This window comes from Mercenaria mercenaria, chromosome 5, assembly GCF_021730395.1.
Source record: "Mercenaria mercenaria strain notata chromosome 5, MADL_Memer_1, whole genome shotgun sequence".
Taxonomy (NCBI): domain Eukaryota; kingdom Metazoa; phylum Mollusca; class Bivalvia; order Venerida; family Veneridae; genus Mercenaria; species Mercenaria mercenaria.
Window position 1 is genome coordinate 47,319,523 of NC_069365.1, and position 288,358 is coordinate 47,607,880.

General features: G+C 35.8%; 9 protein-coding genes and 1 long non-coding RNA gene across 19 annotated transcripts; 4 read left to right on the forward strand and 6 right to left on the reverse strand.

Moving 5' to 3' along the window:
• The first annotated feature begins 2,999 nt into the window (after positions 1–2,999).
• Positions 3,000–34,848, forward strand: LOC123557145 (glycine receptor subunit alpha-2-like). Of its 2 annotated transcripts, none has more exons than XM_053543423.1 (10): positions 3,000–3,277; positions 25,184–25,319; positions 25,517–25,587; positions 25,989–26,056; positions 28,185–28,411; positions 29,595–29,677; positions 30,340–30,477; positions 31,233–31,606; positions 31,825–31,887; positions 32,190–34,848. In XM_053543423.1, the coding sequence occupies exons 2-10, from the start codon at positions 25,234–25,236 to the stop codon at positions 32,331–32,333; spliced, it is 1,254 nt and encodes a 417-aa protein (XP_053399398.1). In that variant the 5' UTR covers positions 3,000–3,277; positions 25,184–25,233; the 3' UTR covers positions 32,334–34,848. The 2 variants fall into 2 exon arrangements, with proteins under 2 accessions (XP_053399398.1, XP_045204370.2); XM_045348435.2 differs by lacking the exon at positions 3,000–3,277 and adding an exon at positions 8,827–9,075.
• A 1,639-nt stretch (positions 34,849–36,487) lies between these two features.
• LOC123556409 (uncharacterized) lies at positions 36,488–39,668 on the forward strand. Its single transcript, XM_045347075.2, has 2 exons — positions 36,488–37,267; positions 39,308–39,668. Exons 1-2 carry the CDS (start codon positions 37,187–37,189, stop codon positions 39,641–39,643), a joined length of 417 nt encoding a protein of 138 aa, XP_045203010.1. The 5' UTR covers positions 36,488–37,186; the 3' UTR covers positions 39,644–39,668.
• Positions 39,669–45,408: 5,740 nt separating this feature from the next.
• On the forward strand, positions 45,409–53,977 carry LOC123557144 (uncharacterized). The gene is made up of 4 exons (XR_008370984.1): positions 45,409–46,612; positions 51,042–51,243; positions 53,374–53,462; positions 53,878–53,977. It is a non-coding gene; the product is annotated as an uncharacterized LOC123557144 (long non-coding RNA).
• Positions 53,978–64,687: 10,710 nt separating this feature from the next.
• Positions 64,688–67,493, reverse strand: LOC128557016 (uncharacterized). The gene is made up of 5 exons (XM_053543426.1): positions 67,360–67,493; positions 66,921–67,067; positions 66,078–66,234; positions 65,342–65,518; positions 64,688–64,921 (listed from the first exon to the last, which is right to left on the reverse strand). The coding sequence occupies exons 2-5, from the start codon at positions 67,013–67,015 to the stop codon at positions 64,877–64,879; spliced, it is 474 nt and encodes a 157-aa protein (XP_053399401.1). The 5' UTR covers positions 67,016–67,067; positions 67,360–67,493; the 3' UTR covers positions 64,688–64,876.
• A 470-nt stretch (positions 67,494–67,963) lies between these two features.
• Positions 67,964–77,104, reverse strand: LOC128557314 (uncharacterized). Its single transcript, XM_053544581.1, has 9 exons — positions 76,929–77,104; positions 73,579–73,742; positions 73,027–73,098; positions 72,420–72,525; positions 71,403–71,703; positions 70,792–70,870; positions 69,706–69,822; positions 68,745–68,953; positions 67,964–68,099 (listed from the first exon to the last, which is right to left on the reverse strand). Exons 1-9 carry the CDS (start codon positions 77,014–77,016, stop codon positions 67,964–67,966), a joined length of 1,272 nt encoding a protein of 423 aa, XP_053400556.1. The 5' UTR covers positions 77,017–77,104.
• A 7,401-nt stretch (positions 77,105–84,505) lies between these two features.
• On the reverse strand, positions 84,506–96,488 carry LOC123558381 (uncharacterized). Its single transcript, XM_053544865.1, has 14 exons — positions 96,324–96,488; positions 93,314–93,480; positions 92,794–92,868; positions 92,289–92,394; positions 91,279–91,579; positions 90,675–90,753; positions 89,547–89,663; positions 88,594–88,802; positions 87,876–87,952; positions 87,227–87,347; positions 86,785–86,934; positions 85,955–86,111; positions 85,218–85,394; positions 84,506–84,741 (listed from the first exon to the last, which is right to left on the reverse strand). The coding sequence occupies exons 1-14, from the start codon at positions 96,418–96,420 to the stop codon at positions 84,697–84,699; spliced, it is 1,878 nt and encodes a 625-aa protein (XP_053400840.1). The 5' UTR covers positions 96,421–96,488; the 3' UTR covers positions 84,506–84,696.
• Positions 96,489–98,934: 2,446 nt separating this feature from the next.
• LOC123557141 (copper-transporting ATPase 1-like) lies at positions 98,935–195,464 on the reverse strand. The gene is given in 23 exon segments (XM_045348426.2): positions 98,935–101,305; positions 101,307–101,436; positions 103,064–103,166; positions 104,135–104,252; positions 111,282–111,485; positions 112,123–112,265; positions 113,829–113,990; positions 114,306–114,516; positions 116,014–116,196; positions 117,319–117,510; positions 124,626–124,760; positions 126,293–126,417; positions 130,164–130,272; positions 132,383–132,523; positions 133,204–133,437; positions 133,827–134,073; positions 136,284–136,363; positions 138,965–139,126; positions 140,593–140,756; positions 141,569–141,781; positions 153,212–154,304; positions 181,534–181,656; positions 195,434–195,464. Coding segments are annotated over 23 exon segments (4,443 nt in total). The 5' UTR covers positions 195,461–195,464; the 3' UTR covers positions 98,935–101,161.
• Positions 173,322–215,542, forward strand: LOC123557142 (GDP-Man:Man(3)GlcNAc(2)-PP-Dol alpha-1,2-mannosyltransferase-like). 4 transcript variants are annotated; one of them, XM_053543427.1, is made up of 5 exons: positions 173,322–173,528; positions 189,162–189,214; positions 208,095–208,342; positions 209,812–210,743; positions 215,218–215,542. In XM_053543427.1, exons 3-5 carry the CDS (start codon positions 208,110–208,112, stop codon positions 215,493–215,495), a joined length of 1,443 nt encoding a protein of 480 aa, XP_053399402.1. In that variant the 5' UTR covers positions 173,322–173,528; positions 189,162–189,214; positions 208,095–208,109; the 3' UTR covers positions 215,496–215,542. The 4 variants fall into 4 exon arrangements, with proteins under 4 accessions (XP_053399402.1, XP_045204364.2, XP_045204363.2 ...); XM_045348427.2 differs by lacking the exons at positions 173,322–173,528; positions 189,162–189,214 and adding exons at positions 203,328–203,422; positions 203,478–203,543 and having other exon boundaries at positions 208,097–208,342; XM_045348429.2 differs by lacking the exon at positions 189,162–189,214 and having other exon boundaries at positions 208,097–208,342.
• Positions 215,543–219,265: 3,723 nt separating this feature from the next.
• On the reverse strand, positions 219,266–231,158 carry LOC123557140 (uncharacterized). 2 transcript variants are annotated; one of them, XM_045348425.2, is made up of 3 exons: positions 223,526–223,747; positions 222,662–222,787; positions 219,266–222,163 (listed from the first exon to the last, which is right to left on the reverse strand). In XM_045348425.2, exons 1-3 carry the CDS (start codon positions 223,534–223,536, stop codon positions 221,539–221,541), a joined length of 762 nt encoding a protein of 253 aa, XP_045204360.1. In that variant the 5' UTR covers positions 223,537–223,747; the 3' UTR covers positions 219,266–221,538. The 2 variants fall into 2 exon arrangements, with proteins under 2 accessions (XP_045204360.1, XP_045204359.1); XM_045348424.2 differs by lacking the exon at positions 223,526–223,747 and adding an exon at positions 230,755–231,158 and having other exon boundaries at positions 219,269–222,163.
• Positions 231,159–239,867: 8,709 nt separating this feature from the next.
• Positions 239,868–285,346, reverse strand: LOC123558380 (CREB-binding protein-like). 5 transcript variants are annotated; one of them, XM_053543431.1, is made up of 27 exons: positions 284,865–285,346; positions 282,970–283,697; positions 280,008–280,055; positions 273,664–273,931; positions 273,331–273,477; positions 272,592–272,789; positions 269,744–269,948; positions 267,979–268,114; positions 267,394–267,532; positions 266,925–267,073; positions 264,129–264,515; positions 262,315–262,563; positions 261,737–261,926; positions 261,091–261,209; positions 257,569–257,739; positions 256,818–256,975; positions 256,149–256,253; positions 255,694–255,750; positions 254,086–254,163; positions 253,287–253,354; positions 251,882–252,029; positions 250,963–251,109; positions 250,428–250,707; positions 249,749–249,955; positions 247,367–247,522; positions 246,279–246,560; positions 239,868–243,853 (listed from the first exon to the last, which is right to left on the reverse strand). In XM_053543431.1, exons 1-27 carry the CDS (start codon positions 284,944–284,946, stop codon positions 241,964–241,966), a joined length of 6,792 nt encoding a protein of 2,263 aa, XP_053399406.1. In that variant the 5' UTR covers positions 284,947–285,346; the 3' UTR covers positions 239,868–241,963. The 5 variants fall into 5 exon arrangements, with proteins under 5 accessions (XP_053399406.1, XP_053399405.1, XP_053399404.1 ...); XM_053543430.1 differs by having other exon boundaries at positions 273,361–273,477; positions 279,870–280,055; XM_053543429.1 differs by having other exon boundaries at positions 267,979–268,096; positions 279,870–280,055.
• Positions 285,347–288,358: the final 3,012 nt, after the last annotated feature.

A 288,358-nucleotide genomic window follows, 5' to 3' on the forward strand; every position in this document is an offset into this window, starting at 1 on the left:
TGATATATGTAAACATTAAATCAACAAACCGTGACGTAAAGAGAAATGATATATGTAAACATTGAAACAACGTAAAATGATAGGTGCAAATGACATATGTAAACATTAAAACAATATAAAATAATAGATGCAAACCGTGACGTAAAGAGAACGATGAATATAAATCGTGCAGCTATGGTAAATGTAGAGTTAACATAATTGTAAATTCCTAGACGACGTCAAAACGCGAATAATTGTGTTACACTTGATGCATTTAGAAAAATAATATCTTATACGAGGATTGCATGAATGCATCTAAGCACATAAAAATGTATCCTTGATAGATTTCAATGAAAATTTTATTTGGACCCCTCGAAGTATTCACCTCCAACAGATATGCAAAGTTTCAGCCTTCTCAGAAAAGTGAACTCATGCCTCGTCACCAGTGATGACGTTTGCGAAAGACCGTGCATTGTAATTTGGAAACTGTTTAAGCAACAATTTTGCGCATTGCACACGTGCCTTTTTCTGCTCATCTGTCAACAGATGGGGAATCCATCTAGCATAGATCTTTCTCATTTTCAAATTACGTTTCAGAATTGTATGAGCTGCTCCTAATGAGATGCCAACCATACAAGCTATTTGCCTAGCGGTGTATCTTGCATCAGTAGCAACTATTTCTTTCACTATAGCAACCATCTTGGCAGACGTTGCTGTTTTCGGCCGACAGCCATGTGGTGCATCTTCTGTTGAAACTAACCCACATTTGAATTTCTTAAGCCAACGAATAGCTGTCGAAAAAGACATTTCATTATGCCCATAAACAGAACTTATTTCATCAAAAATGTCTTTACACCCTATGCCAGGAATACAACGATTCTTAATACAGGACCCTCTTTCAACGGCGTACGCTGAGTTCTTCCAACCATTTTTGTATTAGTATACAAGAGTAGGCAATGTTTAGCGAGCGATAGACACAGCTAAAGTGAAAGGATTTTAATGGGTGTGGTATCAATGTAAAGCTAACATGTTTATCTACCCATTAATCTTAATTTCCTCGTGATTTTCGCATTATTGAGCCGGAGATAACGTTCTAGATGCATTCATATTTGAAAAATCCTCGTATTCTCGCGTTTCAAATATCAGATCGAAGTTCATACATCAGTTAGTGTTTGAATTTTTTGTCAAATGGCATTGCAGTACTTTTCAAATTATCATAAAAATATTTTGGTAAATCAACATTTACTTCCAGTCGTTTATTAATCTGGTAAGTCACCTACTGTAGGCGGAGCTTAAATTTGTAAAACAAAACTTCAAACACTGAACAGGTTATTGTTTATCGGTAAGCATTTGTCAAATTATATTGGTCGCGTGGCTGCGCCGCGCCAGACCAATTCAATTTGAAAAATGCCTATTAATAAACACTAATCTATAAAATGAAACGCCTAGGGTCATAAAATACTGTTAAATAGCCGCGTTTTACTTTTCTGCTTCAGTAGTTTTACTGGTAAATTCGTGATTTTAAATATCTATGACATACTTTCATTTATTGATATTATTGCATTTATAATTCAGCAGACACTGACGTATGATAATATCGATTTGCGATGCTTTGAGAAGTTCTAATCTATATATCTTAATGTGCAAAAACAGTCATCATTTATTCCATTCGAAATACCCGAAGGTATATTTTTCCGTAGCTGTTGCGTTGCAAGCGTAAAAGCTAATCGCAAAATCCCTTCATATCAATATTTTATGTGAACGTAATAAGCTTATTTGAAATTTAAAACATTTTTCTTCTGTAACAAAACGCACAATATAAGTGTGGTTCATTTGAGATTTGGCACATTTAACTATAATTCTAATATGACTAGCAATGATTTAATCATCACAACGATAATTATGTTATTACGCCCGACATATAACCGCCTATCGTGTATAAATAGAGATAAAGCACTGTTTTGCTATACATTTTTTCTTAATTGTACACAGGAATATCTGTGCTTCATGATATGAATAATATAAATGTTTTAACGTCATTGTATATTTTAACATACATTGTCAATGCGAATGCCATTTAACATTATCGTCGAACCAAGATGCGGCATAATTGTCAATTACATTGTGAAGTAAGTGACAATTTATCAAATAATCATAAGGCTTAGACTGTACTGTATCTTTTTTTGAACCACTCCTTGCCTGGCACAACTTTCTTCCAAGTATCTCTATTAAAGTCTGACACATTATTGACTCTTGATTGCCTCGGTCAATATTGCCCTCTACCGATGAATGTCACATCATATCCAATGACTCAAGACTCAATTATTGTATAATGGCATTCAGTTCCATTTCATATTTCCATACTAAAATTCACTTTAACTTGCTGTATTTGAATAATTTTAATCATATCATTTTCACAGTCTGTTAAACAGGTAGTTATAACCTCAGCTTTTTGCAAACTAATGCTTTGAGAAGAACATTAGCACTAGAAGACATTTATTATTCATTACGTAACTCCCGGTCGTAGAACCTTTTCCCGTGAATATATTTGTTACAAGCGTACCTGCTTGCGATCTAATTGAATAGCATTAATACTTTATAAGGAGACTTTACTATTTTGCATTACGATGAGCTGCATATTGAAACACTATCTGTGTGAATTATGAATTTAGCCGCGCCATGAGAAAACCAACGTAGTGCGTTTGCGACCGGCATGGATCCTGACCAGTCTGTGCATCCGCGCAGTCTGGTCAGGATCCATGCTGTTCGCTTTCAAACCATTTTGCAATTAGAGAAACCGTTAGCAAATGCGCTATGTTGGCTTTCTCATAGCTCGGTTCTGTTAATAAAACCTATAAGATGTCTTGCTTTTAACAATAACTGAAGTTTTATACCTTACATCATATTGATGTGTACAGTTAGGAAAGCTTCTCTCCTGCGACTGTAGAATAGTAATTGTACTTGCTTTATTGTTACTGTGAATGTATGCAAAGCATCAATGATTTTGTGTATTTATTGTTTGTTTATCTAAACGAAAAGAGAACAGTAATAGTAACAGTGATAATTTTCTAGACTGGATTTTAAAAATTACAATAACGATAGCATGAATACACAGCATATGTTTAAAAGAAATATAATAACTTGCACTCTATTTCGTTCATGTGGAAGTAATTTCAAATCTGTACATAACAAACAAAATAGGTATTGTGACATGTATAAGTGCAGTATGACTGTATAAGTCAGTGTGGTTTTCATTGATTATGTGTGTCTAGTAGTGTTACGATAAACAGGAAGCTATGTAAGTAGATTTTGTTCGTTTGATTGTTTGTTATGCTCGGTGTTAAGTGCCACTGATATGATTCAGATCATGTGGCGAGTTTTTAGTGTGTGTATGGATGGCGGGGATTGGTGGGCAGGGGGAGGGGTAGAGGGGAAGTGTGTGCGTGCGTGTATGCGTGTGTGCGTGCGTAAAGCGTCTTTTTCAACACTTTTTCAGTAATGTTAACGATGGTATGTACTTGAAGTAGTGAGCGCAATGCCAGTCTTTATAGTACTGCTTCACTGAACAGCAGGTACGTGACATGAGTACCCTACCCATTTAAATAATACGGATACTAGGCTATCTTCTTAATGCTGAGCGTCAAGCAAGAAATCTGCTTGTACAATTTTTCACGTATTTTTTTACAAGGGAAATAGCCCACGACCCCCTTCACTCAAAGCTGGCGCTCTTAAGGCTACAGAAGCGAATATTGAGCATTTTTGGTAAGAGGGGACCCGAATTATGAACCCAATCGATCCACGGATCTTAACTAGAAGGAACAGTTTTGACTTGTAAATCATCAATAGAGAGAGAAAAACACAATCTTGCATACAATGATACTTGTGGCTGCTATTAGTGCCTGATTTATACATTATCCCATCTCTTGTCTCTTTAAAATGATAACGTTCCGAGATAATATCGGACAACAAACAGAGACATTTGGCTTCGTTCTTATTTTGAAAACATTAGGAAAGAGGCATGATCAATATAAGGGTATGATCAATCGTAATGATAAAACCTCGATATGATCCCCTGTTTGTATTCAATGTATTTTATGTAATTTAACAAAGTACACTTTATCATTGGAAAAGCAAATGAATTTTGAATTGAATATATCTCTTAATATGTAAAGCAAGTGCTGGAATCGAGCATGTGTGAACAAAAATGGCGCCGGGTAGTTCCAAATGCACAACGAATGATAGAATTCCAACTTAAAATATCATTGTAACGTGACGATATAGTCATTATGTAAAATAAGCATATGAGCCGTGCCATGGGAAAACCAACATAGTGGCTTTGCGACCAGCATGGATCCAGACCAGCCTGCGCATCCGCGCAGTCTGGTCAGGATCCATGCTGTTCGCTAACAGTTTCTCCAATCCCAATAGGCTTTAAAAGCGAACAGCATGGATCCTGACCAGACTGCGCGGATGCGCAGGCTGGTCTGGATCCGTGCTGGTCGCAAAGCCACTATGTTGGTTTTCTCATGGCACGGCTCATATAATTAAAGGGTTCTACACATAGTAGTTTGATCTGCAATGTTGTATTCGTTTACATTTTTTTCTGATGTTGCACACAATATCATTCATTGCTTCTGGCTTTTTGACACAAAATATCGTCAAATGATTTGCAAGCTGGTGTTTTAAGCAGTGTACTGAATTGAATGAAATTTATGCATATGGTTATCACTATCTATAAATTTGTAACACACTGAGATGTTTGTTGCATTTTTACAGTATTCAATATTTCACGAGGAACCTGTTCGATCTGGCGAAGTCTGAAACAATCTCTATGTAATTAAGTCTTACTTTTATTTACACTGTCCGGTGTCTTTGGAACATGGTGGGGGTAAGAGTGAGGTTGGATTAAACCATAAACCGGTTTAAGCTCCTCAGGGGTGTTTTGCCACTGACCGTTCCAATGCGGCGCACCACTGGGTTACTTTATTTGTTCGTTTTGGTCTCATGGTTTTTTGCTTTGTATGTGAGTGTGTGTGGTGGTAGTGTGCACATCTGTGTGCTTAGAGTTTCGTTTTTGTACTAAACTGACAGTCAAAAATATTATACATTTAGAAGACGCTTATTCTATCTTAAAGTCTGTGAAAATATTTTTCAAAACATTGTGCATAACAAATAACATTTTTATTTTACTTTTCCCGTGTCTCTACAACATCCTTAACATGAGAAACATCTCAAATTCTGTGTATTATGTAATAACACGGGCCACTTCAGCTTCTTTTAATTCTCTGAAATCAAAAAGAGTGTAATAATAGGCAGAAAATTAGGAAAACAGACTTCTTTGTTTGTTCTCTTGGCTTGTTAGTCACGTGAACACAATTCAGGTATTACTGCGACTTTCAGGATTTCTAACGAGAGCGGAATGCCCAATTTGATCATTTTGTTTTGTGTTTGGCTGATGATTTGACAATTGCAGCAATACGTATATGTCAACGAACGCAGACGTAAGGCTGCTAATACTTGGAATAGAAGGGTATTTCTGTTGCCCACGCAACTGCAAGAGAATGGTATTTTGCTTTCTTGCTTTTGCTTGCTTGATATCTCGCTCCATTTCCTCCATCCGCGCTTTCCCTCTTACCTCGAGGGAAATAACAGAAGGATGTATTCCTTGATTCCTTGTCTTGTTTTATACCTCCGCTAAATTACGAAACACAAAATGCAGCGCAATAGAGCAAAGAATGCCACTACGCAACCACCTATAACGAGTTTCTAAACCTGTCGTCTTGTTGTTCTGTCGTGTCCTTATGTGACCGACAGAACAGCAACAAAAAATGCAACAAGTTAATGTTGCAACAGCAAGAAATTTTCTGATGTGTCGTCGTGTAAGTCTTTTGCCCTAGCAACCTTTGCAGTTGTTCTTTCTTTTTTTATGTCTTGTTCTGCTCAACCCCTACATTATATGTTATCTGCTTGTGCATATTATATGTCATTCTTTTGTTCTGCAGTGCTGCATTTCGCGTTTTGTCACGTTTGCAAGGCCGATATAAAGCAAAACCGAAACAACAAAATACCATAAATATGTATCCCTGTCTTGTTGATGTGTGCAATAGCATGACAGTACGAAACTAGCAAACATAAGACACCAAACATCTTGCCCTGCACCAAAAATTTGGGGTAAATCATTTTCTAACAATTCGTTTTGTTTATGTCATAATTTCAAGAGTTTCGTAAACTAAATACAATTATTTTCCATTGTTCTATTCAACAAGGTTTCTATAAAGAAAGAGTGAAAATCCACAAGTCGCCCATGCGATAAAAATGAAAATATTACATGCATAGTTTAGCAGTCTGTTCGTTGACGGCAGTCGAAATGCAATGTTTAAACGGGAAATGAACATAAACAATCTTCAGTAATTTTAACAAAGTATGAAAACGCGGCTAAATCAAAGATATTTCAAATATCTCTATTGCCATGTTGATATACGATTGGGTGGAATGTTAAGAGAATAATATTCTGTTCATGTCTTAAGTAAATATAGTCAATTGATTCCGTGAAATAGAATTGGCAAAAACAGTCATCATTTATTCAATATGAAATCCCCATGGTGTGTTGCAAGCATAATTGCTAATGGTAAAAATTCTTTATATTGCTATTTCAGAAAGATTAAATTCCTTCATGATCTACGCTTAGGTGAATCTAAAGCATTTTTATGTGATTAACTCTTCTTGCGTAACCAATGCATAAGATAGATATGTTTCATATGATAAACAGTCACCGCATCGACTTGTTATATTGACATTCTGCTTTATTCCTTTTTACAGAAATGTGTCTTGAGTCTCTACACGAATACACATATGTGCAAAAATTGCCATGACATTTACATTTGCATACTAAAACGTAGGTATATATATTTCAAATTTTATCATTGAAAATGCTTCCGTTTAAAACAAAATGTCTTATTCTTTGTCGTGAGTAAATCATTTGTACACTAATTCCATGTTCCCAACTACAAAAACAACAAACTAGAAATGTAGGACACGGGTCTGGTAATTTGACAGCATTCCAATGTACTAAAAAATGAACATATTTTTCTTGTAACTGTTAGTTGGTAATATATTGTGCGATGTTGTAGTGACCTGTAAAAGTGTGGTATACGCGGTTATATTTATCGTTTTGCATTACTGAGCCTGAAAACATACAAATAACTATCAAAATTTAAGGCAAAGATACAATCAGATGTTTAATAAAATCTAAACAGAAAATAAGTGTTTTCTATATTTCCCAAAAGAAACAGAAAAAAAAACATGTTATGGCTTGCATTCATCTAATGTAGAATAATTAAATGGCATATAAGTCACTCATGTCTCTCTCAGCTTCCTTGAACAACAACAAAAGCAAAAAGCAAAACTGTAAAGCGTGTAAAAAATAATATTTATCTGAGTTAGAATCAAAATAGAATAAAAAACTAACTCGTAAAAGGATAAAAGACAATTTCCATTTGATATCGAATGTATTGGAAAATATCAGCATACAATATATAGCCAAATGATAAATACATATCTGCCTTTCATGTTCTAATATAGCTACAAGAATAGCGGTAATAATTATCAAAGAACTGTTCATGTCTTAAACCATAATATATGGATATACATTTAATACTTGTGAACCTTATTTTCTATATTACCTTAAAGGAGATACAGCGTCTGACCTGATGAATCTCTCTAAAAGTGAATAAATACTCTTGTTTATATCAATGTCAAGTCAAATGCAAAACATATATCTACATTTGATGTTCGCCTACTGCTACAAACCAGCAGTAATGATTATCAAGAAACTGGACAACTTGTAATAAACAAATAATCAAAATACTTGTTACGCTGTGAAATGAAGCATTTTCAGTTAACTATCACTTAAATAGTGCACTGAAAACGCGGTAAAATAACTAAAAAATATGGTTAGTAGACGATGGAAAACGTGAATAATTTCATTTATACATGTACTTTAAAACGCAATTTATTACAATACGTCAGACCTGACATGTTATAGTAAAACGTGCGTACATTCTAAAGTATTGTCGATTCACAACTGCTGGAATATATAGCTTCATGTTAAGTATAGCATTCCAACATTATTTGAATAAGTATGTTTAGAATCATGAACAATCGTCAATTTTAAAATAGATATTGCAGTTAAGTGTGATCTCTTTTTACTATGTTCACAACTGATATGAACTATGCATTTTCACATCTTGCATACATGTAATAAATCATTCGAAATGGTATTTATAACAGTGACTCTAAATTGTACTTTAGTAACGTTTTGATGTCATTAACCCCTTTATCTTGACATTTAATAATAGCTTGATCACAGTCATAATGGTACATAATCACTTTCGTATTGGCATGACTTAAGTGTGATCTCTTGTTCCATATCTATCACATTGATATGACAGATGTTTTTCTCCAGAGTAGTTTCAATCATAATTACCATGTGACATGCAAATACCATTCTTCTATGCATAATTTGTATTAAACAACAGTCATGTTTATACAGAAGCCTGACAACAATGCTCTGAGTTCCAGTAAGAATCGTAAAGTTTCGGTAATCTTGCGAATTTTTCTTGCGTACTAAAAATTAGAATTTTGTATTAAGGACGCTGAAATTTGCATTGAATAATTGAGAATGCCGTTCTGATAGACAAGAGCCATCCTGTACATATAGAATTACGTGGCAGATGGCAGTCAGATTGAAAGAAATCACTTTGTAGTTATTATGGAAATACCATTTGGTCTTTGATAAATAACTTATTTCTGTATAGAATTCTTCATGTAGGATTGGAAAAAAATAACAGAGTATAATTTGCTGTTAACGTGATTATAGAAGTAAAAACGAAAATGAAAGTGCTGGACGTTTTAAGTGTACTTGTAATATAATTGTTGTTTCGCCAATGTCATTTTTATATCCGATCCGTTGTAGATAGTTAGTCAAAGTGTGTTTTCCATGACAAAATAATTCGTTAAACTTATTTCGTATAGCATGAACTTTGTTTGAAGTTGGATAAACCTAATAGTGTGCGTGTAACCAGATATCCGCAGTTGGTGAGTATTAACAAAAAAATGTAATTATAGACTATTAAAAAAATTGAATATATTGACCAAGCTGTATTTTATTGTGAGATTTTGAAACAGTCTAATCAGATTATTTTTATGTATAATTGATTGTATATTTTTTTATGCTTACCCTACGGTCTTGCAGATATAAAATACCTGTCTATAGTATTTGAATAAATTCAAAATTCAGCAATTATATTATTGCTTAACATGTTACAATCCTAAAGTTTTATTATATATACTCGTATTTTGATATTTTAAATTCTTGTCAAATCCGTAAATGAAAACACTTTAAAGCATAACCTTTTTCTTTCTGTACTTTTTTATTTTAGTCATTACGTAAAGTTTTGTGTCGTTTAATTGTTTTCTCCTGGATTGACGTGATGTCTAAATTCAAACAATTATTGATATGATTCTTGAATGTATCCCTTTGTCATGTCGATATTCTATGTCAAAGCATAAAACAGTTCGCATCAATCTTTTATACCTAACATCTTTCTGTTATTAAATTAGATCAATTGAAGTATGAGCAATTATGTTTTATTTATTTCTGAATTTCGGGCCTCTATCACCGACTGGTTATGGACATTGGCTTTGAATGGCTTTCTTCTTCGAAATCTCGCTCATAGTATAGAATTAATGCCTGGGAAGCATCCACACGACTTAAGGAAGGTCGATGGTTCTACCAATCTGCCCATCTAGGTTCTTCCTCCACCATCAAACACTGAAAAGTCACCATATGACTCTATAAACTTTTGTATCATATTGATATGTACGGTAAGACAAACTTGATTTGTAACAATAATATATTATAATATTTGCTCAACTGGAATTGTATGTTTTATTGATGAATTTGCATATTTACCTATAAGAATGAGCAACCATTGTTTACTCTACTGAATTTAAACCTCAGGAGTTATGCATTCGTAGCATATACATGTATTTAGAAAACTGTAAGAAATAACTGTAATATAATCACAGGGAATCTTTTCCTATCCAATGGAAATAATTAATAAATGCATGCAGCAAATAGCATGAGCATTATACACTTTTTTCGACCAAAATACAATGTGTGTCTAGAATAAATTTGATTGGAGATACTTATGTGAGACTCTAAGAGAATATTTGCGTCTAATTATGTTATAATAGTTAATTATTATTACTATTATCATTATTTAGAGTAAAAATGTTTTTTTTTCTTCTGATTTTCTAAAATAACAAGGAGATGTGATAAAGAAAGTGAAAGTATTGAAGAATTACGCACGTTAAATGCGATTACTTGTAAAAACACACTTGAAACACAACAGCTATTTCCTATCTAGTAAGTGGGTCGTCAAGTGTCTGTAACCCGAATCAATGCAGTTTTACTAGTATCTCATGAAATGCACATCTCAAAGATTCACAGCAGGATGAATAGTGCTTTTGATATTTGGAGATACTTTCCCGCATTTTAATCTTCTAAAATGTATTTAAATCATAACCTCAGCTATCTATGCCTGATCGTCTCGTCAGACATTTTCTGTTTAGAATCAATAACGGTATTACAAAATTATGTAACAATCATATGACATGCAATGAAAAACAATGTTCTAGCTCAAAACAATACGGTCTAAACCTTTTAAGGGAAAAGACGATGCCGATTAAATATCCTGTCTTACAAGTTTTTAGATTACTTTGAATTTATTACAGACACTTATTACGGATTATGGTGGTTTTCTAATAACGCTAGCCCTGCAGAAAAAGCTTTCTGGTAATAGTAATACTTAGCACGAATATTGAAGAGACTACAGACTCTAGCGAATCGTACCAACTTATAATATAATCAAGCCCACTTAAATATATCATCTTTGTTTGAAATGAGATAATCGCATGTTTGCCCCATTAAAACTTAATTTGATTCGCTTATTTTTCACTTGTTTATATTTGCGAGTACTAAGGATAACGAGGATTTTTCTAGATTTTGAAAGCTTAATAGCGTCAACAGCTTGATACCTTATGCTTTTATCATTACTTCAGGATTGAATGAGTTTCAAAATTATGTATTTATTAGGTTAACCCCATTCGTGTAAGTTCATTGTTGCAAGCGGGAACGCTTATGACATCATGGCTGTATGGGGCTATTGCGATCAAGTGACGTGTGAAGCAATATAAAATGTAATCAAGTCATGTTTAGCACTGTTTTTACTTTATATCTCTATGTTACAATGGTAAAAGTACTTTGGAACTGTGTGCTTTATTGATGGATTTGTGTATTTATTGTACATCAATAATAAAAGACAGTAGTACTTTTTATTCTACGATACTCTGAACTTGCAACTAATATTAAAATGCCTCATTCGGCTGAAGTATATTGATATAGCATTGTACTCGATTTTGAATGTGCTTGTATGATTTTTAAAAGTGTGTATGAATAAGATCAAAAATACAACAATTTTGACAAAGTTTCTAGTATATTTAGAACATGTTCTTTAGCTGCTGTGATATGAGACATTTGTAGACATGTTAAGTGAGGATTTATGTGTATAAGTGTTATCATAGGCAAGAAACAGCGTATTGTATCTCTTGTTGGGTTTTAAGTTACATGAATTGACTTTGGATCATATGGTGACTTTCAAGATTTTAGAAGTTGGTGGAAAACACCTGGAGTGCACATTGGTAGAAACACCAACTGGAACTAAAACATGATTCTCCCAAAGATTATTCCTAAGAAATAAAAAAAATGCACTGCATTTTCCACTTGAGTACATCTTTCATTTTTCATTCATGCTTTACATATATCCCCTTAGATATATAAAAATGATAGTAAATGTAATGACGGATACAAAATTCTATGTTTGGGTGATAGTTTGACATTTGTAACAGGATAATATATAGGACAACGAACTGAGAAAAAAGGCTGTTGTCTGAGTAAAGCATGATTAGGAATATGGCATCGTGATAAGATATAATTGATATCACTACGTCATATTAATATGATTTTTGTCATAAAAGTAGTTACTGGTATTATGTAGATCTAATAGTAAATACACTGTAGGTGAAAACGCATGTTTTACTTGCAATAATTCTGTCAACATGGATTATAGAACGGAAAATACTACACTGCATTCAGGTAGGACTGCTATCATCATAGCTAAGGAATCAAGGTAACTGGAAGTTTAGATACTGGGTTAGATGTATTTTAACATTATCTTTTTCTCCACCAGCAGATAAAGTTACATGCATGTGTTAGAAATTGTGTCCAAAGATTTTACCCATTGCAAAAACTCTTATGCGTAGTTACACAGAATCTTTTCAGTTATGCGCAGTTACACAGAATCTTTTTAGTTATGCGCAGTTACACAGAATCTTTTCAGTTAAGAATCGAATCTTATATAACTGGTACTTCGACGATTTACACATTTCTGTACCGACCTGAAATTGATTTCTTTCCTATCCTTTACTTGCATTTTCAATTGGCCAGTGGAACTAAAGGGTGTATATTTTATGCCTGTTTGATTTGGCTGATAGGCTTTTATGAATTATATGACATAAAACGAACATTCTCTGCAATATCACGTAAGTACTATAATATCAAATAATCTATGCAATATTTGAAATTTTCTTAGAAGCGTACACATTTAAATCAGTTTTTTCCGCTATGTTGTTTGATACCAGAGACACCAAGTGATAAATTAATTCCTTAAATTCATTATAAAAACCTCTTTTTCTTTCAGGATTAAATTAGCTAAGAATCTAATACTGTTCTTTTGTCGTCAGCCTTTTCATAATGTTATAGTTATATAAAGTTCAAGGCACACAGATTATCGCCGGTGTCTGGCACGTCATTTGCAGGAACTGCAGTCTCACTTTCTAGCTTTCCAAATACCACGCGTTCCATTGAGGAAAGTCCTGTCTCCAGAAGGTCGATACCATCAAAAAAAAGAAAAGGTTAACAGTAGAGTCAGTCGAAATGCAATAAAAACAATAGAAAATTAGCATTTTAGCACATTCTACTATTATTATGGCGTATTGTTCGATTGTACCTAATCTGGAAGAATGTTTAGTCATTTCATGTTTTGGATGATCGTGCAGAAGATATTCAAGCTCCAATGCTAGAAGCTTCCTCTGATAACATGAAAGATGTAATACACCTAAATGGGCCTCTATTTTTAATGCAGAAGATTGTAGTTGGAGGAACTGGGTTTCGTAGTTTAGTCGTCGTGGTACTGGATCGCATCGTCCTCTCCCTGTCGTATAGTTTACATCGCCAAACTTTAAAATGATTCTGTTTCAGTTCATTTTTCCTTTTCATCTAAACATGCTAAGTACATCGAATTACACATAAATTGCTTACATATGTGAAGTATTCAAAATATAACTCATTTTTTTAACATTCATTCGTTTGCTACTGCTAGGCTATAAATGGATTAAAACATGTATTTTATGTGAAGTTTTAATCAGAATATCTGAATGTCGAAACCATCATCACTTATTCAATTGATAATTATATATGCATAATATTATCTAAAACATATTTTGCAACCGTTGTTTGATTGTTGGTTTCAGTAAAGGGCAAGCTTATTGAAAAACTGGTGTATGTCTTGTCATATTTAATAAAGTCATTTGACCTTTTAGAATATGCATTGATTACAAAACAGCATCCGTTTTAGAAAACGAGCACTTCGACTTTTTGCCTTGCTGGAATTGTCATTTTTTTTCTGAAAATATTCGTGATAGTTGTATACATTGAAAACTAGCACCACTATATACATTTTAATTATATTTATTGTTATAAATACTACTTCCATTAATGACATGTCTCTAGATAGAAGAGACATTATTATCAGGATGATATGTATATTTATATACACTTCTTGTACATTCTAATACATGTACCAGATGCAAAAGTCAATACATAAACTATAAAGTATAACTAGGCTGAAAAAATAAATCCCATATTTTCAAACCAAATGAATCATGTCATTATTTTCTGGCAACAGTATTTACATTTCACAAAAACAATTCAGGTTAACTGGGAAAAAAGTTCACTTTAAATTTAAAATGATATGAAACTAGCATAATAATATCACATATATAACAATTACATGTGTCTTTTGTAACTTTATTTAAAAAGAATTAGAAGATATTGATTTCATTTATGGGTCCTCAAGTTAAAATGGCACTTCTTATGTATTTGATTTTTTTTTCAAATCTTGCTGGTTTCGCGAGAAGACATATTTATGACAAATAATATGAAATATATCTTGGTTACTTTTGTATCAGTATATACACACTCAGGAGCAGAAGATGGCACCGAGGTGCAGGAAGACTGCCTCTTTTCCAACTTTTGGCCAATGAATCTTTGTTTTAGCAGACAAAATTGTAAAAATATAGGTAAAATTCTGTTTCAAGTGAACATTCAAATAAAACTTATTTTCTTATAAAACATTATATTAAAGTACAACAGAGGAAGAAAGAACGGGTATTGCTGTGTTTTATTTTGGTCGACCAAGTATTCCTGGGAAAACATTTGCCCCTACCCCACCAAACTTTGAATCCCTCCTACGCAAATTCCTATGTTCGTAAAAGGTTTCGTTGTGTCTTAGAAATGACGAGAAATCAAAGCAAATAGTGTTGCATAAATCTAACGACAGGACAAAAGGGTAAAACTGAAGTGCTACAATTTTGAAATACTCGTCCCCATCAAAACACTAGAAACAAGAACAACGAGACCACTTCAAGAGATACAGTCCAACTCTCATTATGATTTCATTGTAAATTCCAACTGAATTTATTATACCTGAATACATCTGGTTTCTGTAATTTAATTCTCAATATTTCATCATAATTTTGATATTTTATATACGAAGGCGAGATCAAAATAATACAGGTATTTATCTTCCGCTATCTGGCACAACTTCTTGTGTGAAGCAATTTTTATGGTTTCATCTAATAGTAATTAACAATGAATGACTGCTACATTCAGTGTATAAAAAAAGAATGCTGCATAAATATCCAGTAAGTATTATACGGTATTTCTGTTAATTGCAAAGTCAGTCTTTGCATCTCGATGTTTATTAAAAAGAAACTATTACTAGGTTAGTAACGTTCATGAAAACCTTTCATACTTAAGTTTCGGCAAATGATTTATCTTTCATATATATTATGCTTCTGACAAGTCAAAAAAAAAAGAAATAAATGTTAGCACTATTTAAGAGACGTGTAGTACATGTATGTATAAGTAAGAAATGAAATTATGAGTACTATTGGGTAAATTATGGGAAAATTAGTAAATACAATAAGTATTTTCACCAAGTCAAAGGATTACGTTATCTGTCTCTTGTATGAACTGAAGAATTAATACGGAAGTGTTATTTTGACAATAGAAATTCCATTCATTTTTAGCTCACCTGAGCAATGCTCAGGTGAGTTTTTCTGATAGCTCGATGTCCGGCGTCCGTCGTCCGTCGTCTGTCAACATTTAGCTTGTGTATGCAATAGAGGCTGTATTTTTCATTAATCTTCATGAATATTGGTCAGAATGATAACCTTGATGAAATCTAGGCCGAGTTCGAAAATGGGTCATCTCGGGTCAAAAACTAGGTCGCTAGGTCAAATCAAAGAAAAAAAAACTAGGTCACTAGGTCAAATCAAAGAAAAACCTTGTGTATGCGATAGAGGCGGTATTTTTCAATTGATCTTCATGAATTTTGGTCAGAATGATTACCTTGATAAAATCTAGGCCGAGTTCGAAATGGGTCATCTGGGGTCAAAAACTAGGTCACTAGGTCTAATCAAGGAAAAACCTTTTGTATGCGATAGAGGCTGTATTTGTCAATTGATCTTCATGAAATTTAGCCAGAATGATAACCTTGATAAAATCTAGGCCGAGTTCGAAAATGGGGCATCTGGGGTCAAAAACTAGGTAACTAGGTCAAATCGAAGAAAAACATTGTGTATGCAATAGAGGATGTAGTTTTCAATTGATCTTCATGAAATTTGGTCAGAGTGATTGCCCTGATGAAATCTAGGTTGAGTTTGAATATGGGTTATCTGAGGTCAAAAACTAGGCCACTAGGTCAAATTAAAGAAAGAAATTGTGTATGCGATAGAGACTGTATTTTTCAATTGATTTTTATGAAATTTGGTCAGGATGATTGCCTTAATCAAATCTAGGTCGAATTTGGATATGGGTCATCTGAGGTCAAAAACTAGGTCACTTGGTCAGATCAAAGAAAAAACTTGTGTATGTGATAGAGGCTGTATTTTTCAATTGATCTTCATGAATTTTGGTCAGAATGATTGCCTTGATAAAATCTAGGTCGAGTTTGAACACGGGTCATCTAGGGTCAAAAACTAGGTCATATCTAAGAAAATGCTTGTTTTATCGCAAGAGACCAATTTTTTGGTCCAATCTTAATGAAAATTGGTCAGAATATTTGTTTCCATGAAATCACTAGGTCAAACATGTTTTACACTGTTATTGTGTGTTTCTTAGGTGAGCGACCTAGGGCCATCTTGGCCCTCTTGTTTTTTTTGTTATGATGTAGAACTTTCACGGGTTTGAATCTTATAAATTAAACTACAGCGCGAGAATGTATTTACAATATTGAATACTGATGATGATCATATATCAAATTTCTGAGTATGTACGATGTTTGGACTAGAACTAGTAACGCACACCACAAGGTGATTATTGATTGCAAGAGGTTTTTTTCAAGAGCAACTCAGACTGTAGCTCTTCATTTTTTAGATATATTTCTAGATATATAGATTAACATTTCCCAAGATATTTTATCTTTCTCCGATTATTGAATGACCCTATGAGATGATTAAACATATATTTCCTTTGGTAAACCATGAAAACGGATAAAATACTGAAGTTTTTACATATTCCTCATTAACTTAACGACTGTTATTTTCGGCAGGAAATTCGGTGAGTATGTTTTTCTTGTTTGTGTTGAGTTTTGAGTGGACTCAGTGTGGCCATATAGTGGTTTCAATCTTTTTCATTCGCATTGATAGAACTACCGACCTTGACTAAAAGTAACATTTTTCTCAGATAAATCAGAAAAATCACGAAATACGTAACGTACTTTTGATTGCTATATTTTTAAAATTTGCAGCTTTCAGTTCTGATTATCCCCTGAAATGTATGTTTTGCTTATGGTCGTTACTGTAATGGCTTATAAAGCAAAAACGTTACATTTGGTGTCTGGGTAATTATTTGACATTTGCAGATAGATAATATAGGACGTTGAACTGTGAAATTAGACTGCAGTCTGATTATAAAAATATTCTCATAATATGATATGATATAAAGCACTAGATCTATGGTTAATGTACTGATAGGACTTTCGTCATTGGAGTAGTAACAAGATGTTTTCAAAACTAATCCTTGTCTTTTATCGATGCTTGTTTTCCATGCATTTTACTACCAACAAAACACACTAACCGTGTAAATGACGCCTCATTGAATCCAGGAAGGACTCTAATTGCTTGACAATTTTGTATCTATTTATCAATTATCAAATACTAATTTTGATATTGGACCAGATCATGTTTCACGATATTCTAAAATGTTATACTCACTTAAATTGTCTGTTTGCGTCAACCTAAACGTTGACATAGACTGTTTTCACTTCTCTGGCCGCAGACAAAAGATATTGTATTTATATGAAAATCGTTTTTTTTTATTGAGATAAACCCTTTGTTAACTCTTTCATGAAACCTGATTTATAAATGGTACTGTGTATGGAGATATGACATGATCTAAAATGTGGCTCCTTTGGCAGCAAATGACAACTGCCACTTCAGTTAGGCTTCTTAAAATGGCGTATAGTTTAACTCCATGTTTCTTTAGAAAAGATATTGTATTTATATGAAAATCGTTTTTTTATTGAGATAAACCCTTTGTTAACTCTTTCATGAAACCTGATTTATAAATGGTACTGTATATGGAGATATGACATGATCTAAAATGTGGCTCCTTTGGCAGCAAATGACAACTGCCACTTAAGTTAGGCTTCTTAAAATGGCGTATAGTTTAACTCCATGTTTCTTTACAGTCTATACCGACTCATCCAGAGGATATTATAGTTACTCAATGTGTAATTACAGATTATCAGATGTCAGAAGTTCACCCTTTATTCCTTTACGTTGAGATATAAAGAGCCCCACCGTGTGTGAGGGGTACTTTATTTCAAGTCTGTAAGTAAATCCAGTTGGTGGAGGGTGGGTTCGACTTCGTTTGCTCTCTAGCGTATATCCTACAACCTGAAACATGAAAATTCGAATTTGCCCTTGTTTATTTCTACACAGATCTTAACGTGTAAAGTTAATCGCAATCTCATATTCAAGCTTCGAGTCAATGCAATTAAGTTTTTATCTGTTGGATAGGCAGTGTACTCTTTATGCTTTGCGAAGTTTTAATCAGTATATTAGAATGAGGAAAAACTCCATCATTTATTCAATAAAGAATTCCCGTCGGTATTATGTTATCTAAATGTTACATTTAAAAGCAGTATTTCAACTGGAATTACTATCATTAGTTTAACATCATATATGTAGTGCGCCACGCATGAAAATATTGCTTCTAATGTATTCTCTGTGAAAGATGTTTAGATCTGATATTGAAAAATAACATTGATGACGGATAAATATCAGGGTCAAGAATAAACAAATATTTTTGTACCACCATACTAAGATGCTAAATAATATCTAGGTTGTCATATACAGTTCGAACCTGACATCACGAACTCGAAAAAAAAATCAAGTCACGTACACAAAATATGGCACGATGGTGAAAAGGCGATGGTACGATGGTGAAAACGCGATGGCACGATGGTACGATGATGAAAACGCGATGGCACGATGGTGAAAACGCGATGGCACGAGTGTGAAAACGCGATGGTACGATGATGAAAACGCGATATTACATCGACATTTCACCATCGTACCATCGCATCATCGCGATTTCATCATCGTGCCATCGCGTTTTCACCATCGTACCATCGTTGTTTCATCATCGTGCCATCGCGCCATCGCGTTTTCGTCATCGTACCATCGTGCATCGCGGTTTAGTATTAAATAAAAAGTCACGATTATCCAAACGGAACACCGTAGTGAAGATATTCTCGCTGTTTCATCACAATTTTGGTAGGGCGACAAGAGGCAAATATCTTACGTGTATATCCGCTATCTGGTACAAGCTTCATAATGCCTCATACTTTTGTCATTTGCAACGAATAACTATTGCTACATTCGGTGTAACATAAATAACATAAATGCTGTATCAATATTAGATAATACTTAGTCAAGATAGGGATGTCAAGGTAAATGGATATTGGATTAATTAATTTTCAAGAAAATACTAGGTTAGTAATATTCACAAGATGCATGAATTTGAGCTATGTGATCCGATATTTTGATGTATGAACTCACAAAATCTCTAAATAGAGTTTACTTTAATTCATTAAATGCCGATATACTTTCACGAATTTGCATCTAAAGTTCATTTTTTTTTTGTAGGTCGGGAATATAAAACTTTGTATGTGAATTTTGACAGTATGCGATAGCTATAGTATTCTTATCTGCGTGGAATATTGTAACTCACTTATGTTATTGCGAGTTTTGAGGTAACATTATGTTGTCTCTTGAAGTATATGTTTGTTTACAAAGGCAGTATTTCTCCTTCAGTTTAGTTTTGGTATTTGCTGCAAGACAATTCATTAGACATATTTGCTGCACCAGTATACATATATTTAACTTTTTTAGAAATTTTTCATTTCAAGAAACATATTGAGAATGTCAAGATCTGAACCATCAGATGACGATAAATTGGACTTTTGATTCTGTTATTTTGCCTCCAGCATTTCCATGTTATACATTCAAGGCAGTATAGGTGAAAATATTCGGAATCTGCAGTCTCTACACTTTCAAATACCACCATTCCACTGAGGAAAGTCCTGTCTCAGAAGGCCGATACCATCAAAGAACAAATAATCAATTTGATTAACTCGATTTACTGTTTATAGAGAACGTTGAAATACTTCTGTGTATTTTATTACCAAAATATCTCTATATTCTCACTGCATACTAAGACATGTGGCTTCGAAACAAAACACTATTCCAAAGCGACAGTACTTAATCTTACCAAAAAGAACAATACATGTAATAGGCTCTGAATTAATACATTAAAAGCAAATATAACAATATAATATACAAATCCAAAATGGAACCAATAATGCGACTGTGTCTTACTTTATTTTATTCAGAATGAATATAGGATGTTTTTGTTTGTTTTTCGTAACGTTTTAAATATTTTTCGGTATTATTAATAGAAGCTTATAACATTTTGTCAAATAGGATGTTTGTTGCAAGCGCACGTGCAGATTATCTGTGTATATGAGCCGTGCCATGGGAAAACCAACATAGTGGCTTTGCGACCAGCATGGATCCAGACCAGCCTGCGCATTCGCGCAGTCTGGTCAGGATCCATGCTGTTCGCTAACAGTTTCTTCCATTCCAATAGGCTTTAAAAGCGAACAGCATGGATCCTGACCAGACTGCGCGGATGCACAGGCTGGTCTGGATCCATGCTGGTCGCAAACCCACTATGTTGGTTTTCTCATGGCACGGCTCATATATCTTTTTCGATGTGTACGGTTGGTTTAGACAAAACAGTAAATGTACTGGTTTTATTATTTATTGTTATTGTATGTTTTATTGGTGAATTTCTATATTTATTGCCTATCTATCTATAAAAAAAAATCAAGCAGCGCTGAAATACTTTTTTCTACGCTGAATTCACAATCTATGTTTTTGGCATAAAAACATAAATTTAGAAGAGAATATTTTCATGCACTCTACCTAGAACCTGTAGAAATAATAAAAAAATGTGCATAACATAGGTTCATTTGGAAAACAAAAACGTGTGTCTGTCTGTATTAGGATTGATCTGAGATACATGTACATGTATCACTTGTTCTCATGTAGAAATATTATACGAGCTACCAAGGCTTTAAGTAATTGTATGTGTCTGGTAGTGTCATAGTGGACAGGATACTTGGAAAGATGGATTTGTTTGTCATGTAGGTTTTCGAGTCGCAAAAATACAGTTCAGTTTGTTATGCGATTTTTCAAACTCTTTAGTAGTAAGAGAAGCAGACCAATGATACAATAAAACTTCAAATAAAAATAGAGCAAAAATGATAGTAACAATACCACAATATGGTTTTTCATGTTTTAGGTAAAATTCACAAAACGAAAAGGTAACAGTTATGTACAATGCGAGTAGAAGATAAGAACTTTGAAAAAGGTAGTTTCGTTTTTTGTATTTTTGTGTGTTTTTATGCCTGACACTATATATGATAACTAGATGTGTATCCATAGGACCAAGGTTCCCTCACCCCTGCGACTGTGCATGGTTTCATTACACTTAGGTGAAGTATTTTAAGCTATAAATGCAGCACAAACTTTTAAGCACTTCACTAAGTGAAGGACCGTAACTCTGGCCTAGCTGAGTGAAATCCCGAAGAGAACACCACGTGTACAAGTTTACATGTTATATAGCAATCCTCTAATGTTTTATGACTCTAGGTCAAGTACATTTTGAGACACATTGGACATAACTCTGGTCCTGCAAAGTGAAACAAATAAAACTCATATTCAAATGCTGAATAATATTCCTAAGCGGTTTTAAAACAAACAAACTTTTAAGCACTTAATGTGTATTTTTCACTAAGTCAAGAATCATAACTCTGGTCTAATTGAGTGAACTCCCAAACAGAATACCAGATGTGCAACTTAACATGCTGTATTACGATCCCCAAATGTTTTATGACTCTAAGTCAAATAATATTGAGACACAAGGGCCACAAACGTGTTTGCCTTTTATAAAAACCAAGGACCATAACTCTGTTCTGACTGACAAGAAATTCGAAACAAAATCTAGGTGCACACCTTCACATGCCTACTAATATTCCGGGACCTGTAATGTTTCATAATCCTTGGTCAAGTACTTTCTGCGATACATGCGACAAAAACTTGGGCCTTTTTGTGCGTATTTTCGACGAAGTCAGTGGTCATAATTCTGGTCTGGCTGTGTGAGATCAAAGACAGACGGACGGACAAAAGCAACTCTGAGTAGTGCCCCTCCAGTCCACCCCTAAAAACAAACAAACAAACAAAAACATATTGGTGGCACAAAAATTTAGTGAATACTTTCAGTCCTACAGTTACGCAATAGATGTGATAAATATCTTAGATCCGTGTGCGAAATATTTTCACGCTTCTTGAAATTGAAAACTTTCTACAAGAAATAGTTCTAATTTTGTACCGACAACAAATTTGTTTTAGACAAATAGCAGATACAGACTTTTATATACAGAAACCAAGATAAGAATTCATCCATGTGCATTAACTTGGATAGTTATTGTTACTAATAACTTAAGTCATGTTCTAATCATTATTGTAAGCATTTACTATGATAATCCGAACTGCAAATATAAAGACTGAATGTGTTTTATGTTGCAAGACTAGTATTCAATGCTTTATAAAAAACAAACAGAACTTCCTTTATAGCCGTTTAATTCGTATGAGCCACTTTATTTATCTTACGAGTTTTCTACATTCGCCCTGTTTATTTTCGAAATGGAAATTTTTATGACGACAATTATATTCTTTAACTGTATCAGAGGTTACTTGTGATCCATTATATCACATCATCAAACGTTCAATGTAGCTAATAAAGCATGAAAATCCATGCAGTTATTGCTGAATACATATAACAACAAACAATGCAGTATGTCTTCTTGTATGAATATACTAGAGTTAGAAATCTTCTAAAAATGTAATATAATCACCAAGTCAACATTGCACAAACATATCAGTGATGTTATTTGTGAATATTTATATTCTCGCTGTTTCAGCACAAGTTGGCACTAATTAGTCTTCGACATTCTATGTGAGGACGGACAAAAAACATATAACTAACTAAAACGTGGATATTTATATTTCTTGTATATCTGTTATCTGGCACAATGTCTGGTGAAGCAACTTTTTATTACCGCATCTTTGTAATGTTGCTACTACATTCAATGTTTAAAGCATAAGATGATATTTACAGGTAAGCTTGATATGTCACTGCAATAAGGTGCCACAGTTGGTTTATTTTCATTTAACATTTGGTTTCTCATATTGAAATCACACATGATAACAAATAATATAATAATGCTAATTTCAAAGAAAACAATATACACATATTAGTGATTTTAATAATAAATTGAAAGCGAAAGTACTGGATACGCACTCAGTAGTAAATAGTTGCAAAACCTGAAACTGTTTCTCGACCAAACTGATCTAAATCTCATGAAACGTATAAAGAAGTGTTGATTTTATTGTATAAATTTCGCTGAATACCCAACTTCTTTCATGTATAAAACTGTCTATGTTGATGCTTGATGCACTTTCGTCACTCTTTCATTGCTACCCAGTTCTTATCTTAGGTGGGCCGGTGGTCTAGTGGTAACACTCTAGTGGTAACACGCTTGACTGTCAATCCAGAGGTCCGGGGTTCGAATCCCGCTCCAGGCACTGGAAATTTCTGAGATGCTCTTGAGTGTCTCCCACCTAACTAGAGGTCTGTACTGGTTCTTCCCTGGAAAGACGGTTTCGCGTGTATCGGTGCTATACACCGGGCACGTTAAAGAACCAGACTGTATATTCGCAAAGAGCTAGGCTAAGTTAGCCGTCTGTATTTAAAACGTTCTCTCTGTCTGTTCTAGGGGCTTTATCTCACTCTGTCCCTCGGTCAGATCGCTCTGTGTCTGTACTAGTAGAGGATGAATTTCGCGCCCTGTGTGGCTGCGTTTGCTGTATGTAAAGCGCCTTTGAACGTGTTTATCATGAAAAGGACGCTGGTATAATATCAATAATAATTATCCGTGTATTTCTTGGTAATTTACCTATTATCGTTGTGTTTCTTAAAGTCAAATGATTTTGTTATTTCAAATATATCTTTGTCTAAAATGTCAAGACAAGTTGATGATGTGGCATCTCTCAACTGATCCCATTAAAGAGTAACGGCATGTTTTCTGATCTTACAAAATATTTGGACTGATATTAAGACACTGCATGCTTGAACTCCGTGAAACGTTGATTAGATATGTAGACTTTTGTCAGATTTGATTATTTGATATGTCTTTACTATTACATATTGGACATGATAAAAGCCATTATGACTATTTTAACTATGAAAAGCGTTGCTGTTACAAAATTTTCAAATTATTTCTTCATTTTAACTTAAAATTTCATTTTTGCGTAGTGTACCTGTTAAACGATGATTACACATAAAATAGTCAAGACGATTTCTGTCGGATATCAAGCTTTTATATTCTGCAAACTGGCATATAAATTAATTTAACAAGCTGCATATTACATCTAGCGTTGCTCTTTGAGATATGCATGTATTATTCTAAAACCAGTACTCATTAACTTTTAATTTTTTTTTATTCAGACCCTGTGCCAAATGAGTAAAGAAAGCTTACTCTACCAGCTATTTCTAAATACCGTACAAAAATATACGTATTCTTCTAAATGTATGTGGCTACTTTTCTGCTAAAACTGTGCACATTTTCTTGATATCACTATGTACCAAACTGGCTAAGAAGAGAACTATTTACTTACCTGAACGTAAAGAAAATATTATTTTCAGAAAAAAAGTTTATCTATATTTGAAAATTTAAGTAACAACCTTATGAAGTAACTCGTCATTGCAAAAAATATCATTAATAAAAAATGTTCTAGGCTAGATTAAAACATTGAGAAATAAAATTGAATATGCAAACGCTTAACTGAAGCGGCATAGGACCAGTGTGTTTTTTTTTATTAAAACACAGATGTTATGTCATGGTTGTACGGGTTTTACGTTTATTGTATAACAAACAGGAAGTAAAAAAATCATACGGTGCAAACACTGTGACACGATAAAACATTAAGGAAGTTAATGTTATCAAATTTTCTTAAATAAAAGCACAACTATTCTACATCGACGCCGCTGCAGAAAGTGATAAAACACTTTCGATTACTCCCTTGAAACGTGTGTTTATAATTTCAGATGTTGGGTAAGCTAAGCGGGATCGAGTAAGACTCACGTACGTGATTATCATGGAGAGGGATTTATCAATTATGTATTTAACAGTACTTGCATGTCTATATTTCATTATAGGCATCAATGGACAGAATTTAACAAGGTATGGTTTAAAGTTTACTTAAATGGCATAGAAAGAAAGTCATAGTGTTTAATCTTTAAAGAACTCTTAACATAACTTTCTGTTTGCATTTGTTTTATAGTCGCTGTAAATGGTAAAGATCGCTGATAATATACTATTTCAAGTGTCTTAACGTTTTTGTTTATTCTCATACTGAGTTTTAATTTTAATGATTTCAGGCGTCAGATTACTTCCTATTTGCTCGATCCATCTAGATATGACCCAAATGTTGTACCTGACTTTGACGAAGGTAAGAAAATAGTACAAAACAAAGTTAATATTTGTGTAAAGATGATTATCTTTACTAATAAATACGGCTACTGTTTTCAGTATGTTGACAAAGTCTGTCCTATAGAATGTTTGTAATAATGCTGTTTCTTATATTGACTGTTTCCAGTCACTACTGAAAGAATTGCTTTTAACATTATTTATACCTTGCTAGATAGAAAATACCACGAGAAGAGTTTATACAGTGTATTATACTTGTAAAGTGATACACCTTTAATGTTTTATTCATGAATTGTTTGTATTATTTAATTAAATATTTTTCAGTAAGCTAAACTTTGAACAAGATGAAAATTTTCATTTTTTTGTAGCATGCTGAGACGTGCTGTATAAATTAGCAAAATATCAGTTTTTATTCTATTTCAGAATACCCTACAAATGTCACTATCCAAATCACAATACACGATATGCATTCCATCAGTGAAACTACAATGGTAAGTGAATATGTAGTACTGGACCCCAGCTTACGGTTATGAAAGCCAGACTTGTTACTCCAGCATCTGATGTATTCGTTTTGCACTTCCGGCTTCATAATTCACCAATGTCAAGTTTGCTTCAAAAATTAGTTTTATAATCTCGGTGCCACTTTTGAAACATGTTCAGTCTCTGCATTTGTTGTTCGGCGCTGCTCATTGACGTCCTTTGTGCGTCTACGAGATCAGGTCAATTCCTTTTGCTTGTCAATGTGTTGTTCTAGTGAACTACTATTAAAATCATATGAACGTTTGAGTTGGGCAGTACAGTCGATGAAAAGTGGATAAATCAGCGCAAACCAGGAACTATTATTAGATAGATAACGCAACTGACCAGAAGGTGGGTCACATACATAAAATATTGAATAAACATTACTGGTGCTCAGTAACATATATGTGATTTCTTAACTATCTCACTATCATATTAAGTTTGTCGTGAAACGATTTATGAAAATCTTCAAAGGTTTGTATTATTTTAGTCATATTAATACAATTTGGAAAACAGTTAGTTTAAGGGGGATTGTCTTCCTTATGGTTACTAAAAGATATTATGTCTTTGAAGAGAATCAACGGTCATACACTTAATCAGTTTTTATCAAGGCTTACAGCTAGGTATGACCCATATGTCGAAAAGTTTTCATGCATTTTGCACAGCATTCCTTGCGCGAAGGAACCTTGTCACAGTGTGTCGAATTAATCTGATGTCTTTTTATCTGCAGAGCAAGAGGTTAACACCCGCTCATTCATACAAAAAGCTGAAACAATCTTTGAGATCGTAGTAAAACCTTTGAGTGTAGCGATTTACTCCTAGCCGAAAGCCTTGTTCAAAAAATACAGATTTTTTTAAGTGTAAAAGCTATACATTTCTATCTTGTAAGTAAACATAAATATATTAGAAGCTTTAACTTAGAATATTTAAAGGGAATCACGAGAATTAGAAAATATATCAAAAGTTTTTAGTCAGATACTAGTCAAGTAATGAACGCGTTCGAAAATTTAAAGTCCCACTATGACCTAGTGACCTACTTTTTCCTTCCAGTTGAACTTCGAGAAAATAATTCTGATGATACTGGTCTACAAGATGACAAGTGGACAATTTAGGCCCTCCCTGAATTAATCTGTTTTCACAACTTCTTCTGCAAGCGTATTCAGTCATAGTTTTATAAACAAAGAATAATAGGGAATCGATCCTACCGATTTTCGTCGCGAAAATATATAATAAACATCCTTTGTCTACGAAATGAAAAAGTATAAGAACTATTGTATTAAATTTGTAGAAGACATTTATTGGCATTCATGTATTTAGCCGAAAGGCATTACAAAATTGTTATCATATCCCTTTGCTTGTCTTGGTCGCGCAATCATTAAGTTAAATAATACTGAAATACTTGTATCACCAAGATAAACTGGACATAAGGTAATGAGGAAGCTATACACTGCTTTTAGATTTACCTGTTCTATTCATAATTTATAAAAATATCGTATCATCTGTCAAATGTAAATGTAAAATTAGAAATTATATTGATATCAGCATTAATAGTCAACACTTCTGTATTAAAGAAGGACATTACATAATTTCATAAAAATAATAAAACATGCATTCATTACAGAGATCTTACACTATGTAATGGGTCATTTAGCTCCTTAATTCAGTCTGAAACATTAAGGAAAGAAACACTTTAAATATTCTCGATTTTCATTTTAGTATTGTAAACGTTTCTTTATAATTATATTTATCAGACATGCCTTAAAGAAGTCAGTGTCACAAACAGATTGAATATAACTTTTATTTTCCTGTTCACTGTAATAATACTGTGCATATACCTTCTCTCTAGGAATACTCCGTATTTACCTTTCGTTTTATCTGTTAATTCTAGTATTTTGGTATTTGCGTTTTGTCTTTCACGTTCACTCTAGGAATACTCGGTATTTATCTTTCAATTTTTCCCCCGTTTACCCTAGGCATATCCTGTACTCACCTTTCATTTTCCCCCGTTTATCCCAGACATATCCTTTACTTACCTTTCATTTTCCCCATTCACCCTAAACATAATCCTGTATTACCTTTCGTTCCTGACGTTCACTCTAGGAATACTCAGTTGACATATATCTGCGCCTGTGGTGGCGGGATGAACGGCTTGATTACAGTGACAAGAGTAACTCAACCAAGCTCGAACTGGACTCTAAGAATATAGGAAATGTGTGGCAGCCTGATATTTTCTTTGAGAATGAAAAGCGAGCATCTGTTCATACCGTAACAACAACGAATAAACTCATGCATATCTTCAGAAATGGTACTGTGATATACAGCATCAGGTATGTCATTTTATATATCATTTTAAGTAGGTATATAAAAACAATAACAGAGTAACAAATTCTTCTCACAAAAGGCAGGTATTTGACGAGTTTATTAGTAGATTTAGTAGTGTATAACAGACAAATTTTCGCCTGCTCTACAGGAAGCATCCAGTATAAAAATTGTAAGCACACCTATTACGAGTTACGTGCTGCAAACAGAAAAAAACAACTGTAAATTCTAACAATATCAATCATATTTCAGTACAAGATCAGCCTAACGTTTTACATATTGTTTTACGATTCTATGGTTATCATATCTAATGCAATTCCATGTACACATTGAGGATTGTTAAACTGCTATTTCTGTAGTAATGGGATTTGTTTTATCTTTCCCTTCATCGATTCTAGCCTCACGCTGGGTGTTGAATTCTTTATGGGAGGAAGCCATCCAGCTGGCCTACGGTAGTCGATGGTTCCACCGAGGTACCCGCTCGTGATGAAATAACGCACGGAGGGGCACATGTGGTCTACCTCCACTATCAAAGCTGGAATGAATGTCGCCGTATTGCCTATAATTGTGTTGGTGCAACGTTAAACCCAACAAAAAATTAAATAAGAAATATCAATGTCAATAAATAATAGATGTTAAACGCAACGTTTTATAGTAATCAGTAAAATACAAGACTTTTTGTTGAGACTAACGTCACACAGACACAGTTATAGGTGATATGCCGACCGTCATGATTTGGATGTTTGAGGGAGACCCTTGGTGCTCTCCCGGGTATTATTTGATCGCGGAAGGACGCAAGGGTAGAACCTTTGACATTCCGTATGCCAGCTGGATGGCTTCTCACATAAACGAATTTACATCCAAAGGGAGTTTTCGGCCTCATATAGATGTTTGTGACTTTACTCATTCGGCCATGAAGGTCATGAACTTATTTATAACTAGTTGCATTCCAGGCGATGCCATTGAGTATAAATCACGTGTTTAGAGGAATGTAGGTGATTTCCAGTACTTTCACGAGAGGTAACATGAGATATTTATGTATGGCACTGATGCAAACACGGAAGAAATAGTTAAGCATATTTACTGTACATTTACATGCGATATTAACTTTGACAGTAATTGCACGAAAAAACAATGAAATAAGTGGCTTTAATTGAGAAATACATAGTTTTCTCTATTTGTACCTTTCAGATTATCTTTGGCACTCAGCTGTACAATGATGCTACAGTATTACCCTTTCGACAGTCAGCGATGTCCTATTTTTGTGCAAAGCTGTAAGAAAACTGTATATTAAATATATAGTACGCCCAAATTTCATGTTTAAAAATGAACTATGTATATATAATAATGAAAAGAAATGGACTTCATGATCCCAAAGGACATGAAAATAAAATTTAGTACAGAATTTATCCGTTCGATTTGTGTTTGTATGTTTTTTTTCTAGAAAAATGTCGAATAGAAGATTATGTCCAATGGTCATATTGGGCTGCACCTTAACAAGGGCTTTTGTTATTGACAACTGAACCTTAAACGTATTTACGGCCTTTTAAAATGAAAATACATGTCAACAAATATACCAATAGATAATATAGCTTGATGAATTGTGTATTGTCTCATGTTTTTGTACAAACTGAGAGTTATATGAAATAAACTTTGAAACTTTTTAAGAATTAAATGATCTCGCTCTGCCAAATTTAAAGATATAAGACGAGTAGAAAGGACAAATTCAAGCGTTAAAATAAGATTAAAGTGAAGATAAAGAGTTTTAATGCATACATTAGTTATTCCTAGATCAGTCCTTACATTCTGCGAGGTTCAGCGGTTAACCTAGATACCCGCCCGAACCTGATTGATTGTGCAAAGTATCATCCGGAGAACTAAAATGTTCTAAAACCATAAAAATAACATCATACAACCTGTATATCCTTTACTGCAGTTGGTTACACGGAAGACAACATCAATTTGGACTGGTATTACAACAACCCGGTCTCGGCGGAAAATCTTGAAATGCCACAGTTTGAGTTGAATGAAGATGAGATCATAACCTCAGATTACAGCTCGCCGTATTCTCAAAGTAAGTCACTCATCATAATTCATCTTAACCGACTGATGTCCTACAACTATATGAGGCATTTGAAATAAGACTTATACTTTCCCACTGTACATTACTTCGCCGTGATCACGTCGGCATTCAACGTAAGAATATTGTCAGATCGAAGAAATTATTTATTGTATTCATAGAAATGTGTTAAAAATGTTAAATTCTTTACACTCGTGTACCTTAACAATCGCTGTCTCCCAAATAAACTATCTATGGTTTGAAATAAGAGGAAGTAATGTATTTCAAAGAAAGTAAGTACGTCTAGTATGTCACTTCTGTCAACGATGCATCCGACGAAAAAAACCCTGTCTTCAACGACATTGGAATAATTCTGAGTAAAAAAACTGTTTGAAAAGTTCATTTAGAAGCATAGAACGCAACCAAGTCATATGATAGCAGACTCGGTTCGAGTGAGTCTGTTCATTAGAGGAAATGAAATGTGCAACGTCCCTCATTTCCCCTAGATTCCTAGTGGAAACCTGAATGTACTTTATGAATGTAACTTCAATGAGTCTACGTATGGAGAGACAATTGACAGCCGCCACACGGCACTTAAAGACTGCTGTTGTGATAGTGAATATCATCTAAGAAGTCCTTATAGTTCTTTTCGTAAGTCTTTTTAGCAGGGCTTGCTGTCCAGAGAGGTTGCATAGTATCATTTCTAGTTCTTTTTCTTAAAATAACTATTAGCTATAGGAAGGATTGATGATTTGTTTTATTCATTTTAGCTGGAACATTTTCAACCCTGAAAGCAGAGCTACAGCTGACTAGGAAAGTAGGCTTCTACTTCTTGCAGGTTTTCATACCAGGTGTCCTCTTGGTCGTTCTTTCCTGGGTCTCATTCTGGGTTGATCCTAACGCTGTACCAGCACGTGTTTCACTCGGTGTTACGTGTGTTCTCACCATGACGACACAGAGTTCCGGTATTCGTCAGTCACTTCCGCCCGTATCTTATGTTAAAGCAATAGACGTATGGATGTTTGTATGTTTGTTATTTGTGTTTGCGGCCCTTCTTGAATTCGCCTATGTGAACGTTCTGCTACGTAAGAAATCCCAAGAGAAGAAACGTGAAACATACGAGATGACTGACGTTAATGACCGGGTAAGAGAAAAAAAAACTGGAGATGACATAGAATAGTTAATTGATTGGTACAAAAGAATCCGCTTTACGAAAAATATGAATTGATTAGGAACATTTTATTTTATGTAATATATATACTTTATATAAATATGAGTAACCACAAGAATCCAGTAAGAAATCATGCAAAAAATAATGATATTATGTGATGAAATTTTACACTGACATTAAACTTATTTCAGGAGGATAAAAACGGGAAAGACGACGAGCGATCGAGAAAAACTAAAATTGTCGAGTGTTTAACAGTAAGTTTTTTTCTCAAAATGATATACCATTTACTGTATGGAATATTAGGTTTGTGAGATCCTAGCTACCGACCAGCTTTTCTTTAGAAAAGCTAGAGGGCAATTTAACATTTTCAAGAAACATAGAGGCTATGTTGAGTTAACTGATTAGCGTTTATGGAACTGTTTGTTTAAGAATTTTGATCAGATATACCAAAGCAAATATTTCTTATTTTGTTAATATGCTTGCAATATTGTATAACGAATGTCCTTGGGACAAATTGTTTCTGAAACAACACTTTGAATTATTATGTTTATTTCAGACGCCTGCTCCGGATGCGAAGACGAAAGCAAAGAGGGTCGACATTGTTTCCAGATTTGTTTTTCCAATTTCATTCATTTTGTTTCTCTTCATATTCTTCATGGTTTGTGGATTGGCAAAGCCCCCGCTACCAGACAGCAGTTAGTGTCGTCGTCATTCGTGGATTATCACCAAATCAGTCTTCTACATGTAGATGTTGCCATTATATTCGGATTAGCATCACATCAAGTTTGAGTATATTTCCGTTATGTGTGTATAACTGTACGTCAAACTCATTCATAGTGTTTCCATTTTGTTTGGACTATATGATCATCTTAATTTTATCAATGTTATTATGCTTGAATTACTTCTATATTTATTTACTGATAATGATTAATATATGTTTATTACTATACATCTAACCCATGAATATGGATAACGTTGCCATTATGCCTTGATATCATGAATGTTATCATGTGTCAATTACAAATATCTCAGTTTGTTGATAGTGTTGCCATTACAATCAAATCAATTGCATGAATGTTATTCTGTATTAAAAACATCTATTAAGAATAGTGCCATGACGAATATATAGAATAGTTTTATTATGCAATAAACCCGACAAGATTCATGAGCATAACATCAAAAATAATTTATTATCTAAAACAAGGTATGGCAAGATGATAAACAGTAGCATATATAACTACGCATCAAACTCATGAATAGAGACAATGCTGCCATTATGTATGGATTGTCATAATGTTAATCCTATGAGTGTTATTGTTTTGTGAATACCTAATATCTCAGTTTATTGATGATGCTGCCAGTATTTGTGCAATTACATGGATTTAATTATGTATTGATTAATATCATTGATGCTATTGCCATTGTTTTGTGACTTGCAACTATGTATATCTTGTTTTTTAGTGGATTGTAGAAATGTCAGTGTGAAATAAATCTAATAGTATTTTTACAATGAAAAATATCAAACGTATTTTTCTCTGGAATGTAACTACACTTGAAGGCGGAAGATTAAGAAGTGCAAATAATCAATAATTCTTGTCAAAAACCTATACTTCAGTAACGGCAAAATCATGCATGATTTTTCATGAGCATATAGTATAGTTACATTTATTTCAAATATAATAGAAATATGTAAATCTCACTGATGCATGTAACCTTTTTATGTTAACAATGTCGCGTCATAATGTAGCGTTGAAACGAGTACAATTTAAGAAAATAATTTAAAAGAAATGTAAAAGATATAACAATGATTTTGCTTTACATTTATGTTTAAAACATCTTTCACTTGTGAAGATTTTACATTTTCTATGCCTTTCTTGACAATATTACATCTGGTATTCACTCGGTGCAAAATAGTTCAATCTTAATACACTTAAACACACAAATAGTCTCCAGTTCATAGATAATAACAATGTTGATTTTTTTTGTGTGGATCATGTCTAACGTTTATTGATTATGTTGCCATTTTTTGTCTATTAACATACACTAAACTTATGAATAAACATAGTGTTGCCATTGTGTTTAGACAGACATAATAGCAAACTCTGGAGAACAAACATTATATTCAATATATATAGATTAGATCTATCATCACACAATTCTATGAATATTGATGATGTTGGCATTATGCGTGCACTGCCATGTTACATCAGTCTTATCAGCCATTATGTGTGTACTACCGTTACATTAGTCTTAGTCGTATAAACAATGTTGCCGTTATGTGTGTACTACCGTTACATTAGTCCTATCCCTATAAACAATGTTGCCATTATGTGTGTACTACCGTTACATTAGTCCTATCCGTATAAACAATGTTGCCATTATGTGTGTACTACCGTTACATTAGTCCTATTCGTATAAACAATGTTGCCATTATATGTGTACTACCGTTATATTAGTCCTATCCGTATAAACAATGTTGCCATTATTTATGTGCTTCCGTTACATCAGTCTTATCAGTATAGATAATTTTGCCATTATATGTAGTGTGCTACCGTTAATTCAATCTCTTCAGTATAGATGATGTTGCTGTTATGTGTGCACATCAGTCTAATCAGTATAGTTGGTGTAGCCATAATGTATAGTCGTCTAACATTAAATGTCGGAAGTGATTTATGCAGTCAATCTTTGTGCAATTTTGTTTCGTTAATACCGTAGAATAATTTACTTTCACCAGTCCATACATCATTTCCAATGTTATGTTCACATTATCAGTCTATTCATCAGTCCAAAGACCATGGGACTTATATTATCATTCTCAATACAGACAAAAGATCATTTTACCATTTTAAGTCCAAACATCAGTTCCGATACCGGAGATAATGCTACCATTATCAGTCCAGATATCAGTTTAAAGACTGTAGGTAATTATTATTCTATTATCAATCCATACCATAGGTTATGTTACCATTATAAGTACATATATCAGTCTAAAGAATATATATAGGTTATGTTTCTATTATCAATCCTAACCATAGGTTATGCTACCATTATCAGTCCTACATCAGTTCCAAGACCATACCATTATCAGTGCATACGTCAGTTCCAATAGTATGGGTTTATTAACATTATCGGTGTCTAATACTCATAATTTTGTGTAATAAATACAAAGTTTGTATTTACAAATGCTTATTCAAATATATACAACAAAAGGTAAATCGTTCTTGACTTTTATTTTCATAATTTCTAAATCCGATCATATCTGAACTCTATTCCAGCTCAGATAAAACATGGTAAACATGTCATACAATGTTCGTCAGTCAATGCGAAATGATGATATGTTGACGTGTTACTGATATACCAAAGTATTTTCTTTTTTAGAACTTTTCTCCTACAAAATACAATTGAATCTTATTAACCTAACTAAGAGGCCTGTACTGGTTTTTCCCAGGAATGACGGCTTCGCGTTAAAGAACCGGACTGTCTATATATTCGCAAAGAGTTTGGCTAAGTTAGCCGGACAAGCTTGTATCTAAAAACGATTTCTCTCTATCTGTTCTGGGGACTTTATCTCATTCTGTCCCTCTGGTCAGATCGCTTTGCGTCTGTACTAGTAGAGGATAAATTTCGCGCCCAATACTTTTCCAAAATCCCTTTTCAAAATTCACACTTTTTGAAAAACGCCCAAAACTAAATCTTGTGCATTTTAGAAAATGGGTCCTTAACGAACTGTAAGTAATAATCAAATGGTTATACATATATCTGTTAGTCCAAATAATTAGACGTGAAAAAGTTGTCATTTGACGTTCAACGTTCAATATTCTGACATTTTACATTTTTACCATCTAAGTGTTTTCGACGTCTAAACGCTTAGTATGAAAGAAGTGTAGCATAAATTCAATTTCTAAAACATTATAAAAGCCGGTAAACTTTGTGCCTAGATGGAACAAAAATACCTTTGCTTCAATTCTGAAAGGTTAAAATGATTTACAATCCATTATTATCCACGAAATGACGCTTCATTTTTTTTGACATCAAATGTTTATATTTGACGTGCCACCATCTTGTTTCAAAATTGAAAGTACCAATTAAATTTGATCGGCGGTAGACGAAAAAATATTTCCCGCCAATATTTTCATAGTAAATTTGATTTATTTTCTTTCATCATAAATGTATATTTTCTATGGAAGCGTCCTGGTGCCAGCAGAGAGATTTAAATTTGTCTTACGTACGACTTACTATCTCCTACGTAGGACTTAGTATCTCCTACGTAGGACATAGTATCTCCTACGTAGGACTTACTATCTCCTACGTAGGACATAGTATCTCCTACGTAGGACTTAGTATCTCCTACGTAGGACTTACTATCTCCTACGTAGGACATAGTATCTCCTACGTAGGACTTAGTATCTCCTACGTAGGACATAGTATCTCCTACGTAGGACTTAGCATCTCCTACGTAGGACATAATATCTCCTACGTAGGACTTACTATCTCCTACGTAGGACATAGTATCTCCTACGTAGGACTTAGTATCTCCTACGTAGTACTTAATATCTCCTACGTAGGACATATTAAGTACTACGTAGGAGTTAGTATCTCCTACGTAGGAGATAGTATCTCCTACGTAGGACTTAGTATCTCCTACGTAGGACATAGTATCTCCTACGTAGGAGTTAGTATCTCCTAAGTAGGACTTAGTAACTCGTACGTATGTCACTGACTAAAAAACTCTCCAGCATGCGTAGTGGAACAATATACTCGTGTGTACTATTATTTAGTAAGGAAACGTGTGTAATTTAAAACTACACGGCATGGATGACTTTATAAAAACACATTTTGCATCTGGTATGAAATACCGTGAAATATTACTTTGTCTTGAAAAAATAAATGGGTTTAAAGTTTCTTTACGAAGCCTTAAACGGATATTGTCACGTATGAAGTTATTTAGACGCATAAATAAAAGTGATGAGCTTAGTGTTGATCTCTATGTCATGGAAAATGTAATGACATCCAGCAAACAACTTGGATACAAGATGATGCATCAGAAACTTCTTCAAGAGGGATATGTTGTTACACAAGAAACAGTTCGCCTGATGATGCATATTTGTGACAAAGAAGGTATTGAACAGAGAAGGAGAACTCGTCTTCAACGTCGGATGTACCTGAATCTTGGACCTAATTATTTATGGCATATCGACGGGTATGATAAATTGAAACCGTACGGGCTGTGTATCAACGGAGCTATCGATGGATTTTCTCGTTTCATAATATGGCTTGAGGTGCACAAAACAAACAGCGATCCTAAGATAATTGCTGGTTATTTTATGAATGCTGTGAAACATTTGCAAGGCTGTCCAACGCGTGCCAGGTCAGATTATGGCACCGAGAATGTTTACATTCGACAGATGGTCATTTTTCTTAGGGGTCAGAGAGACGAACAGTTAACAAACAGCTGTTTTTTTACAAGGATCAAGTAACCATAATCAAAGAATTGGGCGTTGGTGTGGTATACTTCGAAATGAAAATGTTCAGTACTGGATAGATTTTTTCACAATGCTGAAAAGTACTGGTGATTTCAACGGAAGCTTCCTTGATAAGGCTGTTCTGCAGTTTTGTTTCATGGACTTAATTCAGGTACGTCTATATTTTTTTTTTTATAAAACATATGACAGATTTCTGACCTTTCTACACGGATTTTCGATTATATCGTTCATCGTATAATGATGTTACTTTATATAGAAACAGATTTTGCTCTACATGTATGTAGGTTAATTATTTGCTGGTCGTGTTAAAATATATAATTTAGTGACCAGGCACAGGCACCAGTATCGGACCTGGGACAAAAAATATGGCCTTATTTTCATCCTAAATGAGTTCAAAATGAAAAATATGTAGTGAAATATGAGCCCCCTTCAAAAGATACATATGTCTACTGAAGGCCAGAATCTCGAGAATCGAGCCTGCGAGCAATGTGTTCACTTCCCGGGCCGTTGTGAAATAAATTCTCCAGACAAACCACCTATCACTGTTTCCCGTATACATTTAGCAACAAAATGAGACCGACCCCAAGTCTCTAGCCCTTCCCGTTCATGAAATATCTATCAGGAAACGAAAGCCTTCCTTCTGAAAGTCCCTGCTAGATAAAGATGCGGCACAAAGAATCGGTACGTAAACATAGACTAAAGTATAGCTGTCTGCCGATTACGGCTCAAATTCAATAAAAAAAGTACTAAAAAGTATAACTAAATGCATAAACTAGGGCCACTCAAAACACGCGATATTTGCGTTTTAAATTTTTTCCACGGTCTTTCAATTGAATGCTACGCCATTGAACAGAATTCATTAAGTATTTTTAAACTCAATTTCTGACTGGCCAATAGCGACACACCTCCGACAGAACCGCAACGTTTCGTACAAAATTACTCGGATATTATCATATCTGTTTTTTCCATTTGCTGAGAATACAATCGAAAGACCGACGGAAAAATAAAAAAGTAAATATCGCGTGTAGCAGATGCTACTGACGGTGGTGAGTGGCCATAATTTACATATTTAGTAATGCTTGTTATTCATGGCAAATGAATTTGACCCGTGCTAGGCTGACAAACATCTTTTAGTCCGTAATTTCGTACCGTTTCGTTGTGCCACACTTCTATCTACCTGGAACTTGCAGCATTCTGATAGATATTTCATGAACGGGGAGGGCTAGAAACTTGGGGTTGGTCTCAATTTGTAGCTAATTGTACATGCGAAATTGTGATAGGTAGTTTGTTCAATTGTCTAGAGACTTTATTTCACAACGGCTCGGGAAGTGAACCCATCGCTCGCAGGCTCGATTCTCGAGATTCTGGCCTTCAGTAGATATATGTAACTTTTGAAGGGGCCAGTATTTCACTACATAGTTTTCATTTTGGACTAATTCAGGATGTAAACAAGGCCATATGTTTTGTCCCAGGACCGATACTCGTGCCTGTGGTAAGTTACAATGGTACCAGAAACGTCAATATTTTTCAATACACGGACGCCTGAATTTCATATCGGGTGCGTAACGTAATTTACTGTTTGTCGTTGCATTAATTATTTTATTTATTTATTTCAGTATCGTAAGTCTTAATCAGACTATTAAACAAATTTATAATATTAACATTTCGTTTATACATGCAGATATGCATGTGATAAAAAGGTTATTATCTTTGCATACATACATTATACGTGTAGATACCGGTATATATGAAATAAAAAGTTCTCAATGCACGAGTTCTGCAACGAAAATATTGGTCGACTTTTGGAGCGCAAAAGAACGAATTCATATTTTCCAATGTAAATCCAATACAGTACTCTTTTTATTACTTACGCATACCTCACTTTTAAGTATTATATAAATGGTACACATCTTTTTATGAAGCGTGAGTGAAGTTGAAATTATCGTCGCTGAAGAACTTTTAAACGTGACGATATACCTGAAACTGACGTCACACACCCGGTATGAAATTTGAACATAAAAAAATAACATTTCAGATTCCACTGAAATTTAATAGAGTTTTAAAAGGAGTGTTAACAAATACATTTAAAAGTGTGTGCGATGTCTTAAAAAGTGTAAATACAGGCCTATATATAGCGTGCATCGTAATTACTTTCTTTCGCCATTATACTTTTATCTATACATTTTTTCAGGAAGAACTTAACTCTATAGTTAAACTGTGGAATAACCATCGTATAAGACCATCAAGCAATCCAAACCAGCCATACGGAAGACCATTTTTGATGTATCATTGTCCTGGTATGTTCGGCTGTCAGGATTACCTTTGTCGTACATCTGAAGCACAGGTGAACTTGTGTCTTGAGGAAAGTATTCAAAAGGGAAATGTTACATGTGACGAAACGGTGTTTGAACTGTGTACCATCATCATGTCGGACCATAATATGATGCCTGCCAAAACAGCAGACGATGCTGCACTGCTTTACCAATTTCTCCGACGGGAAATATTAAATGAACTTCACCAGGACTAAGCCTAAACGCAAGACCAACCAATATAAGGCGAAGTATGTCGACGCACAGGCTACTCCGTTATTTACAAGTTATTTTAAACAAGTTGACCATGTTCATTTGTAAAACATGAAAATGACGTATAACTGTTAACTGATTGTTGTAAACATATTAAATGGTGTCTTTAAATCAATTCATTGTTAATCTCAGTATTAGCAAAGCAGGAACAATTTCAATGTTTAACAATTTAAAGAACCAGTAAACGCATCTATTGTAACCCTTTGTTCATGTGCGAGAATTGATCCAAAAGTTCATGGATATTAGTTATATATTTAATATTAACGGACGCCAATATAAACATTTTAACTAGACTATAATCCAGGCGTCGATGTAGCCGTCGCGGGTTATATTTAAGAAATGATTTATAGCAAAACCGTGTTTCAACACTATTCATATACGCCGAGCGTAATAATTTTACGAGGGCGTATACCGAGAAAATATTTCATACGACGTATAATCTGCGGAGTGTATAGTGTTCAAACACACCTTTGCTATGAACTATTTTAATTCTAATATATCTATTGTAAAATTTCATTCAAATATGATAGAACTGTTTCTTCGCATATAACTGTTTCTCCTTTTGAAAGGTTTATTAAAATCATCTCTGAACATGCCCGGATCCAGGGACGGGCAGATGGTGCCCCCGTCCCAAGTTGGCTGAGAAGTGACCTATACTCATCAAAGATGCACCATGTACTGTATGTACTTGCACGCAAAACTTTAACCAGGATTTTCTAAGTCCAAAGGGGGCATAATCTGGCTAAAATGCAGGTCAGAGTTATGGGACTTGATGCTGTCAACTTGTTTTATAACCCCAAAGACACATGTGAAGTTTCAATTCAATATCTGCATTATGATGGGATAGAAGTTTAATTGAGAGAAAGCTATATTTAAACCTGTCTCTTGTCTGTGACTGAAAGCTCTTCTCCAAGAGAGATGTCTTCTTTTGAAATATCTTTTAAGGTAAGGAAATTAATTATACAGATAGCTCTTTAATTAAGATACAATTATCAACAAAAGTAGACTCTCGCTCTCGCTCTCACTCTCTCTCTCCCTCTCTCTCTCTCTCTCTCTCTCTCTCCCCCCCCCCCCCCCCTCTCTCTCTCTCTCTCTCTCTCTCTCTCTCTCTCTGTCTCTCCCCCTCTCTCTCTCTCTCTCTCTCTCTCTCTCTCTCTCTCTCTCTCTCTCTCTCTCTAAGAGAAATCAAATAAAATTTATGATATATCTTGTTTCACGAAAATGCTTGCTGCTTGCCTTTAAACCAAAAGAGCTCTTGGCTTACTGTTGTAAGCAATTACATTGAGCGTTTTAAGGTTGGTCAAAAAGTTGGTTTTTCTTAAACATTTCTTTATTTCTTGTCTCTCTTGCGAAAAATGCTGACACACTATAAATTCAAAATTGCTAACGACGTTCACGACGACATCCAAATACAACCGTCGCTTTACGAACATTGATGTTTCTAATATTAGCACGACATAACGTTTCAATAACTTTTAGCCCAACCCATTTGTATATATGACATATATGATGTATGTGATTGTTGTTTATGTTTCTGTATATATGTACAATAAAATATGATTAAACTAAATGATTGAGTAGTAATTGGAAGTCTGTAATTATATTTAAAGGCGAGTGTCTTAGAAATTATATTTTACTGAGCTATTCATCCTTTATTCTTATGAAAAACAAATGCTTAATTTTCCTTGAAAAAAAAGAAAGTCAGAGTTACTTTGTACATTTAAAATGTATGGCGCGAAATATAACGTAGACGAAGTCATGGTGGAACTGACGTCTATATGTGCACAAAATAACAACTATTTCAATTTCATCAAAACTCTTTTGAGCAATTAAATAATGAGTAAAACATTTGACATCGGTCTTAAAAGCAGGTTTCGAAAAGTGGACCTCTGTCAATTTTAGTACACTAATAAATCGGGCCACAAAAGTGGTCACCAGGCAGTGCAGTCTTAGGGTTAATGTTTGCAGGCTAAATCTTTCAAATTAGGTGCCTTAATAATTTTGCCTATAGAGGTAGCTTTAAAACACTGCTAGATCTTTTAAGCTAATGTTATCTTTTTAGCTAATGTTAAAACTGATTCCTAAAACCTTCGACCTACAACATGCGTGGTTCCAGAGGGGGTGGGGGACCGGGGGTCCGGACCCCCTCTGGAAAATCCATGAAAAAGGAAAGAAGAGAAGAAGGAAAGAAAATGTTTGTTTTTTCGAAAAAGGCAATATTAGGACCGCATTCAAAAGTATATGCGGCTGCTGCTTCATACGATCCCGACATAATTCATATTTATATCAATTATCTAAAAGAAACTAAGAATTCTACCTTGAAGAAAACTTGATTTTATCAGTTTCCCCGAATTTAACAAGTTAGCACATAAAACTGTGAAAATAAGGGGTATATTATATATAAACTTGCAGTGGAAAAGTGTTCTTAAATGCTCCTAAAATGCCCAGAATGCTGAAAGCGCTAAATTTCAAAATTTTCCGGGTGGGGGAGGGGGTTGGACCCCCTCTGAGAAAATAAGCTGGATTCGCGCATGTACAACTCCAAATTTCCCTGACTTTTCCCTGACTTTTGCCCAAAGTCCAAATTTCTCTGACTAATTACAAAATTCACCGACTTTCCCTGACCGTGGGAACCCTGACAGAGTGTTCAGATGCGTATGAATTGAACGCACGACTGGTTAAATACCGATCTAGAACAGACAAAAATAGTTCCGTCTCGGCCGAAAGTGACCTTGACCTTTCAGCTAGGGATGTGGATCTTGCACATGTCTCATTATTCATATAAAATTCAAATATTCGTCTCTCTCTCTCTCTCTCTCTCTCTCTCTCTCTCTCTCTCTCTCTCTCTCTCTCTCTCTGAGTCTTAATTACTGTATATTTTCTCTTAATTACAGTACTATATTTAGCCCACTTTATATATTTTTTCCTACTGAATTTTGTGATCTATTCCCGAGAATACACTCAATAATAGTGTTCCGAAAAACTAATGTCATATCAACTTGTGGTCCGACGGTTTTGCTTCTTCTATATATTGTATATGTTGTGAAAAAGAGGAAGAATAGAATAGTATTTAAATAAAGTGAGCATTTTTTTGACAGTAGAATCTTTTAATTAACGAATATCACGGCGAATTTGTAGGTCCCAGTCATTAAATCTGGTTATCCTTTGTTTTGTTAAGTTTATGTCTAGAGAGAAGAAATTAATGACGAGTAACTTGGTAAACATGATTTATTCCCCTTTATCGCTCTTCACGGTAGAGGCTATTTTTTTATTAGAGCTAATTTCATGAGAAATAACGTTTACAATTTTGTTTGATCAGAGTGACTAGATAAAAGAATAATTGAATAGTTGAAACTTACTAAATCTTATAGAACATTGATAATCGTATCATGCAATCAGGTCTATATAAATTCGTTCTTTGTTATTGGTTAGAAACAGTGGTTAAGAGATTACTTCACGGAATTCAATGAAAAGTTATTCATTTAAGCCCCTTCTCGAGAAAACACATAAAATACAAGAATATAAATAGTTAGAAAATAAATGAAATATTGCAATAAATGCCTTTTATCAGCACGCAATTAAAAAGTCAACCAGCAATGTTCAATTAGCACATGTACCGGAAACGCAGGTAGGACCACAGAACGTTGCAGCGCCGCAAAATGGGAACCCTTACGTATGAGTTACTAAGTCCTACGTAGGAGATACTATGTCCTACGTAGGAGATACTAAGTCCTGCGTAGGAGATACTATGTCCTACGTAGGAGATACTAACTCCTACGTAGTACTTAATATCTCCTACGTAGGAGATACTATGTCCTACGTAGGAGATACTAACTCCTACGTAGGAGATACTAAGTCCTACGTAGGAGATACTGTGTCCTACGTAGGAGATACTAACTCCTACGTAGGAGATACTAAGTCCTACGTAGGAGATACTATGTCCTACGTAGGAGATATTAAGTACTACGTAGGAGATACTAAGTCCTACGTAGGAGATACTAACTCCTACGTAGTACTTAATATCTCCTACGTAGGAGATACTATGTCCTACGTAGGAGATAGTAAGTCCTACGTAGGAGATACTATGTCCTACGTAGGAGATACTAAGTCCTACGTAGGAGATACTAACTCCTACGTAGGAGATAGTAAGTCGTACGTAAAACAAATTTAAATCTCTCTGCTGGCACCAGGACGCTTCCATAATTTTCTGTTTGTATCCTTATAAATTTTAAATGTCTCTTCTAAAAATAGAAAGATTGTTGATATTTATAATTTCTCTGTATGGGATAGAGAAAGGTAACTTTCGTTCAAAAAATGATTCTAATATGCAAATCATGTTTACATCTGGAACACCCTCGGTTATTACCGTGCCACTATTCAAAATGTTCAACGGACTGGATTCTGGATTAAGTAATCGGATAATTAATAACAAAAAAGGTAAAATATAACTTTTAATAGCTGCCTTAAAGCACATTTATGATTATTCTTCACACTCAATATGAAAGTTTCAGTCATTTTGACAGAAAGTCGTTAAAAAACCTTCAGATCAAAATTCAGATCAGAAGCGATTGTTGTGCTATACGTTACTTCAGTTCAATGTTAAGACCTGACATAACATGGGAAATAAAAAATGTAAAACATCAATTAAAATGAACTCATACAGTGTTATGAGTTATGTCAGATCTTGTATTTAGGACTAATATATCTGTCAGCATGTCAGTATGCTATATTTGTTTAATGATGATGACTTCAAATAACAACACAGGAAAACTGTGTCCTGGTTAGATTTTTTTTTTTTACAAATGATCACGTATATTCCAGATTAATCCAGATATAGAAGATGAAGTCAGCAAATTTAGAATTAATGTAAATGTATGTAAAGCAATCAGTAGAGGAATAAGGTTCAGTCACTGAAGTTTTAAAAATTGATGTATCATGCGACATTCATTAAATGCGCGTACGTTCCAAAGATCACGTTTCTGCAGAACTAGTGGGGACCTAAAAGTTATTTTGAACTACTTTTAACTCGTTGTATCATATCAAACTTGTCATTTTGTTCGGCGTTTATTTGTTGTAGTATATAATTAGAATCGTTTCTGACAGCGACAATGCAGTCTTGTTTTACATCTATGCAATGTAATATATGAGCCGCGCCATGAGAAAACCAACATAGTGGCATCCGCACAGTCTGGTCAGGATCCATGCTGTTCGCTTTTAAAGCCTATGGCAATTAGAGAAACCGTTAGCGAACAGCATGGATCCTGACCAGACTGCGCGGATGCGCAGGCTGGTCTGGATCCATGCTGGTCGCAAAGCCACTATGTTGGTTTTTCCCCGGCGCGGCTCATGTCATTACTCGAAATTCCGTTTTGATTTTATACGGTTTTGTCAGTGAAGTTCACTGAAAATGTTAATTAATTCAATAAGTATTATTTTGCTAAAACATCTTAATAATTATTCAGTCAACAGGATATCGCGGTAGGTCCTATTGTATTTGAGCTGTCTTCATTATGTAGCGTCGCTTTAATTAACAAAAACTAACGTCGTTGTTATGTAATACGTATTCTGGATATTTTTTCGTAGTTTTATTGAAAACAACTTATCCACCATTTGCTATTTTGCAAATACCTTTAAGATTATTGAAAATACTTTTTAAATCTAGTATATGTTTAGAAACAATTTTTTTTTTTTATTTAACGTCGCACCGACACATTATTTAAATTTCAGAAATATGAATCAATTCAAAATGTAATTTCATTTATTTTAATACCCCATCCTATTTGTAAAAAGCTTAAAAAATAATAGTTGTTGCTTTAGAAACGAATGAATACCATTTAAGAGATAACAAGAAGGAACATATTTAATTTTTAATAGAAAATGGCGAAATTTCACTCGAATATTAAACAATGTTTCATGTATATTTTTTTTTCTATCAATGCAACTTTTTATACGCCTCAATGCTTTTTGTGGCATTTCAAAATGGGTTAAAGTATTAAAATGAATAAATCCATTGTCATTATGGTTTGAATTTTTGGCAGTTTGAAATCTCATCAACTACATATTATTCTGGACGTACAGTAATTTTATAACAGTACTGTATGGAAGATGTTGGCATACTTACAAATGGTGGCTTCATTGTCCATTGCTTTAACCTTTAGCCTGCTGGCGGCAAGTGATTTTGCCTTTGCGACCAGTGTAGACCAAGATCAGCCTGCACATCCGTGCAGTCTGATCATGGTCTGCACTGTTCGCTATTCAGTCAGTAAATTTTCAGTGAACACCCCTTAAAACAATAAATGGTTTTGCCCAAATTGGAAGATGGACACATCCACTTCAGAAATTTAGCAGGCTAAGGGTTAAACAAAGAGATAATAAGACATATACATTTGTACTTAAAAAAAACAACAGAAAACTGAAAATGACATGTTTAATAATCTACAGAACGTAAATAGCCGATTTTATACTAACGGTACTATAACAATACCACAAATTTATGTTTTCAATTACCACCCATTTATTTTCTTCCCTTCATCGCGTGTTTAACAAACACATCTTTTGAAATCGCACGAGGAAAAGGGCAAAAACCTCATTAAAATATATGTACGGCCTACTATAATTACGTGACATGTACCGTGTGCTGACTGCCAAACAACAATAGCCGGCAGCCAGCGTTTAGATGTTGTAACGTAAAGGTGTAAACATAGCCTTTGAGTCATTGCTGTAAAGAATTACACGTCAAATCTATTGTGGCAAAATATTTGCTCTGGCAACATGGTGTAATGAAGTTTTGGATGGAAAAAAAATAACAAAAAAAATATATATTTGAAAATTACACGTATATAAGTGCGCTAGAGAAATGGGAAGGCTTATGGAAACAACACTGTGTGTATTGACGTTCGTTATTATTTCTAATGGTAAGTAATGGTAAAATTCACTTTTCTTTCTATTTCTGAACAATATTTTTCAAGAGGGCGTTATCCTAATAATTATTAAAACACGAAAGAGAACATTATATTTGCTTTTTTTCTTAAAATATAACATGGATAAATATTAAATGAAAAAATCCGTTGGGAAAGATGCATCAGATTTTAAAATTGAAAACAATCTGATTGTACAGTTTATTTGCGTAATATATTTCAGTTTATTTTTTATTTTATAATATGATGCATTTCCCAACATAGAATGAATCTGGTAAGTAAAACTCCAAAAAGGGGAGCGGTGGTCTAGTGGTTAATGTGTCGGCCGCTCAACCCGGGGGTTGTGGATTCTAGCCCCACTGCATGACTATGACTTCTCATATGACACCAGTACTGGTTTTTCCAGGAAGCGGACTCGCGAGTGGTTAAAATATAAGCTTTAAGCTTTCATCACAATCGAGCTAAAATAAATTAGTATAAAGTAAATCTCTAAAAACAGAGTTATAGTGCGACATTTGATTTACCGACTGTTTACTGATACACCGAAGACCACTTCTGAAATATGATTTATACGATACATACCTCTATTTTCATGCGGCGAGCTATTTGAGTGGCTTTGTTCTTTGAGTGCGGCTATTCTTGAGGGGGAGATTCATCCCAGTTTTCTGCTCGCCATAGCACAAATTACATCGTCAGTCGTACGCCCGTGATCCGTAAAGTTTCTGCAAATAACATCTCAGTTGGTATAAAATTAATTAGTTAAGGTTGGCCTGGATGTTCCTTTAGTGGTCCTGTCTCAAAAGTGACCTTCAGTCAAGTTTGATTCTTAAAGAAACATGGCCTCGAGAGCGTGTGGTCAATTTTTCTGCATGTAGTGGAAACTTCGCAAGAGCCGTCGGAGGACAGCAATGCTCGACTATTAAACAGCCTTGTTAATTAAATGAATATAAGTCGAAAGGTGCATAATTATGTAAAAATGCAAAATATAGTTATGGATCTATACAGTGCATGTCAGATCATCATAATGAACAAGAGTGTGAAGTTTCAATCCATTCTTTTTAATGGTTACTCAGCTAATATACAAAAACTTAACCAAAAATTGCTAACGGTCGGAAAAGGGACATACTTTTGTAAAAATTAAAAACAAAGTTATGTAACCTGTGCAATGTACGTCAGTTTTTCACAGGGAATAAGTGTGTGAAGTTTCAATCAATTCCCACGTGGCTACTGAGATACCAGCTTATATACAAAAACTTAACCAAATCGGGACGTTGACGCCGACGCCGACGAATGGGCGAAACCTATAGCTCTACCTATTCTTCGAATAGTCGAGCTAAAAATCTTCTCGTCAAAAAACTTTTGGCCTGATTTTAAGATAATTTCACCCAAAACGAACATTGGTTGACTCTATTAAGATTGTTTAAATCATATCTGTCGTTTATCAAGAAACCACAAGAGGGCGTGGTCAGTTTCCCATATGCACATGATGTAAAATTTAAAAATCTTGTGGGAAACTGGTAGCCCGATTTTAAGATAACTTCACATAAGTTATTCTTGGGTGACTTTCTACCAAGATTTATTTGTCAAAGCCATAGCTGCCAGAGCTTAAAATAGAAAAATGTTCAAAGAGCATCTCCTAAACAGATGGGTTAATTAAAAACAGTTTCAGTGTCTTTTTGTTGACCTTCTACCATGATTGTTCAAACTATTCCTATTCCTCCAGAGACATGGCTAGGGGTGGTAACTTCGCTCAAAAGCTCTATGGAGATTATGTTTATTGTTTCACAAAGCGATGGTAAATAAAATTTACCTTTACCTATGATTTTAACTTAAAAATTCTTTTTCGGAAACTCTTGGCCCGATTTCAAAATAATTTCACGCAAACGTTCTTTGGGTAGTCCGAATTAATCTGTTTGTCAAAAGAAATGACTACCAGAGGGCGTTGTCGCTTTCCTGATATTTTATTGTCATGACCTGCTTGTCAATTTTTAAAGTAATTTCACACAATATTTCTTGGTTGATACTTCACCGATGTTGTTGACATTATTCCGATTCTTAAAGAAAGCATAATTGACAAAGTTAGAAATATAAATATCTTCAAATGTCTCTTAAACCAATGGTTCGTTTTAAAAACAATTTCATACAAATGTTACTTGGAAAAGTTTTTAAAATCTACTCCTAAGAAACTGTTTCAAAATGTTTCAGAGGAATGTTACCCAGATTACCCTCATCCATGGTTGTTAACGTTTAAAAGTTTGACGACACCATTTTGTTCACGTCTTTTGCGAATGACTGTGACTAAAAACAGATCTGGTGCGCCTGTGATATATTACAGACTCCGGTATATACCGGATTCAAGCCATTTGAACGAAAAGTATCTTAAATGTATATATTTGGTAACCATGGTAATCCTAACCTTAACATTTAACCAGTATATTTTACATATTATACACTAAATGCGTGCGGACATGCAAAAATTTGCGTATTATTGCCGTGCGTGCCGATGATAATGATTTTTGTGACATGCGTAGAATGACTGCATCAGGTCTGTAATGAGAAACATCGTTTGTGAATTGCGTCAGATTAAGCGTGCAGTCTCACGTAAAGGGCCGTCTTTGATATCATAGCGCCAATGTTGTTTATAGGAAAATAATCGCTTTTTTCTTTTCATGCAAAATGTGTAGTGAATGTTAATATTAATAGTTCGTCAACAATTTAAAGTAACCCATCTTCTTTGTACTTTCGCAAAGAAAGAGAACGCCACACCTACCCATACATATCTGTGGACCCGAGGCATAAATGTACTAAAATTACAGCCATGCGCCTCTAATATGTAATTCATGTTTATACTTACAAAATATCAAAACTTATGTTTTGTGTGATAAAAGTTTTATTAGAGCTTAAAGGAATTAGCAGCCATCATGAAATGCATTGAAAATAACAATAGTGACATGTCCTCATTTTTAAGAAAATGATCACGTGTCACTAATGTCCATTTTCGGTATTACTATGCAAATACCTGTGCGTGAGTATTTAAGAGTATGTGGACCCTTCGCGTACTTAAAACACAATCATGCATTTCATGCAAAATAAACATTACTCGAGCCGATTCCTATCTTATATTTTACAACTCCGTTTACATTTTCATTAACATCGTTTTAATTGACACATTATTGCATATCTTGAGATCATAAATGTCTGAAACGATAAAATGAACAAACGACGATTGCCGGAATGGCAAACGGTGTAACACAACTCGTGGGCACCGTCAAGCTTTTTTTTTCAGATGTTACATATAAATTAACGTAGCCAGTTGTCTTTACGTCTAGAATATCTCATCTTTAAGGTCAGTAGACTCTGTGGGTTTCTGAATACAGTTTTATCGAAAGAATCGCAGTTGGACTGCAAATATCTATATTAAGGTGTCTGCAAGTACCTCAGACAAGGAACAGAAGTTCTCTATCCGACGGAACAGAACCGCGCCTGTTCGGGTGTTACTTTAAACATATATAATACGAAACATTGATCAAATGCTATTCTCGTACAGGATCGTACCAAGTGGAGCTTTTTAATTTCTGTTTACTTTTGAGTAATAGATAGTCTAGAAGAAGATTGACTTTTAGTTATTTATCTCATCATTTAATCTTTTATACATATAATATATTTATTTCAAATTTCATTTTACTATGTATCGAATGCTATATAAATTGAATTTGATATTGTTTCATTTATTGATTAATAAGGAGAGCGGTGTCCTAGTCACCCAGGGGCCGTGGGTTCGAGCCTCACTGGGATCACGACAACACCTTCTTATATAACATAAGTACTAGTGGTTTTTTTTCATAAAGTGTACTCGGAAGTAATTCAAATAAGCTTGAAGCTTTTTTTCAGAATCGAGCGAAAGTAAGTAAATTACATGTAGCATTAACAAACATTCATAAATGTCACTCGGTACATTCAGTAGTGTTTGGCCTATCCAAAGGTTACTCGCATGTCATTACTCATTACACGTGAAGAAAATTCGAATGAATGATGAAACTAAATAAAACTTTTGAAATAACTTACATAATATGAGCCGTGCCATGGGAAAACCAACATAATGGCTTTGCGACCAGCACGGATCCAGACCAGCCTGCGCATCCGCGCAGTCTGGTCAGGATCCATGCTGTTCGCTAACAGTTTCTCTAATTACAGCAGGCTTTGAAAACGAACAGCATGGATCCTGACCAGACTGCGCGGATGCGCAGGCTGGTCTGGATCCATGCTGGTCGCAAACCCACTATGTTGGCTTTCTCATGGGACACCCTAACACATACAGTAGTAAGAAAAAGAACAGTATATAAAACACAAAATTGCAGATGTGAAAAATATTTTAAAAACGAACCATATACCCGATAAAGTCTTGTTTTTTTCTTTCGCCTTTCAGTAAAAGAGACATCTGCTGGTGAATGTTGTCGGTCCTATGTAGATAACGGTGGTATATATCATTATCAGCAATGGTGCCCCGTGTTCTGTTGTGGATACGCTACTCTGGGAATGCTTGAATGCTGTTCGAACCCAAGACTTCGGGCATTTGAAGGAAACAGAGATGGGTTTTGTGCAGCGTGGTTCTCTTACCCCCACAATATGTAAGATAACGAATTGTGATGTGTTACTTTGTCACTTAACGTAAACTTTATGTACAAAACTTTTTAGAGATAGACCCTAACATTTTCATTGATAGAAATACATTAAATAAAGTCTAGAAATTGATTTCAAAGTCCTTGAAATTAACAAAAATGATTTCACAAATGTGCAATGTATGACAGTTTTGCTAATATCAATAACATAAATTTTAATATTTAATTCAAGGTTGTGATCCGCAAAGAATGTCAACTCTTGCCTTGGGCTAGTACTTTAAAGCAGAGATATTTATTAGTATTACACAATTAAATAGAGTAGAAAACGAAAACGGTTTAAAACACAATAATATACATTTTTGCACATTGTCAACAAAATCGTTTAGGATTTATTAATATGTGTTTGATTTAACCCTGAACCACTGGTTCCTATGATTTTGTCAACTTACTTATGGTAAAAAATAACTTTTAACAAGCCGATAATAAAATGAGATACCAGTAAGTATTTTATAGTGCAGATAATACAGTTTTGCTTGTATCAAAATGTCACAATAGAAGCACTTTTGTAATACAGAACACCTGGTAGGATTAATAAAGGTGCAATTATATTGATCTATTTTTCCTATGCCTAAACTATTCGATAATTTTGGGGCTTAGAATCACCTTTTAGTGCTATTTAACCCTTAGCCTGCTAAATTTCTATAATGGACTGGTCCATCATTCAATTTGGGCAATACCATTTATTATTCGAAGGGGTGTTTACTGAAAATTTACTGACTGAATAGCGAACAGTGCAGACCATGATCAGACTGCACGGATGTGCAGGCTGATCTTGGTCTGCACTGGTCGCAAAGGCAGAATTACTGCCGCCAGCAGGCAAAGGGTTAAAATTCAGTGTCTGCAATAGTATTCGTATTGTTATTCGGTCGATAGTGTAAACTTACTGAAGTGATCTACAGGACCGGCGGAAATTACATAGTTTGACAAGTCATCCAATAAGTGTTTTGTTACATGACATCAGAAGTTAATTTTATTTTCTTTTTTTATTATTTCTTTTACTTTAGCCAATCAAAATTTTGTATTGAACTATAGTCCGGACAGTAGTACAGACCATGGACTAGCAATTTATACAAAAGTTACGCGAATAAATTGAATTTGTACCGGTGCACTCAAATGAAATTAGAATTTGCACTGAATTCTTGTGCAGATGGTTTATTTCTAGTTTCTTTTAGATTCTCTTACGCATTCATTTGTCATTCTATGAAAATTTAATGACACAGTTTTATTTCTTACATTTAGGACGTCACCATTTCTATTACAAAAAGAGAAAATAAATAGAATTACAAATTATGCACTAATGACATTTCAGTAGATTGGCGGTTGAACGGAAATATATTGTTTTGGTTTTAATTATTAGGTGAATATTTATTACAATTTCACAAAATTTTGTCACCTTTTAATTATACAAATCTGACAATTTGTTCCGTAATAAGAAACTTTGATTTGATGGCATTTATGAGAACATATCAAGTAAGTGCAAATAATGAAGGTCAAGATTTCCTTCTGTCATTTGACAAAATTTCATATTCTTTACTCTGAACTTTAAATTTGCCATTTTTCTACTTTTATACTTTTTGCGTAATATGGACATTTTGCTACATGTTTTTCATACTGAACATGGTTCCATTGCACCTATGCGCCAAACGACTTATCTCTTACTCATCTACATTGTAAATTTTGCTAGTTAGCGTAGACATACCTCTCTTGTTATGTCGTGAAGAGTTCTTCCAGCATTTTCCAGGTCAGGTAGTTGGTTGGCGGCGCATAGGTGCGACGGTACCAAGCATAAGTTGAATATTGATTAACTGTATAATACTTGTATGTTATCAAAATGTTAAACCGTCCTTCCAAATCCTGAAATATCTTATAAATGTATAAGTATATGTACGTTTAGTGTCAAAATCCGTTATAAATGTACATGTCATTTGTATTTTCATGCCATGTTAATTTGCTTATAAATGTGTTTATCACGAGAAACTTTGAGTTCAAGTGAATAAAAATTCTGTTCTGTTTATACAAGTACAAAATAGTGGTACGATGTGTTCAACTGTTAATGTTTTATTGTTGTTGTTGTTTCAGATGGGCACCAATCATTATCGGTCTCATTGTTCTCATTCTTCTGATTGCAAGTTGTGTCTGCTGCATTCGATGTTGTTTCTTTATCTAAGGTATGTTAAGTCCAGGTATGCATTATGTGCCACTGAGTCTGTAATCAAGATTTTAAATAAGGAATGTTCAGTGTTGAGTCTGTTAAAATACTTTATCTATGGCCTGTTCAATACTGAGTCTGTAAGTAACTTTGTCTGAAGTAAATGCATTGTCGCACTGATTAAATGTGCATATGATGTTCTGAAAAGTTTTCCTAAGGTGTATATAACCTTTTTAACAAGACCTCTTTATCTGTGGTGGGTGCAATGTTTCATTGATTCTAATACCAGTTTAGATTTTTAGAGCATTGGCTTCGTAGTCAATATTCCCCTAAGTTTTGAGCCCAAAATGAGCTAACAAGTTTTGTTTTCGCTTTAGGTAGACAAAACGTTTATAAATGTCTCATTAACACATGCTACAACAACTATTTTTCAGGTACTCTACTCAAGACACAACCAGGAATGCGTTTTTTCGTCTGTGATATATTTCATTATTTTAAAAAATGTATATTGATTAATAAATTGTATCTATTCTTGGTTCTTTATTTTCTTTCCGGATGAAATAAAAAGATCATGACAATAGTAGCAGGCTCGGTTTGACTGAGTCTGTTTATGAGAGGTAGCGTGCACAAAACCCTCACAGTCCTTAGTACCGGCATTAGTGACGGGTGCAATTTAAGCCATTTAAATTTTTCTCGTCAACCGCAAGATTTTAAGGATCTTGCATGTAGGGGCCTACATAAGACAGGGCTTTGCCTTCCCTAGTAACAGTTGGGAATGTAAAGCCACAGCAGACTGAACATCTGGTTTGCTTAAAAGGGGACCTTGACCTAGATTGAAGATCATTTGCGCTGCTTCATCTATGGTAGAGTATGACACGGTGCATAAATTTCCATCTATAAAGGTATTAATTGACTTATGCTCTGGATATGAGAGATGATGTATCATCCTATAATCCCCATCTTTTTTTGGGACCAAACCTATTGGAGAAATTTGAAGGTTAGGAAAAGGTTTTTCCCTGAAAGGACCCCCTATCCGGCCCTTATCAGTTTCTTTTTGACTTTTTTCGTAAACCATGGCAGGGTCTTTCTTAGAACAAGCTAAATTGGGCGAATCCCTTGGCTGCCGTGGGCCTGAATAATGGAGAGGAAAACCCTTGGTTAAGCCTTCTATTAATTCTGCTGCAGTTGCCTGAGGGTAGGTGTCAAGAGCTTGGATGATGGTAACTGTATTTAGAGGAGTGTAACCCATTTTAAATAGAACTGTACGTTTAATGCTGGCTGGTTCTGCAGGCAAGCTTCTTATGGTTTCCCTCGCAGGATTGGCAAGTGTGGCTGAAACTGCAATTAGGGAAAAAGGGCATTTAGAACTAGAGTTAAACTAATTGCATGTCAAATTAGACTGTCGGGATGCGAAACGAAAGCCGGCTGTGTTTGGCCTATTAACTTGTTTCAAAATATTTTGACCTAGCTTTTGTGAGACAGCATTATTTGGACTGTTCACAAAAAAGTAACCACAACTCCGTATTAATAACCACCCCCCCCCCCCCCCCCCCCCCATGATGAATCTGGGTTGCCCTCTTTCAGCTGGCGGAATTTTTGGTCATATTGCCACCAGGTGTTGGAGCGTTAAGCGGCTATTCCAATATCCCGGGAGTATTTAAGCATTTCATGGGTTTGAGAAGGGTGTCTCTCTAAGAATACGCTTAAAAAAGTGATGAAGGCGGATGACCACTGGTCGATGGGCAGCCTGGCTGGCGTTGCTCTACTAGGGGCCACAAGCAATTTCCCATTTTGAAAAACCAACTCCCCAGAATTTCCATGCTCCGCAAATTCATTCATATCTTTTGTAGACTTCAAAAAAAACGATAAATCAACATATTTATTAGACGAAATCAAGTCCTTGATTTTGGCAGGTACGAGAGAGCCTGCCGGGTCGAAGACGCTGGTTATTAAGCTAGGTGGTTCGATAATGTTGCTGCATACCAGCAAAAATGAATTAGAATCGTCAAAATTAGCGGGAGGGACAATGGGCTGCGGTGGAAAACAATTCTGAGGTTGAATACCCTGACCATCCAAAACAGACAGAGTTGATGTCTGTGGTATTATTTCCCGAGGTTCCACGGTCCTAGCACGTTTTGCACCCTTGCCGACATCCTTCGCTTCGGTGGCATCCTTTGTACTGGCAAAACGTTGATGCAAGAAGATTATTCGAAACAAACTAGCTTGGCGAGATTCTGTCAATTTCGGAAAGGAAACGGAAATGCAGGTGTCCGAGATTCAGAGCTACAGCTAAAAACCCGTATCCGGAACGGGATATACCGCATGCTAGACACGACTCTACCGATACGCCGATTCATTTAAATGGGATTATCACATATTAAAAATGTCATAATCCTTATTATTATATCACTCGGGCTGCGCCCTTGTGATATAATTCCTTCGCATCTGAACTCCAAACAATGATTTATTCAACGACAAATCACCGGATGAGATATATTATTTCTTAAATAACACACAACTTTCAGTCTTTTTTGTTTAATAGGAAAATGAATCTAGTCGTGTTAGAATGTAAAATGTCAAATGGATGCGGTTATTTCCCGGCACTAATGTATGCTATTTCAGACAATTTCCCTTGGAAAAGACGGGGATAATGCCCAGTCTCGTGATCCGGGACAATTCAATATTTTCCTCGCTAGGCAGGCAAGAATGGTAAAACAGCTTCAGTCGAGTAGCATTATATAACTTGTAAAAAACACAAAACTTACAAATGTTCACAACTCTTTGTATTCAGTGGTCATGAAAACAAAGTTTGACACATGAAAAATAAAATGATTTGTCAAAAAAAAAGTAGAGATCTACTGTATTTAATAAAATTAATGTTCACGAAAATGTAAAAGAAAAAAAATCACAGTTGTACTCATTAAGTGTTATTTTATTGAACAACAGGTATCTTTTATAATAAATATACCTTATTTGAAGCAATCACCATACCACCTATGATGATATGAAATACACGTTTTTATTTTATGTTTTTCGGTGGTTTATCGAAATATAACGGTGAATTATATCCTGATATACTCACTGGCCACTCAGTGAAAATTATCAAATCTGATACCCGGATTAACGTCAAAAAGTTTACCGAGCGTACTGAAAGCCGGAAACAATATGATGACGTCGTTAAAATGACGTCATTTTTGCGATGCTTCCTCATAAAATTTCCCGCAAATTTCGACATTTTATTGAAATAAACACAACAAAAGTAGAGTTTTAGACATAAAATAAACAGAAAAATTTTTGGTATCGATGTAATATCACGGTAATTTCACTCGTGAACACCAAAAGTTGTTATTTTCACTCGTGGCTGCGCCACTCGTGAAAATATCACTTTTGGTGCCCACTCGGTGAAATTATAACGTGATATTACACCGAAACCAACAATTATCCTCTATATCCTATTATACAAAGTTCATAAAAATAACAATACTTTAGGGGGTACATTTGTATTGTTGCACCGAAATTCCACAGCATTTTATTTTTGAAGTATAAATATTTACACATACTGTAGTAGAGTTCTATTAAAGATTTTTTTCAGAACATGGATCGGTGATTGTACAGAAATATTAACTTTGGTCTCTTGCTTAACTCAGACTCGAAGATCAATTATGAATAAATATTTGCAAAATATTTCATTCCGTACTGATTTTGGAAAACTTTTATTCAATTTAAAAAGAGAATTAATTAAGAAAGAACGAGGACAAGGACCCTGTACGTTCCAAGACCGCATACCTCTCCAAACGATAAACTATAACAGTCTATGTATATAGAGGATAGTACATGAGTGTCTTTTCATATTGAATTTATTAAACGAGTTGAATAAAATAATAGAATGTGAGGCTCTGTCGAGCATTTTATCAATTTTATTCATCGAGTTTAATAAATTCAATGTAGAAAGACACACATGGAAGCTTTTTTTTTTTTTTGCTGAAATATTAAAATTTCTTCTTTCTGAACCTATTATAGACCAAGTAAATTCGACCAACGTCACCAAATTTATGTAATGGCTTTAAAACATTATCTGGGTAATTCTATATAATGTAGGCAAGGTAAAGTTATTGTTTATATTGTAGTGTGTGTTTTTTCCCACGTGCAAAGCTTAAATTAACTCCTTTCCAAAATGGTTTAATATTTCACTAAGACAACTAAAAGCAATAAAAGGAGATATAAGTCTCGTTGGTGTTTTCTATCTCAAAATGTTTCTGTAGGGATAACGCATGTTTTTTCGTGTTATAACATCTGCAGAATCCCGAGGGATTGGTTGGTACACGAGCCCGTTAGGGCGAGGGTACCAACGTATCCCGAGGGATTCTGCAAATGTTATAACACGAAATGAACATGCGCTAACGCTATTCTAGCATAAAACGCGTAGAAACTGCTGATAAATGAATAAAATGTCTCTCAACGTCATTAATTTTCCATCAGATGCGCGGGAATGTCTAAGTTGTTTTTAACGTTGACGTCATTTCATTTTAAATTATCCGTTTTGGGGCCGAATGACGTTTACGCTTTGCCATGGAACGCGCATGTATAAAAAGGTGTTATAACAGCGCGCGAGCGCGAGAATCTCTCTGTTAACACACGTTTTCTCTCCTGTTAAAACATCCCCGAAAAGTGACAAGAACAGCAGTTTTATGCTAGAATATCTACATGTATATTCTATGCAAGCAAAAGACGACAATGTTTACTGATTCTGTACAAGTTGATGAAAGACCAACGGTTCCTATACAGTACACTTTATCTTCATGTCTTCTGTAATCTCTTTAATGACTTTTGAGTTATTTTCCTGAAAAGTATAAAAAATACAAAAGGAAGATAAAAGAAAAACACGGGATAAGACTTGTTTGTTTTGCTTCGGGATTAACGCCGTTTTTCAACAGTATTTCAGTCATGTAACGGCGGGCAGTTAACCTAGCCAGTGTTCCTGGATTCTGTACCAGTACAAACCTGTTCTCCGCAAGTAACTGCCAACTTCCCCACATGAATCAGAGGTGGAGGACGAATGATTTCATACACAGTGTCTTTGATCAAATCGTCACGGAGAACATACGCCCCGCCCGGGGATCGAACTCACGACCCCGCGATCCGTAGACCAACGCTCTCCCTACAGAGCTAAGCGGGTGGGCTAACGGGATAAAATAATCAACCACTGCGTTTCTCTTATGATTCCTTATCATTACATGACGTATAATTCAACGTTCTTGAACATTTCTTTGGTGGTCCTGATATATGTTTTATAGTTTTTATATTGTCCGGTCTTTTTTGGATAACGGAGTGAATTCAATGTATATGAATAATAGAGTTCGCCTGTCTTTAAAGGTGTGTTTTGTTTAAACCAGTGCTAGTGGGGCTAGTGATTCTGCCTTTGCGACCAGTGCAGACCATGGCCAGCCTGCACATCCGTGCCGTCTGATCATGGTCTGTACTGTTCGCTATTCAGTCAGTATCTTTCTGGTAATCATCCCTTTTAACAGTTAATGGTACTGTCCAAATTGAAAGATGGACAAGTTCATTATAGAAATTTAGTAGGGTAAGGGTTAAACCTTGTGGGGCGTGAGAGGTTCCGCATATTTTGTCACCTCTTATGAACAAACTCATATGCTACTGACTGCGGTCTATGTAAAAAAAAAACCTTAAATATTTTATTTTTGGGCAAACGTCATAAAAAGATAATGGGGAATAATTGAAAATTAGACAAGATAAAGTTAGGTTTCTTCCTTTAATGTCTTCATCCCTTTCTGAGTTATGCCTGGTACAAGGAACAATAATACTAAATAGGTAATCAAGCAGCACTTCGTGCTAGTCGGAAAATGGCGGAAAGAAAAAATCCTCCACTTTTTCCCCAGTTAAAGTGGCATTTCCATGTTTTATGTAAGCCAGTTCCTATTTTTATTTCACTGTGGACTTAAACTTGACATTTTGGTAGCATTTTCAAGGAGATTTTTTGCAACTATAGAAATGTGAACAAACCTTATTACTCATGTGTTCATACCCACATTTTAGCTGTCAGTTTTGGTGTTGACCTGTCAAACAAATAATCTCTCTTAGAAGACAATGATCCCTACTTTTCCTGGTGTCTTATGGGTCATTTAAGAACATAAGACTAGTAATTCTTCTTTAAATGGGCCTGGCTATGTGTTACAGCGCTCAGAAGACTGTTAATGTTATATAAGAACATATAGAAAATTTATTTACTACTGTACAGCCTACAAGGAAAATTAAGAAAGGGGAATAAATAAAAACACATTACAAGATACTATCCAATTCCTCTTATGTCCCCTGTCGCACAAGATGCATTTCATAATTTTCACATATTTCCATGCACGTTTGTATATATATAATTATATATATAAGTTTATATTTCATTTCAAGGAATTAACAAATACAAAACCCAAAATGTTTACATGTTTACATTTTTTATTGAAAGTATAGGTATAAGAAAAAAGGAAACAAACACGTGGCGTGTCTCTTCATAGTGGAGCAGTAACCTCTTTAAATGAAATGTCACATTTTTGTTCTGAATACAATATGAAAATTACAATTACCTAGAACTTACGAAGTGTGTAAATGTCATCCCCATAAAAAGCAGTACAGGTAGCGATACAGTTTTGAAGAAGTGTCTTTGGATTACTATTAAATGAAAAGATTATCGAAGAACAATCGGCAGCATGATTCTTTTTGGGTCTAAACCTAGGTTAAAGTCTCAGTCAGTTTTGAATATCACATGCAATGAGACAAGTATTCAAGCTACCAATAAAGTTGATATCTTGTGGCTGTTTTGGATCAGCATCTGTCTTGTGAAGAAATTGCTAGGTCAGTGGCCAAGAAGGCAATTTCCGGCTTGAATTTTTTATAATTTCATCCCAAAGGGCGATATCTCACGCTCCAAAGAAGGAAATTGTTGGTTACATCTTTATTCCAGTTTCATTTTGACTATGTTTGTTCCTTCTTGTATCCTGGTGTGTCTCAATACTGGAGAAACAGGCTACAGACTAACCAAAATAAAGCCATGCGTTTTGTGCTGAAGTTAAAATTCCAGGTCCCATAAGGTAATGAACATTTCAAATCACTGAACTGGTTACCAGTATCAAAGAGGGTTAATCAGATAACTCTTTGTCATGTGCATAAAATCAAGTATGGCAAAGCTCCTGCATGGTTATCCAAGCGAGCATTTCGTGCCTCTTAACTGATAGATATACAAGATCGAGAGTGGTAACACCCAGATGATGGATTTTCATTTAGAGACACTGGACGTTATTCTTTACCTAAGATCGATTGTTTTGGTAGAAAGTCTTTTGCCTTATAACACTATGGAATGATCTTCCTCAGAGTCTTAGAAATATTGAATGTCCTTGTATATTCGAGGGTGCCATAAACTCCATCTTATGACCAGTTATGATCCTTTTTTATTTCGTCTTTTTTCATTTTTAGGATAAAACATATTTTTTTTAATTTGTAGACGTATCAATGTATCTTAATTGCTTTAAAGTTTTTACCACCTTATGCCTGTGATATCACTAGGGTAATTATTCTGTCATTCTTAATTGAAATTGTGATATTTTATGTGTATAAAGCTAATCTGTGATGCATTTTATACTTAATCCTGTGACTATCTTGAAAGATTTGTTATTCGATTAATTCATAAATAATATTGATCTCTCACTATACATGACTTTCTGTGTTGGGCCTCCAATATCAGGGACCACTATGGAAATAAGAGGACAGTTACGTTCCCTTTGTTGTGTTATCCCTGGTATCGGTGTGCACTACATGGCTCAATTTGTATGTCATTTTGTTTCAACGGTTATAGCAAATGCATCTTATTGATGAACAGGCTTAATATGCAGATGACCATAAAGGAAGGAAATTTTTCTGTGATTATTTTTACCACAGGTATGGCCATGCTATATAGAATATAGAGAAAAATCTTGTGTGGCCAGCTCCTCCAACACTATTAGCCTGATTTGCTTCAAACTTTCACAGGGGAACAAACTTGATGTGCAGATGACCATAAAGGAAGGAACTTTTGTTGTGACTATTTTACCGCAGTAATGGCCCTTTGACAGTTTTTCTATATAGAATATAGAGAAATAGCTTGTGTGTCCAATTCCTCAAACACTACTGTAAGGATATGCTTGAATGTTTCACAGATGAAGGACCTTAATGTGAAGATAACCATAAATAAATAGACTTTTCTGTGGCTATTTTTTTCTAGAATTATGGTCCTTTCTTAATTTCACAAACTAGGACAAAGTGAAGAACTCTGATGTGTTCAACTCCTCATGCACTTTTTGAAGGAATTGATTCAAAGTTGCGCAGATGCATAACCTTATCTGAATACAATTTGCTTCAAACTTTTAGTCGCACATCCTTCGTGTGAAGATGGTCTTTACAAAAAACTTTGCTATTTAGAGGATGGCACAGTATGTTTGGGCATCCGTGTCCAGTGGACACAATTCTGGTTTTAATATCATCGCCAAATTCTGAATATTTTAAAGAAGAATAATGGTGTGTTCTGGAGGACTCTCAGACAGTCTTTTATCACAGTAAAAATCGTCCTTTTAGCCCTTTTATCAGTTACTTTCGTAGTTTAAAGGAATGGCCTCAAGATCTGGCCTCAAGATCGTTCGACAACAACAACAAAAAACTTTTTTAGATATCTGGAAATAAATTTCTATATTTCTTGAGAAGGCCTTAAAACTTAATTACTGACAAACTATATGTTACGGAAACGCATGAGAATTTGCTCTTTTTGCTACTTTTTACTCGAAAAGCGTTTGTAACGCTTTTACTCCAGGTTAACTGTCTTGATTATAAATATCTATATTTTGTTGTTACTAATTCACTAATTCCGCTATATCTCTATTGGTAACGATGACGGGAAAATGTCTTTATTGCCGCGGCGGTCCGAGGTTCGATTCCCGACGCGGTCATCTTTTTTTTTCTTGATTTGGATTTTTAAAAATATTTTAGTAACAGAAACACATATTCCAATGTTCATAATATGACCGAACTTCAATATGAAAGAATGTTTTTAGCCAAATATGGAGGTCAGTGCCTTTAAGAAATAATTATGCACCCCGCCCCCACCACCTTCGAAGAAGGAGGGATATATTGTTTTGCAGATGTCGGTTGGTCTGTCGGTCTGTCGGTCGGTATGTAGACCAATCCTTTTCCGGATGATAACTCAAGAACGCTTAGGCCTAGGATCATGAAAGTTATTAGGATGGTTGGTCATAACCAGCAGATGGCCGCTGTAGATTTTGAGATCAGTAGGTCAAAGGTCAAGGTCACAGTGACCCAGAACAGTTAAACGATTTCCGGATAATAACTCAAGAACGCTTTGGCCTGGTCATGACCAGCAAATGACTCCTTTTAATTTTGAGGTCAGTAGGTCAAAGGTCACGGTCACAGTGATCCGGAACAGTTTAACGGTTTCCGGATGATAACTCAAGAACACTTGGGCAGAGGATCATGAAAGTTGATAGGAAGGATGATCATGATCAGCAGATGACCCTATTGATTTTGAGGTCAGTAGGCCAAAGGTCAAGGACACAGTGACCCGGAACAGTTAAACCGTTTCCAGACGATAACTTGAGAACGCTTGGGCCTAGGATCACAAAACTTAATAGGGAGGAGCAAATGACCTCTATTGATTTTGAGATCACTAGGTCAGATGTCACGGTCACAGTGACCTAGAACAGTTAAACGGTTTCCAGATGATCAATCAAGAACGCTTGGGTCAAGGATCATGAAATTTGACAGAGAGATTGGTCATGACCAGCAAATGACCCCTATTGATTTTGAAGTCAGTAGGTCAAATGTCAAGGTCATCGTGACGAGGAACACTTTAACAGTTTCCGGATGATAACTCAAGAAAGCTTGGGCCTAGGATCACGAAAGTTGATAGGATGATTGATCATGACCCGCAGATGACCCCTATTGATTTTGAGGTCAGTAGATCAAAGGTCAAGGACACAGTGACCCGGAACAGTAAAACGGTTTCCAGACAATAACTTGAGACCGCCTGGGCAGGATCACGAAAATTAATAGAGAGGTTTATCATTACCAGAAGATGACCCCTATTGATTTTGAGGTCAATAGTTCAAATGTCAAGGTCACTTTGACCAAAAACAGTAGAACTTTTGTGCACAGTGATAAAACTAATTTCTGTTCTTTGTGCAATTACTGAATGCATCAAGGGGGGCATTTCGTGTTCTACGAGCTCTTATATTGATAACAAGGATAATTGGGGATTTAGTCTAATATGTTCGGATACAATTTTTTTGTAACTGAAAGGCAATAAAATCTGGAAACCATCAGTAAAGACATACAACAATATGCTATTTATCAATTTACTAGTAGTTTATAAGTTTATAGCCCGAGAGGGGTAGGTACGGGAGGGGGCTCTGTCCGTGTTGGTGGTGGGGGTCATGGGGTCTCCCCCTATAAATTTTTGAAATACAGGTACGAAATGGTGGGCTCTGGTGTTTTTGTTTAATTTTTAGGTACTGAAAGGGGTAAATCCTTCATTTTAAGGGAGTCAGGGGCTCTATTCCTGGGAAATTTTGAAATACAGATGCGAAATGATGGCCTATGGCGCATTTTTGGTCTAAATTTTGAGGTACTGTAGGGGGAAGCCATTCATTTTAGGGGGGTCAGGGGGCTCTTCCCCTAGAAAATTTTGAAATACAGGTATCAAATGGTGGCCTCTGGTGCATTTTTAATCTAAATTTTAAGATATGCCTCATTGTAGTAGGGCCAGGCAGGCTCTTGTCATGGAAATGTTTTTAATATCAGTATGAAATAGTGGCCTCTGGTGCGTTTTGGGGTTTGAATTTGATAATAATTATAAATAATTGGGTGCAACTTTGATAAGTATAGGTCACTTCTCAGCCAACTTGGGGGGCATGGGCCTCCTCGGCCCGGCCCTGGATCCGGGCATGGCAAGGCTATCAATATGACTGCTAGGATTTCTGCCTCACCTGATTCTGATATATTCTAATGATATTAATATACTTTTTTGAACTTTTATAACTGAATTTTTCATCAGTGTGATATTTTTGGCTCCTCAAATTTTAACCGAGGCAACTGCCTCGGTTTGCCTCAGTGTGGCTACGGCGCAGTATATGTCATTGTGTTTGTTATTTGTTTTTAGCACATGTGTCATAAAATCAAGCAACAACAGTAAATGCTGAGGGAACATTTTATTGCTTCTCTTTCCTAAATCATGACTGACATTCCACCATACATATGTGTATGCCTTTCATTAAAAACGTTTCTGAACTTGCAACAATATAGTTTCTAAAATGTCTTAAAATAGTGGTCGTCTTGTCGGTGATTCGGTTGTGGGCATCGTTAAATCTGAGAGGACAGTGATCAGCAAAAATCTACAGGGTCCGAACATACTCCATCGAAACAAACCTGAAAAGCAGACTTTCTGAAGTTAGAACATATCTAATAGAAAAAAAAGAAAACGATACAATAGATCTAGTATGACAGTGTAAGCTGAAATTTTGGAACAAATGAACGAATGCGTTTATCACGCCGTTTGTTCAAGTTTTCAGCTGGAAGAGAATCCAAGCTTTAAATAAGTGATTTTTCTTACGAATTAGAGAATAATGGTAGACATATCTGGTGTATGGTGTATCGAACACTTATGCATGCGCAGTCTTTATTAATTTTCCTCGTAAGAAGTACGCTGACTTAAAGAGTGAGGAAATAATGAACAGGCTGTTGTTTTAAGCAAATGAACATGTATGTGGCAAAACTAAATTTCATGAGCAACTAAAATAAAGAAACTGCTACCTTCCGAATTTGTCAAATACAGTAAAAGTAATATACCCGGTTTCCTTGAGTTTCGTTTTGGTTAAGACACGGTGTTCCTGGCCAGATTGTGTATACGTTATTCGTCGTTGAACAGCTGCCTCCATCACTACATCGTAGTAAGGGCTGGACGTCAGAAGAGTCGAGGCGGCACCCGTCGAAAGGGACAAATCCATCACTGATACCGGGCATCCCCTGGACAGGTACAAAAGAGCATTACATTATATTACATTCTTACAGACACAATGACATGTGTAGCTTTAAGACAGAACCAGTTATTATCAGAAAATGGTTTCCTATAGGTGTCTGTGCATTTATAAGTTGATTTTTGTTCATCTTTATTTAGTTGTATCTTACTATCTACGCTTAAATATATTTTATGTGAGAAATACTTGTATCTTGGATCTGATTTTGTTATTTTGCTCCTGTTCGTTTCGATGTTTTGTTAACTGTGTGTTATGTATTTATCATATGTATAGATCCGCCATTTAATGTCGGGTCTTTTGGACGTTTACGTCCGTCTTACGTGTTCATGTTGAAAAAGGCATGACGCCGAAACCTCTATAAGATTTATTGTTAATATCGCTCTGGTGTTGATCATTTACGTATGGCTATTTAAAATCACATTTTAGTCTAATGTTGAAACCTGTGACTTTCCTTTAAGAAGCTAGCCCAATACGTAACTCGAAATTTCGACTTAAATAACTCAAAACTCAAAATTTCGACTTACTAACTCAAAATTAAACAAACTTACGTTAGCACAGACGAATGCGCTGTCTCCAAAGTGTGTCTTGCATTGGGCTGTTAGATTGTAGTTGGAGCCTGTGGTCCCTTGACAGAAATTTTCCATAAATTCTGTGTTGTTCGGTTTATTATTATACAGGCACTCTTCAAACTCGGAGGAAGGTATGCTTAAAATAAATCAGATTAAAAGTGTTTGTGATTACTGATTATACATTATATTATACTATATTATATTATATATATTATACCTTTAGCCTGCTGGCGGCAAGTGCTTTTGCCTTCGCGACCAGTGCAGACCAAGATTAGCCTGTACGTCCGTGCCGGCTGATTATGGTCTGGACTGTTCGCTATTCAGTCAGTAAATTTTCAGCGAACAGCCCTTCGAATAATAAATGGTATTGCCCAAATTGAAAGATGGACCAGTCCATTTTAGAAATTTAGCAGGGTAAAGGTTAAGATGTAGTAGCTTTAGATAAGTATAGGTGATAATTCAAATTTAATGTATAAAGCTGCTTTTAAATGTTACTTTTTTACAGAATACGGTTTAATTTCCCACAAATATTTCGATTCCTTCAGATATAGTACACTTCTTGTTTCAGACAAGCATGCCTAAATTGCCAACAGTTTATCTACTATTTACTTTAATAATCACACTGCAATGTAGAAAATATTGGAATATTCTGCTGCATTTCATATCATGCGTTCTTGTAAGCCTACACACCGAACAAGGGCAAAACTAAACGAAAAGAGGAACAATGCTGGACAGCGCCTTGTAACAATACAATGTCAAAAAGTCAAGTTTCGAGAACATTCCATTAATCAAGCAACTATCCAATCTTTATGAAAATTATACCTTGATAGATAAGACGCAATAGAGGCCGCCGAACAGGAGGAAAATTTGTTGAAATCTGGCGCTGTATCTGATGGCGTCACGAAATATGGTGACATTATGTATTTCCCTTCTGGACACGATGCTGATCCGTCGTGTGGACTTCCGAAGCTTGAAGGGAACAAATTGCATTCAAGTTAGATAATTTCAAAATGAGAAAAATGCAAATAACGAGAGTCATTCAAAAGATTATGTAACTGCTTTAATAATTAGACTAAAAAAATCAAGAGATAATGATTATAACAAAAAAAAAAAAGCCTTTAAATGCATACTAAACAATACTAGAAATTCGCGTGTTCAATTCAATAAAGTTTGACACAAGACAACTCGTCAAACAACTGCAAAAGATGTTACAGAATTCAAATATAATTTTGGAAACGTTTCATAGGGATTGTATACGTACTTATGACCAAGTTCATGACTAAGTAATCTTGACAAACTTGCTGCAAACAACTCTGACACACCCGTGCGTGTGGCATAAGACGCCGTCTGCGTCTTGCATGCGGTGTCAATGAACGCGCGACCTGAAAAGTAATCGGATACAGCACTTCAGCCTTAATAGGTGGAAACTGGGTTTATAAATCTACGCAATGGTAGGCATAGTAAACACTACACAGCTGCAGAATCTTTCCGAAATGGTTCGGCATGATATACACTTTTAAAACAGTTTTTTTTTTTTTTTGGGGGGGGGGGGGGGGGGGGGGGGGGGGGTGTATAAAATACATTACCAAAACTCAAATCTTGAGTTTGTGTGATAGATTTAGAATAAACACTGATGTATTGCTGATAACTCAAAGAATATACTATAAACATAATATGCTTGTTACGTTATTGTCAAGACTTGTCCGGAATATTAGCAATGCGAACTTAAAAAAACTAGTAAAATATTTTTATTTTCTGCATTATACGGCATTATTTGATCTCAAACACCATGTATATTCCAGCAAAATCAAATGAAATCCTTGACAGAGTAGAGGACAAAGTACAATATTTAGTTCGATGTCATATTACTCAAAGTCGTGGATCTTAACAAAGCTAGTTGCCTTAAAATATACAATATACAAACCTATCACATTTGTTTCTTCATCACGGTAATACCAAGTGCCCCGAAAATATGTCAATGAAAGATCAGCTAAATCGTACCTAAAATAAAGAAAAATAAAAAAAAAACTCATAATATTTTTCTGCCTCATTCAGAACGACTTTACTGTAAATTTTCGTATCAACAGTAACTATTCAAGTAGTTTTCTACCGTCTTAGGTGTACACAGTCTACTTCGTCATCTTAGTTCGCAAATGTCTCGTAGAATGTCAGAATGAGAAAGTGAAAACTGAAAATAAACTGAATGGGATAAAAAAAAAAGCATAGATAAACTTCCCATACTTAAGCTCAAAATACACGACAGCCATTAATTTTGTATCGAAATTAACCTGTTGTCTGTAAGTATTTGCAGTTCCTTACATGAATAGGAGGTGAAGGACAAATGCATTAACACAAATCGTCTTCAGTCAAAATCGTAATTAAAATCTATAAATAACATTTAAAATCGCCAACCCCGTGATTGAACTCGTGACCTCGATTTATAGTCTAATTCTATACACATTAACCGAGCTCTTTAACAGAGCTTGTTACATTGCCGACGAAATTTATACTTAAATATGAATATCATAATAATTATGACCTATCAACTATCTCGGCTACACAAGAACTGATTAGCAGATAAATAAGAAACAAGACAAAAGGAATGAATATAAAACGTTTCACAATATGATGGTAATTAGTACAAACCCAGTTATTGCATGTGCGACATCGTATCCAGACAGCCCACTGTTTTTGAGCCATTCGCCAAAGGAATAGATCGGATACTCCGAATACCAGTACCTGTTACGAAGATAATAATGGTATGCGAACAATGCTTTCTCGGAAGATTGTCCAAAGTCTTTGAACCCAACATGATACCCTGACCAATCGAAGTTGACAAATTCTGTGCCGGCGGTCTGTACAGTAAAGAACACAAATCGAACATTTCAGCACAAAATCAACAGAAAATTTCGATTAATGCTTGACGTCAGGTAAAGAGATTTTTTAGTTAATCGAAAGTCTTTTTTATGTAATATTTATTTTCTATACTTACAAAGTTGATGTACAATTTATCGAAACTTTTTTGGAAATTAACGTTACGGCCACAAAGACATAAATTTAGGGTATCAATGTCTTGTATTTTATACAATTTGGAAGACAAAAGAATAAGATATCGTTCAAAACATACATATATATCTTTAAACTTTAGCCTGCTGGCGGCAAGTGTTTGTGCCTTTGCGACTAGTGCAGACCAAGACCAGCCTGCACATCTGTCGCCCCTATTGGATGTACCCACGTATTGAGTATACAATATACTAATTAAAGTTTAGGATTAGGTTTGATACAGGTTTAATAGTGGGAGAATTAATGTCGTCCCACATCCGTGCAGGTTGCACTGTTCGCTATTCAGTCAGTATATTTTCAGTGAACACCCCTTTGAATAAGAAATGGTACTGCCTAAATTGAATGACAGTCCAGTCCATTTTAGAATTTAACAGGGCAAAGGTTAAATAACTCGTATTTTGATGAGCTAGTAAGAAGGAAACAAACAAAAAACGGTTTCCTTCGTTCCGCCATTCATTTCTGCAGATAAACCTGTAAGCTCTTCATATATATATACTTTTTTTCTCATTTTTTTTTTATATTTAATAGTATGTGCATTACTTACGTTTAGTGGCGGAAAAACTATACTGTTTAGAAAAACAGTCATGTTCAAAGGGTGAGGTGTGCCATTTAGCGTAAATGAGTTTCCATAGTTCTCTAGGCTTCCATAGTGATACGCAAACTGAAAACATTTAAACCTAATGTAAAGCTTCGTCCTCCTAATGAATATTTTAATCATATTGAGCATGTTTAAGGGGATATAAGTGCTAGTTTTAGCTGAGGTTATACATGGCAATTAACGGTAAATGCAAATCGCCCTATTCTTTTCCATTGAAATTTGTATAAACAACAAAAGGAAAGGCACCAAAGTAACGACAACGGGGAGTTTTGACGACGTCCGCGTATAGTCAGGGAGAAAGTTGCAGCTGTTCCGTCCGGTTAACAGAATGGCCGGGAAGCTGATTTTAATGTTTAAAAATGCAACAAAATGTGTGCAGTTTATTATATAACCTTGTTTACAAATGGAAAGGAAACAGAATAGGATCGGTAAATCCATGAATCGCTTGGATTTACCGATCCTATTCTGTCGTTCATTTCGTATTAACTCCAAAAAAAAAGATCAATTTATTTCTTAAATATTGATTATTCTTGACATTCATGCACATGATCGTGCATTCGCTAAACAGAATCATTCTGCAAGATAAAACCAAAACAAATAAGATAATATAAACAAAAAACATATTCAGTTATGATCACAGATTTCTGAACCATTACTCTGAATTATATTAATTAATTAATTAATTAATTAAAATTAAGCATGAAACGGGAGAAATTCAAATACAATGTCATATTTGAGTTTTTATGCTTTACGATTACATGTATCACAGCGGAAACAAACGGAATAGCTTTAATGGTTCTGTTCGCAATGTAGGACAAACAGACAGACAGACAGGCGGAGACGGGACAGAATGATTGTAATATAATCATTCACCGTCAATTTCTGCTGGTTGGTGAAATACAAAGTAAAGGAGAACAATAAGCAAAACTCTGTAAGACTAACATATGTCTTACAGTTCTGAATATCAGCTGCGTTTTAGTATAGGGATAGTGTAATACTATAAACACATGCCCGTGAAATAAAATGTCCTACCTCGTTTACAATAAGAGCCAGAAACTTTTCACTTTCAGCTGTGATGTTATTCACGTTATTGCCAACCAAGTCTGCTATTCTAAAATTGAACATTTCGTTGAATTAAAAACTAAATCTAAAATATTAAATCTGTTATGCCTTTTTACAGTTTGCAGTTCGCACTCTATGTTTTCTAAAAGTATTCAAAATGGTGAAAAGAAGTTTACTTCATAGATAGATAAATTGGTTAAATATGCACCAATATTTTAGTATTTATCATTTCATAGATTTTTTTATGTTTATGCAAGTGCAGAATTGCTAAAAATTTTAATATCACATATATCAGCGTACATAAATTAATACTTTATATCAAATTATATCAATTAATCTCTAGACCGAACAAACTTGAAGGGTTTTTCTCATTTCTTATGCCAATGCCATGTTTGTTTGCCTTCTTCCACAGCGATTACCTCCCCATTACCTCCCCTATCGAGGGGAAAGTCAAATGTAAATGTGGTAAGTTTTCTGACAGACTGCTTAAACTGGTGCTTGCTAAAATATGGTTCAACAGTAACATATCAGTCTTTGTAATTTCCTGTACACTGTTGTTAGATAATGATGAAAAGACTTACCTTTCTGTGAACCCTAAATCGAGTACCAACATTAGTTTTATAACGGCTACATCCGATTCTACATCAGGAACCAGAGCTCTTCTTTCTCTAACATCCGGCTTCTCTTTGAGTAAAGTTGTATCCCTTTTGTGGGCATCCCTTATGTCTCTGCGCGATGCGGACTTAGTGGTTTTTATCTTAGACAAACGTTCTGCCATTTTTGGCTGGACCTGCTTAATTCTATTTCCGTGGAGATTTTGAGATTGTTTCTGTCCTTCCTTTGCCTTCACTTTCACTTTTCCATCAGCAGTAACTGTCATATCTAGCAAATAAGATAATTAACAAAAGTAAGGCTTTGTAAGGGCTGATCAACATGTTAGTGGTTACTATTTGGCAATTTTCAAGCACTGCTATAGCCTTGCCTGATGTGCAATGTTGCTGAGAATCCCAAACTAAACCTTTCACCATGCATGTAAATATTACAATCAGATGCAAGGTATATTTGCAGTAACGGAGTAATTGTATATCTAGCTACTTTCAGATGAATGATGCTCCAGTTTGTGGATAGCTTTATTTGACAAGGGAGATAAATGTTGTTAATGCATACAATCAAGGGCGGGCCACACCATGGCAGTTTAAAATACATACTTATTTTTAGGACTCTGTATGAGCTGCGCCTATTTTTTTTTATGAGCTATCTGTTGAAACAGTTCATACAAATTAATCTTTTAGCGACTCTACCACCTCCCCACTGCTGAGAGAGCCTTAATTCCTACTGTAAAAGGTCAGCATTCTTGTGAACTTTGGGAAATATCATTGTGATGCATGAGAAAAAGCGAATGCTTAATAATTGATCCCTGTGCATCAACTGATGTGACCTATGCCATAATACTTGAATTTTAAGTTACTCGAATTAATACTAGTCTTTCTGCAATGTAAACTTAGCGGAGGAGAAAATGTTTGCCCGGGATGTCTCTTGATTACAGTTGATGTTTATCTCCCTTTCATTCGAGATTGTATATTACGAGAGTTACGCACCTTTTTGATCCAAAATGGCATCGATAGTTCCATCACTGGATCCCAAGAACAGCACCGCTTCGCCCGTGAAGTAATATAAACCTTCAGCCGTCTGTTTCTTACAACGCTTAACAAGCACACAATGAATATGTGTCAACATTTTAAATGTAAATCGGTAGCAACAATTTCAAATTTTAAATATGTACAAGTTATGAAACAAATATACAAACGTAGTCTATGCATGCAATATGTACTACCGTCTCTTAACTGTGGCTCAGATGGATCACATTGATTCGCTTTTTACTGTATAAAATATTTAATCATTTTCCAGTTTGACCGGCTAACCAAACTACAAAGTTTCAATATTATATTTTTGTTACAATATTTTCAAAACTGTTCGGTGTCCTATGGCTGTCCAGTATCACAATTAAATAATGCACCGAAATACATTTGCGGCTAATTTATGAACATACAACATATCAGTGCGGCTTGTTTTGGATTTAAGACATAATATTCTGTATGAACAGTTTTATTTCATGTACAATCGCAAATTAGTTAATTGTAACTTGAATTCATGATTTGTATGCATTTAACAAAGCTGAATTGATATTTGAACCAAAATACTTACTACGTCACATTGTCCTTCACACATTTCTAGGCAAAAGACGCCATTTTCTTCATTCTGGTACGCGGCAACTTCCTTAAAATAACATTAGAAATAGGGAGACTGAGATTTAAGTATGCCTACATGTATATAAGGAAAAAATATATTTTCTCTGCTATCCTTCTAAAATCTTTTGCTGAAAATGAGAGCCTCAATATCGATTGTTAAAAATAATCTATTGACCAATGTTACGCTGCGGTCTCCCCTGTTATTTTTCTGTTACATCGTCACTGAGGTGTTTTCTTCATCAAGCGAGTGTGACCTTAAATCGAGGTGTTCTGTGGGCCCGGGGTATATTACACTTCATGAGTAAAAGAAACATGACTATATTTTCATTATCTTTCACCATCCCTAAAAAATCTCATGAAAATTTGCCATTATATGATTTTTCTTGTGTGTTAATATTTAAGAATAGCCTTGTACCATACTATATCACACGTGTTTCTTTTCACAATTGTTAAATCCAATACAATATATAAAGATATTCAAAGGAAAAATAATATGCTCTATACAAACCGAATTCTTTTGCGATGGAGGTTTACTTGGGACCTTTATGTCTGCCCTTTTTACAGCCAAGCTTGTTTCAACTCCTTCAATATCTAGCATGACGGACATTTCGTCTTGGAAGTTAAATTTTCCATTCTTTCTAGATGGGCTTCCTGCGATATTTGTCAGCTTGCCTTTAAGTAATGAAGAGAAAAAAGAACAATATCGTGTTACTTTTAGATTGATGATACCGGGGTTTCTACACGTGGATTCGATCTAAATCTACGGAAAGACGTACGGGTCATTTTGCTTCGCGTCACTACTTCCATGGGGCATACTATTCCGTATTAGAAAGCTCTATTCAGTAAACACACGATATATTTACAAGAGGGTTATTTTTAATTAAAGCCATCTTCTCATAAATTAGCCGGCTATTCTATTGAAACTAACCATGTCAGATAACTGGACCCCTAGTTTGTCCTCAAAGGTTTTTCTAGGCCGTCTGGTAGTCAGACGTTTGGTTCATGTTTTTGTGTTAATCAAAACATCTCAAAACGATTGTAATGGATAAATTGCTGTTTAGATCCGAAAATCGAGAATGGTGCATAAAAGCTATTGACTGACGTCTTGTTCTAACTTAAGTTTGAAAGTCGTAATTATTATTATTATTATTATTATTATTATACCAGATTTATATAGCGCTCTTTTCATGATAAACACGTTCAAAGGCGCTTTACATTATCATACTCATGGGAATCAGGGTTCTGCAGCGATCTTCTTTTTTTAGGTATTGAAATAAAAACAATATTCACTGTGAAAATTCATCGAGATTAGTTTAAAGCAGACGGACGGACGAACGGACAACTTGGGCATTACTGGCGCCACCCTTGAAGGTGGAGCATTTTATGGAGCCAAGGCATGTGGAAGGATGTACAAGCTGTTACATAAATAATATAATATTGTGTAAAATAATTTAAAAAACGAGCCGTAAATTATTGTTGGCGTATATTGTTGATATATCTGTCTATTAAATTACATGATTATGCAACATTTTTGCAGCTCATACATATGTTGTTTTTGTAGAAAGTACAAAGTACAATAACTGATCCCCGAAACTGGAAACAAAAAATAGACTAGCTACGGGTACGAAAAATAATTTTCTTGGGTGTATGATTGCCTTTCTCTTTAAGGACTTTTTGCTAGTCAATCAAATACCTTGTCCGTTTTGTTCACGTGATGCAAAATTATTGGAGAACTTATCATGCGTATATTATCTGAATATTTCGTTTTGAGTTATGTCTATATGTTATTGATTAAAGACAGATTTCTCACAACTTTGTGTATGTAATGTTTTTCCTGTTACACATGTTATAAATGATGAAAAGTTACATTTCATTATAATACTTGTTCAATAAAGTGTTCAAAACTTCTCTTTTCTTGTTCATAAAAAGGCACCCTTTTTGATATTAACATCAATGATTTTCTTGTACTTAAAGTGGATAAATGTCGTATAAATAACCATAATTGAGCCGCACCATGAGAAAACCAACATAGTACATTTGCGACCAGCATGGATCCAGACCAACCTGCGCATCCGGGCAGTCTGGTCAGAATCCATGCTCTTCGCTAACGGTTTATTTAATTGCAGTAGGCTTTGAAAGCAAACAGCATGGATCCTGACCAGACTGCGCGGATGCGCAGGTTGGTCTGGATCCATGCTGGTCGCTAATGTACTATGTTGATTTTCTCATGGTGCGGCTCATATATTCTTGTCAGTTATCAAAATCTTACAAAAACACGTTTAACTAAATCTAACTGCTGCAAAGAACTGCATTAATTATGTTAATGAAATTCTTAGACCCCGTGGACATTTTGAAATAATTGATCGTACGGTTTTCTTTGCCAAAATTTTAATCAAAAAAGCGTAATTTTGGTGCGTGTCCATTTAATTACGCAAAACTGCATCTAATTTTAGTGCAATTATATACCGTGCATATTAATTAGAATATACTCTTAACACTATTTTCTAAGAATTTTACAGATTTTTATTTTATTTTATAGGTTTTCGTGAAACCAAAACTATTATAGTAATTTTAAGATATTCCGTTTTTGGGCAAAGTCACACAAGCAATATTGTTTTACTTGTTTTAAATTCTGGTCCATGAAAAGCTTCAAAATATTTTTTTCGTATTAAATCTCGAAATGATATTATCATGCTAACTAAGGTGTGATAAAAAGGTTTAAACAAAATTGACTTTTTAGAATACCGCTTCGATTTTTGAATTATTGGCATTAACCACTAATTATTTTTTCATTATTATTATCTATTTTATAAAAGGACACAAAATTAATACACAAGCTATATCTACATCTATTCGGCGGCAGTATTTTGAATGTCACAAATACATTTTGAATGATTATGTTGCTTAATAAACGAAGAACACCAATTCTGGTGTTAGCCAAATTAATATGGAACTCGTCGCAGAACATGATTTTGGTGCCGGATTATGGACATGCTTAATTCCGGACAAATACCTACGCACTTTTGTAGGCGTTTTTTTTTTTTTTTTTTATTTCTTTTTTTTTCCGACTGTTTAAATTATTTTTATATAAGCGGCTACACATGCATATCGTTATCATTTCTTAGACTTATTTTCTGGAATATGTTTATTTCAAAGTTCTATGTAAATTTGACATAGACTAATTTAACAGAAATTCATACATTTAAATGGATATTTTTACTTTATTCCACAGTCGGTCGAGTAGAAATTTTGTTGAGAGAATATATTTCTTTAAATAGCAATAAAAAACAGGTATCTGGTCTGTGATGATTTTTTTCCGGTAATTAGCATATTTATTAACAGTTTAACTGCGGTAAAATGAAAATTCGGGAAATGATATTTCAACCATATCGGAACTCAGTCAACAACATACATGTACATTAATTTTTCTTGCAAATTTTTAAATTGTCTCAATTTATATATTTAATTTCGAAATTTCATCAGAACTTTTCAACTATGACCCAGTGTTTTTTTAACAGCAATTTTTTAAAAAATGGGGGAAAAATAGATGTCTTTGTCAATATTGGCAGCATTCTATTGATTCTAACAAGTTAATTTTTATTGTAAATTTTAAAATTGTCTCAATTTATATATTTAATTTCAAAATTTAATCAGAAATTTTCAACTACGACCCAGTGTTTTCAACAGCAATTAAAAAAGGAAAAATAGAGGCCTTCCATTAATATTTTCAGCATTCCATTGATTCTAACAAAGTATAAAATATTTATTTTTATAGCTCTTTGATTCTATAACAAGTGCGAGTAACATCAAAAAAGAAGGAGGCTCGAAAGGCAAAAATAATAATAAAAATTTACTCACCTTTTACTTTCCTTCCTTTTTCCGATTTTGCTACAGAAATAATACAAATAACTATCAAGAAAATAAATGCTAATTCTAAAACGCGCATTGCGACTTTTAGTATCTTATCTTAAGATATCTTAAAAGCAACCGAACTGTTTAAGTGTTTGACTAAAAATGATTTTGAATTTTGATTTCTACGTCTAGGTTGCTAGACTCATTATCATAACAGCTGTTGTATGTTATTCTCTAGATTTTTTTGGAAGCTGAAGCGAGATATTTGAACAAACAACAATCCTACGTGGTCTTATGGGATATATATTTAAAATCACACTTGAAATGCATGATGGTTATCCCATGCTGATTAACCACGGCGTTTAAAGTCGTGTGACGGGATCACTAAACTCTTTACAGGTACCCGTTCAGGTTATACTCGACAACCTCGATGAGGTCCGTATTCCTTGGCAATCCTCTACTGAATTGTCTGAAGATACGGACCTGTATCCCATCAGAAATGTGTTCTTGCTACATTAAATTGAGCCGCACCATGAGAAAACCAACAGAGTGCGTTTGCGACCAGCATGCCGATCCAGACCAGCCTGCGCATCCGCGCAGTCTGGTCAGGATCCATGCTGTTCGGTTTCAAAGCCTATTGCAATTAGAGAAACCGTTAGCGAAAGCATGGATCCTGACCAGACTGCGCGGATGCGCAGGCTGGTCTGGATCCATGCTGGTCGCAAACGCTCTATGTTGGTTTTCCCATGGTGCGGTTCAATTACTCTCGACAGTAATGTTCTCAAAGTGCTAGCTAACTGGAAGCCAAGCAAAGCTGCAGGATCAGAAAGTATTCATCCAGAGCTTAGGAACGAAATTTTTGATGTTCCGATAGTAATCTTCCAAAAATCTATCTCCTCAAGCCTGGAACACACCTTTTTCCACTGGTAAGAAAGGAATACTGCTGTAACCCAGCGAATTATGGGCTATTTTCCAACATGGCTTTCCTAAGAGCAGCCGACTGTACCGACAGATGAACCGATTAAGTAACATTTCCAATCTTGATCCTGCTTAATTTTAGTCTAAGTTTTTAACAAGGTGAATCTCATTTATATTCTTCTAAAACATTCAAGATTATGGTGTCTTCACGGGGCATGGGGTATTTCTACTCAACAGAAGTCAATCTGAAGTCTTTGAGGATGACCATTTCAAAAATGTACCTATTGCGTTTCGTATTCTACAAGGCTCTTTGCTTGGACTTCTGTATTTTCTAACTTACATGAACGAGCTTCCACCTTCAGTCATGTCAGTTTGACCACTCTTAATCTTAAAGATAGGAACCCGAGTTTTGCTAATAAATCCGATTGCTCCATGCATGTCAAAGTTATATTTCCAAACAAAAATCGCACAGATGCATATACACTTTTAAAAGAACCATTTTGATGACTATGCTCACACTGAACTCATCACAAGTTGGCTTGACAAACAGATTGCTGAATGCATGTCAAAGCTGGACGATCTGGTTGTTCTAGGTCAAAGTTACAGCCCAAAAAAAACTCTAAAATGAAATATGATCCCAAAGTGTGATCTTGTCCTTTTAGATAAAGACCTGTGGTTTGAGCGCAACACTCCTCATTGAGGCAAACATGCATGCTATTTAAGAGACTGCTCCATGCTTGCCATAAGTGTGGCCAAGACATGATCTAATATGATCTTTGACCCCGAACTGTAACCCTGGCCTTTGAATTAGGCACCTGGGTTTGCACACGCATTTCATCAAAACCTCACTATCTACCCTAACAGTATATCTACAATCAGTCTCCAAAGCAAAATAACTTAAGAGTTGACTTCTTAATTGCAGATTTGAAGACCTATAGTATCTTCAGACCCAATTAAAACTCTCAGCTTCATAAATAAAAAAAAATCACAACAGTCACAGAATATGTCAAAACCTAAACATATAAAACTCGTCTGCAGCTGGAATATGCATCTACTACCTGGCACCCATACATCTGGATTCAGACAGTCACAGACAGAAATGCCAAGTCTGGATTGGCACTTCCTTGAACACAGATTAGATTCTATAAAATCTACCATGTTTTATTTGCATCGATTTTCCAAGTTAAATGAATAAAAAAAAAACTTGTAAATTATCAATAAAGATGCACCTGCTCAGTTTGAGGCAAACACATGTCACTCTGATAGCCAGATTTTTATCTTTCTTTCCTCACTCAGCTGCATTATGGAACATCCTGCCAATCCATATAGTTCCAGTTACCATTTCCTAACATTGATGCTTACAAGGCAGCTCTTGGAACCATCAAGTAATAGACAAGAAGGCATTTTTTAGTCCTAACATTTACCATGCTAACATTCTTTTATCCTATTTTACATTCCCACTTCAGTTTATCTCGGACAATTCAGGGTTCATTTTCTCCTTTACTAACAAGTCTGCATATTCAATAAGTCTTTTTCAGTTGGAGTTAACGTCGCATCAACAGTTATAGGTCATATGGTGACTTTCCAGCTTTGATGGTGGAGGAAGACCCCCGGTGCCACTCCGTGCATTATTTCATTACGGGTGGGCACCTGGATTGAACCATCGACCTTCTGTAAGCCAGCTGGACAGCTTCCCCTCCAACAAGTCTGCATACTCCTAATGTTTATAACAATCTGGAGAGGAGTTCATATTATTACACAGATAATTATTTTAGACCCAGGTGCCACTCCGGGAACTGTTTCAGGGTAGAACCACTGACTTTCCTTACGCCAGTTGCATGACTTCCTCTTATGAATAATTCTACACCCCAAGCCCATTTCAAACTCACAACGACGGGCGATTCAAAGTCGGTTACCTTAACCACTTGGTCATGGAAGCCCCCCGATAATGAATGGTTGTTAACCCTTATCATGCTGGACACAACAGATTCTGCCTTTACGACCAGTGTAGATCATGATCAGCCTGCATGTCCGTGCAGTCTGATCAAGATCTGCACTGTTTGCCATTCAGTCAGTATCTTTTTGGTGAGCACCCCTTTTAACAGCTAATGGTACTGTCCAAATTTAAAGATGGACAAGTTCATTATAGAAATTCAGCAGGATAAGGGTTAAGATCAATAACTATATACTGTCATGATTTGTTTTACATCTGATATGAAATAAAGTACAGCACACGATCACCATTTGTAGAAATTTAATATCAGCATTTTACTTCTCTTTTGTGCTATATTTGAGCCACACCATAAGAAAACCAACATAGTGCATTTGCGACCAGCATGGATCCAGACCAGCCTGCGCATCTGCGCAGTCTGGTCAGGATCCATGCTGTTCGCTAACGGTTTCTCAATAGGCTTTGAAAGCGAACAGCATGGATCCTGACCAGAGTGCATGGATGCGCAGGCTGGTCTGGATCCATGCTGGTCGCAAATGCATTATGTTGGTTTTCTCATGGCACGGCTCAATTATCAAAATATTTTACTGTATGACTGAAGCACTTCTTGTTCCATACCATATCACAGAAATAACAACACAAATTTATCACAAGCAATAAGAATTACAGAAATTACATTAAAAGACATTAGAAAAACACATTTTCCTAATAGTTTCATCAGAGTAAAGCAAGAAAATGCCCACCTTTACAGCAAGGCAAATTTTCACTTCAGGTAAATATTTCAGGTTTAATCATAATTAAAGATGTGAAGTGTTCTCTTGGTGTATCGATGTGTACACAAACTTATGGTGGGCCTCCGTATTGTTTATTGTTGTCGAAACTTAAAAATTCTCATACAACTAAAATATTTTCTCTAGACAGAGAAAGCTGATGTAATCACAGTCAGTTGAAGAGCTTATGCTATTTGTACATCGCGGAGTGGAGGATGATCTGTCGAGTAGAGAGGGCAGTCAGAAAGGCAGTATACTCTTAAAGCTGAGTGCACTTAAGAGGCAGGAAGAAACCGCCTACGTCCGAAGGCCATGTTCCTTTAAAACTGTAAATTTAGGTCTTTTGAAACCCAGTGGCAGAAAGGTAGGATTGTAAGATAAGGTCTATTTTGTGTGTTGCCAAGACATTCTACAGATACATTTTAAATTATTACATCACAATTTAAATTTTTGCAAAATACCAACATAAATTAACCTATAAATATGCCTGTATACCACAAAAATAACCCTACTGTGTAATGTAGAAGACTAAATTGTTTGTCTTCAGAATAAAAGCAGTTTGACATTTACAACAAAGTTTAAACATAACTACAGACAACACAACACTGAATCATAATAATTTTAAAAATGAGGCTTTCTGACATCAACTTAGGTTTTGAACACATCTGAATCAGGCTTAGGCTTTGAACAATCTATTGTTACGTACCTAAATATTTAGACCTTAGGTTTTAAAGAAATACTGTTCAAAGCTTTCAACTTCCATTGTTTGGTCTGTATTCATTCTCTTTACTGGTCTTAAAATGCTAAAATAAATGATGAAATATACCAACTGTTGACATGTGAAAAACTAAATGATAAGAATTTTGTAAATCGAGCCAGATTGTTGTTGTACTGCAATTCTTCCATGTGGCAAAACTGATTACAATGTTTCTGTACTTAAATGAATTCCATTTTAACTCAAAATACTTAACTTTTGTTTTACTTAAAAATAGGTTTACAATGGAATAGAATTTCAAGATATTTTTTTCTTGGAAAAATAGAATGAAATGAACTTTATCAATATATACTGAACAGAGCAAATTGTTTTCTTTAGTAGACTGTCTCAATTATAATTGATAGGTGGACAAAGACCATGTAAGGACATGCTTGAATGGTTCACAGATGAAGGACCTTAATGTGGAGATAACCATAAATAAATAGACTTTTCTGTGGCTATGCTTTTTTTCTAGAATTATGGTCCTTTCTTAATTTCACAAACTAGGACAAAATGAAGAACTCTGATGTGTTCAACTCCTCATGCACTTTTTGAAGGAATTGATTCAAAGTTGCGCAGATGCATAACCTTATCTGAATACAATTTGCTTCAAACTTTTAGTCGCACATCCTTCGTGTGAAGATGGTCTTCTCAAAAAAACTTTGCTATTTAGAGGATGGCACAGTATGTCTGGGCATCCGTGTCCAGTGGACACAATTCTGGTTTTAATATCATCGCCAAATTCTGAATATTTTAAAGAAGAATAATGGTGTGTTCTGGAGGACTCTCAGACTGTCTTTTATCACAGTAAAAATCGTCCTTTTAGCCCTTTTATCACAGTTACTTTCGTAGTTTAAAGGAACTGGCCTCAAGATCTGGCCTCAAGATCGATCGACAACAACAACAACAAAAAACTTTTTTAGATTTCTGGAAATAAATTTCTATATTTCTTGAGAAGGCTTTAAAACTTATTATTAATTATCGAACTTCAATATGAAAAAAAAAAGAAGATTTTTTTAACCAAATATGGAGGTCAGTGCCTTTAAGAAATTATTATGCATATTATGCATATTGTTTTGCAGATGTCAGTTGGTCTGTCGGTCGGTCGGTCTGTCGGCGGGTCGGTCGGTATGTAGACCAATCCTTTTCCGGATGATAACTCAAGAACGCTTGGGCCTAGGATAATGAAAGTTGATAGGGTGGTTGGTCATAACCAGTAGATGGCCCCTTTTGATTTTGAGATCAGTAGGTCAAAGGTCAGGGTCACAGTGACCCAGAACAGTTAAACGATTCCCGGATAATAACTCAAGAACGCTTGGGCCTGGTCATGACCAGCAAATGACTCCTTTTGATTTTGAGGTCAGTAGGTCAAAGGTCAAGGTCACAGTGATCAGGAACAGTTTAACGGTTTCCGGATGATAACTCAAGAACACTTGGGCCTAGGATCATGAAAGGTAATAGGAAGGTTGATCATGATCAGCAGATGACCCTATTGATTCTGAGGTCAGTAGGCCAAAGGTCAGGGACACAGTGACCCGGAACAGTTAAACCGTTTCCAGACGATAACTTGAGAACGCTTGGGCCTAGGATCACAAAACATAATAGGGAGGAGCACATGACTTCTATTGATTTTGAGATCACTAGGTCAAATGTCAAGGTCACAGTGACCTAGAACAGTTAAACGGTTTCCAGATGATAAATCAAGAACGCTTGGGTCAAGGATCATGAAATTTGACAGAGAGGTTGGTCATGACCAGCAAATGACTCCTTTTGATTTTGAGGTCAGTAGGTCAAATGTCAAGATCATCGAGACCAGGAACACTTTAACAGTTTCCGGGTGATAACTCATGAAAGCTTGGGCCTAGGATCATGAAAGTTGATAGAGAGATTGATCATGACCAGCCGATGACCCCTTTTGATTTTGAGGTCAGTAGGTCAAAGGTCAAGGACACAGTGACCCGGAACAGTAAAACGGTTTCCAGACGATAACTTGAGAACGCATGAGCCTAGGATCACGAAAATTAATAGGGAGGTTTATCATGACCAGCAGATGACCCCTATTGATTTTGAGGTCAATAGTTCAAAGGTCAAGGTCACTTTGACCAAAAACAGTAGAACTTTTGTGCACAGTGATATACTAGTAAATAATTTCTGTTCCTTGTGCAATTACTGAATGCATCAAGGGTGGGGGATGGTGGTGGGGAGCATTTCGTGTTCTACGAGCTCTTGTTATATTGATAACAAGGGTAATTGGGGATTTTGTCTAATATGTTCGGATACAATCATTTTTGTAATTGAAAGGCAATAAAATCAGAAAACCATCAGTAAAGACATACAACAACATGCTATTTATCAATTTACTAGTAGTTTATAAGTTTATAGCCTTATGGGGTAGGTACGGGAGGGGGCTCTGTCCGTGTTGGTGGTTGGGGTCATGGGGTCTCCCCCTATAAATTTTTGAAATGCAGGTACGAAATGGTGGGCTCTGGTGTTTTTGTTTAATTTTTAGGTACTGAAAGGGGTAACCCCTTCATTTTAGGGGGGTCAGGGGGAAATTTTGAAATACAGATGCGAAATGATGGCCTATGGCGCATTTTTGGTCTAAATTTTGAGGTACTGTAGGGGGAAGCCATTTATTTTAGGGGGTTCAGGGGGCTCTTCCCCTAGAAAATTTTGAAATACAGATATCAAATGGTGGCCTCTGGTGCATTTTTAATCTAACTTTTAAGATATGCCTCATTTCAGTAGGGTCAGGCGGGCTCTTGTCCTGGAAATGTTTTTAATATCAGTATGAAATAGTGGCCTCTGGTGCGTTTTGGGGTTTGAATTTGATAATAATTAATTTATAAATAATTGGGTGCAACTTTGATAAGTATAGGTCACTTCTCAGCCAACTTGGGGGGCATGGGCCTCCTCGGCCCGGCCCTGGATCCGGGCATGGCAAGGCTATCAATATGACTGCTAGGATTTCTGCCTCACCTGATTCTGATATATTCTAATGATATTAATATACTTTTTGAACTTTTATAACTGAATTTTTCATCAGTGTGATATTTTTGGCTCCTCAAATTTTACCCGAGGCAACTGCCTCGATTTGCCTTAGTGTGGCTACGGCGCTGGAATGTAGCAGTATGTCATTGTGTTTGTTATTTGTTTTTAGCACATGTGTCATACAATCAAGCAACAACAGTTAATGCTGAGGGAATATTTTATTGCTTCTATTTCCTAAATCATGACTGACATTCCACCATACATATGTGTATGCCTTTCATTAAAAACGTTTCTGAACTTGCAACAATATAGTTTCTAAAATGTCTTAAAATAGTGGTCGTCTTGTCGGTGATTCGGTTGTGGGCATCGTTAAATCTGAGAGGACAGTGATCAGCAAAAATCTACAGGGTCCGAACATACTCCATTGAAACAAACCTGAAAAGCAGACGTTCTGAAGTTAGAACATATCTAAAAGAAAAAAAAAAAGAAAACGATACAATAGATCTAGTATGACAGTGTAAGCTGAAATTTTGGAACAAATGAACGAATGCGTTTATCATAAAATGCGTTTATCACGCCGTTTGTTCATGTTTTCAGCTGGAAGAGAATCCAAGCTTTAAATAAGTGATTTTTCTTACGAATTAGAGAATAATGGTCGATATATCTGGTGTATGGTGTATCGAACACTTACGCATGCGCAGTCTTGAATTTAGTTTCCTCTGTATTGAGACGATAGACTAAATAGTGAAAGAAGTATGCTAACTTGCTGAGTGAGGTAATATTGAACAGGCTATTGTTTTAAGCAAATGAACATGTATGTGGCAAAACTATATCCTGCTGAATTTCATGAGTGACTAAAATAAAGTAGCAGCTACCTTCCGAATTTGTCAAATACATTAAAAGTAATATACCCGGTTTCCTTGCGTTTCGTTTTGGTTAAGACAAGGTGTTCCTGGCCAAATTGTGTATACGTTATTCGTCGTTGAACAGCTGCCTCCATCACTACATCGTAGTAAGGGCTGGACGTTAGAAGAGTCGAGGCGGCACCCGTCAAAAGGGACAAATCCATCACTGATACCGGGCATCCCCTGGACAAGTACAAAAGAGCATTACATTATATTACATTCTTACAGACACAATGACATGTGTAGCTTTAAGACAGAACCAGTTATTATCAGAAAATGATTTCCTATAGGTGTCTGTGCATTTATAAGTTGATTTTTTGTCCATCTTTATTTAGTTGTATCTTACTATCTACGCTTAAATATATTTTATGTGAGAAATACTTGTATCTTGGATCTGATTTTGTTATTTTGCTCCTGTTCGTTTCGATGTTTTGTTAACTGTGTGTTATGTATTTATCATATGCATAGATCCGCCATTTAATGTCAGGTCTTTTGGACGTTTACGTCCGTCTTACGTGTTCATGTTGAAAAAGGCATGACGCGGAAACCTCTATAAGATTTATTGTTAATATCGCTCTGGTGTTGATCATTTACGTATGGCTATTTAAAATCACATTTTAGTCTAATGTTGAAACCTGTGACTTTCCTTTAAGAAGCTAGCCCAATACGTAACTCGAAATTTCGACTTAAATAACTCAAAACTCAAAATTTCGACTTACTAACTCAAAATTATACAAACATACGTTAGCACAGACGAATGCGCTGTCTCCAAAGTGTGTCTTGCATTGGGCTGTTAGATTGTAGTTGGAGCCTGTGGTCCCTTGACAGAAATTTTCCATAAATTCTGTGTTGTTCGGTTTATTATTATACAGGCACTCTTCAAACTGGGAGGAAGGTATGCTTGAAATAAATCAGATTAAAAGTGTTTGTGATTACAGATTACATATTATATTATATAATAACCTTTAGCCTGCTGGCGGCAAGTGCTTTTGCCTTCGCGACCAGTGCAGACCAAGATTAGCCTGCACGTCCGTGCCGGCTGATTATGGTCTGGACTGTTCGCTATTCAGTCAGTAAATTTTCAGCGAACAACCCTTCGAATAATAAATGGTATTGCCCAAATTGAAAGATGGACCAGTCCATTTTAGAAATTTAGCAGGGTAAAGGTTAAGATGTAGTAGCTTTAGATAAGTATAAGTGATTATTCAAATTTAATGTATAAAGCTGCTTTTAAATGTTACTTTTTTACAGAATACGGTTTAATTTCCCACAAATATTTCGATTCCTTCAGATATAATTCACTTCTTGTTTCAGACAAGCATGCCTAAATTGCCAACAGTTTATCTACTATTTACTTTAATAATCACGTTGCATTTTAATGTAGAAAATATTGGAATATTCTGCTGCATTTCATATCATGCGTTCTTGTAAGCCTACACACCGAACAAGGGCAAAACTAAACAAAAAGGGGAACAATGTTGGACAGCGCCTTGTAACAACACAATGTCAAAATGTCAAGTTTCGAGAACATTCAATTAATAAAGCAACTATCCAATTTTTATGAAAATTATACCTTGATAGATAAGACGCAATAGAGGCCGCCGAACAGGAGGAAAATTTGTTGAAATCTGGCGTTGCATTTGATGGCCTCACGAAATATGGTGACATTATGTATTTCCCTTCTGGACACGATGTTGATCCGTCGTCGTGTGGACTTCCGAAGCTTGAAGGGAACAAATTGCATTCAAGTTAGATAATTTCAAAATGAGAAAAATGCAAATAACGAGTCATTCAAAAGATTATGTAACTGCTTTAATAATTAGACTAAAAAATCAAGAGATAATGATTATAACAAAAAAAAAAAAAAAGCCTTTAAATGCATACTAAACAATACTAGAAATTCGCGTGTTCAATTCAATAAAGTTTGACACAAGACAACTCGTCAAACAACTGCAAAAGATGTTACAGAATTCAAATATAATTTTGGAAACGTTTCATAGGGATTGTATACGTACTTATGACCAAGTTCATGACTAAGTAATCTTGACAAACTTGCTGCAAACAACTCTGACACACCCGTGCGTGTGGCATAATCCTCCGTCTGCGTCTTGCATGCGGTGTCAATGAACGCGCGACCTGAAAAGTAATCGGATACAGCACTTCAGCCTTAATAGGTGGATACTGGGTTTATAAATCTGCGCAATGGTAGGCATAGTAAACACTACACAGCTGCAGAATCTTTCCGAAATGGTTCGGTATGATATACACTTTTAAAACAGTTTTTTTTGGGGGGGGAGGGGGGGGGGGGGGTGTATAAAATACATTACCAAAACTCAAATCTCGAGTTTGTGTGATAGATTTAGAATAAACACTGATGTATTGCTGATAACTCAAAGAATATACTATAAACATAATATGCTTATTACGTTATTGTTAAGACTTGTCCGGAATATTAGCAATGCGAACTTAAAAAACTAGTAAAATATTTTTATTTTCTGCATTATACGGCATTATTTGATCTCAAAGACCATGTATATTCCAGCAAAATCAAATGAAATCCTTGACAGAGTAGAGGACAAAGTACAATATTTAGTTCGATGTCATATTACTCAAAGTCGTGGATCTTAACAAAGCTAGTTGCCTTAAAATATACAATATACAAACCTATCACATTTGTTTCTTCTTCACGGTAATACCAATTGCCCCGAAAATATGTCAATGATAGATCAGCTAAATCGTACCTAAAATAAAGAAAAATAAAAAAAAAAACTCATAATATTTTTCTGCCTCATTCAGAACGACTTTACTGTAAATTTTCGTATCAACAGTAACTATTCAAGTAGTTTTCTACCGTCTTAGGTGTACACAGTCTACTTCGTCATCTTAGTTCGCAAATGTCTCGTAGAATGTCAGAATGAGAAAGTGAAAACTGTAAATAAACTGAATGGGATAAAAAAGCATAGATAAACTTCCCATACTTAAGCTCAAAATACACGAGAGCCATTAATTTTGTATCGAAATTAACCTGTTGTCTGTAAGTATTTGCAGCTCCTTACATGAATAGGAGGTGAAGGACAAATCATTAACACAAATCGTCTTCAGTCAAAATCGTAATTAAAATCTATAAATAACATTTAAAATCGCCAACCCCGTGATTGAACTCGTGACCTCGATTTATAGTCTAATTCTATACACATTAACCGAGCTCTTTAACAGAGCTTGTTACATTGCCGACGAAATTTATACTTATATATGAATATCATAATAATTATGACCTATCAACTATTTCGGCTACACAAGAACTGATTAGCAGATAAATAAGAAACAAGGCAAAAGGAATGAATATAAAACGTTTCACAATATGATGGTAATTAGTACAAACCCAGTTATTGCATGTGCGACATCGTATCCAGACAGCCCGCTGTTTTTGAGCCATTCGCCAAAGGAATAGATCGGATACTCCGAATACCAGTACCTGTTACGAAGATAATAATGGTATGCGAACAATGCTTTCTCGGAAGATTGTCCAAAGTCTTTGAACCCAACATGATACTCTGACCAATCGAAGTTGACAAATTCTGTGCCGGCGGTCTGTACAGTAAAGAACACAAATCGAACATTTCAGCACAAAATCAACAGAAAATTTCGATTAATGCTTGACGTCAGGTAAAGAGATTTTTTAGTTAATCGAAAGTCTTTTTTATGTAATATTTATTTTCTATACTTACAAAGTTGATGTACAATTTATCGAAACTTTTTTGGAAATTAACGTTACGGCCACAAAGACATAAATTTAGGGTATCAATGTCTTGTATTTTATACAATTTGAAAGACAAAAGAATAAGATATCGTTCAAAACATACATATATATATCTTTAACCTTTAGCCTGCTGGCGGCAAGTGTTTGTGCCTTTGCGACTAGTGCAGACCAAGACCAGCCTGCACATATGTCGCCCCTACTGGATGTACCCACGTATTGAGTATACAATATACTAATTAAAGTTTAGGATTAGGTTTGGTTTATAGTGGGAGAATTAATGTCGTCCCACATCCGTGCAGGTTGCACTGTTCGCTATTCAGTCAGTAAATTTTCAGTGAACATCCTTTTGAATAAGAAATGGTGCTGCCTAAATTGAATGATAGTCCAGTCCATTTTAGAAATTTAGCAGGGCAAAGGTTAAATAACTCATATTTTGATGAGCTGGTAAGAAGGAAACAAAAAAAAAAAAAACGGTTTCCTTCGTTCCACCATTCATTTCTGCAGATAAACCTGTAAGCTCTTATATATATACATTTTTTCTCATTTTTATATTTAATAGTATGTGCATTACTTACGTTTAGTGGCGGAAAAACTATACTGTTTAGAAATACAGTCATGTTCATAGGGTGACTTATGCCATTTAGCGTAAATGAGTTTCCATAGTTCTCTAGGCTTCCATGGTGATACGCCATCTGAAAACATTTAAACCTAATGTAAAGCTTCGTCCTCCTAATGAATATTTTAATCATATTGAGCATGTTTAAGGGGATATAAGTGCTAGTTTTAGCTGAGGTTATACATGGCAATTAACGGTAAATGCAAATCGCCTTATTCTTTTCCATTGAAATTTGTATAAACAGCAAAAGGAAAGGCACCAAAGTAACAACAACGGGTTGTTTTGACGACGTCCGCGTATAGTCAGGGAGAAAGTTGCGGCTGTTCCTTCCTGTTAACAGAATGGCAAGGAAGCTGATTTTAATGTTATAAAATGCAACAAAATGTGTGCAGTTTATTATATAACCTTGTTTACAAATGGAAAGGAAACAGAATAGGACCGGTAAATCCATGAATCGCTTGGCTTTACCGATCCTATTCTGTCGTTCATTTCGTATTAACTCCAAAAAAAATCAGTTCATTTCTTAAATACTGATTATTCTTGACATTCATGCACATGATCGTGCATTAGCTAAACATAATCATTCTGCAAGATAAAACTAAAACAAATAAGATAATATAAACAAAAAACATATTTAGTTATGACCACAGATTTCTGAACCATTACTCTGAATTATATTAATCAATTAATTAATTAATTAATTAAAATTAAGCATGAAACGGGAGAAATTCAAATACATATTTGAGTTTTTATGCTTTACGATTACATGTATCATTGTACTTAGTTGCATTAAATTCTACTCAGCGGAAACAAAGAATAGCTTTAATGGTTCGGTTTGCAATGTAGGACAAACAGACAGACAGACGGGCGGAGACGGGACAGAATGATTGTAATATAATCATTCACCGTCAATTTCTGCTGGTTGGTGAAATACAGAGTAAAAGAGAACAATAAGCAAAACTCTGTAAGACTAACATATGCATTACAGTTCTAAATATCAGCTGTGTTTTAGTATAGGGATAGTGTAATACTTTAAACACATGAAATAAAAATTACAAATCAAGAACTATTTCCTAAAATGTCCTACCTCGTTTACAATAAGAGCCAGAAACTTTTCACTTTCAGCTGTGATGTCATTCACATTATTGCCAACCAAGTCTGCTATTCTAAAATTGAACATTTCGTTGAATCAAAAACTAAATCTAAAATATTAAATCTGTCATGCTTTTTAAAGTTTTCAGTTCGAACTCGACGTTTTTTTTTAAAGAATTTAAAGAAATAGATAGATAAACTGGTTAAATACATGTATGCATCAATATTTTAGTATTTATCATTTCATGGATTGTTTTTCTGTTTATGTAAGTGCAAAAATTGCCAAAATTATTTTTAATATCACATATATCAGTGTACATAAATCAATACTTTATATCAAATTATATCAATTAATCTCTAGACCAAACTAACTTGAAGGTTTTTTCTCATTTCTTATGCCAATGCCATGTTTGTTTGTATTCTTCCACAGCGATCACCTCCCCATTACCTCCCCTATCGAGGAGAAAGTCAAATGTAAATGTGGTAAGTTTTCTGACAGACTGCTTAAACTGGTGCTTGCTAAAAGAAGTTTCAACAGTAACATATCAGTCTTTGTGATGTCCTGTACACTGTTGTTAGATAATGATGAAAAGACTTACCTTTCTGTGAACCCTAAATCGAGTACCAACATTAGTTTTATAACGGCTACATCCGATTCTACATCAGGAACCAGAGCTCTTCTTTCTCTAACATACGGCTTCTCTTTGAGTAAAGTTGTATCTCTTTTGTGGGCATCCCTTATGTCTCTGCGCGATGCGGACTTAGTGGTTTTTATCTTAGACAAACGTTCTGCCATTTTTGGCTGGACCTGCTTAATTCTATTTCCATGGAGATTTTGAGATTGTTTCTGTCCTTCCTTTGCCTTCACTTTCACTTTTCCATCAGAAGTAACTGTCATATCTAGCAAATAGGATAATTAATGAAATCAAGGCTATGTGAGGACTGATCTACATGTTAGTGGTTACTATCTGGCAATTTTCAAGCACTACTAGCGTTGCCTGATGTGCAATGCTGTTGAGAATCCCAAACTAAACCTTTAACCATGCATGCTAATATTACAAGCAGATGCAATGTCTATTTACAGTAACGGAGTAATTGTATTCTAGCTACTGCTCCAGACTGTGGATGTCTTTATTTGACAAGGGAGATAACTGTTGTTGATGCATACAGTCAAGAGCGGGTCACTACACGGCAGTTTTAAATACATACTTACTAAAAGTAAGACACTGTATGAGCTGCTTATATTTTTTATTTATTTATTTTTTTTTGTTATGAGCAAATCTGTTGAAACAGTTCAAATAGAATTAATTTATTAGCGACTCTACTGCTGAGAGAGCCTTCCTCCTGTTAAATGTCAGCATCCTTGTAACCTTCTGGCAATATCATTTCGATGTGCCAGAAATAGCGAAGGCTTAATACCTGATCCCTGAGCATCAATTGATGCGACCTATGCCATAATACTTGAATTTTAAGTCACTCAAATCAATACTACTCCTTTTTGCAATATAAACTTAGTTTTTTTCTTCAAGCGGAGGAGGAAATGTTCTTAATTATAGTTGATATTTATCTCCCTTTCTTACGAGATTTATATAATACGAGAGTTACGCACCTTTCTGATCCACAATGGCGTCGATAGTCCCTTTGTTGGATTTCCAGTATATCGCCGCTCCGACAGTGAAGTAATATACACCGTCAGTCGTCTCTTGTTTGCAACGCTAAACATGGATTATTTTGGACAACATTAAAAATTTTTGTTTTAAGTGTGTTCAAGTTATGAAAAAGCTATATATGTGTATGCATTATCTTGTGGCGCGGACGGATCCCCACTGGTTTATAGACGAAGTTCTTTTTTTTTTCGTCAGCCAGTTTGACTAGCTAAATAAACTACTGTGCAATACTGTGTCTTGTTATCTTTTTGTTTCAGAGTAATTTCTTTTCAGCCCAGTATCGTCAAATCCAGGACCATTGTCAGTGCAGGTTGCACGAACAATATGAATAACTATGTCAAATGCACAAGCGTTAATCAGTAAATTTTAACATGAATTTCTTAATTTGTATCCAGTGATTAAGACAAATTTTAAAAAATAAATCGATATTTGAATCAAGATACCTACTCCTTCACATTGATCGTCTTTGCAGAAGCGTTCACAAAAGACGCCCTCCTTTTCATTCCTGTACGCGGCAACTTCCTAAAAATAATATCAGAGAGTTAGGCCTTAAGTATAGTGCTGAGAGTACCTAGGCCAATAAACATCGGCTTATCAATATCGATTGGCAAACCAAACTACTCTAACTGACATGTCTCCCTTATTCTCGATTTTTCTGCCACATAGCCCTTGAAATGCCTTTTTCTTCATGCGGGTGAAGAACATATTTACAGGGAAACCCACAATCTCGCAATACCAAACTTTTATTTAAACTGACGAAAATAAAGCTTCCTTTTCTCATGGATTTCCCTGAAATTTAGCTATTTTGTAGACCTTTACCTGCAAAGGGACTTAAACATACATCAATTTTAGATGTGTAGTTTGGAAGAAATGGTATCCTGCTACATCACATCTTTTTGCAGTTGCTAGATCAAACTAAAAATGTAAAAAAAAAAAAAATACCTCAAAAATATTATACTTTACGAACCATATCCTCTGCCGATGGAGGTTTACTTGGGACCGCGATGTCTGCCTTCTTTACTTCCATCGTTTTTTGAACTCCGTCCATTTCCAGCATAATGGACATTTTGTTTCCAAAGTTAACGTTTCCATTCCTGTCTCTAGATGGTTTCCCATTCATTTTTGACAGCTTACCTTTAAGTATAAAAGAGAAACATCACTTTTAGATTGAACATTTATGACATTGAGGCTCGTATTCGATGTATGTAATACCAAACCTATTGGATGTATGCAGATAACGAGGCTAAATGTAAGGGTTAGGTTTTAGACTAAGTGTACATAAATGCGTGTGTACATTAAATGCGGAAGAATTAATGTAGACATGATTTCAAACAGACGCAAAGCATTTTACGTTTCTTTACTAAAGATTTTAGTTCCATATCGTAAATTGATTCGTTGAGACACACTATTTTCTGTTAGAAAGCTATATTCGATAAACGCATTATGTTTTCACAAACGGATCTGTAATTAAAGCAACCGTCTCATTAAGTAACAGGCTGTTCTGTAGAAGCAAAGCCTATCTGATAGCTGGACGCCTAATGTTTATCTAGGCGTCTAGTAATCAGATGTTTGGTTGATGTTTTGAGCTGTATTTAAAAATAAAATAAAATAAGATACAATAAATGTTTTACAGCAATCATCGTGGTTAAAAATGCTTCTCAGATAAAAATAAACCCGTTTGTTGGTTTGTTTGTTTTGGGTTTTAACGCCGTTTTTCAACAGTATTACAGTTATGTAACGGCGGGCAGTTAACCTAACCAGTCTTCCTGGATTCTGTACCAGTATAAAAACCTGGTTCTCCGCCAGTTACTGCCACTTTCCCAACTTGAATCAGAGGTGGAGGACGAATGATATCAGACACAATGTTTTTTATCAAATCGTCACGCAGAACATACGCCCCGCTCTGGCATCGAATTCACGACCCCACGATCCGTAGATCTGCGCTCTCCCTGTTGAGCGGGCAAAAAATGTGAATGGTGATTAAAAACCTATTGGCTGACATTTTTTTAAACTTAATTTTGCAAGTCGTAGTTACACTTACGGTAATCAGAGTTCTGCAATGATCTTCATCTTTTTTAGGTAATTAAATAGAAACGATATTCATTGCGAAATTTCATCAAGATTGGTTTAGAGCAATTGTTTACAGACAGACAGACGGACGAACTAACGAACGGACAAATTGAGCATTATATTAAAGTGGATAAAAGTCGTATAATACAGCCATATGTTCTCGTCAGTTAAATCTTACAAAAACCACTAACTACCAATAAAATCTAACTGCTGCATAGAACAGTGTTCTATGTTCAGGACTCCATGGACATTTTAAAATAATTGATTCACAATTTTTTTATTAAAAATAATTTTGGTGCGTGTCCATTTAATTACGCAAAATTACGTCTAATTTTGGAACGATTATATACCGTGATATTTATAGGCTTTTGATGATTTATAGGTTTTCGTGTAATGAAGATGTGCCGTCAAATCAAAACTATTGTACTAAATTCAAGGTGTTCCGTTTCTTTTTTTTTTCTTCTTTTTTTTTCAATTAGACATGCAGCTTATTTACTTCACCAAATATAAATAACCAATATGTGTAAAATTCTGGCCTGTGAAAATCTTCATTTTTTTCGAAATCTGGAAATGATATTAATATGCTAACTAAAATACGATGAATAGGTCTAAACAAAATGGACTTTTCTACGGTGTTTGTCAGAATACCGCTTCATTCTTAAATTATTTGCATTAACCTCTAAACATTCATTTATTTTTTCTTTAAAAAGGAAACAAAAGGAGCTATACCTACATTTTAATATTCGGCGGCAGTATTTTGAAAGTTGCAAATATATTTTGAATGTCTCATGGTACCTAATAAACGAAGAACTGCCATTTGGGTCTTTTTGAATTTGGAAATCGGCGCAAAACTTAATTTTGGTGCAGAATGATGGACAGACAACAAATACCTACTCTAGGTGTTTTTTTTTTTCGTTTTTTTCTAGCCGTTTACATTACTTCTAAAGCGGCTACATAATACATATCGTTATCATTTCTTAGTTGTTTCTTTCTAGAAAGTGCTATGTAAATTTGGCATGGAATACTTCAACAGATATTCATCCATTTAAAGTGTGATATTTTTAGTTTAGTTGGTTCCGTAGACGGCAGATCAGAAATTTTGTTGAGAAAAATATTTTTCTTTAAATATCAACTCTTTCAAACAGACATCTGGCCTCTGATTTCTTTACGTTTTTAACAGAAAGAGTAGTTAGCATTTTTATTAACAGTCTAAAACTACGGTAAAATGAAAATTCGGAAAACGATATTTCAACCATATCGAAAGATAGGAGTTTTGGAACTCAAATCAGTCTTTTGCACTGATGAACTTCGTCAACAATCCACTAACATTAATGGTTCTTGCATTTTTTTTAATTGCCTCAGTTTTTATATTTAATTTCAAAACTTAATCAGAAAAAAAAAATAAGAGGCCTTCCGTCAATATTTTCAGCATTCCATTGATTCTAACATGTTAATTTTTCTTGCAAATTTTTAAATTGTCTCAATTTATATATTTAATTTCAAAATTTTATTAGAAATTTTCAACTATGACCAAGTGTTTTTACAGCAATTTAAAAAAAAATGGGAGGGAGGTGGGGAATACCGGTAGAATGCCTTCCGTCAATATTTTCAGCATTTCTTTGCCGTCAATATTTTCAGTATTCCATTGATTCTAACAAGTCAATTTTTCTTACAATTGTTTTAAATTGTCTAAATTTATAAATTCAATTTCAAAACTTAATCAGAACTTTTCAGATGTGATCTAGTGCTTTTTAACAGCAATAAATAAAAGTAAAAAAAAAGGCCTTCCGTAAGTATTTTCAAGATTCAATTAATTCTTACATGCGCGAATAACGTTAAAAAAAGAAGAAGAAAAGGAAAAAAGACGCCTGAAATTCTGAAAGGCAAATGAATAAAATTTTACTCACCTTTAACTCTCCATGCTTGTTTTCCTTTTCCCGATTTTGCTACAGAAATAATACAAATAAATATCAAGAAAATAAACGCTAATTCTAAAACGCGCATTGCGACTTTTAGTATCTATCTTAATATCTTAAAAGCAGCCGAACTGTTCAAGTGTTTGACTAACAATGATTTTGAACGTTTATTTCTACGTTAATTTTTAAGGTAGTTCGACTAATTATCTGAACAGCTGTTGTAACTCTATTATTCTCTAGAGAACAGCTGTTGTAACTCTATTATTCTCTAGATTTTTTTTTGTCAGGCACTTCATGTATTAACATGTAGATCCAGCTTCAAAGAAATCTGATATCCCCCGCCGAAAGGGTTTGTGGTGAGGAACGGCAAAAAAATATATCCGGCAAAAAGTTAAGGATGTTACTAAGAAGCAAATTCATTAGTCAAAATCAATTTAACACGAAATGAAGGGGTTTTTTTTGGAGGCGGAGGGGGTGGGGGTGACTGGGTGTGGGTACAAAACTTCACATGTTGATTATATTGATGTAAAATTAAAAATTAAAAAATAAAAATGGGGGGGGGGGGGGGGGGCGGAGGGGGATGCATGATCGGGGTGGTGGGCATGACTGGGTGGAGGAGTGAGGTAGGGGAACAGTACAACTTTGCATGTTGATAAATATTCATGGACGGTTTAAAAGGAATGAACAATTTATTTTGGGGGGTGGGGGTGGGGGGAAAGGGTGTGTGACCAAGGCAAGGAGGTGACCAGGAGTGGGTACACAACTTCACATGTTTATAATAAATGTTTATGGAAAAGAATGAAAGAAGTTTAATGAAATTCAACCAATTGGTTGGTTTGTTATGTAAAAATCTGTGGATTTTTAAACAATTAAAGGACAATAACTCTAAGGAAAATTGACCAATAAAAAAAATGATGGGCATCATCTAAGTATGCTAGTTCATATTTATATTTATTTCAAGTTTCATTAAATTCTACCAGCTTGTTACTGAGAAATGGCTGCAGCTGAGACGTGGATTTTTCATAAAATCAAGGGCAATAACTCTATGGGAAATTGACCAATCAAAAAAAAAAAAAAAAAAGAACTTGACGGGCATCATCGCAGTATGTTGTTTCATGTTTATTTCAAGTTTCATGAAATTCTACCTGCTAGTTACTGAGAAATGGCTTCGGACAGACACAGGTACGGACGCCATTTCAATATCCCCCTCCCGATTTCATTGGCGGGGGATAAAAAGCACAGGAATTAACAATAAAGATCCACTTGTTTAGGTTGGAACAAGAACAGGTCACTCTGATAGCCAGAATTGTATCGTTCCTCTTAGTTGCATTGTGGAACAACCTGCCTAGCCATATAGCTACCATCTGCCATACCTAACCTTAATACTTACAAGGCAGCTGCAGGAACCATCCAATACAAGACCAGAAATCCTTTCTTTCTTTTAGCCTACCTTTTAATCACCTTTTTCTTCACCTTTACAAACAAATCTGCATATTTTCTTTGTTGGGGTTAAGTCACACCAATATACATGCAGTCATATAACTTTCCAGCTTTGATGGTTGAGGAAAGCCCTAGATGCAAGTCCCTGTATTATTTCATCAGTACCATGGGCGGGCACGTGGGTTGAACCACCAACCTTCCGTAAGCCAGCTGAACAACTTTTTCACATGTACAATTCAACACCCCGAGTGGGCCTAAACCCCATATCAGCGAAGGACAAGTGGTCTAAAGTCAGCGACATTTACCACTTGGCCATTGAGTCTTTTCCGAGAAGTCTGCATACTTGGGTGACATTATCAACAGATGAGCAGCGCCATGAGAAAACCAACATAGTGGCTTTGCGACCAGCATGGATCCAGACCAGCCTGCGCATCCACGTAGTCTGGTCAGGATCCATGCTGTTCGCTTTCTAAGTCTATTGCAATTAGAGAAACTGTTAGCGAACAGCATGGATCCTGACCAGACTGCACGGATGCGCAGGCTGGTCTGGATCCATGCTGCTCGCAAAGCCACTATGTTGGTTTTCTCATGGCACGGCTCAGATTGTTTTGTTGTTTTTTTTTTTTGTTGGATTTAGATTCACACTGACAAAAGTGAGGCCAAAATGACAACTATCTACCTTTTTTAAGACTCAGGAGCCCCTCCAGGCATGGTTTCAGGCAATTTCAGTCAGCTGGGTAGAACCACCGACTTTCCTTACGCCAGCTGCATGACTTCCTCTGATGAATAATTCTACATTTAAAACCCACACCGAGGGGCGATGTCATGGTTACCTAAAGGCTTAACCACTCAGTCATGAAAGCCCTACAATAATGAATGGTTGTTAACCCTTATCATGCTGGACACAACTGATTCTGCCTTTGCTACCTGTGTAGATTATGATCAGCCTGCACATATGTGCAGTCTGATCAAGATCCGCACTGTTCACCATTCAGTCAGTATCTTTTTGGTGAGCACCCCTTTTAACAGCTAATGGTACTATCAAAACTGAAAGATGGACAAATTCATTATAGAAATTTAGGATACAGGTTAAGATCAATAACTGACTATATACTGTCATGATTTGTTTTTCATCTGTCATGAAATAAAGTACAACACATGATCACCATTTGTAGAAATTTAATATCAACATTTTACTTCTCTTTTGTGCTATATTTGAGCCATGCCATGAGAAAACCAACATAGTGCATTTGTGACCAACATGGATCCAGACCAGCCTACACATCCGCGCAGTCTGGTCAGGATCCATGCTGTTCGCTAACGGTTTCTCAATTGCCTTTAAAAGCAAACAGCATGGATCCTGACCAGACTGCGCAGATGCGCAAGCTGGTCTGGATCCATGCTGGTCGCAAATGCACTATGTTGGTTTTCTCATGGTGCGGCTCATTTATCAAAATATTTTACTGTATGACTGAAGCACTTCTTGTTCCATACCATATCACAGAAATAACAACACAAATTTATCACAAGCAATAAGAATTACAGAAATTACATTAAAAGACATTAGAAAAACACATTTTTCTAACAGTTTCATCAGAATAAAGCAAGAAAATGTCCACCTTAACTGCGAGGCAAACTTTCACTTCAAGTAGGCCTAAATATTTCAGGTTTAATCATAATTAAAGATGTGAAGGGTTCTCTTGATGTATCAATGTGTACACAAACTTATGGTGGGCCTCGGTGTTGTTTATTGTTGTCTAAACTTGAAAATTCTCATACAACTAAAATATTTTCTCTAGACAGAGAAAAGCTGGTATAATCACAGTGAGTTGAAGAGTGTATGCTTTTTGTAGAATGTCTTGCCAACACAGAAAATAGACCTTATCTTACAATCCTATCATTCTGCCACAGAGTTTTCCAAAGACCTAAATTTACAGCTTTAAACGGACATGTCTTCAGACGTAGGCGGTTTCTTCCTGCCACTAAGTTCACTCAGTCTCGAAAGTATACTGCCTTTCTGACTGCCCTCTCTACTCAATGGACCGTCCTCTACTCCGCGATGTATAGATATATTTATTACATCACAATTTAAATTGTTGAAAAATACCAAAATAAATTAACCTATAAATGTGTCTGTACCACAAAAATGACCCTATTGTGTGGTGTACAAGACTAAGAATTTTTTTGTCTTAAAAATAATAGCAGTTTCACATTTACAACAAAGTTTAAACATAACTACAGACAACACAACACTAAATCATAATGATTTTTAAAATGAGGCTTTCTGACCTCAACTTAGGTTTTGAACACATCTGAATCAGGCTTAGGTTTTGAACAATCTATTGTTACGTATCTGAATTAGACCTAACTTACGCTTAGAACAAATTCCGTTAAAAGCTTTCAACTTTCATTGTTTGGTTTGTCTTCATTCTCTTTACTGATCTTAAAATGCTGAAATAAATGGCTGACATGAGAAAAAAAAAATGATAAGAATTTTGTAAATCGAGCTAGACAGGTATGTGTTTGCATTGTAACTCTTCCATGTGGCAAAACTGATTACAATGTTTGTGTACTTAACAACTGAAGTCCATTTTTACTAAAAATACTTATAAACAATTTTTACTTGAAAAATAGGTTCATAACGAAATAAAATTTCAAGATTTTTTTTCTTGGAAAAATAGAATGAAATAAGAACTTATCAATATATATTGAACAGAGCAAATTGATTTCTTTGGTAGACTGTCTCAATTATAATTGATAAGTGGACAAAGACCATTACCAATGATCACATAAATATTTCTTAGAAATCAGTATTTGCTGCTCAATGATATGCAAAGTTTGATTTTTCTGTACTGTAGATATGCTATTATTTGGTATGATTTAATTTCACTTATATTTATGAACAGAGAGACATGCAAATTCTAAACACATGTGAATAATTAACTGCATTATATCCAGAAGTCTCACGTAACTATAAATTGCAAATTCTTGTCATTGCCAAAACGTCTAATGTAAATCAAATCCTGAAAACTAACATGATGCAAAAATTATCCCATATACAGTATGTATCATTATTTTGAGTGTCCAATAATGGTTGAAAAGTTTTACCAGATTTTGTCTGCTTGATTGATGCCTTGTGGCGCTTTAAAATTTAACTCATTTCTATCACTTCTATATTAATTAAATAATCATCATATTCTGCATGATTTTCTTCTCTAATCAAGGATATATTAAAATGTTACTTTCAAACAAAGCAATTTACCTTCTTAAACATAAATAATGTCTTTTATGAAAATATTATGCTTAGGCCAAAGAGAAAAATGTACCACACAATAACATGACATTCATTCTGAGGAACAGCATGTTCAACCCAACATTTAAAATAGGTCTTAACTCATGGTTGTATTTGACTGCTTTTTCCAGACTTTTTCCGAGGCGTCTGCCACTTCAAGAAGACTGGTCTGATCCTGGGTAGGTGGTTTCTTCCTGCCACTAAGTGCACTCAGCTTCGAGAGTATACTGCCTTTCTGACTGACTGCCCTCTCTACTCGACACACTGTCCTCCACTCCACGATGTAAAGATATGTTGTCCCCCTCCTGATCAGCGTAGTATCTCTCCCAGTACTTGTTGGTTAGCAGGCTTGCCTTCGTTGGTTTTCTGTATCTGTGTTGTACAATAAACGCATATTAAAACAGGATCAGTGCAAACATCATCACTTTCTAATCTGTCATTTCTTTTATTGTAAACCAGTAATCTTACTGTAAACCAGTGAAATGAGTGTAAGCCAGTGACCTGACTTTAAACTAGTGACCCGACTGTAAATCAGTGAAATGAGTGTAAGCCAATGACCTGACTTTAAACTAGTGACCGGAATGTAAATCAGACTGTAAACCAGTGACCTGACTGTAAACCAGTAATCTGATTGTAAACCAGTGACCTGACTTTAAACTAGAGACCAGACTGTAAATCAGTGACCTGACTGTAAACCAGTGATCTGACTGTAAACTAGTGACCTGACTGGTTTGACTGTAAACTAGAGACCTGACTGGTATGACTGTAAACCAGTGACCTGACCATAAACCAGTGATCTGACTGTAAACCAGTGACCTGACTGGTTTGACTGTAAACCAGTGATCTGAATGTAAACTAGTGACCTGACTGTAAACCAGTAACCTGACTGTAAACCAGTGATCTGACTGCAAACCAGTGAAATGACTGTAAACTTGTGATGACTTGACAGATTTGACTGATTAAAGAAGAATCAGTGCAATCATCATCACTTTCTAATCTGCCATTTCTTTTACTGTAAACCAGTAATCTGACTGTAAACCAGTGAAATGAGTGTAAGCCAGTGACCTGACTTTAAACTAGTGACCTGACTGTAAATCAGACTGTAATCCAGTGATCTGACTGTAAACTAGTGACCTGACTGGTTTGACTGTAAACTGGTGACCTGACAGGTATGACTGTAAACCAGTGACCTGATCATAAGCCAGTGATCTGACTGTAAACTAGTTACCTGACTGGTTTGCTCAACTATGGGCACTATCAGTCACTTTTTATCAAAATAACAAGAAGATTTGACAACCAGAAACGAAAAAAATGCTTGATTCAAGTTTCACACAGTGAAGCAGGAACCAGAGTTTTTATCCCATTTTTACTTAGATCCAGATATGAATAAAATATTTAGGCCTCCAAACATATATGCCCACCAGATTTACCACATATTTTTTCCATATTTTCTTTACAGTTAATAAAAATTACAAAATTTCACTCAATGAAATTACATTTTAACCATATTTAAAAACTTTTTAAGCACTTTTTAGTCAGGAATACATTTAAGCACTTTCCAAGATCTTTCGACATTTTCAACAACTTTTAAAAAAGAACATCAAATTTAAACACTTTTAAGACTGTATGAACCCTGCTACAATCTCGGAATTACTGTGAAATCATTTAATTTTGTGGGTATAAAATTTCATGGTTTTGGACAAAATGGCTATTTGACAGGATATGAATTTGCGGACTTTCATTTTTGAACACATAATGAATTAGATTTATGTTTGTTCCTTGAGATTTCATTTTGTGGACTAACGCAACCATGAAATCCATGAAAAATTAGTTCCCAACGAATATTGACGATTTTACAGTACTGTGTTCCACCTACTGAGCTAACTGGGTAAACGAAAACACCTCCATACTGAAGACAGCAGTATACATATTCTACACAATTTTTTTAAGAATGATTACCTGCTATGAATAAAGTTTAAATTCTAAAAGGTAAACTTACAGTTTCAACATGAGAGATGAGCAGACGACAGAGACGCTTGAAGCAGCCATTGCTGCAGACGCCATCCAAGGCTTCAGAGATACACCGAATGGGGTAAATATACCTGAACAAGAAATAAAATATTCATTTAAAATATATTTATGTAAATCAGTGCCTACAGTGCTAGTTCATGCCACTGCTTTCTATCATTTTTAGACTCCTTATTTCAGCTTACTTCAGGAGATATTCAATGAAAATGCGATTTGTTTTTTTAAAGAACTTATCATAACGTAAGCCAAAATAGGAGGAATTTAGTTTTGCTTGCTATATACAATGCATAAGAGAGAAATCACTACTCGTGTCTGAGACATGTTGTTGATCTCACTAACATGTCGACAATCTTATCTACATGTTGATCTCACCTGGGTCAGAAGTCATAAAACTTGAGCTTCCTGACCAGTTTCAGATTGCAAAATTTCATTGGTCAGCTTCAAAACTGGTATACTAATTTGAGCCGTGCCATGAAAAAAAACCAACATAGTGGGTTTGCGACCAGCATGGATCCATCCGCGCAGTCTGGTCAGGATCCATGCTGTTTGCTTTTAAAGCCTATTGGAATTGGAGAAACTGTTAGCGAACAGCGTGGATCCTGACCAGACTGCGCGGATGCGCAGGCTGGTCTGGATCCATGCTGGTCGCAAACCCACTATGTTGGTTTTCTCATGGCAAGGCTCATTTATCTTTGATTGCTTGTGATGACTATTAAGTCTACTTCCTGGAAAACCAGTACAAGTGTCATATGAGAAGGTGTAGTGGTGATCCCACAGGGGCTTGAACCAATGACCTTCAGGCTGAGTGGCCAACACTCTTAACCACTAGACCTCTGCCCCACTTAAGAATTAAACTTCAAAAATAAGCTCAAAATCAACCAGTAAGATGCTAAAATTTTGTGACAGGTTTCAAAACTCAGTTTTACAGCCTGGGACCAACGATCTGAATCAGGAACCTGCAGGAATGTATCATACACATTCATCACAGGCAAATAATATAATGTATATAAACAGTAAGATATAAAACGGGAAAGTATTTTACCAGCAGCTATTGGGATCCCGATGATGTTGTAAACTGAAGCTGCAATAAAATTCAATCGAATCCTGCGTACAGTTTTCTTAGAGAGCTGTATGGCTGCTGTCACGTCTAGGAGGTTGTTCTGAAACACAAAGAACACTTTACTACGGCTTTATCCCATTACTTGCTATCCCGCTAGCTAGCAGAAAGTCAGCTGTTATACCCAGGCACCCACCCATGCCTCAAATAATGCTAGGATGGGCACCTGGAGTTTTCCTCCACCATGAGAAGCTGGAAAGTCGCCATATGACAAATAATTGTGTCAGTTTGACATTAATCCCAACAAAAAAGAAACTAGATGTGTGTCCATAGGAAACAGGTGCCCCTACTTCTTGTCACTGTGCTTGGTTTCATGACTCTAGGTAAATTATCTTTAAAGATATATGCAGTACTAACTTTTAAGCACTTCATGTGTAATTTTTCAGTCAGTCAAGGACCATAACTCTGGTCTAAATGCATAAATTCCCATAGAGAACACTAGGTGTACAATTTCAAATGCTATACAAGAGCTGTCTGTAAAACAAGTATGCCCCCTATGATGGGTTGTCCAATTTATTCCCGAGATGACCTTTACCAACTAACCCCCAAAACATACTTCATAAGCCCAATCATGCTATCAAGTTCAAAGAAACTGGGTCAAGTGGAGTGGAAAAGATTTTCAAGGTTCAGGCCCCTGTGACCTTGATCTTTGATTTACTGACCCCAAAAACAATAAGGGTCATCTATTTCATAAGCCCAATCATGCTATCAGGTTTGAAGGTTAGTAGAAATAGTTTTCAATATTCAGGTTCCTGTGACCTTGACCTTTGACTAAATCACCCCAAACAAGAGGATCATGATGACCCTATATCGCTCACCTGTTAAACTTGGCCTAGGAATCATCAAGATAAACATTCTGACCAAGTTTCATGAAGATAGGGTCATAAATGTGGCCTCTACAGTGTTAACAAGCTTTTCCTTTGATTTGAGTGGTGACCTAGTTTTTGACCCCACATGATCCAGTTTCGAACTTGGCCTAGGAATCAAGATAAACATTCTGACCAACTTTCATGAAGATAGGATCATAAATGTGGTCTCTAGGGTGTTAACAAGCTCTTCCTTTGATTTGACCTGGTGACCTAGATTTTGACCCCACATGACTCAGTTTCGAACTTGGCCTAGAGATCATCAAGATAAACATTCTGTGCAAGTTTGTATCGAAAGGAACCGAGATCTTATTGTGACTTAAGTTGTGTGTAAGTGTGGTTAAAATTGAATGTAAAATGTCACCTCTTGTGTTCACAAGTTAAAAATTAACAAATTTTGGCTCTTTCAGGGGTCAATCAGGGGCCGTAACTCCGGAACCTATGATTGGATCTGACGGATTCATCACGGAATCCAAGATCTATTGTTGTTAAAGATATCTGCAAGTTTGTATCAAATCAAACCATAAATGAAGTCTCTATACGGCTGCAAAAGCCAAAATAGCAAATTTGGCCCTTTAAGGGGCCATAACTCTGAAACCCATGATGGGATCTGGCCAGTTTTCGAAAGGAACCGAGATATTATGCCAATACAAGTTGTGTGCAAGTTTGATTAAAATTGATTGCAAAATGTGGTCTCTATCATGTTCACAAGCCAAAATAGCAAATTTTGGCCCTTTAAAGGGCCATAACTCTGCAACCCATGATGGGATCTGGCCAGTTTTTGAAAGGAACCGAGATATTATGGCAATACAAGCTGTGTGCAAGTTTGATTAAAATCCATTGCAAAATGTGGTCTCCATCATGTTCACAAGAAATTGTGGATGGACGGACGAATGGCGATCACAAAAGCTCACCTTGTCACTACGTGACAGGTGAGCTAAAAACAACATGGGTCATCTGCTTCACGAGCCCAGTCATCCTATCAAGTCTGAATGTTCTGGATCAAGTTATTGAGCCAAAACCATTTCAAGGTTGAGGCCCCTGTAACCTTTGAACTATTGACCTCAAAAACAATAGTGGTCATCTACTTCATAAGCCCAATCATGCTAGCAAGTTTGAATGTTCCGGGTCAAGTGGTTCTCGATTTATTGAGCGGAACTGTTTCCAAGGTTAAGGCCCCTGTGATCTTGACCTAATGACCCCCAAAACAATGTGTGTCATCTACTTCGGAAGCCTAAACATGCTACAAAGTTTGAAGGTTCTGGTTCAAGTTATTGAATAAAAACCATTTTCAAGGGTCATCTACTTCATAAGCTCAATCATGTTATTAAGTCTGAATGTTCTAGGTCAAGTGGTTCTCGAGTTATTGAGCGGAAACCGTTTCCAAGGTTAAGGCCCCTGTGACCTTGACCTTTGACTTACTGACCCCAAAAACAATGGGGGTCATCTACTTCAAAAGTCTAATCATACTACCTGGATCAAGTTATTGAGCAGAAACCATTTTCAAGGTTGAGGCCCCTGTGACCTTTGATCTATTAACCCCTCAAAAAACAGGGTTCATCGCCTCATAAGCCCAATCATGCTACCAATTTTGAAGATTCTGGGTCAAGTAGTTCTCAAGTTATTGGGCATAAACTGTTCACTCCACTGACAGACATAACTGACCTACCGACTGACATGACCAACAGGTGCAAAGCAATATATCTCCGCTTGTTTCAAGGAGGGCATCAAAACAATCCTCTTATGACTCTATTTCAATTACTCTCCTAGATACACCTGACACAAACTTGTATGCTATTTATGCATATTTTTTACAACTCTGGTCTGACTGACAGATATCCCGAACAAAACCCCAGGTGCACGACTACACATGCTGAATAATATTCTTATAATGTTTCATGACCCCAGGTCAAATATATTTTAAGATATCTGCGACACAAATGTTCTTAAATGCATAATTTTGACAAAGTAAAGCCTGGCTAAATGAAGTCTCTAACAAAACCCAAGGTGCACAACTTCACATGCTAAATAATATTCCTAAACCCTGGTTCAAATATTTTTTTTAGATACATGCGACACAAGCTTTATGGACCTTTTTATGCCTATTTTTCACTAAGTCAATGTCTGGTTGTGTGAGATCCTAATTAAAACACACACAACTTCACATGCTGAATACCAATCCTGTAAGGTTTGATGACTCTGGGTCAAATGAGCCGTGCCATGGGAAAACCAACATAGTGGGTTTGCGACCAGCATGGATCCAGACCAGCCTGAGCATCCGCACAGTCTGGTCAGAATTGGAGAAACTGTTAGCGAACAGCATGGATCCTGACCAGACTGCGCGGATGCGCAGACTGGTCTGGATCAATGCTGGTCGCATACCCACTATGTTGGTTTTCTCATGGCACGGCTCAAATACTTTCTGAGACATGTGCAATACAAATTCGGAAGGAAGGACTAATGGACAGACTGACAAGGGCAACTCTTAAGTGCCCTCCCCCATCCACCGCTCAAAAAAATTTGGGGGGCATAATAGAATATGACCCTATTTATTCTAAAATGATAACAATCTGTGAAGATTACTACTCTAGATATCTGTTTCCTGGGCTGCTGACCAGTACCTGTGCTGCTGTCAAATTCTGCTCTCATTTTTCAAATCGGCCACTTCTAGATTAGGAGTCTGACACTCTATCCCTGCAACACTGTGCCTTCCTATTGATTAAATACCTATACTTATATCTCACAGTGAAACACATTAACTATGTATCAGATATCAAAACTGAAATGTCAGTTTTAATGTAACAGATGTTCAATCGATTTAACTGATATATACATGTTGATAATATATTGTATTATAACAGCTCGATTAAAAAGTATCAAAGTATATTAAACGGCAATTAACTAAATGTATAAATACAAACTATTAAGGACAGTTTGATAAATGATTTCAGAGTCCAACTCTTTAATGTTCTTGCTGAAAAATAATAGAAATTATTTTAGAATTAAAATAATTTTATTTATTTTGGGAGAAATACGGTACCAAGTCGGTGCGGTTGCTTAGCAACAGGGATTACTCGGTGTTTGTCGTTTTATAAAAATTATAGAATATTATTGGTTCCCCATTACACATCGGTATACAGTTGTAGCTAAGCAATTTCAAAAACAACTAAATACATCCAATGAAAAGACGTTTTGGTATAAATAATCCAATCATTGTTACCATGAACAATTTATCTTCTAAAGACAGCATAAAAGCACGAAATTACCGTGATATCTTCCTTGATTACACTGTCAACAAATAGCTGCGTCAAATTTAGCAAACCCACCCACCACACCCTTTGTTTTTCTACTTTTAATTTTAAGCCATTTTGTGAGGCGGAAGAAAACAATTTCTCTCTAAACAGTGATATAAAATATGAAACCTTATGTGCAATGAATGTTTATGTCGATGTTGATTTGACAACACTCTGCTGCTTTACTTCTTTATTTCCAGAAGTGTAATCTATATACAAATAATTGCAAGCTGTCAGAATGATACGTGGAGCACATTGGTGGCCATCAAAACTCACGAGCCAGTAGATATACGGACAGAAACCATTCTTTACTCGGATGTTATATGTGAGGACAGTTCAGTGCTATTGCGTTACATGTCGTACAACTGTATTATTATCATGTGATGTGTTTGGTACGCTTGTGAAGGACTGGTACTTTTTATAGGAAATGATACTACTATATAAGTGTATTATTCTTTATATGGATGTGCTATAACTTTTAATACCAGCGATGGCTATTATGATCCACGTGAACTCTAGCTTATCAGTATATGCGTTTGTAGCTAACAACACTATAAGTTACTTATTTTCTAAGGATTGGTCTAAGTAAGATTCATCAGTCTTATTTAAACTATATATAACTATAAAATACTTCGTATATGTATTAATTGTTGCAAGTATAAATTTTAATAATTTGTCGCTCTATTGGCCAAAATTCTTAAATTCTTAGGGGGGAACAGACGTGCTTAGTTAATTTACGCTGTTTAAGGCTCAATTCTCGAGACGGAGCACTCGTCTGGGAAGGCAGGCCATATTTCAGGAAATCATTACTTTTGGCGTTCTTGATTGGAATCTATAGGAAATGGACCGTATGTTGGAATGGATTGAATGGTTCGGGCTTGTCATAAGGAATGGCAACCCAAATAGTTTGGAATGGAGGAATGCATTCGGGTTTTGCCCTAAGGATGGCAATCCCGTACGGTTGCAGTATATGGCCTCATCGTACTTGGCATGGATCGGGGTTTTATTCTTACGCAGGACGACTCGGCGAGGAATAAAATCTTCGATTCAGCTGCCATTGCGGTGATTTGTCTGTGGTATATTGCACTTAATGAATCATCGGTCCGCATTAAAAATTTTAATTAAATAAATAACACGTTCACGTCTGTTTCCCCCTTACTTGAGCGGCCAATAACCTTCCAACCATTTACTATATAAATGAGGCTCTGATTACTACTGTGTATTGTATACGCACTCCGGATTGTGTTTCATTCATTGACGAAATAATAATAAAAGTCATATGTTATGGAAATTGTTTTGTTTCGACTTATGAAATAACTGGTTTTTGGAGTACAAAGTGGTGCTATCTGATTCTTTATACTGTAACTGTAGTAACCCCCATCAAATAAATCTAAATAGAACTGGTTAAAACTGGATGCATACATATTACATTATACCAGCTTTTTATGATAAACACGTTCAAAGGCGCTTTACACAGCACACAGGCAGCCACTCAGGGCACCAAATTCATGTTCTCAGAGCGATCAAAGCCCCCAGAACAGAGAGGGGGAAATTGTTCAAGATACAGGCCTGTCCAGCTTACTTAGCCTAGCTCTTAGACAGTCTGGTTCTTTAACCCTTAGCCTGCTGCAGGCGAATTTAACAGCCTTTGCAAACAGCTTGGAACCAGATCAGACGCCGATTAAATCGGCGTCTGATCAGGTTCCAAACTGTTTGCTACTCTGACAATATTTCTTCCAATTTTGGAGCAAATTGAATGAACTTTACAATTTTAGCAGACGACATTTCCAGCAGACGACAATTTATCTAGCATGCTAAAGGTTAATGTGCCCAGTATATAGCATCGATACAAGTGAAGCCGTCTTTCCTGGGAAGAACAAGTTCTGGACTCTTGGTTAGGCGGGAGACACTCGAGAGCATCTTAGAAATTTTCAATGCCTGGAGTGGGATACTGTGAAATAGTTATATTTTTGTGGGAACAACTTTTGTGAATTTCATGTTGCATTAATTGTTTGAAGTCCCTAAGAACAACTAAACCTTGCATTCATTTCATCTCCCCCAACTCATATCCCCACCACCTCCCCCAAAATAACCACTGGCCAAAACCGATAAATTTCATGCCTAGAAAATTAAATGATTTTACAGGTGATGAAATAAATACATCTACTTAAAATTGGCTAAAACTAGTTGATAAGACAACATCCTATTTTACAATCTGAACTGAGGCTAAAATTAAGACACGTAATAAAATAGATTCCAGACTTAAAATGGGACTTTTTGAAGGATTTTAGAATGTATTTATTTCAAATTGGTCACACCAATAATTTGCATCACACGCAACTTTCCAGTTTAACAAAGTGTACCCAAGGTGTCCCAAGAGCATAATTTCTTTGCATTTGGTTGGAACCTGGGTTATCTCCTTCAAACCTGCTAGATGACAAGGCTCATACCTACTGTCACAAATGACTTGATGACAGTTGGTACAAATGACCTTAAACTTATTGCAATAGTTTTTTAAATTACTGATAACACTACAACTTTCTCTAATGGACAATTTGGGTTCTTTTTGTTTGTTCTCTGTTTTAATAGCAGCATTTTTCAACAGTATTTCAGTTAATCTAACCAGTGTTCCTGGATTCTGTACCAGTTCTGTAACCTGTTCTCAAGAATTGCCAACTTCTCCACATGAAACAGAGATGTAGGATGAAATAACCTCTGACATTATATCTTTTATCAAATCATCATGGAGAACATACATCTCTCCCGGGGATCACCTCTCCCGAGGATCACACTCCAGACTCCCAAATCCATACATCTGTGCTCTTCCTACTGAGGTAAGCAGGTGGGCAGCTAGACTATTCGAAGAATTATTAATCACGTCTGATTTTAAAGCAGGTATAAAACTGTACGTACCTTAATAAGAACAATATCTGCAGCTTCAACCGCTACATCAGTTCCTGTACCAATGGCTATACCGACATCAGCCTGGGCAAGGGCCGGCGAGTCATTGACGCCGTCACCTACCATAGCAACCTTGATCCCCGACTTCTGGATCTGTTTGATCTTCTTCACTTTATGAGAAGGTAAAACTTCGGCAAATACTTTCTGTATACCAATCTTGAATATATAACATGTATAACTGGATAATAAACTACTCAACAACAAGACTGCAAACCTGTCACAGCAAATTACTTTTAACTTTTAAAATATTCTACTTTCTTAGTAGATCAATTGGCAAATTTGTTAATGTGGACAAATTCAAAGGCCATAATTCCTGAGGATGGCTGGTTATCGGTCTTGGCCAATATAATACTCCCATAAACATTCTAAGCTAGTGAACACTGGACAAAAACGCCATAAGTTAATAAGCGGCCACTGTCAATTTTTGCCAGTTGTAAGTAACTCAATACAAGTGTCATATTATGTAGCCAATTATCAAACTTGCACGATACACTATGCCCATAAACATTGTGACCAAGTTTGGTGAACTCTGAATGAGAACTACTCAAGTTAGATAGCTTTTTGTCATTCAATGGCCACAACTCCCACTGCATTGGGACAAATGGCCAACATATGGCCAACATATCAGGCCTTTAATATTATGTCACAATGAAAGAGCAATAGTAACCTAACCATAAAATAGCCATAACCATAAAATTCAATGCCAACAAAACCAAACAATTTCACAGCTTGAGACAAGATACAAGCATGAATCTTAAAAAGTTTTCAAGAAGACAATAAACGAGATGTTTACCTGTTTGGCAATGGCCCTTGCAGTTTTCTGATTATCCCCAGTCAGCAATATAACCTGTAGCCCCATTTCCTTCAGTGTGCTGATAGCCAGGTGAGCCTCAGATTTCACTGTGTCCGCTACAGCAAGCATCGCTATAATGTCCCCTGAAATACGTTCAGCATTACACATATGGCTAGATATTTCTATATGCACTAAAATCTGGTAACAGAGAACTCTAAAAGGACCATTAAACAAGAGGGCCATGATGGCCCTAGACTGCTCACCCCAGTTTTACAGCCGGCTGGAAAATAGTTTTTGAAGAAAAATTGAACCAGCAGTTTCAGACTAGGGATTTTTCCACTGTATACATAAGAACGACTACACATAAGCAATTAAGGAAGCAAGAGCTGTTGGGAGGTCAGTGCATACACTACTAGAAAATGTATGTAAAGACATTATTATTATAAGATAGAAGTAAGTGTAAGAAATGAATAAAGAAGGATTTACAGACATTACTGTTCAGGGTGGTCGGGGGCATATTTTTGGTTGTCAATGGCCATAACTCTGGTCTAACTCTGTGAAATTCCAAACAAAGCCTCATATGCAAAACTTCACATGCCAAGTAGCAATTCAATCACATTCAAATACTTTTTGAGAAAGCACAACACAAATTTGGATGTACAAACATCTGGATGGATGGACAGACATATGGACAAGGGTAAATCTTACCAGCCACTAACCCTGGGGACCACTTATTTCCAATAAATAAACATTGCCTGAAAGAATTTCGTAGAGGGCCGGTCACTCAAGAGACATTTTAGTGAAATTATTTTGGAAGTAGGTTAATGGTTTCAGGAGAAGAATTTATATAGATATAGCCACAACAGAGAAAATTAGTCCTACCACCTAGTGTTTTTAAAGAAATCAAAAAATGAACTGGATAGTCTAAAAGGAATATTTGTGTGAAATAATTTTCAAATCAAGCCGACATTTTCTGACAAAAACAGTCTGGAAATTTCCACTGTAGCTGTAGTAGAAAAAGTGTCTCACCCCCATCTGCCATCTTTAACTTGGCTGAATAATCTGAAGGAACTTGGATGAAGGTCACTCAAGGAACATTTTTGAAAAGTTATATTAAAACTGAGTAAAAGGCCTCAGGGATTTATAAAAGTTGCCATATATAGAAACCTAGCCCTTCCCCTTGGCAGCCATGTCCTAAAACCAAATCCAACTAATTTGAGGGTATTCAGTAGAGGGTCACTTCATGCTCAGGTGAGCTAAAACTGTTCTTTATATCCAGTATAAGTGTATAAGTAAGAAGCTTCAGATAAAGCAATTCTAAAAGAGTACAAATTTATATAAGATACTGACTAAATATAAATTGAATTTGCAACTATTTCAAAGTGTACTTTTTATATTTGTGAATTACATCAATGATTGTACATCTCCCAGACATAAAAATGAGTATCAGAAAAAGGGAATAAAATGTAATAAAGGATGAAGAAAGTACTGTGAAATCATTAATATTCGTGGGGGGACTAATTTTCGTGGATTTCGTGGTTGAGTCAATCCACAAAATTTAATCCCAATGGACACGTAGAATTCCAATTCATTTTATGTTCTAAAGTTGAAATCCACAAATTCATATCCCCACAAAATTGCCGTTTTGACCAAAACCATGAAATTTCATGCCCACGAAATGAAATGATTTTACAGTAAGAACCAACCATCAATTGCACACAGGACAGCTGTGTGACCTTGGTCTTCATGTTCTGACATAGTGTGATCCATTTCATCAGTGACGTGTAACCCATTACGTTTCATCCATTCTCGATTCCCTATCAAAACATCATAGGGTTTGGATGAGGCAGCACCAATCATATTGATTTCTGAAAAGAAAAACAAACATCATAATTTGATAGACAGACAAGAGAGCCATTCCGGCCTTGTATCATTCAGCTGAGTAAACCGGATGACCCAGTTTTGACCATGACCTTGATTTTATCAAAGCGATATTCTGACCATGTTTCATGAAATCCATGCAGAAGATTGTTAATTCAGAAATAATATTGATTTAATCAATGAACAGGAGCTATCACTAAATGTGATTAATACCCCTAGACGCCACTTTGATAACGGGAAAGTAAAATGTTGTGATCATGACATCTGATAAAGAAACACATCCAGAAAATATAAATGATTACCATCCATCTGAAACACATCCTCTATTGCATTGCTGTGCAGGACATTGTCTATTTTCACCCTCAAACTTCCGGCCAAGTTTTTCCTGTTGTTGACACCATCCATGTCCAGGGACTGTAAAACTGATTCTAGATTGCTCACGCTACATTTAAGGCCACACCCTGGAACAGCTTGGAAGTCTGTCACCTTTCCCAGATTTTCTGACTTCAATGTCTGTGAAATGTAACAACAATTTTACATAATTCAAGACTTCACTTAAGATTCAATCATCATTCATCAAAATACAAAATAATGACAATTTTTGTTTTGTTTTGTTAAGTTTAACATCATACTATTAGGTCCTGTGAAAAATGTGAGAAAGGCTTAAGCATCATCCGGTTAAAGGTGAGAAACATATGAGCCGCGCCATGGGAAAACCAACACAGTGGGTATGCGACCAGCATGGATCCAGACCAGCCTGCGCATCCGCACAGTCTGGTCAGGATCCATGCTGTTCGCTAACAGTTTCTCCAATTCCAATAGGCTTTAAAAGCGAACAGCATGGAGCCTGACCAGACTGCGCGGATGCGCAGGCTGGTCTGGATCCATGCTGGTCGCATACCCACTATGTTGGTTTTCTCATGGCACGGCTCATATTTTGGTCTAAGTCACTGTGACATTAATCTTTGACCTGCTGATGAACAAAAGAATACATGTCTACATATTTTACAGCAATATACCGAAGCATTCTCCAATTACTGAGCCAGCATGAGCAAAACAATACATCCGTCTTCATTAAGAGAATATAAACACTAGCAAATTAGACATTGTTTAAACAAGAGCTCGTAGAACATGAAATGTCCCCCTTGATGCATTCAGTAATTGCACAAGGAACAGAAATTATTTGGTCACTGTGCACTGGACAAAAGACATACTGACCTCAAATCAATAATTATGGATCATTTACCAGTCATAAGTAAACTCCGTATCAAATGTGATCTTAGACCAAAGCATTCTCTAGTTATTTGGCAAAAAAAGTTCTACTGTTCTGGGTCAATGTGACCTTGACCTTTGATCTACTGACCTCAAAATCAACAGGGGTCATCTCCTAATCATGATCAACCTCCCTATGAAGTTTAGTGATCTTAGACCCAATCGTTCTCAAGTTATCATCCGAAAAGTGTTTAACTGTTCCGGGTCACTGTGACCTTGACCTTTAACCTACTGACCTCAAAATTAATAGGGGTCATCTGCTGGTCATCACCAACCTCCCTATCAACTTGCATGATCCTAGGCCCTAGCGTTCTTGAGTTATCATCCGGAAACCTTTTAACTGTTCCGGGTCACTTGGACCTCGACCTTTGACCTACTGACCTCAAAATCAATAGGGGTCATCTGCTGGTCATGACCAACCTCCCTATCAACTTTCATGATCCTAGGCCAAAGCTTTCTTGAGTTATCATCCGGAAACCGTTTAACTGCTCTGGGTTACTGTGTCTTTGACCTTTGACCTACTGACCTCAAAATCAATAGGGGTCATCTGCTGGTCATCCCTAACAACTTTCATGATACTAGGCATAAGTGTTTTTGAGTTATCATCCAGAAATGGATTGGTCTACAGACAGACAGACCTACCGACTGACATACCGACCAACCGACATCTGCAAAACAATATACCCCACCTTCTTCAAAAGGGGGCATAATTACAAGAAAACAAGCAGTACAGCTTACATCTTTTGCGTATTTGACAATAGCTGAAGCTATTGGATGTTCTGAGCTGGCCTCTGCAGTTCCAGCTACAGCAAGGAGTTGAACAAAGGAGCACACTTTGTCCTCCACAAACATTGCGACCCGCGCAACCCTCGGTACTCCATGAGTCACTGTGCCAGTCTTATCAAATACAATAGCTTTTATCTGAAAAAGAAAAACAATGATAAAGAATAAATATCATTAATGTTATCCATGTGTCAGTATATGATTTTTTTTTCAATCAAATACAATTGTTTTAACTTAAAATTTTAAAATTTCTCACTCAAACTTGTAATTAATTAATCAGCAGATAAATAAGGACTTAAAATATATTCTTGTACAACTTCTTAGTAGGTATGTACTGTTAATAATATTCAGTAGAGATATATTTTTTTTCCTGTTTTCACTCTAAGCCCTTGACACACAATCTGGAAAACACTGGCACATGGTGGAGGTCACATGTGACATTTAAGTCACAAGTTCAGGTAGGGACAGTAAGCCCTTATTATCAAATTTATTAAGTTCCTAAAACTGTCACAGAGTAAAGTTGACACAAGTTGTGGAAACAATGGATGTTAAACGAGCAATTACAAAACTAGAGCTATCCCTGAAAGTCATTAATATCCCAGTAATATAAAACTTAATTCTGAAATGTCTTGACAGACCCTGAAGAAAAGTCACGCACATTTACACATTATGGTGATTATCGTATGTGTACAAAGTTTCACTGAGGTTCCTTTTCACCAAGTGTGAAAGTAGTTACAATCACAAATATCTGGCTTAAATATTCTCTTGTACAAACTCTTAGTAGGTCATGTAGGTATGTACTGTTAATAAAATTCAGTAGAGACACAATTTATTTCCTGTTTTCACTCTAAGCCTTGACACACAATCTGGAAAACACTGGCACATGGTGGAGGTCACATGTGACATTTAAGTCACAAGTTCAGGTAAGGACAGTAAGCCCTTATTATCAAATTTATTAAGTTCCTAAAGCAATTACAAAACTAGAGCTATCCCTGAAAGTCATTAATACCCCAGTAATATAAAACTTAACTCTGAAATGTCTGGAAAGACCCTGAAGAAAAGTCATGAACATTTACACTTTACTGTGATTACAGTATGTGTATGAAGTTTCACTGAGGTTCCTTTTCTCTAAGTGTGAAAAAAGTTACTATCACAAATTCCTGGCAAAGGACAGACCAGAGGATGACTCCTTCATGAACCTGCCTCCTTCAAACTGTTTTTGCAAGGGGTATATAAACCGTATATATCTAACGTTGTTACCTTGTGCGTAGTTTCCAGTGGTTCTCCTCCCTTGATCAAGATACCGTTAGTGGCCCCAACACCAGTCCCTACCATAACAGCCGTGGGTGTGGCCAGACCTAGGGCACATGGACAGGCTATACTCAGTACAGTAATGGCATACTGAAAAGCTTTTTGGAAAATGATCTCCTCCTTTGTGTAGTCTGCACCTTCCTGAAATTTGTATCAACACAAAATATACATCTTAACCTTTAGCATGCTAGATAAATTGTCGTCTGCTGGAAATGTCGTCTGCTAAAATTGTAAAGTTCATTCAATTTGCTCCAAAATTGGAAGAAATATTGTCAGAGTAGCAAACAGCTTGGAACCTGATCAGACGTCGATTTAATCGGCGTCTGATCTGGTTCCAAGCTGTTTGCAAAGGCTGTTAAATTCGCCTGCAGCAGGCTAAGGGTTAAATCAACTCAACAACAGCATTTCTCCATGACCCCACACCCTCCGCCTACTCCCCCAAACACCAAAAACTAACAACAAAATAATAATAATCACCTTTAGCCTGCTAGCAGTAAGTGATTCTGCTATTGAGACCTGGTCTGCACTGCTCGCTATTCAGTTAGTAAATTTTCAGTGAACACCCCTTTTAATAATAAATGGTATTGCCCAAACTGAATGATGGACCAGTCCATTTTAGAAATTTAGCAGGGTAAGGGTTAACCAAATTATAAGCTGGTGACAATGATGATAAAGATATCAGCAAACTAAATAATAATTTGCAATTTTATTTAAATGTACAAAGTACTAATTACAATTACTGTAATTTAGACAATGTGTAATGGTTTAACCAAATTTTTTCTCGTTAAGCGATGCAACATCACTGATTGTGGTTCAAAGGATTAACCCAGCTTTGTCTTAAATAGTGTTTGACTTGCACTGAGTATTGTATAATAATTCCAGCTTGTACCAAAATGGCTTTCTTTTTTCAATTACTATTGCTATGTATGGCTGTCACTGGTATACAGACAAATCTGTACTAAAGATCATCTTTCAACAGAGACCAGCTGGCTCTACAGAACACTTCTTTCATTTCAAACTTTGCCGGCCACCTATATTTAGCAGTCATTTGTCTTTACCCTTAGCCTGCTGGCAGCAAGTGATTCTGCCTTTGCGATCAGTGCAAACCAAGATCAGCCTGCACATCCGTGCAGTCTGATCATGATCTGCACTGTTCGCTATTCAGTCAGTATCTTTTAGGTAAGCACCCCTTTAAACATTTAATGGTGCTGTCCATATTGAAAGATGGACAAGTCCATTATAGAAATGTAGCAGGAAAAAGGTGAGCTATCAGTATGCTGCCTTCCCAAATTGACATTCTGCTGTTTGTGCAACTTGCCTTAATCAGCCAGATTATGATATTTCCTTTACTTACAAGACTGGCAGGATAACCTTTTACCCTGATAAATTTATGTAATGAACTTGTCCATCTTTCAATTTGGATAGTACCATTAACTGTTAAAAGGGGTGCTTACCAAAAATATACTGACTGAATGGCGAACAGTGCAGATCTTGATTAGACTACACGGACATGCAGGCTGATCATGATCTACACTGGTTGCAAAGGCAGAACCAATCATGTCCAGTATAAGGGTTAATACAAGTTTTACTGTATTTTAACAGGAGGAAAAAGACCAACACAAGGGCTCAGAGCGAAACTAGTCTAAGTGTATATAGAAACAGAAGCAGATAAGACTAGTTTCACTCTGAGCCAACAAACAGCAAAAGAGAACTCTTTGCCTCTCCATGTTTTGGATTTTACAATGTCATACAAGTTTCAATGTAGATGAAAAATAATCATAAGTTCTGAACATTCACTAGGGAATCAATACACTACTGTAGATATAGTTTTATATTGTATGAATATTCCTACCACGTACATTCATTGAAATAATTGACTGTATGTAACAGACTGGTAAGGATCGTTGACCTACCTTGTCAATAAAATGTTATCAAGATGAAACTAGAAAATGCTTTTGTAAAAAAGCGCATGTCTCCTCCAATGCAAAGTCCTATAGGCAAGAAGTCAATAGGGGTCAGGAGCGGAAGTCAAAGAGACACTGATGGTTGGCTGCAATAGGGATCATCTACTTGGCATGTCCAGTCATCCTGCTAAATTTCAACACTCGTGGCCTAGTGGTTCTCAAGTCACTGTTCAGGCTCCTGTGACCCTGACCTTTGATCAAGTGACCTCAAAATAAATAGGGGTCATATACTCTGCATGTCCAATCATCCTATTAAGTTTCAACATTGTAGGTCAAGTGGTTCTCAAGTTATTTCTAAAAAATGATTTTACATGAACAGGCCACTGTGACCTTGACCTTTAATAGACTGACCCCAAAATCAATAGGGGTCATCTACTCTGCATGTTCAATCATCCTATGAAGTTTCAACATTCTGGGTCAAGTGGTTCTCAAGTTATTGATCGGAACTGGTTATCAATGTTCAGGCCCCTGTGACCTTGACCTTTAACGGAGTGACCCCAAAAACAATAAGGGTCATTTACTCTGCATGAACAATCATCCTATGAAGTTTCAATATTCTGGGTCGAGAGGTTCTCAAGTTATTGATTGGAAATGGTTTTCCATGTTCAGGCCCCTGTGGCCTTGAATTTTAACAGAGTGACCCTAAAATCGTTACGGTTCATCTACTCTGCATGACCAATCATCCTACGAAGTTTCATCATTCTGGGTCAAGTGGTTCTCAAGTTACTGACCGGAAATGGTTTTCAATGTGCGGGCCCCTGTGACCTTGACCTTTCACAGAGTGACCCCAAAATCGTTAGAGGTCATCTACTCTTTATGACCAACCATCCTATTAAGTTTCAACATTCTGGGTCAAGTGGTTCTCAAGTTACTGACCGGAAATGGTTTTCAATGTTCAGGCCCCTGTGACCTTAACCTTTAATGGAGTGACCCCAAAATCAATAGAGGTCATCTACTTTGCATGTACAATCATCCTATGAAGTTTCAACATTCTGGGTCAAGTGGTTTTCTAGTTATTGATCAGAAATGGTTTTCAATGTTCAGGCCCCTGTGACCTTGACCTTTGACGGAGTAATCCCATAATCAATAGAGGTCATCTACTCTTTATGACCAATCATCCTATCAAGTTTCAACATTCTGGGTCAGGTGGTTCTCTAGTTATTGATTGGAAATGGTTTTCAATGTTCAGGCCCCTGTGACCTTGACCTTTGACGGAGTGACCCCAAAATCAATAGGGGTCATTTACTCTTCATGACCAATCATCCTATGAAGTTTCAACATTCTGGGTCAAGTGGTTCTCTAGTTATTGATCGGAAATGGTTTTCAATGTTCAGGCCCCTGTGACCTTGAACTTTGACGGAGTGACCCCAAAATCAATAGGGGTCATCTACTCTTCATGACCAATCATCCTATGAAGTTTCAACATTCTGGGTCAAGTGGTTCTCTAGTTATTGATCGGAAATGGTTTTCAATGTTCATGCCCCTGTGACCTTGACCTTTGACGGAGTGACCCCAAAAACAATAGGGGTTGTCTACTCCAGCAGCCCTACAACCCTATGAAGTTTGAAGGTTCTAGGTCAAATGGTTCTCCAGTTATTGCCCGGAAATGAAGTGTGACGTACGGACGGACGGACGGAAGGACGGACGGACAGACGGACGGACGGACAGGGCAAAAACAATATGTCTCCTGGGGGAGACATAAATATGGTGAACACCTGCCCTAAGTAATATACTGTGAAATTATTAGTTTTTATGGTGGATTAATTTTGTTGTTATCATTGTGTCAAGTCTAATCAGTGTGTTTAATCTAAGAGAAAATTATCCCATTTAATGTATCCTAACAAGAAACGTAGAAATTCCATGAAAACCAGGCTTTCAAACTTTGCATCACGCCAACATGTTTTGTTTAAAAGAAAAAGGGTCATGTTCTATTATACATATCTGACTGCATCCAATCATGCCATTCAGAAGTAGTGATCCAAAGTCAGTTCTTATAACTAAATTTATATACTCTAAACCCGGGAAAAACAAAAACCTTTTTTTATATATAATTTATTTAGAATAGGCATAGCATGATATAGAGATTCGGGCAAAACATCATAGGTATACACAAGATGTATTCAATTATTAGAATATTGAATTGAAAATTCATGTTAGAAGATTGTTGTAATATCAACAAGAGTGCCAGACTGTCACAAAATACGCCCGTCATCGAACTTAGTCTAATTCAAGGACCATAATCCAAGAGTGCCTGGGGTGATTTGACTGGTTATCGAACTTGGCCATAAACATTGTCAGCAAGTTTGGTGAAGATCGGATGAAAACTATTCCACTTAAGAGAGCGGACATGCTTTGGACGCCGGCCACCACAGGTGTTCACATAATACGCCCCACTTTTTCAGAGACGGGTGTATAAAAATTCATCTTGGAGTCGAGTGAAATACTACCTATAAACGTATTATTTGTGGTTAAATAATATATAAATAATACAAAATTAATACATAGATAACCCTGTCACAGAACTGAAGCATATCCTTGCAGGCCACTTTGCATACATCTATTAAATTTAAAAGAGAAATGCAAGCATAGAGGAACCTTTTCGGCTTCTTTAGTGTAGCCTTGCAAAAGGCAGAATAGTTTTAAGTAAAGTAAAGATACTAGGGTCAAAGTAAAGTAATCGCTTAAAAGTATTAACATATAGATAGAGGAGAAAAAACATCTTAAATCCACTTTGATTGCAACAAGTAGTTTGCTCCACAGAGTATTACATTTTTGCTACCTTTTACATAAAAGAAACATTTGCCTAAATAATGAGGTCAAATGATATTACTCCACTGGCCTTGGAGTGATGTATATAAAAGTGTGAAGCATACAACTACCCTGATATGTTTCAACTTTAATATCCTTATTTAAAACAAAAACAGACAAGAGACCACAGAGTGATCTTGGCGCCCACCATTGAGCCATTTTTGAATGTTCCAAATTTCAAGACTAGCTCAGGGTCAAAGTCAAGGTCAAATTTCATTTCGGTACACAACACTGTGCATGTGGTCCAAGCATGTGGTCCAAATTTGAAAGCTGTAGCTTGAGAAATGTGAAAGTAGGTCACTAGATCAATTTCAAGGTCAAAGTTCATTTTGGTATACAAAACTATGCATGTGCTTCAAATTTGGAGGCTGTAGCTTGAGAAATGTGAAAGTAGGTACTAGGTAAAAATCAATGTCAAATTTCAATTCAGAATACAAAAATATGCATGTGGTCCAAATTTGAAGCCTGTAGCTTGAGAAATGTGGAAGAAGGTCACTTGGTCAAAATCAAGGTCAAATTTCATTTCGGAACACAAAACTATGCATGTGGTCCAAATTTGAAGCCTGTAGCTTGAGAAATGTGAAAGAAGGTCACTTGGTCAAAATCAAGGTCAAATTTCATTTCGGTACACAAAACTATGCATGTGGTCCAAATTTGAAGGCTGTAGCCTGAGAAATGTGAAAGAAGGTCACTTGGTCAAAATCAAGGTCAAATTTCATTTCGGTACACAAAACTATGCATGTGGTCCAAATTTGAAGCCTGTACCTTCAAAAATGTTATAGTAGGTCACCAGGTCAATGTCAAGGTCAAAGTTTTTTTTCGGTGCACAAAACTATGCAGGTGGTCCAAATTTGAAGGCTGTAGCTTGAGAAATGTGAAAGTAGGTCACTAGGTCAAAATCAAGGTCAAATTTCATTTCTGAACACAAAACTATGCATGTGGTCCAAATTTGAAGCCTGTACCTTCAAAAATGTGAAAGTAGGTCACTAGGTCAATGTCAAGGTCAAAGTTTTTTTCGGTGCACAAAACTATGCATGTGGTCCAAATTTGAAGGCTGTAGCTTCAGAAATGTGAAAGTAGGTCACTAGGTCAAAATCAAGGTGAACTCATGTCAAGGTTCATCTTGCCACTCAAAACTATACATGTGGTCCAAATTTGAATGTTGTAGATTATTGACAAGAAGATTTTCAAAGTTTTTCCCTATATAAGTCTATGTAAACCATGTAACCCCCGGGCAGAGCCATATTTGACCCTAGGGGGATAATTTGAACAAACTTGGTAGAGATCCACTAGATGATGCTACATACCAAATATCAAAGCCCTAGGATCTGTGGTTTTAGACAAAAAGATTTTCAAAGTTTTTCCCTATATAAATCTATGTAAATTATAAAAATAAACAAAGGGCCATAACTCACTCAAAAATTGTTGAACTAGTCTGATTTTCAGGGGGACACAACTAGGGTACCAATGCATCATTCTGACAAAGTTTGGTCAAAATCCTCCCAGTAGTTTCTGAGGAGATGTGATAATGAGAAATTGTTAAAGGATGGACGGAAGGACAGACGGACGGACGGAAGGACGACGGACCATAGACGCAGAGTGATTTGAATAGCCCACCATCTGATGATGGTGGGCTAAAAATAGTATATTAAACTAATTATGTTGACACAGAAAAACAGATAGGGCCAAGGGGAAGAACTCTGTTGGGCTTAGACAAAAAGCTTATGGTGTGCCTATATAAAATCAAAGCTGCACATATTTCCTCTAGCTTGCTCTTCAATTTTGATTATATGTGGACAGACATGCAAAAGACCACCAGACATTATGTCCCCTAAGTACATCTCAAACTCTGTATCAGGAGTGTAAGTAACAGGTAATGTATTAGTATTGGGCCAAACATTAACCATTTGAGCCGTGCCATGAGAAAACCAACATAGTGGCTTTGCGACCAGCATGGATCCAGACCAGCCTGCGCATCCGCGCAGTCTGGTCAGGATCCATGCTGTTCGCTAACAGTTTCTCTAATTGCAATAGACTTTGAAAGCGAACAGCATGGGTCCTGACCAGACTGCGCGGATGCGCAGGCTGGTCTGGATCCATGCTGGTCGCAAAGCCACTATGTTGGTTTTCCCATGGCATGGCTCATTTCATTACTATCATTTACTATTACCTATTCATTTTGTGTACATATATCAGATTCTGATAAGCAATCTGTTCATAGTGTCAGCAAAAATGGCTTTTTCATTGGGACAAGTACTGGATTTTAACTTTTTAACAAGTTTTCAAGAAAAACAGTTATTAGATTGTTGAATGTCATTAGATGGGAGGGCGGAATTTTATGTAAACATAATCAACCACTTTTGGAAGTAAACACTTTTTAAATATGCTTAATAGTTCATCCAAAACATTTGGGTCACATATTAAGTCATAAAGTTGGCAAAAAATGGCAGCCATATCAAATTTACTCAAGAAAATTTAACTCACCTCAAAGTGGGGTTCAACAAGTTTCACATCAACATATCCCACAATAATCCAGGACAACGCTGTCAGGAAGGATAGCGAACAGACAACAGGGACAAAGTAGCCAGCTATTTTATCTGCTACAGCCTGAATTGGAGCCTGAAATATAGCAATGAACTGACATATGAATGTTGTATCATTGTTTGCTGGGTTTAAAGTCATATTGACACAGTTCAGGGTAAGTAACAACTTTACAACTTTTTATGGTGCAGAAAGACCCCCAGGTGCCTCACTAGTATTATTCAGGATCCCATATGGGCATCTTCAAGTGCCCCCTGGGCACCATTCAGGTGACCCTTAACAGTATTACTCAAGTGCCCTTCTCAGCATCACTCAGGTGCCCCTCATGGCATTTTTCAGGTATCTCTCTGAACTATTTCAAATCAGTAAAACACAAAATTGAACAATGAAATTTGTAATGACTATTTTTACTGCATTAAAATATCCTACTTCAACACTGGCCTAATAAAGGAAGAACATGGAAATATACCTGGTAATGACAAAATTACACTAACATGACTATTGTACAAATCATTCAAATTACAATCACGACAGTAATATGTTTGCTTGTTGTAAATTTAGATTATTCACTGCATTGTTTACTATGTTTGAAATTCTTTGCAAGAGTTGTTTGTACAGCACATATCTAGGGCTGAGCGTGAAACTATTATATCTTGTTTTTTATTTACATACAATAACAATAGTTCTGCGTTCTACCCATGATATTCTCCCAAGATGGTCTGTCAGACGTGACAAAGTTTACAATTTTCAGTAGAAAGTTCACTTTGGTCTTGATCTTTAACCTGATAGCACAAGGCCATAGACAATAAAGCTATGAATTCTGGTGTCCTTAGGCCTGATTATTCTCTACTTACTGATCAGTTACCACTTATTCTAAAAATCTCCATTGAGTGACCACAGTCAATCATCCTACTAAGTTTGACAGCCACAAGCCCAAGCCTTCTTCACTAATAAGACTGAAAACTGCTTTTTGTTTTGAGTTCTTTCTGTGACCTTGACCTCTGACCTAAAGATCCCATCCTCAAACAAGAGCTATCAGTGGACAGCATGCTCGACTATTCTCAGTGCTTGATAGTATAATATCAGCTACGAGTAAAACTTTAACATTACAATAAGCATATTATAAGTCGAAAAGGGGCCATAATTCAGTCAAAATACTTGATAGAGTTGCCTCCTCCTTTATACAGACTGGGGTCATGATGGTAAACAAGTATGCAAATTATGAAAGCAATATCTCAATGGACTTTGAAAATATTTGGGGTGGTACCCAAACTTCAACGTTTGTGTGACGCTCACGCTAACACTCACGCCAACGCCGGGGCGAGTAGGATAGCTCCCCTATTCTTCGAATAGTCGAGCTAAAAAAGATATCAGAATATCAAAAGATCAGACGCCTTTAGACATCATTTTAAAAGTACTGTACAGTGAAAGAGACATGAAAATAAACAAGTTTGTACAATTTGTTAAACCAGCTAACAGACGGCGCATGGTTATTTCAATTGATGAAAATTTCTTCACCATTCCTTTTTATTACTTCATAAAAGAACAAAAGAAAAGAGTGTATGTGGTTTTTTAAAAGACTAAAAAAAATAGAAATTCAGACTATAAACCTTGGATGTTTGTGCCTCTTCAACAAGTTTCACAATCTGAGCAAGAGTTGTGTCAGAACCAACGTGTGTCGCTTCAACCAACAGCATTCCATGCTGGTTAATAGATCCACCAATCATAGACGAACCTGCAAAAAAATAAACATAGTAACAGTGATAAGGAAAAGAGTTGGTCTTAAATCAACCAAATCAGTGTTAGTGTTGCTTTCTGTGGTCCATTTGAGACGGGTACAGTACTACAAAGCTGGGTGAGGTTACGTATGATCAATTTAGCATTTTAAGTTGTGAGATCAGAAAAATAGGTTAATACAAGTTGAATATCATAGGGTCTGACCCCTAGTAAAATCCCTTTGCCATTCTGTTTTAGCATTAATAACTTGCACAAAACTGACAATAATTATGTTTAATCAGAATTTAAAGAATAACGTGTCAATGTCCCAGAGAGAAAAGGTTGTCAGTAAAAAAATAATACTTTTCAGAAAATGTCTTCCCCCAAATCCTCAAGTATCACAACTGCTGCCCCACCCACAGCTGCTAGTTATACTGCACCAGTTTCTGTTTCCTTCATTTTTTACCCAATGATGTATAAACAATATTGTACTATATATACAATATAATATAACAAAGCACTTGGATTAAAATTTGCATATATAAAAACATACAGTTGTTTTCATTTGGAATTTTTCTGGCCAATTATACAAAAAGTTATCATAAAAGTTATTTATAGTAACAACAAAGTGAAATTAATCCTAAAAAAAAAAAAAAAAAAAAAAAAAATCTATATAATGTAAGTCCAAAAGAAAATCTTTACCAAGTAGAGATAGATCAAAATACACCTAAATATTGGATGTAACATGCATGTTGTACCACAGAAAAGTGGTCTCGATTTTTCCCTACGGCCAGTAATAAAGAAGTTACAATATTATCTATTTATAGTAACATCAAAGGGACGTAATTCTAAAAAAGTGTGCCTCGTGGTGGTGAACATTTGTGCCAAGTTACATCAAAATCTCTCCATGCATGAAGAAGAAATGGTCCGGACAAAGTCATCTTTAAATCTGACCTTTGACCTCTAAGTCTGAGCTTAGACCTAGAGACCTGGTTCTGGCGCAAGACAATTCGTCTCATGGTGGTGAACATTTGTGCCAAGTTACATTGAAATCCCTCCATGCATAAAGAAGAAATGCTCCAGACAAAGTCATTCTGGAATTTGACCTTTGACCTCTAAGTATGACCTTGACCTTAGGGCTTTGCGCACAACATGTTGTCTCATCCAGGGGAATGTGCCAACTGGTATTTAAATCCTGTTTTGCATCACGAAGTTATAGACCAGACAGGAAAAAAATCCGATTGACCTTTGATCTCAAATTGTGACCTTGACCTTTAAGCTAGGGTTCTGGGTGTTAAGCATGACACGTCGTCTCATCATGGGGAACATTTATGCCAAGTAATACTGTAAGTATATTGATGGATGACAGAGTTCTGGACCGGACAGGAAAAAAACCTTATTGACCTTTGGCCTCCAATTGTGACCTTGACCTTTAAGCTAGGGGTCCCGGTTTAACGCACGACACGTTGTCTCATCATTGGGAACATTTGTGCCAAGTAATATCAAAATCCCTTCATAGATGGCAGAGTTATGGACCGGACAGGAAACAAGAGCTGTCGGATGACAGCGCGCTCGACTATTCGAAGAATTGACTGAAGAATGGGGTCAAAATATTACCACAGATATTGAGACAAAAGAAAAAACAAGATTAGACAAACAATGTTCCTGTATCTGTGGATTTCGATAAGTCTTGCAGTAAATAGCAACGTGTGAACCAATTTCAAAGTCCAAAAAGGGCCATAATTCAGCCAAACTAGTTGTCAGAGTTATGTACTCTTGCCTACAGATTGAAATCATGATGATAAACAAGTGTTCAAAGTTTAAAAGCAATATGTCAAATAGTTTTGACAAAATGTGGATTTGTATTAAAACAGAACAAATCCAAAAAGGGCCATAATTCAGCCAAAATAGATGACAGAGTTATGTACTCTTTTTCATACAGATAGAGACTATTATACTGAACAAGTGATAAAAGTTTCAAAGCCATATGTCAAACACTTTACACAAAATATTAACTGGTATGAAAAACTTAACCCAGATTTCTAAGTCAAAAGGGGCCATAATTCAGCCAAAATCCTTGATAGAGTTATGTACTCTTGCCTATAACTGGACATGGTGATGGTAAACAGGTGTTGAAAGTTTCAAAGCTTTATCTCAAAATACTTTGTCAAAATATGAACTGGTACGAAAAACTTAACCAAGATTTCTAAGTCAAGAGGGGCCATAATTCAGCCAAAATCCTTGATGGAGTTATGTTCTCTTGCGTATAACTGGACATGGTGATGGTAAACAAGTGTTGAAAGTTTCAAAGCTTTATCTAAAAAGACTCTGTCAAAATATGAACTGGTACGAAAAATAATAGAGATTTTTAAGTCAAAAGGGGCCATAATTCAGCCAAAATCCTTGATGGAGTTATGTTCTCTTGCCTATAACTGGACACGGTGATGGTAAACAAGTGTTGAAAGTCTCAAAGCTTTATCTCAAAAGACTTTGTCAAAATATGAACTGGTACGAAAAACTAAACCATGATTTCTAAGTCAAAAGGGGCCATAATTCAGCCAAAATCCTTGATGGAGTTATGTGCTCTTGCCTATAACTGGTCATGGTGATGGTAAACAAGTGTTGAAAGTTTAAAAGCTTTATCTCAAAAGACTTTGTCAAAATGTGGACTGGTACGAAAAACTTAACCAAGGTGTGACGCCGACGCCATGGTGAGTAGGATAGCTCTACTTATTCTTCGAATAGTCGAGCTAAAAAGCCCTATTGACCTTTGACCCCCAATTGTGACCTTGATCTTTGAGCAAGGGCTCCGGGATTTGCGCATGACACGTTGTCTCATCATGGAGAACATCTGTGCCAAGTTATTTTGAAATCCCTTAATGAATGACAGAGTTATGGACCGGACACGAAACAGACCCTGTTCATGCCATGTTAATATTTGACTACTAAGTGTGACCTTGACCTTTGAGCTAGGGGTTGTGAAAGATGTGCATGACACATCATCTTATTATGACGTACAATTGTGCCAATTGATATTAAAATCCCTTTATGGATGACAGAGTTATGGACCAGACAGGAAAAAAGCCCTGTTGACCTTTGATCTCCAATTGTGACCTTGACCTTTGTGTCAGGGGTGCGGGTTTTGCGCAAGACACGTCGTCTCATCATGGGGAACATTTGTGTCAAGTAATATTAAAATCCCTTTATGGATGAAAGAGTTATGGACCGGACACGAAACAGACCCTGTTCATGCCATGTTAACATTTGACTACTAAGTGTGACCTTGACCTCTGAGCTAGGGGTCTGAAAGTTGTGCATGACACATCATCTTATTATGAGGCACCATTGTGCCAAGTGATATAAAAATCCCTTCATGGATGGGAGAGCTATGGACCGGACAGGAAAAAAGCCCTGTTGACCTTTGACCTCCAATTGTGACCTTGACCTTTAAGCAAGGGGTCTGGGTTTTGCGCATGATATGTCGTCTCATCATGGGGAACATTTGTGCCAAGTAATGATAAAATCCCTTCATGGATAAAAGAGTTATGGACCGGACACGAAATTGCGGACGGACGGAATGACAGAATGACGGAATGACCGAAAAGCGCATTCCTATAGTCCCCGAAACTGGTTTTCAACCAGTAGGGGACTAATAAGTGGTACTGTCCAAATTGAATGATGAGCCAGTTCATTTTAGAAATTTAGCAGGCTAAAGGTTATCCTAAACTACTAGTTTAATCATAATATAAGCTGAACATGTCTTACCAACATTCTTCACAACAGGCATAGACTCTCCAGTTATAAGTGACTCATCACATGTAGAACTACCGTGGACAACTTTCCCATCTACAGGTACCTTCTCACCTGGCACAACCTGAAATCAACCATTACATAATATTTACAATCCTGAAAATAGTTGCTAGGTGCATAAATGATAAATCAATACACACTTAATATGAAAACAATTTTCTGAGCAATTTGTTTCTTTTCATTAGTCTTTGTGACATCTAAAACTGACACTGGAATGTGGGGATTAATAACATGAAATACTGAATTGCATTTCTGTTAAAATTGTTATGTTTTAAAGGGTAATTCTGTTTTGATAAATAAAGCTTGGGTCTGAAAAAATTGTTCGGTTTCTGGGATAGACGAGTTCTGGTTAACAGGGGTATTTTTCTCTAATGAAATAAGAAGACCCAATTTCGGGACCAAAACATTTGGTGCTTCTGTTATTCAGGGTTTCTGGTTTAGAGGGGTTTCAATGTATTTTGTAAAAATAAGTAAAGATCTGGGTTTTTTTTTATTTTAGGCACTTTTTCATTTATATAACTGTTTGCTTCACAAAAGGCTGCCAATTCTCCAATGTTGTAAAGAAGTAACAAGAACTTTCCTTGAAATGAAGTGAGAGATAAATGACTTTCCATGTAATATCATTTCTTTTTCAGACTGTCATAAGGAACATTTGCCTCAGCTGAGCATCAAATTCATGACCCCTGTGACACATGTTAAAAAGCTGTGTTTAGAAAAAAGTCACAAAACTCCCCGACTGGTCAATCAGAAGCACAATTTTGAAATCGTCCAATGGCAAGGGTGCATTCCCATAATTGGACTGGTCTCCAAACTTGTGGTTTTATCATCACGGAAATGCAACCTCCGTCAAAAGCTATACAAGTTGTCTCCAATCTATTACCATTCACTGTTTTAGGAATATCACAACTTTTTCAGCTTTTGATGGTAAAGAAAAACCCAAGGCACCCCTCCGGGCATTATGTATCCCCACATCACTTATTACCGGTGGTTACCTATTACCGGTGCAATCCGAAAATCTCGAATATTTACTTCCTGAAGAGCACTTCCGGAATCCTTTGTTTACAAAATTACACGACTATTCGTCAAGTGTATCTTCCGTGAAATATGTCCTTCGTAAGGTAAGTTATTTATTTATTCTATATGATTTGATAGAAATATGTTTTTTTCAGTGTACTTTACTGATAAACTTCAATAACACTCGATGAATTATGAATAATTTCCCAGAAAAAAGTGACAGAAGGAGTTTCCTCTTGTAATGACTCATCAAGCACTGCTCACACATTGCGCTTTTTGGCGCCTTTTTGATGAACAATATACTGGACTAAACTTCCACTTTTCGTTGTTAAGAACTGAGAAATCAAATTTCATTCAACTATTGTGTGCATGTTAGCATGTGGTAAGTTTTTTGTTATTTCATTACAGTTACAAGCTAAAGTGTGAAAGTGTGGTTTATTGGTCACACTTGAAATATGCTGTGCTGTGAAGTTTTAAAATGAGTCATGATGAGTCTTTAAATCATCACTGAATGTGATAATTCTGTTTATCTGATTTTGACAAAAAAGGGACAAGTGCTGTTTGGATATTATTCATTTATTTATTCATGTTATATGTATATAATATACTGTTCTTTTCCACAGCAGATTAAATAATCAGTAGCCAGAACTTTAGCTGTGTTTACTTGTTATTTTTGTGTTTCTGGATGGAAGTTTAATGCAGTAGCATTATTTCCCACAATTCCACCGGTAATAGGTAACTGTAAACATCCAAGATGGCGACCATGGTAGGTCAAAACATGACCTATTATTGACGATAATTCTGTTCCCATGTGAATAAAATTAACTTTTAATGAAAAGAAAATACTTTTTTCTTAAAAGTGAGTTTAATTTTAGTAAGCATATGAATCAAATGTCATGTATTGTGGAATATCAATCATTAATACACCGGTAATTGGTACATCCAGGATAATCACTGGTGGGCATATGAGTAGAACTACCTGCCTTCCTTCAGCCAGTTAGACTGCTTCCTCAAATGAACAAATCTACACCCCAAGCAAAGTAATTTGTCAGTGACATTAACCATTAGGCCATGGAGGCCCCTATATATAAAACTTCAACTAGAATTATGTAGCAAAATTCTAAAATATATACAAATTTTATAAGAAATCAAAGGATTACCTTGAGGATATCACCCCTCTGAACGAGATCTACAGATATGGTTTTTTCATTAATGATAGTATCTTCTTTATCCAGCACCACTAGGAGAGCTTCTGATGCTTGGAGGGACATCAACTTGGCAAGGGCCTCCGATGTTTTACCCTGTAATTAAGTAAATTTCTTATTGCGCACAGATCTTAAAAACTCAGTTAAGTTACAGTCTTAAGGGTCAATACCCTTTTTTCATACTGATCTTTAAATTTCACACTGGATTTGTGATATCATTTGCAATGTTATTTTGATGAGTGTTTTCTCATTAAAAACTTTATTTAAGAGAGTGGTGGTCTAGTGGTTAAGGTGTCAGCCACTCAACCCAGGGGTCATGGGTTTCAGCCCCACTGGGGTCACGACCATGACCTCATAAGGCACAAGTACTGGTTTTTCCAGGATGCGGACTTCAGAGTGGTTCAAATAATCAAAACTGAGCTAAAATAAATTAGTATAAACTAAAAACTTGATTACCATCAATGATTTAAATCTTATTTAGGCTATAGAACGAAAATTAATGTATATAATATATAACAGAAAATGTTATATAATAAGATTATTAGTTCTTATTGAGAAATAGGCATATGTTGTTTTGCGGATAAATATTGCACTCCTAAAGTCACGCAAATAATCTACACTACAGAATTTATGCATACTTCCATAATAGAACAGTTTATAACAACATATAGAACCACCACCATAAATGATATGATTTTTAGGCATCAGTGCAAGGTTTCTTTGTTCCTTCAAATCTTTTTCATTACTGCAATTACTTCCATGACAATACACCTTACCTTAGCGATATGCTCCAACCATCTACCCAGTGATATGAACACCATTAACATGGGCGTGGTCTCAAAAAATGTCATCGGTGAGAATGGTTCATGCAGTCCTATAGCAGCAAGGACTACACAGACAGAATACACGTATGATATAGTGGTTGCCAGGACAACGAGAACGTCCATGTTTGCAGACTTGTGACTTAGGGCTTTGTAGGCTTGAATGTAGAAGTACCGACCTCCGATGAACTGAAAAATGAATAAAATCAGTTATTTTATGAAACTTGTCATCAATGAATATCTAACAATGTCTGATATTTTCTTGATTGTCAAGACTAGTAAAAAGTGATGTATACAGATGAAAAGGAATGATCCAACTTAACAACAATTAAGATAAAACCTTAGAAATTTTAAAATAAAAGTCAAACTACATATATATTATATCATACTAGATTTATATAGCACCCTTTTCTAGATAAACACATTCAAAGGTGCTTTACATATAAAACCAGGCACGTGGGTACAATAAACAGGAAAAAAACTTATACATGTATTTGTATATCTTACATATCTGTTAGTTATTCTTACATATCAATTGTACAAACAAACAAAATTTAAATCACATTGAAACCACCCACCTGTACAGGTGTAGCCAATATAAACATGAGTATATTGTCCAATGAGAGACCAGGAATAAGCATTATCTGGTTGCCATGACCACCAGTTCTCATCATTTTACGTGTGGTAGTCTCCGTCACATTTGAGCTGTTATCTGAAACCATGCCGTCATGATCTTCGGTTTTCGCCGGTGCGAACATGAAATACATCATTATGGCCATAGCTGGGACTCCGAATATCAGGGACCATAAAAATGAGGTTCTCCACCTGTGTGGTAAAAATTATGCCAGCATATAAGCATTTCTAAATATATATTTTTCTAACATACCCATGCAAGTGCTTGTTTGTTTTGTTGGGTTTAACGTCGCACCAACACAATTCAGGTCATATGGCGACATTTCCAGCTTTGATGGTGGAGGAAGACCCCAGGTGCGCCTCCATGCATTATTTCATCACGGGCGAGCACATGGGTAGAACCACCGACCTTCCATAAGCCAGCTGGATGGCTTCCCTACATGATCCCATTAAAAATTCAACACTCCGAGTGAGGCTCGAACCCACATCAGTGAGGGGCAAGTGATTTGAAGTCAGCACAACCTTAACCACTCGGCCACAGAGGCCCCCCCATTCAAGTGAGATAAAGGAAAAGGACTGTATGGTCAGAGAACATGAATTGCACAGGCATTTAAAAGCAGTACAGTCAAATTTCATTCATTTAAACTTGGATAATTCTAACACCATCTTTCCCTCAAGCTTGATGTCACGACCCGGCAAAATCCCTATATGAGCCGTGCCATGAGAAAACCAACATAGTGGCTTTGCGACCAGCATGGATCCAGACCAGCCTGCACATCCGCGCAGTCTGGTCAGGCTCCATGCTGTTCGCTTTTAAAGCCTATTGGAATTGGAGAAACTGTTAGCGAACAGCATGGATCCTGACCAGACTGCGCGGATGCGCAGGCTGGTCTGGATCCATGCTGGTTGCAAAGCCACTATGTTGGTTTTCTCATGGCACGGCTCATATTGTGTTTCATTTGACTGCTTGAGCTACCAGTAACTTGAACAAATTTTGTGGCTCCTATCAAGTTCCAGCTAACAAAGTTTGACTGTATTTCTATGACTACAAAGGGAACAATACTTTTTTTTATTTCTAAAACACTATAAGAAGTATTGTAAATGTTCTTAATGGTGTGAATACTTCGGCAATTTTTATGACTTCTATAAAACTAAATTCAAAGCTGTAGTAGGCCCGTTTTTGTGTATTACTTTTCTTTTTTTTTAAGTAAAACAGGACAAAAAACAAACATCTAAATAGCTGCACTTTGTTCCTTAACATATAATTCTTGATTCAGAAAATGTTATTTTAAGAAAAAATAAACTACACATAAAACTTAACCACAACTGTATGTTGTTTGACGCTTTTGAAATGTCACAATGACATTTCTTATTTACACATTTCTGGTTGTGTTTTGTTTAATACCAGTTTTATTGGCCATAAAAATGTATACTACAGTTAAATGTTAAAAGTGCACAATAACGGAATCACATGATCATTGTCTGGTGAAATTTAGTTAATGTGTCAGGTTTTTTTTTTACAAGGACAAAATTTAAGTCATATGGCATTGCTCCAGATATATTGGTGCAGGAAGACTCCCAGGGGCCCCTCCAAGCATTATTTCATGCATAGTCAGGTTCCTGGACAGAACCACCATCTTTCCATAAGCCAGCAGGATCACTTCCCCTCCTGAAAAAATTCTACATCCCTTGCAGGCATTTAAACTTTACTGCTTACGAAAGGGACAAATAATTCAAGGTCACAGAACATAATCACTCAGCCACAGAGGCTCCACCTTAGGTCAGTGGACCGCGACAAAAATATAAGAAGGTATGCTTATTTATTTTTTTTTTTCAATCTAAACTCGCCTACTAACCATATACAGCCAAGTACTAAACACGTAGTGCTTAAAATATCTTCATTAATATCATAACATGCTGTCAACATTCAATTTGATTGTTACTGATGATAATAAACTGAAAATCAATATCTCTCTGTCTATCTTTCCATCCTGTTTCACATCCCATTCTCTTCCATGAAAATGTTTAACAATTAATTATTCAATGACTAATTTATTTCTTGCAAACTTAAGACTAAATATTATATTAAAAAAATATTATAATGATACAGTGAAGAACATATCCTGTCAAGCATATTCATTATAGTACTCTTGTTAAAAAGTTGGACATTGAAACTTCAGTATGTTGTACATAACATACAAATAAACAGAAAATATTGTGGAAGTTTTCAAAAATTTTAAGAAAGTTATTGAAAACTCTGCTATACCTAACAATATGAGAACTCAGAAACATCTGTACTTATGGTCAAAGCTTTAATTCCGCAGTTCAAAAAAAAAAGTACATGAGTATTGCCTCTTGATGCAGATACATTCTCGCAGATACTTAATATTTAAAAAGTTTACCGTTTAATATCATCTCTGTGATCATATCTTGAAGCATTGTTGTCATGGTCTGTGTATAGTGATGCTTTAAATCCAAGACCCTGAAAATGTATGGTAAAACCTAATAATTAACACTACAAATGCTTTTTTTTTTTAATTTTGAAAGCATCCCATTTTTTCATTGGGTACGACCCTTCAAAACATAGCAAATTTATAGCAGACTTATGTTTAGTTCTTCTTCTTTTCATGAGAGGCAATGAAATGTGCAATACCTTTCATGCCTCTCAACTTGGGTAAAAGCACTGGCTAAAACAGAATTCTAATATAAATATTTTAACATTATTATTATCATATAATATATATATATTATATAAATTAACACTGATTGGACTTTACAATCTAAATATAATCAGAATTAAAAACAAGAGGGTCATGATGACCCTGGATCGCTCACCTGAGTAATATGAGCTACATGTTTCAAATGGCAAACTGATGATTTTTAGAAATTTTTTGGAAGATTTTCCGATGTACAATCAAGTAACCCCTGGGGCTGGGTCAATTTGACCCTGGGGGTCAAGATTTGTATAAATTTTGTAGAGGTCCTCTAGGCAATGCTACAATGTCAAATATCTAAGCTCTAGGCCTTCTGGTTTATTTTTAGAAAAATTTTGAAGATTTTCCTATGTAAAATCAAGTGACCCCTGGGGCGGGGTCAATTTTGACCCCGGGGGGTCATGATTTGAACAAATTTTGTAGAGGTCCACAAGGCATTGCTAAATGTTAAATATCTAAGCTCTAGGCCTTCTGGTTTATTTTTAGAATTTTTTTGAAGATTTTCCTATGTAAAATCAAGTGACCCCTGGGGCGGGGTCAAATTTAACCCTGGGGGTAATGATTTGAACAAATTTTGTAGAGGTCCACTAGGCAATGCTACATGTCAAATATCTTAGCTCTAGGCCTTCTGGTTTATTTTTTAAAAAATTTTGAAGATTTTCCTATAGAAATCTATGTAAAATCAAGTGACCCCTGGGGCGGGGTCAATTTTGACCCCAGGGTCATGATTTGAACAACTTTAGTAGAGGTTCACTAGGCAACGCAACATGTCAAATATCTAAGCTCTAGGGCTTCTGGTTTTTGAGAAGAAGATTTTTTAAGATTTTCCTATGTAAAATCATATGACCCCTCGGGCGGGGTAAATTTTGACCCCAGGGTCATGATTTGAATACACTTGGTAGAGGTCTACTAGGCAATGCTTCACACCAAATATCTAAGCTCTAGGGCTTATGGTTTTTGAGAAGAAGATTTTTAAAGTTTTTCCTTTCGGTTGCCATGGCAACCAGAGTTCTGCATGGAATTCAATTCTTTGAAAAAAAAATTGTAGAGCTTCACCCAAGGAACATTCCTGTGAAGTTTGGATGAAATTGGCCTAGCGGTTTATGAGAAGATGTCGTTTAAAGTAAAAGTTTACAGACGGACGCCCGACGATGAGTGATCACAATGTGAGCTAAGCTAAAAACACAGAACCAATGTATGGGTAAAAGGCAGCAGTGGTCTAGTGGCTAAGGTGTTGGCTGCTCAACCAGAGCATCATGGGTTCGAGACCCACTGCACCCACGATCATATGCCTTCTCATATGACACCAGTACTGGTTTTTCCAGGAAGTGGACTCGAGAGTAGTTCAAATAAGCTTGAAGCTTTCATCACAATGAAGGCAAAATAAATTAGTATAAACTATACTAATATATGGGTATTTTCACAATCATCACCAGGCACTTAAGGAAAGTCAAATCAACCAAAATCATAATGTAATCTCCTAACTTCTGTGATGAAGGCCTAGAAGTTCCTTTAAAACAGTGGATTCCTAAAGTAGGAGTCAATGACTTTCTACAAGCCCCTGATCAGCCTCCATAAATGTAAAATGAAAAATAAAATGAAAAATTAAATCTGTTCACCTTTAAAACACTGTTAAATCATAAATATTCATTTTTTTTTTTTTTTTATTTCCTTGTTGAGTCAACCCGGGAAATCAGGCCAGGTCCTTAAAAAGAAGTAAAATCTCAATTCAGTTTATGTTCAGAGGATAAAATTCACAAATTCATAGTCCAATGAAATAGCCATTTTGATCAAAGACCACCAGATTAAACGGTTTCACATGAGACAGTGATGGCTACCATCTATGTAACAACCTATTCTTCTATGTTGCCATGACAACATGACTGAGAACTAAAGTATGTAATGTTTAGATCATGCTTAAATGTAAACTTCCCGGTTACAAAACAGATAAAACTGCAGGTGACACTAACAAACCATTCTCTTTAAAGGTGACCCAATGTATCTGACAGTTTTTACTGACATTTAAATTTTTTGTTAAATAAATCTGTTTGTTTGTTTTGAGTTTAACCCTGTTTGTCAATAGTATTTAAGTTATGTAGGGGCGGGCTGTTAACCTAAGCAGTGTCCCTGGATTCTTTACTAGTAAAAATTTGTTAAACCACAAGTAAATGCCAACTTCTCTACATGAATCAGAGGTGGAGGACGAATGATTTCAGACACAATGTCTTTTATCAAATCTTCATGGAGAACATACACCTCACCCGAGGATCGAACTCACAGCCCTGCGATCCATACATCTGCGCTCACCCTATTCAGATAAGCAGGCAGTTGTTTAATAAAATCTTATACAGTAAACCTTTAGTAAATACCTGTATAATTTCAATGATTGTTCGCGGACCTATGTACTCTGTATTGTAGACAAACTTTCCCTTGCTGGTTGCCAAGGCAACCTGAGCACTGATCACCCCAGTTCGTTTCTGTACTGTCGACTCTATCAGATGAACACAAGATGCACATGTCATCCCAGTTATCTACAATGAAATAGGTACATGAGTTGCGCTATGAGAAAACCAACATAGTGCATTTGCTCTGCGCAGTCTGGTCAGGATCCATGCTGTTCGCTTTCAAAGCCTATTGAAATGAGAGAAACCATTAGCAAACAGCATGGATCCTGACTAGATGCGCAGGCTGTTCTGGATCCATGCTGGTCGCAAACGCGCTATGTTGGTTTTCTCATGGCGCAGCTCATTTTAGCTCACAGGGACAATAATCTGCCTAATAAAACTGCATGTTTTCATGCAATAATAACAAATCATTTCTAGGAATGTTCTGTATGCATTTTAGTCATTTGGCACAATTTAGGTTATATGGTGAAACAGTACAAGATTCTAAGTACCCCTCTTAACATTATTTCAGGTGTGGGCAGGCACCATTGTAGAACAACATACCTATTGATACTTTATGTATATTTTTGTTGTTCTGGGTTTAATACCCTTTATTCAGTTATGTAATGGCCAGCAGTTAACCTAACCAGTGTTCCTGGATTCTGTACCAGTACAAACCTGTTCTCCACAAGTTACTGCCAACTTCCCCGCATGAATCAGAGGATGAGGACATATGATTTCGGACACAATGTTTTTTATGGCATCGCCAAGGAGAACATATGCCTCACACTGGGATCGAGCTCACAACCCTGTGTTTAGTAGATCTGCGCTCTCCCTACTGAGCTAAGCGGGCGTGCTGTTGATACTTTATTTAAGTTTTGTAACTCTGTATCATAGGAACTACTGACATGTTTAAAAAAAAATTATCTGAACAAGAATATTACTCGCTGTAGTAAAAGTTGCTACACCAATAACTGACTTGAAATTTACCTAGTTTACTGACAACAGCTGTCAGGTCACTGACTTCTCATTTTTACTAGAAAATATCTGTTTGCCCAGTTAGTTCAGGTCATACTAATTACAAAAAATTCTTTAATAAAAAGTCTTCCACTAACAAAATATTACTAGCTTATACTTCCTAAACTGGTACTGGTGTTTCTATAGGTATACATGTTAATTACTCCTATCGAGATTCAGACCTGCCGCCTCGGGATTAACAGCCAACAAAGTTTTCAACACATCACTTTGTCCCAGTGTATACATGAAGTTCTACAGTTCCTTTTTGTCCCTTTGTCTTTAAGTCTAGCACAGCGGCATTTAATTAAGCCGAGACTAGCAACTTAGTTTGCTATCTGTGAAGTTTGTCAAGGTGTTCTGTAGCCTGGCTCCCTGGCTTCATGGTTATTTTTTATATAAATACTGCAAACATTTTATAAGAAAATTTTAAGCCTAGAGCTAAAATAGCTGTTTTATCTGATGCCTGAGCCAGGGGCAATTAAAATGTCAATGTAGAAACAACCTGCTGAAGTAACTTCCCTCTTAATGAAGAAAACTGATATATGTAAATTAGAGCAAACTGGGACAGGAGCCAGTCTAACCATTCTGGTACTTACATTAAGTTCCACGGTGCCTTGACCCGCCGTCTCCGAGTCTATCACAGAGGCATTGAAACCGAGGCCGGAGATTTTGTTCGCTATCTGTGAAGGTAACACATACGATGCATCATACTTCACTTCAGCTTTCTGGGCCATTAACGCAACAATCACAGACTTCACACCTGCAACAATAAGCAAAATGACTCACACTGGATAATGAAATAATTACATCCAATTTGGCCTAACATTATATCTAACTTGGCCTTATTTTCCTGCAAATAGACGGGTGTGTAGAATCTGCATCTTATCACTTTCACTTGCACATTTTTAAAACTTCAGAAATAAGCTGTTCACTTAATCTCTTCACAACATACCAAATTCACTAAAACAATATACTTCACTGAAGCTGGTTGTCAAACATTTCATGGCCAGAAGATAACAATTTTAACCTGATTACTGATTACATATTAGAATCCCAACTGTCCCATTATTAAACAACTGAAAATTTAAATCTACAGGGAATTTTTCCCAATCATACTGGCTGAAACATTAAAAAAAACAAAACCTGGAGCATTCTATGCTTTACTCTGTTGTTAATGACTGCCAAATTTAGAAAATTAAAACATAATCATATTATCTATTAATTGCAAAGAAGTGTTAATTTCATTCTACGCTAAATTTCTCAATATTAACTAAAGGACTGTGGTATCAGCAGTTATGTTCTGTTCTCACCAAGATTAAAACTACTCTTCTACGTAAGGAGTCAGGTTTACTTCAGCACCACTGACTATGCTTCAAATCATGTCATGTAATAAGACACATTAAAACTCTGGTACAAAGATTATATATTGGAGTTTGAAGACCAGTCGCTTAACTCCAGCATCTGATTGGTTGTTTCTAAGCATACATTTGAAAATAACCAATGAAAGGGTGGTATTTTGAGACTAGTTTCCAAACAAAGTTTTATACTCTTGAACACAAAAACGCAACATACCTTCAACTTTGACAAGATTTTTTTCAATGATTGAAACACATGATGCACAGGTCATACCAGTGACCTTGAGAAAACATTTGTCGTATTCTTCCTCCTCATTGGTTCCCGGCTTATACCTCGCACTTGCATTCTTGGGGTCAATTTGCAAGGTACCATTGGACATACTGGGCTTAAAATCAACCTCTGCTGGTGATAGACTTCCACCTGTGTCCTCTAAAATAGAAATTCAAATGTGTTACAGCATTCATTCATATAACGTTTTAAAGTTGTTTTACAGGTTTTAATGATTTGTTTTCAACAACATTTCATTATGTAACAGCAGCCAGTTGACCTAGCCAATGTTCCTGAATTCTGCACCAGTACTAATTTGTTCCCTAATAACTTCCCCACATGAATCAAAGGTGGAGAAAAAAAGTAACTTTGTGCACACTGTAGTGCAACACATGTCATGGAGAACATACATTGCACCAGGTGATCAAAACATAATGTGGTCGGGTAGAGAATAAGAGAGCACTAACAATGCCTAGCTATAGACTCGGCTGTTATAGCAAAGCGGTAGAGTGCCTGTCTCAGGTGTGAGAGGTTCTGGGTTCGAGTCCTGGTTAGAGCTTAAATATCTGAATTCTGTTACAGCATATATTTGAAGGTTATCGGACTGTTCCTGATGTTCTATATTTTAGTGAACAGTATAATGGATCATTATTTAGCAAGTCAGATCTGACACTGTTGAATGTAAAATGAAATACACCCCATTATGTCCCTATCATCATGTCCATGGAGAGAATTTCCTTGATCACAAAATTTTCTTTTATATGAAAATATTAAATGCTAAATATTACTATGCAGTATGCATTATGATTATGGTAAAAATATTTTAAATATAATTACCTATTTTTGAGAAATATTTGGACATTTAATTGCATTCATTTCAAAGCTTTCTCACTTCACACCTATGTTCTGAGAAAAAAAAAATTAGGTACTATCACTAAGTTATATGCCTCCATATTTTCAAAGACTGATCAACTATCACAACACTAGGCCTTAAGTGCTATGTGATGGCTGTAAAAATTCTCCCTGCACTTGGATTCCTTGTATTTATATTTTCCGGTTCTTTGGGATTATGGAGAACATTCCATTTTATTGTAATCACTGGAAATAGGTGTCTGCTTAAACCTACACTAGCGGGCATGAAGGGTATTGCACATTACATCACCTATCATGAATAGACTCGGTCAAACAAAGTCTGCTTTTGTGTTGCTTGGTTCAGTTCTATACTTTACACAGATTTTATTACATGACATTGTCATAATGAACTAGGATTTTTAACTTATTATTCATCCAAAGAAAATTTTTCATTATCTTTTTATATCTATATGTAACAGTTTCATCAATTTTTGATGACATGTACAAAAATCATAAAGCATTTTTCAATGTTTTTTCATTACCATTGAATGTGATCTAACTTTAAATGCAAACAGTCTCATCAAACACTTAAAATTTAATAGAAGCCTGATTGAAATCTTCCCCACAAAAAAAATGAAACACAGGCGATTAATAAATATCTTCAAGCAAATTTTAAATACAAATGCCATTTAGAAGGCTTGGCTGTTTTGTCTAACGATTTTTTGTCAAATTTACATTTCAAGCACATTCTCCTTAATAAATTTTAACAATTCATCTTCATTCATTCTGTTTTTGAAAAATCAAATTGCATAAATTTGGTTCAAAGTAATTATCACATAACATAATAAGTTGTGAATTTGCCTGCATGATAAATAAGCACATGTATGCTATGTCTGCTATATCTATAGGTAATATAATTATTTAAGTAGCCACTTCAAGCCATGAATGCATCTGCTCAAACCGGGGCTAGAGGGCGAAGACTGTAGCTTGCATTTCCACTACTGTCCATGAAAACGCTCATTCAAACCAAGCATGTAACATTTTCATTTATGTTGTGTTGGGCGACCTGTGGTTTTCCAAATTTTTTTTTTAATAATTTACTTTAAATAACTGAAATGCTGTGACATTCAAACAACAAGATCAAACGCATGTTGTCAGAGGAGGAAACACGCTGGACTATCTTGATGTTTGGATGGTAATTTTTTTAAATAGGGCATATCTTTGAGGTTTTGTTTCTTTGTGGTTTAATGTCACATTGACACAATTATAAGTCATAATATGGTAATTCTTTTGACTGCTGACTGTGAAGGTAGACCCTATGAAGACCTCTCTGGGTATATTTCTGGTCAGAGTGGGAACCTGAGCAGAAGTACCACTGACCTCCTGTAAGCTAGCTAAACAGCTTCCTCACACAAGAATTCTTCATATAAAGTGAGGTTTCCAACCCACTGTGAGGGATTATATAAAGTGATTTGAAGTGAAAACAGCCATGGAAGCCCATCAATTCTGAGGAAGATGACATTTTAATTTGATGCAAATCAAAAGAGAAATTTCACTGAAAATATCGATTTAATTCATAAAATAGTTGTGCCTGCTTTATGGACCCTGTCACAAATAATGATCAAGATGGTGACCAGGATTACTGTTTTCAAGTCTGAAGCTAATAATATCAGAGGGAACATGCATCAAAACTCTTACCTAAAATTAAAATTGAAATGGGGAAATTAATCGTGAAATATTTGTGCCAGAGTTATATGCCCTTATCATTTATGATTTTAATGATACTGAGGAACAAGTGTTTTAAGAAAATCTAATGAGTGAAAACATGGAATACAGGGCAAGAGACAATAAGTAAAGAAAGATCCATGAAGACCGTGTATTCTTCACAAGACCATTATTTGACGACTTTCAAAGCATTTGTCGAGCCCTGAACCCAGACCTCATTTGGGCAAACATTCTGACCAGGTTTAGGAAATGTAACCTCTGTGGTATGAGCATGGTGTCCAAGTTTTTTTACCTAAAATATTGTCCATCAGAAACTTTCCTGGCTAATTTGTACAAATGTATCAGGCCAATGACCATTTTTTTTTTGTTCCTGTTATTTTCATTTTTAAAACCTGCCATCTCATTTACTTTTAATTAGTACAGTAAGTACAATAAATCTTTAAATGACACTATCATTCATGGGAGACCATTTTGTGGTTGAGTCAATCCACTTCATCAAATCCTTAATGAAGAAACAAATTCTCATTTATCTTTGAAGATGTATGTAGGTTTTACATAAAAAAAAATAGTGCTGTAACTTTTCAGAAATTTCAAAAGTTAACAACATGTAAAATAACATGTTTTATCACACTGATGTCCAATCTAATAAAAAATGAAACAAGAGGACCATGATGGTCCTGAATCGCTCACCTCTTCCCACATGACCCAGTTTTGAGTATGATGTCATTATTTGACATAGTGACCTAGTTTTTGAGCTCATGTGACCCAGTTTTGAACTTGACCTAGATATTATCAAGATAAAAATTCTGACCAATTTTCATGAAGATCCATTGAAAAATATGGTCTCTACAAAGGTCACAAGGTTTTTCTATTATTTGACCTATTGACCTAGTTTTCGAAGGTAGGTGACCCTGTTTTAAACTTTACCTAGATATCATCAAGGTGAACATTCTCACTAATTTTCATGAAGATCTCATGAAAAATATGGCCTCTAGAAAGGTCACAAGGTTTTTCTATTTTTATACCTACTGGCCTAGTTTTTGACCGCACGTGACCCAGTTTCGAAACTGACCTAGATATCATCAAGGTGAACATTCAGATCAATTTTCATGAAGATCCATTGAAAAATATGGCCTCTAGAGTGGTCAAAAGATTTAAATAATTTTAGACCTACTGACCTAGTTTTTGACCGCAGTTGACCCAGTTTCAAACTTGACCTAGATATCATCAAGATGAACATTCAGACCAACTTTCATACAGATCCCATGAAAAGTATGGCCTCTAGAGAGGTCACAAGGTTTTTTTATTATTTGACCTACTGACCTAGTTTTTTAAGGCATGTGACCCAGTTTCAAAATTGATCTAGATATCATCAAGGTGAACATTCTGACCAATTTTAATGGAAATCCATTCACAAGTATGGCATCTAGAGAGGTCACAAGGTTTTTCTATTTTTAGACCTGCTGACCTAGTTTTTGTCTGCACATGACCCTATTTCGAACTTGACTTAGATATTAACAAGATGAACATTCAGACCAATTTTCATACAGATCCCATGAAAAATATGGCCTTTAGAGAGGTCACAAGGTTTTTCTATTATTTGACCTACTGACCTAGTTTTTGATGGCACGTGATCCACTTTCGAACCTGACCTAGATATCATCAAGATGAACATTCAGACCAACTTTCATACAGATCCCATGAAAAATATGGCCTCTAGAGAGGTCACAAGGTTTTTCTATTATTTGACCTAATGACCTAGTTTTTGAAGGCACGTGACCCACTTTCGAACTTGACCTAGATATCATCAAGGTGAACATTCTGACCAATTTTTATGAAGATCTCATGAAATATATGGCCTCTAGAGAGGTCACAAGGTTTTTCTATTTTTAGACCTACTGACCTAGTTTTTGACCGCACGTGACCCAGTTTCGAACTTGACCTAGATAACATCAAGATGAACATTCAAACCAACTTTCATACAGATCCCATGAAAAATATGGCCTTTAGAGAGGTCACAAGGTTTTTCTATTATCTGACCTACTGACCTAGTTTTTGTCGGCACGTGACCCAGTTTCAAACCTGACCTAGATATCATCAAGGTGAACATTCTGACCAATTTTCATCAAGATCTTGTGAAATATATGGCCTCTAGAGAGGTCACAAGGTTTTTCTATTTTTAGACCTACTGACCTAGTTTTTGATGGCAAGTGACCCAGTTTCGAACTTGACCTAGATATCATCAAGGTGAACATTCTGACCAATTTTCATGAAGATCTTGTGAAATATATGGCCTCTAGAGAGGTCACAAGGTTTTTCTATTTTTAGACCTACTGACCTAGTTTTTGAAGGCACTTAACCCAGTTTCGAACTTGACCTAGATATCATCAAGATGAACATTCTGACCAACTTTCATAAAGATCCAATGAAAAATGTGACCTCTAGAGTGGTCACAAGCAAAAGTTTACGGATGCACGCACGCACGCACGCACGCACACACGCACGGACGGACGACGGACACCGCGCGATCACAAAAGCTCACCTTGTCACTTTGTGACAGGTGAGCTTAAAAAAAAATGAAAACAAGAGGACCATGATGGTCCTGAATCACTCACCTATCCCCACATGACCCAGTGTTGAACTGAGTATGACGTCGTTATTTCTATTATTTGACATAGTGACCTAGTTTTTGAGCACATGTGACCTAGATATCATCAAGATAAAAAATTCTGACCAATTTTCATGAAGATCCATTGAAAAATATGGCCTCTAGAGAGGTCACAAGGTTTTTCTATTATTTGACCTAATGACCTAGTTTTTGAAGGCACGTGACCCACTTTTAAAGCTGACCTAGATATCATCAAGGTGAACATTCTCACCAATTTTCATGAAGATCTCGTGAAAAATATGGCCTCTAGAGAGGTCACAAGGTTTTTCTATTTTTCGACCTACTGACCTACTTTTTGACCGCACATGACCCAGTTACGAACCTGACCTAGATATCATCAAGGTGAACATTCTGACCAATATTCATTAAGAACTCATGAAAAATATGGCCTCTAGAGAGGTCACAAGGTTTTTCTATTTTTAGATCTACTGACCTAGTTTTTAACCCTACGTGACCAAGTTTCGAACTTGATCTAGATATCATCAAGGTAAACATTCTGACCAATTTTCATGAAAATCCATTGAAAAATATGGCCTCTAGAGAGGTCACAAGGTTTTCTATTTTTAGACCTACTGACCTAGTTTTTGACCGCACGTGACCCAGTTTCGATCTTGACCTAGATATCATCAAGGTGAACATTCTGACCAATTTTCATGAAGATCCATTGAGAAATATGGCCTCTAGAGAGGTTACAAGGTTTTTCTATTTTTAGACCTACTGACCTAGTTTTTGATCCCACATGACTTAGTATCGAACTTGACCTAGATATCATCAAGGTGAACATTCTGACCAATATTCATGAAGGTCTCATGAAAAATATGGCCTCTAGAGAGGTCACAAGGTTTTTCTATTTTTAGATCTACTGACCTAGTTTTTGACCCCACGTGACCCAGTTTCGAACTTGACCTAGATATCATCAAGCTGAACATTCTGACCAATTTTCATGAAGATCCATTGAGAAATATGGCCTCTAGAGAGATCACAAGATTTTTCTATTTTTAGACCTTATGACCTAGTTTTTGACCCCATGTGACCCAGTTTCGAACTTGACCTAGATATCATCAAGATGAACATTCTGACCAATATTCATGAAGATCTCATGAAAAATATGGCCTCTAGAGAGGTCACAAGGTTTTTCTATTTTTAGACCTACCGACCTAGTTTTTGACCCCACGTGACCCAGTTTCGAACTTGATCTAGATATCATCAAGGTGAACATTCTGATCAATTTTCATGAAGATCTTGTGAAATATATGGCCTCTAGAGAGGTCACAAGGTTTTTCTATTTTTAGACCTACTGACCTAGTTTTTGATGGCACGTGACCCAGTTTTGAACTTGACCTAGATATCATCAAGGTGAACATTCTGACCAACTTTCATAAAGATCCCATGAAAAATGTGACCTCTAGAGTGGTCACAAGCAAAAGTTTACGAACGCACGGACGCACGCACGCACGGACAGACGGACGACGGACGCCGCGCGATCACAAAAGCTCACCTTGTCACTTTGTGACAGGTGAGCTAAAAAACATAGCATGTCAATCTTAGTCACAGTCACATTTAAATCATTTCTTTAAATTACCACAGATAGAGACTTTTTCCATTTTGGAATAAAAAATAAAATTCAAACTTTTATCTTCAAAATTCCTTTGAAGGAAGCCTTCCAACACAAACCATTTTATCATAATAGTCGTATAATGAGATATTGTTTTTGAAAATCACACTAGTCAGGCCTTTCTTTTATCATTTTTGGATTGCCATTAAAACCAGTTAAATTGGGAAAATGCTCTCGGAAATTGTCTTTATTGGGAACAATTGCAAATTACCAAAATCTGTGTAAAGATATTTTTGGTGTAAAATATTAACAGATTGCATTCAAGTAATTGTTCAACAGGATAACTGTTGTTTTAATAACCAAAATATAAATACAAATTAGCAAAACTATTTTAAAACAGCAAAAACCCTGAAAGGTAACACTCATTTTTGGGAATTTTAAATTCAGAATTGGGAACAAAACATACTTTTTTGATTTGAGATTATCTCCTTTAACTGCCTTTAACTTGGGGGGGGGGTAGATTTATAGGGGAAACAAACCCTGAATCAAAACAAGTGAATGAAGTATTGCCATGCAATACAAAGTCCCCTACTGGAAGGCACCTAATTTTTTCTACTGCAGTATAACATAATGAACTGATATCTGTCAATGATGTATAAACAATATTGTACTACATATACAATATGTTATAACATTATAACAACACACTTGGATTAAAATGTGCATATATAAAAACCAACAGTTGTTTTCATATTGAATTTTTTTGGCTGATTATAAAAATGTTATCATGTAAGTTATTTATAGTAACAACAAAGGGAAATTAATCTTTAAAAAAAAAAAAAAAAAAAATTAATAATATAAGTCCACAAGAAACTCTTTACCAGGTAGAGATAGGTCAAAATACACCTAAAAATTGGATGTAACATGCATGCTTACCACAGAAAAGTGGTCTCGATTTTTCTCTACTGCCAGTAATAAAAAAGTTACAATAAAATCTATTTATAGTAACAACAAAGGGATGTAATTCTAAAAACAAGGGTGCCTCATGGTGGTGAACATTTGGTCCAAGTTACATCAAAATCCCTCCATGCATGAAGAAGAAATGTTCCATACAAAGTCATTCTTGAATTTGACCTTTGACTTCTAAATATGACCTTGACCTTAGACCTAGGGACCTGGTTCTTGCGCATGACATGTTTTCTCATCCAGGGGAATATTTGTGCCAACTGATATCTAAATCCTGCTTTGCATGACAAAGTTATAGACCGGACAGGAAAAAAATCCTCTTGACCTTTGATCTCAAAGTGTGACCTTGACCTTTAAGCTAGGGTACTGGGTGTTGCGCATGACATGTCGTCTCATCATGGGAAACATTTGTGCCAAGTAATATTAAAATCCCTTCATGGATGGCAGAGTTATGGACGGGACAGGAAAAAAACTCTGTTGACCTTTGACCCCCAATTGTGACCTTGACCTTTGAGCTAGGGGTCCGGGATTTGCGCATGACACGTCGTCTCATCATGGGGAACACTTGTGCTAAGTAATATTAAAATCCCTTAATGAATGTCAGAGTTATGGACCGGACACGAAACAGACCCTGTTCACGCTATGTTAACATTTGACTGCTAAGTGTGACCTTGACCTTTGAGCTAGGGGTCTGAAAGTTGTGCATGACATATCATCTTATTATGAGGTACATTTGTGCCAAGTAATATTAAAATCCCTTCATAGATGGGAGAGTTATGGACCAGACAGGAAAAAAACCTTGTTGACCTTTGACCTCCAATTGTGACCTTGACCTTTAAGCTAGGGGTCCAGGTTTTGCGCACGACACGTCGTCTCCTCATGGGGAACATTTGTGCCAAGTAATATTAAAATCTCTTCATGGATGGGAGAGTTATAGACCGGACAGGAAAAAAGCCCTGTTGACCTTTGACCTCCAATTGTGACCTTGACCTTTGAGCTAGGGGTCCGGGATTTGCGCACGACACATCATCTCATCATGGGGAACATTTGTGCCAAGTAATACTAAAATCCCTTCAAGGATGGGAGAGTTGTGGACCGGACAGGAAAAAAGCCCTGTTGACCTTTGACCTACTATTGTGGCCTTGACCTTTGAGCTAGGGGTCTGGGTTTTGCGCATGACACGTCGTCTCATCATGGGGAACATTTGTGCCAAGTAATATTAAAATCCCTTCATGGATGACAGAGTTATGGACCGGACACGAAATTGCGGACGGACGGAATGACGGAATGACAGAATGACGGAATGACGGAATGACGGAAAGACGGAATGAAGGAATGACGGAAAAGAGCATTCCTATAGTCCCCAAAACTGGTTTTCAACCAGTAGGGGACTAATAACTTTTATTTGAAAATTGGTTAGCCTTTATTTCATACAGAAAATTTGGAAGATTAAAAGTCCAATTATAATAGTGTTTTTGTACATAAAATGACCAAAAATATCTATAAAATGTCTATACCTGTGGTAATTTGGACAGTAACCTGGATTTTCATGATTTATTTGACATCTTTTATTACACTTTACATCAATTGATGCAATAAAGGTACTTTACAGGCTTTAATCTGCTTTTCATAATTTCTGAGAATCGGTGGGCCATTTTCTGACATAAATTGTACATACTTCTTTGAAATTTTGACCAAAACCAGGAAAGTTTATGCAAACAAATTCTGATGATTTCATTTATTTACTTTATCTGATATGTAGTGACACTTCATTATCTTTATCATTATACTTCCTAATTGTTAACTGATGGACAGTGTGATAATTAACATATAATAGCAGTTGCTATGGAAACATCATATTGTCCTGCTATATGCTATTAGGACAATGAAGTGTGAATCCTGTGAATAATGGCACTTTGACAATAGAACATGTATAATAAAGTTATGGACTGCAAAAGCAAAAACATTTGTACATAATGATTTCACATTTAAATGAATGAATATTATATCATTTGTACCAAGTTATTTGAATATATAAAAGCTATAGACCAGACAAAAACAAGAGCGCCGCCAAGCGGGGCAATATACACCCAAAGGGTTACATCAGAGGATGGGAGCAAAATTTAAAGAACTTAGACTGTTGAAGCCCGAAGGACAGGAACAACAAGAGCGCCGCCAAGCGGGGCAATATACGCCCGAAGGGTTACATCAGAGGATGGGAGCAAAATTTAAAGAACTTGACTGTTGAAGCCCAAAGGACGGAACAAGAAAAAGAAGAAATTCCAAAAAAAAAAAAAAATTCAAAGTCCACAAAAAAATTCTTACCTGGTTAAGTTATGTCAAAATACATCTAAAAATTGGATGTACCATCCATGTTGTACCACAGAAAAGTGGTCTCGGTCTTTCCCTACTGCCAATAATAAAAAAGTTTCAAAATAAGCTATTTATAGTAACAAAAAAGGGAAGTAATTAAAAAAAAATTACTGTAAGAGAACAAAAAGGGATCTGCCAAATAAAAACAAGAGCACTGCAATGCATAGCAATATACACAAAGCAGTCATATATGACCTTTGACCCCTAAGTGTGACCTTGACCTTGAAGAGAGTCATCCAAAACATGCGCTCTGCACGTCACCTCAGTGTGGTGAACATTTGTGCCAAGTTTCTTTGAAATCCTTCAAGCAGTTCAAGAGTTACAGAGCGGACACAGCTAAGTCATATATGACCTTTCACTCCTATGTGTGACCTTGTCCTTGAAGCCAGTCAACTAAAACAAGTGCTCTGCATGTCGTCTCAGTGTGGTGAACATTTATGCCAAGTTTCTTTGAAATCCTTCAAGCAGTTCAAGAGTTACAGAGCGGATACGAAACACACTCATATGACCTTTAACCCCTATGTGTGACCTTGACCTTGAAGCTAGTCATCTGAAACAAGCGCTCTGCATGTCGTCTCCATGTGGTGAACATTTGTGTCAAGTTTCTTTGAAATCCTTCAAGGGGTTCAAGAGTTACAGAGCGGACACGAAATTGCTAAAGGACGGACGGACGGACACCGGCGTCATAACATAATACGTCCCTTTGGGCGTATAAAAAGGACAAACTTTTTGAGGTCTTAGAGTGATCTTGACCTTAGAGGTCTATGTTATGCGCCTGACACATTGACTTGTTATGAGAGGTTTTAAGCAAAAATTATCTGAATATCAATCTTCAAAAATTATAGAGCTGGCAAGGAAAATGAAGTAAAATATTTTAATTTTAACAGCAACACACTGTACATGAATAGAATCTCACTGTTCATGAAGAGAATGACACTGTACATGAACAGAATACTACTGTTCATGAATAGAATGACACTGTACATGAACAGAATCTCACTTTCATGAATAGAATGACACTGTACATGAATAGAATACTACTGTTCATGAATAGAATGACACTGTACATGAACAGAATACTACTGTTCATGAATAGAATGACACTGTACATGAACAGAATCTCACTTTTCATGAATAGAATGACACTGTTCATGAACAGAACCTCACTGCTCATAAATAGTATGACACTGTACATGAACAGAATCTCACTTTTTATGAATAGAATGACACTGTTCATGAACAGAACCTCACTGCTCATAAATAGAATGACACTGTTCATGAACAGAACCTCACTGCTCATAAATAGTATGACACAGTACATGAACAGAATCTCACTTTTTATGAATAGAATGACACTGTTCATACATGAACAGAATCACACTGTACATGAATAGCATCTAACAGCATGTGAATAGCATCCTAATATCATTAAAAATATCAAATTTGTCTATACCTTTAACAGATGCCTCAAAGCCCATATCATCAACAGCATCAGCTAACATCTGAGAAGTCGTCCTGTCTGGGTAGTAGACAATCAACCCTGTTTCATTCTCCAACGAAACCTTTATACTCTTCACTGCCTTAAGTTCCGAAATTTTCCCCTCTATTGTTTTCACACAGGACTGACAAGTCATTCCTTTGATGCTTATTGTCACTGCCTCAGTGCTTTCAACAGAACTTGGCACTGGTGAAGCCGAAACTTTTGCATCAAAACCCATATCATCTATCATCTCAGCAATAGATTCCGGATTCGTGACAGCAGGATCATACCGAACCCAACCATTCTTATCCTCTAATGATACCCGGATTTGCAAGATTCCAGGTTTCTCCGAAATTGTTCCTTCGATACTTTTAACACATGACATACAGACCATCCCTTCGATATCAATCATGGTCTCCTTCTCCTTAGCTTCGATCGATGCTTTAGCCAGCTTGTCAAATTCTAAATCTAGTGCACTTTCTCTAGGTAGAGTTGCATCAAATCCCATATCGTTGATTACATCTTTCAGGGCAACAGGGTTAGTGATATTCGGCTTGTAGATGATGAAAGCCTCTTTGTCTTGTAATGAGACACGTATTTCCTCCACGCCTTCCTTCTTCTTGACAAAAGACTCGATCGTGTTAGCACAATTCTGACAGGTCATACCTTCTACATGGATTCTTGCTATGAGGGAGTTAGACTTCCTTCTTGTATACGCATCAAAACCCATGTCACTTATCTTCTCGGCGATGACATCTGGCGTAAGCTTTACTGCATTGTAGCGCACAAAAGCCTGCTTTTCCTCAAGGTTAACCTTGATGCTTTCAATCCCATCAACCTTTGATATGTTTCCTTGAATATTGTTCACACATGACATACATGTCATTCCATCAACATGTATAGTTGCTTCCAGAAGGGGCATTATGCGTCCAACATTTTCCGACAGTGGTGTTACTGCCTTCACTTTCGAAGGAAATCCCATATCGTCGATACTCTCTGCAATGATTGGTGGGGAGGTCTCTGTAGGACTGTACGTTACAAGAGCCTCGCTTGAATCCAAGATAACCTGAAGATCACAAAACAAGATTTTTCAATAACTTTTATCAGTATCAATCAAAACTGTTGTTACTATGCAAAAGACCAAAAAAGGGTTGACATGAAGCAAGTCTGGTACTGTTATAACCTTTACCCTGCTAAATTTCTAAAATGAACTTGTCCATCTTTCAATTTGGACAGTACCAATAACTGTTAAAAGGGGTGCTTACCAAAAATTTACTGACTGAATGGCGAACAGTACAGACCATGATCAGACTGCACGGATGTGCAGGCTGATCTTGGTCTGTACTGGTCGCAAAGGCAGAATCACATGCTGCCAGCAATCTAAAGGTTAATGACCTACTTTGAAATAATTAATACTGGTGGAGCTAGGTCACATGAAATTCCTACTAGTATTTATCTTATGATCCATTTCGAGTGGTTACTGTAAAACCAGAGTACATATTACAAAAACTTAACCAACAGGAGGGTCATGTTGACCCTGGATCGCTCACCTGAGAAATATGAGCTACATGTTTCAAATGTCAAACTGATGATTTTTAGAAATTTTTTGGAAGATTTTCCAATGTACAATCAAGTAACCCCCGGGGCGGGGCCAATTTTACCCCGGGGGTCATGATTTGAACAAAGTCTGTAGAAGTCTACTAGGCAATGTTCCCCATCAAATATCTTAAGATCTAGGCCTTCTGGTTTATTTTTAGCAAATTTATGAAGTTTTCCCTATGTACAATCAAGTAACCTCTGGGGCTGGGTCAATTTGACCCGGTGGAGGGGGGGGGGGGTCAAGATTTGATTAAATTTTGTAGAGGTCCACTAGGCAATGCTACATGTCAAATATCCAAGCTCTAGGCCTTCTGGTTTATTTTTAGAAAATTTTGAAGATTGTTTAGTGATTAAAAACAACTCTACAATGTTTCAAATCTATTGCTCTTACAGTATGGACAAAAAGTGGGCCGAAACAAGAAATTACAATTCTCCAAGTATGTAAAGAGCCATAATTCTCATAAAATGCAGGTGAGAGTTTAAAGATACTTGGCCTACTTAACAATCTAATGATGATCAACAAAATTAATGTGCTACATTTCAAAGCTAAAGCTCTTATAGTTATGAAGAAAAGAGGACCTTTACAAATATCTTCACCAAAGCCAATGCAGACACTGACAATGAAGTGATGACAATACCTTAAGATATAGAGGATACTTGTTTGTTTTAGTGTAATTAAGATCGAAATATATTTCACCGAGTGAACACTATAATGCAATATTTTCACGAGTGCATGGCGCAGCCACGAGTGAAAATGTAAATTACGGTGTTCACGAGTGAAATATATTTCGATCTTACACTGAAACAAACAAATTTTCTATTTATTTTATGCATTTTTAATGGTTTTAACCAAATTATATTCAGTTTGCCCGCGCAACGTCACGTGCATCGCATCATAACGTGATAATGTCGTGACGTCAGGATGTCTTTGTAGGAAAACCATAAATAGTTATAGTACGTTTTCTGATTTCTTTGACATTTTATTATGATAAAATGTAAATATTTATGATGCTTTCATTATTTTTATACATCTTTACTTTTACTGAAGAATATTTTGCAAGGAATTTCCTATCATTTATAATTCATATCATTTCGCATTCAAATGTAGTTCCGTACCAGTGAAAAATAAAAATGATATTTTCACTGTTTGAAACAGTGAAAATATCAATTTTATTTCACTGATAAATTTCAGTATTTCACAGAAGAGTATAAAATAAATACGAGTATAAAGTTTATTGAATTATTAACACTACATCATAAGGCATTACTGGTGAAGACAATTCTATGTTACACATCTCTTTTTATTCCTGTTTTAACCCTTACCCTGCTAAATTTCTAAAATGGACTGGTCCATCATTCAATTTGGGCAATACCATTTATTATTCGAAGGGGTGTTCACTGAAAATTTACTGACTGCAAACAAAGCATACCATGATCAGCCTGCACGGATGTGCAGACTGATCTTGGTCTGCACTGGTCGCAAAGGCAAAATCACTTGCCGCTAAGCAGGCTAAAGGTTAATGTTACTGATTTTCCCTACAGATTATGTAGAATAATAAAAATTTGGTGATGAGAATCCCGATTCCTGACTGGACGCACTGTCACAAGCTTTCACAAGTTCACATAATTACAGTCAAAATCAGACTATTATAGCCTGATTAATTTGATAAAAAAAAGAAGTCTCCTTCCTAAAATTTCCTTCTGCATAAAAAATTATTTACGCATAAATCATGGATCAGTCTCTTGGGGGAAAAAAACTATTTTATCATTTAAGTCAAAGGCTAGAAAGATTATGTCCAAGATTACGAAATGTAATCATTCAAAATTATTTGCACTAAACAGCTGTAGTCACGTTCACAAGCAATTGTTTTGTTTATCATTTTTATACGTGAGTTTTGTTTTCGTCAATATTCATTCTTTATGACCAGTATTACCACAATAAAACATATGTCTTAAACAAGTAACATATTTTTTTATATAATATCAAGCTGTATTGCACTTGCGACAATAAATAAATCTGATTCAGTACACTCCAGAAAATATCGGTAGTACTTTTTAATTTAGTTCTAGAAAAAATTGTTACTGCAGTCATGTACAGTCCCAAAATAGTGTTGATACTTTTTTAAATTAGTTCTAGAAAAACTTCAATCGCTTAGGGCTCAAAAGATGTGTGTTACTGATCTGAAACACCTGCAATATACAGATCATGTATCACTCTGTGACACAAACATATCACTTTGTGACACAAACATTTATCAGAAAATCAAACTGTATCATGGATGAGTCATATAATTATTTGTCTTCATTTATATGATTATTAGCTTGGCTATGAAGCCTTGAGTCCACTTCCCATAAATGAATGACTATGGCTCTTGAAGCTTACATGAATCACTCTTGATCCAAATTCACACTGATAAGTTGTTTCAATTGATGAACTAAGTGGACTAGGTTTGTGGGAAACACTTATCGGCACATGACCGCTCCACTTATTTTTCTTTTTTAACAATTTATTGCGAAATCTTTCATATATGGGGCTTAATATTCCATGGATTTTAATTCTTTGTGAGGAAGGAGTTCACAGATTTGATGAAATGGCTTTTTCACACGGGGCAGTTCACAGATTTGTTGAAATGGCTTTTCTACATGGGGCAGTTCAAAGATTTGTTGAAATGGCTTTTTTACATGGGGCAGATAATGGATCTTTGATTCAACTTTTTCACAAGGGGCAGTTCATGGATTTGTTGAAATGGCTTTTTCAAAAGTGCTTTTTTACATGGGGAGTTAATAGATTTGTTGATATATGTCTCTTTTTACATGGGATTGGAGTTCATGAATGTAAATTTTAAAGATAAAAATATGACATTACTTGTTCATGTTAATAATTAATTAACAAATTCTGGAAACCTAAAAAAATTAGGAACCCATAAATGATTTCATGGAGTATTAAATGCTGTAAAACTCACTTTTTTTTTAGACATTCAGGAGTGTACTGAATCAATCTCGATACTCCTATAAAAATATGTTGCTTGTTAGACGTATGTTCTATTTAGAGACCGTACCATAGCTCTTCGCATACTTTGATTTTTCAAACTAAAGTGATTTTTACAAGTGCACCGGTTACGATAAAAATGTAAACAACAGGACTCTGTCTATGAAACTTTGAAATGAATGAATGACAGTCGATCTCAGTCATAATACTGATTGACAGTGAATGCTAATGACTCCATGTGTTGCAGAAAGGTATTTAGTTTGTAACTGTAATTTCCCATCAATTGAAATCCTCTCAAAACTGGTAAAATAATTACTTATATTTGGACAAATCTCATCGTCTTTGCCGTTCGGCAGCTGCAAAAAGGGCAAAATAAAAAGATTCAGTGTAAGTAATATTTCACTGGTACTGCCAGTTAGTTAGTTCAAACTCTGAACAACACGTCAGAGAAATTTGGGCAGATTTGACCAATTATGACGTTGGCAGCATTATATTATATTTTTTCTTTACACAAAAATTGCCGTTAGGTAACAAAGCGAATACGCCGATAATCCGGAGTTCACCGATTATTGTTCCAGTTCACGCAATGTAATCCAGCAATTAAACTGCATAGCTATTAGCTACTGCTGTTATAGGGAAGTGGTAGAGTGTCTGCCTTAGGGGTGAGAGGTCCTGGGTTCGAGTCCCAGTTAGAGCTTAACTCTATTTAGATTCTGCTAAAGCATAGTTTTGCTGTTAATAGACTGTTCCAGATGTTCTAAATTTTTAGCACACAGTATCATGGATCAGTAGCAATCCAGATCAAAGTTGAATGTTAAATCAAATGCACCCAATTAGAAAATATTGACTATATTATGTCCCTTTGATGTTTATGCTCTCCATGTTCAAGAAGAGTTACATTTCCTTGATCACAAAATTTTCGTTATCATGAAAATATTAAATGCTCATAACTCCGCACTTCTGGTTAAAATATTGTCTATATTTCTGTTTTTGAGAAATATATGGACATTTCTCTTCATTTCAAAGCTTTTTAACTTCAAACCTATGATTTGAAAAACTTAGGTACTATCTCTATTCTATTGTGGTAATACTGGCTAACAAGAGGGTCATGATGACCCTGGATCGCTCACCTGAGTAATATGAGCTACATGTTTCAAATGTCAAACTGATGATCTTTAGAAATTTTTTGGAAGATTTTCCGATGTACAATCAAGTAACCCCTGGGGCGGGGCCAATTTTACCCCAAAAGTCATGATTTGAACAAATTTGTAGAAGTCTACTAGGCAATGTTACATATCAAATATCTAAGATCTAGGCCTTCTGGTTTATTTTTAGCAAATTTATGAAGATTTCCCTATGTACAATCAAGTAATCCCTGGGGCTCGGTCAATTTGACCCGGTGGGGGGATCAAGATTTGAACAAATTTTGTAGAGGTCCACTAGGCAATGTTACATGTCAAATATCTAAGCTCTAGGCCTTCTGGTTTATTTTTAGAAATTTTGAAGATTTTTCAATATACAATCAAGTAACCCCATGGGGCAGGGGCAATTTGACCCCCGGGGTCATGATTGGAACAAATTTTGTAGAAGTCTACTAGGCAATGCTACAAGTCAAATATCTAAGATCTTAGGCCATCTGGTTTATTTTTAGAACATTTTTGAAGATTTTCCTATGTAAAATCAAGTGACCTCTGGGGCGGGGCCAATTTTGACCCCGGGGATCATGATTTGAACAATTTTGTAGAAGTCTACTAGGCAATGCTACATGTCAAATATCTAAGATCTAGGCCTTCAGGTTTATTTTAAGAAAATTTTTGAAGATTTTCCTATGTAAAATTAAGTGACCCCTGGGGCGGGGTCATGATTTGAATAAATTTTGTACAAGTCTACTAGGCAATGCTACATGTTAAATATCTAAGATCTAGGCCTTCTGGTTTATTTTTAGAATTTTTTTGAAGATTTTCCTATGTAAAATCAAGTGACCCCTGGGGCAGGGTAAATTTTGACTCCAGGGGTCATGATTTGAACAAATTTTGTAGAGGTCCATTAGGCAATGCTACATGTCAAATATCTAAGCTCTAGGCCTTCTGGTTTATTTTTTAAAACATTTTGAAGATTTTCCTATAAAAATCTATGTAAAATCAAGTGACCCCTGGGGCGGGGTCAATTTTGACCCCGGGGTCATGAATTGAACAACTTTAGTAGAGGTCCACTAGTCAATGCTACATGTCAAATATCTAAGCTCTAGGGCTTCTGGTTTTTGAGCAGATTTTTTAAGATTTTCCTATGTAAAATCAAGTGCCATGGCAACCAGAGTTCTGCATGGAATTCAATTCTTTGAATAATTTTGAAGGGGGGCCACCCAAGGATCATTCCTGTGAAGTTTTGTGTAATTCTGCCCAGTGGTTTTCAAGAAGAAGATTTTTTTAGAAATTGTTGACGGACGACGCACTACGCACGATGGACGACGCACGACGGACATCAAGCTGTCACAATAGCTCACCTTGTCACTTCGTGACAGATGAGCTAAAAATTAACAAATACCAACAAAAAATTATTCATAAACAAAATAAACATTACAATCTGTGAACGTGACTATCTCTGTTTAATGCAAATAATTTTGAATGTCAGTTATCATTAAACATTTAAGCAAATTGTTTAAAGCAATTCAAGTTTCAAACAATGCTAGCTGAGACATATACATAAAAGTCAAGGTGTTTTAAACAAAATAGTTCTCAATATACTTGCCCATTCCACTCACTGTCTTCTTTTTATTAAAGACAGAAAATGGACACAGCATATTTTAAAAACAGAAAATGGACACAGCATTATTAAAGACAGAAAATGGAAACAGCATATATTAAAGACAGAAAATGGACACAGTACATATTAAAGACAGAAAATGGACACAGCATATATTAAAGACAGAAAATGGACACAGCATATATTAAAGACAGAAAATGGACACAGCATATATTAAAGACAGAAAATGGACACAGTATATATTAAAGACAGAAAATGGAAACAGCATATATTAAAGACAGAAAATGGAAACAGCATATATTAAAGACAGAAAATGGAAACAGCATATATTAAAGATAGAAAATGGAAACAGCATATATTAAAAACAGAAAATGGACACAGCATTATTAAAGACAGAAAATGGAAACAGCATATATTAAAGACAGAAAATGGACACAGCATGTATTAAAGACAGAAAATGGACAAAGCATGTATTAAAGACAGAAAATGGAAACAGCATATATTAAAAACAGAAGTGGACACAGTACATATTAAAGACAGAAAATGGACACAGTATGTATTAAAGACAGAAAATGGACACGGCATATATTAAAGACAGAAAATGGACACGGCATGTATTAAAGACAGAAAATGGAAACAGCATATATTAAAGACAGAAAATGGAAATAGCATATATTAAAGACAGAAAATGGACACAGCACATATTAAAGACAGAAAATGGACACAGCATATATTAAAGACAGAAAATGGACACAGTACATATTAAAAACAGAAAAAGGACACAGCATATATTAAAGACAGAAAATGGACACAGCAGATATTAAAGACAGAAAATGGACACAGTACATATTAAAAACAGAAAATGGACACAGCATATATTAAAGACAGAAAATGGACACAACAGATATTAGAGACAGAAAATGGGCACAGCATTATTAAAGACAGAAAATGGAAACAGCATATATTAAAGACAGAAAATGGACACAGTACATATTAAAGACAGAAAATGGAAACAGCATATATTAAAGACAGAAAATGGACACAGCATGTATTAAAGACAGAAAATGGACACGGCATTTATTAAAGACAGAAAATGGACACTCCATGTATTAAAGACAGAAAATGGACACGGCATGTATTAAAAACAGAAAATGGACACGGCATATATTAAAGACAGAAAATGGAAACAGCATATATTAAAGACAGAAAATGGACACGGCATATATTAAAGACAGAAAATGGACACAGCATGACTGTATTAAAGACAGAAAATGGACACAGCATGTATTAAAGACAGAAAATGGACACAGCATGTACTAAAGACAGAAAATGGACACAGCATGTATTAAAGACAGACAATGGATACAGCATGTATTAAAGACAGAAAATGGACACAGCATGTATTAAAGATACAGCTTGAATTCTTAAGTCTATCGCATTTCTACCCTAGTAATTTGCAAGTACTATTTATTCATGGCATATCTTTTCCAAGACTGAAACTTATCTTGCGTGATATTGCAAAAAAGGAAAGCCCTCAGTAACTTGTGATAAAACTGTGGATATCATGTTTCCTATAAAACTTCCCTAATAAAAGTAACTAAATACTTCACAAAATTGCCAAACATCTTTAGAAACAATGGACATTTAAATGTCCTAAAATCTACATCTATATAATATCATAAATATCTGAATTCTGCCAAAGACTGCTTATAAACAAGAGCTCGTAGAACACGAAATGCCCCCCTTGATGCATTCATTAATTGCACAAGGAACAGAAATTATTTGGTCACTGTACACAAAAGTTCTATTGTTCTGGGTCAATGTGACCTTGACCTTTGACCTATTGATCTCAAAATCAATAGGGGTCATCTGCTAGTCATGATTAACCTCCCTATCAACTTTCACGATCCTTAGGCCCAAGCATTCTAAAGTTATTGTCTGGAAATGGTTTAACTGTTCTGTGTCACTGTGACCTTGACCTCTGGTCTCAAAATCAATAGGGGTCATCTGCTGGTCATGACCAACCTCCCTATTAATTTTCATGATCCTAGGCCCAACCGTTTAACTGTTCCGGGTCACTGTGACCTTGACCTTTGACCTACTGGCCTCAAAATCAATAGGGGTCATATGCTGATCATGATCAACTTCCCTATCAACTTTCATGATCCTAGGCCAAAGCATTCTCAAGTTATCGTCAAGAAATGGTTTAACTGTTCCGGGTCACTGTGACCTTGACCTTTGAACTACTGACCTCAAAATCTAAAGGGGTCATCTGCTGGTCATGATAAACCCCCCTATCAATTTTCATGATCCTAGGCCCAAGGGTTCTTGAGTTATCATCCGGAAACGGATTGGTCTACATACTAACAGACCGACCGACCGACCTACTGACCGACCGACATCTGCAAAACAATATACCCCTCCTTCTTTGAAGGGGGGCATAAAAAGTACAATGTACTTTTAAAGTAAAACAAACTGCTGAAGATGTTAATATTTCATATCTAAAGAGTAAAGTAAGATACTAAGACAAACTTCTGTGAAAGTGTGCAAATATGTAACAAACTGTCACACAATGATTAAGTACTGTACATCTGTTATTTTGTAGTGATCAATTAAATCCTTTGGTCTACGAAAACTAAAACAAAGCAATATATTACCGGTAAACGCTGATAGCCGCTTCTTGACGTCATTTTTCTTGCAAAAGTTCACTAGCAGATATCCAAATATGTCAAATATTTTGTCCTAATGTTTCTCTTTTTTTTTTTCACACAAAATGTCAAATCAATACAAGCTGCATAATTAGTTTCACAAGTTTATTTTTCCTCCTTTTTTAAGATAATATCGTCACAATGTTTAAAAGTCTATTCAAACTGTATTGTCATCTTAAAAATCACATGTACGTATCAGTACATCCAAACTAGTAATTTCCTTAAAAATAAATAGTCCAGTAAGTGTTGGGATAATCTTGTATTTGACATACCACTTTGTAAGCAGTGTAATCAAGATTGACCTTGGATTCACAAGTATTTAAAGGGGCATACCTCCGGGTTTATGTTAAATCTTTCCAAATTTAGAAACTACTTCCGAACTAAATAAAAAAATATATATAAAGTGATTTAGCAAAATGTAAGCAGCATTCACTGACAAAAACTCTTCAAGTTCTTGAAGATAATCATAGTTTTGCCTCTTTAAAAAACCCTTCTGATGCAATAAGACCATCAACATCAATACGTATTAATCATTAAAATTACAACCCTATAAGAAAAGTATTTTTTCGATCTTGCGTCAAACATTAGCTTAAGGTTTAGGAGTATATCACCAAAACACAGAAATATTTTATAAACGAATAACATCATTACCAAAATTTTACTTAACCATTACATGTTCTGCCGTACTGTCCCGTACTGAAAATATTCTGAAAAAGTTGTCCCCCTTTGAAAATGAATGCCATTTGTAAGGAAATAAAAATAAACAATTGCTGAAAACTGTGTTCCACTTAATTATGTGAAATTTCAACACTGGCATGCGATTGCAAATGAATCAAAACTAACATGTGTAACAGTTCTTAGAAAATGGTGAGTATTTGAAGGCGTTTGACTGCCCGGAAATGGGTCCAATTTAGGCAGTCTTTTTTTCAGAATTCAATGTTTATATTAGTAAACTGACACTTGTTTTGTTGTTTTTGTAATGACAGCGTGTATATTACTTATATTACTCTATAAAACAAGTGTCAGTAAACTGATATAAGCATTGAATTCCGAAACAAGAAATTGTTGACGGACGCACGGACGGACACATGACGGACGACGGACGAAGGGTGATCACAAAAGCTCACCTTGTCACTATGTGACAGGTGAGCTAAAAAAGAACTGTTTAAACAGGCCCCACTTCCAGACAGTCAAGCGCTTTTAAAAACTCACCATTTTCAAGGAACTGTTACACATGTTTGTTTTGATGCATTTGTAATAGCTTGCGAGTGTTGAAATTTTACATAACTAGGTGGAACACAGTTTTCAGCGATTGTTTATTTTTATTTCTTTACAAATGGCATTCATTTTCAAAGGGGGACAACTTTTTCAGAATATTTTCAGTACGGGACAGTACGGCAGAACATGTAATGGTCAGGTGAAATATTGGTAACGATGTTGTTCGTTTATAAAATATTTTTGTGTTTTGGTGATATACTCCTAAACCTTAATAACAAGAGTTGTCAGTGGAGAAAGCGCTCTTGACTTGTACGATGAAATGTTAGAAACAAGAGGGCCAAGATGGCCCTAGGTTGCTCACAAGAGTAACACACAATAACAAACATATTCGACCTAGTGACCCAGATTTTGACACCACATGACCCAGTTTCAAACTCGTCTGAGTTTTCAAGGAGATAAATATTCTGACCAAGTTTCATTTAGGTGGCCTCTAGTGTTTTTTTCTTTGATTTGGCCTAGTGACCTAGTTTTTTACCCAACAGGACCCAATTTTTAACCCTTCTGAAATCTAATGGAAACAAATATTCTGACCAATTTTCATTAAGATTGGACCAAAAATGTGGCCTGAGTGTAAACAAGCATTTTCTTTGATTTGACCTAGTGACCTAGTTTTTGATCCCGCATGACCCAGATTAGAACTCATCCATGATTTCATAAAAACAAACATTCTGACAAAGTTTCGTGAAGATTGGAGCATTAAAAAGTGGCCTCTAGTGTGTAAACAAGCTTTTCCTTTGATTTTACAGAGTGACCTAGTTTTTGACACTACATGACCCAGATTCAAAATAATACAAGACTTCATGATATCAAACATTCTGACTAAGTTTTATGAAGATTGAATCAAAAATGTGTCCCCTAGAGTGTAAACAAGCTTTTTCTTTGATTTAACCTGGTGACCTAGTTTTTGACCCAACGTGACCCAGATAAAAACTCACCTGATATTTTATGAAGAAAAACATTCTGACCAAGTTCCATGCACATCAGATGAAAAATGCAGCCCCTATTGCATACACAAGGTTTGTCTTTGATTTGACCAGGTGACCTAATATTTGACCCCAGATGACCCATATTCTAATCTAACCTAGATTTTATCACCAAGATCATTCTGGTGAAATTTCATAAGTATCCAGTGAAAAAATGCAGCCCCTATTACCCACACATAGTTTTTCTTTGATTTGACCGGGTTACCTAGTTTTTGACCTCACATGACCAAAATTCCAATTTTGCCTAGATTTCATCAAGACAAACATTCTCAACAATTCTCATGAGTTTTAAACTTAAAATGTGGTCTCTAGAGTGTTAATAAGCTTTTCCTTTGATCTGACCTAGTGACCTAGTTTTTGAACCCACATGACCCAGATTCAAACTTGGCCTGAAGATCATCAAAATAAACATTCTGACCAAGTTTCATGAAGATAGGGTCATAAATGATAAATGTGGCATCTAGAGTGTTAACAAGCTTTTCCTTTAATTTGACTGGATGACCTAGTTTTTGACACCACATGACCCAGATTTGAATTTGACCTAAAGGTCATCAAGACTAACATTCAGACCAATTCTTATGAGTTTCAAACTTAAAATGTGGTCTCTTGTGTTAACAAGATTTTCCTTTGATCTGGCCTAGTGACCTAGATTTTGACCCCACATGACCCAGATTCAAATCTGCTCTGAAGATCATCAAGATAAGCATTCTGACAAAGTTTCATTAAGATAGGATCATAAATGTGACCTCTAGAGTGCTAACAAGCTTTTCCTTTGATTTGACCAGGTGACCTAGTATTTGACCCCACATAACCAAGATTCAAACTTGGCCTAGAGGTTATCAAGATAAACATTCGGACCAAATTTCATGAAGATAGAGTCATAAATGTGGCCTCTAGAGTGTAAACAAGATTTTCCTTTGATCTGGCCTACTGACCTAGTTTTTGATCCCAAATGACCCAGTTTCGAACTTGACCTAGAGATTATGAAGATAAATATTCTGACCAAGTTTCATAATGATTGGTTTGTAACTGTGGCCTCTTGAGTGTTGACGCAAATGTTGACGCACGCCGGACAATGACTGGTCACAATAGCTCACCTTGAGTACTTCGTGCTCTGGTGAGCTAAAAACAGGGCAGTAAAAATATTTAATCTAGTGAAGCTTTAAGTCTGATACAGGTCTGAATCTTTAGCTGAATTTTTTTTTTCTATCTGACCATGTGTCCGAACAAAATAATTAAGCAATCATAAAACTGAAACAAGATTAAAATAATTAAGCAATCATAAAACTGAAACAAGATTATTTTAGTAATATGATTTTATCCTGTTATATGTTATTTTCCGATAACAGCGATTGCATGTTTATGATAAAATCAGTTTCCAATTTCTTTATGTAAGTAATGTATATAAAATAAATACAGAGATAAAATCATTTTCACTGGTCCAGATAAAACATAACTATATGAATTTTATCACATTTGATCATGTTGTATTCCAGTAACAGCGATTGCACATATTTAATTAATTATAAAATAATTTCCCCATTTTTCATTTAAGTATATTGTATATAAATATTTTCAATAGTATGAATCATAATTCATTACTAATTAAAACTGGTAACATTATTAATAAAATCAAAATATCAATAATACATCAAATTATTTAACTTTGGGGAAAAACGCTGAATGCTTTTCATGTTGTATGACCCTAAGCTAAAATACTATATAATTTTATAGGAAGTAAAATGTGACAGTTTTGCTTCCTATATTAACCTTTACCCTGCTATACTTCTAAAATGGACTGGCAATACCACTTATTATTCAAAGGGGTGTTCAAGATGGAATAGCGAAGAGTGCAGACCATGATCAGACTGCACGGATGTGCAGGCTGATCTTGGTCTGCACTGGTCGCATAGGCAGAACCACTTGCTGACAGCAGGCTAAAGGTTAAAGCATAAGTATAATTGCAATATATAAATGCCTCAATAAAATTAACCCTTAGCCTGCTAAATTTCTATAATGGACTGGCCCATCATTCAATTTGGGCAATACCATTTGTTATTCGAAAGGGTGTTCACTGAAAATTTATTGACGGAATAGCGAACAGTGCAGACCATGATTAGCCTGCACGGATGTGCAGGCTAATCTTGGTCTGCACTGGTCGCAAAGGCAGAATAACTCACCGCCAGCAGGCTAAAGGTTAAAATACCTAGTTTGTTTATGATACAGATTCTGACACCGAAAGAAAAACTGTTGAATATTATTATGCTGAAGATAGTGTATACTTGTTGCTATAGGCACTTGTTTAAATACATACAAAACAAATTAGATGAAACACATTAATTTGATCTTATCCTGTTACGTTATACTCCAATAATAGTAATTTGCATATTTCTGTTTAACTCATTTAACACCAATATTATAAATTAAAGTATAAAGGTATGAACACTTTCACTGGATTATAATACCCTTCTTCTATAAAAAAAAAAAAAAAACACCAAACAATTCAAATTAGATTAAAACTTTCAAGAAATAATTCCAAACAAACACACTGCTCATGTGAATTTCACGTTTATCCTTTCAAACACATATATATTAAACTGAGAACATTTAAAGTTTACACAACAGTACACGATGCTCAGTTGCCCATGACTAAACAACAAAATAAAGACAGTACAGCTGTCACCTAACATCATTCCACCAATCAAACTACAGTAATTAAATGACAATTAACTAGCGTAAAGTCCATACTTGCTACCACTATATATATATATATATATATATATAGTCCATACTTGCTACCACTATATATATATATATATATATATATGATTAAAAGTATCATTATTTACATGTACGTATGTACGTATGTCATTGCAAATAAAACAAACCCGATGTAAATTGCTTTAAGGTCAGCTGAAGCTATATTTATTGCGTCATGACATAATAATTTATATAACTTGATAATCTTTTATCGGTTACTAATGATCTTGTATAGCCTTATTTTTGCTTTGATTTTTTTTGTTCTTGTCAGTTAAAGGGCCACAATGCATTTGTTTAAAATGTGGCTGTCATAAAGTTCATTAATTTCTTAATAAATTACTTTCTTTAACATCTGTCAACTGTCTGAATATTGCTGAATATACTTGAATATTTTATTGAATATATTTTTTATTACCTCCCTTCGTGGCTCTAACTATAACATTTCATGTGCAATATCAAAAGTAGTGCTTCTTAACCATGTAATTATGCACAAAATTAGACCAGCTTCTAGACTATGATATATATAATATTATATATATATGATTGAATGTAGTGCCCTGAGCCAGTCTATATCCTATGTCCAATATCATAATTTAAACATCATCTCTAAAATAGACTGGCTTTTGTCTTTATGAAATGGAACTGGACAAAAAAAGGGGAAAAATGTAGAAATATATTTATTATCAGTCTAGTGGCTAGTCTACTAGAAAGCATGCTGGTACAGATTACCATCTTGCTTTATATCATTTTCATCATCTCGAAGATTTCTATTTCACCCTCAATGTATGACAGTGTACCAGCTGGTGAACATGCACACTGGTATTTTGTTATGTGACTTATTTTGTGTAGGTAAGAATTATTTCATCTTCAAGCTTTAGAACAAGAAAATGTTTGAATGAAAGGTAGAGATGGTACCTAAGGGTACGTTTTCAACAACTATAACAACAAATCAAGTGCAAAACTGAAGCACAAGTTGCTAATATAATGTACCAAACAATTTGTTAAAGGTGATCGAGTATTACTAATCAGATTTTAGTCAGCTAACACTTATACTGCTAATTATGTTCACTGATTTCTTAATATGTGTAAGATTTTCACTGGAAGTATTCTTAAAATTTAATTTTCCTATCCTAGCGGCATAATTTGAACAAACTATAGGAGAAATACACAATGCTACAAGCCAAATATATAACCTCAGGGCAGTATGGTTCTAGACAAGGTTTTAAGTTTCTTTTTACATAAGCAGACACGTAAAATTTGTGAACCAAAGGGCAGGGCGAATTTTGATCCCAAGGACATGATTTGAATATATTTGGTAGAGGACCATTTCACAATTCCACATGTCAAACATCTAAGCTATCGCTCTTGCGGTTTTGGAAAACATGATTGTTAAAAATTTTGCTTCTGGTTGCCATGGCAATTAGAATTCTACTGGAATGGAAATCTTTGAACAACTTTGGTAGAAGGCCATGCAAAGAACACCCAGACCAAGTTTCATCAACTTCCATCAAAGTGTTTCAGAGGAGATGTCATTTGAAGAAATTTGTGGATGGCAAGACAGATGGAAAATGATCACAACAGCTCAGATGAGCTTAAAAGTGAAATCACTTTTCGGTACAATTTGAGGTATGATTTTGTTGTGACTACATCCCTGTGATTTTTTTTCATGCATTACTAGCCACTGAGTATTGTCTGGGAAACAAATTTTATAAAATGTCGTAGTAAAGTTCATAAGTTATACACGCTTTATCTATGAATGATGTTTCTTTCCTAAGATCATAATCTTAAATGTAAATTATAAGGAGTAGTAAATACCATTTCTCTTTTTGAATTATATTAATTTGTTTATAATGTACAGATGTTTGTTTAGGATTTTATAAATAATGTGTTAAGGTAAGTAAATAGTTCTAGAAGAGTTATCTTTCACTGGCTTCTCTTGGTACTGGTACAATATGATTTGGGGGTAAAAGGATACATATTGTGGAATGAAATTTCTAAACCGATATGCTCTGGTACAACAATGTTCCTATTCACGAGGAAAATAATTATTTTAAACTCCTAAATATCACCCCCTTTACACAACACTCATGCTCTAAAATCACACTCAGTCAAGTCCCAATTTCCCCAGGTCCAAAACAATTTGCATTAAATGCTCTGCATACCTGTTGTCTGCAAAATGGGGGTTGGAAGAATCAAGAATGTTCAACAAGAGCTGTCTGATGACAGCGCGCTCGACTATTCGAAGAATTGATTGAAGAAAGGGGTCAAAATATTTCCACAGATATTCAGACAAAAGAAATAAATAGATTAGACAAACAATGTTCCTGTATTTCTTTGATTTCGATAAGTCTTGCACTAAATGGCAATGTATGAACCAATTTCAAAGTCCAAAAAGGGCCATAATTCAGTCAAAATAGTTATGTACACTTGCCTACAGATAGAAATCATAATGATAAACAAGTGTTCAAAGTTTAAAAGCCATATGTCAAATAGTTTTTACAAAACATGGACTTGTATGAAAACAGAACCAATTTCAAAGTCCAAAAAGGGCCATAATTCAGCCAAAATAGATGACAGAGTTATGTACTGTTTCCCACAGATAGAGACTATTACACTAAACAAGTGATAAAAGTTTCAAAGCCATATGTCAAACACTTTACAAAAAATATGAACTGGTACGGAAAACTTAACCAAGATTTCTAAGTCAAAAGGGGCCATAATTCAGCCAAAATCCATGATGGAGTTATGTACTCTTGCCTATAACTGGATATGGTGATGGTAAACAGGTGTTGAAAGTTTCAAAGCTTTATCTCAAAAGAATTTGTCAAAATATGAACTGGTACAAAATATTAACCCAGATTTCTAAGTCAAAAAGGGCCATAATTCAGCCAATATTCTAGATGGAGTTATGTGCTCTTGCCTATAACTGGACTTGGTGATGGTAAACAAGTGTTGAAAGTTTCAAAGCTTAATCTCAAAAGACTTTGTCAAAATACGAACTGGTACGAAAAACTTAACCAAGATTTCTAAGTCGAAAGGGGTCATAATTCAGCCAAAATCCTTGATGGAGTTATGTACTCTTGCCTATAACTGGCCATGGTGATGGTAAACAAGAGTTGAAAGTTTCAAAGCTTTATCTTAAAAGACTTTGTCAAAATATGAACTGGTACGAAAAACTTAACCATGATTTCTAAGTCAAAAGGGGCCAAAATTCAGCCAAAATCCTTGATGGAGTTATGTGCTCTTGCCTATAACTGGCCATGGTGGTGGTAAACAAGTATTGAAAGTTTCAAAGCTTTATCTCAAAAGACTTTGTCAAAATGTGGACTGGTACGAAAAACTTAACCAAGGTGTGACACCGACGCCGACACCGACGCCGACGCCGACACCGTGGTGAGTAGGATAGCTCTACTTATTCTTCGAATAGTCGAGCTAAAAAGGTAGTCTGGCTACCGACTAAATAATATTTCTTAATTTTTTTCAATCATTACACTTTATATATTCTGACACCAGCTGATTATCTGTTTTGAAGGTAAGGGACATAATTATACAAAATTTGAACAGCCTCAGGAGTTTTCTCCTGTGAACAAAACATAAGTGTCTGGTTAAGGTAATAATATAATAAAATCTCATTGCATCTTGTTTGTTTCATCTATATTATTATTATCACAGTAAAACAGTATCATGCCATTAATTGATATGGCAGATACGTTTTTCACTAACTCAGCTATAGGCTGTGTTTGTGTCAATTTCTTCATGTGTATTTCATATTCCTCTACTTAAATGTTATTTTGCATACCAAACTATGGTGCTGATATAGCAGACAGGCTAATGCCACCTCGCCTCAACAGGGCTGCTTATTAGACAAATTTTTCAACTTCAGGAAAAAATTTCACTTATAGGACTGTCCAAGGGAAACTACTCTTTGTTATTCTAGGCTGTAATTAGGCTTGAAGTTACCTTCTGTACCCAATCTGACTTAAGTATACTTGATCTTCTAAACGAAGATCTGAAAACGACCCATTCACATACGTTTTTTGTATATTTTGGATTTCCAGTATTGCTATTTATATTTTCACAAATGTATTTTTATTTGAACCAATCAGACAACTTGTTCGAATGTCAAAGAGTAAGAAAAATTTGCAGTCAATCCAGGGCTCGAACCCGGGACCTCTCGCCTACAAAGCAAGTGCCCTACCGACTGAGCTAACATGCTATCTGACATCTTTCGACATAAAAATTGTAGAGATCAAAAACCAAAGCTTTTTAAAGCTTGCAGAATGTTGTAAGTTAGCTCTTGATTGGCTAGCGGAAGGGTCGCCAGAACGAGGCTGTCAATAGCTCGTTGTCAGATCCTATGAATAGCGTAACAGGAGAGGTACTTTAGTCAGATTGCTTCTGTACCAAAACAAGGTGATACTTTTTTTTTATTTAAATCTGTTAAAATATTATGTAGACAATAGAGCCATCAGGCTCCAAAGTTTCACAGCTCAAACATGTATCTTTGGGGCTATTATTACGATTTAACTATTTTCATAGAGGGTAACCACTGGAACATTAACTGTCTGTAAATAATTCTGAAATCAAACAGTTTTAAACAAGATAATATTCACTGTGTCAAGCCCAGCACATGGTAGCCATGGGAAAGCAATCCATGATGTAAGTTCACACAAGGAGCGTTATAAGAAATTATATAAAGACTTACTTCGAAAATTTGGCTGCAATTAAGTGACACAGGTTGAGAGGGTTCTTTGATCATTTCTACTTTTAGTTTTCAGACATGTTTTCTAAAAAACATTTGTTTTAAAAGGATTTTAAGCTGTAATCTGAGGTGTGTATTAGAAGTACATGTGCACTAAACAAGGGTTTTTACAATACTAAGACTTAATCTTAAAATGTTATCAGTTATAAGGCCCTGAGAAACTAAGTATAAAAGCTGAAGTGGTCATGAGAGGTTTTGGTGATTCAAAAATGTGAAGTAGGGTCATGTTTTAAGTTGACATCTTGCAACTGATGTGTTCAATTATAAATGTTATATTATCATGTATAGTGCGTATTTATCTTTCATTAGCAATAGCTTTAAGACAGAAAACTGTTCAGTAAAATAACATATTACAATAAAGTGATATAGAAAATATTCTTTGTTCATGCACAGAGTTTGGAAGATTTGCCATCTGTTGTACCATATGGATATTATTTCACTCTGAAAGGTAGGCTATGTACTTTGATATACTGGCTTGGGCTGTCATATTAAGGCGTAAAAAAAAATTGTTTCCGGTATCCCGACCTACCCTAAATTTTTGGCCCTAAATGTTTTTAGGCATAAAAAAAAAAATATGTTTGTTTCCTGTAACATGCTGAAAAAAATGGGGGTCGGTAGGTAGGGAATTTTTTTTTTTTTTTTTAAATTTTTTTTTTTTTAGTAGGTGTGAGAACATTTCAGTGTTTAGTAACCTTATTATCGCCAATTAACTGCCTAATCAGGCCTCAACCTTAACTTTCGTCAGCAGTTGCCAGCAGGTTAACCAACTGCTAAAATCTAGTAGACCTGCTCAGACTTTAGTGGACCTCCAATTCTATCTCATAAATTGTGATGCTGTAGACGTCATAACTTCATATGACTCAAAGAAACAGGACTTATTTCTAACTAATTAAAAATGGAAGACTGTAGCAATCTGTTATCCCGAAAAATAATTATTTTGAAAAGTGTCCAAAAATATGGACACAATCAGCACCAGTGTTGAAAGTGAAAAAAAAAAACATCAACAATTATCGGTAATCATTCTGATGATAAACTAAGTAATTGACCTCGTTTTCATCATCAATTAACACCCCCTCAAAGAGCTAAAAGAAGTGTGTCGGTTATTGTGGCATCTGCAGTGGAGATCAAAGCGGTATAGTTTCCACGAGATTGTCATTGCAATACGTCATGTTTTCGCGCCATGTGACACATCACTGTCTGATCGTACTTTCTCGATTCCTTTAATTGTTGAGAAGAAATCAGTAAAAAAGTTTTTTCTTTAATTTTTTAAAAGCGAATGTGCAATATCCCGAATAAACTGACAGGTAAATGTGTCAGATCGTGAACGATACTGACCTATTTGCCCTCAAGAAATTTACATTATTGTTTGAGAAGAATATCTAACAAAGTGTTGTGTCAAAAAATATATGTACGAAGACTCATTTAAAACTTATTAAAAATCGCAACGACATCATACTGCCTCATTTTAAAACCACATTTCTATTTACGTTCATGAGGTCACGTAACCTATTCTGCCGTGCTAACAAAAATCTGTTTGCCAAAAAATCGTTTTACTCCATGTATTTAAATTGCTGCCGCTTTTTCATTATTTAAGATTTTTTAATTGTGTTTTTTGTACTTTCTGGTCAAAAGTCTTAATTTTATCACCATAGTATGTACCGTTTATTTACTTTAAAAAGGAAATAAATAATCATGATCGCGCTGTTTGAAATTTTACAAAACATTATATGAAAATTTGATCGTTTTAAAAGAATTTTGCCTACATTCCTGTCGATATCTTATTAAAATTGTTATAGAATTCAAACTGTATTAGTTCTCAAGCAGTGTTGAATATCTGAAGCGAATATATTAAAAAATGAATGCACTACGCGCGTTTTTTGTGTCAAAAGTAACTGCGATGTAAATTAAGTATTACGTAGGGCGCACGTGCTTGTGGAATGGAAAATTACCAGCATGACGTTTTGATATTTTTACGATTCGCGGGTAAATTCCAGTCATCCAGGTAATTTTGCCTGATGTAATTACTCAATTTGGTAAAGTTACCACGTAAAAACCACTCACCCGATCGGTGGAGTAGTCCATTCGTGTTATCCTGACTTTGGGCCATATTCATATTTGCCACTCAAACTCACACTTGACTCAAACTTGGGTAAGTATCACTCAAGTAGGCCTCGAGTAGACCTTGCGGGAGTGTGAGTGGAAGTCGAATGTCATATTCATAAATCCCACTCAATCTTAACTTTCGGAAGGGTAACTCAAGTATTGGTTTCATTGTACACAATATATTTATAGGATTATAACGGTATATATGACAATAACATCAAAGGTATGCAAAAGTGTTAATCGTTATTTTTGCAGATCTATTTGCCAAGTCGGAAGTTGTCGTTTTATTGCCTGTCTGAATGTTTGTCCGTCCGTCTATTTGTTTTATATAACATATTAATATTAGTATTATAAGTCATGTTAGTAGAATAAAATTTATACTTAAAAATACATGATTTTTTTCCCGCTGTATTGAGATTTTATTACAACTGAATAATACTCGTGCCTTTAACTGTTGGTGTTTCCGAAAGCCATTCCACGTAAATTCCAATCATTACATATATATCATTTGTGAAATAAATGTTTTCGAATGAGATTTGGTGAATATTGTTTTTTTTAATGACACATTAAGTCGGAGGGAAATATTTATATTTTTCAGTATGAATTTTCAGATATCTAGGCTTGTAAATATTTGTTACTAGGACGTGTGTGTTTTTTTTTTTGGACTGACTGATGAATTTGCCACCAGCATGGATCCAGACCAGCCTGCGCATCGGCACAGTCAGGTCATGATCCATGCGGTTCGCTAATAGTTTCTCTATTCTCAGCATAGATCCTGACCAGACAGCAAAGTACTATGTTGGTTTTCTCATGGCGCGGCTCATATCTTTTATAAAATAAATGTTTCCGTAATGATGGGTTCTTCATGACATTAAATTGTTATATTTTTTCAGTATGAATTATTGAAGAAGAAAAAATAACCGATATCTAGGGTTGTGAAATGTAAATATTAGTTACTAAGATGTGTGTTTCTGAGAGTGACTGATGAGCCCCGTCAGATTAGGTTTAGTAGATGTATATTTGATTTCCTGTATCTATCTTTAACCGTTTTTTATTAATTCAACAGTCTTTTAATTTGTTGGGTAATTTTACGTTTCGTCGTCCTCAACAACATGTATTTAAAACAAGAGGACCATGATGGTCCTGAATCGCTCACCTCTTCCCACATGACCCAGTTTTGAGTATGACGTCGTTTTTTCTATTATTTGACATAGTGACCTAGTTTTTGAGCTCATGTGACCCAGTTTTGAACTTGATCTAGATATTATCAAGATAAAAATTCCGACCAATTTTCAAGAAGATCCATTGAACAAGAGGGCCAAGATGGCCCTAGGTCGCTCACCTAAGAAACACTCCATAACAGTGTAAAACATGTTTGACCTAGTGATTTCAAGGAAACAAATATTCTGACCAATTTTCATTAAGATTGGACCAAAAAATTGGTCTCTTGCGATAAAACAAGCATTTTCTTAGATATGACCTAGTTTTTGACCCTAGATGACCAATGTTCAAACTCGACCTAGATTTTATCAAGGCAATCATTCTGACCAAAATTCATGAAGATCAACTGAAAAATACAGCCTCTATCACATACAGAAGTTTTTTCTTTGATTTGACCAAGTGACCTAGTTTTTGACCTCAGATGACCCATATTCAAATTCGACCTAGATTTCATTAAGGCAATCAACCTGACCAAATTTCATAAAAATCAATTGAAAAAAACAGTCTCTATCGCATACACAAGATTTTTCTTTAATTTGACCTAGTGACCTAGTTTTTGACCTCAGATAACCCATATTCAAAATCGACCTAGATTTCATCAAGACAATCATTCTGACCAAATTTCATACAGATCAATTGAAAAATACATCCTCTATTGCATACACAATGTTTTTCTTCGATTTGACCTAGTGACCTAGTTTTTGACCCGAGATGACCCATTTTCGAACACGGCCTAGATTTTATCAAGGTAATCATTCTGGCTAAATTTCATGAAGATCAGTTGAAAAATACAGCCTCTACTGCATACACAAGGATTTTCTTTGATTTGACCTAGTGACCTAGTTTTTGACCTCAGATGACCTATTTTCGAACTTGGTCTAAATTTCATCAAGGTAATCATTCTGACCAAAATTCATGAAGATCAATTGAAAAATACAGCCTCTATCGCATACACAAGGTTTTTACGTGATATGACCTAGTGACCTAGTTTTTGACCCCAGATGACCTATTTTCGAACTTGGTCTAAATTTCATCAAGGTAATCATTCTGACCAAAATTTATGAAGATCAATTGAAAAATACCGCCTCTATCGCATACACAAGGTTTTTCTTTGATTTGACCTAGTGACCTAGTTTTTGACCCGAGATGACCCATTTTCGAACTCGGCCTAGATTTCATCAAGGCAATCATTCTGACCAAAATTCATGAAGATCAATTGAAAAATACCGCCTCTATCGCATACACAAGGTTTTTCTTTGATTTGACCTAGTGACCTAGTTTTTGACCCGAGATGACCCATTTTCGAACTCGGCCTAGATTTCATCAAGGCAATCATTCTGACCAAAATTCATGAAGATCAATTGAAAAATACAGCCTCTATCGCATACACAAGGTTTTTCTTTGATTTGACCTAGTGACCTAGTTTTTGACCCGAGATGACCCATTTTCAAACTCGGCCTAGATTTCATCAAGGTTATCATTCTGACCAATATTCATGAAGAAGAATTGAAAAATACAGCCTCTATCGCATACACAAGGTTTTTCTTTGATTTGACCTAGTGACCTAGTTTTTGACCCGAGATGACCCATTTTCGAACTCGGCTTAGATTTCATCAAGGTTATCATTCTGACCAATATTCATGAAGATTAATTGAAAAATACCGCCTCTATCGCATACACAAGGTTTTTCTTTGATTTGACCTAGTGACCTAGTTTTTGACCCGAGATGACCCATTTTCGAACTCGGCCTAGATTTCATCAAAGTTATCATTCTGACCAAAATTCATGAAGATTAAATGAAAAATACAGCCTCTATCGCATACACAAGGTTTTTCTTTGATTTGACCTAGTGACCTAGTTTTTGACCCGAGATGACCCATTTTCGAACTCGGCCTAGATTTTATCAAGGTTATTATTCTGACCAATATTCATGAAGATTAATTGAAAAATACAGCCTCTATCGCATACACAAGCTAAATGTTGACAGACGACAGACGACGGACGACGGACGCCGGACATCGAGCGATCAGAAAAACTCACCTGAGCATTGCTCAGGTGAGCTAATAAAAAGAACTAAATATATTTTTTCCAAAATACCTTGCACAAATATGAAGTTTCGCTTTTAAATGACACTGTTATCTTACCTTCAAATTAATTAAATATTGTAAATTTATCATCTAAACTCACATTATGAGACCTTGAGAAACACTCAAGGGTCCCCAGAACCTCCCTTAACAGTCACTCACTCTTGGGAGTTGACTCGACTGTCACTCACCTTTATGAATACAAATGGAATCTTTCCTGAGTGAAGACGTGACCGTTCGGCAATTTATTTGAGTATACTCAATGAGTGGTGTTGGAGTTTTGTCTATGAATATAGCCCATAAACTCGCCAATGCTTATAACTGTAGAATGCCGTACTAAGGCAAAATCAACTTTCGTTTTGTGAATTCGCTGATATGGATACGGCCCCCCACCCCCCATCACCCCTATTTTTCCACTTTTAAGGGTTTTATTTTATTTGCAGACCGTGACTGAAAATTGGTTGACAGTCGGTCTACCCAACTTTTGATAGTGGACCTGCCGATTTTGGTTGCGTCGGTCCAACGGTCCACCGCTAAGGTCGAGGCCTGTATAAATTAAATTACTAATCAAATAAAATTGTTGAAAATTTGCTCCCGCCTTTCAATAACAGATGTTGTTCATACAAGTTTTTTTTCTACAGTGATTCCTTTCGTTCAGTAAACATTGTGTAACAGGCAAAGTTCATAGTTTTGCAGACAGACATAGCTTCGGGCCGTTTTTGCCAATTAGAGATTTTCGGGGCCACAATTAATCTTTTGTCGCAAATGGCTCAAGTGCAACCGACAGCGTGACCCCTGAACAAGTGGTACAAACATGATAATAGACTGCTCTTCTACGAATTGTTTATCAATTAACGTTTACACCTTGATAAATAAACACCTTTCATAATGAAGTACTAAATACAAACCGCGAGATAACCACGTGTCAGTCGGCGCGTGGCGTGATTGACATCTGTCAGTAGCTAATTAGTATATGACGCTCCGCCTACTGCCATACTTCCGCTTGTGGCGGCGAACAGTATTGAAATTCACCGAGATTTTGATTGACTAGGGGCAGAACTTTTGAACTCGATATGCATCAAAGAAAACGTCGATTTTCGCGGGTGAAAACCCGGAACCTCGAGTCTACCGACAAACAGGCTTTTCGCCATGTTGTTTCATGTCGACAGAACCAGGAACGTTTGTGACTATGCGCGACGAGGTCGGGTGCAACTAAATTATCCCTATAATCAATAAAGATATGATCAGAATCTCGAATTTCAGCCCATAAAAAAATTGCGGTCGGCGGTAAAAACTTACGGTCGGTCGGGTTACAAGAAACAAACATATTTTTTTTTAGGCCTTATGGCCTTGGAGAATATCTGTTTCAACTTTTTTAAAAAAAGTTGCAAAACTGCACTTTTTATGCTTTAAACATGGCCAGTGATGTTAGAAATCAACTTACTGATGCTCTAAAGGCACAACCCTCTGATTTGTATTCATTTTTTGACAAAAAATTATTTCTGAAAAGTCTCCCTTAATAAAAAAAAATTCCCCCCAAAATTTTTTTCCGACCTACCTACCCTAATTTTTTTTAGCATGTTACCGGAAACAAAGGATTTTTTTTAGGCCTAATTAAGTATGGTATGTCTCTGGAGTCTGAACAAACTGATATAGGCAATTTTGATTTTATAAACAAGAACTGTATGTATTTATAAAACACTAGCACCTCCATGCTACCCTGGGTCAGAAATAAATGGGCGACTGTGTAGCTTTCAGTATAAAGTACCGGTATGCTGCGACCTTGACCTAATCACCCTAAATTAAGGTTTCATGTACAGAACATTCCAAATAATTTTGCAATACACCATAAGCCAAAGCATTCTCCAGTTACTGAAAAGGAACCACTTAATTAAAGGTGGCCATTTAATCACATTTGAGCAGCATTTTATGACATTTGTCACATTTTATAATATTCCGTTAAGATAATAATTTAAGCAACAACAAGAGTGCCAGAATGTCACAATATACGCCCGTCACAGCAAATTTCTTTACCTAGCACCTGTATTTGCAAATGGAATTTTAATTTTGTGGTTGTTTAGTAATTATTGTAATTCTTTTTTTTTTCTAAATCCACATAAAAACTCCTTACCAGGTAGAGATACCTTACATCAAAATCCCTCCATGCATGAAGAAGAAATGCTTTGGACAAAGTCATTCTTGTATCTGACCTTTGGCCTCTAAGTGTGACCTTGACCTTAGACCTAGGGACCTGGTTCTTGCGCATGACACTCCGTCTCGTGGTGGTGAACATTTGTGCTAAGTTATATCAAAATCCCTCCATGCATGAAGAAGAAATGCTCTGGACAAAGTTTTCATTCTTGTATCCTTTGACCTCTAAGTGTGACCTTGACCTTAGACCTAGGGACCTGGTTCTTGCGCAAGACACTCCGTCTCATGGTGGTGAACATTTGTGCCAAGTTATATCAAAATCCCTCCATGCATGAAGAAGAAATGCCCTGGACAAAGTTTTCATTCTTGTATCCTTTGACCTCTTAAGTGTGACCTTGACCTTAGACCTAGGGACCTGGTTCTTGAGCAAGACACTCCGTCTCATGATGGTGAACAATTGTGCCAAGTTTCATCAAAATCCCTCCATGCATGAAGAAGATATGCTCCGGACAGTCATTCTTGAATTTGACCTTTGACCTCTAAGTGTGACCTTGACCTTAGATCTAGAAGATATGCTCCGGACAAAGTCTGTGGACGCCGCCCGCGCCCCTGCCTGCCTGCCCATCCGCCCGCCAGGGGCGTTCCCATAATACGTCCCGTTTTTCAAACGGGCGTATAAAAATTACAATTACACAGGGTTAGATACCAATATGTATTTTTATTGATTTTATAAAATTATGTAATTATATTGTATCCTCCCAATCACAGCCCCTAAGATTTTTTTCAGTTTTTTCCTGGAAAGTATAAGGTCCAGTAAACTGACAGAAAAATGCATTGCTATTTCAGGGTTTTGTGCACAAAATAAGCTAGATATATGATATTCTGAAATACCACCTTTATATTGACAATTCCCTTCATTTTGCCAATGTTAGACTCTATATTCTTGACACATGACTGGCATGTCATACCCTCCACACTGAGGACTGCCTGTCTGTCCATCTCGTCTTCACTGTCGTTCTGAAATATTCATAATATAACGCTTTTAAAATACTGACACACAGTGGTACGGAAAAGCACTGAGCGCTGTCTCAATACTCTCCTGGGATTCTTTTTTTCATCTAGATAGCTAGTACAAGGATTTTCTGGCATATCAAGGACCAAAATTATTTTGAAAACTTCATTACTGAAAATTATGTGCAGGGCTAGACTAGCTCCTTAATTTATAAGACTATGATTTACATTTTTTAAATTTTTATTTTATGAAAATGTGAATGTAGCCAGGTTATATCTATATCCTATGTCCAATATCATATTACAACCAGTTCTTGGCGAAAATCTCTAAAACAGTCTTGCATTTGTCACTATCATGCACATAAAATAAGAGAAAAACTAAAAAGTTTAAATTTTGTGACAAATTCTTTATTATCAGTCTAGTGGCTAGACTTGCCCAGACTTACAGTGCCTATATTGAGCTACACCTGAGGATCTGACCCTACCTCCCCTAATCCTACACACACACACACACACATCTTTTAAACTAGATAAAGTCTGGATATTTTAATATTTTGGATAACTTTGAGAATCTGATACTGTTTTCTATTTACAAAATTCAGCATACAAATTTCTTATTTAAAGTCTCTGTCTGAGCTTTGAATCAATTAACTAAACTTTCTTTACCTTTCTGTAAATATCCAAACAATCGAAATTTTACACCAATATAATATTTCAAAGTTTGTCTTATGATATTTTGTATCTTAGTCATCAGTGATCACAACTTCTCGATCAACCCTTGTTCTTATCACATTAGAGTACCATATAATATCACTGGAGCATAATAAAATGTAAATTCTAAGCAGGTTTATATTTACTCAAGTTATGTTTTCGATAAATATCTATCATAAATTATTATTGCTTTATCCCCAAACAAAATCAGTAAAATCCAGACAATGCTGAAATAGCATATAATTTTATATTGAGTGAACAAAAGTAATAAAGGGAGATAAAAAATAAATTGATTTACTAACCCTTATGAATGTTAAAATTTAATATATCTTAGAAGTTCTTTTCATTCCGTACAGTAGTGATGGGCCGACAATCGGCGACAATCGAATAATCGTCGGCGTTGCATTCATGAGCGCAATCGCCGACTTCGCTTTTCCCTGGTCGATTAATTACCTGGTACCATAAAACAGAAAATTTAGTTATTTTGACCTTTTTCTTTCTGGTTTTTACAGTTCTTTGGGGCAATTACGCAAAGGGAACCTGCTCTACGTAAAAGGCTTACTCCAAAGTCTCGAAAGAAACTGAGGTTATCTGTGCTCACCCAGATTTTGGAAGATTTATGGCTTTTCTGGGGAATAATTTAATAACACAGTATCACTGGATCAGTCCCTGGTGAAATTAAGACGAGTACCAGATCTGAAGTTTACTATCTTCACAAATATTTTACTTTTATGATGTTAACTATCTGAGTTTATGAAGGGATACAATAGAACTTGGATATATGATGTCTGTGTGGTTCATTTCTTAAGTAATGACATAAAACATACACTGTGAGGTGAACTTATAGACATGCAACTAGAGTAACCGATTATATCCGATTAATCGAATCGGTTGGCTTGTCCGATTATGCCGATTAATCGGTTGGCAAATCTAACCAATTTGCCCATCACTACCGTACAGGGGACTAATACCGGGTATTGCCAAGAATACATAAATTGCCTCCCACTACCTTAAATCGACAGTTATGCAAGAACTGCAACTTCTTCACATGATCTGGAGCTAGAGAGCAAACAAAAGTCAATCACATTTTAGCCTCTAATGGATTCAAACCTATGCTGCATGATTTGAAGTGTCTTCCTCTACCTATTTAGCTCACCAAAGCAGCCTTTATTACACTTACTGTAATTTTTCCTCTGCAAAATATGCTTTTGTTTTCAGTTTTTTAAAGGAACAAGAGATCACAGAGTGATCTTGATGCCCACCAATATGCCATTTTTGAGTGTTCCAAATTTCAAGACTTATTGACTAGCTCAAGGTCAAATTTCATTTCCGTACACAACACTGTGCATGTGGTCCAAATTCGAAGGCTGTAGCTTGAGAAATGTGAAAGTAGGTCACTAGATCAATTTCAAGGACAAAGTTCTTTGTACACAAAACTATGCATGTGCATCAAGTTTGAAGGCTGTAGTTTGAGAAATTTGAAAGTAGGTCACAAGGTCAATCTTAAGGTCAAAGTTTATTTCGGTACACAAAACTATGCAAGTGGTCCAAATTTGAAGGCTGTAGCTTGAGAAATGTGAAAGTAGGTCACTAGGTCAAAATCAAGGTCAAATTTTATTTCGGAACACTGAACTATGCATGTGGTCCAAATTTGAAGCCTGTACCTTCAAAAATGTGAAAGTAGGTCACTAGGTCAATGTAAAGGTCAAAGTTTGTTTTGGTACACAAAACTATGCATGTGGTTCAAATTTGAAGGCTGTAGCTTGAGAAATGTGAAAGTAGGTCACTAGGTCAAAATCAAGGTCAAATTTCATTTCGGAACACACAACTATGCATGTGGTCCAAATTTGAAGCCTGTACCTTCAAAAATGTGAAAGTATGTCACTAGGTCAATGTCAAGGTCAAAGTTTCTTTCAGTGCACAAAACTATGCATGTGGTCCAAGCTACAGAAATGTGAAAGTAGGTCACTAGGTCAAAATCAAGGTCAACTCATGTCAAGGTTCATCTTGCCACTCAAAACCATACATGTGGTCCAAATTTGAATGTTGTAGGTTATTGACAAGAAGATTTTAAAAGCTTTTCCCTATGTAAGTCTATATGAACCATGTGACCCCCAGGGCGGGGCCATGTTTGACCCTAGGGGGATTATTTGAACAAACTTGGTAGAGAACCACTAGATGATGCTACATTACAAATGCCAAAGCCCTAGGCTTTGTGGTTTGGACAAGAAGACTTTCAAAGTTTTTCCCTATATAAGTCTATGTAAACCATGTGACCCCCGGGGCGGGGCCATATTTGACCCTAGGGGGATGATTTGAACAATCTTAGTAGAAGACCACTAGATGATGTCACATAGAAAATATCAAAGCCCTAGGCCCTGTGGTTTTGGACAAGAGGTTTTTCAAAGATTTTCCCTATATAAGTCTATTTAAAACATGTGACCCCCGGGGCAGGGTCATATTAGACCCCAGGGAAATAATTTGAATAATCTTGGTAGAGGACCACTAGATGATGCTTCATACCAAATATCAAAGCCCTAGGCTGTGTGGTTTTGGACAAGAAGATTTTCTAAGTTTTTCCCTATATAAATCTATGTAAATTATAGAAATAAACAAAGGGCCGTTACTCACTAAAAAATTGTTGAACCAGTCTGATTTTCAGGGGGACACAACTAGGGTACCAATACATCATTCTGACAAAGTTTGGTCAAAATCCCCCAGGTAGTTTCTGAGAAGATGCCATAACGAGAAATTGTTAACAGACGCAAGGACGCAGAGTGATTTGAATAGCCCACCATCTGATGATGACCGTGGACTAATAAGAAATACATTAAGCACATTATTTTAAGCTACATATGTACCAGCAGAACATGTACGCCCACTTTATGTAATGTCAGGGCACAGTAGGTATGACCAGCACATTGTGATTAAGATTAAAAATGTTTTTATCTGTTCATTAGCCAAAGACAAGTTATTGCCAATTTTTGATAAATAAGTGTGTTGTGTTGTGTTGTATTAAGAAATGGCCACTAGACATTAGTACATTTTGACAGAACCAAAAGACTTTGTATAACCTTGACCTTTGAGCTTGGAGTCTAAGTTCTGAAGGTGCATGACACCTTGTTTCAGTGCTTATGCCAAATATAAAAAGAGTTGATATAACTATTTGATCATGACCTTTGGTCTACGAGTCTTGCACGTGACACCTTGTCTCAGTATAATTATGTTCATCTGAAGATCCATCTATGCAAACACACGGCTACTAAACGCTAGCGCCACCACCAAATTGTGGTGATAAGGAAAAGAGCTATTGACATTTCCGTGGTGCAGCTATTGCCCGTTTGAAAATGTAAACACGTGAGTAAAATTTATATTTTATCTTATATTTTTATTGATAAAACTTTTTTCGAAAATCGGAGAATGTAGTTCCGTGTATCAACACTTTTACTAGAGGTTGGCTGTAATTTCATTAAAATATTATGCAAATTGTGGTGCCAGGAGCTTTTCTCCCGAATTTGACAGTGGCATATTTTCATATCGGCTAGTATTCGAACACCATTCCGATGATAAGACACACTGTAAAAACATACCTGAACATGCAAATCGTGTAGAACTAGTAACACGTATTCCCATACACCAAAGAATGACGAAAAACACAGTAAAAAGTTAATACACGACTATTTTTGAAAATGGTGGCGCTATCACCCAAGTGGTGGCGCTATACAGTAGTGGTGGCGCTGTTGTATATGATTAGTGGCTGATATATTCAATTTTAAAATATGAAAATGTCTGACTGCAAGCCACGGAAATTTCTACAATAATTGATGTTATCAACTTATCCCACACTACACCCAAATTACGTTACTCAACAAAATACATGTAGTAACCTGTACACGATCGTAAAATAATCTACATGTATATGGATTCAGATTGTACATCTAAGCTGTATTGACTAATCATATTTAATCGATTGGAATTGAAAATGTACTATACTTTTCAGAAAGAATTGTGAAGGTAGGGTCTTTTGTTTACAATGCATGCAAACGACGTAAAAATACAAAGGCAAGTAACTTTCAGAATCTTAATATAACAAATAAATTCTACACAAATCTTTGTTTGAAATTAAAGTATTGCTACTATTTTTCATGACCTGAATTTAAAGTATACTTACGTTTGTATTTAGGTAGAATATTTAAAGGTTAGAAATTATTCTACATTAACATTTTAAACCAAGGAAAATATTTACTTTGACTACAAGAGTCCCAAGGGTCTGTGAGTATTTTGTTCTTTTTTTCTTGGATAGAGAATGTTTCATAAAGGCAAATAAACTATGATCGTGTTTTTCTTTCTTTAATAACATAACTCCTTGCAGGAATATTATCAGTTGGAGAATGTTGGTGTTTGTTTTGTTCCGGATGCGTCAGCAGTTCGTATTACTGAATGCCGCAACAGCGCCACCACTACTGTATAGCGCCATCACTAGGGTTATAGCGCCACCACTTTTAAAAATCCTAGAATATTTCTTCTAACCCTAGATTCGATTATTCATGGTGTGTGCGTTTATAGTTATTTATCATTTCTACACAATTTGCATGCACAGGTATGTTCTTACAGTGTGTCCATTAATCGGAATGGTGTTCGAATACTGGCCGATATGAAAATGTGCCACTGTCAGATTCGGGAGGAAAGCTCCTAACACCACAATTTGCATATTATTTTGATGAAATCACAGCCAACCGCTAGTTAAAGTGTTGTTACACGGAACTACATTCTTCGATTTTTGAAAAAAGTTCTATCAATAAAAATATAAGATAAAATATAAATTTTACTCACGTGTTTACATTTTCAAACGGGCGATAGCTGCACCACGGAAATGTCAATAGCTCTTTTCCTTATCACCACAATTTGGTGGTGGCGCTAGCGTTTAGTAGCCGTGAAACAAAAAGTTATGGACTGGACCAGAAAAAATACCAAATTTAATGTATTTGACCTCTGGCATGTGACAAACAGTCTTTTATGCCAACAAACTTTGCAAAGGAACATATCTGCGGCCCACCCCCTTTGATCTAAAGATCTTACTGAACACCTATATAACATTTCAAGTTTCAAGTTTTATTTTACAACTTGGCCCATATTCAGGATAAATGTTTGGCCAAACTATGTCACAAGTTTTTTTTCAATAATGAATTATAGTTATAGTGCTAGACAGATCCTAGTTCAATTATTTTCAATAAACTTCAGTCCATATATAAAATGCATTATACTGACCAAACTGGGCAGGGTAAGGATGAAAATGTAAATTTGGCAAATACAATTTAAACACCTTAGTTTTTGTCCCTGTTAACCCAGACAGGCTATCACGTAGGGCATACATGTTTAACGGTAAGTTGAACAAGGAAGTAAGGTACTGAAATTTCTTTTTTACACAAAATTACCCTATATTTAAATGCAATATGACATATTAAAAGCTAAAGCTTTAAGTGACAGTTAAAAAACATTTATGATAAGAATAATTCCAACAATTAACAGGCATGATAAAAATATTGAGTGAGTTGTCCTCAAAATTTTAAAATCAAAACTAAATTAAATCCTTCTTTATTTAATAAAAGTTACCGCAGTATTGTGCTCTGAACCCTTTAATGCCAACCTAAAATTAAATTATTTAAAAAAATCTTCACTACAAATATCTCAGGATGTGTTATTAATTCCTTCAAATTTATTGAAAAATAATATCACCTTAAAATCCATATTCACACTGTTATTTTCATACAAAACTAATATCTACATTTTATCAAAAGCTATCAATGTAATATGACCAAGCATTTAATGAGACTGTTGTTGACCTTAAGTTTAGTGTACACCTGTAGTGTAAAGTATTAAAGCTTCATGCTTTTTTTTAATACTTACCCCGCTAAGTCTATATAACGAACTTGTCCTCTTTTAATTTGGACAGAGCCATTCACTGTCTAAAGGGGTGGTTACCAAAAAGATACTGAAAGGTGAACAGGGCAGATCTTGATCAGACTGCACAGATGTGCAGGCTGATCAAGATCTTCACTGGTCGCAACGGCATAATCAACATATCCAACATGATAAGGGTTAATCCTTACTAACATACTTCATCTCATACTACTCAATTGCCATTAAGTGCAAGAGTTTAATCAAGGTTTTGTAGCTGTAACTGACAACCTAATACACTGAGTTATCTCCCCTACTAATTCACAAATTTCACACAAGCTTAAATTATGAAGGTCCTACCTTTAAATCTGCACTATAACACGACCTGACAGGTAAATCTTTTTTTTTTGGTTTTTTTTTTCATGCTTTGGCTCCAAAGCTATTGGTCCAGAAGCTTATCTGATTATTTTTGTACTTCTTGTGGCTGTATATAAATGCAATCCTGGTCTAAATTTGGTTTGAACATACAACCTCTAGCCTTGCAGTTTATTTTGATCCCTCTTTAATCAGTTTGACTTCCTGTGACAGTGAAGAGGGGCAATCACGAAATATTAGGACACGCTGGCTGTCACCAGAACAACACAGTGGAATGTGCTGATACATGTAAACCTAACACACACCAATGTGACATAATGAAATGTCCTATATCAGCCACCATATTATTAATGACTGAGGATGCAGTCCCAGTAGAACAATGCAATCAAGATAAATTTTGCAAGCAGAAAATACAAAATTACCTATAAAATATTTCTAATCCTGCATTAATATTTTTCCCCTCTAAGTTTAACATTCTCTCAGCATTTACACTTGATACTCAACAGAGATTTTTGAATATATTACAGGTAATTGTGACCAACATTATTCTGCTCACAGAATTGTATGACCTCATGATGGAAGTTGAGTATTATTTAACATTCAATAATTTATGTTCGGTCATATACATGCCTTTTATATAATCATATCAAAGTTTTAGCAGCAATGTATCATAAAATTTTCATTAACCTCCCTTTTTGGTAAGTATGGTGCAGAAAATTATTTACAAAGCTTGCACCATAATGTTTAAAGATATGAAAATCATAGAAAATTGTAGAAATGATTGTACCAAATAAAAACAAAACTTTCTCTTTATCATCATTGGAACAGATTTTTATCATACCCTTACCCTGCTAAATTTCTATAACGAACTTGTCTGTCTTTCAATTCGGACAGTAACATTAACTGTTATAAGGGGTTGCTTACAAAAAAAATTACTGACTGAATGGCGAACAGTGCAGATCATGATCAGACTGCACGGATGTGCAGGCTAATCATGATTTACACTGGTCACAAAGGCAGAATCAGTCGTGTCCAGCATGATAAGGGTTAAAATGACTATCTTGTTCCATGTTACAAAGAGTATATAACAGAATATACAGTAACGGTTTCCTGCTACCTTAAAAAAACTGAGAAAAAAATAACTACATGTATACAGCTGTAACAGTATACAAACTGACACCACTAGCATATTATGTAAATGGGCTAATACCCTTCTAGATATTCTGTAAAGCCATGCATAATTGCACATCTTACATATCTACATAATTTATTTTATTGCAAAATCTATTTGCTATAATTCAACGATTCATGAATTTAAACGTTTCACCAATCACCTGTTTTGCTTTTTTATAATTAAAATCACAGGAGTGACGAATTATAACCCCATAATACGGCCTTGTCACAGAAGTAAGCCAATGTCAAAGTCAAACCTCAAAATCAATAGGGGTCATCCGTTGGTCATAATCAACCTCCCTATTAAGTTCCGTGATCCTAGGCCCAAGCATTCTCAAGTCATCGTCTGGAAACGGTTTAACTGTTCCGGGTCACTGTGACCATGACCTTTGATCTACTGACCTCAAAACCAATAGATGTCATCTGCTGGTAATGACCAACCTTCCTATCAACTTTCATGATCCTAGGCCCAAGCCTTCTCAAGTTATCGTCTGGAAATTGTTTACTTGTTCCGGGTCACTGTTACCTTGACCTTTGACCTACTGCCTTAAAATCTATAGAGGTCATCTGCTGGTCATGACCAACCTCCCTATCAACTTTCATGATCCTTGGCACAAGCGTTCTCAAGTTGTCATCTGTTCAGGGTCATTGTGACCTTGACCCTTGACTTACTGACCTCAAAGTCGACCTTGACCTGTGTACCAAAATTTATGATCATAGGCCCAAGCATACTCAAGTTATCATATGGAAACCGTTTAACTGTTTTGGATCATTGTGACCTTGATCTTTGACCTACTGATCTCATAGTCGAACAGTTCAACTTGACCTGTACTTTATGATGTTACACAAGTGTACCGAAAATTATTTTAATCTGTCAATCCGGAAACCATGAAAACCAACAGATGGACCTACAAGCTCACTCCTATAATACACCCTTCCCTCAAACTTCGTTTGTGGGGGTATAATAACACTATCCTGTCTTAAACACCTTTTAAAGGGAGATAACATTTAGTAAACTTTGTATAAACTCTTTAACTGTTTCAAACCTTGTATTAATGTTGATTTGTCTGTCTCATGAAGACAAAAACTCAACTGTATCTCCCTTTAAAATCAAGCATTTTAGTATATTTTCAAGAGAATTATAATATTCCACTTTTTAAAGCCCTTGTTGATATACCAATGATCTAAAATCACTCTCCAGCATGCAAAAAGCTCTAAACTCACTTATCCCCCATCACTACATATCCCATAATCCTCCATTAAAATCAAACAAAGTTTTTTACATGTGTACCAAAAATCCAAAGCATCACTACATATCCCATAATCCTCCATTTAAGCACTATATAATTCTTGACAGCCATATTAACCTTTACTCTGCTAAATTTCTAAAATGGACTGTTCCATCATACAATTTGGGCAGTACTACTTATTATTCAAATGGGTGTTCACTAAAACATGTAATATGTATCACATGACTGTGTGCATCAGTCCTTTGTAGTGTGACAACATTAACAGAAGCATTTAAAATACAGAACCAAAAAAAAAATAGTAAGTTTACGGTGCTAAAAAAATTTCATGTCCAAAATCTTACAGCAACAAGAGCTGTTACTCGAGACTATTTGATGCTGCATAGTAAAAGTGGAAGCTGGTAGTAAAACTGGAATGTTCAATGACTCCAATGTGGACATGTGTCTAATGATATGAAACTAGATTCTACCATTTTAAGTTTGAATCAAATCTATTCAGTAATGACAGAGATATGACGAAAAAGCATCAAAATTAAACTGAAACTTCTAAGTAAAAAAAGGGTATGTACATAATTCATAAAATATTTGCATCAGAGTTATGGACCTTTGGTGATATGAGGACAATGATGTGGAAGAACTACTTTATTTCTAATCAAATTCATTAGGTAATAACAAAGATATAGTTGAAGTACATCAAAAATTCAAAATTAACCTGAAAATCTAAGTAAAAAAGAGTCATAATTTATGAAATATTGGTGAAAATGTTATGACCCTTGTGTCATTGGTGTGGGTGATGATGCGGAACAACTAGTTTAAGTTTGAATTAAATTCATTTGGTAATAACAGAGAAGAAGTGAACTTGCATTGAAACTTTAACCTTAACTGTTTTGTAAAAATGGGGAATAATCCATAAAATATTGGTGGCTGACCCAGACTTATGGCCCTTGTGTCATATGATGTGGCTGATGATGTGAAACAACTGTTGTAAGTCTGAATCAAATCCATCTCGAAATAACAGAGACAGAGTGAACGTGCACCAAAACTTTAACCTGAAATTCTAAGTAAAAAAAAAAAAAAGAGGTTGTAATTCATAAAATAATGGTGTAAAAGTTATGGCCCTTGTGTCATATGATGACGGGACCGTGATGATGAGAAATAACTGTTAAGTTTGAAGCAAATCCATCAAGTAATAAGAGAGGTAAAGAGAAAGTGCATCAATTTTGAACTGTAACCAAAGTGTGGTCACAGACCATACACTGACGCTAGGTCAAGTAGGATAGCTCTCCAAAAACTGTAAATTTGAGCTTAAAATGAAATGGAGCAGGCATAAACAATTATATGATAATACCAATCTTAGGCCAATTCCACATGCATGCAATGTAACAAAACTATCACCTCTGCTCAAACAATATATATTAAATATTTTGATAATCTTTAATAGCATACTCACCATATTTTTATGCCCAGTCATTATTTCACTGTTAAAATGTACTCAAATTTTACATTATCAAGATATAATTGTTGTGAATATAAGGCATCTGCTAAAATAGTTATCATGCATATCATATGCAAATTTCCTTCCCAGTGAAAATACTAAATTATTAATATTGAAACATTACCAATACTGGCAAATTGGGTTATGGCCTTTAATATTTAAAGGTGGTCAATTTGATCTTGGTTGTGTCATCAATCTGTTTGAAACTTTTTTTTGAGAGAGAGAAAGTGTACAAATATCTAAATTTTACGAAATTGAATTAAATATTTAGATATTCAGAGGCAGTACTTTTAAACTCTGTTTTTTTTTTCTAACAAAAACGTATTAAGTACAAAATTAATATACATATTCTGACTGAAAATTTTATGGCATAATAAAAAGGCTGCATTACATTATTTAAAGACTGGAAAAAAGGAGAACTTTTGTAAAAAAAAACAAAAAAAAAAAAAAAACTTAAAGAGAAATGGAAGTTTTAACATATTCATTACCTCCCTTTTTGATTAACTTGGTTGTTTAACCAAGGCAGATTAAAGAAAATTCTGGGCTCAGAAACAGTTACACAATAGCAAGTCTTAGTGTAAACCATTTGACTTAGTCATTAATCACTGTCAACTGGAAAAAGAAAAGCATAACATTTTGCTGAGATCAACAGAAATAAATATTGATTTACAAAATTTATCAATAAAGGGAGATAATAAAATTTGATAAATCAACTCATTTTGCTTGTTAAATGTAACTCTAATAGAATGTATGAGAACTACAAACTGTACAATTAGACCAACCACCTTTAAACAGCAATAAAATGTAAGATAATGCTAATTAATTACATTTGATATTACTTAATTACATAATTATAATACTATAATTATGTTAATTAAAACAGTAGAATTTACTTAGCGCATCTACATATAAACTGTGCCAAGCCCTGTTCTTTTAAAAATAAAGTCTGGAAAAAAGTACTGGATGAGGACAAGCCATTTTCTGCTGTACATGCAAAGAACGTTTAAAAGATTACGGATTGTCAATTTGCAAAGGTGGTCTGGTTGGAAAGGAAAAAAATCTGTTTCACATGCAGGTTTTTTGCTCTTCTTGGGCACCATTCTTAATGTAAATACTGCTTCATTTGTCATTCAAAAGGACACAGAAACTGAATTAAACTCGAACACAGAGTTACTTCCCCTTATTGGTACATTAGACACTGTCACCACGTGTAAACTAGGCTGAATTTCTGTCAACTTATTTTTTCATTTTGAATTCTGTATTTCAGTACTTTGTAATAAAAATAAAAAAAGAATAAAAAATAATACACTAATACATAATTTACATTTTTTTCTGGTGCCTGCTGAAAATGCAAACAAAGAAATTATTTTGAAAGTATTTTAAGTACAGTCAAAGTATTTGATGAATCATGTACAGCCAAACATAAACAGTTATGTTTTTAATTGTTGCAGCATTAATGTCAATTTGCCTGAAGATTATGCAACTGTAAGATTTACAAGTACTGTGAATTCATTAACATTCGTGGGGGATTAATTTTTCGTGGATTTCGTGGTTGAGTCAATCCACGAAATCTAATTCCAACTAACAAGTAAAATTCCCATTCATTTGATGTTCAAAAATTGAAATCCACGAATTCATATCCCCACGAAATTGCCGTTTTGACCAAAACCACGAATTTCATGCCCACGAAATTAAATGATTTTACAGTAAGTTCCAAGTGTGTCACCATTTTACTATCCCAGCTTTACCATCATCACGACTTACTCGGAAGCAGGGATGATTGTGTGCCTGCACGGAGGTTGACAAACAGTTACTGTCTGTAAGCTTTCAACCACTTATGTCATCACTGCCAGGGAAGTTAAGAAAAAAATGTAAATAGGGTTTAGAATTAACAAAAAGGTGGTCAATCACACTTTATGATATTTTTCACTTTTTGTAATATTCTTTTCAATTTTATCTAAGAAAGAAAGGTGTATTTAACATAGCCAGGCCACGGTCCTTTGTACAGCTTTTTTGTGACATTTTTATGCACAGCCCTGCTGGGTACAAGTTTTGAACTACAAAGACAATATCTAGAAAACATTTGTTATTGCCTCCATGCATTTCCAGGAGTCAAAAATAAGGTAACCATAATATTTAAAACAAGGGCACTGCAATGCGGAGCAATATACACCTGAAGGTATGACCTCTGACCACTTAGTGCGACCTTGACCATGAAGTGAGCCATCCAGAACATGTATTCTGCATGCCGTCTCGATGTGGTGAACATTTGTGTCAAGTTTCTTCGAAATCCTTTAAGGGGTTCAAGAGTTACACAGCGGACATGAAATTGCTAACGGACAGACAAACAGACGGACACTGGTGTCATAAACTTAATACATCCCTTTTGGCGTATAACAACTTGTATTTCATTTAAATTGCTCTGATATATCGTGAAATCATTTTTTCATGAAATGATTTGGTTTTGGAAAAAGCAGCTATCTCATGGGGACATGAATTTATGGAATTGTCACTTTTTAAAGATAATATATGTAAAGGAATTTTTATAAGTTCATTGGAATTTTATTTCGTGGATTAGCACAAATATTAATGATTCCAGTGTATGATTTGCAGCAAATATCACAGAACTGTAATCAAAAATCAATTCAGTTACATTTAGTATTCCCGTCATTCCCTTATGAAAATTCAGTCGATTAAATTTATTCTTATGTATCGATATCAGCTCTCTCTTAATCAGTGAAATGGAGTATTAAAGTGGAAATAATATGCTGAAAAAAATTCAAACAAATTCTCTGCATAACTAAAATCTGATTGACCACCATTTTAACTTGGGTTCAAAACTAGGTTAAGTATACTTGGACTGTGAGAAACAGTCAACATTTACCTCTAACAACTTATCTTTTACATCCATCCTCCTGTTGAAATATAATCAAAATAACAATATAAACTGTGTTTACTACTTGGATTACTCCGGAGACCATGTATAAAAAATATTCAAAAAATTCATTGTCACCCTTCATTGACATCCATATAGCTTGAGATTTTATCAGAACACATTCCCCTTCAGAATTTATTTTACAAACATTTTAATATACAGATTACATTTAAAACAAACTGACAGTTAAAGATGCCCCACAGAATAACTGAGTGTATTCTTTTGTAATTCCATGATGGTAATTTAAATACGATTTGCATGAAAAATCGAGAAGATCTGCATGAAAAATCGAGAAATACAAGAGTATCTGGTTACAAATTGAAGGTAACATAAATAAGGCCAAATGTCTAAATATATAATTAAAAATGTCTAAATATATAATTAAAAATGTTTAGATATATAATTAAAATAATGCAGCAGTATGCACAGCACTTGTTGTATTACAGTAAGTTTAGGCCACACTTTGTTTCTACACTATTCTATGTTTACTATGTGACTGGGTAAGTTTGATTATGAAGTTGTGAAAACACATTTATTCTGTAAGGGCCTAAATTTTTCACAAAAGCTGCAATATACCTACCATAAATTAAATGCTTTTATCAAATACTGTCCTTCACAAACTGAAGTTGTTAGATTTTATAAATCATGCTTATGCTACGACAGTAAAGAAAAAAGAAGTTTAGCAAGATGTTCACAGGGTCAAGAGCCACTCACCTGGCCTGTCTGAACCCAAACTGTCTGTGTTTATTTAAGTGATAAAAGCAAACTTTGAACTTCCTGTTTACATAATAATTATAATACAGGTTCTGTACTTGATCGGTGCTTGAAAATTCTGAGCAGATGAAATGGAGAAAAGACATGCAATAAGCTATAACTTGCAAAGGAAGTGTCTAGGTAGGAAAGTGCATTTCTTTTGTTTTATGAAATTGAATTTCACTTTCTTGACCTGGATTCATCTGAGCTTGACTGAACTGTCCAACATCTTGGAAGGTCAAGTTTTATTAAAAATAAATGGATTTTTACATAATTTAAGGATGATTAGTCAGTAAATAAGCTTACCTGTATTTAATTAATGTGAAATGACATTTTTTCGAATGTGTAGAGCAAAAATTGCAGTCATATGTAGTGTTTGACATGTATGATTGTTCACGGAAATATGCAAATAAGGTGCGCAGAATAACCAGACAAGCAGAATAGGCCAAAACAACTGTATTATTACAGTACGTTCCACTTAATTGCATATCGGTTAATCGCATATCCCGGATATTCGCATACGAACTTGAAGCACCGATCGATCCCTATATAATTACCTTTAAAGTTTTTCGCATAATTGCATTGAATTTTTAATCCGTCCCGCTTAATTGCATAAAACATTTGGCTAAAAGTCCACTAATTTGGTCGCAAACAGCGATAAGAATGATCAAAAGATGCCGAAAATTTACTGTGAATTACTCTAGCCGATCAGCTGTTTCACGTCGCCTAGGTGACAATCAGTGCGTGACAAATTCGTCAACGTGTGAATCACTCAGGTAAATTGGTAATTTAAATATGGTAAGTATGTACAGGTGACGTATTGTTACACTTTTATCGATCTGCACGAGAATTTAGGACCTTTTGTTGTACGTTTTTGCAGAATGAATGTCGGGTAACATCCCCCACCCACCCGCGTTGAAAGCGAAAAAAAAAACCTTGACGATTATCGGTAATTATTCTGTTGATAAACAATGTAATTGGCCTTGTTTTCATCATCAATTAACACCCCTTCAAAGAGCTAAAAGAAGTTAGTTGGTATCATGACATCAGAAGTGGAGATCAAAGCTGTATAGTTTCCCCGAGATTTTCGTGGCATTACGTCATGTTTTCGCGCCATGTTGCACACCACTGTTTCATCGTACCGCCTCGGTTCTTAAGTGCTGAGAAGTAGATCTAGTGTTGTAACAATCAATAAAAAAGCTTCTTTTTAATTTGTTAAGGCGAATGTGCAATATCCCGTATAAACTGACAGGTAAACGTGTCAAACTATAATAGCGGATTTCTTACCCCTGTGACCTATTTGCCCTCAAGGAAATTACAAAATGGTTTGAGAAGAATATCTTATTATAAAGTGTCGTGTCAAAAAATACATGTATATGTACAAAGATTCATTCAAAACTTATTAAAAATACGCAACAACATTATTGTTTTTGTTTTTTAACCGCATTTTCTATGTAGGTCACCAGGTCGCGTAACAGAAATCTGTGCAAAAATCGTTTTACTTCATATTTTTAAATTGCTGCTGCCTTTTCATTATTTAAGACTTTTCTATTCTGTTTTTTGTACTTTCTGGTCAAAAGTCTTAATTTTATGCCCATAGTTTGTATCATCTATTTACTTTTAGAAAGTAATAAGTATTTAGGATCGCGCTGTTTGAAATTTTGCAAGTAATTTTATGAAAGTTCGACCGTTTTTATAGAATTTTGCCAACATTTCTGTTAAAACCTTTTTTAAATCGTTATAGAATTCAAACTATATTACTTCTCAATCGGTGTTGAAAATCTGAAGCGATAAAATAAAAAAATGAATGCGTGACGCACGTTTTTTGTATACGTGTCGATGAACAAAAGTAACGGTGTTGTAAGTTAGGCATTACGATAGGTCGCACGTGCTCGTGGAATGGAAAATTACCGGCATGGCGTTTTGATATCTGTATGATTCGCGGGTAAATTCCAGTCAGTGGTAAATAAAAAATATTGTCGTTTACAGCTTTATTTGTTTAAAACATACACAGGTATGATTAATCACTCCATTAGTGACACATTTTCTAATTAATGTTGCCGTATTGATTCAAAGTAATAACCATTGCTCCTAGAGCAGCCGAAGCATACCGAAACAGATGCCATATACGTATATTCGGATAAACGAATAGCCCGGTTATTTGCATATTTTGCTTTGACAAATTGGGTATGCAAATAAGCGGACTCCACTGTAATTATTTAATCCTGAGAATAACACTATCACAAATTCAGTAAATTATTGATAGTAATCATATACCACTTTGTACACCGTAATCAGAAACTTTTATCGATTTCATGTTTTTCTAGACTGAAGAATTAAAATGTTTTATTTCGTATTTTAACATGGATTGTGCTCATAAATTGTTGAATTCGATTTACTACTTGAGTACGTAATGATGACTACTGGAAATCACTGTTAAAATTTCATATTCAACATGCTTATTACCTGAGTGAGAGTTATGCTATCAAAAAAATATTTACAAAAAACACGTAAGATAACGGCAACTTTATTCATAATTATAATCTACATGAAAGAAAACATTTTATAAGTTTATTATTTCAATTCATCAGTCCCAAGGAAAACAAAAATTTGATAAAAGCTTCTGATTAAGACATAAAAATTGCTATTTGTTATTTATCTAATTTGCAATCGTATTTTTCGAGGTATTAAAGAAGTATAGATACTTCTGTTTTCTGTCACTTACAATGTATCTGGAACAACTGATACGGGGACTGGAATGCGACATTTATCTTATGTTATGCTGTCGTCCAATCGAAGCAGATGCTGTAGGTTATTCTGCTATTACACACTTATGCCTTACAGTTTAACTTGTCCTTTCAGTGAAAATCTGGGAAATCTTTTGAATTTTTTGTTGAAAACAAAAGTTCTGCCATGAAATTATTGCCTGCATCTGTTTTTAAATGGGAAATATCTACATTAATGTTACATTTCGCCCTGTGAAAATGGCTAAATCTAGGCTTGTCTTACCCAGAGAGAAAGATGTCGTTTTTTACATGATATTTGCCTTGTTGATTCAGAGTATTAAGAACAGTAAAATTAGGACATATTTAAATGAAAATAGCAATTCGAAACTGTAAACTGTTGCCTGAAAATATCTGTTTATGATATTGCTTTGTTCTTCACCATTTAAATGAGTGTTAAACCTAGATGATTTTCTGCAGTTTTATTAAAAGTTAGGAATACTAAATTTAATTTTGTTGTCGGCCTTTTTATGCCCCCGAAGGGAGGCATATAGTTTTTGAACCGTCTGTCAGTCTGTCGGTCTGTCAGTCTGTCCGCAATTTTCGTGTCCGGTCCATATCTTTGTCATCGATGGATGGATTTTCAAATAACTTGGCATGAATGTGTACCACAGTAAGACGACGTGTCGCGCGAAAGACCCAGGTCCGTAGCTCAAAGGTCAAGGTCACACTTAGACGTTAAAGGTCATTTTTCATGATAGTTGGGCGTGTCCGGTCCATATCTTTGTCATCCATGGATGGATTTTCAAATAACTTGGCATGAATGTGTACCACAGTAAGACGACGTGTCGCGTGCAAGACCCAGGTCTGTAGCTCAAAGGTCAAGGACACACTTAGACGTTAAAGGTCATTTTTCATGATAGTGCATTCGTGTCCGGTCCATATCTTTGTCATCCATGGATGGATTTTCAAATAACTTGGCATAAATGTGTACCACAGTAAGACGACGTGTCGTGCGCAAGACCCAGGTCCGTAGCTCAAAGGTCAAGGTCACACTTAGACGTTAAAGGTCATATTTCAACATAGTGCATTGATGGGCGTGTCCGGTCCATATCTTTGTCATTCATGCTTGGATTTTAAAAATATTGGGCATGGATGTGTACCACAGTAAGACGATGTGTCGTGCGCAAGACCCAGGTCCGTAGGTCAAAGGTCCTAAACTCTAACATTGGCCATAACTATTCATTCAAAGTGCCATCGGGGGCATGTGTCATCCTATGGAGACAGCTCTTGTTTTTTTTAAAATCATTGTTATTTTAATTTAAATACATTGTATTTTTCACACATCAGTTTTACGATTAAATTAATTTATATAAACTAATTTTTGGAGTTTATACAACAATTTCGTTTGAAACATTCTCTGCATTCAAGAAGAATGTTTGTTTCTGTATGTAGAAATCTGACATTATAAACAATTATTATAAATATGGCTAGTGTTATTTCTAGAGCGACGCAATGGGGCACCCCGCCCTGCCCTTTTTTTCACTGCCGCCATGCTGCCCTTAAAATGTGCCCTCTTGCCTTTGATCTTCTGCTAAATTCGCCAATTTCCCTGTTGACATGCCTCGACGAGTGCACACAGGTAATGAGAATAAATGAAGTGTTAAAACTAATTGATAAAGAGTATGGATCCTGTGTAATGTCAAAAAGGCGTTCGTAAGCGGCCAGCTGATTACCGAGCACGTGAAAAGCGCCCTAGATTTTTTTGTGTGCAAAATCTAAATTAGCCTAGACCGTTGTTTAGTATAATAACAAGTATATATCAATGCAGTTTGATTCTACTGTAATTTCAACTAGAAAATGCACAAATTTTAATGAATATTGAAAGTAAAAGAAAGTTTAGAATGTCCGTTCACGAGTCTTTTTACTCCTGATGTCGTATGTCACTCAAGGGGATGTAAAGAAGGCAGCCAAGGAAACAATTGCAATGTTGTGGCAAAGACGATGGGATACATCAGGAAAGGGAAAGCCATTGTATGACTTGAAGCCAAAAGTAAAACTGAAGCAAATGGATTACAGCACAAGTACAAATCAAAGAATTCTTATACAATTACAGAATGGCCACTGCAATTTAAAAGAGCATAGACACAAGGTTGGACTGGACAGTAACCCTCATTGTGAATCAGTAGAACATTACCTTCTGGAATGCCCAATTATTGAGAATCACAGAGAGATAATGAAAACAAATTTGCATCTCAGAACTGGTATACATAATCTTGATCTCAAATTGTTACTTAGTTCAGGAGAAAACGACCCATGGAAAGACATAAGACCCGTTATATTAGACGAACTTACCCAATATATTGATAGGTCAAAGAGGTTTGTTAAATCAGTTCTGGCCGATAACACAACCGGACTCCATATAAATGCTTAAATGTAAAAGTTTAATTTCAAAACACTACCTGAGAGACATTTACATTGTAAGACATTATTTACCGGAGATCGAGATGACAATGATGAGTTATTGCGGCCGGATTTAGGCTTCGAATAGTATAGTATATTTTGGATATGCGGTTTAGTAAATTTTAACCGGACTGTAATAGCACTTTTCTGTTAATGAAATATTGATGAAAGACCTGATCAATACAACATGACTTTTGATAATTATTAGTTTACAATGTGACCTGAAACAGGCCTTTTACTTTGTTGTTTACAACATGATCTTGGTTTCAAGATTAAGCTTATATTAAGGCCCTCCACTATTTTATATGAACAAGTTGACACTCTTGGTGACATTTTTTAAGAGAAAGGCTTGAATGGTTTAAACTAAACTATAAAGTTAAGTAAAATATCTCTGTAAACTATATTACTGGTTTTGGAAAGATTTACCACTTTATTCTGTGACATTTCTCTTAAGTGTGCAATAAACATAAATGGAATACATATTAACTATAGACATTTAGAAATTCAACTACTGCAGTGGTAACTTTCACATCTAAAAGAGAACCCTGCCCCTTTCAGACAGCACCCTGCCCCTTTTAGTCAGCACCCTGCCCTTTTTGAACTCTAGAAATAACACTAATGGCTCTACAAGTTGAAGAATAGTGTCAGCTTTCAGTTTTTTTCCATTTTATTCATTTAAATCCAACAAAAATCGGTCCTTTGATAAAGGTTTGAAGGTACGTGGTAAAATATTTCTTCAGGGAAGTGAGCTCGAGTTAATTCATAATAATTAAGCATATCACCACATGCAGTCGCATGCTGTTTTTCCTTCAGAATCCCTTTAGATTAATCTCTGATCATCTAATTATCTCTACTTAACATGTGACTGGTAAACCCTTTATACAAAAAGTGTTATAGCTCCATGATTAACATGAGGTAGTATGCTAATTACACGCTAATCGATAGTGGCGAAAACAAAATATTGATCGCTAACGACTGCTCGATATTTACAGGCGTGGACGACAGCATAATACAGATAAATGTATTGATTTATACGGAGTGTCTACTCCCCGTATTAGACCTTCCTGAATGTATTTAAAGGGAAAAGCAAAATACGAGAGCAAACTTTTGAATTCATCTCCCATTTTCAAGGACAAAATATAGTCTTTTCTTTGTAAATACTGTTCTCATATCGATTAATGGACCTCCAGACAGCCCTGTACGTGTTGTCTAGAGGTCGGGTAACTGTACCTCTAGACCCCTAGCCACTGCCTATTATTAACATATATTCTGTAAATGCAAGAGAAGAATTTTGTTTGAATACTTTATTATGTACGTATCTACTACCTTCTATCACATCCCCGAACAAACTGCTGCAAAATATGTCTACATTTATGTTATATCAGTCTATAAATACACTAGGCATCTCTGTTTGGCCATTTGTGTAATTCTATGAGCTCTACGTTATAAATTATCTTAACAAATGTATCCGGGTACTAGTACAGTATAAAGGAATTACCGGGTTTCACCTTATTTTTAAATAATGTAAATTTAGTTTTGTGACATCCAATGAATGTAAACAATAATCAGTAGGTTCTTCTTATGTTATAGACATGTTCTTTGATACTTACACTGATATATTTCAGAGTATTTTTGTTGTTGTTTGGTTTGTTTTTTCAACTTCCTGAATGTACAAAACCGATGGGAATTTCCGGCACTTGTAAATAAAAAGTGCACTGTCAGTGAGAAATAGTTTTTATATTTTTCAACCATAAAAACATATATCAAATGTAAAGTGAGAAGTTTCACTTGATCATATCTGATAAAGAAAATTTTTGATTGTTGAACTTGAGATGTAATTTCCGAAAACACTTTCGTACACCCGGAAATTTAACACTTCCGGGATGGAGTTGGCACAGATAATAAACGAGTATCTTAGGTATTAGCAGATATGCATGTCATATTTCAGTCATTATTCAAGAAATTCTTTCGATGAACAGCCGTATCTTCATTTTGTTTTGTAAATATTTCTAAAACGGACATCTGTTGTGTGTATAATACGAACCCAGTCGTAGTGGAGTGCTGTTCGGCTTAAGAACAGTTCGGATAAATCATGGCTGTGCAATTATCGTTTCAATAAAGTAATTAATTATTTCTGTTAAATGAAATTGAATATAATGGCAAGGTTATTGGTTGTTGTGTTTTAATATGTACCATATTTAGTGTGACAACCAAACGTTTTTATCCCCCACCCCATTTATGTGGTAGGTACAACCTGAAACCTTATGTGTCCAACTCCTCCCAAACTGTTGGCTTGATTTTATTCATACTTGCACAGATAAACAAGCTTCATGTGCAAATGACCAAGGAAGGAACTTTTGCTGTGACTATTTTTGCCACAGTTATGGCCCTTTGATAGTTTTGCTATATAGGTAGCAACCACACTTAATTTTTTAACTATGTGTTATTATGGATTTTTTAATTGCACATTCAAGCCACAGATCAGACAAACACAAAACTTTTTAGTTTTTTAAAATATTTTGAAAAATAAAAAAGTTATGACAATTTAAAGTTTGTGAAATCGAGCATTTTTCTGGAATTTTTTTGCATATATATGAAGAGAAAATATTGCGCGCATTCACTGACCCGATGAGGATGTAAATTTTCTTCGAATTGTCATAACTTTTTTAATTTTCAAGATATCTCAATGAAACTTTGCAGTCATATGGCATTTTTCATGCTCTTTCCAATTTTCCAACTTATTTTAATGTTGGACAAAATTAATGGTGTCAAAGTTATTTGAAGTTAAAATAGTCAAAAATACAAAATAAGTTTTCAAACTTTTAATGAGTTGAATCTCTTCATAGTTACATCATAGATAAAATAACAAAAAAGCAAAAAGATGTTAAACATGAAATACATTCATACCTTAATCTCCTTACAAGTTAAAAACTAGGTTTAATGACTATAAATTAAATACAATATCATGAATATATTTATATCACAGATGCATGTAGGCACAGTTATATTTTACAAAATTTATTAAATACTGTCTTCTTTCTAGTTTCTTCAGCCAGTGTGTTTACATTCCATATGATATTATCTATCACTGTGAACACTTTTTTTTTATTGGAAGAACATTGACTGGTATTTTGCATATGCTGCACTAATCGATTCGTGTTCACTTATAAACCATTGTCGACCAGAGCCAATGCAATCTGGCACAAAGTCTGCGCACAACACAAATTGCTTATCGACTGTTTGTTTATCTTGGCGACTTGGCCATTGAAAGAATCCTTTTTTACTGCAATGGGACATGAAATTTATGTCTATTGTGTTTTCGTCAATAAATTTCTCAACACAGCCGGGTTACCAGTCGTCTTGGTATGCGACTGCAACATAGTCGTTCACACCAAGTTTCAGTGGGGGAACAGGGGCTTCTTCATTTGTCACTGGGGGGTTATTGCACTGTCTCTTAGCATTATTGTCAAGCTTTTCTTTATTTGTACGCTTTCTTTTAGCATTTTTAGAGATTTTTGACATTTTTTTCTCTTTCTCACTTATCATTTTTTCGTGTATTGTATCTAACACTTGACGCTCATGTTCTTGAAATTCTTTTCGCATCTGTTTTCCTCCTTTTCGTGCGTCTGTCATTAACGTAGATTAATTTGGTGTATGAGTTAAGAAATTATGACAACAAAAAATAATTTTATGGCAAAAAGAGTCAAGGAGGTATTGGATTTTCACAGCATTCCAGCTGATAAGCCATTGATTTATTTGATTGAGTGTGGTTGCTAATATAGGATATAGAGAAAACAATCTTGTATGTCCTACTCCTATAACACGATTGAAAGGATATACTTGAAAGTTTCACAAATAAAGGTCCTTGATGTGAAAATGACCATAAATAATAGACAAGTTTTTTTCCTATGGCTATTTCTTATAGAATTATGGCCCATTCTTAATTTCACAAGATAGGTCATAGTCATGATATTGAAGAAATTTGGTGTGTTTAACTCCTCATACACATTTTTAGCCCACCATCATCAGATGGTGGGCTATTAAAATCACTCTGCGTCCGTGGTCAGTCCGTCCGTCATTTCGTCTGTCCGTTAACAATTTCTCGTTATCGCATCTCCTCAGAAACTACTGGGGGGATTTTGACCAAACTTTGTCAGAATGATGTATTAGTACCCTAGTTGTGTCCCCCTGAAAATCAGATTGGTTCAACAATTTATGAGTGAGTTATGGCCCTTTGTTTATTTCTATATTTTACATAGATTTATATAGGGAAAAAACTTTGAAAACCTTCTTGTTCAAAACCACAGAGCCTAGGGCTTTGATATTTGGTTTGAAGCATCATCTAGTGGTCCTCTACCAAGATTGTTCAAATTATTTCTCTGGGGTCAAATATGGCCCCGCCCTGGGGGTCACATGGTTTATATAGACTTGTATAGGGAAAAACTTTGAAAAACCTCTTGTCCAAAACCACAGGGTCTAGGGCTTTGATATTTTGTATGTGACATCATCTAGTGGTCTTCAACTAAGATTGTTCAAATTATACCCCTAGGGTCAAATATGGCCCCGCCCTGGGGGTCATATGGTTTACATAGACTTATATAGGGAAAAACTTTGAAAATCTTCTTGTCAAAACCACAAAGCCTAGGGCTTTGATACTTGTAATATAGTATCATCTAGTGGTTCTCTACCAAGTTTGTTCAAATTATGCCCCTAGGGTCAAAAATGGCCCCGCCCCAGGGGTCACATGGTTCATATAGACTTATATAGGGAAAAGCTTTTAAAATGTTCTTGTCAATAACTACAACATTCAAATTTGGACCACATGTATATTTTTAAGTGGCAAGATGAACCTTGACATGAGTTGACCTTGATTTTGACCTAGTGACCTACTTTCACATTTCTGTAGCTACAGCCTTCAAATTTGGACCACATGTATATTTTTGAGTGGCAAGATGAACCTTGACATGAGTTGACCTTGATTTTGACCTAGTGACCTATTCACATTTCTGTAGCTACAGCCTTCAAATTTGGACCACATGCATAGTTTTGTGCACTGGAAAAAACTTTGACCTTGATTTTGACCTAGTGACCTACTTTCACATTTTTGAAGGTACAGGCGTCAATTTTGGACCATATGCATAGTTCCGTGTTTCAAAATTAAATTTGACATTGATTTTGACCTAGTGACCTACTTACACATTTCTCAAGCTACAGCCTTCAAATTTGGACCACATGCATAGTTTTGTGTACTGAAAAAAACTTTGACCTTCACATTGACCTAGTGACCTACTTTCACATTTTTGAAGGTACAGGCTTCAAATTTGGACCACATGCATAGTTTTGTATTTCGAAATAAAATTTGACCTTGATTTTGACCTAGTGACCTACTTTTACATTTTTCAAGCTACAGCCTTCAAATTTGGACCACATGCGTAGTTTTGTGTACCGAAACAAACTTTGACATTTACATTGACCAAGTGACCTACTTTCACATTTTTGAAGATACAGGCTTCAAATTTGGACCATATGCATAGTTTTATATTCCAAAATAAAATTTGACCTTGATTTTGACCTAGTGACCTACTTTTACATTTCTCAAGCTACAGCCTTCAAATTTAGACCACTTGCTTAGTTTTGTGTACCGAAATGAACTTTGACCTTAAGACTGACCTAGTGACCTACTTTCACATTTCTGTAGCTACAGGCTTCAAATTTAGACCACATGTGTAGGATTGTGTACCGAAACAAACTTCGACCTTGACATTGACCTAGTGACCTACTTTCACATTTCTCAAGCTACAGCTTTCGAATTTGGACCACATGCACAGTGTTGTGTACGGAAATAAAATTTGACCTTGAGCTAGTCAATAAGTCTAGAAATTTGGAACACTCAAAAATGGCACATTGGTGGGCGCCAAGATCACTCTGTGATCTTTTGTAAAAGAATGGATTCAAAGTTGCTCAGATGCACAACCTTATCTTAATACTCCTTCATGTGAATTAAGACGCAATGGTTAAAAATGAAAAGTCATTTTTTCGCACGAACCATGCGACAAAAAGTAATTGACTGTGTCCGTTTGCTATGTCCAGAACACGCTTGCACATCTGAACCGCTAGACCCACCCCTCTATTTGTATCTTCCACCTCTACTTCAGAAATAAATGAAATCCCTTTTTTAGTTCCTTAATATAGATATTTACTTAAAACATTCTGATGAGTTTCTAGATTTGCATGTGTTTTATCTCCCTGTATTGTTTTCATTCATTCAAAGATACATGTAGATGCAGAATGTTACTAGATATTATGGAAATGTGCATACATGTAGTAACATACTCTTGGTATAGTAGTCGATCACAAGCTGTGTCAACAATCCAGTCAGTGGATTACTAGCCCAAAACACTATAATCATAATGGATTTAGGAAAGGCAGTAGTCCCAATCAGTGACTCTTGTTACCTCCCCTGACAGTTTGTCCATAGACAGAAATAAAATGAAAGGGATAATTATGTCACAAGTTGGACTAAAAAGGCAGTATAGCTACAATGTACCATACTTCTCGAGTAATCTAGATGCTTTACCTCATTTGATAGAGATGTACAGATGGAGATACATGATTTCTGAATGACTCTGATGTAAATTATTTTTATTTTACTGTAATGTTTTTCTTGTTTCAGTTTCCTGTCGGAGATGTTTTGGCTGCTCATTCTGATTTGCATCTTCTTCATCTTTGTATCATTTGTGCTCTTCACATTCATAAAATACTGGATAAGAAATAGGGCAAAAACTTTACTACCTCAACTGAGGGAGACTTCTGCAACAAGGGAGAAAACTGTGGTAGTCGGATTCTTTCATCCGTATTGTAATGCAGGAGGTGGAGGAGAAAGAGTACTGTGGGTTGCCATAAGATCTCTACAGAATAGGTTCATACTTTTAACCTCATTTTATTCAGGTGATAATATGAATTAAGGCACTGCCTAGCATGGGGATTTATCTGTTATATATCTACTTACGAAGAAATATTCAACACTCAAAAGAAATAAAACTTCGCTCTAAACAGTTTACATTTAGTGTCATCATACCTCTTACAGTGAATATCATACTTTGCAAAATTTACGAGAAGCCGCGACGGTGATGTCATGCACCGCGTTCTCGCACTGGCTTTAGAATTTTATTGTTTGTTTGCACTCCACGCAGAAACTTGACGCCTTTACACTTCCTTACTGTTTTCAGTGTTTTTCAATTGCATGTACAGTTTTCATTACGAAAAAGAAGTAAAAAGAATCATGTTGGCGCGGTTTACGAATTTCTGTGACTGATTCGGGGTGCTTGGATGTTCTTGCAGACAACCAGTCTGCGTTGTGTACATAAACCAGAACCGGAAAACATCGAAAAAATTGCCTCAGTATATGCAGACAACAAAGACGATTAACTATATACGGACGTTACTGTCACGGGGATTTTCATCCCTGGCGCTTGCGCCGTGGATAAATCCCCTATTGAAGTGTTTAGACAGTACTGTACTGTACTGTAAAGCTGTACAGCAAAGTTGCAATATAATTCTTAGTAAGGCAGTTTTGAATCATTAAGCTTGAAGGGGCTTCAATACTTTTTTGTCTGAACAGTTGTTTCAGAAGGTATTTTTTTTCTTGTTTTTTTTTTTTTTTTATTTTCTTGCTACCTTTTTTCTAGACTCATTTGGCTTAGCCCAATAGGGAGAGCCCAGATCTATAGATAACACGGTCATAAGTTCGTTCCTCCGGCGAGATGTATGTTCTCCAAGATGATTTGATAATAGACATTGTGTGAGAATTTGGCAGTTACTCACAGGAAACAAGTAAGTACAAGTACATAATACAGGAACACTTGTTAGGTTAACTGCCCACCGTTACATAACTGAAATACTGTTGAAAAATGGAGTAAAACCCAAAACAAAAACATTTGGCAGCAATGGTGATTTGCGATAGGAGGAAACGTTGTTCTACAGTTTCTATACTTGTGCAGTTCTTCTGTTTTGACTTTTCTACTGTAATACCAGTATCAGACATTTTCGTGTGACCCAACATTCAGAAAATTTAGATACAGTCTTATTATACAAGGTTTATTTTTGACGTAAACCATGAATTGTTCCCTTAAAAATATTAAATTTGGTGATTTTGCGAATAGCAGTTTAAATGTAATAATAAAAAAATGCTTAATTAGGGAAAATTAATTCCTTGTTTACAATATTATATGTTGGAAAATAATTTGACGGAATGTTTTTTCACAATGTGTCGGAAGAGCATACTGGGGATTGAATACATAGAACTACATCAGATTCATTTAGTTTTCTTTATCAAAACTAAGTCTAGTAGAAATGAATGAGCTACTATTTCACGTCTCTAATTTTCAGGTATCCAAATGTTAAATGTTTAGTCTACACAGGTGACTTTGAGGCAAGTGGAGAAGAGATTCTATACAAAGCAAGACAGAGATTTAATATCACCTTGCCAAAGCCAGTGGAATTTGTTTTCTTGAGGAGTCGAAATTGGGTTGAGGCGAGAAAATACCCAATTTTCACCCTTCTTGGTCAAAGTCTTGGTTCTGTGGTGCTCGGATGGGAGGCATTAATGGCGTATGTCCCAGATATCTACATAGACAGTATGGGATATGCTTTCACTCTGCCTTTGTTTAAATATCTCGGTGGCAGTATTGTGGGTTGCTATGTACATTATCCAACAATTAGCACAGATATGCTTCAGAGAGTTTCTGATAGAGAAACTGGTTTTAATAATGCTTCCATAGTCACAAGGAGTTCATTTCTTACTAGTATTAAACTGCTTTACTATAGAATGTTTGCGTATTGTTACGGTCTGGCAGGAAGTCGTAGTGACACCGTAATGGTAAACTCCACTTGGACATACGGACATATAAAATCATTATGGGGCGTAGGAGATAAAGCCGTAATTGTATACCCTCCCTGTGATATCTCAGAATTTATGAAAATTGATCTGACTGATAAACAAAATAGTCATGTGCAATCTATTTTATCCGTTGCTCAGTTCCGTCCAGAAAAAAACCATAGGCTGCAGCTGGAGGGATTTTGTAAATTTCTGGAAAAGTATTCCAAAAAAGAGAAAAGTAAATATAAGTTAATTCTAGTCGGAGGTTGTAGGGACCAAAAAGATAGCCAGCGTGTGGAAGAATTAAGAAAGCTTGCTGATGAGCTGAATATTAAAGATTATGTAGAATTTAAACTGAATGTGTCGTTTGAAGATCTGAAATCTATGATGGCTGAGGCAACTATTGGACTGCACACTATGAGAGATGAACATTTTGGAATAGGTGAGTGTTGTCATATGCTGTGAAATCATTAATTTAATTTTGTTGATTTGTAGATATCCAATGTCCGTCTTTCACTAAATATTTTACCTTTAAATATTTACTTCAGATGTAGCCAATGTGATTTTGAATGTCAACGTTTCTGAAAAATAAATGAAATATTATTTAGAAATTGTATCAGTATAATGAGTTGTCCAACTCGACGAAATATTATTACGTCTCATACATACATTTGAATTTAACATTGAAGAATTCACATACTGCCATAACTGGGTATTGTTAGAATTTTACAGATCTGTTCTAGGTTTAGTTGATATTTGAAGCCATTCAGCGTGCTGATATGCCCAAAGCCCATAACCGAAACAGTGCCTGGAGGGGCTCCTGGGGTCTTTCTGCATCATCAAAAGCAGGGAAGTCCCCACATGACCTAAATTGTATGGGTTGGACTCGAACCCAACAAAACAGTTAATTGATATAAATATTTATAAGTTTATTCCACAACTGCAAGGAAAACATCAGGTTATTTACTAATGCTGTGATTGTATTATTCTCAGAATGGGAAAAATATTTCATGATTATTTGACTAAAGAAATTACAATTTGAGCCGCGCCATGAGAAAACTAACATAGTGCATTTGCGACCAGCATGGATCCAGACCAGCCTGCGCATCCACGCAGTCTGGTCAGGATCCATGCTGTTGCTAATGGTTTCTCTAGTTGCATTAGGCTTTGAAAATAAACAGTATGGATTCTGACCAGACTGCGCAGATGTTGGTTTTCTCATGGCGCGGCTTGTTTATTTATTTTTTCTCTTATATTTCATGTAGGGATATTTAACACTAGTAATTGTGTAAGGGAGATTACTTGTACAACATGTAGCCAAACAGGTGACAAGCCCTATAACATGAGCAGAATGTTGACAAGTTTTCCAATGTCAGATTTAATCCAGAGATTTTGATATCTTTGATAAGACATGCCTTTATCTACATGTAACCAATAACACGCTGATCCATATTTTTTAGCTCACCTGTCACATAGTGACAAGGTGAGCTTTTGTGATCACCCTTCGTCCGTCGTCCGTCCGTGCGTCTGTCCGTCAACAATTCCTTGTCTGCACGATAGCAGTTTCATTTATGATTTTATTTTAACCAAACTTGCACACAACTTGTATCACCATAAGATCACGGTTCCTTTCTTGAACTGGCCAGATCTCATTATGGGTTCCAGAGTTATGTCCCCTGAAAGAGCCAAAATTAGCTATTTTGACCTTGTCTGCACAATAGCAGCTTTATTTATGATTTGATTTTTACCAAACTGGCACACAACTTGTATCACCATAAGATCTTGGTTCCTTTCTTGAACTGGCCAGATTCCGTTATGGGTTCCAGAGTTATGGCCCCTGAAAAGGCCAGAATTAGCTATTTTGACATTGTCTGCACAATAGCAGCTTCATTTATGATTTTATTTTAACCAAACTTGCACACAACTTGTACCACCATAAGATCTTGGTTCCTTTCTTGAACTGGCCAGATTCCATTATGTGTTCCAGAGTGATGGCCCCTGAAAGGGCCAGAATTAGCTATTTTGACCTTGTCTGCACAATAGCAGCTTCATTTATGATTTGAATTTAATCAAACTTGCACAAAACTTGTGTCACTGTAAGATCTCGGTTCCTTTCTTGAACTGGTCAGATCCCATAATGGGTTCCAGAGTTATGGCCCCTGAAAGGGCCAAAATTAGCTATTTTGACCTTGTCTGCAGCTTCATTTATGATTTGATTTTAACCAAAGTTGCACACAACTTGTATCACCACAAGAGCTTGCTTCCTTTCTTCAACTGGCCAGATTCCATCATGGGTTCCAGAGTTGTGGCCCCTTAAAGGTCCAAAATTGGCTATTTTGGCTTTTGCAGCCATATAGAGACTTCATTTATGGTTTTATTTGATACAAACTTCCAAAATATCTTCAACAACAATAAAGTTAGATTCCATGAGAAACAGATCCAATCGTAGGTTCCAGAGTTATTCTATATCTGATTACCTCCCCTGATTTTAATCAAAATGGATTTATATCAGTAAGTACTTATAGGACTTATTATGTCTCCCCCAGGAGACATATTGTTTTTGCCCTGTCCGTCCTTCCGTCCGTCCGTCCGTCCGTACGTCACACTTCATTTCCGAGCAATAACTGGAGAACCATTTGACCTAGAACCTTCAAACTTCATAGGGTTGTAGGGCTGCTGGAGTAGACGAACCCTATTGTTTTTGGGGTCACTCCATCAAAGGTCAAGGTCACAGGGGCCTGAACATTGAAAACCATTTCCAATCAATAACTAGAGAACCACTTGACCCAGCATGTTGAAACTTCATAGGATGATTGGTCATGAAGAGTAGATGACCCCTATTGATTTTGGGGTCATTCCGTCAGAGGTCAAGGTCACAGGAGCCTGAACATTGAAAACCATTTCCGATCAATAACTGGAGAACCACTTGACCCAGAATGTTGAAACTTCATAGGATGATTGATCATGAAGAGTAGATGACCCCTATTGATTTTGGGGTCACTCCGTCAAAGGTCAAGGTCACAGGGGCCTGAACATTGAAAACCATTTCCGATCAATAACTAGAGAACCACTTGACCCAGAATGTTGAAACTTCATAGGATGATTGGTCATGAAGAGTAGCTGACCCCTACTGATTTTGGGGTCACTCCGTCAAAGGTCAAGGTCACAGGGGCCTGAACATTGAAAACCATTTCCAATCAATAACTAGAGAACCACCTGACCCAGAATGTTTAAACTTCATAGGATGATTGGTCATAAAGAGTAGACGACCCGTATTGTTTTTGGGGTCACTCCGTCAAAGGTCAAGGTCACAGGGGCCTGAACATTGAAAACCATTTCTGATCAATAACTAGAGAACCACTTGGCCCAGAATGTTGAAACTTCATAGGATGATTGTACATGCAAAGTAGATGACCCCTATCGATTTTGGGGTCACTCCATTAAAGGTCAAGGTCACAGGGGCCTGAACATTGAAAACCATTTCCGGTCAGTAACTTGAGAACCACTTGACCCAGAATGTTGAAACTTAATAGGATAATTGGTCATAAAGAGTAGATGACCCCTAACGATTTTGGGGTCACTCTGTGAAAGGTCAAGGTCACAGGGGCCCGAACATTGAAAACCATTTCCGATCAGTAACTTGAGAACCACTTGACCCAGAATGATGAAACTTCATAGGATGATTGGTCATGCAGAGTAGATGACCCCTAACGATTTTAGGGTCACTCTGTTAAAGGTCAAGGCCACAGGGGCCTGAACATGGAAAACCATTTCCAATCAATAACTTGAGAACCTCTCGACCCAGAATGTTGAAACTTCATAGGTTGATTGTTCATGCAGAGTAAATGACCCTTATTGTTCTTGGGGTCACTCCGTTAAAGGTCAAGGTAACAGGGGCCTGAACATTGATAACCCGTTCCGATCAATAACTTGAGAACCACTTGACCCAGAATGTTGAAACTTCATAGGATGATTGAACATGCAGAGTAGATGACTCCTATTGATTTTGGGGTCAGTCTAATAAAGGTCAAGGTCACAGTGGCCTGTTCATGTAAAATCATTTTTTGGAAATAACTTGAGAACCACTTGACCTACAATGTTGAAACTTCATAGGATGATTGGACATGCAGAGTAGATGACCCCTATTTATTTTGAGGTCACTTGATCAAAGGTCAAGGTCGCAGGAGCCTGAACAGTGACTTGAGAACCACTAGGCCACTAGTGTTGAAATTTAGCGGGATGATTGGACATGCCAAGTAGATGATCCCTATTGCAGCCAACCATCAGTGTCTCTTTGACTTTCGCTCCTGACCCCTATTGACTTCGTGCCTATAGGACTTTGCATTGGGGGAGACATGCGCTTTTTTACAAAAGCATTTTCTAGTTTGAAATTTAATTAGTGTTATTAGTTGGACTGAGACAATCATGGTAGATAACTATGAACTGATTTTATGGCAAATTACCTCCCTTTATTTCAAATTAAAATGGGTATATCTCCATAACTAATGAAGATACTGATCTGAAATTTCATTTATGTCAACAGATTTATTTGGCAGATCCTTCTTTTGTTCACTTACAATATTTATTTTTTTAATTACTTCCCTTTTACATTACTATAAATAGCTTATTTTTAGTAACTTTTTTATTATTGGCCATAGGGAAAAACCGAGACCACTTTTCTGTGGTACAACATGGATGGTACCTCCAATTTTTAGGTATATTTTGACATATCTATACCTTGGAAGAAATTTTTTTTCTTTTTGGTTAAATTTCTTTGCTTTGTTGTTCCTGTCCTTTGGACTTAGAAGATATTTTTTCTGAGGACCTTCTTGTCCTCAAGTGCAATGATAACAGGTGAGCGATATAGGGCCATTATGGCCCTCTTGTTATGTAGATCATGTTGATGATTGTTACAGGTGTGGTGGAGATGATGGCTGCAGGATTGGTAACTCTCGCGCACGACTCTGCTGGACCAAAGTTAGACATCCTTACTCCGTATGATGGTCAGTCGACAGGGTATTTAGCTTCAGATAAGGAAACATACGCAGACTCTATGGAGAACATTTTCAACCTGTCACAGAAACAGAGTTTAGACATTCGTGAAAACGCGAGAAAATCTGTGACTAGGTTTTCAGAAAGTGAATTCGAGCAGGGCTTTAATTCCGTGGTTGAACCATTGTTGAAATTAAATTGATTTTATGTTTATTAATTATTATTATTTATTAAAAAAGGTTAAATACATCTACAGAAAATTGTATTCAATTAAAATTAATAATAATTTCAACTCCATTCTACAAAATACTAGCTGGGCTTCTTGTTTCTTTGTATTTTTTGTTTTCACCAAACTTTCTTAATTATTCATAATGCCTTGCCTGTTTGAAAGTAAGGTCATCAGATAAAAGGATTTTTAAAAAAAAAATAATCTTCCTTATAGTCTATTTAGAATACAGATCCCACGCTGTATAAAACTGTAAAATGCTATTTCAGTTCACTCTGTAATTTTCATATAGGGGAGCAAACGAAGTTTGGCGAAATACTGTCAAATTTTAGAGTTACATCCCTTTATGCAATACACTATTTTGCGAATTCTGGTGTCCATGAGTAAAAAAAAACAACTAAATTTTCCTTTCAAATGTTGAGTCTGTTCATGAGAGTTTATGGAATATCCCCTAGCACCAGCTTAAGCAGAATTCTGTGTTATGGTAAATAGAATATACTCCACTATCCCAAAGAACCATAAAATATAACCACACCGAGTCCAAGTCTTTTTACAGCCACTACACGGCACTTAAAGACGGCTGTTGTGATAGTTAATAAAATCTATAAAAAGTTCAGAATTATATGGGGTTAGCTTTGTAATTGCTATTAAGATTACCGGAACCAAAAGTTTCTGGTGGAGCTTTTAATATAGGTGGATGGGCTAGTGTCCGTAGTCAACATTTTTCATTTTACAACTTCTTGAGAACTGCATGATGGATTTTCAGAAGCATTCTTGCTTGGACTTCTCTAATGTTTGTTCATACGGTTTTGCTTGACTGCATTTTAAGACCATTTGGGCTTGTTGGGTCTTCACAAAACATGATCAATAGTACCCTTAAGTTCTTGCATACACAGCTGTCAAGTTTTCAAATAGTTACTCTTGATTGCATTTAGGGGTCACTTGAAATAAATATAAAAAAGCTGATAACCTTGCCTTCTTGCATGAACCATTCTCAAGTCTGTGATATCTCAATATAACTTTGACACTACTGAAGTTGACACAACAGAAGATTGCAGAGGAAGTGTTTAGCACAAAAGCCATAGCAGTATCTTATACAATTTTTATACAATTTTTGGAAAATATTCTTCTTATAGTCAATTGTTCACTTTTACTATTACTTTTGTTAGCTGTTTGAATTTTTTCTAACATGAATCATTGGTACATGTGAACTGTGGCTCCAGAGAAGGGAATTCATTACACTGCATTTAAAACAGTTCTCTAGGCAAACCTGTTTCAAAAAAATCTTTGTTTGCAGTTATATATAACCTTCAGTGATTTCTCAAATTCAAGAGTTTCATTTAACCTGATCAGAACTAAAAATAACTTTTTTTAAAAAACTTCTGATGACTTTATGATTTTTGTCAGGAGCATCCTTGTATGGAATTCACTCATGTTTGTTCAGTTGATTCAATGGTAGTATAGGCGGATTGTATGGCATCGGTTGTACATCAACCACAGCTTTCTTCAAAGAAATTCTTCTCATGAAGCGCCTGATCAAGTTGATGGATTTACACCAAACTTTGTCAAGTATCCTTGCACAGACCATTGTCAATTTTGCATTTAAGGATTGCCAAGGTTAAAATAAACATACCTTTTTGCTAGCTTATATGGACATTACTCATTGTAAAGTTCAGCCATGCTGGGCTCTTAAGTATTTTTAACAGGATATGGGGAAGGGGGACGGCGGACGGCAGATGACATAATAATAGAATACTAAAGGGCAGGAAGTTTAATGAAAAACAAGAGGACCATGATGGTCCTGAATCGCTCACCTGTCCCAACATGACCCAGTTTTGAACTGAGTATGACGTCGTTTTTTTTCTATTATTTGACATGAAGATCCACTCAAAAGTATGGCCTCTAGAGAGGTCACAAGCTTTTTCTATTTTTAGACCTAATGACCTAGTTTTTGACCGCAGCTGACCCAGTTTCGAAATTGATCTAGATATCATCAAGATGAACATTCAGACCAACTTTCATACAGATCCCTGAAAAATATGGCCTCTAGAGAGGTCACAATGTTTTTTCATTATTTGACCTACTGACCTAGTTATTGATGGCACGTGACCCAGTTTCGAACCTGACCTAGACATCATCAAGATGAACATTCTGACCAATTTTCATGAAGATCCATTCAAAAGTATGGCCTCTAGAGAGGTCACAAGGTTTTTCTATTATTTGATCTACTGACCTAGTTTTTGAAGGCACCTGACCCAGTTTCGAACTTGACCTAGATATCATCAAGATGAACATTCTGACCAATTTTCATGAAGATCATGTGAAAAATATGGCCTCTAGAGAGGTCACAAGGTTTTTCTATTTTTAGACCTACTGACCTAGTTTTTGACCGCACGTGACCCAGTTTCGAACTTGACCTAGATATCATCAAGATGAACATTCTGACCAACTTTCATAAAGATCCCATGAAAAATATGGCTTCTAGAGAGGTCACAAGGTTTTTTTATTATTTGACCTACTGACCTAGTTATTGATGGCACGTGACCCAGTTTCAAACTTGATCTAGATATCATCAAGGTGAACATTCTGACCAATTTTCATGAAGATCCATTCAAAAGTATTACCTCTACAGAGGTCACAAGGTTTTTCTATTTTTAGACCTAATGACCTAGTTTTTGCCCGCAGCTGACCCAGTTTCGAACTTGACCTAGATATCATCAAGATGAATATTCAGACCAACTTTCATACAGATCCCATGAAAAATATGGCCTCTAGAGAGGTCACAAGGTTTTTCTATTATTTGACCTACTGACCTAGTTTTTGAAGGCACGTGACCCAGTTTCGAACTTGACCTAGATATCATCAAGATGAACATTCTGACCAATTTTCATGAAGATCATGTGAAAAATATGGCCTCTAGAGAGGTCACAAGGTTTTTCTATTTTTAGACCTACTGACCTAGTTTTTGACCGCACGTGACCCAGTTTCGAACTTGACCTAGATATCATCAAGATGAACATTCTGACCAACTTTCATAAAGATCCCATGAAAAATGTGACTTCTAGAGAGGTCACAAGCGAAAGTTTACGCACGGACGGACGCACGGACGACGGACGACGGACGCTGCACGATCACAAAAGCTCACACTGTCACTTTGTGACATGTGAGCTAAAAATCGTGTGCTGGGAAGGGGAGGGGGGTTGGGGGGGGGGGGCTTGCAGTGTAAATTGTTGCCGTTTGTATCAACACCTGCTTATATTCCAAGTTTCAAGTCAATACCTTTAATAGTTATGCTCTGGACATGAAATATGACGGCAGATTTCATCTTGCTGAGAACTTGACCTTTGACCTAGAACCCTGATTCATGCACTCTGTACATCCTCTCATTACCACCTACCTACATCCCAAGTTCGAAGTCAATACCTTGAATGTTTAATAAGTTATGCTCTGGACACGAAATAAAATGGACAAATTTGACTTTGAGCTTAATTTGTGACCTTTGACCTACGGGCCTGGATCATGTGCTCTGCACATGCTGTCATTGCCACCTACAAGCCACTTTTGAATTCAATACCTTGCATGGTTATTTCTTTATGCTCTGGACACGAAATATGATGGACAATTTTTGACTTTGAGCTCAATTTGTGACACTGACCTTTGGCCTACAGAGCGGGTTCAAGCGCTCTGCACATCGTTCCATTGTCATCTACCTATATGCAAAGTTTAAAGTTAATAGTTTTAATAGTTATAAAGTTATGCTCCGGACACGAATTATAACAGACAGACGCAAGCACTTTCACATAATAAGTCCCATTTTTTCAAAACTGGCATATAAAAATGATACAGAATTATTAGGCCTAAAAAAAATTCTTTGTTTCCGGTAATATGCTCTAAAAAGTTAGGGTAGGTAGGTCGGAAAAACTTTTTTTTTGGATTTTTTTTTTATTAAGGGAGACTTTTCGGAAATTATTTTTGTGACAAAAAATGAATACAAATAGGGGGGTTATGTCTCTAGAGCATCAGTAAGTTGATTTATAACATCACTGACCATGTTTAAAGCATAAAAAGTGCAGTTCTGCAACTTTTTGTCAAAAAAATGAAAAAAATGTTCTCCAAGGCCATAAAAACATTTAGGGTCTGGCCAGAAATTTAGGGTAGGTCGGGATACCGGAAACAAACATTTTTTTTTACGCCTTACCATTTCTGTACTAAAAAGTCTCTAGCTTTGTTCAGTTCAACTGAGGATGAGATTAAATGACAAATTCAAGGAGCTTGTATAAAATATCAAGTGTCATTTATTTTCTTGAAAAGGTGTGTTCATTCAGTACACAATAATAAATATGAGAATAATATGTACATGTATGTACATTGATCAATGCATATAAATACATTGTATATCATAAATAAATAGTACATTTTAAGTACAATTACTTATGAAAAGTTATGAAAACCTATTTGTCATACTGAGAATTTGGTTCATATCTGGACTGCGCATTGTAAAGCTTGGTACTGATGGCTGACAAAAGGAGTAAGTTTAATAGAAATATGGCAGGTGATTATTTTTTCTAAGTTTAAAAAATATGTTGAATTTCACCATTTATAAGCTTAACAACAGAATGCTCACCAGTAAGTCTACTTTTTAATCAACCTTTTTAGCAACAAGGCTTTTCCATAATTTCTCTTTAGATATAAGTAGGTACCATTCATGTTATACATTATCATAAAGGGCCCAAAAAGTAAGCAATAGCAATTTTCAAAATATCTTGATTGCTTTTGAATTTATCATCAAAAATGATTTCGGTGGGAGTATTTTCCATTTTAAATTTCAGCCATTTTTAGCACCATTTACAATTGATTCTCTGTATCTCAATGGATCGTGCACAACAAAAATTCGACTTGAAACGATATTTTGTGCACGTGTTTTTAGGACGGGACTTGAAACTGTCTTCGAGATGGCCTGATTTTTTTTTAGATAAGGGAGTTCGAGATATTGTTGTAGTTGTAAAATTTAAACTTTGGCTTTATTTTGACATTTAGTATAGTCTTAGTTTACCATAAAAGCAACATTTCCAAGTAAAACGTTTTGTAAAATTTATAAAAAATATCGCAGTGGTGATCTGGTCAGATCTTTCCAACGGGAGAGAAAAATACAGTTTTGGACCCTAGAAATAACATTACTAAAAATATCTTAAAAATTCAAAATGTTTCAGTACAACCACCCATGGAGATTTTCTATAGAATGATAAATAGATCTTGCATACTAGAGCAGAAAATCAGGAAAAGCCCTGTTACGGATTTGGTGGATCATACAGTATGTAAAAGATGCTCTCTGCCCAGGATTACTCCAGGACTGTCACTCAAGGTGTGCACTAGATCTATGTACCAAATCTTTGTGCAGATATCCTGTTTAAGACAGATACAGATCAACTTTTAATCAGGGTGTCTAAATTGACTTTTAATATAAAACTCCTTCCACTTTACATTTTGATTTTATCCATTGATTAATGGGAGTAAAGATTTTTGACTGTGCAAGCATTTTAAACTGACTAAATCATTGTTTTACTTAAAATTATATTTGCTAGCATAAAATGCTGTAGAGGTAAACATTGAGGCTGTACACTGTCGTTGAAAAATTAAATGAAAATTTTTTAAACTTGCATCTTCATCACCATCTAAACCACCTGGCTGCTAGTACTAGGATGCGCATCTCAGTAAGTGTTTTATGGTGTGATATGTTTTGTTTCTAAAGGCAAGGAATGGTAAATTGTGTTTAGGATACCATGAGCTTTATCACATTCAAGCCATCTGACCACACAAAAACGTTCTGTAAAGTTGTTCGCCTAACACTTGTAAATTTAGCTGCAAAATGGAAAAAGACTTGTTTAACACAATGTTACATAGTTATTAGATCTGTTTTATATATAACCTTAAATCTATCTGTAACAGCAGTGTGGTCGTATCAGAAAGTTTTCTTTTTAAAGATCTACGTAATCCAAAAACAAACGTTTTCAATCCTGATCTATTCCTTTTCTAAATGAACTTTTGTTACCCATGCCAACAGTTTCTTTGAAACTGTCAATAGATAGGGTATATATCCCATAATTCCGTGGTATTGATGGTCTGTTGGGGCTACCTTATACACAAATAAATTGTCTCGTTCGTTTTTAACGTCTGTGAAGACGAAGTCTTCTGAGAAACCTTCATCGAGAATTACTTTTAGTCTATCTATTTCCACTTTAATCGACGGCTGTCGCAGTCTTGTAACACCTTCACAATATTTGCACAATGCTTCGTAAAGATCGTCTGTTTCTTCTTTGAGATCTAGCATTTCTGCCCAGAACATAGAGAATTCGTCCATTTTGGCGGGATTTGAATCACGTGGTGTGCCATTGCGCGGAAACCTGCGCGACATGTCCTGAATTTTCTTGAAGTCCTTCATTGTTTGAATGTCATTAGGCACTATTTTTGCTGCTAAAATTTGTGTAAGTTTTATGCCATCGAGAAATGATTTACACTTTCTCGTGAACCACTCCATATAACGGATTTTCAGAGAGTTTAGTTTCTTGATCTGAGATTTCGTTCTCACTTTGATGAAGTCTAGCTCAATCATGCTTTCGTCAAATGGTGTGTAGTTAGGTGGACCACTGTAAAGAAAGAAGTCGAAATGGAATCGGAAAAGTTACAGAAAATCAAACCGTTCGGTTAAACTGAGTACAAGGAACAAAAAATATATGTGTGGTAGAACTTGGTCCTGTTTGCTTTAGGGTTATCTCGTTTATAAACTCCATTCATTGCCAGATTGTAATAAGTTGCGTATTACCGACGCAATCTCTGATCTACATGGATTTGTTATGACTTCTCGAAAATTACATCATCATGAAAATATAATGATCGAGCTTCGAAATGAAAGGCGACTGTAATAAGCTGTCATTTAAAGCAGGTAATAGTTTCGATTACTTCCTCATTCGTACTTATGGGCAACCTTGGTTCCATGGTCGTCGCGATCCTATTTCGAACCTCTGACAATGAAAATGTAATCGTCTCCAATCAATTACATTTTTCTTTCGTACCTGAGTTATATGATCTCCGTATTTCTGTAACATTAGTTTTTACTGTACATGTAAATATTAGTGTAAACTTACAAATAGTCTCTGTATGTGAGATCCATTGAGGTATTCATGCTGTAATTGGAGGCCACACTGAGGCGGCCCCTTTCACTGATGCTGTTATACCGGCTCCGGTCCGTCATCTTACCCGTTATTGGTGATCTAAAATATAGGCAAATGTTTCTCTATGGTTAGATGGGAAATCTAAAAAACTATCGTACATTTCATTTTGAGAATACCTGAAAACGGGTTTCAAAGCATATTGACAACGCCGTTTTTATATTTTTTTAAAGATAATTAAATCCAGAGGCTTAGTGGTCGATTATTACACTTAAATTGTGTCGAACATTTTATGTAAAGAAAGAGCAGGTATTTCACAGGATGATTTAAGACAGGTTCTTAAATTTGTGTAAAATGTGCAGTTATAACCAATATAAACTATTTTCCACATCTTCAAACACTTTCTTGATATACAGCGAAAATTTTCATGTCATGCCACAACATTTCTATTTTTCAGATTCCTTTTGCACCGCAAAATACATGCAAAGAAGTGTACCGAAAATGGCAGCCATACAGAAAATTTCAGTTCAAATACTTTCCACCTATTCAATTACAATATTGGTATATGGTATAATAAAGTAGCAAGGAGAGTGCATGTATACACATTTAGAAACATTTAATAAAGACGAAAATTATTTTCTTTTCATTTCAACAAACAAGCCATTAGGTCAACAATGTACAAGAATAACAGAATTAACCTTTCATGTGAAAAATTGCAATTCAATGCCACCATTTCAATATCAAAGCCACCATTTCAATACTAATGTGAAAAAATGACAATACAGGATCAAAATCATTATCACGGCACGGTGTTTAGAATATTTTCATAAGAAAACAAACCTCATATCCATTATGTTCGGTATCCAAGAACCAAAAGAATACTTTAAATCAACTGAAAGCTACTGGCTTTAAAACTCTTAAACAACTTTAATCTCTAACCTGGTTCTACATTAATCGCATTTCGATTTTATATTTGTAGCGCCTACTGTTTGTAAATACAATTATCATCTGCATTATTTGATCAGCCAAAATTTAAAGCGAGCGACTCACATAGTCGAGGTAGTCTGATTAAAATGACGAAAGCTTGAATTCTGGGACCAGTGGTCGTGAGTTCGGGCCCCTGCTCCTCAAACTAAACATTACAGACATTGAGATAAGAGTGTTTTACACCTGGCACGCTAAAGAATCAGCGAAGATACTGTAACTAGAGCGCCTTCTATATTTTGCACAATCTTCACACTACTACCAGTCTTCTGGAGGAATCGCCCACATGGGTAACCGGTTGCGAGTTCAAATAAGCTTAAAAACAGACCAATTATTGGGAGTACTACCCGAGACACTTTCTGTGCAGGCTGATCATGGTCTGCACTGTTCGCTATTCAGTCAGTAAATGTTCAGTGAAGACCCCTTTGAATAATAAGTGGTACGGCCCAAACTGAATGACAGACCAGTCCATTTTAGAAATATAGCGAGGTAAAGGTCAAGAGCAACGTGTATAGGGTTCATCGTCTCTGTTTAGATATGGAAGACCTATTAGTATTTCGTAACCATGGAATTATCACGTAAGTGTGGGAAAACTATAATGACACAAATGTTTCCTTAAATTTAAATGAATGGAACACAACTTTATACACTCCATATATAATATATGTGTTTGAGTCATATATGGGTGTGTGGGAAGTGGGGAACTGTGTAATAATTATTTTAAATATACGTAAAATAGTAGCCATGGAAACTACATGAAAGTCTCCGTTTTCCTCATTTCAACAACTTGTCAAATACTGAAGATATTCAAGATATTCTATATACATGTGAAAGTCTTAAGTTTTCTTATTTCATTTTTAACTTAATAGAATTATTCAAACTATATACAGTATGGAAAACCGCTTTAATCCTATCATGGTCCCCACTGTTAAAAGTGAATTTGCTATTGTATAAAGTATTTGAAGAAGAATTGCCTCTCATATTTCACCAGGATCCTGTTTGATCGACTATCGATACTTGCAAAGATCATTTTATTTGGTTAGAGTAAATTGAAAATGTGAATGCTCGTTAATTTTTAGAGGTGTTCCCGTCAAGTTGTTAAAAGCGGTCAGAAATAATTAATATGTCAGTCAATGCGCATATATTTTTTAAAACGGGTTCACCCTGGATTAAACGATTATCGCATGTCTGCAGATTATGTCATATTTCGATCAGTGTACTTTAAACTATCGTGAGCCACCAAGTGGAAAACAATTTGAAAGTAGAAATATTACACTTCATATCAGATTTAGTGAATATTTAATCTATGCCATATTTCGAAGAAAATATTTCCAAATTTTGTCTATATAGGCTTAAAAATGTGGATAACTTTGCTAGATTAATAACATTCTGAAATAGATTTTCAGATGAGCTGGAAATTAATTAATATTCAAATTTCCGCTATAAATGTGAAAATGATTTTGCTAGTTTTTTGCCTACATTATTCAAATATATATTCAATTTATACCCGAGTGTAATCTTTTAACCATTAGGCGAGAGATTTAAACTGTATTTGTGCAAGAGATTATATAACTACTGATATTAAATATTATCGATAACGTTTGAGGTAAATTTGATGTTACAATCTACAAGCATTTTTAACTCCAAATGATTTCAGCAATAGACTCTTTTTGACAAAAGTTAATGTAAGTAGTGTGAGTCACTGTTGAGGATCACGATCGTTTCCATGAAGCAGACTCGGAACAGAATGGTTTGAATTTTGTAAGCTACCATCTTTAGAGTTCTGCAGCGGAAATACTGTGCGACTTTAGGAGCCACTTTACATTTCTCGATACAAAGCTAAAGGGCTTGACATGCCTGACAATAAGTTAGTTTTAAATGAAAGCCATCTACGAGACTTTCATAATGCTGAAAGAATTGTTAAAATCGGAACACTACTGAAAAAGATATAACAGTTTGAAATTTAAGAAAATGGCTGATCATGGAGGCAGCCATTTTAGTGTGTTTATGAAGTCATTTACACACTGCTCAAAGCTTTATTTAGCAAATGATCGTTTAAATAGATACTTTCCAGAGTTTCTTGAGTGTAAGATGTAGAACATGGTAATTCCTTCTATTAGACCTAACTATAGTAATGGCAGACAGGGTTTTGAACACTAATTTTTCACTTGGAATGGCAAAGGAGGTCTAAATTAAAGCTAGTTTCTGGTTAAATGTCATTGTAGATGTATTTTTTGACATTTTAGTAGGAAAAATGGGAGAGGAGGTTGTATTTGGTGAAGTGAAACTCAATTTGAGTATGAGTAGTACTTGCAGGTCACAGCAGTGCGATTTTGATATGATTTTACTGTAAGCAAATGTGACAAGAGAAATCTCTCTTAAAAGATACATGACCCCTATACTCTTAATTTTATATCAGTTTTATCATATCTCTTTAAAATGAGGTAAGGATTTTTTTTCTGAAATGTGTCTAGCTATATTTTGGTAGCTCTTTAAAAAATGTCAGTTTTATATAGAATATATAAGGAAAACTATTTACCTGTTTGTGACCTATTAGGCCTATAGCTGGAAAAAGCAGAGAAATATTTACATATCTAGAAATTTAATAAATCAGCCATTTTCTTTAATGTTGCCATGGAAACAAAATGGCCGCCATTTTGATCAACTATTGAAATGTTCATAACTTTTTCATTTTTAAGCCGATTTTGAAAATTCTTTCACTTCTTTAAAACGATTAAGAAATCCTATCGGATGGAATGAACATACAACAACCTTGCCTTTCCCTTTAATATTTTTTTTTTATTACAAACTTGTCATAATATCTTATAAATGTTAGGAATTCGATTAATAGCCTGAATAAAATAGATATTACTGGTATAAATTTGATAAAAAAAATAATGCAACGACACACATAAAAATGACGACACGCACTCGATATGAAATGCAGACGCCAGTATCGAAAAGTATTAACGTTTTAGGTTTCATTGTAACGTAACGCGAAATAAAAACGAGTATGTAATAAATAAGGTTATTCAGCTTTCCTTTAATCGAATAAAAATTGAATAACATAAAGTACACCTTCAGTTAATTGCAAAAAGTGCCAACATTTTACGCCTCTATTTCCGCAGAAATTTCCAAAGAGAAATCTCGTTTGATGGCGTACATTGTATTGGCGCAAAGGAAACAGCACAAGATTGATTTGGTATAAATCTCCACTGAATAAAGAATTCATTGACGGTAAAGCACACATATTAATAATCAAGCATACAGACTTCAATGCAGCATTATCAACAATGGATCATACTGTTTTGATTGCAAAGTAGAAGGAAATTAAAATAGTGCTTGTGATAAATCAGCGTTCCCGTAATTCTCACGGGAAACGAGATCTATACGCGAAGTTAATTTTGATGCTTTTTATATGATACACTTCTTGTTATTTTAAGTTGGACGTTTGAAGGCCTATATCAGTCTTCGATTAAAAAAGCAAATATTTAATCATCATATTGATATGTGTTCCTGCATAACAAAAAGTTGAAAAAGTCGTCTGCGTAGACAGACGTCAATCCTCAAACTGACAGAAAAATCGAATATTCATTGTAGTACATATCTACCATGGTATTTCGCACCTTTGTCAGTATCTAAAATAAAAATCCATAGAATTAAAATATTCAATACCACTCAAATAACCCGTTCGTAAATGTTTACTTTAATCATACGTATATGGTATATTCCTTCAGATCAAATGTTAAATTGGAAGTACGATCTATTTTGTTTATCCGTTTGTTCATCAGCTGTTTATTAGAGATCACCACGAATTATCCTAAATAACCGTTCAATCAAAGTTTACTGTTTGAAGTTTCCTTTCTATGTCAGACCATTCGTTTTCGATGAGGACAGGCTTATGTTCAGCTCATCATTTGTCCGGTTTTGTGAGGTTTTCATTTTGTACAAGTTTATGTTTATATAGAAACATGTCATTTGTTCTGCTTGGAGAGGTTTCAGTAAGTACAGGTTATTGTATAGAGAGACGTATCATTTGTTCGGTTCAGAGAGGTGCCCGGTGAGTACAGGTTAATATGCCGGTCTTTTTTTCCAGACTTTAGGTGTTACCTTAGAGGCCATTTGTTCGGTTTAGAGGGGTTTACAACTGATACATGTGTTGCCTAAAAGACTGACCATATGTTCGGTTTGAGGAGGTTTCAAGTTAGTACAGACGTTGCTTTAGAGATGTGTCATTTCTTCGGTTAAGAGAGGTCTCCGGTTATTACAGTATCATGTACAGGGACAGACTATTGGCCCGGGTTAAAGAGGGGCTTTTTGATATAAGCAGAGATTATCACTTGATCGGTTTTGCGAAGTTTCCAAAGACATATCACTCGTTCGGTTGATGGAGGTTTCCGGTGTTCGATAATTATGTACAGATGCAAAAGTGTTTTTTTTTTATGTCTACTCAATTTCGTATTACTTAAGTCTGTCTCACGAAATATTATAATTCCTTTGCTATCTTTAAAGACATTATCTTTAGATACATTGAGTTTCATTTTTATCATCATGATACATTCGGAGGTTGCCTGCCTAAAAAGTGAGTTTTGCACCGAAAAACTTATGGAAGTGGTCAGTATGTGAAATTCATAGTATTTTATTGTTGTTGTTACAAGGCATGTGAATACAATATAAACAATTGTGCAGCGTCTGAAAATGGATTGGGCTAAGATTTTTATGCAAACATCAGTGCTGTTATGGCATCACGCGAGATATCGTTTTAATGCAGTTTTACTGTATCTGAACAGCGTGTAATATATCTTTTTGGTCTTAAGTAAAGAAATAAAAAAGAACAAGTATGACCTGAACTTATGATAACGTAAATACACAATAAATTATTTTAGAAAATGACATTTTCAACGAGGAAGCACTCGCAAAAGCCGTGCATTCGATCAATAAGAGATTTTTGTGGCGATTCTTAAGTGTTATTGCTTTCATTTATTAACCAGTAAAAGATTTTTCAGCCGATATGTAAACATACTTCAAAAACAACTTACTGATTACAAGTACACGCACTGGAGACATGCGAGGCAAACCCGAATTTACGGTAGCCATTCAATGAAACTTTGATCCAGAAGTAATTGATGTAGTTACTAAAATGTAAGTCCATTGCCGAAATAATACCGATGCCGACAAACTTTCTACCGAAATGAATGTTGACCAAACTAAGATTTGTATTCAATTCTATGAAATAGACCAGCACTAAATGTTTTGTTTCATTGATCTTTTAAGAATAGGACAGTAATCAAAACTACTTTAATATGAATGCGTTTTTGAAAACTGGCAAAAGAAAATAACGCTGCTAGATAGAATTCTTAGTTTAAAGTATTTGAAAATATGATCCGCTTAAGTTGCACCGTACTGGCTCTCGTGTAGCTTAAAATCTAAAACCACCCTAATAATTTGACAAAATTAATATAGCGTTTTTAACCGAACCTTCCTGTTTCGTTAATAGAAAGATTATTATCATTTCATTTTTGAAAATTTGACAACTTGTTCAAGGTAAAAGATAAACCCAAGTTTAAGATTTCTGACAGTGATTACAATTATTGATGGCTAAATTTTCTGTTTGAAAGCTTGAAGTTTTTAATGGGGGTAATATTTTCTATTAGTTCCGCGGTTTTGACAATCGGTTATCAATATTTCTTTCATTAGATGCAATATTAGAAATAATCAAGTCGGCATTTAACATTGAAGTTCGGTCATAGAATATTAAATGTTCAGGTTAAACTTTTACAAATATAGATATATAATGCGTAAATGTTGTTCAAGAATGAAAATGTATGCTACTATTTTAATGGATTAAAATAAATAATGTTAACCAAATTACACTCAGAAAATGAAATGTTGCTTGTATTCATTACAGGTGGGAAATGTCAGTTTTAACGGATAGGTTCATTTAGAAAGTGGTCGAGTTCTACCAGTTTAGTCCTGTCAAAAGCAGCACGATAGTTTGCTATTTTTTCTCAACCCAGACAAAACAACAAAACGAGAACTACTGCCGGACAGAACGAAGGAGCGAAGAAACGAGTCTTATGTACACGTTGAAATGCTGCCGTGAGGCTGTCATACAGAACCAGGCAACGAAAATAAAAACCATCAAAATTCCCCACCGAAACAGGATTCGTTGTGTCGGTCTTTCGTTTTCACCATACAAGAGCTTGAAAAATTACAAAATTTCGTTCTTTCCTTATGCCGCACTGTATTTCTTGAAACAACGAAAACAACAACAAAAAAAAATCAACAACAAACAAACAAACAATTGCAACAACAACAACAAAACAGCAAAAATGTTGTTTAGAATAGTCTGTCATAATGAAGTAATAAATGCCGTTAAATTAAGTGATACGAGCTTATAATCATTTACTCACAGTACGGTTGTATGGAGATGGTGTATGGACAGATACATATTAAGAAATAAAATTGTTTGAATTAATGTTGCTGCCTTGGTTGCATGGTAAAGTTATGAATAATTTAAGCCATTCAAATTAATTATGTGACGTTTTTTCTTTAAGGTGTCATAATGCTTTAAATTTTATGTTAAAAATAGATGGAAGCGGTGTCCAAATAGATGTTACGCGTTATTACATGGCTAAGAAAGTACTACTTGCAAAACTGCACATGAATTTATAAAGTTGGAGCCGTAAAGGGAGGTAATAAAAAATAATGTATTCAACAAAACTTTCAACTATGTTAATCAATATTGAAACATTTAACAAATATTAGAGAAACTTTCAATTACTGAAAATAGGATTTAACACGAAATTAATATATTTTATATTCATAACAAAAAAATTGTGAAAGCCACATCATACACGAAGGCAGTATGCTCATGAGCTTTTAGAAAGACAGAAATTGGAAAGATTTCTTCTTCTTCTCAAACTGAATGCGAATGGGAAACTGCCTGATGCTCATCTCCATAGAAGAAATTGAAATATACAAACCCATTACTTCATCCAAATACCACTACACCACCCCTATGGATTTTAAGAAGAAAATAATCTGTACATTGACTTATAAATAAAATCGCTGTAAAAACTTACCTTGGAAGTGTTAATCCCGGCACCGCCATGTCAGGTTGCTATGGAAACTGTTGCTATTGAAAGTTTCACTGTAGTAATTCCAAAAACATTTAAGTCTTCACAGCAAGCGCTGCTCTGTTATCCAAGTTAATTCCAATATTTTTTTTTTAAATTTAAACCCTGGGCAAGAAATCCATATCAAATACAAATGTACTATGAAAATACAGCCAACGCGCTTTCACTGGTCTATCGTTCTTTATTGACTTTTAAAGCGGTATAGTTGGATCTATATATCAGTGACAATCTGTAATTAACATTTTATTCGATGTAAAGAAAGGCAATGACTGTCATAAAAGCAGGAAAAATATCTATACTGACGTGTCTAAAGTGCTTGAAGTCGGATTATATCCAGTCTAAAGGATCCGATATATTAAACGGTAGTGATGTATGGTTTGTACGTTCCAATACCAGTACATACACTCGAGGGTCACAGACATACTATCTGGTTTGTGGAACTGTCTGAGGGCGCACAAAAAGTATTTCTTGAGTCGGCTGTAAACTTGGTATTTTTAATGTTTTCGCCAAGAATTAGAGCTTCCTATCTAATACTAGACTGGGAAGCCGTTGATAATATTTGTGCTTTGTCAGAAGAAATTACACCTAATATCTATGCATTGAAGATCCCAATATATTTGCTCTAATTAATGTTAATTGGCATTCATAGAGTTTCTGATATTATCAACTTGCAGGTAGAAAAAAGTTATAAATTGTCAGACTGGATTCCCAGGCTAATCTAATACAGGTACTTTATTCATATGAGCCGCGCCAGGAGAAAACCAACATAGTAGCTTTGCGACCAGCATGGATCCAGACCAGCCTGCGCATCCGCGCAGTCTGGTCAGGATCTATGCTGTTCGCTTTCAAAGCCTATGGCAATTAGAGAAACCGTTATTGAACAGCATGGATCCTGACCAGACTGCGCGGATGCGCAGGCTGGTCTGGATCCATGCTGGTCGCAAAGCCACTACGTTGGTTTTCTCATGGCACGACTCATATACTGATATTTGCTATTTCCCAATTATGTGGAAATAAACTCTCTGTGAATGCCTTATCTGTACAACAACACTCCCAGTGGATACTGTAATGTGGATGGATTAATAAACCAAGGAAATGGTAATATCTGACTTAGGAGGAAGGAAACTAACACTACATGAAGACACGGTAAATTTACGAGAATTTACTTCGAGAACATTTAGTCTCGCTCCTACTTTATACATATCAATATTAATTTCCTGTTAAATTTGACTGACTCGGTAGAAAATGGAACAGGAAGTAAACCCCTTTCCTCCACTCCCTACACATGATCTAATGCCCTCCCCAACCCTCACCGCCAAATGATGACCCATCATCGGTAAACTATGCCATATATACTGAAAGTATTTGAAGAAACACTAGCGGTCACATCTGCTCACCTATACGAAGCTGGAAAACAGAAAGTTGATACATTATTCACTTATTGATAAAAAAAATCCCTTTCTGCGGTCTGGACATTTGATTTACTTTTTGTCATTTTAGGATATGGTCCATCTGCTGATCATAGGCAACCATCCTAAAAAGTTCGACGGCCGCAGGTCAAAGTGTTCTCCAGTCTGATCAAAAAGCATTTGCAATTTTAAGGATAAGATGATTATAACGTCTAAGGTACTGACCTGGAAAATAATAGGGTTATCTACGGACCAAAAGACACAGATGTAGGTACCTGCGTTTCTATGTTATTTATCAGAAACTGGTTATAGTGAACTTGATATGTGTCATACATCATCCTGTGTAGTTTGGTAGTCATTAAAAGTGTTCTTGTACGAATTCCGTTTCGAGATTCCAGATCACTGTAAAGGGCCATCTACTAAACACAGATAAATCTTCTTTAAAGGGTCAAGGCCATTGACCCAAACACTCTCTAGTTACTGATCACAAACCGTTTTCAGTCTCGAGGTCATTGCGATACTGACATTTGTATTACGCAGCCAGCCAATGGAGCGACACGATGTGGCTTAAAGACAAGTTGAAATCAGAACCAAAAGTCATTTTAGGAATTTAGCTAACTGGCTGCTTCAGGCAAGTGGCGGTATAATACAGGTGGCTGCAAAGTCAGGTTCAATGGTATCCATCTTTCAAGGCTTTAAGTTCATCTGCTGAACTCGGTCAATTATCCAGTGGAGTTTCACGGCCGGAGGCCCAAATACCAACACCGAAGAACTTTGCAAAACTTACCGTAATATAGAAGGAATTGGCAATCATCTGGCAAGTTGACTAAGGGCCCTAGTACCAGTTATTCGTTGCAAATATACTCTCTCTCTATCAAGGGGACACAACCCTCCGAGACAATTTAACGAAGCAATCAAGAGTGTTGGACTTTTAATCAATGTTGGCTGTATGACGAGGTAAACAATTGGTGTCATGCTTCAATATAGAGCGGACACGAAATAAAACTATTTGATATTGGAATCCAGGTGTGACCTTGACCTTTGAGATAGTGACTTCGATAGAGCGCGTTCCTCGTCGTGTCGTACCAGTTATTTGAAAAGTCCCAGGCTTTGCTAAACATTTAGGTGACCGGCGCATCAAGACAATATACGCAATTTGCCCAATGATTTTCCTTTCCCCGCAACTTTGTACAGTGTATAGCTTTATGCAGATTTAAATTTATCTAGGAAGTGTTACGCAGGGGAATGTTAAGTGGGATGGTGAGAAAGAGCTTAAGACAGATTTGCTATCATAGCTAGGATAGCCTTGGGCACAATCGGCGAGTACTCGAGGTGTCGGGTCCTTTCGTAACGGATTCCCTGCTTGTTCACCTCCGCCAGACGTGGTTAATTGAATTTAACGCCATAGACCGAGCAAAACCATCCACCTTGTTCTCTGATCTCTTAAGCCGTTGTCTTTTAGCTAGCGGTTTAGTGTTGCACATTACATTTTGACTTGAGATTGGCAGCCCAAAGCCAAAGCGTTCTTTCATTTATGGGCGGGTATCGTTTTCAGTTTCAGGTCAGTTGAACATTACCTATAACCAACTGACCCCTTAACATCAGGGGTCATTTACAGAACATGGGCAATCAAAAGTTCGAAAAATGTTGGCCAAAGCTATATATTAAGCGGAGATCTTTTCCTGTCACCATGTCACTTTGTGCTTGGCCAAAAAAACAGGGGTCACCATATGACCACTGGCAATCACCCTATGAAGTCTGAACAATGAGAAGCAAAATGGTCTCCTGCAGTAAGCAAAACTTTACTTCAAAGCTGAGCGGCATTAGATGTGTGCAAGTGGAAGCATAATTAGAGTGTGTGTGTGTGGGGGGGGGGGGGGGGGGGGGGGGGGGCACTCGAAAATGAAATACCAGATGCACAACTCTACAGGTTGAATAACATTCCTCCAGTCTAACCCCAGTTTGATTCTGCTCATAGCGTAGCTAGCAACTGTAACCTTTATATGTTTAAACTGTACGCCTAATGAGCTTGCACATCTTTTAACCGTCTGCCCCCGATAAGCTGCTCCTAGTCATAATCAGCATCGATTGTTTGGAACTACACCGTGCTGGAGGTAGATAGTTCTAGGTCAAATACTTTTCAATACGTGCAACAGAAGAAGTGGATAGTTTTGTTTCAGTCACGGGGCACTTTAGTCCGAGTGATATCCTACACAACATCACCAAGGCGTACAACATTTACATGTCGAGCAACAATCCTGTTTCATGAAGTTAGTCAAATACGCTTTGAGACATGCACGACACAGTCACATGTAGGCTAAATCTAAGTAGTGTGAGGGCACACAAGAGCTGTCATAGGAGACAGTGCGCTCTACTATTTCGATGCTGGATAATCAAATAGGGCACATCTGAGGAAACTGGAGTTATCACTGGTGCGTTTAATAACTCCAAATGGACAATATTTCAAGTCCGAGACAAATGTATTTAGTAATAATAAGAGTTAAAGAGAATCAAAACATTAACTACGTTTATCACGAGACACAATGCAAGGAATATTTCTGCAAGAAAAACACACCATGTATCATATCATGTGGCTAATATGTGAAACAGTCCTTTTAAGTTTGAATCAAATCCTGGCGGGCAAAGGTGCATCACCATTTAACCTGATATTCTAAGTAAAAGGGGTGAGTGAGCGAGTTGGGTATTACGGCGAACCGACACAAAATGGTCATATATCGCATACGAAGGGGACATAATTTATAAAAGAAATTGAGACCAGAGTAATGGTACTTGTGTTAAATGGTGTGGGTGGTGATGTGGAACAACCATTTTAAGTTTGAAATCAAATCCAGTTAGTAACAACAGAGATATTAAACTGAAATTCAATGTTATCATTAAATATTTTAGCCAGAATTGTTCACCTTGTGTGATAATGTGGAAGAACTATTTTAAATTTCAATCAAGTCCATTTAATAACTAGATGTTTTGTAGAAAAGCGCATGTCTCCCCCAATGCATAGTCATATAGGCAAGAAGTCAACAGGGGACAGGAGCACAAGTAAAAGAGACACTGATGGTTGGCTGCAATAGCGATCATCTACTTGGCATGTCCAATTATCCCACTAACGGTTTCAACATTCTGGGCCTAGTAGTTCTCAAGTTATAAATTGGAAACAGTTTTCCATGTTCAGCTCTCTGTGACCTTGACCTTTGATCGAGTGACCCCAAAATCAGTAGGGGTCATCTACTCTGCATGTCCAATCTTCCTATAAAGTTACAACAGTCTGGGTCAAGGGGTTCTCAAGTTATTGATTGAAAAGAGTTTTCTATGTTCAGCCCCGTGACCTTGATCTTCGATGGAGTGACACCCAAAACAATAGAGGTCATCTACTCTGTAAGTCCTATCAACCTATGAAATTTGAAGGTTCCAGGTCAAATGGTTCTAAAATTATTGACTGGAAATGGATTTCCATGTTCTGTCAACCTTGACCTTTAATACCAAACAAGAGGGTCATGATGACCCTGGATCGCTCACCTGAGTAATATGAGCTACATGTTTCAAATGTCAAACTGATGATTTTTAGAATTTTTTTTGAAGATTTTCCGATGTACAATAAAGTAACCCCTGGGGCGGGACCAATTTTACCCTGTGGTCATGATTTAAACAAAGTTTTTAGAAGTCTACTAGGCAATGTTACATATCAAATATCTAAGATCTAGGCCCTCTGGTTTATTTTTAGCAAATTTATGAAGATTTCCCTATGTACAATCAAGTAACCCCTGGGACTGGGTCAATTTGACCCTGGGGGTCAAGATTTGAACAAATTTTGTAGAGGTCCACTAGGCAATGCTACATGTCAAATATCTAAGCTCTAGGCCTTCTGGTTTATTTTTAGAAAATTTTGAAGATTTTTCTATGTACAATCAAGTAACCCCATGGGGCAGAGGTCAATTTGACCCCGGGAGTTATAATTTGAACAAATTTTGTAGAAGTCTACTAGGCAATGCTACATGTCAAATATCTAAGATCTAGGCCTTTGGTTTATTTTTTAAATTTTTTTGAAGATTTTCCTATGTAAAATCAAGTGACCCCTGGGGCGGGGTCATGATTTGAACAAATGTTGTAGAGGTCCACTAGGCAATGCTGCATGTGAAATATCTAAGCTCTAGGCCTTCTGGTTTACTTTTAGAAAATTTTGAAGATTTTCCTATGTAAAATCAAGTGACGCCTAGGACGGGGTCAATTTTGACCCGGGGGGTCATGATTTGAACAACTTTAGTAGAGGTCCACTGGGCAATGCTACATGTCAAATATCTAAGCTCTAGGGCTTCTGGTTTTTTAAGATTTTCCTATGTAAAATCAAGTGACCCCTGGGGATCATGATTTGAACAAATTTTGTAGAGGTCCACTAGGCAATGCTACACGTGAAATATCTAAGCTCGAGACCTTCTGGTTTATTTTTAGAACATTTTTGAAGATTTTCCTATGTAAAATCAAGTGACCCCTAGGACGGGGTCAATTTTGACCCGGGGGGTCATGATTTGAACAACTTTAGTAGAGGTCCACTGGGCAATGCTACATATCAAATATCTAAGCTCTAGGGCTTCTGGTTTTTTAGAAGATTTTTTAAGATTTTCCTATGTAAAATCAAGTGACCCCTGGGGCGGGGTCAATTTTGACCCCAGGGTCATGATTTGAACAAATTTGGTAGAGGTCCACTAGGCAATGCTTCACACCAAATATCTAAGCTCTAGGGCTTCTGGTTTTTGAGAAGATTTTTAAAGTTTTCCTTTCTGTTGCCATGGCAACCAGAGTTCTGCATGGAATTCAATTCTTTGAATAATTTTAAAGGAGGCCACCCAAGGATCATTCCTGTGAGTTTTGTGTAATTCTGCCCAGTGGTTTTCAAGAAGATTTTTTTAGAAATTGTTGACGCACGACGGACATCAAGCGGTCACAAAAGCTCACCTTGTCACTTTGTGACAGGTGAGCTAAAAACAATAGGAGTCATCTACTCTGTAAGTCCTATCACCCAATGAAGTTTCAACATTCTGGGTCAAGTGGTTCTCAAGTTATTGATCCGAAGTTGTTTTCCATGTTCAGGCCCCTGTGACCTTCACCTTTAACAGAGTGATCCCAAAATCAAAAGGGATCATCTACTTGGCATGACCAATCATCCTATGAAGTTTCAACATTCCATGTCAAGTGGTTCTCAAGTTACTGATCGGAAATGGTTTTCCATGTTCAGGCCCCTGTGACCTTGGCCTTTATTAGAGTGACCCCAAAATCAATAGGGGTCATCTACTCTGCATGACCAATCATCCTATGAAGTTTCAACATTCTGGGTCAAGTGGTTCTCAAGTTATTGATCGGAAATTGTTTTCCATGTTCAGGCCCCTATGACCTTGACCTTTGGTGGAGTGACCCCAACAATAGGGGTCGTTTACTCCATAAGCACTGCCACCCTGTGAAGTTTCAACATTCTGGGTCAAGTGGTACTCAAGTTATTGATTGGAAGTTGTTTTCCATGTTCAGGCCCCTGTGACCTTCACCTTTAACAGAGTGATCCTAAAATCAAAAGGGATCATCTACTTGGCATGACCAATCATCCTATGAAGTTTCCACATTCTGTGTCAAGTGGTTCTCAAGTTATTGATCGGAAATGGTTTTCCATGTTCAGGCCCCTGTGACCTTGGCCTTTATTAGTGACCCCAAAATCAATAGGGGTCATCTACTCTGCATGACCAATCATCCTATGAAGTTTCAACATTCTGGGTCTAATGGTTCTCCAGTTATTCATCGGAAATTAAGACGGAATGACGGGTCAAAAACAGTATGTCCCCCAACCACCCTCCCCACTTGTGATGGGAGACATAACAGAAATAGACTTAAACTGCCCGAAATCTCAAGTAAAAATGGACGATAACTAGAAGATGCTTTTGTAGATGCGTAGTAGTAATAGGCAAGAAGTCAATAGGGGACATGAGCGAAAGTCAGAGACACAGATGGTTGGCTGCAATAGGGATCATCTACTCGGCATGTCCAATCATCCCAGAAAGTTTCAACATTCTGGGCATAGTTGTTCAAGTTATGGATTGGAAACGGTTTTCCATATTCTGGCCCCTGTTTCCTTGATCTTTGATTGAGTCTGCATGTCCAATCACCCTATGAAGTTTCTACATTCTGGGTCAAGTGGTTCTCAAGTTATTGATGGGAAAGTTTTCCATGTTATGGCCCCTGTGACCTTGACCTTTGCTCAAGTGACCCCAAAAACGGTAAGGGTCATCTATCCTGTAAGTCCTATCATCCTATGAAGTTTGAAGGTTCTGGGTAAAACTGTTCTCAAGTTATAGATTGGAAACCGTTTTCCATATTCTGGCCCATATGACAGTTGATAAAAGTGACCATAAAATCAATAGGGGTTATCTACTCTGCTTGTCCAATCATCCTATGAAGTTTCAACATTCTGGGTCAAGTGGTTCTCAGTTACTGATCAGAAACGGTTTTCCATGTTCAGGCCCCTGTGACTGACCTAGTAACCCCAAAAATAATAGGCGTCATCTAATCTGTAAGTCCGAACATCCTATGAAGTTTGAAGGTTCTAGGTCAAATGGTTCTGCAGTTACTGATTGGAAATGAAGTGTGACTGACGGATGGCCCCTTGAACTTTGATTGAGTGACCACCAAAAAATAGGAGTCAGCTACTCTGTAAGTCCTATTGTCCTATGAAGTTTCAACATTCTGGGTCAAGTGGTTTCTTAAGTTATCGATTGGAAATGATCCTCCATTATCAGGCCCCTGTGACCTTGACCTTTGATATAGTGACCCCAAAAACAATAGGGGTCGTCTACTCCATAAGCCCTGCAACCCTATAAAGTTTGAAGGTTCCAAGTCAAATAGTTCTCCAGTTACTGATCAGAAATGAAGTGTGACAGACAGGGCAAAAACAAGTCTCCACGTGTGCGTGGGTGTGGGGGGGATAATTCTTGAATACTTGTACAAAAGTTGTGGCCCTTCTGTCCTATGATGTAAGCAATGATGTGGAACAACTGCTTTAAGTCTGAATCAGATACCTTCTGTAATAGCAGACATATAATTAAAATTTAACCTAAAAAGGGGACAAAGTTCAGAACAAATTGATGACAGAGTTATGAACCTTGTGTCAGGATTTAACACAGACAGAAAAGGCACCAAAACTTTAACTGGACATTGAAAGTATACAGGGGAGATTATTCATGAAATATTGGTGCAGGAGTTATGGTTCTTGTGTCATGATTTGGGTGTTGATTAGGAATAACTATTTTTAGATCTAGTAGTACAGAGTCAAAGTTAAAGTGCATTAAAACTTTAACCAAGGTGGGGGCAAGTAGGATTCCATATACTCTGCATAGCCAAGCTAAAAAATGTGACAGACTGATACAGCTCTAAGAAGTAAGGGACATTTTAATGGAAATCTTGCAGTATACTTCAACAATTGTAATAACGGACACTGATATTTTTCCTGGACAACATTTTGGATCCAGACAGGTTTTTGGACTTATGCACATGCTGTTATTTATGCTTAATTAGAAACTGCCTATAACTTTGCCTCTGATACAGCACAAATAAATCATATACATTATTTTATACGATAGTAAAGTCAAGACTAGGTAATTTGTTTCAAGTGTATTTTATACAGATACTGTACATCAACTAGCATTCAATTAGCAATTGAGCAAAATAATAAAACAAAATGATTTTTTATAATATGTAATGTTTATTTTTTTTACATTATTTGCAAGTGACCATCAGCACTCCCGACGTTATGTGATTTCTTGACAAAAATACAAAACTTTACAAACAAGCAAAACCCTATATGGGTCCTTTGGTTTAGGGTCAACAGGGTTTTTTTTTCCAAATCCTGGTTCCTTTACTTCTAGCAGTAAAAATGTTGGAAATATAAATAATTTAGAAATAAAGGAACCAGTCTTTTTTTTTGCTTTACATATTATGACAGGACACAACAGGCTTAGCTGAAGTTACAGTGAACAAAAAATAATAAAATCACAGCTTGACAGTTTGCAAGAACCAAGATCAACTTGGGAAATCCAAGAACAAAGAATTTTCTACTCAAAAAAAGCTGCAACAAGTTAATCTTCTACCAATATTGCACCATTTCATGTTGTTTTTTTTCTGTTTGTTTCTTTTTTAAAGAAAGGGTGTTCTTATAGGGGCAAACCTCCAGATAAACATCAAAGAAAGATTTCTTTAAAAAAAACCCAACTTATATTGAACATATACAAATCAAAATTCATTTTAAATGATTTGGAGTATGGTATTTCATACCTCTATTTTCCTTTTCTTTTCAGACAATTTTCAATCAATCACAATGCCTATTAAAGAACCCTTCCGCAATTTTACAAACTGATTTCGTCAGTAAAATACAGCATAAAACATACAAAAATCATGTTGTTTTCACTTTTTATAACAATTATTAACTAATCAAAGCACTTTCTATATTTAAAAACAATTTCACATAAATCTGGACGACGGCCCCTTTAAGATGGGTGTGGTTGTATCAGACCCTGCCGAGCCTGTCTATATGCACTGTTATACCGACAATGTTATACACAGGTCATGGAATTTATACTTCTTACAGTAATAATTTCAGTCACTCTAGCTTTCATCATTATGCATGGAAAACATTTTCATCTATAAATATGACCAAAAAATCATCACAGATTCTGCCTGATAAAAACACCTTCGGAAATATTTTATCAAATGATGTTGTCTAACACCTTTACAAAAATATGACAAAAAAAAGTTACCAGTCATCATAAACGAAAATACAACTTGGAAAATTTCTACAATTCAGGTTTAAAACTTGTACAAGCCATGTCATTCTGACTTTTTGCTTTCGTCTGAGCATGTATATATAACCTTATTAAACCTAGTCAGATCAATAAAAGGAAAAACATTACAGAATAACCCAAGTACACAGACAGAAATGCGTGAAAATAAGAAATGCATATGTTTAAGTTTGTATGTTAACCCAATTATGTATACAATACATACACAGACCCCTTTTCGAACAAAATAGTAAAAAAAACTGTAAAAAGACAGGAAGTTTTAACATTTGAAAAGCATGGACGCCCGAAATTCAGTAAAACACCATCTTGTTTCATCACCTAATTACTAAAAAAGCATCAAACGCTTGATAAACCATACAAAAAACAAAACTACACTGATCTATCTACACAGTAATGAGCATGTGAAAATAGATTAAACGACAGTCGGGGAGAAAACATCTGACGGCTTGCAATGATCGATGCTGGAAATGGTTGACTTGTGAATGTACGAATATATCAATAATAATCATACTTAAATGACATGAATATTTATAAAATGGACTTTTCTTGAAATGAAATTTCTGTACACTTCAGTAACTAAAAATAGAATCTTCTTTTATACATTTTCTCACAGACTTTTGTAATTAACCTATACATACATACAAGCTCTTTTAAAGACATATACACTTTTTTGTTCAAGTCTGGGAACATAAAATGAAAAACTGAAAATTAATGGAAACAATCTCTATATATCTTATTTTTTTTACATTACACAAACAAGAAATATCTATCAGCCTTAAATTATTCCACAAAACACACACATTTTCAACGACTTTTTGTCCGTAAATCCTTGAACAACTGATTAAGTTAACACAGTCACATACAGAATTAATTACATAAGCTCTAGTATCACTCCTGCTACAACGTCTCCACAAACCGTGATAATTGGTCTTGTGGCGCCAACTGATTCACTTCAGTGTCCTGCGGTAAACTATGACCTATATCAAGTCCCGTGTTCTGCACTTGAGGCACACTATTGTGAGATTGTAACTGGGGTAACATCACCTGATCCGAGTTCATTTGATTATAGTCTGTGGGTGCACCCGCACCCTGCATATTAGGGTGTGGTGACTGATTCGGAGGTATGTGATGGGGTGACATTTGGGGTTGACGTGGCGACGGATTGAGCTGCTGGCGCGGTGATGGGGTGGGTTGTGGCGAGCGAACAGTCTGATGTAACGTAGATGATGGGGGTGATCGAACCTGTTGCATTATATTCGAGTTGACATTTTGCTGTGATAGCATCTGTTGCGGATTGACAGGCTGACCCCCTGCCACACCCACCATTTGTTGTTTTAATTGTGCCTGTTGTTGTTGAACCTGTTGCATCATTTGGTGGTTCGGGTTCTGATACTGCTGCATGTTGTCATTCTGGAATCTCTGCTGCCCATATGGCTGCATCTGACTTCGTTGTTGTACTTGGTTAAATGTACCAGGAAAATGACTGCCCATCTGCTGCTGCTGACCCATCTGTTGTTGTTGCTGTTGTTGTTGTTGCTGAGCTTGTTGCTGATGGGCCTGCAGTCGCATACGTTGCTGCCACAGCATCTCCTGCTGCTGCTGTGGCGTTAATGTCTGGTTCTGCGGCTGCATGTTGGGCATACCTATTTGTTGATTAGGTGGGCGGGGCGGCATCTGACCAGGCTGTGGATTCCTCTGTTTGATAAAAGCTGCCATCAGTTGGGGATAAGCCTTGAGAATGGAAATCACCTGCTGTTGTTGTTGAGGTGATGTTGGAGATTTCAATGTACGTAGAAGTTGCTCTAGGGCCTCGTTTGGTGCCCCCTGACCCTGCGGCCTCTGTAACATTTGTCTATTGACTGTCATACCAGAGTTCATATCTACACCAGGGTTCATGTTCACCATACCTGGGTTCTGCCCAGGCATGCGCTGCTGTATCGGTTGCATGGGCCTCATTTGGGCCATTCCTGGTTGATTCTGCTGGAAGTTCTGCGGTATTGTAGACTGTGCCATGGTCTGAGGTTGAGGGGGTGGCTGCTGTTGTGGCTGTGCCATCTGCTGAGTTGGCTGAGACCACTGCTGAGTCATGCTGGCTTGTGGCATCACCCCTACAGTCGTAACCTGTGGTTTGGCTTTAGGTGGAGGCATGGCTCCTATTCCAGGTTTACCCATGCTTCCTGCTTGCCTCTGAGCCGCTTCCTGGGCTTCGAGAGCCGCCTGCATGGCTGCTGGTGGAGGACCGCCTGCTGATTTACCTCCACCGGCATTACCAGCCATTGGAGGTGTTGGCGCAGCACTAGCCTGAGATATGGCAGGTGCGGGATTCTGGCTTCTCTGCATCGTCGCCATACGTCGTCGCATCAATTGGGCCTGTTGTAACCTATGTTGAAGCTGCTGCTGTCGCAACTTGTGCTTAATTTGAAGACAAAATGGCACTTGACACTTTTGTTCATTACAATGTTTCGCATGATAACAGCACAGTGCAATAAGTTGTTTACAAATTGGACAACCCGAGTTTGTCTTTTTGCGACATACTTTTGTATGCGCCACAACACGTTTCATCTTATGACAACTAGGCAGGCGGCAATTAGCGTCTCTACACCCACATGCATGAACCAATGATTGAATACACCGCTGAATAGATTGGCGGCGATTTTCCTGAGGATCTTGTTTATCTCCAGATGATGACCCATCATCGAGATCAAAACCAAGACGGTCCATTTTGTGATGATGGCCATCTCGCTGATGGCCATCTCGTTGGTAACAGGTGTTGCACAAGTCAAAGTCCTGCAATACGAAAAAAACTGAATGTAAGCATTTCATTTCAGCATTCTGATAATAATGAACAATACAAAGTCTCATAACATTGGTGTAGCACTTTAACTCTTATCATACAGACTACTACTGAAATCATAAATATTTGTGGATAGAGAAATTTTTTTATAGATATTATGGTTGCATCAATCTATATAATTCATTCAAAAGGCACTCAAATATTTGATTCCAGTTCATTTTATCTTTTAAAGTTGAAACTGAATTATTTTACAGTATTTCTATAATCTTATAATCTGAATTGTCTCAAAAATGAAAACAATAAAAAGACACACATTCAATTCAATGTGATTAAGTACTATTTTATAGTCAGATTCCAACAATGCATTAAAAGCGAGCAACTGAACATTTCCACACCTGACAAGAGATGGGCAGGATAAATGGCCTGGTAATTACAGGATATTTTTTATCACTTGCACACCACAATCAGTGAATTCTTTTTGTTCGATGCCAATTTTGTATGTGACTGCTGTCATTTAAACTAGAAAGACACTGAGCAACTTGGACTGAAATCATCATATAAATGCCCAACAACAGTCCCACAATAAGTGCCTATACTGTAGTATAGGATTTTCTCAAAACAAAGATTTCTCGCAAGAGGCGGAAGACAAGAACACAACTCAGTACATAACAAGAGTGCCAGAATGTCACAATATACGCCCGTCACAGCAAATTTCTTTACTCTAGCACCTGTATTTGCAAATGGAATTTTAATTTTGTGGTTGTTTAGTAATTACTGTAATTCTTTTGTTTTTCTAAATCCACACAAAAACTCCTTACCAGGTATAGATACCTTAAAATACACCTAAAATTTGAAAGTAACATCTATGTTGTACCATAGAAAGGTGGTCTTGGGTTTTCCCTACGGTCAATTATAACAAGAGATCACAGAGTGATCTTGGCGCCCACCACTGAGCCATTTTTGAATGTTCCAAATTTCAAGACTATAGATCAAGGTCAAAATCAAGGTGAAAATTCATTTTGGTACACAAAACTGTGCATGTGGTCCAAATTTGAAGCTGTAGCTAAAGAAATGTGAAAGTAGGATCAATTTCAAGGTCAAAGTTAATTTCTGTACACAAAACTATGCATGTGCTTCAAATATAAAGGCTGTAGCTTGAGAAAGTTGATAATAGATAAAAATCAAGGTCAAATTTCAATTCAGAACACAAAACTATGCAAGTGGTCCAAATCTGAAGCCTGTAGCTTGAAAAATGTGAAAGTAGGTCACTAGGTCAATCTAAAGGTCAAAGTTCATTTCGGTACACAAAACTATGTATGTGTTCCAAATCTGACGGCTGTAGCTTAAGAATTGTGAAAGTAGGTCACTAGGTCAAAATCAAAGTCAAATTTCAGTTCGGAACACAGAACTATACATGTGGTCCAAATCTGAAGCCTGTACCTTCAAAAATGTGAAAGTAGGTCACTAGGTCAACGTCAAGGTCAAAGTTTATTTCTGTACACAAGCCTATGCATGTGGTCCAAACTTGAAGGCTGTAGCTACAGAAATGTAAAAGTAGGTCACTAGGTCAATCATTAGGTCAAAGTTCATTTCAGTACACGAAACTATGCACATGGTCTAAATTTGAAGGCTGTAGCTTGAGAAATATGAAAGTAGGTCACTAGGTCAAAATCAAGGTCAACTCATGTCAAGGTTCATCTAGCCAATCAAAACTATACATAAGGTCCAAATTTGAATGTTGTAGGTTATGACAAGAAGATTTTTAAAATTTTTCCCTATATAAGTCTATATAATTAAACCATGTGACCCACAAGGCGGGGCCATATTTGACCCTAGGGAAATAATTTGGACAATCTTGGTAGATGACCGCTAGATGATGCTACATACCAAATATCAAAGTCCTAGGCCCTGTGGTTTTGTATAAGAAGATTTTCAAGAATTTTCCCTATATAAATCTATGTAAGTTATGAAAATAAACAAAAGGCCTTAACTCATTCAAAAATTGTTGTACCAGTCTGATTTTCAGGGGGACACAACTAGGGTACCAATACATCATTCTGACAAAGTTTGGTCAAAATGCCCCCAGTAGTTTCTGAGGAGATGCGGTAACGAGAAATTGTTAACGGACGGAAGGACGACGGACCACGGACGCAGAGTGATTTGAATAGCCCACCATCATCAGATGAAAAAATAAAAAATTTACAATATAAGTTATTTATAGTAACAACTAAGGGAAGTTAATCTTGATAAAAAAAAAAAAAATCCAAAAAAAATTTGTAAGTCCACACAAAAATCCTTATCAGGTAGAGATTGGTCAAAATACACCTCAAAATTGGATGTAACATGCATGTTGTACTACAGAAAGGTGGTCTCGATTTTTCTCTACCACTAGTAATGAAAAGTACTTTGTTTACACACCTGGCAAACTGTACAGTGCCACCTAGTCTCAACCTGGGCCTCGCATGTGTTGCACGTGTATACAAAACTCTCTTTTCCCTGATTATGCAGTTCATACAGCAGAGCAATAGAGGAATATTTGGCTCGCCGTAACGATGAGAATTCATAATGTTTATCTCTAGCAAGTGTAAGTAGTGCGTCTCGACCATCCATTAATTCACAGCTCATGTGAGGGTCTGGGTCAAGAATTGGGGGTAGATTGGCAGCGGCTTGTTGAGTGTGAAGTCGGATTACGAAGAAAACCTGAAACAAGAAATACAAAGTCAGTACTCGATATTTATAAATAGTATTCAATGAAATTCAGAGAAATAGTAACTGTGTGCATAAATGTGTATTTCTTGGTCCTGATTCTTCGAAAAAAAGAAAAGCACTTAAGCTATCTGGCCTTTTCATTCTGCTAACCTCAGTTAATTTCAAATGTTCTCATTTTAACAGTGGATATACCGACCAACATGGGGGGTAAATACAGTATTCAACTTTGAGGCTCTGCACGACAGTTTTTTACTTGGAAAGTATTTTTGTCATACTTTCATGTTTCTGCATAACTTTGCAGCAAACAGAAGCTGTCATTGCAATGGATATTATATTTGTTCTTAAAACAGTATATACTTATCACTTATATTTTATATTTCTATTACAATTATAGTGAAACAAGTTCTTTTAGCTTGCAACTGTTTATGGCAACTAACATAAATTTATCTCTATGTGGGTCTCAATTTTCCCCCCACTTTTCACCAGTGTCATTTACAGCTCAAGGAAGTACCTGCTTCCACAAACACAGGTGCGTTTACTGTGAATTTCTACCATATATATATACCATTTTACAGGATTATCAAAAATACAAAGCTGGCAAGGTCTCAACAGCGACATATCAAATGATGTAACTATAAAAGAAGATGAGCAGACTATAAATTTATGCATCTTACCATTTCCGCTTGTAAAAGAAACCCTTACTTTTCTTCATTTCTGTTCGTAGCAACTTTATAACTTTCAATAGATTCTTCAATACCTTCTTTATACAAGAAATAAAATGAAATTTTTGCTCATACCTCTTTATGTTTCTCCATGGTAGAGTATAATTTAGTAGTGAGATCATTGCCACCATGAGGGAGATTGAGCTTCTTACAGTTTGCCTTTCGGTTATTGTTCTTATTTTTGTTATTTTTCTTCTTCTGACTCTTGCCTTTCTTCTTCCCTTGTGCATCCTGAATTGATTAAACACGTCAAGCATTTATACATGTATAAACACAAATCCAGCAGAATGTTTTTGCTGAGTTTGATGTCAAACTGACACAATTATAGACCATATGGCTACTTTCCAGTTTTTGATGAAGAAGGAAGACCCCCTGGTGCCCCTTCAGGCATTATTTCATAAATGGAGGCACAGGTTACCCATTCTGTAAGCCAGTGGTTGCTCCCTCACATGAAACAACTCTATGCCTATGCAGTTAACCACTTGGTCTGGCAGTGATTGAAGACCCCACCTTAAACACAGCACGTAAGCATCCAGCGAATTAGCATCTTGCATGTATGGAATAGCGAAACATTGTTTTTTACACAAGTGCCTGTTTCTGTACAGTATACTTCTCTCACAATTTACTTACTACTTCCCACATTAATCATATGAAGAGAAGCATGACTTCAGAAAATATTCTAGTGTAAAACTTCATGACAAATATATGCCTGGCATGAAACAAACTCTCCACTGTGTTACTGTTACTGTGAAACATATTGTGCATGAATTTCGGTTAGTCAAAAAGCATTCGTGGATATAATTCGTGCATTCAACTTGAACATAACATTAACTTTTACATAATGATGGATTACTTGTCGTGATAATGTGGATGACTAACATGAATTGTCCCACGAAAATTAAGATCCATATGATGTTACATACCATAAATATAAACCTTCAAGTACTTCTTACTTAAAACCATTCAAAAGCCTCAGCATAAAATCAAGTGTTTTCATTCTGACAAATTCTCTTTGTAGATTTAACAATTTCAGCACTAAAATTCAGTAGTAATTTTATCAGAACTTAAGCCAAAAATGCTAGATTATCAACTTTAATACTCAGGTTTTCATGTAAAGATAGCTATTATAACTGTGAAATCATACTATTTCAAAGAAATAAAGTTTCGTGGTTATAGGTCAGAAGGGCTACTTTGGTTTGGGCTATTTCATTCCAAAATGAATTCATGGATTTCAGGTTATAAAGATAAATTAAATTGGAAATTTATCTATTCCTTGACATTTTTTCAGTTAAACTAACAAGATTAGAAGCGAAATTTATCCCCCATCAAAATATGAATGATTTCACAGTTATTTAATGAACCATGTGTCGAACAAATTGTAACAAACAAGAGCTGTCACTAATGGTGACAAATGCCCCCAGGGTGGTGTACTCAATAAGTACTATCAGCACGTACAGTTTGAAGGTCCTGGGTGCAGTGGTTTGCGAGTAGTGCCTTCATGCAAAAAGTTAACATTGGCCACTGTGACCTTGACCTTTGTACAATAAGTACTATCAGCATGTGAAGTTTGAAGGTCCTGGGTGCAGTGGTTCGCGAGTAAAGTGCCTTCATGCAAGAAGTTAACATTGGCCCCTGTGACCTTGACCTCGTGACCCCAAAGTCAGTAGGGGTGGTGTACTCAATAAGTAATACCAGCATGTGAAGTTTGAAGGTCCTGGGTGCAGTGGTTCGCGAGTAAAGTGCCTTCATGCAAAAGTTAACGTTGGCCCCTGTGACCTTGACCTTTGACCTGGTGACCCCAAAGCCAGTAGGGGTGGTGTACTCAATAAGTACTATCAGCATGTGAAGTTTGAAGGTCCTGGGTGCAGTGGTTCGCGAGTAAAGTGCCTTCATGCTAAAAGTTGACCCCTGTGACCTTGACCTTTGATCCCAAAGTCAGTAGGGGTGGTGTGCTCAATTAGTAGTATCAGCATGTGAAGTTTGAAGGGCCTGGGTGCAGTGGTTCGCGAGTAAAGTGCCTTCATGCAAAAAGTTAACGTTGTGACTAACTAACGAACGAACGAACGGACGGACAGATGAAAACTAATATGCCTCCCTTCGGGGGCATAAAAACATAACATAGGGAAAACCCAGAGAAGTTTTATCAGAGAAAACACTGTTTAAACTGTTTCTTTAGTTCAGATATATAAGCACTTACTTTAAAAGCAGAAATTTTCGCGAGGGTTTTAATTTCGCTATATTCGCGAGGCCCTAGATATCGCAAAAATTAATCTTCGCGTATATAGCCACCATTAGTTTAATTTGAATTCAAGTAGGATATTATTTTTACAATTTCCCGAGTTTCAAACCTCACGAATATCCTGAAATTTGCTAAAAAATATGTGAAAATATGTGCTTTTACAGTATAGTCTAACAAATTATCAGAAAATAAAGGATAGCTAGTAAAAAGGTTATTACCACTGCAGTAGTTTCTTCAGCTTCATCGGCACCAGCCGAGCCTTCAGCTTCAGCAGCAGCGGCTTCTTCCTCTTCTCGTTTCTTCTTCTCTTCCTCCTCTTGTTCCTTTATAATGTCTTCAAGAACGTTTGGCCAGAAATCACCCTCGAAGTATGGCAGGTCAGACACTTTCAGTACATTATTTTCTATGGAATCTTTATAAATATCCTGAAGATATAAAACAGTTCAATTCATCATCTACAGGAAAATATTGGGAGATATATAAAAGTATGATTTATCAACTACATGCCAATAATACATCGGGACAACTTTATTAATAAATCCTATTTTTCATAATGACCTTTCAACTGTATATATATATATATTTTTTTTCATGAAACGAGTGTTCGTTATTCTACCTTGTAGTCCACATACATTACAAACAATTACATTTTCTGGACTGCTGAAATATTTTCATCATCAGTACCAACTAAACGTTCGTAATTGTTTTTTTTTTTTTTTTGCTGGTGCATTAATTTCACTTCCAGCAAAACCTTTCTCAGGTATTTTGCTGTTCATTTCACCAACTGCAGTCTGGGAGAAAATAGTTTTACTGTCGATTCAACAAGAACGATGTCAGATCCTTACTGTAAATATATCAATTATATACAAACTAAAGATACTAAGATACACAACTTACCTTATAATCTATAACAATTCTTTCAATAAGTGCTTTATCTAACATTTTCTTGTACCACTCCTGTAGACGTTTCGGTTTCGGAATTTTCATTTCAGGAGGATGACAATGAAATATATAATCGTCTCCTTCACTTGGCGGACATGCCCAAATATGGGCCCACACATATCCGAGGGACTTGACATATTCTAAGTAGCCTATGAGAATCTCATGATATACTGCTGTTCTAAGCTGCCGGGGTTGAAAGAAATGGACACTGTCTAAGTAAGAGATGTACACTCGTCTGAAAAAATAAGAGCACAACATATCCATAAATATTTGGCATAAATTAATCAAATTAAACAATCAATACGGCTGAAAATAAACATTTCCTGGTTTAAGGTATACATATACATGTTCAAAGATAGTGAAGACCTGGTGAGTAAAACCACTAAAAAAGATTTTTCTTAGTCAGTAACAAACCTACTTTCATTATAAACATCTTTTATTAAATTTAAGTATCTCATAGAGATACCCGAATGTGGTAAGATGAGCTTACCTGGTATTTGGAAACTGACACTCTGAGCCGTACTCCTGGACATGCATACCAAAGAAACATACATCAGTTCCATCAATTTCTTCAAATACAAACATTGACTTAGCTTTGTACTGAAACTGTTCTGGAAACTCACCAGTATCGACAAATCTGAAATTAAAAGAAATATCCACATCTGATGATTTGTGTCAAAAACATGCAAAGTTTTAGAAATTAATATATCCTACTTAACCCTTACCCTGCTAAATTTCTATAATGAACTTGTCCATCTTCCAATCTGGACAGTACCATTACCTGTTAAAAGGGGTGCTTCCCAAAAATATACTGGCTGAATAGCGAACAGTGCAGATCATTTTCAGACTGCACGGATGTGCAGGCTAATCATGATCTACACTGGTCGCAAAGGCACAATCATTCATGTCCAGCATGGTAAGAGTTAAGTTATTAGAAACTGTATCTCAAAATTTGGGCAGATATCACTTCTGGATATTCAGCTGCAATACCATTTTGTTAAATGGAAGTTAAGTTAGAACATAAGGCAAAAGGGTGTAGTCAATGTAACTATCAGGTTGTTTTTTTTCCTCATTTTTATTGTCAGATGAAACTAAGAAATATTATTTCTCAATCAAGAAATTCTTCCTCTATTGCTGCATCACAATTTGTGTTAGCACAGTCATACTTCCCCAGTTATGGCTTTACAGGTACTTAAGACATTAGAAAACAAGGGTTAAACAGACAAAAGTATCATTTTGGATATGACAAATGACTACAAATCATTTTCAATACAAACTTTGGTGGCTCTAACCCAAAAACTGAAAATGCCAAAATAAATTCAATTCTCCCTCTTCTACTATAAACCTCATGGAAATGGAGTACACATTATTTCTATAAAAGTATTGAAAATTTTCTTTTCATTACTTACTTTGTTTTCATGAGAGGTCTGACCTCAACAAGTTTGTCTGAACTAGATAGCACTTTTATAGACACTTCACCAGCACCGGCATCTTTCTTCTTTAAGAATGTATTGATGCGATTCTCTAAATAGTTACCTAACTTTGAACCAGGTAATCCTGAAATAGCAACGTCACACAATAAAATCTACACTTACGGCGTAAAAACTCACTCCTCATAAAACTTTGGGAATGATTCAAATCAACACAGGTTTTTTCTTTAACCCTTAGCCTGCTAAATTTTCTAAAAATGGACTGGACCATCATTCAATTTGGGCAGTACCATTTATTATTAGAAAGGGTGCTCACTGAAAATGTACTGACTGAATAGCAAACAGTGCAGACCATGATCAACCTGCACAGAGGTGCAGGCTGATCTTGGTCTGCACTGGTCGTAAAGGCAGAATCACTTGCCGCCAGCAGGCTAAAGGGTAAAACAGTATTTCAGAAATACAACAGCATCCAGCTAATCTATCCAATGGTCTGCATTCTGACTTGTTACTTCAAATAATTAATATTAGTTGTTACTTCTTTTTTTTTTTTTGAAATGTCAGATATTCATTTCATGTTATGTTAAACTTGTGTTAAAGAATTTCCGATTTTTCACATCATCTGCAAAGAGTGGCTTTAAAAGAAATTTTGAGCTATTCTGTTTATATATAACAAGGCTTGGTGTTTGAAGCTACAGTCTTTATACTGCTATAGCCCTGAATTGAACCACTCGGAAGTAATTCGACACAAAATTTCCCAACTTTACCCTGACACAAAGCAGACTTCCCTCACAATTTCATCCCATATTTGAAACAAATAAGAACGTTTTTCCTGCATGAAGCAAATTAAAGGCAAGGAGATAACTCTATTAGACATTTTTATAATGCTGCTCCTTTAAAAAAATTTCAAAATGTTTACCTTTATTTTTCTTCCAAACCTATTTTTTGAATGTCCTACAAAACAATCTGACCTCTAACAACCATATAAAATGAGCCGCACCATGGGAAAACCAACATAGTGGCTTTGCGACCAGCATGGATCCAGACCAGCCTGCGCATCTGCACAGTCTGGACAGGATCCATGCTGTTCGCTTTTAAAGCCTATTGGAATTGGAGAAACTATTAGCGAACAGCATGGATCCTGACCAGACTGCGCGGATGCTCAGGCTGGTCTGGATCCATGCTTGTCGCAAACCCACTATGTTGGTTTTCTCATGACACGGCTCAAATGTACTTTCCTGGTATTTTTCAAACATTTCTTATACATGTTTTTTGAAACTTCTGTTAAAATTTTCCAAAACTCTTGACCTTGAAAATATTTCATTTCTGACTTTTCCCTTTTTACTGTCTAAAATTTTAGATGTGTTACATACATCAATTTACTTACGTTTTGCACAATATTTATTCTCTTTTCTTTTCATTCCTTTTGCTTTTAAACAATTTTCACATGTAAACCTGCAAAATAAATGTAAAGTCATAAACCTAGATAAGAAACTTGCCTACGAGTACCATTATGTACAATGCTTTAGAACATAGTGACTGCCTAGTATCTAGAGGCTGAAAATGCCATCATTCTATCCACTGTTAACTATGCCTCTGCAGAACAAATTCCTTGATATGTCAGACTATAAGGATCTTACATGCCTGCCTGTGTAAGACGGGTTTTCCCTACCCAAGTAACAGTGTGGAGCGAAAAACCGAGCATTAGGGATTTATTTTATCCAAGCTGGCCTGAGGGTTGGGGAAAAAGCTGTCTTACACAGGCAGATATGTTAGATCATTTTTCTTGCCTATCACGTTCAAAACAGATCGTGGTGACAAATAGATTTGTGTATTTCCAGGCATTATTTTTGTAGTTTATGACGTCATAAATAGTCATATTAGTGCCAGTACTATCTGACGTCACCCAAGTGCATGCCATTTCAGACAAGGTTTTTCCTAGGGAATGACAGGAATATCTATCCCTGGCACGTGCTCTGACAAATGTATACTTTCCCCACTAGGTAGGCAAAAAATCTGCTTTAGCCTCTGTACAAGAGACAAATTTCAGTCTATCCAGAGCTTACTCTACAGAGATTGTACTGTGCATCGGAATCAGGTTGCAAATTGTCTTGTGATACTCTTTTAAAGGGATATGTCATCTATCAATCTACAAGCATCTCATCTTTAACATCTTTTTTTCTTACCCATTGTTCCAGATAGGTTCAAAATGTAGCACACAAATTTTATGTAGTTTTCTCCCACAATCATCACAATCTACAAACCTGAAAAGGTGAATAAGACCTGTATTATTATAACTGCTGGAAACATCACTTTAACACTACTGAGGCTGATAATTGCCTTTTATTACATGCTTCTCAATGAATTACTGAAATATTCAGAGTGAAATATATCTGATAATATCACAGTGAAAAATATCAAATATACAATATTCACTAAAAACCATTAAAAACATGAAATATATATTAAGATATTCAAACATCTTTCCTTCATGAACACCAGATCTTGCAATTTCACCCATGAAAATACTGCAGGGGGTGTTCACCGAATGAAAGAAATTTTGATCTTATATTGGAACAAACAACTAATCTCTCATTTTAAGACTGAATGTGTACACTCTAGATTGGTAAGCCGAATCATCACTATACACATGATTTTACTCTTACTTCGCTAAATTTCTATAATGAACTTGTCTTTTTTTCAATTTGGACAGTACCATTAACTGTTAAAATGGGTGCTTACCAAAAAGATACTGACTAAATAGCGAACAGTGCAGTTCTTGATCAGACTGCATGTATGTGTAGGCTGATCAAGATCTGCACTGGTCGCAAACGCAGAATCAATCGTGCCCAGCATGTAAGGGTTAATTCTGTAATTTGAATTTTTCCTCTTTCCAGCTGCCAATTTATTTCTTTAGCATTAATGAAATTCCCAAAAAGACATCTACTAAGTTATGAAAATTTTAGTGAAACTGAAAACACCTCAAATACATTAAAGCGACTGACCTCCAGATCCTTTGACAACAATTTTTTTTTTAGGTATCTTGAAATAAATGCTATATTTCTTAAGAAGGCTTTAAAACTTAATTACTGACAAATTTTATGTCACCGAAACACATGAGAATTTGCTGTTTTTACTACTTTTTACAATGAAAATCGAAAAGCGTTTGTCACGCTTTCACTCCAGGTAAACTGTCTCGATTATAAATATCTGTATTTTGAAGTCATTATTCACTACTTCAGCTATAGAGCTATTGGTTACGATGACGGGAAAATGTCTTTATTGCCGCAGCGGTCCGGGGTTCGATTCCCAACATGGTCATCTTTTTTTCTTGATTTGGAATTTTTAGAATATTTTAGAAACAAAACTTCATATTATGAACAAACTTAAATTTGAAAGAAAGGTTATTTTTTAGCCTAATCTGGAGGTCAGTTCCTTTAACAGACTTCGGAAATTATTAAGCAGTTTTAACACGCCTATTTTCTCATCCTGTGTGATCTTTTGTCTTAAATCTGACAACTTAAGGAAAAAATATTCAAAACTGTTTGACCTTTCAAGAGAAATGTGATCAATCAATAAATTCTTCACTTTTCTAGCATATGCTCATGTAAATTTAAGGCAACAGCTGTTAAAAACAACAGCAGTGATATACATAATTATATACCAACTTCTTTTTAATTCTAATCTTTATATTGCATGTTATATGAGTTTATTTCTCTTAAATGATCTTGATGGATGAATTGAACTCTACATCTAATGATGTTTGAGAAGTCAAGAAATAAATTTATACTTACGGTTCCATTTCTAGCACATCATTTTTAAGTTTTGTGAACTGATCCTTTGGTACTTTCCTGAAAATATAAACTAGTAACTCTTAGCCTGTTAAATTTCTAAAATGGACTAGTCCATCATTCAATTTGAGTAATACCATTTATTATTTGAAGGGGTGTTCACTGAAAATTTACTAACTGAATAGCGAACAGTGCAGACCATGACCATGAGCCCCAGCTGCTCCTCCATGCATTATTCCAGGCATGGGTTGCTTCCCGCCCCCCCTGCTCCTCCATGCATTATTTCAGGCATGGGTTGCTTCCCCCCCCCCCCCACCGAGTAAAACCAACACTCTTAGTAAACTGGGTTAAAGTTATTCAAAGTCAGCGACCTTAACCACTGAACCAGAGAGACCACTGTAATGATCTAGATCAATCTCTTGCAACAATACAATTACTGAGATTGAAAAACAACTTACACAGATGGCTGTGTAGGGTCATCCATGAGCTCCACTTCTTCACCCTGTATCTCCTGGAAACACTTCTCACAGTATGTGTATTTATCAGACAGAAGTTCCCTCTTTCTACAGTGTCCAACATGATCGTCAAACAGGCACATCAGTCATGGTGAAATGAAATGAAAAACACAAAAGGCATAAGTTAAGGTCTATAGGAGATGCAATACAAAGAGTCTCTTGTATCCTTACAAGCATCAGTCTCAAATATCACCAAATTGTCAACAACAAAAAAGCAGGACATACTAAAAGTATCATTTGAAATATATCGTATCAAGTAGTCAGTATCATTCCAGTGTGTATAAATTTATACTACTTTTATATGAATTAACAATTAATAATATTCAATGCTACTGTATTCTGTTAAGTATGCTTGATTTTTGTTCAGAAAATGGAAAAGTGATACATGCATTAATTGTCAAGTGTAAACCATAAACTTCTGAAACTGTGTACATACTTGTACTTATTTTTTTTCCATTGTTTATTACTTAAGGGCAGCATTTTTAAAACAAATTTTAAGACTCAAAATATTGATCTCAACACCAGACAAGTATTTCCTGAGGGATTTCAGATGGCAAAAGATCCAGAAACATTCTGTGACATCTTGACCCACTGTTAATTATATTCACTGACCTGTTCTGATAACTGTAATAGACGGCTTCCCTTGGAATGGTGCACAGTTGTTTACCATAGCAACAAAGCACCTGCGGACTGAATGACTGCTTGATACCACAACAGTAACCCAATGACTGCATCACACTGTTAATCTCCTGTTCAAATACTTCGGATAACTGCAAAAATATTGGACAAACAACATGTTTAATACGAGTCGCCTCAAAACACTTATGTGTTAACATTGTAATAAAACAATAGATACAAGCAATAGGTCCCAGTTATTCTATGACAGACTCAACCGTAACTGCACAAGTTATTCCTTGAAGTTCAATTAATTTCTCTTAAAATCTTTTATTGTTCTTGGTCAACAAAAACTTATATCCAGCCCTTTGCATGCACATCACCTGTATCAAGATATTTTATATTTTCCAATTAACTTCTGTGACCAGATTTTTGCACCTAGCCAATTCAGTTTTCCTTTTTTCCTCCAAATTTTATTTTGCTTTGTACAAATATGCTTATTTCTTATTGTAAATACTATTGGTACATAACTCAAGGAAAACATTTTTACAAATACACAATTTTTCAACCAGCTATTCAGGCTGGTCAGTCAACGCATTAACTTTGGTCTAACAAAACAACAATTATTCCAGGTTTAAAACCTTCTATGCAACAGACTTACAGTATTTTAGACACATGAGTAACTTTAAATCCAAGTTAAGCTGTGCAAAACTTTTAACACACACGATAGGAAGTAGTTCATACCAACCTTAGTACAATATTTATATACACGAGAAGACTTTTTGTTGTAGACCCAGGCGTTGTCAAACATCAGCCAAACATCATCAACATACTCCCAGGGATCTTTGTACTGCCCCGTGTCCAGTTTACGTTTTATTGTAGACAAATCCATCGGCTTTCTCACTATCTCATAGTAATCCTGAAATTGAAAATAGTTTTGAATGGGTAATGACTTATTGCTACTTGTTAATCTGGAGACTTGGTCCACAGCTAAGAAATTAAGATTGGCAATTAGTCTTGGAATACTGTTTTTCCATAGATTAGTTCTCAATTTGTGCAGACATGCTGTCCAGAGTTTTGAGACAATTCAGTTTTATAACCTCAGAACTTTTCTTGTCACCCCTGAAAGATATTTTGCCTCAAAAATGTTTAGGACCAAATTAAAAACTGCAAAAGATGTTGTGTCTTTTTTGAAAGACTGTGATTAACTATATCAGTGTTCATGAAAGACCCTGAAAATTCACAGGACAGTCGGTCTGGTAAACACGATTTTTTTAAATGACCGGATAATACTTTACCAGACTGAATTCTTTTTAATAAATTTGATAACTGATCTTTAAAACTGGTATTTATACATAGTCTACATAGACAGCATTTCACAAATTACATCCCTCCAGTTCCAAATATAATGGAAACAGATTTCAGACATAAAGTTTTCAGGCTGTAAAAAGTCTCCCCGTACTTGGTGGATTCAGTGTTGTTATATTTTCTGGTCCTTTGGGGATCATGGAGTCCATTCGACCTATGTGTAACACAGTCCCGCTTAAGCCGGTGCTAGGATTGCACATTTCACTACCTCTCATGAACAGACTCAATCAAACCGAGTCTGCTATTATTCTTCTTGGATGCATTCTTTGCTTCCAAAGGATCTTTTTACAGATTTTATTTATATTCATTTTCTATATCATCACTGTCTTTTCCCCCACAAGTCTATTGTTTGCAAGGAGTCACATGAAAGAGAAAGATGACCTTGGAATTTCTTGGAATTCCCGTCTGGTTCCCGCATACAAAAATCGAGTACCATCCACAATTAGTCGAAACAACACATCCAATGATAACGCGCGTTCTTAGAATTGTCTTGACGTCGTGAGGGGTTTCCACTGTTTCTATTTTCAGGACCAATCAAACAAGCGCTTACTAATATGTAGTTTGACAATTTCTCGGAATTCCATGTTACAATAATAATGAAAGTAAGTTTTTTGTTCAAACTTTAGCGTAACCATGGAGGACTTTCTTCTTATTTTATGATAATGACCTGCAATTTTTATCAGACAATCGATCTTGTGAACTTGATATATCGCAGCGGACTGGATCAAAATTTACCAGATGTCCGAGAGTCCGATGGCTTTCGCGACCTCTGCTATATTGCCACAAGTAACTGTGTTTAACAGCACAATCCTTGCACTTTACCATGTGTAGCAGGGCTGAATTATTGAATATGAAGATGCTTCAAGTCTACTGTACAGATTTTTGGAAAATTATCCGTTGTCTATGATAATATTTGTAAACTAAAATTACACTGCTCTTAAAACTGCATAAAACAATATACATGTATTACAATCAAGTGCAAAGGAGGAACATGCCATCAACTGATAATTCCAGAATCACATACATAGTTTTAAGCATGTTCAATTTACATCTACCGGACAAGATGACCTATTAAGAAACAAGACAATCTCTCTGACTTGGAACATCTCAACAATAGTTAACTTTGCACGGGTTTCAGTCTTTCTAGGCACGGAAAAATGTGGCAAAGAGGACAGGGAAATACAGCCTGCAGCTCTAGAAAACACATTACTATTTCGGTTGTAGTTTCTTAAAAGGAATAACTGCATGAACAGCATAATAAATGTGGTTTTAAAGTATTAGCACATCACTGTTTGATTATATAAATGTTTACCAGTCAGTGGCATTTTCCATTACCAGCTGTTTTATTAGGAAACACTGAACTGTATATTGGTATACAAAACAAAATGTATCAAAAGTTGTAATTTAGCTTAAAGATTATCATATCTCTTAGGGTACACAAATGCTTTCTGAACATAACCAACTTGCTAAATGATAGCCATTTCATGTACGAGACAGATTTTCTAGCAGAAGCATCGCTACATCTCTTTAATTAACAAAGATCTAGACAGGATAGATATATCAAGGGAACTACATATATCAAACTACATATACATTCTTTATCACATTTCTTTAAAACCATAAAACATGCAAGGTACAACAATGTAAGAGGTAAATTTTGCTATGATTGTCCCCAGAGCCATATTCAGGAATTTTCATCCAAACAATAAAAATTTCAACCAGAACAAGAGGGAGAGTATTGACTGCTTTTTTCAGAACAAATTTTTACAAAAAAAAAAAAAAAAAATCATATAAAAGTCCCAAATGACATGCTGAGGAAGTAGACTGCAAGAGCTACCTGTACATAAAAACAAGACAAGGAACTGTAGAATAAGGAATGTTAGTAAAACAGTTTTAAGTGCATACGATGAACAGCCTGATCTGGTGAAGGTTAGGAAAGCCTATGTGAAGTCTGGAAGGAGGAAAGAAAAAAATTCTTTACTATGCAACAAACAAGAGCTGTCCATTAAGGCAAAAAGCTAGACTATTCAACAACTTCTAAATCAAATAGGGCCAAGACATGGCAACACTTTGGCAACTGAGTTATTTAATTAGAAATGATTACAAAATAATTAATGGATAAATGTTTTAGTCAAATAAGGGCAATAATTTGAATTAAATTCAACCAAAATTGTTCTTTATATAGTTACTTCAGTTGGTCTGACAACAAAGACGTCTTGTGTGGTCTCCATATGACACATGCAATGAAAAATGAACCTGCACGAAAAGTGTGATGCTGATGCTTTCGAATAGTCGAGCTAAACACCAATCACACTTGAACCTTCCTAAACCCTTAAAATTTTTCCCTGCTTCAGTTTAACCCATTTCCAAATTTGACGACTAACTGCATAGAATCTTAAAATGAAGATAGTTCGGGTAATATAAACAAAAGGTCCTGAGACGCTCACCTGAGTTACACGTTGATTCAATTTGCCATTTTTCTGGAATAAGACATGATAAAACTGTTACAAAAAGGTCAAATATGTTTGGATAAGAGGCCAAACTCTGTAGGCATGGACTCAGTGGTGTACTATGAAAAGAAAAGGTATTTTCGTGAAACAGGACCATAGTTTTTTTTCTCCACAATATTTGTCATTGGCACATACAACAGGTCTTGTCAATACTACGGAAACCAAGTTTGATCAAGACTGAACTACCCAATTCAGCTGCTTCAACTTTGCTTATGTGGAATTACCAGAAAGAAATTGAAATGATATGGAAGGGATATGATCAGGAGTGAACATGGAGAAAAGCCCAAGAGATCAGGAGAGAATGAAAGCAACTCTGAAGCTAAGGTGAGCTCTAAAAGCTAGGTTAATCTAGAAGCAAATTAAATTTAAACAAGTTAAACCCAGAAACTTACTGGTATTTGTAAGGCTACAGGATCAACTGGTTGGCGGAATGGTAGAGACTCTGGGTCTTGTCTGTACAACTTCTCTAATGTTGGCATCAAAGCTTGTCTCAACTCATCTGGTTTGAATACTGAAATAATATAATTATACCATTAAAGTAGGCTTTAGTATTAGCTGCTATGCCATTTAACTTGCATAATTCTCTTATATAAACCTTTAGCCTGCTAATTTTCTAAAATGGACTGGGCCATCATACAATTTGGGCAATACCATTCAAAGGGGTGTTCACTGAAAATTTACTGACTGAAAAGCGAACAGTGCAGACCATGATCAGCCTGCACGGACAGAATCACTTGCCACCTGCAGGCTAAAGGTTAATATCAAAACCAATGAACATTCACATGTGAAGTACTCTCAATTCTTAATGGAAAAACATTTATCAGCAGATCTGTATTTCAAACATTATCAACCATTAACAAATATCACAGTAACACAACTCTTGAGACAAACTTAACTTAAACACAACCAAGTTTATTCTTCACTGTCACTTCACTGTCACTTTAAATATCTCATCTAATACAGAAGATCAAGAGTGCCTTCAAGCAAGGAATCCATATACTATTATTAAAGGTATGAAAGTGGAAGAAACTATCATACTTTTTCTAGCTTTAGGTTTTGGCGGTGCAGGAGACTGCACTGGTGTAGTGCTGCCCTGACTCGTATCCATGGGACTTGGTTTAATGTCATCATTACCATCCATTGGCTCCGTTTTGGGAGTGGTAACAGCAGCAGAATCAACACTTGGTATCTCTTGTTTTACATCTGTCATTCCTGGCTCCTGTTTTACCTAAAATGTATCAGCAACATGTTAGCTTTCACTTTCATCAAAGGGGAGCATACCATTACAACATCCAGTGTCTCCAATTCCTCAACTAGATCTTTTTCAGTACTCACAGAATTCTTTATATTTTCACATAAACGAGACAGGAGGTTAGCGCATCTGCCACTGATCCTACAGACCATATCAAGGCAAGGTCACTTCCACCCATCATCAGGATGAAGACGCAATCATTTTCTATACATGTACAAAAACGTATCAGATACTGACAGAAATAAAGGCAATAAAGAAAAAAATTTGAAACAACGTTTCTGTGAAAATATCTTTTCCAATCAGTTATAATACCATGTATTTATAATATAAAGCACACATCATTTTCTACTGACTGAAACATTACCTCTGTTTTAATTTCAGATTTAATTTCAGGTTTGATGTCCATGGCATTTGATGGTGTGCTAGTAATGGCACTGGAAGATGATGAAGATGTGACTACAGATGTTGTTGACATGGTCGGTCCCTGTTCAGAGGATGCCGGGTTAGGTGATGACAACACCTCTGACAACGTCTGGGGCTGGGTGTTTACATCCATTGTACCTTCTAACTTGATTTTCTTTTCTTGGCTTCCACTTAAAGATGCAAGTGGGTCCTGAAAAAGCAAAAAGCAGCTTTTCTTAGGCTTCTTTATCAATACAACAATTTAATATTTTCTTGTAACATAAACTCAACATGCTCATTTGTAACTGAAAGAAATGGACATTTAGTTTCGCAGATATGCAAACTGTCCAGCTTTCCTGGTTAACTAACTCCCTGAGGCCGATATCATAACATACTTGCTGCAGCGAGATAAGAATTACCACCTGACGTCAAAGAACATTATCTGACCTTATCACAATCATACTTGCATGCAGTCAATTGAAATCATGCAGGGAAATATTATTAACATGGGTATGTATTAAAATAAACTTACATCTTCGAAGTTTGAACAAATATTTTTATGTCCAATTTCGTCCGTAACTTATTTCCAAATAGAATAATATTTTCACTTCGAAATAATCACCATTTTAACACACTTATTGCGTTTAATAAATATTTGAAAATTTCTGATTTTCTTACTTTCTTTCACATGTAAACACATTAAATTCCAATAAATAGAAAAACATTTTTAACACAGAACATATACATCAGCATCACTCGAAATTTAAACCCTTTTTTGTGAGAGTGTCGATGGTTTATTTTGATGTATAATCTATTTCTAAACATGTACACAAACGTTTTGTGACACGCGCTGAGACAGTTAAGTTGTAAAATTTACATCCATCTTTGAAGAATTATTAAAGTTACAAACATGCGTTTATTTACACACATATTTTTTGTATTTTATGAAACGTATTTTGTTGTGTTATTATTATTCCATTTGTATCGTATGCGATGTAATTGTACAGATATTTCAGCCTTCTAAAACTTAACTTTTCCGACTATTCATTTATCTGAGAATGGAATTTCATCGTCGGAATAATCATCCGACGGAACTGATATGTAAGAATCAGCATGATAATGAATTTTTTTTTTTTATTTCAAGAAATATCTGTGGCAGACGAGATTATTTTACTGTTTTGAAATACAGTAAGAACGAAACACAGGGGAGTTCGTCTTTTTTATTTCCTTTACATGACTGCATAATTACAAACATTTATTTCAACAAGGGAACTAATTATTAGCACAATTAATAATTTATAACATCTAAGAAATAATAGCCAGTATGCAAAATAATTTTGCTTTTGTCAGGATTATCAAAAATTAAGAAGTACATGACGCAATCTGAATCAGCATGATCTCGGTGCTGCGACTTTACTCGTCAATCGCCGACCTGGGGAGTCCTGGTAACGCGCTTAGTCGGATTTCGACGCTACAGGGGTAGAAAATATAACGCCTATAGTCGCATTTCGACCCCAGGGAGTTAAAGAAGTCCATAACTAACATCAACAAAGAAACATGCCAGGTAGGAATGTGTGAAAAACATATATATTAATTTTTTATAAGCGTTTCTATACATCTCTGTAACATCAAGAGAATTTAACCTTAGCCTGGCAGATTCATAGACAGCTATCTTTAGGTTCTTTACCACTCTGCCATGAAGGCTTATGTTAATAAACTAGTAATACTAAAGACAATCACGAACAAGATGTAGATAAAGAAACGAGAAAAACTAACCATGCCAAAACTGGTCTGAATAGATGATGTAGTTGCCAATGATGACTGTACTGATGAGACAAGAGTGTCCGTAGAAGACCGACTAGCCATTGATGCCAAGTTACTACTTGCGGGAAGGGACTGCTGGATCTGCGACTGAGTCGATCCCATTGGCCCCTGATGTACCTGTGGGGACATGCCACGCGGCCCTTTGCCGGCCATTAGGTTAGGGTTTGAGGTTTGCTGATGCTGCTGAAGATGTGGCTGCAGCTGCTGTTGTGGTTGCTGGGGCTGTTGCTGCTGCTGCTGCTGGTTCATCACGTGACCTGGCATCCTTGTACCCAGTGTGTCAAACTGACTCGTGTTCAGTCCAATATTCATCTGGTTTGGATTTCCAGACATATTAATCTGTACAAAGTAATTCAATCATGTATGTATGATGGAAAAAAAACAACGGATGCCCGATTCACAAACATGCATAAAATTATTTTGTTTCAAAAAAGGCAGTCAGTCTTTTCTACGCAAAAATTATGTTATTGTTTGATGACTGCTTTTCACATCAAATTAGTAACAGTGACTCTTGTCATAAAATGGAGAACAAAATGGTTCTTCAAGCAAAATGGAATTTATTATTACATACGACAATGTCCTCAAAATATTTAGAATTTATTGTATGTTCTAAAAATAATCTAAATTTCATTGGCCGAAATCGCTCATCATCTTTTAAAATATATTTCATGTTTAATAGTTAGTGGGTTTTCTCCATTAAACATAACTTTCTAAAAATAGAATGGTAGAATGGTGTTACTCCTGCCAGTGATAACTGGTCAAAATGCTCCGGTTACAATTAACTACAATATATTTCAGCAAAAAGAAACTGTATACACACTAATTCCAGGAATTTTAAGTGTCTTCATTTAAACTTTAATAGGTTTTCACACAGATGTTATTACTTTCAAGCATTAAATATGTTGCAACAAATATTTGGTACTTATTCATAAACCTGAACCATATAATAAAACAGTTACCGACTCTTGAGCCATTGGATATGATGGGATATTCACCAGACGAAAGCTCTGTCAATATTGCCGTCTTCAGGTGAACATCAAATCATATTCAATGGCTCACAGGCCTCGACCTTAACTTTTTTCAGCAGTTGCCAGCAGGTCCACCAACTGCTAAAATCTAGTAGACCTGCTCAGACTTTAGTGGACCTCCAATTCTATCACATAAATTGTGACGTTGTAGACGTCATAACTTCATATGACTCAAAGCAACAGGACTTATTTCTAAAATAATTAAATATGGAAGACTGTAGCAATCTGTTATCCCGAAAAATAATTATTTTGAAAAGTGTCCCAAAATATGGACACAATAATCATCATCCTCCCGACCCGTGTTGAAAGTGAAAAAAGAAAACATCAACAATTAATTATCGGCAATTATTCTGATGATAAACTAAGTAATTGGCCTTGTTTTCATCTTCAATTAACACCCTCTCAAAGAGCTAAAAGAAGTGTGTCGGTTATTCGTGGCTTCTGAAGCGGAGATCAAAGCGGTCTAGTTTCCCCGAGATTGTTATGGCATTACGTCATGTTTTCGCGCCATGTGACACATCACTGTCTGATCATACTTTCTCGATTCCTTTTATTGTTGCGAAGAAATCAGTAAAAAAGTTTTTTCTTTAATTTTTTAAATGCGAATGTGCAATATATCCCGAATAAACTGACATGTAAATGTGTCAAACCGTGAACGATGATAGCGGATGTCCTACCTCTGTGACCTATTTGCCCTCAAGAAATTTACATTATTGTTTGAGAAGAATATCTAACAAAGTGTTGTGTCAAAAAATACATGTACAAAGAATCATTTAAAACTTATTAAAAACCGCAACGACATCATACTGCTTTATTTTAAAACCACATTTCTATTTACGTTCATTAGGTCACGTAACCTATTCTGCAGCGCTAACAGAAATCTGTTTGCCAAAAATCGTTTTACTCCATGTATTTAAATTGCTGCCGCTTTTTCATTATTTAAGATTTTTTAATTGTGTTTTTTGTACTTTTTGGTCAAAAGTCTGAATTTTATTACCATAGTATGTACAGTTTATTTACTTTAAGAAAGAAATAAATAATCAAGATCGCGCTGTTTGAAATTTTACAAAACATTATATGAAAATTTGATCGTTTTTAAAGAATTTTGCCTACATTCCTGTCGATATCTTATTAAAATTGTTATAGAATTCAAACTGTATTAGTTCTCAAGCGGTGTTGAAAATTTAAAGCGATTATATGAAAAAATGAATGCACTACGCGCGTTTTTTGTGTCAAAAGTAACCGCGATGTAAATTAGACATTACGATAGGGCGCACGTGAAAATGGAAAATTACCGCATGACGTTTTGATATTTTTACGATTCGCGGGTAAATTCCAGTCAATCGAGGTAATTTTGCCTGATGTAATTTCTCAATTTGGTAAATACCACGTAAAAACCACTCGCCCAATCGGTGGAGTAGTCCATTCGTGCTCTCCTGACTTCAACTCGCCAATGCTTATAACGGTAGAATGCCGTACTTAAGGCAAAATCAACTTTCGTTTTGTGAATTCGCCGATATGGGTACGATTTCCCCCCCTATTTGTTTACTTTTAAGGGTTTTATTTTATTTGCAGACCGTGACTGAAAATTGGTTGACCGTCGGTCTACCCAACTTTTGATACTTAGTGGACCTGCCGATATTTTGGTTGCGTTGGTCCAACGGTCCACCGCTAAGGTCAAGGCCTGGCTCAAGAGTCAATAATTGTATAATGTACATACCAAAGGTGGTGTAGACCTAGGATGTGGTGCCTGCATCCCTGGCATCCTTGGACCTACATTCGGCGTCACCATATTTGGCTGATTTCCAAATGGGTCATTGCCGGTACCTGGCAAGCCAATAGTTGACAATGGATTGGACATAGGACCATCTGCAATACAAAACAGGAGTCATTAAATAACATTATCGTATCATTTAACTTTAAAACTGCTATTCCTGCAATTGTTTCTAATGAAGACAAACCTAATATAAAATTTCAAAATGCCATCAACACTTTCTTTTTGGTGTTACTTTATAGGGGGATGGGAATTTTTATATCAAACATCATGTAAATGAGAATATACAATTTCTGACTTCCGAGTTGATCGATTAACACCTTACCACAAGACCAATACTCCATATTTTTATATAAGTTTAAATAATAAATCTGGTATAATAATAATAAGTTAAATAAACGTTACTATAACTTACTGGTTTGTGGTCTGATTCCAGCACCAGTTGTATCACCAGGTAACTGTTGCTTCTGAAGTTCTCGGCGCTGTATTCTCTTCTCTTCAAGTTCCTTCTGAATTTTGTAAATTTTCTCCGCCAGGAAGTGGTAATACTCCTCCTACAATACATGTTTATTATTACAACAATATACATCACAAATTCCATTTCAGAAAACACATGTAGAAACCTGATGTGTGCACTGTTCCCCCAACTTACAGTCACTGTACATGGTTTCATGACTCCAGGCGATATATTAATAACATAAAATTTTAAGCACATTATAATTATGTATTTTTCACCATGTCAAGGACCATAACTCCAGTCTAGCTGAGTGAACACAAACTTTCATGCCCTTAATGCATTTTTTTCAGTAAGTCGACTGCTGACTAACAATCCTTTGCAGTTTGATAACTCTGGTTCAAACATGTTTGAGATATGCAAGATACAAATCTGGATGGATGGACTGATAAGGGCAACTCATCAAACATCACCAGACATTAAAATGCACTGCAAGAACTCTACAATTACGCACAAAATTATTTAAAATTCATGAAAACTATTTACCCTGCTATTGGCTGTTTCATACATATCGCCTTCAACTTTTCTTGCATATGCTACCAAATTGTTCATCCTTCTGTCTTTCAAAGCAGCTGGATCCGGTGTGGGGAAAATGGCCTGCACCCTACATATGCAATCAAATCTTTTGTTAAATTCATAGGCTTTCTTCTAGCCTTATGAAGGTAACAGCAGTGTGACATATTAAAATGGAACCTTGAATACTGTAAATATCATTTTAACAAAACTGTTTTGGTATATAAAAAGTAAGAGAAAATCTTTTTAAATGCTCATGTTGCTAGGTATATTGGATAATACCGCATCTTCAGTTTTCAGAATATAAATTTTCAAACCATAGGACTACAGTAAACCTTGAAATGATTTTGCGTTTCCTTGAAAGTTAGCAATACTAGCATGGATAGAATACTTGTAAATTCTAACAAGAGCACCGCCTTGCGGGTGCTGACGCTCATCTGATTTTTTTTGTGTAATAGAAATATTGTCCTACCCATGATTTTCTAAGTATAAAATGGGCCATCATTCTTGCAAAAAGCAGGATAGAGTTATGTTTCTTGATGTACAGTGTCCACTTATGATGGTGAAAAACTGTTGCAAGTTTTAAAGCAATAGCTTTGATAGTTTATGAGAAAAGTCAACTTAAACATAATACTCAACCAAGAAAATGATTTTCTAAGTCCAAAAGGGGCAATAATTATTGCAAAAAGCAGGATGGAGTTATGTTGCTTGCTATACAGGGTCAGCTTATGATGGTGAACAAGTGTTGCAAGTTTCAAAGCAATAGCTTTGATAGTTTAAGAGAAAAAGTTGACCTAAACATAAAACTTAACCAAGAAATCTGATATTTTCTAAGTCCAAAAGGGGCCATAAATCTTGCAAAAAGCAGGATGGAGTTATGTTTCTTGCTGTACAGGGTCAGCTTATGATGGTGAACAAGTGTTGCAAGTTTTAAAGCAATAGCTTTGATAGTTTAGGATAAAAGCTGACCTAAACATAAAACTTAACCAAGAAAACTGATTTTCTAAGTCCAAAAGGGGCAATAATTCTTGCAAAAAGCAAGATGGAGTTATGTTTCTTGATGTACAGGGTCTGCTTATGATGGTGAACAAGTATTCCAAGTTTCAAAGCAATAGCTTTGATAGTTTAGGAGAAAAGTTGACCTAAACATAAAACTTAACCAAGAAATCTGATATTTTCTAAGTACAAAAGGGGCCATAAATCTTGCAAAAAGCAAGATGGAGTTATGTTTCTTGCTATACAGGGTCAGCTTATGAGGGTGAACAAGTATTCCAAGTTTCAAAGCAATAGCTTTGATAGTTTAGGAGAAAAGCTGACCTAAACATAAAACTTAACCAGGCAACGCCGACGCAGACGCAGACGCCGACGCCGACACCGACGCCGACGCCGACAACCGCTCAAGTGATGACAATAACTCATCATTTTTTTTCAAAAAATCAGATGAGCTAAAAACGTTGCAAAATCATCGCTAGCTAAATATAATGCTGTGATGTCATTACTGTCCCGAAAATGTCAATGAAAAAATATGAAATCCTGCTATTGTAAGTTTTTAGATTTTACACTAATACTTACTACTAGCATAGTTAACAGTGAAAATAATACTAAATTTTAGGAAAAGAAGGAAAGATAAAACTTATATATAAGGACCATTCAAAAAAGGATAAGGATCCTTAAACATCCTTAACAAATTCAACATCCTTAAACACAAACAATGAGGCAGTTTCTGCAGTCAACTTACAATTTATAGACAAGATGGTTCCTCAAGTCTTGTGTGACACTCTGGTGCCATTCTTTCGTTCCTCGGTTTGTCTGGGCAATAATCTGCAGACCATCATTACCGGACAATGCACTACTTGTGTTCAGTATAGAATTCATCGGGTTGTTCTGGTTACCCAACAACTGACTGGCTGTGTTTTGACCTGCCGTATTCAGTCCTAAATTCACTGCAATTAAACAACAATACATAACATTTCAAAATCTAACTTACTGATGAATAACTTCCCTTGATTATTATAATTTGAAACAAGAGGACCATGATGGTCCTGAATCGCTCACCTATCCCCACATGACCCAGTGTTCAACTGAGTATGACGTCGTTATTTCTATTATTTGACATAGTGACCTAGTTTTTGAGCACATGTGACCTAGATATCATCAAGATAAAAAATTCTGACCAATTTTTAATGAAGATCCATTGAAAAATATGGCCTCTAGAGAGGTCACAAGGTTTTTCTATTGTTTGACCTAATGACCTAGTTTTTGAAGGCACGTGACCCACTTTTAAACTTGACCTAGATATCATCAAGGTGAACATTCTCACCAATTTTCATGAAGATCTCGTGAAAAATATGGCCTCTAGAGAGGTCACAAGGTTTTTCTATTTTTCGACCTACTGACCTAGTTTTGACCGAACATGACCCAGTTACGAACCTGACCTAGATATCATCAAGTTGAACATTCTCACCAATTTTCATGAAGATCCATTGAAAAATATGGCCTCTAGAAAGGTCACAAGGTTTTTTCTATTTTTAGACCTACTGACCTAGTTTTTGACCCCACGTGACCCAGTTTCGAATTTGACTTAGATATCATCAAGATGAACATTCTGACCAATATTCATGAAGATCTCATGAAAAATTTGGCCTCTAGAGAGGTCACAAGGTTTTTCTATTTTTAGATCTACTGACCTAGTTTTTAACCCCACATGACCCAGTTTCGAACTTGACCTAGATATCTTCAAGGTAAACATACTGACCAATTTTCATGAAGATCCATTGAAAATATCGCCTCTAGAGAGGTCACAAGGTTTTCCTATTTTTAGACCTACTGACCTAGTTTTTGACTGCACGTGACCCAGTTTCAAACTTGACCTAGATATCATCAAGGTGAACATTCTGACCAATTTTCATGAAGATCCATTGAGAAATATGGCCTCTAGAGAGGTCACAAGGTTTTTCTATTTTTAGATCTACTGACCTAGATTTTGACCCCACATGACCCAGTTTCGAACTTGACCTAGACAACATCAAGGTGAACATTCTGACCAATATTCATGAAGATCTCATGAAAAATATGGCCTCTAGAGAGGTCATAAGGTTTTTCTATTTTTAGATCTACTGACCTAGTTTTTAACCCCATGTGACCCAGTTTCGAACTTGACCTAGATATCATCAAGATGAACATTCTGACCAATTTTCATGAAGATCCATTGAGAAATATGGCCTCTAGAGAGGTCACAAGGTTTTTCTATTTTTAGACCTAATGACCTAGTTTTTGACCCTACGTGACCCAGTTTCAAACTTGACCTAGATATCATCAAGATAAACATTCTGACCAATATTCATGAAGATCTCATGAAAAATATGGCCTCTAGAGAGGTCACAAGGTTTTTCTATTTTTAGCTCTACTGACCTAGTTTTTAACCCCACGTGACCCAGTTTCGAACTTGACCTAGATATCATCAAGATGAACATTCTGACCAATTTTCATGAAGATCCATTGAGAAATATGGCCTCTAGAGAGGTCACAAGGTTTTTTTATTATTTGACCTACTGACCTAGTTTTTGACGGAACATGACCCAGTTTCGAACTTGACCTAGATATCATCAAGATGAACATTCTGACCAACTTTCATGAAGATCCATTGAAAAGTATGGCCTCTAGAGAGGTCACAAGGTTTTTCTATTTTTAGACCTACTGACCTAGTTTTGGTCCGCATGTGACCCAGTTTCGAACTTGACCTAGATATCATCAAGGTGAACATTCTGACCAACTTTCATAAAGATCCCATGAAAAATGTGACCTCTAGAGTGGTCACAAGCAAAAGTTTACGGACGCACGGACGGACGCACGCACGGATGGACGACGGACGCACGGATGGACGACGGACGCTGCACGATCACAAAAGCTCACCTTGTCACAAAGTGACATGTGAGCTAAAAATTAAATTGCATTTTATGTAAGTTTTCCTACTGACCTTTATTTATAAAGGCATTTCCTAAACATTGATGATAATCATGTCTTTTCAAATTGAATTAATTAAATAGTAAAATGAGAGGCTCTGTCAAGCATTTTACCTATTTCATAAACCAAGTTTAATCAATTAAATGAGACACAAAACTTTAATGTGTCAAATATTAACTTTTCTTGTTGAAATATCAATATTTCTTCTTTTTTACCAATAAAGACAGTCAATTCCATCAACATGTTGCGTAAACATCAGTGTTATTACATTAGTGTAACCGAAAAATTTGCAATGGTTTTTTCCTTCCACGGTATGTCAAATGTGATAAAAAATCTTTTTATGTTCACCCGTTGCACATGCCAAATGAGCAAACAGACTTAATAAAATCTTCTACCACTGTTCTCTCAACATATAAACAATGAGGAACATATAGTCAAACTTGGTTTGCACTAACTTGGATAAAAGCCCTTTGCTAGAACTCGTCAGATCCCAGCTAACTCCCAGTATAATGTATATTGCTTAAAGGCTCGAAGTTCTAATAACTTGAACAAACTTTACCTGTCCTGTCGAGTTCGAACAAACAAAGTTTCACTGTACCAATATCTTAACAGAACACACATACCTTGACTATTATTTGGAGCTCTGTTTGGATTGGCTTGAAGACTAGAGGCCTGCTTCCCATTGTATGGTAGCCCAAGGGCAGCATAAGCCTTCTGAAGTTGGGCATCATTCATTCCTGGAGGTACTGCAGGTGGTCCTACAGGGTTAACTGCACTTGGAGGCCCTGTATTTGCAGTTGTATTCGTCTGCTGAGGCCCTGCTGCAAACAACAGTAGCTAAAGTATTAGCTTTTGCCAAGAAATATTAAAACATAATATTTCTAATATCTGCACTGTTTTTAAGTAAGGCACTGAAACAACTCTAGAGAATAAACAAGCATTTTTGTAAACACACAATCTTGTGTCTTGTTCTCTTACTGCTAATACAAATTGAATTCAAGCAATAACTTCCTTAATTAAAGTTCTGTTTCAGGAAATAATTTCTGTCATTATCTCACCAATTAAAAAAAATCTTTAAGTTTTTTATTATATCAAATGTCTTATGTAATTGGAACAACAACTTCCATTTCATTTCTTGCTAACTCAGCAAGTTCATGTAAAGATGTGCATCAGCCAAGGTTGTCTCAGAAACAGCTATATCCCCTAAATGAAGCATTTCTGTCGAAATTCAAAACATATAGGTAACACGCCTTGCACTTTTTCGCACAGACTGGCAGGAGTATACCTTATTTCATTGTTTTATTATTCCTATAAATTTTTAAATCTTTAAAAAAAAGATCAACTATTTTGAGTTGTTGTTACCTTCAGTTGGATACACGATATTCAGCTTACCGCCTGGCTGTTTCTGACGATCAGACGCATGTTTTAAAGGTAGACATACAGGGCAGTCCTGCCGTGTACAGTTCTTCCAATGTGTAATGATCTGTCTTGATGACGCACAATGTGCAACTGAAAGAAACACAGGTTTTAAGTAAATATTGTACACAGATTGTTACAAAAAAAATGTGATTCAACCTTTTACTTTGCCAGAAATAATCAAATATTAAATGCATACAAAAATTACACAAGTCTGCAGCTGACTACTGCAAGGAATAAGACAATCAAGTAGTTCACTGCCCATACAATGAACCTTACCTTGACATGATTTTCCAGCATTACAAGTTGTCATATGATTTAAAACATTCTTCATTGTTCTACAATGTGGAAGAGAACAAGCTTCTCCATTATTCTGTTCACGGCGCTGACACTTGTGTGCGTGCAGCAGTAACACCAGCTGCTGCTGTATCAGCTTGCGTTTCTCAGGATCTGCAGACTGCGGTTGAGTGGCTGCAGCCTGACCGGGAGCCCCTGGTGGACCGGGAACACCAGTATGGGGCACTGGTTGCGTCTGCGGAACCTGTTGCTGAAAAACAAGAAATACAGTAAGTTTTGTGGTTCCTGTCAATACAAGCCATAACTAATTATTCAATTTTACAATTAAATGAAGGGGACATTTTTTGTTTAATTCAATTTTGTGGAATACTAATGATGTTTTTCTTGATTTTGATCTTTAACTGTAAAATTCAAATAGTGCTGTGAAAGCCAGTCATTTTATAAAGTAGTATGTTGGTGATATATTCATACACAACTTTAAAAGGTTATTTTAAGCGAAACAAAAGTCTAGCATATATGCACGCTGTCCCCATGATGACCAGTAACTTGGTATGTAATTTTCAATCTCGAGTGTTTAACTTAGACCATTACTAAATGACCTCAAAGCAGGGGTCTAGCTATGTCCAATTTTTATGAGGTCACTTCTCCCTCAAGCTGAATTAGGGAGAAGTGGGGAGACTTTAGGGAGAAGTTGGAATACTTTTCCTACCGCAATGCTGTTGAGTGATTTGAAAGGTGGCTGTACTTTTCTTGTTTCTAGATAAAATCACAGTATGCTGTCATACCCCCAATCCTATTTCCAGTGCATAAAAACAGTGTTTTAAGCTTGAAAATTTTAAGACTCCAATAAGATGAAAAAGTCAATACATAGTGATAATTGCAAGTCAATAAAATGGAAGATATTTCAGGAATACCATCCTTAAGTACCAAAAATAGTATCTTTCTAAGTTCTTGTCAAAATGATTTAATCTTAGTTTATTCTAACCTTAGACCAGATTAACCTAGTCATAAGAGGGCCACACTGGACCTGTATCGCTCACCTGTGACCGTATTCATCAACCGTTCAAGTCCATGCAAAGGCTTAATATGCTTTTTCTGCTTTTATTGTTCATTCAGTACAGACAGTAATGGAACTTGGCATGAATGTGCATTTTGAACATCTCTGAAAAGCTTATCGGTAACTGCTATAAGTGTGCATAAAACTTTTGGCCACATCAATATTTTTAAGTTCACACCATGAATTTTTAAAGAAACCTACACTTCTATATGCAAAATTTAATTTTCTCTCTGTCATAGCAAAATATGCACATGTTGAGATGGAATTATGCTTGTGTACAATTCATAGCAACTGGAAGCTAAAAAAAAGTTCTTTAATTTTGTAGAAAATGGCTTTAAACAAAGCAATGCCTAAATTTGTTGAACACCACTAAACCCAGTTATTCTTTATTTCATATAAATGATAACCGTATTTTTACATTTTCTACAATAACTGATTTTACAGGACTTGAGTTCCCATAAAAAATTAGAAGAAAACTGGCAACAATTTTGAAACATACAACTTCCCCCTATTATAACGCTTAATGAGATATATCAACTCAAAAAAATTTGCTACTTTGGAAAAGGTGCATCTTATATATAGAAGACAACGTTGACAGCTTTTTTTTTATTTCTCTCGCCCCATAATAGGTATTTATTGAGACAGGTCTAGGAAGCTACACACATGGTCTGGTCACTCTGGTGTGACACATAGGTGCAGTGCAATTAATGAGAACCTTCTGAACAAAATTAACACAAAGATCTAGCGAAGTCTGCCTCTGACAATTTGGTGAAGATCCACCAAGCAGTTCATAACAACGTTTGAATGGCTGTTCCAAAACACAGTCTATTTTAACAAGCTTGGGAAGTCCATGCAAGGTGGCTGCTCCAAACCAAGTCTGGACTAATCCTGAGCAAGATACAGAGGAGCTGTTAAAGAAACAAAACTTCTCAGTACAGCAGTGCTTTACTATTCATCCCCGTTTCTAAAAAAGGTTAAAATAATAAAAGACAACTAGTAACAAATTCAGAAGGGACAACAATTTTGAACCACAGAACTCTCCCCTCTCAAGAATGTGAAAAAGGTGCCATAACTTACACTTAAAGATGCAAGACTTATTGCATCTTGATACTGCATGTCAGACCATCACAGTGAGTGTGTTAAGTTTCAATGCATCCCCATTTCGCGGATACTGGGATACCAGCTTAAATATTTCTTTACCAAAAACTGCCAAGCAAGATGAAGGGGCATAATTTTGTAAAAATTCAAAGCAGAGTTACTGAACATGTGCACTCTATGGCAGATCATCACAGAAAATGTGTGTTAAGTTTCAATCAAGATTCTCAAAACCTGATACTAAGATACCAACTTACAAATTAAACTGAAAACTACTAAACTTTTCTGAAAAAGGGGCATAACCTTGTGAAAATGCAAAACAGGAGTTATGGAACCTGCATAATGCATGTAAGCTCATTAGAATGAACCAAAGTGTTAAGTTTCAAACAATTCCTACAAGTGGTAACTGAGATACTAGGTAAAATGCAAAACTTAATCAAATTGCGCCATGAAATAGAAGACAACAAACGGATAAGTGCAGAGCTCCAATTTTTGGAAAATTTCGAACACCTGGCTAAAAATGCTGATGCCAAAATGAATGATGCCGGACCATCCACCAATTACTAATAGTTCACCCTGCCTCTTCTGTTCAGGTGGGCTGAGTCTGTTCAAGATCAAACACATATTTGCATAAAATTTTTGAACTATGATCAATAAATTTTTATTTGACAAACTCGACTACTCGAAGAACTGATGTTAGTATTTGAATCAAAATGTAGAATGGTACGCGTAACTTAACTAATTTCTATGTCAAAAAGAACGGCCACAACTGAGTCAAAATCCTTGTCCTAGTGTATAGTCTTGCCTACATTATGGAGACTATGATGGTAAACAATTGGTCCAAGTTTCAAAGCCATGTATCAAAAAAAATACACAAAATATAAACTGGTACAAAAAACTTAACCAAGATTTTAAGTTAAAATAGGCCACAATTCAGACAAAATCCTTGGTGGAGTTACGTACTCTCGCCTAAAACTGGACACGATAATGATACACAAGTGTTGACAGTTTCAAAGCTATATGTCAAAAGTTAAATTGTCAAAATGTGGATTGATACAAAAAACTTAACCAAGGTGTGACACCAAGCTCTCCTTATTCTTCAAATAGCCGAGATAAAAACTACTGAGAATATATCTTAACCAATGCAAGCAAACTTAAGAATAAACAGATGTGTGTCCATATGACACTGCTGCCCCCACTTTTTGTCACTTTACATGGTCTCATGACTACAGGTGAAATATTTTTAAGATATATGCAGGGGTGTGGAAATCCCAATATTTTTCACTTGTCCACGGACAAATGAGACTTAATCTACTTGTCCGCAGTCAAAACTTACTTGCCCGGATTTTCAACATTTTAGCATGCAAATAATTCTTTATTTTGGACAATAATCTACAAGTAGTAACAAAAGCGAACATAACAAAGTGTAATACTGTAGCTGTTTTAAAAAATAAGCTTTTGACACTTTAGCTTGTGTTCGTCCGCGAGAACATTCAACAGTAATACCTAAAGACTGCTCATCATGCCATGTGAAAAAGCAAGGCACTTTCTGACTGTTAGAAAAACAAACATGAAACTTCCTGACTCGTACTAGTGAGCTCTTTGTGCTTTGACTATTTACTTCAATTTTTGTTGGCAGACAAAGTTGTAACCCTTGAATAAATTTGTCCAAAACATTGTGATAATTGTTTACGTTTCCGGTTTCTATTCGACAAGTTACCGTGTGCAAAAATCACGCGAGATCATGATAGGGAACCAATCAGAACGCAGAGAAAGAGCTGCTAAATTTAGACACAGTATGGTTTTCCCAAAACTGGAGAAATCGAGAGGCCCTTGGCGGGTGAAACATCCATTTCATACATCAAATTCTTTTACAAACTCCATAAACTTGAAGTACTGTTCAGCGTTCCTAAATTATTCTTTCCTTTTTTCATTTCAAACCAGAAAATTTGTGCTTGTCCGCGGACAAACGGAATGCGAAAACTCACTTGTCCGCAGTCAAAAAGTCCCGAGTCGGACAAGTCGGACATAGGAATTCCACACCCCTGATATGCAACAAAAACTTTTAAGCACTTGTGTATTTTTCACCAAGTGAAGGACCATATTCTGGTCTAGATGAGTGAAATCCCAGAGAGAAAACCAGGTGCATAACTTCACATGCTATATAACAATCTTCAAATGTTCTATGACTCTAAGACCAGTACATTTTGAGATACATGGGACACAACTTTCATGTCATTTTGCAAATTTCTGACTAAGTCAAGGGCCATAACTCTGGTCATGCAGAGTGTAATTTACTCAGGTGCAGTTGTTCCCATACTGATTAATATTCCTACATGGTTTCGTAACTCTAGGTAAAATAATTTTAAGATTTATGCAACACAAGTTTTTCAGCTTTTTATGTGTATTTTAACTCTGGTCTGGATGAGTAATACCCCAAACAGAACACAAGATGCCTAATTTCACATGCTATATTATATTCCACTCATGTTTTATGATTCTAAGTCAAATACTTTGTGATAAGTGTGCCACAACTTGTATGCTCTTTATGCCCTTTTTTGCTTAATCAAAGGCCGTAACTCTGTCTGACCCACAGAAATCCCGAACAACACCAATAATGCACAACTTCACATGCTGAATAATATCCCTATTAGGTTTCATGACCCAGGGCAAACATATATATTCGTGTGACACAAACTTTAATGCTTTTTACACATATTTTTCACAAACAAGGGTCATAACTCTGGTCTGGCTCAGTGAAATTTCTAACAAAACCTCAGGTGCACAACTTCACATGCTTAATAATATTTCTGTAATGTTTCATAATCCTAGGTCATATACTTTTTGAGATACATGCAATACGGCTCTTTTATGCACATTTTTACTAAGTCAAGGACCGTAACTCGGGTCCAGCTCTGTGAGATCCCAATTAAAACACCAGGTGCACAACTTCACATGCTGAGTATCAATCCTGTGACGGTTGAGGGCTCTGTCAAATACTTTTGAGATAGGTGCTACAAATTTGGACAGACAGACAGGGGGAACTCTAAATGACCCCCCCCACAAAAAAAAAAATGGGGGGAGGCACACAAAGTTTAACTCCAGTAAGTGGTTAAATAAAGCACCACTAAATAAATTAAGAATAATATCAGCAAGATTAGGTGAACAAGGTATAGGTATACATGCCGAATTGTGAAGAACTCTTTGGAGTCTTTCACACTTCTTTCAATATATGATCCCATCAGACATTCATTTTTAGAAGTAACAGTTTAAATGGAACAGAACATTGTTTTTAGCATTGCAGATCTACAGAGCTAGAAATAAAATGTTAATAAATTAACAAAAGCAAAAAATAAGGGGTGATAAAAAATAGCAAGGTTCTTTAACAATATTTTGGAATGCTAAATGAGACAATGTCTACGTCTATCTATTGCATGCAAAACAACAATAAATCCTACACACTGTTGAACATGTTACCATAGAAACTTCTATAATATTCAAACACTTGGCACAAATCAAAATACATAGTTCCAAAACGGTTTATAGTAAATGCAAGATTTTCAAAATCTTTCAGTAAGCAAAACAAACATCATGGTAGTTTTGATTAAATTTCTGCGGCAATAATAATGTAAAACAGTCCAGTCTTCTATTTAATAAATTCTGCGTAATACACATCAGACCTCATTAGTAATCCTACATGGACCAAGAAATGTATGTTACATCCACTCAGAGGTGGCAAAATAAATTGACAGAATTGTCTGACTTGCCCCGATTGTCCCAGAGCCAATAAGGAAAATTTCACGGTATTTCAAGATACATAACCATAATACAGACAAATAATAAATAGCTCTTAGTACAAAGTGGACATGTCAAAATCAGATTTTGCCTTCCCTGCTACTTCTTCAACTCATGTAAGTTATATCTTATAAAAAGTTTTGGTTGTTAAATTTGGAAAAGTGAATTCTACAGTCTTGCAAGCACTTCATTTCTAGCTCTTTAGAATAAGCAGTGAAGTGTGAGGCAAGCAAGTACTTACAGTGTTAGGGTTATGGGCAGGCATGCTGTGCGGTGGTGGAGAGGACATAGACGAGAGAACGGTAGAGGGATTGTTGTTGTTTGTGTTTGTATTGTAGTTAGACGAGGGCACCGGTAGCTGATGCCCTGTACCCTGTACCTGATTATAGCCTGTAAACCCGCCACCTCCACCCAATGGTCCATTAGGCTGAAATAAGACACCATGGTTATAGAAGGAAAAAGAACTACCATTAAAAAGACTACAATTTCTGCTTGTTAAACTTACTCCTTCAACAAAAATGTTTTTGAAGATAGTTTTGGGATATTTTCATGACTTTGTCTTTTGTTTAACTTTTCTTCAATAATTTGTGATCAGCATAAAAAAAACAGCTTAAAGCCAAAACCAAAACTTTCAGAAAAACTCAAAAATGTTGTCACAGAAAATAGGTTTCTAGAAACTTCTTAAAATTTGGTTTTGGAGAAATTTCTCTGCATAAACTTAAAAATAATATGGATACAGATTTCTCCTTTTCTCAAATCGTACACATCCTGGCTTTTCTGTAAAAACATTACTCACTATTTAAACTAGGAAAGTCGAAAGAGTATCAAATAAATTCATCAGATCAAATCTCTTGTCTAACAGGGTAAATTTAGCAAGCAAACTATATTGGTCTACAATACAGTCACTAAAATACATGAAAAGAAAGATTCCCTGATAGCATTAAATGTTATTAATTACAAACTTGTGCCATCCATGGCTTTTCTCCTGTCATTTTTTTTATATTTCAAACAATTCAAGAAATCTTTCTTACTGAAAAGTGAATACTAGAAATTTTAAAGTTTATCTACTTCTGTCTAAAGGTGAGACTATAATTTTTAACAGATAAAAAACAAGAGCTGTTAGAGGACAGCAACGCTCGACTATTCAACAGCCTTGTCGATTGAATGAATAAGAAAGTCGAAAAAGGGGCATAATTTAGTAAAAAAAAAAAAGAGCAAAATAGGGTTATGGAACCTGCATAGTGCTTATCAGCTCATGACAGTGGACAAGTGTGTGAAGTTTCAATCCATTCCCATAAGTGGGTACTGAGATACCAGCTTACATATAAGAATTTAACCAAAAAACTCCTAAGTTGAAGAAAGTAGGGGTGACTATTGAGGCCAATTTTGACTATTGCAATACTATTGATATTGCTTAAAAACTATTGCGATACTATTCTATTGCAGGTTACTATTGCGATACTATTGCAATAGTTATCGGCCATCATATTTTATACAGTAAAGCTACCAACTGGCATTGTTACACAGTGTAAGAGACGGCACTGTTTATAATTGCTGTTAACACACATTGAGATGTTTGTATAACTGAAACGGACAGAAATAATTCTAACATTAAATATTTCTTGCCTTCCTTGGCTTTGGAAAAATAAGTAAAACAATAAACCTATGCAAGGTATACTCAAACGAATCGGCCATTTTGTTGCGAATGTCAACATGTTTAATAACCCAAAGCATCAAAAAAGTCGAAAATTAACGGATCGGATTAAGGTGTACCAGCACTAAATGAAGGGCCCTACCGAACAGTTTGCTACACATAATACAAGTATATAGCCTTCTTTCTCCATGTCCATAGTACATTTTCTCATCTAAAATTAACAGGTTATTTAAATATATTTAACCAAAGTTTCTAAGAAACTAAATTTATTAATTATCTCCCAGACTTCTCAGTCCTTTATGGTAGTTTAATTCCGTGAGGGTAATTATTGTAATGGAGACGTTAACATTTTCCGAGGCGCAAATGAAAGCTGGCTCTGTTTCTTGGTTTATAAATTATAAATTATTTCTGTATTTACAAAAATTTCAAAACTATCGAAACTATCGATTGTTGAAGGAACTATCGGCGATTGTTATTGGATCGTGACTTTTCTATCGATGCATGCTATCGGGACACTTAGTATCGCAATGCATCGATAGTTCGATGTATCGTTACACCCCTAGAAGAAAGGGGCATAATTCTGTAAAATGTGAGGTGAGTTATTGACCCTTTGCACTGCATGTCATATCATGACAGTGAACAAGTGTGTGAAGTTTCAATCCTTTCCCATTAGAGGATACTGAGATACCAGCTTACATACAAAAACTTAACCAAAAATTTCTATGTTGAAAAAGGGGCATAATTTTGTAAAAAAGCATAATAGAGTTATGGGACCTACTTTGTGCATGTCAGATCATGACAGTGAACAAGTTTGTGAAGTTTCAATCCATTCCCATTAGTGAGTACTGAGATACCAGCTTACATACAAAACCTTAACCAAAAATTTCGTTGAAAAAGGGGCATAATTTTGTAAAAAAAAAAAAGCAAAACAGAGTTATGGAACCTGTGCAATGTAAGTCAGTTTATCACAGTGAATAAGTGTGTGAAGTTTCAATCCATTCCCACAAGTGGTTGCTGAGATACCAGCTTACATACAAAAACTTAACCAAATCGGGACGCCGACGCATGGGCGAGTCCAATAGCTCTACTATTCTATGAATAGTGGAGCTAAAAATTCACTGCATTTTCTCCCATCTGAATTTAGAGATTAGAACTGCAAAATTTGTTAAAATGCATTAGTACATAATATGCAACTTTTCTTTATATCTAACCCTAAACGAAATTTAGATCCAGTTATCTGAAAATGTTTGATATTTAAAATTGTTCATGTATGAACCGGCTTATAGCAAACTTAAAACATTACTTTTTACATGAAATTAATGTGAAACTTCATAAATTTGCGGTGATTCCAAAATTTTGTGTTCTAACCAGCTATGTAAATAAGGAACACCATATATAATGTAGTCAGAAGCAGCAGTTCCAATGAGTATTTTCGATTAATTTTTGAGAGTAACATTAACTTAATTCACTGCACCTCTATTTAAAAATACTAACACAACAACACTGTTTGACTGCAATCTATCTCTAAATAGTTACAATCATGCAGCTGCCAATCAGTTACGTAAGTACAAAAGTAACAAAGATCTATGAAACAGAAATTTAAGTTCTATGAAACGCCAACCCATAAGGTATTTATATAAGTAAAAAGGATGATTTGTTAAAATCTTGTTAGTCAGTGTATAATTACCTTCATCATCTGTTGCTGTGAACTTGGGATCATGCCAGCGTGATCCATGGGCTGCCGTGACATCTGCGCATTGTTCAAACCGCCGATCATATTCTGCTGAGACATGCCCATATTGTTCATACCTTGCGGCTGCATGCCTTGGTTTTGCATCATCATTCCACGCACCTGGGGCTGCCGTACGCCTCCTGTGCCATTCATGGCATACTGAGGTCCATTCATCATTTGATTTTGTGGATGGGGAATATTGTTAACACTTAACTGCGACATTGAGTTCAAATTCATACTTCCCGGCATATTCGACATTGAACTAGGCATTGACATGGATGATATTGATGAGGATGTTGAGTTAGCTAATGAAAATGATGCACTACTTGACACAAATGTATTACTGTCTGATGGATAATGAGAAGATGCCGGAGGTCCTGGCTTGTTTTGCACAAGTCCATGTGGAGGTGATTGTAAATTATTTGACAAGGGGCTTTTAACGGCATTGTTCAGAGCATTGTTCATGCCTATGTTGGTATTGGCAATACTGCTATTTGCACTACTAGCTGGAGTCGGCACATTTGACAAGAGCTGTGAGAGTTGTTGATGTCTTTGACTCGCACTATCCTGATTTCCAACATTATGTTGAGATGGATCTGTTCCATTCTGTGCAGATGAATTGTCACTGGTTGTCATCAGCTCATCTGGTAAGTCATTGGCCATATCCAGGAGGAAGTTGAATTCTGAAACACATAGTTTAAATGTTAATGTAAATTTTTTTTAAATCCAAAGCCTTCACGACAAAAGATAATTCCCAGAAACTGTATAATGAATGCGTGAATCAGTGATTTTTTTTACATATCCCAACCGACAAAAGCCTTTCTAGATGTACATGATAATGTAATCTGTACCATTTAAAACATTTTGTTTTTAGTGCAACACATTTATCATGACGCAATTTCCCCCATTTTAGTGGTTATGTCACAATTTTCCCCTCAATGGCCCTGCTATCAATCGCTCAGAACTTAATAAATACCCATTTCCAGTTTTATGGTGAGGGGGGTATCTGCCATTACGCTATATAGTGGAAGTATTTAGTATTCTCTTTTTTTCAAGGTTTAAACAAAGAAAACATATAAAAAAAAATACTGCAGATTCCCTTAAAACATGTAATTCAGATGCAGCAAAATTATCCCCAAAGCTTACTTTAATTTTGAAATCTTAGCTTTTATTCTACACTGCTCCTTCTGTAGCTCGATACTGGTCGTGTTTGCATTTTTCATGGTGAACAAGTTACAAGTATCTGTACAAAGGATTTGTTGTCGAGGTTGTAAAATAGAATTTTCATTGTGAGACAGTAAGAATCATCCTAAATGCTTATCTTCTGGCAAAAATAATAAGTAATTTCTCGCAGACCTGTGCTTTTTACTGAAATACTGAGGACGAGATTTATCCTATAGTGCCGATAAGGTCAATAGCTGATGTATGACATTAGCATCTATGCTTGTCATTTCATTAAGTGAACATACAGCATAAGTACTTATATTTCTGAAAATACTACAGACATAATTTTTTTTTGTTTACTGAAAATGCAAAGATAATTTATGTCAACCTGAAACTTGAACAAATCGAGATGATTACATCATCTTATACATAAATTTGAATCAGGAGCAAGGAATGATTGTCAGTAACACTTCTACTAACTAATTCCAACATCTTAAAAGGTAATTTAAACGTTTTATCATCAAAAATTCTAAGATCAAGGATACAAATGAAAATGAGGCTGATTCTGCCAGGGCTAGCAAATCATAAACAAACACATAATTTGCAAGAAATCTACCAAAAACAAGTATACTTTCTGGCATAAATCAAAGTTAATGTTAAAATTAAGCTGCTCTGTGAAAACAAACCTGATTCACTTCCATTTGGTGTCAGTGCGGGCGACTGAATTTTTTGTCTCTTGTTCGGAGGACCATCTCCAGCGTCGGCCATTTTTTCTTTTTTGGAATCGGAAATTTCCGAAATAACCAAATTATTAATAACACTTTTTTCAATCCATCATTAGAAATGCACAGTTTTAATTTTGGATTTAACCATTTTGAATCGATTCTGAGATTTCAAACAACATAATATCCAAAAAAGTGAGTTCGGGATTTCCAAAATATATTGCACTCCTCTTCACGATACAAAGCCGGGGCTCTCGGTTGGAATTATCCTCATATCTCGGTTAATTTCCGTCCAAGATCTACTTTGTAGAATTAAAACTGTTGATTAGACTTTCATCGATTCACTGAATGCCTCAAAAATGATCTATCTTCCAAATTATTACGTATTTTCGGCTTTAAAATTTAGAATTTCACGACCAATTCCTTCCAAGATGGCGGCTGTTGATGAAAACTTTTACGCTTGTCACAAAAAGGTCCGGAATTTACCGAACACCAATAGTTTTATCGGAAATTAATTATTCAGTATAACGTCATATCACATGATGTAAAACAAGAAAATCTATTGGATAAACGCTGGTAGAAATCATATTCACGGAGTTTTACGTGTATTGACGGTAAAATACGAACCTTCATCGGTTTATTCCGTATAACTTCGCAAATAGTCGCATGAGAGTTTTTCATCTATTTTACATATATTTTGTATATATTTAAAGATAGAGTTGATGAGACTGGATAATACGAGTTGATTTTTTACAAGCCAATCTTTTTTTTATCTTGTCTTGTATCCATACACTGAAGATCAAATGATATATCATCTATTTTGACTAAATTTAAACCATCCTATGCTCAACTGCACTGCAGCTATTAAATGATAGTCTGCTCAAGGATTGCACCTACGTCCCTTTAATGATTGATCCAATGCCCGACTGATAAAAATGTTTATTAAAAAGTCTTTTATCAGTCTCACAATAGGCCTACGCTGTGCCTCCAATATCTTCTTTATGAATAAATAAACCTCAGATGAATGGTAACACCATACAAAGTCGCAAGTTTACCCGACTGTGCACCTAGACCAGCGTTTTGAGAGTTCTGGAGAGCCGCAGTCACATGATGACGACAGGGTATAGGCATGTACGCATAGAGCTGAAATAGCCTATCATGAATAGCATGTCGTTGAACTGTAGCTTGGTGATGATATAACATTGTTCCTTCTCGGCTCTGCTTGGATCTCGAACCCATATGAATGCATGCCATGTGTCCTGAGTTTAACGCCCTGTCGAACTAGACGAACACCCTAACCATATGTTCAAAAGAAGTAACATTTTGTTACTTCTCCACAATGAAATAGTCTCAATGATGTGCATCTTGTACTTTTCAACATTAAAGATACAGATGCGCAAGTATAGGCTACATTTTTTTGCATTAATAATAGCCTATAGCGTGCTTTGAGTTTGTTTTTTTTCTTCTTTTCTTTATATTTCGACTCCCTATTGCCGCACTGGCGACAATTTTGTTCAGCTAAATTTTTCTCTCTCTCTCTTTTTAAATATTTTTGTTTTAACTTTTAGCTTACGTGAGCACAAAGTGGTAATGTGTAAGCTATTGTAACCACACTGGTCTGTCCGTTTTTTGGTGTCAGGCTGCCGTCGCATAGTCACACAGTTACAGTAGATATCTTTTTCAATAAACTTACACAGAACGCAATATCTCGGTCATACTTGATTACTGTCAAACTTTGCCCCACAACAACGGAACATTGAATGTAGAAAAAAAAATGATATAAACATGAGATGCTTCTTCAGAAATGTTCGATAAAAGGCTAGGCTGCTCAAGTAACACCAGAGTTATGACCCTGGATTATATAGTCAGTATTGACATATTTCATATTGTGAACACATTTGATGATGTCCACATTTTTTAAGAATTCTTCACGAACTTTCATGAAAGTAAAAGCTATAGGGCTACAAACATTTGGTCAATTTCAGTAATAGGCTTGATTGCCCTAGTGATACTAGAGTTATGGCCCTTTAAATTACTAAAAAAATATCATATGTTACATTGTTGACACGTTAGATGCCATATTTCTGGGAAAATCTTCATGAATTTATACGGAATGCCTGATTACAAGATCTTCAAATGACAAATTCTATAAAAGATAAGATAGCTGAATTAACGACAGAGTTATGACCCTTAGTCAAAACCGTCATGTCACTTTCTTGAAAAGAAAAATCTGAGCTTATATGGACTGTATATATACAAGATGCTGGAAAAGTCCGCTGATGTGCAATATTGCTAAATTAACACCGGAATTAAAACCCTCTAATAAGTAAAAACTGTCATATTTCTCATTGTTAAAGTAATATGTTTAGTTTATACTAATTTATTTTAGCTCGATTGTGATCACAGCTTCAAGCTTATTTGAACCACTCTCGAATCCGACTCCTAAAAAAAAGCCGGTACTGGTGTCTTATGAGAAGGTATGGTCGAGCCCTATAGTTTGAGCGACAGATACCTTCTTCACTAGACTACCGCTCCCATTAACACAATTAGATGCCACATTTCTTGAAAATTACATGGAAGTATGTATAAGGCTAGAAGTTCTTGGACAAATTCAATAACAGAGTATCTTGCTCAGGTAACGCCAGAGTTGTATCCCTTGGAATAGTCAATATTTCACATTGTTGATAGATTTGCCAGGTAACGCCAGAGTTGCAGCCCTTGAATTAGTCAAAATTGCCGATACATTAGATGCCACATTTCTTTAGCAATTTTTATGAACATGTATAGAGTGGAAATGGCTACACAATCTTTGACAAGTTCCAGAAAGTGCAAAATAACACCATTGCATACTCACATTTTTAGCAGGAACATTGCCCGAGCAGTCTTTATGAAACTTGCATAGCGTAGATATAACCACAAGGTCTCGGTCAAGTTCGATAATGGAGGCAAATTAACTGATAACTTCAGAATTATAGTTCTTGAATAAGTCGAATTGGCCGTATTGTATATTGTTATATTGCCCAAAGATGAAGAAACTTTGGGTAATAGGTGTGAATTTTCTAGTAATATATAGTAATTCCCCTTTAATTGCCTTATTTCAACATTGTTAACACAGGTCATGCCATTTCTCTTCCCTTTTTTTTTTTTTTTTTTATCTCTGACACATTTCATGAAACTTCTAACGTAGAATGCATATTACCAAAGGATCTAAGACAAATTTAGTAATGGGCAAAATTGTCACATTTTTATACTCTTAACATATATTCATGAATTTTTCACAAAATGTACATTTCCTTATTTCGTACAATTATGGACAAGATTGTCAATGAAATTTTACTTACTTTTGACAAAATCGCCACGTTTGAAACTGATAGCATAAACGAGACCCCATTTCTTGATCAATACAAAGAATATAGATATGGCGAAAGATGACATATAGATTCTATAATAACACCAAA

What these genes read in the sequence shown, in the direction of transcription:
- LOC123557140 (XM_045348424.2), bottom strand. Translation starts at nt 230,783, where the DNA reads ATGGCGGTGCCGGGATTAACACTTCCAAG. An exon ending in CCGGGATTAACACTTCCAAG is followed by an intron (nt 222,788 to 230,754) that starts GTAAGTTTTTAC and finishes CCTATATTTTAG; the next exon opens with ATCACCAATAACGGGTAAGA. An exon ending in CTCACATACAGAGACTATTT is followed by an intron (nt 222,164 to 222,661) that starts GTAAGTTTACAC and finishes CTTTCTTTACAG; the next exon opens with TGGTCCACCTAACTACACAC.
- LOC123557142 (XM_045348427.2), top strand. Translation starts at nt 203,358, where the DNA reads ATGTCATATTTCAGTCATTATTCAAGAAATTCTTTCGATGAACAGCCG. An exon ending in CCGTATCTTCATTTTGTTTT is followed by an intron (nt 203,423 to 203,477) that starts GTAAATATTTCT and finishes ACCCAGTCGTAG; the next exon opens with TGGAGTGCTGTTCGGCTTAA. An exon ending in GCAATTATCGTTTCAATAAA is followed by an intron (nt 203,544 to 208,096) that starts GTAATTAATTAT and finishes TTCTTGTTTCAG; the next exon opens with TTTCCTGTCGGAGATGTTTT.
- LOC123558381 (XM_053544865.1), bottom strand. Translation starts at nt 96,420, where the DNA reads ATGCGCGTTTTAGAATTAGCGTTTATTTTCTTGATATTTATTTGTATT. An exon ending in ACAAGCATGGAGAGTTAAAG is followed by an intron (nt 93,481 to 96,323) that starts GTGAGTAAAATT and finishes TTATACTTAAAG; the next exon opens with GTAAGCTGTCAAAAATGAAT. An exon ending in AAGACGATCAATGTGAAGGA is followed by an intron (nt 92,395 to 92,793) that starts GTAGGTATCTTG and finishes ATCCATGTTTAG; the next exon opens with CGTTGCAAACAAGAGACGAC.
- LOC128557314 (XM_053544581.1), bottom strand. Translation starts at nt 77,016, where the DNA reads ATGCGCGTTTTAGAATTAGCATTTATTTTCTTGATAGTTATTTGTATT. An exon ending in AAAAGGAAGGAAAGTAAAAG is followed by an intron (nt 73,743 to 76,928) that starts GTGAGTAAATTT and finishes CATTACTTAAAG; the next exon opens with GCAAGCTGACAAATATCGCA. An exon ending in GTCGCACATGCAATAACTGG is followed by an intron (nt 68,100 to 68,744) that starts GTTTGTACTAAT and finishes TCTTTATTTTAG; the next exon opens with GTACGATTTAGCTGATCTTT.
- LOC128557016 (XM_053543426.1), bottom strand. Translation starts at nt 67,015, where the DNA reads ATGTCACCATATTTCGTGACGCCATCAGATACAGCGCCAGATTTCAAC. An exon ending in ATTGCGTCTTATCTATCAAG is followed by an intron (nt 66,235 to 66,920) that starts GTATAATTTTCA and finishes ATTTATTTTAAG; the next exon opens with CATACCTTCCTCCGAGTTTG. An exon ending in GCGCATTCGTCTGTGCTAAC is followed by an intron (nt 65,519 to 66,077) that starts GTAAGTTTGTTT and finishes GTACCTGTCCAG; the next exon opens with GGGATGCCCGGTATCAGTGA.
- LOC123558380 (XM_053543428.1), bottom strand. Translation starts at nt 284,946, where the DNA reads ATGGCCGACGCTGGAGATGGTCCTCCGAACAAGAGACAAAAAATTCAG. An exon ending in TATCGTGTATCCAACTGAAG is followed by an intron (nt 272,790 to 273,330) that starts GTAACAACAACT and finishes TGTTGTTTGCAG; the next exon opens with CAGGGCCTCAGCAGACGAAT. An exon ending in TATATAAATATTGTACTAAG is followed by an intron (nt 256,976 to 257,568) that starts GTTGGTATGAAC and finishes ATATTTTTGCAG; the next exon opens with TTATCCGAAGTATTTGAACA.
- LOC123557145 (XM_053543423.1), top strand. Translation starts at nt 25,234, where the DNA reads ATGGAGAGGGATTTATCAATTATGTATTTAACAGTACTTGCATGTCTA. An exon ending in AATGGACAGAATTTAACAAG is followed by an intron (nt 25,320 to 25,516) that starts GTATGGTTTAAA and finishes TAATGATTTCAG; the next exon opens with GCGTCAGATTACTTCCTATT. An exon ending in TGACTGACGTTAATGACCGG is followed by an intron (nt 31,607 to 31,824) that starts GTAAGAGAAAAA and finishes AACTTATTTCAG; the next exon opens with GAGGATAAAAACGGGAAAGA.
- LOC123556409 (XM_045347075.2), top strand. Translation starts at nt 37,187, where the DNA reads ATGCTGAAAAGTACTGGTGATTTCAACGGAAGCTTCCTTGATAAGGCT. An exon ending in GTTTCATGGACTTAATTCAG is followed by an intron (nt 37,268 to 39,307) that starts GTACGTCTATAT and finishes ACATTTTTTCAG; the next exon opens with GAAGAACTTAACTCTATAGT.